Source organism: Colossoma macropomum, unplaced genomic scaffold (genome assembly GCF_904425465.1).
Source record: "Colossoma macropomum unplaced genomic scaffold, Colossoma_macropomum, whole genome shotgun sequence".
Taxonomy (NCBI): domain Eukaryota; kingdom Metazoa; phylum Chordata; class Actinopteri; order Characiformes; family Serrasalmidae; genus Colossoma; species Colossoma macropomum.
In genome coordinates this window covers 42,070,889-42,359,246 of record NW_023494787.1, presented here as the reverse complement: position 1 = coordinate 42,359,246, position 288,358 = coordinate 42,070,889, and the positions used below count along the sequence as shown (strand labels likewise).

General features: G+C 39.8%; 9 protein-coding genes across 13 annotated transcripts; 6 read left to right on the top strand and 3 right to left on the bottom strand.

Annotated features, from left to right (window-relative positions):
• The first annotated feature begins 1,208 nt into the window (after positions 1-1,208).
• Positions 1,209-6,960, top strand: asf1ba (anti-silencing function 1Ba histone chaperone). The gene is made up of 4 exons (XM_036567421.1): positions 1,209-1,733; positions 2,439-2,554; positions 5,392-5,568; positions 6,248-6,960. Exons 1-4 carry the CDS (start codon positions 1,625-1,627, stop codon positions 6,437-6,439), a joined length of 594 nt encoding a protein of 197 aa, XP_036423314.1. The 5' UTR covers positions 1,209-1,624; the 3' UTR covers positions 6,440-6,960.
• Positions 6,961-8,382: 1,422 nt separating this feature from the next.
• prkacaa (protein kinase, cAMP-dependent, catalytic, alpha, genome duplicate a) lies at positions 8,383-36,932 on the top strand. 4 transcript variants are annotated; one of them, XM_036567416.1, is made up of 10 exons: positions 8,383-9,115; positions 23,114-23,175; positions 25,395-25,523; positions 25,683-25,781; positions 27,332-27,414; positions 30,354-30,480; positions 32,279-32,374; positions 32,582-32,704; positions 34,864-35,028; positions 36,650-36,932. In XM_036567416.1, the coding sequence occupies exons 1-10, from the start codon at positions 9,067-9,069 to the stop codon at positions 36,773-36,775; spliced, it is 1,059 nt and encodes a 352-aa protein (XP_036423309.1). In that variant the 5' UTR covers positions 8,383-9,066; the 3' UTR covers positions 36,776-36,932. The 4 variants fall into 4 exon arrangements, with proteins under 4 accessions (XP_036423309.1, XP_036423307.1, XP_036423310.1 ...); XM_036567414.1 differs by lacking the exon at positions 8,383-9,115 and adding an exon at positions 12,661-13,241; XM_036567417.1 differs by lacking the exon at positions 8,383-9,115 and adding an exon at positions 12,726-12,806.
• Positions 36,933-40,907: 3,975 nt separating this feature from the next.
• Positions 40,908-54,785, top strand: samd1a (sterile alpha motif domain containing 1a). Its single transcript, XM_036567413.1, has 7 exons — positions 40,908-41,883; positions 48,671-48,923; positions 50,641-50,786; positions 52,107-52,170; positions 52,259-52,340; positions 52,838-52,952; positions 54,377-54,785. Exons 1-7 carry the CDS (start codon positions 41,521-41,523, stop codon positions 54,527-54,529), a joined length of 1,176 nt encoding a protein of 391 aa, XP_036423306.1. The 5' UTR covers positions 40,908-41,520; the 3' UTR covers positions 54,530-54,785.
• Positions 54,786-58,489: 3,704 nt separating this feature from the next.
• tecra (trans-2,3-enoyl-CoA reductase a) lies at positions 58,490-78,388 on the bottom strand. Of its 2 annotated transcripts, XM_036567419.1 has the most exons (12): positions 78,279-78,388; positions 71,299-71,349; positions 70,404-70,455; positions 70,252-70,296; positions 68,729-68,832; positions 63,524-63,639; positions 62,941-63,046; positions 60,808-60,880; positions 60,658-60,701; positions 60,512-60,569; positions 60,346-60,434; positions 58,490-59,152 (listed from the first exon to the last, which is right to left on the bottom strand). In XM_036567419.1, the coding sequence occupies exons 1-12, from the start codon at positions 78,291-78,293 to the stop codon at positions 58,979-58,981; spliced, it is 927 nt and encodes a 308-aa protein (XP_036423312.1). In that variant the 5' UTR covers positions 78,294-78,388; the 3' UTR covers positions 58,490-58,978. The 2 variants fall into 2 exon arrangements, with proteins under 2 accessions (XP_036423312.1, XP_036423311.1); XM_036567418.1 differs by lacking the exon at positions 78,279-78,388 and having other exon boundaries at positions 71,299-71,883.
• A 3,871-nt stretch (positions 78,389-82,259) lies between these two features.
• Positions 82,260-89,599, top strand: dnajb1a (DnaJ heat shock protein family (Hsp40) member B1a). Its single transcript, XM_036567412.1, has 3 exons — positions 82,260-82,840; positions 84,078-84,658; positions 87,149-89,599. Exons 1-3 carry the CDS (start codon positions 82,630-82,632, stop codon positions 87,377-87,379), a joined length of 1,023 nt encoding a protein of 340 aa, XP_036423305.1. The 5' UTR covers positions 82,260-82,629; the 3' UTR covers positions 87,380-89,599.
• Positions 89,600-93,684: 4,085 nt separating this feature from the next.
• gipc1 (GIPC PDZ domain containing family, member 1) lies at positions 93,685-105,192 on the top strand. Its single transcript, XM_036567411.1, has 7 exons — positions 93,685-93,845; positions 95,456-95,893; positions 95,972-96,157; positions 96,290-96,470; positions 97,484-97,593; positions 98,759-98,840; positions 98,961-105,192. The coding sequence occupies exons 2-7, from the start codon at positions 95,594-95,596 to the stop codon at positions 99,110-99,112; spliced, it is 1,011 nt and encodes a 336-aa protein (XP_036423304.1). The 5' UTR covers positions 93,685-93,845; positions 95,456-95,593; the 3' UTR covers positions 99,113-105,192.
• Positions 105,193-108,299: 3,107 nt separating this feature from the next.
• On the top strand, positions 108,300-120,224 carry trim35-12 (tripartite motif containing 35-12). Its single transcript, XM_036567409.1, has 7 exons — positions 108,300-109,080; positions 110,944-111,091; positions 116,543-116,638; positions 116,935-117,165; positions 117,247-117,269; positions 117,356-117,474; positions 118,870-120,224. The coding sequence occupies exons 1-7, from the start codon at positions 108,692-108,694 to the stop codon at positions 119,427-119,429; spliced, it is 1,566 nt and encodes a 521-aa protein (XP_036423302.1). The 5' UTR covers positions 108,300-108,691; the 3' UTR covers positions 119,430-120,224.
• Positions 120,066-124,876, bottom strand: LOC118806087 (C-factor-like). The gene is made up of 6 exons (XM_036567410.1): positions 124,707-124,876; positions 124,537-124,591; positions 122,706-122,893; positions 122,300-122,461; positions 120,869-120,979; positions 120,066-120,210 (listed from the first exon to the last, which is right to left on the bottom strand). The coding sequence occupies exons 1-6, from the start codon at positions 124,851-124,853 to the stop codon at positions 120,097-120,099; spliced, it is 777 nt and encodes a 258-aa protein (XP_036423303.1). The 5' UTR covers positions 124,854-124,876; the 3' UTR covers positions 120,066-120,096.
• Positions 124,877-127,592: 2,716 nt separating this feature from the next.
• Positions 127,593-282,148, bottom strand: LOC118806084 (potassium channel subfamily T member 2). The gene is made up of 30 exons (XM_036567408.1): positions 281,885-282,148; positions 236,813-236,892; positions 234,392-234,491; positions 229,282-229,335; positions 225,237-225,285; positions 224,839-224,898; positions 219,995-220,069; positions 218,487-218,570; positions 216,987-217,081; positions 215,902-216,082; positions 201,969-202,133; positions 195,442-195,578; positions 190,532-190,595; positions 187,453-187,561; positions 156,310-156,418; positions 154,603-154,659; positions 154,058-154,210; positions 151,957-152,207; positions 149,080-149,404; positions 148,089-148,194; positions 146,946-147,118; positions 144,071-144,142; positions 143,822-143,956; positions 142,473-142,584; positions 139,605-139,706; positions 139,356-139,439; positions 138,288-138,416; positions 134,452-134,800; positions 129,803-129,887; positions 127,593-128,935 (listed from the first exon to the last, which is right to left on the bottom strand). The coding sequence occupies exons 1-30, from the start codon at positions 281,971-281,973 to the stop codon at positions 128,818-128,820; spliced, it is 3,702 nt and encodes a 1,233-aa protein (XP_036423301.1). The 5' UTR covers positions 281,974-282,148; the 3' UTR covers positions 127,593-128,817.
• Between the last annotated feature and the right edge of the window lie 6,210 nt (positions 282,149-288,358).

The window sequence follows — 288,358 nt, the reverse complement described above, 5'->3', positions numbered from 1 at the left end:
TTTTTCCACCTTGAGGCCCTGCCCCTGAAAATGTTGGGACACGGTTCTGATCTTAGCAATACTAAGCTCTTTCGAATAGTCTGCTCAGTAGTGAGTGATGCAGCTTTTGAAAATAAATGGCCTAAATATTAACAAAAAAAATACAAACTCCACAACAAGCAATATATATATATATATATATATATATATATATATATATATATATATATATATATATATATACACAATTGTGGGAGCAGTAGTGGACTTAAGCGCAAAAAAAAAAAAAAAACAGAGAGAGAAATAAAACTGTTGAGAATTTTGTGACTTCATTGAAATGATAATCAAACGTTGCATCAAGTGCATTAATGCTGCATTTGAGTTGGCTCAGTTGTGGGAAGTGCATCATTTTCAGCATGTTCAAGCTACAAAGTGGAGAAAAACACAGATGCCTCCATGAAAGAGCATATTATTAGCAACAAGCTAGCTAGTAAAACCAACATAGACCAGCATGCCTTACATATGTTGTTTTGGATGCTGGTATTCTGGTTGGTAGTGATGGAAGTTGAGTGCTGGGTGACTAGCTAAACCAGCACTAGACCAGCACAGACCAGTTTAGACCAGCACAGAATCCTGGTCTGTGCTATTTTTTCTCAGCAGGGGTTAGTGTTGTAAGGGATAACATATGTATTTATCTTCTCAAAACATCAAAGTTTACTGTCAATGTTATAGTTGGAGGTGGGAAGTCAAGTGCTCGCTTAATACTGCCCACCAATAACGTTGAGAAACAGTGTGAATTGATTAAAAATTACAACAGCTTACAATGTGACTTACATGTATTCTGACTGTACTCTGAATATGTTACTTGTTATACGCTGTAATAGAACTGCCTTCAGAAATGGGCCAAAGGGAGGCGCCTCAGCAGGAAATTAAACTCGAAGCCTTCCGGCCTCCGAGCACTCCCCGAATAGGCAGCATTTTCTATTTGGGACACAGCCAGGGAGTCAAGTTCAACGTAGAGAATTCGAACACCACTATAAAATGGCTGACGCACTATGTAGTGCGCTAGTTCCGTAAAGCGATTCAGAACACAGTCGGAGACTCACTGACTCGTCACTACTCGGTCGGTCGCGGATTGTCCAATCACCGATCGCAAATTTCGGGCCTTACAGCTACAGAGCCAATCAGCGTCCAGAGCCGCCCGCTGTCGCGTTGACGTCGTACTAAAATCGTCCGAACACACTGGCGGGAGACAGAAACGTTGCGAGCTTCCTTGTCGGTGGGGATTTGGCGTAGAGTAGCGTACAAAAGCAACGTTGCTCATTTCATTTAAATACTTTGGACGCCTTATGAGCTGCATTTCAAATTCCTGGGAGAGAAACACGGCTAACTGCGACAGTTTCCAGGTTCTTGCTAACCAAACTGCTGCTAACGTTAACTGGCTAACGCGCTAGCTAGCTAGGCAGCACCTGCTGACCCGTCTAAGCCTTTGTCTCTTTAGAAAGGTCTCCGAAGACTTTCGTTTCTTTCTCACGTTTTCCAGCTTTTCGTACTTTATTTTTGCCTGTTTGTTTCCTGGGAAACTCTGTTGCAATTTTATTTCCTCCTGTCTTGCTAAACTTGCTAAACCGCATAGCAGAGTAACATGGCAAAAGTGCAAGTGCTGAATGTTGCTGTTCTGGACAACCCGAGTCCTTTTGGAAACCCTTTTCAGTTTGAGATAACGTTTGAGTGCATGGAGGATCTTCCAGAGGGTGAGCATTTTTCTGTTTTGTTGTTTGACATGCTATGCTTTCTATAAGTAGCTAACGTACCTCCTTGAGTTGACGTCAGAGGATTGGCGGGATGTTGAAACATTGAATGGGCGTCAAGTTCACTCCAGCTCATTGTGTTAACTACTGTTCATACACTAATAATGGCTCGTAGTTAAGATAGGTTAACCTACCTAAACTTCGCTGTGTTGTTACTCTTTATCTCTTGTACATCGTCTAGTATCAAGGTTTTGTTGAGGGCAAACGGCTTCAGTCAGTTTCAGTTCAGTTGCTACACTTGTAAAAAATATGGCTCTTCAAGGGTTCTTTAGTATGGGAATGGTTCTGTTTAGAATCAACAGAATCGACTTTTCATTGCATGGTGAAATGGTTCTTCAGGTTGATGGAGAATATTTTGTATATGGTTCTATATAGAACCTTTTTGAAAATGGACGAAAAAGCGTTCTTCTATTATTACAATGTCAAAAAGGACCAATTTTTAAATAGATTCTGTATAAAACCATATACAAAATATTCTTTGTCAATCTGAAGAATCATTTCACTATGAAAACAGCCATTTAAGCATGAAATTCCTTTTACTAAAGAATCCTTGAAGAATCATCTCTTTTAAAAGTGTAGAAATGGCTGATGAGTTTGTATGTTACTCAAGCACAGCTATGTTTGAGTCTAACTTTATTTCTGTTGTAGATCTTGAGTGGAAAATCATATACGTGGGCTCAGCCGAGAGTGAGGAGTATGATCAGACTCTTGACTCCGTCCTGGTTGGCCCAGTCCCTGCAGGAAGACACATGTTTGTGTTCCAGGTGAGGTGACGCATCGAAGTTACACCGATTTCCTAGCCCCACGTTAAGGCTATGTCTTGCCTCATAAGGATTTTCAGCAGTGTTTCACTATGGGCATTGCTGTTCAATCTGAAACTAGGATCAATCCATCGTTAGTCTGGATAACCGGCCTCTGGGCAATGCTAATTTGTCCCCCTTAAAAGGGAATTCCATCAGTTTTTCACCCTTAAAACGTAAACCGTCAGAGTGATTTAATATGAAATGCTCCGTTCTAGAGAAACATACAGAGTCAGAAGTGTTCATAGTGGTGATGAACAGAAACAGATGTCTAAAGAGTTTAATGCCTCTAAAAAAAAGTTCCTGCACAAAATAGGTACAAATACTTTGCTTGGTGCATGAGACACATGTTTTATTGTAGGCTTCTGTCTAAAACATATTTAAATCCATTAATTTTAGAGACCTATATGCAGGGTGTTTATAAGTAAAATATCATCTAAAAAAAAAAAATTAAGCTTCTCTTTAATGTACCAATTCAGATTATAACACTCTGAATCACTGTTACATCTCAATGCATTAACTAGACAAAAAATTTGGAAAAACATTAGAATTTACCTTTAAGCACTTATGCATTGATTGGGACCCATTATGTGTATCCTGATGTGATTTGATACTCTAATCTCTTGCTTACATTTAATTTGTACGGGGTTGAATAAACATTCTCTTATATTAATTCATGTTTTGGTTCATTACACCAAACGTCTAAAGAATCAAAAACAAATTAAACTCAACAGTTATGTTCATTAGGTTGGAGTTAGGTTACATTTGGGGCAGAAACTTTCTATATTCAGTATTAGGTCTGGATTCATACACAAGCTAAGTTATGAATATTTAAAAAAAAATCTAATAAAAAGTGAAAAGTTGTAATAATTCATTTTTTGTGCTTAAATAAAAGCACAGTTTCCCAGATCTTTGCGAGGAAAAGCCTTTCTGAAGTGTGACTTATGAGTCATGGGACACAAATGCACAAATTGAAATGCTCCATTTATGTCTGAAAAGTATGAATTAAAAGTACTCAAGTCTTTTACCATGTGTGCCATTAAAATGGCCTTCTTTGTTTTGCAAAGTTGAAAATCTGTGTTGAAAAAAAAAAAAACATGCATGTCTTTATATCTTTAAAGGGAATGTCAACTTGATTGCAAATATTAAGAATTCAGTTGATTTTTAAAAATTTCTGCGTAGTTCAATCGTTGAGATGTAAACAGTCATTCAAAGTGACTTGATGTGATATGGTGAGTGAACTTTTTGGCAATGTTGAGTGATTTCTTTATAGCCGTGGTTATAGGAGCCAGGAGTGATGTCTAATAAAGCTGTTACCCAAATATAGCCGTGTAGAGACAAACAAATCTTCTGAGTTTTACATGTCATGTTGATCATGGTGAAATAGTGGGAAACCAGGGAAAAAAAGTTTTCTTAAGGTAGTATTTTGCCTTAGAACGCCATGCATATGCATCTCTGCCATGAATTGATTTAAAAAAAAAAAAAAGTTTTAAGTCAAAATCTTCTTAAAACCTTTGTGAAAACAATGTATCAGGCCCTAGATGACATGTTTGTAACAGTTTTGTGTAACTTTCTGCAAGGTAGCTGAGACATTAAATACTTCGGACGTCAGGTTTCTGTGACCACTGATGTGAGAACTTCTGAAATGTCAACTGCATTTCACATCAGTTCACTCTGAATGGACCTCATTCATCAATATCTTCCTAAGATTTTTTTTTTTTCTTAAATTTTTTCCTAAGGAAAGTGTACATTAGATTCATCACGTTCTTAAACCACAGAACTGTTCAGAGCTTTGTGCTCTTGAGAACTAATCCCAAATAAGAACACATTGATGAATGATAGAATCTTCTGTAAGTGGATTTTAAGATTTTTTTTTTTTTAACTTCTCTGCATCATTTGAGCACAGGAGCTGCCCTTTATATTGTGTGAAAATTCCATGCTTAACAGACTAACAGAAATACTCCAAAATTATGTATTCAACATTCAAGCCTCAAGCCAGAAAAGCCCATGGGCCTCATTCATCAACCATTCTTAAGAGGAAATTTCTTCTTAAAACCCACTTATGCAGTTTTCGGGAAGATTCTGATATTCATCAGTGTGTTCCTACTTGGGATTTGTTCTTAGGCAAGAACAGAATATACACAAACTAGAGCACAAAGGTGTGAGCAGTTCTGTGGTTTAAGCACACGTCATGAATCTGATGTAGACTTTTTCCTAGGATCTTTCTCAAGAACAGATTTAAGAAAAAATTTAGGTCCCATTATGCTGGCTGTCTTAGGGAAAAAATCGTGACGTTAATTTATGGAACATTATTGCAAATCAAAACAGTCACAACATTGGTTTGAAACCTCACAATTAGACTTTTTTTAAGCTGTAGATTAAAAAAATCTGCCCTAATTCTGATTGGTTTGTGGGAACTCTTGAGGTTAGCAGCTTCCAACCTATTCCTGCCCAGCTCCAATTCAACTGAGGAAACACAAAAGCACAAACATCTCCTTTGTGAAGTTACCAACATTGTTTTTTTTTGTTTTGCAGTCAGTAGTACATTCATGCAGGAGCCTATATCTAAAGTAAAACAGATTAATGTAAGGTGACATCCCCTTTAATATCGTATGTTTGATGTATATCTTGATGTTTTTTTATTTTAATTTTGATATTATTTCTTGCTGTGTGACAGTCATAGTTTTACTGTGGGGTCTTAAGGTGTAGATTTAAAGTTAAACTTCAAAAAATGTAATTGTAAATGAAAATATGACCCTCTTCCCTGACGGTACTGTGGTGCTCTTGTGTATCTTTGACAGGCTGATGCCCCAAACACAGCCCTGATCCCTGAGAGTGATGCTGTGGGTGTCACTGTTGTCCTGATCACCTGCACATACAGAGGACAAGAGTTTATTCGCATTGGTTATTATGTCAACAACGAGTACACTGACGCTGAGCTCAGGGAGAACCCACCACTCAAACCTGACTATGGGCAGGTAAGCTGAACATCCTTTTAGCTTAAGCAGGATTAATGGAGAAATCTTTACAGTAGATTCATGTCTTGTATGAAGTTGAAACATTCATAGAAATTTCACAAACAATGCTCCATTGTTTCTGATCAATGGAGCATTGCTTGTTTTAATAAAACATACAGCTCACTCTTTAGTTATTTAGTTGTATTTTTTTTGTCATTGCTATCTAGTACAGTAAAAGATGGGAAATATTATTAAAAGCCTTAAATGGCTTGAACTTGGGCCGTGAGTCATCTTTAACAGCATCTTTACCAGCTGGCCAATTTGGTGTGCAAAAAGTGAACTTAGTTTTTTGTATCACTCTAGCAAATAATAACACAGTGAATCTTTGTGACATAGGTAAACATTTAATGTTGCATTTTCAACCTAAAGTCAGTTTCACTGACAGTCCAGACTTCACTCTCTGTGGCATCTTCAATAACTTTAATATTGGCCAGCTATGAAGAGCGTCAGTCAAAAAATGCACTGTAACATGCCCACCCACTCTGTCTCTTCACTAGACTAGCTTATAAAATGATGTAGCTGCATTCATTTTCATGTTATTTCTATAAATTTCAGAAGTGGTGGGTCAGATTTCTGAGAAGCAGGAAAAATTTTCATGTACCTCTGTGCTTATAGACATGTTTTATATCTTGTTTTTCAGCTCCAGAGAAACATTTTGGCTTCAAACCCACGTGTGACCAGATTCCATATCAACTGGGAGGGATGTTCAGAGAAGATGGAGGATTCTGAGAATGTGGATCCGGCTCCTAACGCGATGCTGCCCCCTTCGTGCCCTCCAGGCAAAGCACCTCCACTCGGACTAATGCCAGACAACTCCATGGACTGCTTGTAAAGATCCAAGGCCACGTGTAAAGAAATCCCTCACCTCAGAGCACTTATGTGCAAGATCCACCGGTCCAGAGAAGATGACATGCAGATCAGCAATGACTTTCTTGATTTTCGGATTCATGGTTTGGTCAGGCTCTCAATGTATTGAGTCTGCTGGCTTAAACAATCAGTGGCATTAACGTTTGACATGTTAGAAGAATGAATGTGTCAGAGCAGTACTGAAACAACTTGTGAGACGGACTGAGTAACGAGTGTGAGACGTATCCCCAGCTCTTGTTCACACTGTTACATATGCTTGTCTTGAGCCATGCCGTTCGATTTTTCAGAGAGTCTTCAGAAAGAGAGGTTGTAAGTTATTATAGGTCATGTGACATCACAGGAGCGATATGTTGCTCATCCATAAGAAAAAGATCAGATTTGCTGTGTTTAACACAGTCTGCAGGTGGGATTGTATAATACTGTATATATGTTTACTCTGATTTGTATGCCAGCTGTCCAAATAAATAAATATCTTTTGTTATGTGATGGTTGCAGTGAGCACTTTTTGTCTGTTGTGCTGGGAAATGGAGTGTAAGTGCAGCTGTGCTCCATTCATAAAAAAGCAACAGTGCTGTATTATGCAGGAGCTCACCTCCCTCGCCATTTTTGGAGTGGCGGGTCCTGCTAGCTTGCTGTTGCTAGGCAACATGGACTACTGCTGCATCTATGGCCATACCTCAAAGTGGCAGCATCAATTCTGCCTTTTTTTTATCTGGTTTATTATGATGCATTCGTACATTAGACTCAGTGCTTAACACCTCACCTTTTATACTGTGCTCTGTTTCTTTATTCAATAAGTCTTTAAAACTTATTGGAAACATTTCTCATTAAATAGTGCAGTGAAACATAATTTAATGCCTTCCTTCTTGGAAGTTAAAAGACATGCTGACCACCTTGCTTTTCTGCTGAAATCTGTTTGTACTGCACTTTAATGTGATAATTCATATTTACATATGTATAGCTAAATATGTTGCTGTTATACATGCACAAAAACAATGCATCTTAGGTAATCTAGACAAATAAATTATGCACTTTTTACATCCAGCTGAAAAAAACGCTTTGCATTTAGTTAAAAAATGCATCCTCTAGATCAACAATATCGTCTCATGTCTATAGCTGGAGAAAACAATGCAGTTTATATTTAGATAAATAGGACATTATAACTTCATAGCTGAAGAAAATAATGCATTTTATGCATCTACTGCTGCATACAATGATGTATCTAAGATGACTAAAGCTGAACAAAGTTATGCATATTACACATCTAGATAAACATGATAATACATGTATCTATATGACAACATATCTTTAATTAATTAGGTCATTTTACATGTCAACATTTTACCGAATGCATGCCAAACATGTAGATAAACAACATTTTCATCTTATACATCTACATAAACGAATAATGCCTGTTATATATACTTTATGCACCAGCGCGCGCATCACGTTTTAATATTCCAGACGCGCGGGGCGTCCGCGTGCCGCAAATTCTGACCAACATTCTAAAAATAGCCTTCGCTGACGTCACGCAGCCAATCACGGAGTAGTCCAGCGGGAGGGGGGGGGTCTGCCAGGCCGTTTTTTTCGTTTCATTAAAAATGACTCCCGAGCAAGACATCATGAACACATCTTCTGCTCCCTCTTAGCTGCGATGCTGCTCCCGCAAAACATAAACGAGGCCCGAGGGTTGTAAAAATCGCTGTTATTAAACTGAAACGAAAATACATGACGTTATATGTCCGTTGGTGGTGGTGTTGAAGAGAGGGGGAAAAATACAACCGTTACGGACTGATATCAAATTGACCAATCAGGACGCTTCTTGCCGTGGACGTTTAGCGCTGCGGCCAATCGACAGTGGTCTTTTGCGGCGCGTCACGCAGACCTTGACCAATAGCGAGCGCGGGGAGGCGGGCCCATCCGAAGCAGGAGTTCCCTCTAGCTGTGGATGGAGGATTAATGGTGGGGTCTGACTGACTGTCGAATTATGCGAACGGCGATATTGTTGAGTTTCGAGACCTGAACTGTGCATGAACGTGGGAAAGTTTAAGATAAGGCAGCCGGCGATATTTGTGGAAGGGGTCGGGGAGTAGCGGGGACTGCAAGCAGAGGCAGAAAATAAGGTTGTGTCGCGTAATAAGGAGGAAAGTCGAAGGCCTTGGAGGTGGAGGTGGCGGTTGAGGGGGGACTGGCAAAGCGAGGCTGGGAGCGAAGGTAGCCGACCGCTAGGGCGAAGACCAAAGCCAGGCGTCTTGAGCTTATTCCGACCCATTCGGACTGAAACGGGGAGGAAGACGGGGGCCACTGCAAATAAGCACACACCGTCGGCTAGCTAGCGCTTGTTCGCTAGCTAGCTAGCCACTACAGCCTGCTAGCCGAAGCGACTTGACTCGTTTCCTCGCTGAAGGAAGACTAGTCGGCTGGTCAGAGACGTAGTAAGAGTCAGCTCGTTATGGTTATGAGCAGCGCCAGCTAGTGCAGCCCGGCCTCTGGAAATTGTATGCTCTTTTAGGAACGAGGGTGCGAAAAGACCTCGAAATTTTGTAAGGAAAACAGTCGAGTCAAGAGGATCTTCCTACCTGGCCTGCAATCATGGGCAACGCGCCCACCGCCAAGAACAAGGGCAACGAGATGGAGAGCGGTGAGTAAAAGGCTTTGCATTTCAGAGAGATAGACAGCCAAACTGGCATTTATAAAAGCAACAGTTTTTTTTTGTCAGGCAAGTGCTACGAGTTGGATCACGCTTGTCAAAGTCCATAAAATGATTGTCACGTTCAGTCAGTCAGTTTTGAGGATGCTGGAAAAATGACAGGCGCAAAGGCCTCATGACTGAGATAGCTAACTAGTTAGTCAACTCCCCCCTCCGTTAGCTACCTAAATACACATGGCGTCTATGTAAAGATGTGGGAGATTCAGTCTGAATTAATTTGACATCGTTCTCCTATGTTAATTTATTCCTGGCCTTTCCATAATCAGCATCTGGCTTCTTAGAAAAATCTGAACTCTGGTAATATGGATGTCCAATAGCCTGGTTGTAGGTTTCCCAACAAGACTGAAATCCATTAAAGTTCAAGTCAAGATAATTAGGTTGGTCTTTTAGTGTCTATGTTCATGCCTTCTTGCACATTCCTAACCAAGACTGATGCTGGCTTATTTATTTTATATTTTGAACAGATTTCAGATTTATGGTATTTGTGAATTAGGGAGCAAAGCTGCTGTAGGACCACCAGGATGTGTTTCATTTAAGTAGCACTTTTGGTTATAATGCAGCAGGTTGGAGGCACAAGCTCCTCACTGGACACATCACTGATGCTGATGCAGTAATCCAGCTCCATATTAGTTGATACCTGCCAACACAAGAGTTTGCTGTGAGTGAAATGCAGTTGCCTGTGTTTGAAATGTACTGTAGTTGCGGGTTAATTTAGTGCAGGCCTTACTATAAGTATGTAAGACAAGCGCTCATACACTTTGACCCAAATGGCGCAGTGCCACTTTTAGACTATTCAGCTGTAACTGTCTCTGCATGTGTAATTGACCTATCAGTGCTCAGCCCAGAAATGTGTGTCGATAGTTTTTTCTGTTTTGTGTCATTTTGTTGTTTTTTGTGTGTTTTTTTTTTAATGGCAACTGTTGCTGGGTTGGACAAGCTTTGCAGAATGCCTTCATAACATTGAGTTTCCTGATCAAACTGGGTGCACTTCATTTTACTGTGCTAGTTTGCCACATTTTTACATCACTAGTGGCTGTAGTAGCTGTCCTTACTTAGGGTGAATTGTCACTTGTGCATTTGAAAAGTAAATGTCAATTTGCCAGATTTTGCCATGATTTTCGGTGTGTTGCGTGATGCAGCTTTGCTGAATGAGTGAGAGTTTTCAGGCAGCAAAGTTGGATCGTATTATATCATATAACTGAATCCACAACTGAACCTACGATTCATGGATCATGTGCAGCTTATAAGTTGAGAAAAAACCACACCCACTTGGCACATTCATTACATGTGCTGGATGGACATTGCTACCAAACTGGACTGTGTTGTTAAAGCTAATTGAAATAAGGCTGATTGGGCAACATATTTACCACTGTGCTAAATTTAGTTTAATTTCACAACAAGACACCTACACCGAATCTAGTCTGATAACAAGTGTGACCTTAACACACATACAACATAAATATCATTTGAAATTAATAACACACTATACATTTCCAGAGTTTGACAAAGTTGCAGGCTGTGCACCACAGTTTCTCATTTGGCTTTGTCTCATTATGTTTCCTAAAGCTTGTCCAGCGCCACAGAAGACCACAGAAGTCATTTCTTAGAAAGTGTTTTGCGTTGGACTTATGAGAATTGGAAACCTTCCTGTTTAACACTGTGCACGCTACTTATAGAACATATGGAAAGTTCATATATATAAGAATAAAGTAAGCTCCAGGAACAGCTGAGGGAGAGAATAAAGTGGGAAATATTTGAGCCTGCAGTCGCAGTGGGTTTCCTGGGAAAGGACTCTGTGACCCTGAAGGTTAAACTGGAGAGTTGAGCCCTACGTGTGTTTATGAGAGGATTTGAGTTGAGAAAGCCTGAAACATAAACAGAAGCTTGTAGGGTTGAGCACTGAACTTTCAGAGGAGGGTTTGGGAGCTGAGGATTGGTAGGGGGCGCGGGAGGGGTGTGTGTCTTGTGGGGAGGGGGTTTTGTTGCTCCACTGGAGGAGTCGTGGAGGCGGGGTCATATGATGCGGCCAGTGTGATCCTCTCCGGGCTGGAGTATGACGCTGGGGAGTCTCTTGAACATCATGTGATGGCCAATGTTAAGAACAAGACCACTTTGTGTATGATTCCTGCATGTGGCTTTAGGCTGTGATACGGCTTCACCTTCTCCTTCTGCTCCTGTATGTGTGCAGTTGTTTGCTGTTTTTCTTTTCGTTTTTTTTTTTTTAATTTTCGTCTCATCAGAAATATCTGAGTCTGAGGTCGTTGCAAAGTTAGGACTTTCACTGGAACTTCCTTCTCCTTTTGGTGCTCAGTAGACTGTAACATCTAATAAATGAGTTTGAGGAAGATGAACTAGTGTACACTGAAACCACTCTTTTTGTTTTCTGCTCTCCATTTGCTCAGCACCCAGAGTTAGATCTTTGTCAAGCGTGTCCCAGCTGAAGAGTCCTGGCTGCGAAGTGGCACAGATACGTGTGAAATGAGTCTCTGCGGCCCTGCTGCTAGCTGGAACGTATGTGTGAAGAGCGGATTTCTATTGGCATGTGACTGAATGTCATTTGAATAGGCCTGATACATTCGCTTTAGGAAAGTGGGCAGTTTTTTTTTTGTCTGCTTGGGATGCTAAAGGAATATTCCAGCATTTTTCAGCTTAATCTCTATTAGGGATGTGCATTCCAACAAATTTTGATATTTGAGTGTCTGTAAGAGTTCATGAACGAGTGTCTGGTTAACCACTGAGAAGGGGAAAAAAAACAGCAGCAAAAAACAAAAAAAAATATGTGCAATTAATGTAGCACTGTGGCTTACCTTTTTAGGTGACAACACTGGTGTTGCACAACAATTTAGCATTGTACAGATGAATGCATTTCAAAACATGTTTTATTATTCAAAAATATCTGAGGTAAATCAGTAAGTTTCGGTGTCAAATGAGAAACATAATGGAGACAAGTTAATGAGCTAAGACTACAATTAACCAGTAATGCTGTTATACAGGTGTTTGTTTTCCCTCTTCTATGGACAGTGAGCCGACATGTTCGTTTGTTGGTGTTTGTTTGGGGAAAAAAAAAAGGTGTTTCCCTGAATTGTTTTCTCCTCCATTTTTCAATGATGAAGCACAACAGATACCCCATTTCAGTGATTTCAGTATTTATATAATGACTTCTCGAATGGTTAACCGTGTATTGGAGTACCTGTGCACATCTCTAAACCACTGTGTCTGAAATTTTGATTATAACAGACAGTGATTTGAAACAGCTGGTTCAACACGTCCATTGGTTTGTATTATAAGTATGTTTCGATTAGGTTGACAACTGCTGGAGTATTCCTTTCATGTAGAGGAGAGTGACGGAGTCCAGGCTGGATGCCAAGCTGTGCTCTGCTGTCGCTCCTGGATGGGTTTACTGGGGGTAGGGGGTGGGAGGGCTGCAAAGTTCCTCCCCATAGCATGCCTCATGTCCTTATCGGCCCCATCGCTAGTGGCCCACGTTGATCCCTAGAGACAGGTGCATTGCCTCGCTTAGAGCCACTGGCAGGGGAGGGTCATTTTGCAGTGCAGGCTGGGACAGAAAGGACGACATGGCTGCCTGTTCCTGGCTGGGCAATGAAGGAGGACAATGAAGACAGTAGGTGGCTCAGGTGCCTTCTGCACCCCTGCACTGGAAACAGTTGCTTGAACCTGCTTCAGGGAGCCCTCGCTCCACAGGAAAGGGAGCGAGGTGGGGGGGCAGTGTTAGCCAGGACAGGAAGTGGAGGAACTGTGGAGGCCTCGCCCTACCTAGCACTTTAAACAAGACTGCGTAGAGTGCTGTGCAAGAAAAGAGTTTACTGCCTGGTCGGTGTTGTTCCTGTTTGGGCCCGGGGCTGGAGCACTTTTTGTTGGGAGGTTCAAGTCAAGGTTCAATCCCTCCTAGCCAAGCTGGACAGTGACCCGAGCATGTCAGTGCTGCAGAGATTGGCAGGGAGGCTGTTCCAGCGGGCTGGACCCTGCCTCGGTGACTCTGACAGCGGGGAGGGCAGTCACTACAAGGCCCAGGATGAGCCAGAGGCCTTCGTCTCCAGTGAGTGGCTGAATTTGAGAAGGCTGCTGAGGGGGTGGAGCCGAACGCTGCGACTGAGTGGCTGAGGCTGCTCGTGTTGGGGTGGGACTGTGGGTGGAGATCCATGTATGATAAAGATCTCAACTCCCAGTTCTCCGGCACTTGCATGATTGTAATGTTTTAAAGTTGGCCTCTCCGTTGGCGATTTAGCAGCCTATTTTTTTCTTCCACCCCAGATAATTCAAGGAAAATCACTGTTCTTTGCTGGAAACGTGCTTCAAGCTGGAGTTCTCGGGGTTGTTGTCGAGATTGCGATTAGATCATTTTTAATACACTTTGCTGTAGAAGGCTCAGTGCAGTGATGTGGCTCTGCCAACACATGCACACAAAGCCCTTTTTATTCACCGTCTAATGTTTGCTCTGTTGCCTGGTGTTGGCTGCGTCATGCAGGAGTTCCAGGGAGGCTGTATGTCTGTCTCCCCGGAGACCTGTCAGTGTGTCCTGCTTTTGTGGTCTCTCCCTACCGCTTCTCTTCGCTCACTCCTGATTCGGCCTGTCAGAGATCAAGATCCACCATCCTGTAGAGTTGAGTTTTTCACTAGTTGAACATGCCTCGCTCTGATATTCAAATTGTCACTGTCCTGTCAAAACCTCGTTGCTCAGTAGTCATTGTGACTGTTATTTGTCACTTGTATCTCCTAAATGCAAACTTTACAGAAAAAGAAAAAAAAAATTCTTATCTTTTTAGATGCGATAAGTACACTAATTATTTATTCCAAGTAATTTGGAGCACTTCTGTTGGTGTATTAATCATGGAATTCTGACACAATGTAAAGAACAACTAGCATTTTCAGCTAGCATTAGATGAAAGTTAATAATAACTGAGAAAACATCACCATCAGGCAAACAGCGCTTAAAACTTTCCTCATTGAGAGGGAATTCTTGCTTCAGAACTAAAAAAAAAAATTCTCACCTGTTTCTGTCCATCCTTCCACTGTGAAGACAACTCAGTGCTGTAAGTCTGCTAGGATGTCTAGCTGTCAAGAAGCCCTCACAGAGAAAAAAAATGTGCTAATTAAACCAAGAAGCCGCTGGTGTTCTCAGAACAATGGACTGACCACCCCAAAGTCCATTGCTCAACATCACTGAAAGGTTTTGGGATTACTTGGATTGTAAGGAAAATGCAACCAATGTCTAGCACTGAACTTTGGAGGTGTGGAAAAAATATCTCTGCAGGTTTGTTTGAATAACAGAAAGCAAATCTTCTGAAACGAACAGAAGCTGTAATAAAGGAAAAAGGTGGACAACCCAAACACTGAAAAAATTAATTTTATTTAGTTTAATTTAGTTGTTCTGGGTTTTGTATAATTTATTATTAAATACTCCTTTTTTTCCTGACTGAAAAATGAACAGTTTGTACTAAATGGCTGTTTCGACTAGATTGAATAATAGTTAAATAAGTGAAGTGGTCTTGTAGAATATTTTAGAATTAAGATCTGACCCTTGCACTAATATTCAAACAGGCACTATCCTATCAAAACCAAAAACCATTTTTGTTTTTTTTCTTACACCAAATGAACTGATGATCTGCCCTTTACATTGTGTGAGCATGATCAGTAGGCCAAAGGAAATGGCCCCAAATGAATTCAAATACACTCTCACATCAACAATAAGAACGCTCTTTTCATTCTTCTGTAAAATTACTGTTTTGGAGGTACGGGGTTTTCTTACCACATTGACGAAATGCGCTCAAAGATCATCTGCTGTTTTTAGAATTGGAGCTAAAAACGGCAATCGGTAGGGCTGAGCATCTCTGACCTGTCTTATTTACAGTTTACCTACCCAAATTACTTCAGTGGCACGTTTTCTAACATATGTCTGCCTGTTGTTTGCAAGTGTTCGGGCTGTGATTTGACATGCCGTCAAGGTGGAGCTTTTACAGTGTCTATAAATAACTCTTTGGGTTACAGTCCACATCAGCTTGCATAACAGCGTCTGTTTTATTATTTGTCTGCCCTTCACTTCCTGAACTCCCCTTAAAGAGACAGTGCTACTTAAGACCACTTCATTGAAGGGACCCCTCACTAAGACAGCCTAAATGTTCACCTATGTCGTTTCCTACCAATGCAACATTCATGTGTCCAGGCAGCAGCTGGACAGGTCAACAGGTACAAGAGCGGGACAGAGATTATGCATAGACTGGAGAGGCAATGAGAGGGCTTCAGAAATAAGGTCAAGGAAGTGGGGGCAGTGGTGGGGGGGGGGTGACTTACCATCGCTCCCTCTGTCTCCTGGATGTGGATCAGATAGGATCTGTGTGTGTGTGTGTGTCTCGCTCTCTCGCTCTCGCTCTCTTTAGCTATCTATATATCTATCTATCTATCTGTTTTTTATTTCTTCTTTTTCTTTTTTATCTACTTCCTGTAACTCTAACTCTCCCTTTTTATTTCCTCTTTTTTATATGTACTCACTTTTGGTCCTTTCTCACTATATTTGCTCCACCTCTCTTTTAATTATTTTAATCTTTCTTTTTTGCTTTCTATCTTGTGCTCTTCTGCTTTTCAATTGCTTTCTCTCTCTCTCTCCCCCAACACTCCTTTTTTTTCACTCTTTTGCTGTTTTTTGTCTCTTGTTTTCCGCTGTTTTTGTTTTAGCAGAATCTTTCTTTCTTTTTGCTTTCTTTCTGCCTGCCTTACTCCCTTCTGCTTTTTAACTATCCCTCTCTCTCTCTCTCTCTCTCTCTCTCTCTCTCTCTCTCTCTCTCTCTCTCTCGTCCTGTGGTGGAAGCTGAAATGCTTTGCCTCAGGCTCTGCTCTGCAAATGAACACCACTTTTTTTTTTTCTTTCTAATATAAAGTACATGAGTGTGTATGGGCGGGGGGGTGGAGTGGGTAGGAGTTGGCTCTCTGGTGTTGGAGTAAATTCATGGTCAGTGCACCCCAAGCTGACCCTGTTGGTTTGCGTCACAGTGGAGCTCAGAAGCCCAGGGCTGCGCTGATTGATCTGACTGATCGATCGTGAGCTCTGTCAACTGGAGGACAGTGACAGCTCTGAGTGCAAGCGACCGCAGGGGACCACATGTTGTCTTATTGTGCAGCTTATCCCGAATACTCGCACTGCGCTTCCTTTAACGCTCTCAAGCTTCCGCGCTAAACGTGCGCTGTTAGATAACAGAATGACAGCAGCAGCTCTGCACCCGTCAGCCGTTTGTTTATCATTGTCTTGAGTCTCGTTCGAAATTATCTCTGATGTTATGGTTTTTGCCACTCCCCTTGGTGACCAGGCCTCTGTTGGGATCGATATGCTGTGCAGAATAAATATTGACACAAACGGAGCATGGGTCCAATTGATCTTCCTGGGTAATGTCTGTATAGACCTGCAGCGGTCGAGAGAGAGTGACTTAGTTCACTCGATTGCCTGAATAGAGAGAGCGAGAGAGAGAGTCTGTTGAAACGGAAAGAGAGAGAGGAGTATCCAGCATCGCAGCTTGGAGGTAAAGTAAAGGCTATACTGGACGTTCCCGTCAGTCTAAGCACGGATCTTTACCGGGCTGCTAGGCCGCAGGGCCATGAGGCTGGCTGTGTGAGGAAGAGGAGGAGCCGGAGGAAGAGCGTGGGCCGTGCCGATGTGTGACCGTAAGAGCTCCAGGAGACACGGAGGGAAGAGGGAGTCATCTCGATCAGCCGAGGCGGCGGTGGCAACAGCACCACCGGACGGTCCCACGTTGCTGGTGGACGGTAAGGGAGTGAAGGAGGGGGCTAATTCCCTCTGGTCGTCATGGCTACTGGTTGAACAAGAGGCCGGCACAAAGGCAAGGATCGCTTCCCTTACTGGGCCATCAGTGCACAAGTGCCAGGGCTGTTAGTGAGGGGTTGATGGAATTCTTCCATCGCTACTTTTCACCATTCAAAAGTCCACTGAGTTTAGTAAATTAAAAGTGTTTTTGCTACAGATGCAGTACTGTGCATAAATAATTTAGTGGAAACAGCCATTAAGTATTAAGCTAATTATGTTTTAGCAGCAGGAAACAATAGCAGAAGACGTGTATAAACATATAGAAAATTAAACAGGAGCCTCAGCAGCTAAACATCTCATCAGTGACAGCAGAATAAGAATTCTGCAGGGATGTTTTTCTACACATCAAGTTCAGTTTTCAAAGTTGATTAAATTTTCTTCTTCTCACGATCCTAAACACATTCAACGATGACAGCACTGAATGTATCTGGGGTGGTCAGTCCATGGATCTGATAACACCAGCAGTTTCTTTATTTAATATACATCTTTTAAAAGACATTTTGACTTAAAAGATAAATAAGTTAAGGGTGGTTTCTGGCTTTTACACAGTACTGTACATTTACAGAATACCTCTAATGTGGAGATAGTACTGTAGAGCTTCATGGTTAGGAAGGATGAAGGAGGACTCTCCTTTCTCCTTAGCTTCAAAGGTGAGAAAGAAATTAAGAAATTCAGAATGACGAACAGAGCTGTGAAAGACTCCATAACAACTGAGAAAGCATAGTTAGACTAAAAATGATACCCATAATGCCAAATTCACAGCAGATAGCCTGACATGAAAATACTATAAATATGCAATAATAGCATTATTTTTTGTATGAAAATAATTATTGTAATAACTTTAATATTGAATAAAACATCTAAAATACCCTTTATTTTTAGTTTTAGATGTGAGACCATTTACGTTTACTTAGTGAGTTGTTATTGAGTAATAGAGTTAAGTTGACTAGTAATTAAAACCTAGTAGTGTGTGTGTGTGTGTGTGTGTGTGTGTGTAGTTGTACCTGAGCAATTCCAAGTGAATTAAATATGAGTGCTCCTTTTTCGTGGTGGGTGTTTGTGGTTTGGACAGGAAAGTCTGGCTTGTACTGTTTTTTGGGAAATTCTTTTCTCTGAGTGCCCTGAATGAACTTTGGTCTCTGGCTGTTCTCCTACTCTCCCTGCTCTTGTTCCTTTGGCTCCTGTAGCTCATCAGCTTATCTGAATGGAGTAGAAATGTGAGAATGCAGCTCTGTCAAAAGTCCAGAGACTTAGACTGCTTGCAGTAAAGTTGTGGAGCAAGGCTGTCTGGATGGAGCTCTGATGAACTTGTGAATAGGAGATGATAGTCAACTGCAGCTGGTCACTCTGAACAAGTCCACTCACTGAATATATCAGGATGTTATATTTCACCTTACATATTCCACCATTCTACCTTGGGACTCAGTAATATGACAATATGCTCTTGTTATTGTTAGAAATTACACCATGGTACACTGTTCTGAGCATATTATAGTTATCATTAGTGCTTCTAGAACAATGCATAGCTGCGACATAAATTTAGATTAATTATAGAGCCTCTCTAGCTGATTGGACGGCAGTGTATTTTGCTGATGTCTACTTTTTCTGTTCCATCTTAAATAATTATTTTTTTAATACTGAATTAAAAAAAACTTTATAGATTTTCCTAGACTTTATTTTAAATATTGCACTACTGTTTGATCTATTCAGACTTCTTCGCAAATCTCAGAAAACAAAACATTTTTGACAGTATCAAATATCTCAGGTGTTGTATTCTTATCTTTGTTGTATCCATACCCTTCATTCACCTAACATCTTAATGTAATGGTTTGGTGAAAAATCACATTTCTGCAGTGATCCATTTGTCACAGCTGTATTTAATCAACCAAGACATGTTTGATGTCAAATTTTGTTTAATTGGTTTAGTGCCAGAGCCAAGAGGCTAACATTGCAAACAAACACTAGGAGTCTATAGTCACCCAAATCTTTTCATTAACTACATTCCCAAAACGTCACTCAACCCATTCGAATTGCATCCCGGTCCTCATTGGTGTTGCACAGACTTAATGTGGTTTAGTGGACAATATGATTTCCCATGGAATATATATAAACAGAACCTCACCGTGTAGCTGAACGCTGCGTTCAAGCATTTTGGACAACGGTTTTGGGCCAAATTCAAGAATCCAGCTCCACTTTTATGCCTGTGTGACATTGAATGTTAGATAAGTCACAATTTATATTGTGACTAATCTAACATTTTAATGCTAAATTAGTCACAATTTATGTCGCTTATATTTATAAATACCTTCAAATGGAAAATTCAGGATTACAGGTTGAAACAACAGAAATTGTGAACAAAATCTGTAGCATCCGTATGCCTGCGTGATGATACATTTTAGAAATTTAATTTGCATTCAGCTACATGGTGATGTTTTGTTATTTTTTTTTGTAGTTCACAGTAAGTCATACTGTGTCCTAAACCACATCGAGAAGTTTTGGGGATGCATTTATGATTTAAAGATTTGGTTGCCTTTTGACTTCGCGAGTTTGTTAGCAATGTTAGCCGCCCAGCTCCAGTGCTGCTACAGTTGGCGTTGGGAGATTTATTTTGCTGAATTATTTCTTTGAAGTGACTTGCACTTTCATTCTGACTGTATAACGCTCTGTTTTGTGAGCGCATGCACAGCGGAAGCATGCTTGCCTGCAGTGCGCCAGTTTGCATGGCTGCTGAGCAGCGGAGGGAGTTTATTTGCCGCTCCCAGGCCCTCACTAAGTCCTGCTAACTCTCCCACATGCACTTGAGAGTTTGCAGTGCGCTGCAGTGGTCGGCTCCCCTGAGGGTCCCTCGAGTGAGGGGACACAGCAGCGGAGGAGGGGAATGAGGAACAGCCTGGAATCTGTTGGAACGTTCCCACACTGTATGTGTGTGTGCACTTCTGCTGGCACTTCCATGCAGATGTACAGTTAGAAAAAGGTTTATGTAGAGTAAAACAAATGGTGGCAATTTAAATACATCGATTTTTCAGTATTATAATTAATATGTAGTTATTAGAGGTGACATTGATCTGATGCCAGGTATCACATCAAATCCTGTAATAAATCTAACCTGAAATTAAAAACGGCCTGTTAGTATTTTTTAAAGAATAATAATCTGTTTGGGATCACTCTCAGCCATATTGTGCAGTTTTATTGATCTATAGTAATATTTCAGGCTTCTCGAATGAAAAATCCCAAAAAACTTGATGTATAGTTTTAATTGTTTGCATTTTATAAAGGTACCGATCGTGCATTTTTATGGCCGTTACAGATTCCTTCACTGACACATTTTGTTGGCCAGTTTTATCATCCTTTTATATTTTTTTTAATCTAATACTCTCACTTTGTGGGCTAAATGAACATATGAAACACAAGCACATTTCAGTACTTTATATTAGCTAAAGCCACAGTAGAAGTGACATTATTTGCTTTTAAACAGGCCAGACTGACATTTTAAATTCTGTTTATACAATATGAATCAAGTGCTACATTGAAAGTAAGAGGCCATTTTGATATCTGTTGTTACATAAATACAGTGCAAGTGCATTTACCCGCCTCACATTATGTGTCCTATAATTTCAACACAAATCTGCGAAAATAATACTCATAAATTGGCAGATTGACGATTGCGGATTTGAAGTGAAAATCTGCTGTTTCTGCCTGTTGTGCATCCTTTATATTTTCCAGTACTGAGTAATTGATTAAAATTTTTGAGAGGTCACCGGTGGTGTGTTTGTATGTGTTCACAGCAGTGGCATAACCACAGTTTCATTTTAGGGGCCCTGGTTACAGCTTGGGGGGGGGGCAGCCAGTAAGCATTACATTGCATAGAGATTGTTATAGTAAGATTAACAATCGCCAGCTCGCTGGCTTTACTGAGGCTAAATTGTTGGGAAAGGGCCTCTCTGTCATCATAACCAAATAGAAAAATTGAAATGTTTTGAACACGGCACACGATTGCTGACCACACATTTAACAGCCTTACTTCACTGATTACTGTAACAGCTGACAGAATACTACAGCAGGTATCAGATAGTTAACCAGTGTTCGTCCTGTTACAGCACTAGGTGTAGATGTCCAGGGTGAATGGTTGAAGACTGGTTGAGATTCAGCTTTTGTCATTACCATGGTCAACTTTACAGCTTACCTAGCTTGATAGCTAGCTTATGCTATGAGCTCGGGAACTAGCTTATGAAAATTATGCTAGCTCCCACAGTCTGCTGAAACATTGGAGGAGGGTATTTCAGTGTTTATACTTTTGAGGAAAGAAGTGTTGTTCTGTACATTATTGGAAGTTGGTATAAACCCTGCCTTTACACGACCAGCAGTGCCATACAGCCAGGTAAATGTTGCCTTGGTGGTGGCTGCTGCCGAAGATAGGTGGTGATGAAAGGAGAGGTTTGGTGGTCACTTGTTTAAGGTGGAAATGAAGACAGGAGGATGCAAGAACTTTGTGCATGTTGTGTTATAAGAGCACTTTCATTGTCATTGGAGGACTTTTTGTTTCGAACAGTCAAAAGGAAGCTACTCAGAACCCTGGTTAGCAGCAGGTTCCCCTCGTAACTGCTGAATAGTAATGCAGAGTGGTTTTAAGTTGTGGCTTGATCATACTGTGCTGCATACACACAGCGTGCACAGTGCCAGCCACTATTGATTTTACTGCGTGCTCTTGTTGTGTCATGGTGGGAACAGGAAGCATTAGATAACATGAGCCTAGTCGATTTGGTTTTAACAGCAGTGGAAATGAAAGATGGCCATGGGCTTGAACACACAACAGAACCGAAAGGAGAAATGGTCCCTCCATAGACTGCAGTAACGAGTTAGAGGCCACTGGGGCTGCACGAAATGGACATAATAGTGCTGAAATTATATTACTGCATACTCTGATTGCAGTACAGCTTGCAATATTAAAAAGTGCACTGGTGAATCTGTAATGAGACATGCCTGCATTATTTTGGACAAAATAAGTTACTTTTATTGGATTGTGTGAACAACTTGACTCATCAGAATACCCACAGAGACACTCAACTCGAACTGTGATTGCAGGATATTCACAGCACACAGTAAAACCTTTCTAATTGGTTAAAGGGGTTGCATGTTGCAGCCTGCTAAGACATCAGCATTGCATAAGCTAGTGTCACGATAACAATTGACAAATATATTGTGCAGCCATAGAAGCCACTTTAGAAAGTATTACTTCTTATTTTTGGTACTTTTGTGTTTCTAAACCCCTGACAGAAATTTACTAAAGACTTCCACAGCCGCTACAGGAACAGTATATAGGTTGCCAACCATGAAATATTTATTTTGCATGTTTTACTGTATGGTTTCCCTTTAAAGCCTCTTTTGGTAAAGTGAAAAACAGCCTCAGTGCTTTCTAACTGGCTGCTTTAGAAAGACACAAAGCCTAGACCAGCTAACTGATGTAGTATTCATATTTCCAGTGATTTTCTTAGTGGAAAAAAATGTCAAAACCCAGCATATCTGTGTTAGATAACAGTGATGGCAAAGCAACCAGGCGTCATTCATCTGGAATGTGTGTTCCACCTCATTGATTTTAAAGTCTACTGCAAACAAGTCTAATAATAAATGTCTGAACGTCCCTTTTTCTGCTGAACTGTTATAACAATGTTGAGTCTATTTTGGCTCATTCTTAAGGGATTTAACAAATTGGACAAATCTGCTGAAGCTGCTTTCAAACTTAAGTTGCCATGTGCTAACTTGCCAAAAAATACAATGTTACATGCTTTGCATTAAGCCTGAAAGTACAACTAAGTAAGCAAAACAAAAGAAACAGCTCTCTGCCTAGTGTGAAATGGACGTCCTCAGTCATGTGTACAGCTAGCATTACCTGAAGCAGTTTAAACTGGTTGTGTTGTTTTTTGTCAGTCAGTGGAGCTTCTGTGCATACATGTATTAAACCTTTGAAGAAAGCCCAAGTCTGGACTTAATATATTTTCGTCAAAAGTTTCTCTTTTTAAATGGGGTTCTCTTATCCCATCATACAGGTGATTTTAAGGTGAAAATAAGGTCAATAATATTTGCTTTGTTTTATTTTTTAGTGAAGGAGTTTCTTGCTAAAGCCAAAGAAGATTTCCTCAAGAAATGGGAGAATCCAGCACAGGTAGGTTTTTCTTTGTCTCTCTTATTTATTTTATTTATGTATTTATGACTGCAAGAACATCTAGCCTGGTTTTTAAAACATGTATGATATTGGTCAGAAATGAAGTGGTATTACATGCAGTTCCCAGGCCCTTATTAAGCTGAAGCCTGGACTAAAAAGAATTTCAAATTGTGATTCACCGTTGTCACTGCAATTAAGTCCAAGGTTAGGCTGAATCCATGTCCAGGAAACTGGACCATAAGGTGATATTTTTAAAATATACTGAAGAAAGAACAATTTTATAGGACTTACTTATGTATAGTTTTTATATTTTGCTCAGTGCTGCATGACCAGTGGTAACCATTTGTACATTTGGGAGCAGTTGCCAAAGTGTACCTCCTGCTGGTCACACTTTGAAGGTCCACTTGTGGCTGAAAAATCCTAGAGGGAGCGGAAAGCATACTTTTCAGAGGCTCTCCATCATGTGTACACATAATGCAAGTTGTGTGCCCCCTTCTGGACACACAATGAAGTTTTTTTTTTTTTATTGACTTTTACCACTGTAATTGTTTTATTTGAATACTAGATCAAGTGAAACAGATCTATATCTGAAATTAATACCATTTTTAGTATCTGTCAGATATTTTGTTTATTATATTGCCCTCCAGCTGAGCTATAGTCATTCACACCAGTGGGTGGGGTGACTATTTGCCTACTCAAGTACTGTGGTGTTAAAAATTAGTTAGTGGCACCATGGAGCCACAAAAATGGAATTAAATATATGTTTTATATGAAAATCAGGAACAGATTCATGTGCAAAAATATTAGGTGCTAATACAGTGGGAATAGTTGGGAATCTAAGGAATATGGTGATTGCCCAGCTTGGATGTTTACCAAGAACATTATTTTTACATGAGAATCAGTAATGTATGTGAGATTTTGCTCCTGTTAATCTTTTGTCTGTTAATCTTTATCTTCTTTGAGTCTGGGGGCTTCCTAGGTTCTTTCACACATAAGTTATTTGCTGCAGACCAGTCAAACTTTTTCTTTAGTTTGGTGCAATTTGGAAGATGTGAATACTCCATCCATACGCTGGTCCACACCAAACAATATTTCATGAATTGATACAGTGCCTTTCTCATACAGACGCACAGAGTAGACTGACCATGGCCTGCCAAAAATCACAGGTCTCGGTCCACTTCTTGTTGAACCCTGGTTTAGTGGTTCAGTTCACAGCTCATTAGAACACATTTTTATGATGGTTTGCACCAAACAGGAATTCGGCGTCAGACGTCCCAGTAGACATCAGAGCTGCACAGGCATAATCTGCTTGTTTTAATATTTGACCATTCACAGCCTCATATAATTCTTGAAGCATGTATAATGTACTTTTGACCATTAGCGACCTCAAATAAATAATCCAGTCAACTATAAAGAAAATCATAAGGGTCAAGTAAGGCTTATTTTTAGTACTTTGTGACTTATGTAGGCATTACGAACCTCTGCTTTCACTTGTATTTTATCATAATAGGTTAATACATTTACAACTGAATCAAACTGTACAACAAATGATAAACAAATTACATGTTTTGTTGTTTGATTTTCTAAGTGAAAATAAGTTAATGTCTTCTATACGGGACAACCTTAAATGTAAAGTAAAGTTTTAACATAGTGGAAAAAAACTAACAGTATAAAATGTCTGCACAGGTCACGTTTCTTTTTATTTTTTTTGTATATTGGTTAAGTTCTGCAACAGTAACAACAGTAATGGTGCATTAAAATAATGGTGCAGAAGTGTGTTCTCTATAGAGGATGTATGAACTTATTTTCATTTAGAAACTCAACAAAATATCATTTTGCCAAAGCACCCTAACTTTTGCATATAACTGTATTTGTAGAGTGCATGTAAGGGACTGATCTGGGTTTTATATACTGATATGTGACTAAAAGTTAAAAACAATGTCTAACGGAGGCAAATGTGAAAGTAACAAAAGTAACTGAGTGCCTGTATCTATGCCAGATTTCTGACCAAAGAACACTCGTATGTGCTTAGTGCACTTCATCCGTTGCAATGTGAAATAAACCAAACCAAATAAAATAAAAGATACAGTGTCTCAAAAATCCAAACTTTGTTGTGGACCTCAGCAAACAAACTAGGTGTGAAAACAGCCTTAGCTCCCATTCAGAGTTCCCATCATCTGATTACTACCCTCCTTACTTGATTTTTCTTTCACTACCAGAACACTGCGTCTCTGGACCAGTTCGAGAGGCTGAAGACGCTGGGCACAGGCTCCTTCGGCCGAGTCATGCTAGTCAAGCACAAAGAAACAGGACAGCACTTTGCCATGAAGATTCTCGACAAACAGAAGGTGAGTTTGCCTAGAGCAAGGAAAACGCAGAAAGGTGCAGGGCAGTGAGGCACCTGCTGTGACTGGTCTGTTTAGGGGGATTAGAAGTGTTTGGTCGGTTGTTGTGAGAAGGTGTAGCTGAGTGCGTTTAACTGATCATCTGTTTGTCGTGTCCTTCAGGTGGTCAAGCTGAAACAGATAGAACACACACTGAATGAGAAACGCATCCTGCAAGCAGTCAGCTTCCCCTTTCTCGTACGGTTGGAGCACTCCTTCAAGGTATACATTTGTTTTTACTGTGTGTGTGTGGCTGTACAGGATTCCTGCCAGTCTTTAAAGTATGGATGGGCAAAGTGATGATATCGTTATTGTGATTTTTATTTTTCTAATGTTTCACAGTGTGCATTTCTGAGCAGTGTTTGGGTGAATTTTCTTAGAAATTACTCTTTGAGCATGTTGTGAATATCGTCAGTACTTAAAGAAAACTGACCAACTGCATGTTTCATTACAAAGAGATCATAATTAGTCCTGTTTAATTGGATTTCGTTCAGTTTGGTATGTGATGTGGAATAAAAATCATTCTTAGTTTTTAAAGGCAGTTTTTAAATGTGGCACTGCTACTATATTTTGTCTGTGTCAAAATATTGTGATGCATATCACAAAAACGTGTAAGTATTGTGAGATACTTTTTTTTCCAAATTGTTAAAAGTTTAAGGTCATAAAAAGGTTTTTTTTTTTTTTTTCTTGGAGGTATTAAATTCAGGAGCGTCTAGGCGTTTGGATATTTTAAAGAATATCAGCTATATTTAGCCCAGTCCATTCTGAAACTTCTGTTTCATTTTAGCGTTGTTCACTTCACTGTCATAGATGCAGGCATTAGCCACAACCTGTAACAGGGAGGTTTTCTAAAGGTAGCAAAGTAAGTCTAAAGGTAGAAAATGAAAATGTGTAATATCTGCAGCTTTAGTGTTTCTACGGTGTTTGAATTAGCCGCCTTTCGTCTAAACGTGGGCAGATAAAATGTGAGTGTGCAGCTATTCTAGTTTGTTTTCTGCTGCTTGTTGTGATTTCATACTGTATTCATACCACTATTAAATGCTTATTTCACATAAGTAGTCTACACAAAAAATTTATTTTTAGATTTTACTGTAGAATATTAAAGTAACTGGTAGCCAAATCAATAGGGAGGTCAATAAAATGATCTGAAGTAAAAAAAAAAACTATGTAGTAATTTTTTTAAAAATGTAAAAAAACTAACATCAGTACAGATGTCATTTTACTGTAATATTTGTTGGTAACCTAGCATATTTTATCTAATTTGTGCAGCCGTATTATCTACGAAAAAAAATTGGATTAGACTCAACATCAGCTGATGCTACATATTACAGATCAGATGGGGTGGGGGTGAATTAAGCCATCCCTAATTAAATTCTAAGATGATTTTTAAAGTTTTCCACCTTTAACTAATTCAGAACACTTTGCCTGTGGAAATGATCCAGCAGACAGTGGTCATTTAGTCAGAAATTGACCTCTGATGAAGGACTAGAGGACGGCAAAACTAGCAAAAAACGCAGATGCACTCAGAAGACGGTGCAAGTGTAATCTCCATGCTTCTTCAGCCAATCACTTTGAATAAAATAGACAACAATACATGGCATTTGAGTTTGGGTGCATGTGGTGAGGTGGAAATTGTATTATTTTTGCTATGTTGAGGTTTTAAAAAGGTATTAAAAAGCATTTAATTTTGTTAAATTAATAGATAATTAAATTAGCACTTAATATGGCATCAGTGAAGCTCCAATTGTGCTTCTTTGTCTGAAATTCCTCAGGACAATACTAATCTTTATATGGTAATGGAGTACGTTCCTGGAGGGGAAATGTTCTCTCACTTGAGAAGAATCGGCAGGTTCAGGTAAGTCTTGACCAATGCACTCCACCGTTACCCATAGGTGACCAAATTACAGTAGTTCTGTACTTAAATGTACTGTAAAAATGTTTGTTCAGCAAAAGTGCAAGGTGATTAAAAATACAAAAATATATGCTTGTCAGTGTATTTAAAGGCTCATTCCGCTGATTATCTAAGTTTCAGCATATTTACATGGTTTAGTTTAAACAAAGTCAGCACTGTCATTCAGAGTGGTTTGGTGTGAAACGCTCTGAGAAACTTACAGAATCAAAACTGTTCACAGTGGTGGTGATAGGAACTGGATACTTTAATGGAGAGTTTAATATCTGCGAAGCTACCTCACAAAAAAGCTTGAAATGATTGTGAATACATGACCTGAAGCATTGTTTTAGTATAGGTTTGAAATAATATTTTTGCCTAAATCTAATTTTTTTTTTAATTAATCCATGACGGAGAGGTATATGAAGACAGGAGTTTATTTTTTCATATTTACCACTCATTTTCAGCATTACATACAAAAACTTGGAAGACGTGCAGGTTCACTGATCATTCTAGATTAAAGTTCCTGCACAGTTGTTTAAAATCTGTGAAAAATAACAATAGCAAACAATTTGCTAATTTTAAGTACCTTCTGTTATTTCCCCAAAACAACATTAAAAAGACTGTTTTAGATTTTCTTTTTTCTCTGTCATCTTTTACCATTCTGCTGTGTGGGCGTGGACCCCAGCGGATTGACTGATGACCTCTGGGTCAAATGTAACCGCCTGGATGGGCAGGCACAGGCAGAACGTAACTGCTGCACCATTTAAGGAGGAACAGGAATTCAATGGCCATCATCAGCTTCGTTTTAATGGTATTTTTGAAATGCAAAACCTTCGGTAAGCTGGCTAAGAAACAGAAATCTGACCATGAACGATACCACCAATCAGCTGCTGTAAGGCTGCTATTTTTCAGGTTCAGGGCCAGGTTCATGTTCAGAATCTTCTTTTTCAGGTTCATACAAGTGAGGCGGCGTTGATGTGATCTGACTTCCAGCCTGCGCCATACTGAAGTGTCTACATCTTAGATTTCTGTTTATTAGCCAGCTAAGCAAAACTTTTGCATTTCAGATATAATTTTACCATGAAGCTGAAGTGTTATAATAACTGTATTATAATAACTGCTGCAACCTTTAAGATGGAATGGGAAAATTCGAACAACAAGCTGGCGAATAGGAAGAAAACTTCAGTCTCATATTGCTGACTGTAAATATATAACTCCAAAATGATCTGAATATGAGCTGGATGAACATTATAATGGCATGTTGTCTCCTTTTTGGGGGGGGGGTGCAGGTGCAATACAGACAAGGCTGTTAAGGGTTACGTTGCCTCCAGTGTGTGTTGGGAAAGCTGTTTCTTTCAGCTTGTGAGCCGGCATATTCAGAGCTGTATTTTCAAATGAGTTGGCAATAAAACACTTAGTACAAACTCTTGTACTGTGTTTCACTTCAACACCAGAAAGTAATTTGAGCCATTTGGATTTGGTCTCGTTATTTGGAATAGAATGTAGAGTGACCAGTGTCCTCCTTGCATAAAAAAACTGGGCATCTGTAAATGGAGTCCCATCTCCTAGTGGCTATAACGTTACTTAAGTAGAGCCATGCGGAGCATGTGAAGTGTGAGAGGCTCAGTTGATTTCACCGTTGATAAATATGCAATATAAGGTTGCTTATGATTCGCTATAGTCACTTACAGTTATCTGTGATGTCTAGGATCACGCCAAATAAAGTGTAATTCCTGGATGGTGGTTAAGGGGCTGTATACTAAAAAAATTTTGCACTTTATGCACTCAATAAATTATGCCCAATAAATGTTGGACTGAAGCAGAAGTTTGAAGATTACTTCATTCCTGCCAGTAAAACGTTCTGAGTAAGGAGGAAAAAAACTCTAACAGTGCTATATTTATGTTGTAGGCATCATAACCTGTTCCTGTCACCACCATTTTAAAGAAATCTGAATTAGCAAGGTTCTATACAGTGCATCATTTCATACCACACTGAATAGCTTGTTACATACATCTCAGTGAATGGTTTATGCAGAAATTTTGGAAAATTACCTTTAAATATCAAAAGTAAATGTACTTGCATGTGGAGTCAGCAGACAGTACAACGCTCAGCTGTACCGCATCTCAGAAAAGTGCTGATAAGCTTAAGCTCATTTTACACTCTATTCGAACAGATTTAGTGGAATAAAACTGTCAACGCCATTTAATGAATTTATCTTGTGTGGTATCTGCTTGATGTAATCCAGATGAAAGGTACAAGATGAAAGAAGTTATGACATGGCAAGGCTAGTAATGTTAGCTGAGGTAACAGGCGACTAGCATTTGTCTGTTTAAAAACAATGTTTTTTAATTTTTGGCCGCTAAAGATTGTCCTTTCAACATAGGGTGATCCTTCAAATAATGCCTTACAAATTTAACTGAAATTTCCATTCCTAGTTATTATAGACTTAATAATATATAATATATTATTTCAATTTACAAGTTTGATTTTAAAATATAAATGGTTGACTTCAATCTGATTAGACCAAAAATGCAGGTGTGGTCAATAGAGAATGGAAACTAGTTGGCCTAACCTGAACTGTATGAATCCACCCAAGCCCTTTTAGCTTATGCACTGTTAGTAGGGCTGCAACCATCAAAAATGTTCATGTTTGCGATGCAATCAAGGTAGGATCTCTTGGCCGCATATGATTAATAATCTAATGTCTGCTCTTCTGCAGTTAAGACAGATGCTGACACCTCATGTTGGAGCTCTTATCCACTATCATGTTACTGAATTAATTTTTCACGGTTATTACTTTAATTGGGAATATTTGTTAGCATTTGCATTTTCAACCAAGTGGTTCAGTCAAGTGGCTTGCTTTTACAGTCCTCTCTCCCTCTGTGTCGTACTCTCTCTGTAGTGAGCCCCATGCTCGCTTCTATGCTGCCCAGATAGTTCTGACCTTTGAATACCTTCACTCGCTTGACCTCATCTACCGAGATCTGAAGCCTGAGAACCTGCTGATAGACCAGCAGGGCTATATACAGGTAAACACACACAGTTCAGAGCATACAGCTCACCTCACGCACCAAACTCACAGTAGCAGACAGTCGTATGCAAACATTTGAGCACCCTGATCAAATTGCATGTTGTGTTGATTTTCTAAGTGAAAATAAGAATCTTCTACAGAGAACACGCCTCCTCCTCATTTTAATGCGCATTTGCTGTTTGTTTGGTGTTTGTTTGTTTTTAACATATTGGGTTAAAAAAACAAAAACATAATGTGGCCTGTGCAAAGGTTATTGGACATTTTATATTTTATGATGTTTTTTTGCAATGTGTTAAACTCAAATAAATATTTAAGTTCGTTCCCTGTAGAGCAGTGGTCACCAACCCTTCTGGAGATGCCCCCCACCAACCCCTCTGTTTCCATGCCCCCTTACTTAACATTAAAGCGTCTGATTCAGCCAATCATGGACTTCGAAAGAAGTTAATAAGCTGGAGTAGGTGCAGCACATTGTGGTTGGAACTAGACTCTGCAGGAAAGTACATCTTCAGGACCAGGGCTGGTGACCAGTACTTGAGATGATGTGTTAACTTATTGGGTTACCGGTTACTATTTTTAGTGACTAATTTTATTTAGTTTAACACATTGGGGAAAAAATAAAACCAAAAATATAAAATGTGCCTGAAGTTTTGTACAGGCAAGATTTTTTTTGTCCCTCTCCCTTTTTCCACTTAGAAAATTAACAAAATATGATGTCAAAACGGACTGCTGTAAACTGTTTAATGACCTTAAAATCATGTCAGTAACATACCAAGGTTTTCACTGCTTTACCATGCATGACACATCAGCCAATTTTCCAGCCATACATGGGCTTAATCACATGTGCTGGAGCGGGTACACCACTAAACTTAATCTAATCTATGTTTTCTTTAAGCAAATGGCAAAATACAATATTACAAAAGCACAATTCACTATCATAGCCATTAATGCGTAACACACCTAAAACACAATACTGGGTGTGAGAATAATCCTAATGTTTTACGCATTAAGTAAATCATGCAGTGGATTTGGAAGGGACTAAAATCATTGGAAAGCTGATAAATACATTACCTCCCTTTTCCATGTAAAACTGGTCCCACATGGAACTTCGATTAGGTAATTTATATTGCAGGCAGAAGATTAATCAACCCATACTTCTTGATTGCGAGCATGTTCAGTGCTAAGAGTGCCTTACAAACCTGCCCTAGCTTGTTTTGGTTGGACGTTTTTTTTTGTGTTGTTTTTAAAATTATATCAAAGGGAACCTTACACAATTTGTTGTAAACATTAAACAGACAAAGTGCATTTCTAGAGAGAAAGCATGCTATGCTATTTTTATTTATTTTTTATGAACTTTAAACAAATTACGTACATTTCAGTTACCTGTCAGGGCTTCAATACCATAAGTGCACAAAATGAAATAAAAAGCTAAAAACAAACCACATGGCAACAACTTTTGTCATGTATCTGATGCTCATTATCTCTCAAATATGTTGCAAAAAGATCACTAAAACTTGAAAAGCAATATCATATGGTATGTAAATATTACAGTATATCCATATCGATGATAGCACTATGCTAAATGTTTGGCATGGAAATTTTATTTAATGATATAGAAAAATCATGGAATTCTTTTGTTTAAAAAATGTACAGCTCCCATGTGGTTGTACAGTGGCTTATGGTCCAAAGAAAAGCTACTCAACAAGCCCACACATTTGAGGCAAATAAAATGAGCTTCATCTATAAAACGTGGATTTAATTGTTTGTTTACATCACTTCTCTCTGCTTCCTTCATGTAGGTAACAGATTTTGGATTTGCCAAGCGTGTTAAGGGCCGGACCTGGACGCTGTGTGGCACTCCCGAGTACCTGGCACCAGAAATTATCCTCAGTAAAGTGCGTACCTGTGGCTGTGCTAGCGATCCCATTCATAAGCAATGAATAAATAACCTTTCACACTGATGCGTTCTCTCACTGAGTCATGTTGTAACACACTGACACTCACATGCTTATTAGTCATAGTAGGCCTAAATTTGTAGTAAGTGAGAGAGCGCATAGACTGAGGTTCTGTGCTGTAATTTCTCTATGCTTTTTCTCTTTCAGGGCTATAATAAAGCTGTGGACTGGTGGGCTCTTGGGGTCCTGATTTATGAGATGGCTGCTGGTTATCCTCCCTTCTTTGCTGATCAGCCCATTCAGATCTATGAGAAGATTGTCTCAGGCAAGGTGAGTGAAGAAGAGGAACAAACCTTTAGTGCCATCCGTCACTTCTGAGTTGCTCTGCAACAAAGGCAGTTTATGCAATGTGCTAGCTGTCATACAGGAAATTAATAGTCAGGAAGACACTTAAGCAGCGCGAACGCCACACAATTTTTACCCCTGATTTACTCCTTTGAACAGATTTTCATAGTTGGAAGCAGTTTTCCAGGTCTCGCGCTTGATCGGAAGTAATTGAGGACAGATGATCCAGCATTGTGAGAGAGGATATGTGTCGGTGTTCAGTCTTCCGATTGAATTCTCCTGCGATCACAGGCTGATTTTTACGTCTCATAGCTTTCACGAGTCAAAGATGCTCAGCGAGGTAGCTGAATTAGTGATTTAGGCAACAGCCAGTGAGAGGGCAAGGTTGTATGCACAGAGGTGGAGGAGCTGCTTGGTGAATACTGACAGATGCTTGAGTGTCTTTAGTAACTTGAAGTGCCTTAAAAACCACGGGCTAGATTCTCAGAGTTCATAGAGGTTACTAACGACAGCCGTAGTATCAGCCTTATGACCCTCCTAGCCTAGGACCACTCTGACTGGCTAGTGACCTTCCCCACGCTTCATTCGCAAAAGAAAGACAGAATACGTTAAGGCAGTCGTGGCGTAACTCCGGGGCTTTACCCTTGAGGGAAGGTGGCACATCAGCTGCTTTCATGTTTACCAAAGACTGACACGTTTCAGTATGCAAACAGCCAATGGGAAATTAGTGAGGAAGCCCACATAGTACATCATTGCCCTTGGACTAGTATAAACAGCTGTAAAAGCGTACATTTATTGTATGTTATTATGTGTGTTTTTGTATTGACATATGTACCTCATCATTTATGTTGTTAGTACAAATAAATGCAAAAATGCAGTAAAAAATGACAGGAACTTCTGTGGAGTACAGTTAAATCATAAGACAAGTGGAATGGTCAAGTTCTTTATATTATTGTGTATTTTAAATTGTATTATGACAATTTATTTTAATCACTTCTGTCTTCTATGGGCTTTGTTAACTCCACCCTTTAAAAATAATTGCTATAGGATTAAAAAAAAAAAAATACAGAAAATAATCACTGGAGCTGCCAGTTACAACAGAGGCTTGGAAGATATGATGCTTCTGGTGGGTTATTTGTGCTCTAGGTGCTTTGAGAATCTGTCCCCAGAACTTCAAGGCCCTTGCACAGTTTACCAGTTTGTAGTAAAATGCTTCTACAGTTCTCACTGCAGAATAGAATGATGTTGGCTTTCCCAACCCCATATCCATCCACAGTTTCTGTACCAACAAGTCTGTTCCGGTTTAGCTTTTTTGTCTCATGATAACGATGAGATTTTGGATTTTGAGCACTTTTTAGTGTGTTATACCCTCATGCCTAATTGCCTAGGTTACACACCCTCATGATAAAAAGACATACAATTCTACAGAAGACTGACGTTAACTGTGAGATGCTGTCTGCTTTTGCAGTCTTTTGTGTAGTGTACACCTGGTTTTAAATATTTATCCACTGATGTGGCAACTTAAAGTTCAGAGATAAATCAGATTTGCAGTTTTCCTTTTATCCCAAATGTCAATGAGCCAAGACAGTGTGCTTCTTTAGTTTTACATTGGAGCTACAAAGTTAATGTAGCTAACATGTAATAGCAGCTATACCCCACCAATTAGTATTGTGAAAACTGAATGCCGAAATCATTACACTCTCCTTGAACCGCAGACTTTCTTATACGGTTTCTGACACTGTGTGACATACTTTTATCTATAAAAATGGGCTAAATTTGTATCATAAGTAAAAACAGAGGTAGCCATCTGGGAGCCTGAATTTTGTCTGTACATTTGTCCATTTTTATAGATCATACATTGTCAGAAACAAGTCTACTTGAGATTACTTAACAACTTTACACAGATTGAGGCAAAAGTTTGCACGGTGCTCAGAAGTCTACATATCGTTCCATTATCTGTCCCCTGCGTTATTTCTGTAACTCCAGCACAAAACTAAAGAGGCAGATTTCTAAAGCCAAACATTTCCTTCGAGTGTGGATGAGTGTGAGTGAGCATCTCCCGTCCTCTGCTGAGTGTGGTGCTCCTCTGGTTCTCCTGTTCTGCTTTACTCTGAGCTTGTGCCTTCTGTTCTTCTCCTCCCCAGGTGCGCTTCCCCTCCCACTTCAGCTCGGACCTGAAGGACCTGCTGCGAAACCTGCTGCAGGTGGACCTGACTAAACGCTTCGGCAACCTCAAGAATGGTGTCAACGACATCAAGGGCCACAAGTGGTTTGCCACCACTGACTGGATCGCCATTTATCAGAGAAAGGTGAGAGAGCGCCAAATAACATGGCTTGAACATAAGCGGAGGTCTCAAGTTGGTTAAGACTTTAGGACATTAGTGAACCTTTTTCAGGAGAAAGACATTGTTCTTTTTGTTTCCCAAGTAATTAACGGCATAAAATATACATTTCAGTGCATTGATCTGAAGGTGTTTTTTTAACCGCATTGATTTTGGAGAGCTTAAACTTACTTTCATTGATTACAGTAATATTCAGTTACGTATGCCCTCATTGGTCAAAATAAAATTCTCAGGCTATTTTCAACCTTAAAGGGAACTTCCACTAATTTTGTTTTTAGAATGTCTGCATAATTCAGTGTATGAAATGTAAACAAAGTCGTGCAGAGTGATTTAATGTAAAGTGGTTCATTTGGTGCTGCCATTTTATTCACCATCTGTGAGTTGTGAGTTAATATAATAGAAGTCAGTGAGGTTTTTCCACTGATTACAAACCCGTGATCACACACAGTCATTTCCCCTGCCAATAAACCAATGCCACCCCTAAGTGTATAAGCTGAGTTTGGTTATCCTTCCTGCCAGAGTACCAAATATGCCAAGCTGGAGTGCATGGATGAAGCTAGAAATGCTGCAGACCATTGATTGGTCAAATGTAATAGTCAGATATTTTCCCTTTTTATAAAAACACTAACTAGACAGAGTTGCTGTCTGTAACACTGCATATCATTTTGAAAGCTAAATTAGAGGTTAAAGCTGCTTTTGTTTCACTATTAACATTAGCACCAAGAAAGAAATCATGTTACCACCACACAACCTCTAAAGAACCCTGACTACTTGCACTTTTCTTGTGTGCATAGGGAAACAAACAAACCTTTAGATTTCCATTACTTTTTAGCTACATTAGTCCTGTTACCACAGTGCAAAACTAAGGAAGGAAACTTTGGACACCAAAAATGTCTTGACTGATCAGCTACAGTGGGGTCCGAAAGGCTGAGAACAAACGGAGCACATTTAAACCTGAACAAAAGAGAGTTTTGTAGGACAAGTGACATGAAGAGAACATTTTTTTAGATTCTGCATATTTGTATTTCACCCTTCAAATTTAAGCAAATTTGTGATGTTAACCATATTATAACCACATAGTTTTTATTTATTCTTTTTATTTATTTATTTATTTTTTATTATTATTTTTTAGTGTATTCCCATTCATATTTTGTTTTAAAGTTCACCTGAGCGATTAGAACACTTAAATGGTCAGCCATGACATCCTGCTTCACTCTGGTAGATATATGATTATATGTGTATACATACTTATTTGTGGCACACACAGATATGAGAAACATATATTTCCTGATTAAAAATATTTTTTTTCTGGAATCATTGTACTTGTAGAGATTAGATTTTTATTAATATTCTGAATGAATGATGGAAAAGATAAGTAAGAAAAAATGTTTTTTATTTTTGTTTGTTTTTTTTTAACAGCCTTTTTTGCTCATGTTTTCCAGGTGTGCCAATATTTGTGGAGGGCACTGTAATTCTGAACTGAACCTAAATAATCGAATCAAATGTCATATTTCGTGATAATCTGTAATCTGATCAATCAGTGAAATCAGAACCTGTTATAACCTCTACGTGTTTGTCTGTGTCTTAGGTGGAAGCCCCCTTCATCCCCAAGTGTAAAGGACCTGGGGACACCAGCAACTTCGACGATTACGAGGAAGAGGAAATCCGAGTCTCGTTCACAGAAAAATGCGGAAAGGAGTTTGCTGAGTTCTAGACCCAGCCAGGAGCAGTGGAGGGAGAGAGCGACGGAGTGGTGAAGACGAAGGGGGGCGGCAGAAAGAGAGAGATGATAGACTGGACTGAGCCTGTATTCAGTAACAACAACAATGATGTAGACCCCCCCACACACAGAGATGGAGAGAGGGAAAACAGAGTCCCAAGAGAGAGCCAGCAGTGTTGTTGCCTTTCGAGATCGCTTATCACTTATTACTATACTTATCCGTTTTCATCGTCTCCCTTTGGTTTGTAGAGAGGGTCCTCTAGGTAGAGGTGCAATCATCTCTCTGGATTTGGTTGGCACGGGGCACAGAGCTTAATCTCTGGTACTGAATTGTGGTTCGTCCAGGACACTTCACTCCTGGATAGCAGCTTCTTAATCGAGCGCGGCGGCCGAGCCTTGCTCTGTTCTTCTCTACCCTGTTCCGTGTTGTTTCACTGATTTTCTTTTTTCCCCTCTTCTGCATCTTTCCAGTCAAATCTGTCCTAGCAATACCAAGTCAAACTAGCCAGCCTAATGGCAGTAATGGAAAACAGGTGGGGAGGGATTCTTTTTTCCTCCATAGTGTGGCGTTTGGGGCGCCTTGTCTTTGGTAGAATGGCAAGCTCCCCTTTGTCATTTCCTCAAAATTAAGCTTGGCAACATCACCCTGTCCCACTTTTTTTTCTGTCCTCTTTTTCATACATACTTCTCACGTTTGGTACATTTTCAGACATGTTTAGGCAGTGTTGACCACTTAAAATTGTGAAATTGTCCCTCAATTTTAACTTGTGTGTGTGTGTGTTTTAAACACATGCATTATGACTTGGACTTTGCTAGCAAGTTTTAGTTTCTAACAGTCAGCTCAAATCTCAGCAGTGGGTTTCACAGCAGCCATAGTGGAGGAAGCTCTGTGGTTTTAAAATGGCCTCCGCACTCCTGAATATCAGTCTTTGGTAGCATGTGTACTGTTAAATGATGGACTGCAGCTCATTACCTTGATGTCTTTTCCTTTCAGCTTTTTTGTTCAGCTTTGAAACCTAAATGAAGGGTAAATCAAATCACCTTAACTGCCGAAATGGAAAAAGGAAAAAAAATGTGAAGTTGAGTTGTTCAAGCACAAAACGCTTGTTAGTTGCAGTGGAGCTGGTTGATGTGTTGACATGAAAAAAAAAAAAAGTAGCAAAAATCTCTCCGGAAGGGAAAAAAAAAAAGAGTTGCATGTTATTTTTGTACTGCAAAATGTTAAAGCAGGACTAGGTTTCAAGGTTTCTGCTGCAGTGATGGTGTGTTTACTCACTGTATGTCCTGCCATTCAGTGAACAAACCCCACAACCTGCGTTTTAGATCTGGAATTGGGGAGTTCAGTTCTTAGAAAAATCCTTTGAGTGATGGGTAAGGGATGAGGGTTTTTTTTCTTTTTTGAATGCCCACTACAGAAAGCTGCCTTTAGTGAACAACTCTAATGATCGTACATGCAGGCAAGGCATCTTTCTTTTTTCTTTTTAGTACAAGTCTTTAAAAATCAAGTATCCAGATCACACAATTTTTTTCTTTTTTTTTTTGACTACCCATCCAAAATGAATTGCAGGATGCTCTTATGGCTATTGGTGGGGCTTTCTATGTGTGTAATAAATTGGAAAGCTATGGAAGCCCATTCCCCCCAGGTAGAGCAGAAATAGTAGCCTGTTTTTTTTTTCTGATTTTCTGTTTACAGCAGCAGTAGGTAACATTTTTGATGTAGTTTCTTGAAATAATGATTTTTCTCAAAGTATATAACTTTTTTCTAAATAATGAGTTGCTTTTAATGAAATATTACCTTATTGTCAAACAATATTGACTTATTTTCTTAAAATATTGATTTTATTTCTTGAAATAAGGACTTTTTTGTGAAATATTAACTTTTTTTGAGATTTTGAGTTCAGATGAAGTTCTGACTTTACATGTGAAAATAATGAGTTATTAAATTTCAAGAAAGTAATTATTTCAGGACATTGCAAGTCAAGTCAGTTTCAAGATAATAAGGCAAAATGTTGAGAAAATAAGTCATTATTTTTGAAGTGCTACGTCAAAATGTGGTTGTACATCTGCCAGAAACATCCTCTACCTGGTGGAAATGAGCTTCCCTAGTAAGCAGAACTCCTGTGCCCTCATTTTAAATTAAAATCTAGTTCTTCGACATGGGAGCTATGAGAACATGGGGGGAGAAAAAAAGTAATTCTTGCTCTTTAATTCTGTAGGATGCAAGACAATCTAAACCCAGATATCTCAGAGATGTTCATAGTGCCCCATCATGTGCAATAATGCAAAACATTTGTGGTAATTATTTAGTTTATTTTAAACATAGCTTTGCTTGTGTGTGTCATCGTGTGCAGAAGCTCGTTTTTTTGCTTTCAGCACTGTCATACAGGAGTCAGCGGTTTGCTGTGGAAGGCTGTTGGTAGGTGCCGTCCTAACCGCTCCTACTAAATCCTGCATTTCTGTGATTTGTATGTGATGTAACTGAGGATTCTCAAATTTTTTTTTTAATGAAGTGTGTTGTAGTTTGATTTACTTTTACTGAATGTTCTCAAAGCTAATGAATTGGTGCCAGCTTAAAAACAGATCTTTGGGGGGGGGAAACAATGTATGTCTTTGGATGAACAGAAGTATCTCTTTGACATGGCTGTCGAGTGAAAAGGACACTGTTTGAGAAATGCTTTGTAATGTTTTGTTTGTCCACATTTTCCCTACTGTAGAAAGCCAGTGTCATTCAGGCCTTCGACTTGCACAGCCGAAACAGTAATTGGGATGCAGGCTTTGCTCGTTTGAGGTGGCAGAGAAGTAACTTTGAGGGAGGGGAGAGAAACGACCCCCAATGGCAGTGTCCCACGTTGTAGGGCTGCTTAGAACTCAAAACAAAATGAGCTTTGGATTATTTAATTTTGCAGTTGCCACCTGTAGGCTTACATCACCATGGATATTTTCGCTCACATTATTATTGTTATTATTATTTTCTCTTTTAAGACTCCAAAGCATAAATGAATGGGGGAGACAGCTTCGCCTCCTGGTTTTGTATAGCTCAAGTGCTGGGGGGAAAAAAACAGTGTTCTAGGAAAACTTACTGAAGTACTTTTTAAAAAAATTAAATCGACAGACTTTGGCTTGGCTGCAGTGGTATTTTGACAAGAAAACTGGCCAAGGACTATCTCCTATTAATATACTGTGTCAGAGGATGTACCAAAGTGGTTCAGATTGGAGCCTTTCCTTGACTTTTTGCCCAGGACCCACATGTATAAAGCTTGTCAAAGTGAAACAGATCTGTGATCTGTTACGGCCTTTCATATCCTGATGGACACAGTCATATGAAACGGGTGGAGTCAGTCCCAGACAAGCACTTCTACTATGTGTCTTGTTCATGTGGGCCCTGAATGTACTGGGATAATATGGGAGTAAATCTATAAGCAGGTTCTAAGCAGATTATCTGCAAACAGCATCTAATCGTTTTCCAGCAACCAAAGATTTATGGGAAATGCTCAGATGCACCACTCCTGAGACCTCTTCTGACCGAGTATGTAAATAAGTGATAAACCTTGCGTTGTTCAGCTGTTGCAGTCACCCACTCTATGTCCTCTTGGTTCTCTGGGCCCAATTCCTCTCTTGAAACATGTTTGGTGTCCCACGTCCCTCCGTCTCCTTCTCATCCCTTCACTATATTGTCAATCAGCTATTTTGTGTGCATCAGTCCACGCTTCAATTTGCCTTTGTACACATCCAGTTTCCTACACTCTTCTATTTGCTTTTTAAGATCATGAAGAAGAAAAAAACATTGATTTACTTTTTTTCATATTTTCTAAGTGTATTTTCAATAACAAGAAACTCTTTCCTCCCGACACAGGTATGGTGATGGTGTAGTTTATTGTACCTTTTCGGGGAAACAATACTGTATATTCTCTGCCTTTAACAGTCTTAATTATTTTACCTTCTGGAGAACTTGACAGATACCCGTAAGACACATGGAGTATGTTAAAATTACAAAAAAAAAAAAAAAAATTACAAAAAAAGTACACAGAATAATATTTTGCAACATGTATCATTCCAATAAAGTTTTAATTGTTAAAATTACAAAAACGTTGGTCCTGTTTGAAATGTTATTTTAATTTATTAATAATGGACCTCTGTGTATTTAATAATATTGAAAAATCTCTTATTTTGGATTTTAAGGCTTTATTTATGAAGCAGTTGATGCATTTTATATATTTAGTAAGAAACAGCTTATGAGATATAAAATGGTTGATTTGTGGATTGGACGTCCTTTTTATATAAACATTCAGTTTTTAATATAAACTACCTTTTCACTTTTATCTTTTTTAATGTTAGGGATTTAGTGCGAAAGCCTTTCTCTCCTTATTTATGTATTTCTGAGTGTTTATTTTACGGTGTCAGACCTCCTGCATCTTTTTCATTCCACCTTAAATCCCTCCGCCCCCTTGTGGCGGTTGCGCGCGCGCCAATCCAGGCCGTTCCACCTTAAGCGCACGAGGCGCCGAACGCACGCGCGCGCGGCGGTGCGATGTTTCCGCTCGCTCGGACCGCGCGGCTTCCAGCGGGGCAGCAGCGCGAAGCCTGGAGATAAAAAATTTTAAAAAACGCCCGAAAACAAAAAAAGGAGTTCGGAGCAGCGCTCACTGCACCCCGCCGGCAGCGCTGGGCACGGACGGACGGAGGAAGGGAGCGAGAGAGAGAACGACAAAACAAAAGCGAAAAAAAAAAACCCCACAATAATGTCCGAGCCGAGGTTCCGCGAGTGGATTCTGGACACGATAGACTCGCTGAGGTCGCGGAAAGCGCGGCCGGACTTGGAGCGGATCTGCCGGATGGTGCGGCGGCGGCACGGCTCGGAGCCGGACCGGACCTGCGTGGAGCTGGAGAAGCTGATCCAGGAGCACGCGGTGCTCAAAGTGAACTACAAGGGCTCCGTGTCGTACCGCAACGCCGCCAAAGTGCAAAGAGGCCGGCGGAAACTCGAGCAGGCGTCCGCCCTCAAGCCCGCGGCCAAGCGAGCCTGCACGGCCGAGGTGAACCGCGACGGAGGCGGCGACAATGCGCTGGGACCAGCCGACGAGGAGCCGATGGAGGACGGGGAGGTGAGAGAGAGCGAGCCGGTCTGGGAGAGAGAGGGGGGAGGTGGAGGTTGTGGAGGAGGAGGAGAAGGAGGAGGGGGTGCTCGGCCAGTCTGAGGCGAAGTAGAGAGGATAAATTTAACATTTCGAGACACAAAGTGTGGGATTAGTGAACTAGTTCGTCTGAAAACGACAACGCAAAAGCAAGTGCGCACACACACTCACACACTCAGTTAACGTTACTCGTTCGCACGCGCACACACACACACGAGCGAACTGGCGCAGACGGACGGGGAGCGGCACTAACGTTATCGTTAGCTTCTCCTCCGAGTGCGTAAAAACGCCAACAACAACGAAAAGCGAGTGCTTTCGGCCCTCCGCCGGGCCGAGCGGCCTCTCGAACACTTTTTCTGGTTTGGGGTTTTTTTGTCTTAAACGCGAGAAAAATTCCACTCAGGTAGCTTAGCTGGCTAACACTAACGTTAGCTGGCTAACATAAACAAAAGCTTTTCGTGGCCCCGGTGGGTTTCTCGGCTGGTTTTGGGGGTGTTTTGTCATGTTTTTTAACACGGAGGAGGTTGAAGTTGGAGAGAAAGTCACTCACGAAGAAAAAAACAACAAAAACTAACCCATCGCGGATGTGGGGAACCGAGCGACCGGAGCGACTCTGTGTGTGTGTGCGTGAGAGTATGTGCGTGTGGGGGGGCAGGAGGGGGAGGGGGCGACGGCTGAGTTAGCGTTAAAGGACGTTTTTAACCACAAAAGCATCGATAAACTTGCATATATTTTATCGCCAAATTACAAAAAAATGCAGTTTGTCGAGAGAAGCCGACCCCCCTCCTTGTCTCAGAGGAGGACGGTGAGTTGGCTGAGCGTAGACGCGGGAGGGGGGGCGGTGGAGGTGGGGGGACGGAGACACACACACATACACATACACACACACTCACACACACACATACACACACTCTCACACCGCTATGGCAGAAAAAAGACGGTTTTTGAACGCACAAGCTGTTACAAAGCTGAAGTCAGCTTCTTATTCGCCAGATTCTTGTTCGAATTTTTCTCGTTCCACCTTAAATGGTGCAGCAGTTACATTGTGGCGCCCCAGGCTGCACCATTTAAGGTGGAACGGGGAAAATTCGAACACGAATCTGACTTCAGGCTCGTCAGGCTGTTTAACAGTCGGCGGAAATAACGGGCAGCTGGGGAGCTCGGCGGTGTCTGCGATACTGTAAAGCTGCAAAGCTTATTCGCTCCGACTGGCAACATCACTGATGTGCGTTTGCGGCTGCCGGTCATGTCGGATAAGCCACGCGTTCATCGCTAGTGTGTGTGTGTGTGTGTGTGTGTGTGTGTTTTTCTTCCCTCGTCCTCTGTGGCGGCAGCAGCGCGCGCCTCTCGGAGCCTCTGAGCGCAGGGCGGGATCTAAGTTCAGCGCAGCAGCGCCGCTTCTCTGAGCGACGACCGACTCGTGAACGAATCGGCTCGTGGGAACCGATTCACAAGTTCGACTGAACTTTTTCATCCCGTTTAATGCGAGTGTCCAGTCGTGTCCGCTAAGACGAACCGTGCTAGTTTGTCGAAGTGTTCTACCGTAGCGCATCTTTATAGATGGCTCTCTGCATAAAACTGTAGGTAGCACGTTTTCATAACCTAAAATCATCTAATCCAAAAAACGTATACCATTGAAATTAATAGGTCACTCTAAAAAAGGTGGTTCTTCAAGGGTTGTTTAGTAAAGAAAATGGTTCTGTATGCAACCATGACCACTCATAGAACCCTTTGATCAGAGGGTTCTTTGCATTATGAAATGGTTCTTCAGATTGATTGAGAATATGCTGTAGATGCTTCATGTAGAACCGTTTTGAAAAGGGTTCTAGGTGGCACCCAAAGGGGTTCTTCTGTTGTTACAAGTTTGACATCATAAAAATGGCAGAACGCTTTTTGTGCTATATAGAACCATTTTCTAAAAGGTCCTATATAGAACTATCTACAGCACGTTCTCCAGCAATCTGAAGAACTCTTTCACAATGCAGAGAACCCTTTAATCATACAAAGGGTTCTTTGAGTGTTCATTAAAAAAAACAAACATTTTAAACACACAAAAGCGAGTGCTTCCTGTAGGGCCGGTTGTAGTTTTTCAGAACTTCCTCCCACCTTTTGAAACACCATCAAAGGAGGTTTTTCCTGGCTTTGCCACAGTTTATGTAATAAGCATTGCTTACAGTAGTAATAATTTTTGCAATTTGGCCTTATAAACGAATCTGCAGACATGCAGATTTAACATGCACATTACCAAGAAAGTCCACAGGGCTCCCTTAGAGCTCTAATTCTGCTGTTCATCTAGGCTGTAAGAGCGATAACGTGGACTTTCAGAGAGGCTGCTTGGGATGCAGCTTTAGCAGGCCTGAGAAAATACAAAGAAAAACACATGTGATGGCAAACAATACAGAAGCAGTTTAATAAAATAAATGACTCCCTGGACCTGAACCCACCTCTGCTCTAGCGATAATCTGTACAGTCTCTTTGAGCGCTGTCTCTGCAGGCCGCTGTTAGTCACTAAGAGTCAATTTTGTCACATTCATTCTCACCACAGCTTTGTTTTGACTGAGAAGCATCATTGGTCCTCTGGGACAAGGTGCTACCTTCAGCATTGATGCACGTTGCTGGTTTGTTGTGGGTGTGTTTGTGGGTGGAGATCGATGCAGGCGAGAAACTTATTCACGCTTGGAAGTGAAAAATGATGACTGGAGTTGTGGTTTTTCATAACGTAGCAAAAATGGCACATGAGAACAGTCGCTGTTCTACTGCATATATTTATAGCTGGATTCTACAGCTCTGAGTGCAAGCTGAGAACAGCAGTTAGCTTCTCCGTTTTGTTTCACGTCAGGGTACGGATGTAAAATGCATAGGATTGGTATTTCACATTGACTGTAAGTATAGGACAGTAGAGACTAAAGAGTAAACAGTGGACAACTGGACAGGGTCATGAAAAAAATGGTTAGTCCTTAGCATTAGTGACTATTTGTTGGAGTGGGCAATATGACAAAAATTATCACAGTACTTCAAGACATTTTCACAATATGCATCTTTATATTTAGTTTTTCTGATATTTAGTTGGCAGCACGGTGGCGCAGTGGGTAGCGCTGTCGCCTCACAGCAAGAAGGGCCTGGGTTCGATTCCCGGCTGGGTGACCAGGGTCGTTTCTGTGTGGAGTTTGCCTGTTCTCCCCGTGTCTGCATGGGTTTCCTCCGGGTACTCCGGTTTCCTCCCACAGTCCAAAAACATGCAGTCAGGCCATTTGGACATGCTAAATTGCCCCTAGGTGTGAGTGAGTGTGTGAATGTGTATGTCTGTCTGTCTGCCCTGCGATGGACTGGCGACCTGTCCAGGGTGTATCCTGCCTTCCGCCCAATGACAGCTGGGATAGGCTCCAGCACCCCACCGCGACCCAGAAGGATAAGCGGTTTAGATGATGGATGGATGATATTTAGTTAGGAAACATCAAGTTGGAACAGACAAAATAGAACTTAGTGCCATATATAAGAATACTATTATAATAATAATAAACCTACAGCTACACTGATTTTTGTTCAATGTTCAAAAACCAATTATACAGGCTTAATTGTGCTCAGTTTGCAGTAAACGTGTAGTTAGTGTTCTTTAAGTACTGACGATATCCGTGATATGATCACTAAAGCAAATTGGAAAATATCACGAGAATGATAAAATATTGTCATATGCTCCACCCCTAACTGTTTGTATATGTATTATCCATCCCCACAGATTGGTCTTTGATCTTTAGTCAGTGTTGCATCCTGGTTTCTCTTTCTGTTATTTCTGTGTTTTGGACCTTTCGAGTCTTGCTAGTGTCAGAGAGCACAAGTACACTCTCAAAAACAATGGTTCTTCAAGGGTTCTTTAGTAAAGACAGTGGTTCTTTCTAGGACTATGAACACTCAAAGAACCATTTGCATGGTTCTTTGCAGGGGGGAATGGTTCTTTGATGGAGAATGTGCTGTAGATGGTTTTAAACAGAACCTTTTTGAAAATGATGTCAAGCTTGTAACAGTAGAATAATATAGAAACGTTTCCAAAAAGGTTTTGTATAGAACCACATACCACATTCTCCATCAATCTGAAGAACCATTTAATTATGCAGATGGTTACACTGTTCATGGTTATAGATAGAACCATTGTCTTTACTAAAGAACCGTCTTTTTTAGCAGAGAAGTAGAAGTAGTGGCTTGTGAATCAATGAACGAACCGACGTTCGATTCATTGAATCGGGCGGTCCGAAAGAGCCGGTTCAGAGAACTGAACCGAATCAGACCAGCCATGCTTCGCGCGGGCAGCAGCGCGCGCTTCGGAGCGCGTGCGTGTGTTGGAGGGGGGATGGCGCGTGCTGGAGTGGGTTGGGTTGGGGTAGGTGGGTCTCGGCTCTTTCTCTCGAGTTTGAGGAGCGCCTCAGCAGCCTCGAGCTGGTTACGCAAGGACGCGCGCGCACATACGCGCGCACGTCGTGCGCTCAAAGGCGCAGAACAGCAGCCTCGTCCGCGCGCACACAAAACACGCACGCGCACGAAAAAACAAATAGAAGTTAAAACAATGCACGGAGGGGGTGCACCGCAGCTCGCGGGTCGTGAGCCGCTTTTGTAAACGCGCCCGTTTCCCCGGATTCGAAGTTTGTAGCTCGGCTCGCGAGCCGGGAGGCGGCTCTTTTCTGCTTTCTCTCCTTTTCTCCCTCCCGTTCGGCTGTTCGTGAACTAGCACGAGCACAGCGGCGGCAGTCCTGACCTTACGAAGCTGAAGTCGGCTTCCTATTCGCCAGCGTCTTGTTCGAATTTTCCCGTTCCACCTTAAATGGAGCAGCAGTTACTGTAACAGCTGCACTATTTAAGGTGGAACGGGAAAATTCGAACAAGACGCTGGCGAATAGGAAGCCGACTTCAGCCTCGTCCTGACCTTTCAGCTTGTGATACGCGGTTCCAGTTAAAGCGCGATTGCTAGCGAGAGCTTACACACATGGAATGTCCCCTTTAATAAAAACAGCGCGTGCTAACGCGCGCTCTGCCTGTAAGTTAGTCCAGATGCAAAGGTCAGCCATATTGTGAGTGTGATGATGCATCGCGGTTTCAGTCATGGTTTGATTTGATGATTTCCACCGTTTGTTTTAAAAGGGGAGTTCCCGATTTTTCATAACCTCTGCATAATTGCGTTGATAAGTTGTAAACAAAGTCATTCAGAGTGGTTTGATGTGAAATGCTCCGCAGTAGAGCAACTTACTGAATCAGAACTGTTCACAGTGGTGGTGAGAGGAACCAGACATCTCAGGACTTCAGGATCATTATTTAATACATTTATCAGCACATCAGCATTATGTATAAAAAATTACGACTTTATGATTATTTATGATGACTATATGATTACTTTATGAGCATTATGTGTAAAAAATCTGAAGACACGTGTAGGTTCACTGGTTTGGAAAGTAAATGAAATGGATTTCTGGTTCATGTCACCACCACTAAGAAAAGATTCGGTAAGATTCTCTGTAATGAGCCATTTCACATCGAACCGCTCTGAATGACTTTTCGGTCAGCAATTGAATCCCAGCAATAGAGTAATGCAGAATTATAGAAAAATTGGTGGACTTACCCTTTAACATAACGTGAAGACATTCTGTTAGAAAAGCATTCACAGGCTCATATCCTACATCTTTTGCTTACATTTTGTTGTATTTTTTTGTATTTTTTCCCGAGGTTCACATGCAGCGGGGCCCAAATGTCAGAGACTACACTGAAAATCTGGAATGTTCTTTTTCATTTAAACCTTAAGAAGTTTGGAAAAAATAAAAACAAGTGAAAGTTATGACAAAGTTTGTACAAAAACTGAAACCCTTGTTCAGACAACTCTCAGGAGGGTTTGATCTACTGATCATGGGCTTTTCCACAAACTTGTGGACTCCATGCCAGCTCTAGTGCACGCTGCCATTTAAAGCAAAAGCGAGACATACCAAATACTGAGGAATTCTGAAATTTGAGTAAATATATTCAAAGATGATACTTCTTGCTGAAACTGTTATGCTGATAATATGGTTTGTAAAGAAAATGTTGCATCAAATTCGAAAAGAATGCAAAATATTTAAAAAAGAAAATTGCAAAAATAAAAAAGATTTCACTAGTGGTACTTGGTTTTATGTACCAAAAACAGTCATAAATAATTTTTCTGACTATTTTTCAATGTTGCTTTGTACTTACTAAACAGGCTGTATTGTTACTGTGCTGTTTAGACTGATATTTGCAAATGACCTAATTTCTGATTGGCTTTCCTGTATAGTAACTTTGTTCAAAAAGCAGTCCAGGCTGCAACTCTTCTTTTAACTTCAGTGTGAATATGTGGGGCTAAACTGCAGTACGTGGACATATGTTAAATGTGTGTGAGTGTGTGTGTGTGTGTATATATATATATATATATATATATATATATATATATATATATATATATATATATATATATATATATATATATATATATATATATATATACACACACACACATCTTTTTTTAGGAAGAGATATTGCATTTTTAACTTGTAAATCGGTTGTTCCCTGGTTACCAAACACTAACTTAAGACAAACTAATTAACCAGGTCATGTGCAGAGCATGAGGTCTTCAGGCCTGGGATTGGAAACTCCTGATGTAAGCCTTCCTGCTAATCTAAAGTTACAGTTCAACTGTCAGGCTTGGTCCAGTTTTCACTATTGAAGTCAAAGTTTAGCTCTCTGACCCCACCTTGCTTTTTTTCAGGATGAGCTGTCCACCACTGCTGGCCTGGACAGCAGCATGGACGAGGAGGAGGCCAGTCTGGATGCGCCATGCATGCAGAGCACCACTGACTCCGGCATCGGCCTGAGTCCCATCACAGACGCTGGATCCAGCCTGCCTGCCGCGTCTCCCAGCGCCCCGAAAAGCTCTCCCAGCCACAGCAGCCTGGAGCCAGAGAGAGAGACCCCACACGCTCCCCCCGAGCACACACAGCCCGCCGCTCAGCAGGACACAGGTACTTACACAGCACTGCACCACACTGATCCTTCTAGCAGTGCCAACAAGTAACCCAGTGACTGAACAGAGGTGCTCATTTATTAGGGATGTATTAGGGGTGTCTGACCTCATAACAACAATTCAGTTTGACTCATAATTAGTGAATGATTCAGAGGATTCTGAAGGCTGTGTCCAAAACTTAGGGCAGCGGTCTCGATGCCTTGCTGCCAATGCTGTGTCTGTTTGAGACACACTTTGAAAGCAGCATCACAACATTGCCAAGATACCAACAGCTCAGTGCTAGCTGTAAGCGTTTAGCTGTATTAGCATTAGCCTTCAGATTTCTTTCACCAGAAATACAAATGTATTTAAAAGTTATTATCATAACCAAAATGTGATATTTTACATAAATTTGTTTAAGTTCTAATGCTTAAAAAGTGCCAGCGTTTCACTGGCTGTATTACATGAGCTGACATGAGTTACACGCCTGCTATTTTAAAATGACAAAATAAGAAAAAATACTAAAAGAACGCAGCAGTTGTTTAGCTTTTAATAAAATCGATAAGTTTAGCCAGCCATTTCTGTCAATTAAAACAGGGATTTTTTTACCCAGTAATATATATTAAAAAGGAAACAACAACCAAGTTGAATACTTTATTAGAAATAAACTGAAGTAAAAGTGAAATAGCCATGATTTAACTATATTAAAAATATAGTTAAAAGTTGCTTTTAATCTCAGCCTAATCATAATGAACACTGTAGCCTGTTTCAACAGCCATGGTTCAAGTAATATACAAACAGATGTTCATAGAACAGAACAGAGGTCAACTTCTTTTCTAAAATCGCTTTACAACAGGATGAAAGCCGCACAGGCTATTTCTAGTAAGAAATAAAATCAGTTCACTTCAGTTAAAACAGTCACAAATAACCAGAACTTTCACACAAACCGGTTTCTCTCTTCTGCTGTGCCTTTTTCTCCTGGCTGCGTCAGCATTGACACACAGGATTATGGGAAATGAAAGGCAGCAGCCAGCGTTGTATAAAAACATTTGGTTCAGGCATAACCAGGTGTGATTGTTACATTTCAAACACAACAGACATCTTAACCAAACAGAGGTGAATTTTCAGTTCCGTTATAGTGGTGTGATTAAAAATGATTTAAAAAAATGAACCGAATGGAGGAACTATACAAACAATACACAAAGATTTTTGAAAACAGTCTAAGAATTTTATTTTTTAAAAATTAAAAAATACTGGCTATTGTAAAATGCATAGTTCCAGTCCTGTAATCTGATTGGCTAAAATTGAAATCTGAAAATGTCACATAATACCTGTTATAAATATATAACTGCAAACATCAATTGAATTTGATATTAATGCCCTAATATATGTTGCTTGGCAGCCATATTCACCTGTTAACAAACTACACGTTTAGTAGAGGAGTGGTTCAGTTACTATTAATAATAAATTATTTATTTTACCTCTGTTTTATAAAAACAGCCTTGACCAGCAATAAATCTCTGCACTGCTCAAGCTTGCATGGCTTCTTGCTTTATTATTAGAAACAGTTATAGTTTATTCCAACCTTCGATGCATCTTGACTCCCCTAATATATCATTATTTAGCAGTAAAGTGCTGTGTTTTTATGAGTGATTTGTATGGTGGAGCTGCGGCTCTTGGCAGCGTGAGTACCTGAGCTCATTACGACGTGCTGCGTCTGCCACTGTCCCTCTCAGGGTCTCCGGAGCTGGAGCTGGCGCGGCAGCCGGCGGCCATCTGTCCCTCAGCCCAGCGGAGCACACTGACGGGAGAGGAGGGGCCGAGAGTTGAGGAGAGCGCGCTCACACCCGATCAGCTGCTGTCGGACTGCAGAGCCTCTCTGGTAAGCACGTCCACGCGGCTCATCCCAGCTGTCCATCATAGTGAACATCAGAGGCTCATTAGGGACTGCAGGTCGCCATGGGCTAAGCTCAGTGCTGGACTGTATATGATTATTCCACTGCACAGTCACTCTCAGCTGTGCAGTTCAGACCTTTTTAAAGTGATGGTTTGGCCAGTAATCCAATCTATAAGACTTATGGAACCTTATAGTCGCCAATAAGCACCGTGCAAACTGCATGCCTAAATCGTCCCACAAGTGCCTCAGGTTGTGTTGAGTTGTTAAGTAATCTTAAGTATGTGGTTTCTGACCAGGCATGTGCACAGATAATTGCCGGGGGGGTCGGGGGGAGGCTTAAGCGCATACCCTTTTCGCCCTCAGGCTGTACAAGTACCTCCTTGGTCGGTGTGCAGTAATTGTATTGTATATTTTTAATATCACATTGTACCAAGAATTAAACTCGTGGATCAGTTTGGGCTCCACAAGCTTCTTCATGAAGCTTCCACAAGCTTTTCAAGTGCAGTACTGTCTGTCTATGGAGATTTTACCTCCGACCCACCTCACATGGACGTATCACAGTGTTGGAAATCCCACCAATGATTCACCATTCTCTAAATGTTCTCTTTAACTAAGTGTCACATCCCATTATGTTGTTATTTTGAGTAAGCAAACATAAAATGGGTTTTTAATGATTGTAAAAACAGTTTGAACAGTTTAGCTTTTAAAGAGATCACCTGTCTTCTCTATGAGAACACTTCCTCATCAGTAAAACTATGTTATTTCTGTCTGCCTATTGGAGTCTTTGGGAAAGACTCCTAACACTATGTTTGCTTTCCTTTGAAACACTAAAAGTTGGTCTCTCTTGACAAACATGAATACTTTATGCTGTAAAATAAATTATATTACAAGTTCATGTTGCCCCTTTATTTTCCTGAGCCCCTACCCCTCAAAATGACCAAAAGTTATATATAAAAATAAACAAAATCGTGAAGAAAGGAGGCCGCTGCTACTGTTTTTAAGCTTTGATTACTTGTTATCTACATTAATGCAAAACAAAAGAAGCAAAACTGGGACAGACATGTCTTGCTGATAGACTACATTACATTTTTTGCTGAATGATCAGTTTGAAGTGCTTTATTCATTGTCCTGGTTGCCCCAGGACTAGCGCTCAGTTTACATAAGAGTCCTTTGGTGTTACTGGCAGTGGTGTTGTTTTTATTCTGTTCCTGCAGTACTTGAAATAGGCCCACCAGTGGCAGTTATTCCTGATTGAGGCTTTAATTAGAATGGATAATTGACTCGTATTGTCTCTCTGCTCCACAGCACCAGGATGAGGCAGTTGGTTCTGACCGAGAACCCGCCAAAGGCTCTGTCCCTGCAGAAGAGGGTGAGTGATCTGATTGAACAGTCTGTGTCCTGAACGAAAAAGAGTTCCTACTTTAAGCCAATATATAAAACTTTCATTTTCTTTTCAGGTAAAAAGTGCAGTAAAGGGGATGATGTTGCTTGCCCACAAGAAATAGAGCAAGCCAAGAATGGAGGGATAAAAAGAGGAGTGTAAGTGACAGTGTTTATATTTATGTATTTGGATTAGATTTTGGTGTGAAAATGTAATTAATTTCCCACAGTAGCCTAAAAGACTTAAAGGGATGTTTTTTCAGTGAGGGATTAGCTCTGTCTTTGACTAAAATGGGCTTTCAATACTGAGTTGCTGTTGACAGTGTGAATATTTATTTTTTATTTATTTATTTATTTATTTTTAACTCTAAGACTAGTCTTAAAATCACCAGTCTGGGATTACCACACCTGCTGCAGTACTAGCTCTGAGTTTGCTAACAGAGTGCATTGCAAACAGACTTAATCTCTTGTTTTAATAGGTGTGGTCTTGTAAACTTGTTTTTGTTGTTCATGCTGTAGGAGAAAAATTAGCTGGTACTTTACAGTAGTTTCCCGATTGGGGCAGAGACTGGTCAGGAACAATAGGGAGTTCTGGTAATGACAGGTTAGAGTGTTTAATGTGAGGTATAATACTGGTCTTGGTCTTTCGTCTGCAGCTCGGTGAAGCCTGAGGAGATTGCACAGGACCTGCTACAGTGGAGTGTGGCGGACGTGGTCAGTTACTTCACTGCAGTGGGATTTCCCGAGCAGGCAGTGGCTTTCAGAACACAGGTTAGTACCTCAGCACTGTCCAGGCTGCCCAAATCTGGCGTGTGAAGACATACTATGTGGTTTGATCTATCGTACTTGAATAGTATCAGGAGTATTATATTGTAGTGTCTTAGAAATATAACATTGCACAAACAAATTGAACATGGACTTTGTATTTTGTGGCCCTCGGCTTGCCTTGACTTAGATTGTGTTCTGGATAACCAGGGAAAATTTTTGGGCACTGCTGGCCTGCTTAGTACTGCAGCCACTAAGGAGCAGTTGATCCTCTTGGGAAAAATTACAGAGTTTCCTTTTTTATTCTTTTATTTTTATTTTATTTATTATTATTATTATTATTATTATTTTAATTCTCACAATGGCCACAGGGAACTGGGCATCGGCCCACCTGCTCTACTGGTTTATCTCAGTACTTTAAGCAAGTAATAATAATAATAATAATCATAATAATAAGACATAAAATTACATGTAATAGTTACAAAATGCTGCTTGATGCCTGAGATATTGTTTTATTATAGTTTTGAGATTTAAAATGTATTCTTCAAATATATTCATGGAGAAGAGGTACATGTAGGCCATTGTAAGGCAAAGTAGTGCCCAAAGAAAATATATTTTTCAGATTTGCCACTATTTTACCATCATCAACATTGCGTTTAAAAACTCTTGAAAACACATGTAGGGTCACTGGTCGTTTTGGATTATGTCTACATTTGCATCAAAGATGTTACCATCCCTGGTGTAACCTCAAACTGAATAACTTTGTTTGCATCTGGTGATAGAATTCTTAAGAAATTTTGAAAAATTGGTGATATTCCTCTTTAACCAGTTTGGTTCTAGCTGCACTGGGGAAGTTGCTTCATCTTTCTTCTAGGACTTTCACAGTCTATGGCTATAGTTTCTAGCCTTTTGACCGAACAGAATAATTTCTCTTCTCTTCTTTCATTTAATAAACGTTTATTCTTTAGTTGTTTGGTTATGAGGTAGATAAGCCTCTGCATTTAGATGACTGTAAGCTTTTACTGCTCCAGATGGCTGTTCCAGTACAGGCTGTTCTCAGAAACTGTAAGACATTTTTGATCCAGTGGTTGAAATTGAATTAAAAAAAATATATATATATATATATATTTTTTTTGGCTTGGTTGTAAAAATGTCTCTTTTAAACTAGTCATCTTACATTTAGTAAAGGGTTATTCTTTTATTTGGTTACAAAGTAAATATGATTCTATATCTAAAAGCTTAATATTAAGGGAACAGCTTTTTGAAGTAGTGCATACAGGACTTGAGAAAGTGTGTGTGTTTTGTTTTTTTGTTTTTTTTTTGTAATGGACAAACCCCACTGACTGCAATTTAAAGCTGATTCAGTCCAGCTAGTTGGCTAATATTAGCTAGTTTATTAAGCTTATTGATGTTTATTTTCACATCCACAGGAAATTGACGGGAAGTCGCTTCTCCTGATGCAGCGCAGTGACGTGCTAACAGGTCTGTCGATCAGACTTGGCCCCGCCCTCAAGATTTACGAACATCACGTGAAGGTGCTGCAGAGGAGCCACTTTCAGGAGGATGGTGATGTCATCTCATAGCCCCGCCCCCTCCACTTCAGAGACTTGACTGATACCCACAGAGCCCAGCGTGGGCACACTGCGGGGAGAGAAAGGACTCCTATACTCAGCCTTTCCTCGCCTCCATCCATCCATCCATCCATCCATCCTTCCCCCAGACCGGCAGAAAACTCTGCCACAGGATATCATTTCTCTCTGCTTCCTCTCCTTCTTCACGCCATCACTTCACTCCATCAGTGACGCCACTCAGCTGTGGACTTTGTGTCTTTGGCATTCTTTTATTCGTGAAGGGGAGGATAGTTCTTCATCCACCAGTATAGTTTTTCTTTATATGAGTTACAGTATCTCAGTAATATATTTTGTTTGCAATATTATATCGACATTTCCCTTTTACTTTTAATATGTAAAGCAGCAGAAATTCCGAACTGTTGAAACGCATACGTAACATTAGGAAATAAATTCAAGTTTCAAAAAGCTGTGTACGGTACGTACTGCTGCGGATTGCTTACTTTAAAGACTGTTCCCCGAAACCTGGCTGTGAGCCATGTGAAAGGGAAGAATCATCAACTTTTCAAAATTTTACATGTGTAATTGTCCCAAGGATAATCGCTAGGTGAAGGTAAGAGGATGTCCTGGAGTTATGTGTCTTGAGTTTAAAGCTAGAAACATAATGGAAATGTATTCGGCCTGTCTTGGCCCAGTTCATGTCCATTTTATAAGACAAATGTGTCACCTTGTTGAAACTCTGGTTCCCACCAAACACATATACTTGGGGATCTCCAATAAAAAAACACACACTTGAGAAAGATCCTGTTGTTAAGTTTTGTTGTTGTTTGATTCCAGTTACTGGATCCCAAGTGAGTCCATTTTTGTGCGTTTCCTACTCCAGTTCATCTGACCCAGCACACGAGGGGCTTATTATTTACATAATGAGTTGAGTGTTCGGCTGTGTTAGATGAGGGAAAACGCAAAAATGTGCATAGTGGAGAATTTCCCCAAAAAATCAGTATAATCAAATAATTCACATGTAAACAGTTATACAGAGTGGTTTGATGTGAAATGCTCCATAATAAAGACACTTCAGCACTGTTTACAGTAGTGATGGCAGAAATCAGACATGTGAAAAAACATTCACAGAGAGAGGTACATTTAGAGCGTTATAAGGCAGAATAGTCCAAAAAGAGAACTATTATTTTGTTTGTTTCTTCAGATTTACCTGTTTTACCATTATCATTGTTACATATAGAAGCTCAGAAGACACATGTAGGTTCAATGGCTGTGTTTATGCTGCATGTATCACGCTCTGTGGTTCCTGTCAACACCACTCTAAAAATTTAAGTCAGTAAATCTCTCTACAGTGGATCTTTTTACATCATATCACTCTGAATGTCTTTGTTTATATCCCAACAGTTCAAACAAGAAATGCTGAAAAATCTGTGTAATTCCACTTTAAATATAGACCTCTAAGTTAATGTCACTTTGTAGGTTGGCAACCAAATGAGCCCTGGGTCTCAGCCATTTTTGTGTAGGAGAAAAATGAATGGGGTTTTCAGAAATCACTCCTCTGTGGTTATTCGTTGAGTTCAAAGCCTATACATAGAAGTAGATAGATAGGAGCTCAAATCTATAGCAGAGGACCCCTCAAACCCTTCAGACCCTTCAAAGCAGAGGAGTTCAAACCTGCAGCAGAGGATCCCTCGAACCCCTCAGACCCCTCAAAGCAGACAAGCTCAAACATGCAGCAGAGGACCCCTCAAACCCCTCAAACCCTCAAAGTAGAGGAGCTCAAAGGTGTGAGTTTATTAGAGATGCAAACGAAATCCTGGGGAGGATTTTCACTTTCTAGAACTGAACTGCCCACGTCTGCCGGCATGTCTTGTGCTTCGTGCACTTTTCACCTGAATCACTGTGTCGTTTGAATTATACAGTCATTAGTCAAAATGAGAATACTGCTACATAGGTACTACTTGCAAGCTGAAACTTGTGTGTGTTCAACTGACAGTCTCTCCAGAAAACCCCACCCAAACCAGCAAACTGTGTAAAATCTGTGGTTTTGGCAGTAGAAGCTAGAAGCTGAAAGGTGTTATATAATAGTGTTGAAGCAGCGTATAGTTATAGTAGCAGCAGTACTTTCACATAACATCATAATTCATATTTTGACTACTTAGTGACCTCTTATTCAGTGGACCCAGTGACATTTGAGGAAAACATGTACACTGGACAAACTGCATCAGCTTGGGAAAATTAGTGTTTACCACAGGGTGTGATTTTCTTTTTTTTTTTTAACGCCGTTCATTTTTCTGACAGAACTGCTTATGTGGGCATGTCGCCCACTGAAGACATGGCATGTAATCCCACTTGTTCTATTGCAGTGATGAAGAGATTTAGACTTATATGAGGACATTTCTACTTCCCTCAGGATTAAACCTGCCTTTCTTCACTGAAGCATCAAAAATGCACTTGATATTTTGGTGGTTGCTTTAAACGGAAATTCCACTGATGTTTTTTTTTTTTCTTTTTTTCTGCATAATTCAACTGTTGAGATGTAAACAGTCATTCTGAGTGGTTTGAGGTGAAATGGTTCATTGTAGAGAAACATTCTGACTGATTTCTGTACAGTGGTGGGGAACAGGAACCAGGGGTCACAATGTCCAGTATAGGTTTCTCTTATGTAATGTTGAGAATGGTCAATAAACCAGTGATAAATCAGACAGTGTACTTGTAACCATTTAGTGTAAACTTAAAAGTGAGGATTTTTTAGAGGCATTAAACTCTTCAGACGTCTGGTTCCTATCACCAACACTGTGAACAATTCTGTAAGTTTGTCTAGAACAAAGCATTTCAAATCAAATCACCCTGAATGACTTTGTTTACATCTTAACTATTGAATTCTGCAAAAATCTTGAAAAAACTGGTGGAATTGCCCTTTTAGAATGCTCTGTGTTTCTGATGCAATCGTACATGATCATGCGGAGTAGGTTGTATCCAGTATTGGTTTATTAGCTCAGCTAAATTGCTTTCTGTTTGATTCCAGAGGCTTACAATATTAAGATTTTCAGAATTAAAATGGCTGCAAATAACAATCAATAAGCTACTTGTCATCTGGAAAAGAGCACAGGGCTGGAGAAAAGAGCAAATCAGCTCCACAGTTACTAAACACCAGTACCTTCCCTTGCTGACTTAGCGAGGTGCAGAGACAATTACAATGTAGTGTAAATGCACAGTCGGCTGTTGCATCATTTTATATTTCATTCAGAAATATAAAATGAGGCAACTATACATGCATAATTAAGACTTCTATCTGTGATTCTCATTAAACCAGTATTCAGATTACATCTGTTAGGTGCTTCTGTGAACTACACCGTTGTTTTTTCAGGGGCAGGTAGTGTGGTCACTGAATTGTTCCAGTCATCCTAATTTCCCCTTCACCCTGAGAGCAGTCATGGTCCTGGAGATCTACCACTCTGCAGTGTTTAGTTCCAACCCTAACCTACCAACACCTGATCCAGGTAATGAAGGCCTTCAGGGAAATCTGAGTATTAGAGGCGAATATGATCTGAGTTTTCCAGGAAGGTAGGTCTCCAAGACCCTGACGGAGCACCCCTGCTTTAGAGCGTTTGAAAGCCCCATACATGGTAAAAGAAAAGGTACTGAAGCAATGGCCCATTGCCTCCTATTATAAGCGTGCTTTGGTTCAGTGATTTTCTGGTACTTTTCTAATTACTGGGAAATGAGTTAGAATTACTGTCCATGGTAATCCACAGTGCAACATGGAAGCCCATTCCTGCCAGGTAGAGGAGAAAAAATGTTTTTTTTCCTCTGTTTCTGGCAGCACTGTGTAAAAAATATTGATGTAAGTTTCCTAAAATAATGACTTATATTCTCAAAATATTTTTAAGATATATTTTGAGAAAGTAAGTAATTATTTTGAGAGACTAAGTCAATATTTTGAAAAAGCAAGTCATATTTCCAGATACTCAGTCAATATTTTCAGAAAGTAGGTCATTATTTTCAAGATACTATGACAGTATTTTGAGATACAAAGTCCATTTTGAGATGTTAAGCCAATATTTTGAGAAAGTCAATGTTGTGACACAAATATAGAAGGAGGGTGAAAAAAACTCCTCTAACAGGCTTCCATACAATACAGATATGGCTAATCAGGTTGAAAAATGCTGGGGTTTCTATTTACCCTGGTGGTGTTAGTTCTTTTCTGAAGCGATATCCCATCACAAATGTTGTTCAGTTGCCAGTTTAAATTGTGCACAGAGTGATATGAGCTCTCCTGAGGTTGCATATGCAAAATCTTTCCTATTTTTCCCAATTAAAAGTGCCAAATCTAAGATCAGCTGCCATTTATGCAGTCATTCATCAATGATCTGGGAGCTGATTCTGAATTAGAAGCCTTACTTTGAGATGCTTCATACAAACTGGCCCAGTACAGCAGTGTGTAAGTAAGACAGAAAGAGTCTACAGGACGAAGGGCAGGATGGGCGAGCGCAGTGTTGGGTATTCTTTAAACTCCCTCAGGTAGCTGCGGTGCTTGCCTTTGGCCCACACGGTCATCTGTATGAAGCCGACGATGGTGAAGAAGGCCACAGGGACGCACTGCGTCATCACGGTGAAGCCCAGCCAGGAGCCCACCTACAAGAGCAATCACAGCACTGAGGCTGGATAGACAGCACATTCACTTATTAATGTACCACTCACATTATAGTGGAGAACCAGCACAGTTGACCAGCAGGGGGCAGCACTGCAATAAAAAGTTAAGCTTGGGTGTCAAACTGTGGTTACACTGCTGTACAACACATCTTGGTTATCACTGGCTCAGCAACATGCCTGAGTGACAAAACAATAGATTTTAGCCATCTGTAATGTGTAATATGCAACATTTTCCATCGAACTATTCTGCTGCTCCTCAATCCAGTCTTGGCAGCAAAGGCTAAACTTTGAACACTTGCTCTTCTGGTACACTAGGAGGCGATGTGCGGGGAGGGAGTGGGAGGGAGAAGAAGTCTAGCTGTTCACTCACAACAACACAAACCATAATGGAAAAGTGGTGATCAAATCTCAAGGCACATATCATGAAATTACAATAAAACAGATAACTTATCATTCAGTAACTTGTTGGTGTTCCTTGATGATGATAATAATAATAATAATAATAATAATAATGATGATGATCTTAAGTGTCTAGGTTATAGTATTTCAATCTACACTGTTATTTTTGTATAAAATGACCACAATTATTAATATAACAAGTGATTGTATAATAATGAATATTGATTGAAAACACCTGACTCTAATTTCAAATTATTGCTAATCCCAAGGGTCACATTCTATTGCCACTCACAGATATGTAATATAGGATCATTTCCCTCAATGAATGAAAGACCAGGTCTAATATTTTTGTCTCATTTGTTTAATTTGGTTCTCTTCATCTACTTTTAGGACCTATGTGAAAATCTGATGAAGTTTTAGGTTAAAGTTATGCAGAAATATAGAAAAATCCAAAGGATTCACAAACTTTCAAGCACCACTGTATATATCGCTGTTGGAGCAAAACCTTGTATCTCTATTTCTCAGTTTTTGACCTAATTTGAAAATGCCGGATACCGTTTACAATATATGTAAGTTTCATGATGAATGGCTCAAAAGAAACATCCCAAAATGACTTGGAAAAAAAGTCTGGTTATATATAGGTTTTTTCCTTCTGCTGTAAAGTTATCATCTTAGAGATACAAGGTTTTGTTCAGACAGCATCAATCAATCATACAATCTACAAAATCCTATTCTCATTGCTGAAACACCATTCTTATATGATAAGCAGCTCTCACCTCGTATGTGTAATTTGGGCATGAAACGAGTGCAAAGATCCATGTGAAAGGATTCTTGGTTGGATATGGAATCTTCTTGGTCTTAGAACCTTGGACATAAAACAAACGGTGAGATCTTGCAGGTTTTTGTGGCCTTCGATTGCAGGCTTTGATTGTAGGAACTTACCAGGAGGTTTGAGATTGCGGAGAGTGATGTGAATGGAGAAGCTCCCCAGCTGGCAGAACTGTGACAAATCAAAGAAACACATGACGAGAAAGACCAGTCAGTCTAAACGTAAAACAAAGGGAGTCAGTAAGCAAAGCAATGCTCACCAGAAAAATCCCAAGCGCTGTCTTCACTTGCTGCTCCCCGTAGTCTAAAAACAGAGAGATTCGCTCCGTTTCACTGAGAAAGCTGCAGAAATTGCCTTTGATTTGAAGCCAAAGAGGCCAAAATTAAACATGGCGGGAATTCTTACTTACACGGTGGTGTGTAGAGTGGATGGTTTATGTAGTAGGCCATCCACGCAGCAAAGCACCAATAGTACAGACAATTCTGAAAGAGAAAGAGGTTTGTTAGCCTTTCTGCTCATTATACTAAGGCATCAGGTGGCTGAGTAGCAGAACTTTGGTTTGTGCTCTGTGTAACCCATCAAACACTTGTAGCTCCAGTGCTGCTGTACAGTTCAGACTGTAGCCCATTTGTTGATGCACAATTTATGTTAGCCACCCCCTAGCCCTTTGTCAATGGTCAGCTTCTGACCACGGTGCTTTTTTTTTGTTGTACTCTCAACCTCAACAGTGACATTGATGTGTGTAAAAACCCAGCCACACCTCTGTGCCTGATACACTCATACATGCACTGCCATGTCAGTGTCACTGCTGTGCTGAGAATGAACCGCCACCCAAACAACATCTGTTCAACAGCAGCCTTGTGGTCAGACACTGACTAACAATGAAAGAGGTAGAGGAGGCTGATAAAAGGATCAACAGATGGGCTACAGTCAGTAATTGGACTAGTACTAAGATGTCTTAGACTGGTATTACATGGTGAAACCTTTATGCAAATTGTTGCATTGTGTGAGCTGCCTGTAATTTCATTTCCACAGCAATTAAAAAACAATCAAAGGTGCAAACAACACACAGAGTTATTCCTCTAGTCAGCCAAACTAGCAGCTCGTATTTTTGATACACCGCATCAACCTCACTATAAAGCCACATAAAGGTGAAATTCACATATTTGCAGCATTTTTAACATGTTTTTATGTTTTTCCACCTGTCACTGCAGTTCTTTTTGCTACACATCTGTCAGTTATCTGTCTATCTAGAGTTTTTTATCTGTTGTGTGTATCTTAAGCCTTTGAAAATGAATGTTTTATAGCCTACTTGATGTCTCACTCATCCTGACCTAGAAGCTCATCACAGAGTGCAACTCAGTCTCTCTTCCCATAATAATTTCCATACTGTGGATAGTAATCTGAGTTCTGTGACAAAACAGGGGATGTCAAGTGTTGAGAAAATGAATGTAGCCAAAGTACGAAATACAGGTGTCCTGAAGGGTCCGGGACCCCCTAAGTAACCTCTTGGACCCCTGAATGTCATAAAATCAAAATTCTGGGAGTCCCTGAAAATAAATTTATTGTGAAGTTATGCTGTCTGTTAGAGAAAAAAGGTGATTAAATGCAAATTCAGACAAGGGTCATTGTTCACCTACAACTGGCTACAGCTGGCACGAGTAACTAGAGATGCAGCACTGGTCTGCCTCAGGGTGGCGCTGTAGTAAACTGGTTCACTCAGTTGTATGTATGCAGTTTGCCCAGGATAAGCTACCTCTGAAAAACAGAATGGTGTAGCATATTTGTAAATTTGAAAACTTGCCCAACTTTGCAAGAGTTTGGTGGAAAGAGTGAATTGTTACTAATTTCTCAAAATGAAGACCCAAGATGAGACATGTAAGATCTCAATTATGAGCTCACTACCAAACTAGAAAAGAGCATTTCTAAAAGACGAATTGTTGAACACAACATATTTTTGCCACTGATGCTAGCATCAGCACCGCTATGGGGAGTGAGTTTGCAGCCAGTCAACGCTGGAGTAGCCAGCCAGCATGGGACTCCCCCAAATAGGCTAAAGAAGAAAAGTGGCAGGAGCAGTCATTTTACAAGCTGTTAGCATTAGCTGGCTAGTCAATGCAGCTGTTAGAACCCTAACTGTGAGAACTTTAATTGTTGACACGGCTCAGGAACCTAATAAAATGAAAAACTACCAACCCTGAGTGGGCCCAAAAAACATCTCCTGTTTTATTTTCTTGCCCACTGATCTGGTGAAAGCAATGGTTTGAAAGTATGTTTTTGAATGTGATCATGTGATACGTTTTGATTGACTGTTTCCTGAAACTCCGACACTTGCAGTGGTTGCAGATAAGTGTCATGGGAGTTGCAGGATGCTTTACCTTATGCAATTCATGCACACTTTAGTTTCATGTAGTTTTCAAGCACCTGAAGTTGCATGTAAGTTTCACCGTGTTAATTATTTAAACTTATTCATCTGCACAGTAACAATATAACATCAGAATAAACACAAACAAACCTAAATACAATAAATATGCTGCCACACCTTGAAAATGTTGCGCAGTGGCATGGTGCCCTGGCAGAAGCGATGGACAAACAGTGTTTCCAGGATCCTCTTTGCGTAATGGAAGGAGTGACACAGGCATGCTAGGCTGGGGAGAATGGACAGAGGAGTGACCGAAAGCCATCTCAGAAGAATGGAAGAATGCTGTTTTAAGAGGTCAGTTCAGAATAGCTTTGTCCTTCAGAGAACACAGTTCATGCACTACAGTTCCAGTGACATTCAGAGGAAAAATATATGCACAGTAAAACACAGGCTTTGTGCTCTACAGGGTGTGACAGCAGTGATTTTCACAAAAATCATTCATTTTTCCCAAAAGAAAAACTGCTTAGACTCAAAGTTCCTGATATAGGCATAAAACCAAATGAAAACACTACTTCAGAGGTCTATGATATAGTTTGGTATGATCACATGGTATGTTATCACTGTTTTGATTGGCTTTTTCTTTAAATTTGTTTTACAAAGTTTAGAGTTTCAAATAAGTTTAAATGTATCGGTTTTAAATGGAGATTTTACATTTACAGTTCCATTTAGCAGAGTGTCTGGGTGAATTTGATGGGATACTCACTGCACGACCCAGTGTTTGCTGGTTGTGAAGTCGTATTTGGGGGCGTAGATGAAAGGCACTCTGAAATAGAACATCAGATAGATGAAGAGCGGCCCAATGCACTCAGTGAGGAACACCTGGAGAGAGGGAAAGAGATGTGAAAGGTATGGAAGCCTGTTTCTGCCACTGAGGAAAAATAGAAAGCTACTTGGTAAGTCATATCAATGAGAAAGTTTCCCATAATTATGTCTTAGTATCTCATAATTACTACTTAGTATCTCATAATTATGACTTGCTATCTTATAACATGAAATCTAAAGGATAAAGTCTTATTATTTTGACTTAGTATCTCTTAATTATGACTTAGCATCTCATAGTAATAACTTTGATGAGAAAATGTTTTCATTATTATGAGATAATAAGTCATAACTATGAGATATTTTTTATTATTATGAGACACTATGTCAATTATGAGATACTAGGTTATAATTATAAGAGTTTTTGTTCCAACAGCAGCGATATGTGGAATCCGGGTCACTATGTTGCTGTCACAAAGCTCCACAGGGACCCCTGAGGTGCACTTTCACCCCTGCAGCCGCAACCCCACTCACTATGTAATTCGTTGTTTTTGAACAAATCTTTTGGGTGAGTGAACTGAACTGATTCAGTACTTTGAAAGATCTGTAATGGTCAGCTAACTCACGCTGTTCTGTTATCTATAACAATGAACAAGAGTATGATGTAGCTGCTGCTACTATTTTTAGCTCTACAACACACTTCTGCCCACACAGTGTCAAAAACCAAGTCTATTTGAAATCATTTAACAATTTAAAATGCTTTGAGGCAAGATTGACATGATTTAGGCATGCAGTTTGCACAGTGCTAACCTGACAACTACAAGTTTCCATTGTTAGCTACATTAGCCTCCAAAAATCTAAGCGAAGCGAACATCTGACACCAAAAACTGATCAACTAAAGAGGGGAAGAAGGGAAATGTAGGGATGTACCATCACTTCAAGGGCATCAAATGTATTTTACATGCCATGTAAATTAACATACAGTTAAGGAAGTGCTATTGGACAGGTTTTGCTATGTAGCCTAATCAGTGGTTGGATAGCAACAGTTTCAAACTGTAGCTAGCAGAACTGTTTAGTTAGTCTGTTATAGCAGTCCATTGTGTTCACTTGCTTTTCATTGTTGCTGAAATACTGAATTTCCATTGTCCATTGGTCCTGTACCTGTCCAGAATCAGGAAACATGCAGAGAGTGGCCTTGTCCCAAATGGTGCCCTAAGCCCTGCAGTCCTTCTCAAAGCCCTTACTTTGGTGATGTCAACAGCGTAAGGCCAGAGAGGGCAAGAGACCTTTGGGGTGCCAAGTTTAGAAGTGGACATTTGAGATCGGCTGTACCCGGCTAAATGATATCGTTGTTTTTGTTTTTGAATGAGCTAATATGCTCAAATACAGTGGATCAGTATAGATTACAAGCATAATGCGGCTCAATCATAAGAACTTAAATTAATAGACAAATGCATTTTAGCTCACATCTGAATGCTCTTCTCCACCCTGTTGGTCAGGCAGCTGTAAACAAACCCCTCCACTCTGCATAGCACTCGCTGCATCTTCAGGGATTTTGTCAATGCTGAATCCGCATCACCAGGGTCCTCACCAAAGGCCAAAGTAAGAGCACATTGAGAGCAACTCTCCAAAGTGTGAAATGGGACACCCAGCGGCAAGAGCCTGGGGGCCACTGGCCAGAGACTCTAAGAAGGGGCTGGTTGAAATGCAGGGATGAAATTGTTCTAATTTTTTTTTCCAAGTTTTAACTTTAAATATATGACATGCACTCATTTGAGTGCAAACATAGTCAGTGTTTATTGGCAATTTATTAGCAATCAGCAGTTTGTCACCCCAAACCACAACTATTACTAGTACCACTAATAATAAAACAATTATAATTAAATTAACACTACTACTACTAATTATAATAATAATAATAATAATAGTAGTAGTAGTATAAATTCATAGCGTGTAATAAATATTTTGTGTTTAATTAAATTAGTTAATCTTCATTTAAGTAGCTGCAGGTAAAGTGTTGGCAAAATACACACCTAAATCTGTGTTTTCATTGGATTTGTTTGATAATTCCATTAATTTCCTAATTCTGACACTGTGTCTACCACATTTCATGAATGAATTCACAAAAGTAGATTAAACAAACTATTGGTCTAAATTAGAATGATAGCTAAGTTGGTCATACGTAAATGACAGCCATGCCCATTTAGTGTGCAGTGTTCATGGTGCTTCAGATTTTGAATGGTTCCTCTTGTGTGCAGCGCTATGCTTTTGCTATTTAACAACAAAAAGTTGAGTCTTTTTGCCTTTTTACCATGTAAGCATCATTATATTGCTTATGTTGGGTAACCAGCCACAGTATCTAGTGGGTGAAGCAAATCTACCCATCAGATGAATATATTTATATTAAAAAAAATGCAGGGTGGATGTGATGTGCCAAATGAAGCTGTCTGATGTTTGAGACTCTTGCCTTATGGCCTTGCAGGCACATGCAGCTTTGTCAGATGGCTGTGTCAGCGTTAATGCATGGTAGACTTGAAGTATGGGTGCCTACTTTGTATGGTGAGCTACTATGTCACTGGAACCAGATCTACTGTATGTGCCAATAAAACCTGATTCTGACTCTGATTAAATGAATAATTTCAATGATCCCCTTTAAAACACTACGCCCCACAAAAACAGACTTCAGGGCCTGCAGCGGTGCCACTACACAGGACACACAGGGACAGGCAGTAAGTGAGTAGGAGGTTAAGGGGATCAACACCTGGTGGGAAAACGGGGCCATGGAGATTAGATGTACTCAGAAAGAGGATATGTTGCTCTGAAGGTGAGAGAAAACAAAACTAGAGGACGGCAAATCTCCTGTATGGTAAAATAACTCACACACATACACTGTTAACCTCCATAGCCGAGGTCCCTCGAGGTGCATATATGCTTTGAAACACATTTTCTTACATTTTGTTTAATTTCACAAGTGGAGCAGTTCTGTCATAAATGAAAATTGTAAACTTTCAGACGATGCCACTTTGGCCTTTGACAGACAGAAGTGCAAAAAAAGAAGTGTATCAAACCTGTCATAAATCAAATGTTAGTGTAGTACATTGCATTGCTATATTCATACAAGCAGTATTGGGCAATAGGCTCAGGCAGCAAAGAAATTTGAAACTGTCTCGCCAGTAATTCTGTTTTTGGCAGTAAACAAATATAAAATATAAAACACTATATAACATTAAAATAAATAAACTTAATTACAGTAAAACATAGTAAGACTGGCTTATTTTCAGTAAAGTTGTAAAATGTCGGTTAGAATGAACACTGAACACTGTTTTGGTTCCTGACGTCTCGCTGCCACTCCAGCCATTACAGGGATTTGTTAAATTTCATGATTTAATTTAATGAAGGATTAACAGATAAACTAGGTATTGGATGTTAACACAGGGCTTCCTCAAGGAGAGGTCTGGAAATGGTTCAGTCTTGTTAGGCCAGACATGATCTCGTAACGAGAATCTGGGGACAATTTAGTTTTGGTGCTGGATTGGAAACAAGACCCACTCCGACTCTAAAACCCGGCAAATTCCTCTAGTCTGTGCTTTTAAGCAAGATGGTGAAACACTGACGTTAACTAATGGAACTGTTCTTTTTTCTTACTAACCGTTCCTTGTAAATGGTAATGTTCATTTTACAGTGTGTAATATGTTCTTTGCAAACATGACACACTTCTTTATGCTTAAAGACCCAGGGAAGCTAAATCTGTGTATTCTTTCTAATTTGGTTTATCTTGGTCTTGCAGGTAAACAGTAAACATGTACTTAATATACCCTTTGAATAATGCTTCTATGACCAATAACTGACTGATATATTTCACCATATTTAATTCTTCTCAATGTAAACTGAGCGGTCCTAATCTTGGGTAATGCTTCCGTAAGCATTCCCCTAACCAATCACAAGGCTGATGTCTCTTGCCCCGCCCACACAAAACAGTTTCAGAGTCAGAGAAACTAAGCGAGCTAAAGCTAACCCAGCATAAGCAAATTTAGCAAGCTAGACCACATGTCTGTTGCTGTCTGTCACCCTTTTATTCGTTTATCCATATGCCAGCGTTGTTTGTATGTCTGTTTCATCATTCGGTGCTTCGTCCACCCGTTTGTTTATCTGTTTGCACATCTGTTTATCCTTGATTTTTTCGTCCAGTTACCATCACATAAAAGCTGGATAACAATTTTAGTTCTGTTTGAGGGGCAGAGCAGGCTAAGAGTGTTTGACAGCGAGCTGTCAATCAAGCTGCTCTTTAGCCACACCCACACAGTTCTCCGATAGGTCTCACCAGCGTTTTTTAAGCCATGTTTTATTACATTAATATCTTATAATTTTCATTCAAACTTTTCTGGATGTTTAATATAAAACTCAAGTTTAGTATCATACAAACTTTTTATATATATATTTTATTCTGTGTTCCCTGGGACGTTAATTGGTGTTTCTGGGGGGCTTTTCAGCCCTGCTAACTTACTATGAGCTAATGACAGGCTTGTTCTATATTAGACAATTTTGACAAGCTCACCATTGCCCAATACTTTGAGCTCCATCTTCACAAAGCATTGGATTAGTATAGACATTCCACTCTCAGTTTGTTCCCACCTTAATTAGTCTACTTTCCCACCCACATTTAGCCCAAAATTTCTTATGGGATCCCCAGACATTCTCATTATGAGATGATGTCTGGCCCATGAGACTAGAAATGGTTTAGCTAACTCACTTGCATACTTCTGCACAGTACTATAGTAAATATACTTAAATACATAACTAATTAATACAGATGTACACATATGTATTAAGTAATTCATTAAATATAAAATTATGTTAAATATTACAACAATTATTGAGAATAGAGCCCTGTGATGGACTGGTGACCTGTCCAGGGTGTATCCTGCCTTCCACCCAATGACTGCTGAGATAGGCTCCAGCTCCCCCTGTGACCCAGAAGGAGAAGCGGCTTAGAAGATGTGTGTGTGTGTGTGTGTATTGAGAATAGAACCTTGCTGCTGGGTCGACCAGCCTCATTTCCTCCAGTTAGAGTCAGTAGGGATTCAGATTGTGGGTGAATGCATGACTGTCTGTGTGTTTTTTAGGTTAAGTGTTTCTGTGCTCCACTCACGGTTCTCCAGCTGATCTGTGATCCCAGGTCTCTGAAGTAGAAAGTCGCTGTGGTTCCCACAGGAAGCAGCTGGAGCACCTCTTCATCTTTCAAGGGCTTTCCCTCTGAAATCACACAGTAAAATAAACCACCACTAATGCAGCTCTGGAACACGGACATATTTTCCACTTTTTACAATTCAGTTTTGTCCCTGCACTTTCAAAGTTAGCCGGAAGTTGTGGGGAAATCTCTAAATAATGCAGGTCAAGTATTACTGCTGTCATAATCAGGATGACAGAAATGTAGAAATACATCTGGAGGACTACATCACTGGCAAATAGAGAGGCTAAACTTATTTCCATAGTTACACTGCACACATTTCCATTATAATACAACAGCCATTTCTGTTTTATACTACACCCATTTCCGTCATTACACTACACCCATTTCTATAGTTACATTAAGTCTGTTTCCATGGTTGCCTGCACCCATTTCCATCATTATGCTACACCCATTTTCATGGTTATGCTACACTCATTTCCAAGGTTACACTAAGTCCATTTCCAATGTTAGGCTACACTAATTTCCATGGTTACACTGCATCCATTTCCATGTTTATGCTACACTAATTTCCATAGTTACACTATGCTCGTTTCCATGACTACACTGCATCCATTTCCATTGTTATACAACAGCCATTTCCAGTTTTATACTACACCCATTTCCACGGTTACACTACACCCATTTCCATAGTTATGCTAAGTCTGTTTCTAAGGTTACACTACACTCATTTCCATGGTTACACTGTACCCATTTCCATGGTTAAACTGCACCCATTTTCATGGTTACGCTATATTCATTTCCAAACATATGCTACACCCATTTCCAATGTTACACTAAGTCCATTTCCAATGTTGTGCTATGTTATGTTATGGTGAAGTTCCACGGTTACACTGCACCCATTTCCATGGTTACACTACAACCGTTTCCTTGGTTATGCCATAACCATTTTCATGGTTACACTACACCTACTTCCAAGGGTACACTGCATCCATTTATGCTACACCCATTTTCATAGCTATGCTAAGCCCTTTTTCATGACTACACTATTCTTATTTCCATGGTTATTCTACACCTATTTCCATGATTACACCATATCAAATTCCATGGTTAAACTGCACCCATTTCCATGGTTACACTATACTAATGTCCATGGTTACGCTAGAATACACCGAATAGTGAAATGAGCTGACTTAGTTAGCTTACGTTAGCAGATTGTTGCCATACCAAACTCGATCTGTGCTACAAGCTCCTATTACTAAAGTCAGAAAACACCTACAGTATAGAATGATTCTGTATGTATATGAGATTGTGTCAACAATACAGTGTGACAAACAGCTCTACACAGATAATATGCAACTTCATGGTGCCCCCCTCCTGCATTTCTGAAACTAAAACTACCCCCTTGCACTCAGCTCCTTATAAATCAATGCAACACATGAGGACATATTCACAAGCAGCACTAAGAAACAGGATCCACTCACTGGGGTCCAGGCACAGCGACTGCCTGGCAGGATACCAGCGCTGATCTGGAGAAACAGAGTGAACATGGAATAGAATGTAACACTGACACATGGCCAAGCAGCTTAGCATCGTCACAAAAGGTTTTCAATTCCAATTCTGAAAAGTAACCTACTTGATTTGTGGAACATAGACTTTATGTCCAAAATAGTGGCAGAAGGTTCAACCTGCAGAGAGAGGATAATGTTTACAGATGTTCCCAGTACTGTGCAGAACTCGAAGACCACCCTTCATTCATTCAGTGTCCACTCTTTATTACAGTTTCCATTCTCTGTCTGTGGAGCTATTTTTCAACACCTCCAAAGTTTAGGCTTAGACTATTCTTAATTACAAATTTAGACTCATAAGTCCATAAAACCTCACTCCACATCAGATGTACAGTTTCAGTGTTTACATGCAAATTCTCTTCATTTTTGTCCTTTTCTCAATGAGGCTTCTTGACAGCTACACATCCTTTCAGTGTTGAGTCATAGTGTTGAGTTGTCTTCTCACAGTGGAAGGATGGACAAAAACACCTGTGGATTTTTTCAGACCTAAAGCAAAAGTGGACCTTGATCTTCTCCTCTCTCTCAAAAATAAAAACTTTGAGTGCTGTCAATCTGATAGTGACCATTTTGTTGGTCTACCAGCTCTTTGGAGTCCCATTTCTCTGTATCTTTAAATCAGTTTGTGAACTCTAGGTATGAAAAATCCTGTGTTTCACTATTTACCTTTAACTTTCCTCATTTTTGTGCAACTGAATTATGTTATATCTAATATTCACAGAAATATCTCATGAAAAATTGTGGTCTTTTTGTATGGTACTGTAGCTAGTATGTCCAATATATCTCAAATACTAATGTTTTAGTAATAAATGTAGTCCATTTGTACCAACTATAAAATGTGTGTGACCACATCAGACAAAATACAAGTTTCTCTGGGGTGAAAATTTGGTTTAAAATGTAATAACTTGCACTGTAAAAGCTCATGTAAGACACTGACACACTGAAATGCACGGCCATGCACAGTACCTTGTCCAGCAGCAGCAGTTTCTCCTTGGTCTTGGCGTCCAGGATCTCCACCTCAAAGTAAACAATTCGTTTAGGCTTTTTGGGCACTTTGGGCCTGCTTTTAGCTGGGGCAGATGCTGAAGCAGCCTCAGCCTTGCCCCCCTTTGCCTCTAAAGCCAAAATATCCATTACTGCTCCTCAAATATAACTCCAGAGGTCCACACTGCGGGTGGTTGCAAGTCTAAACCAGAACCCCTCCAAAGAGTATCTCTGTTGTGGCCTTCTTGCAATGGAAGGTTTTGGAGCTCTCCCTGATTTTTCTATCGAGGTCTCTGTCTTCCCTTTTCAGTCCAGAGAGGTGTGTTAAGTCGAACGTCCGGCCATGAAGTGAGTGGAAAATGTCTCCTGCCCCCTTAACACCTGGGGGGCTGCTTGCTCACTCCAGTGCCCTTGGGTCCACCAGAAAACCTCTGAAGGTGAAACCTGAGAGCCCCAAGACATAATCTACGACATGATTTTCACTCAGCTAAATATACAACCCCCCTGCTTCTCCGTACCTCTGCGAGCCAGAGCAGTCCAGCAGAAGTGGCCCTCATGACTCTCTTGCTCAGAGACTATTCTGAAGCAGAGTTTGGGCCAGAGAGAGAGAGAGAGAGAGAGAGAGAGAGAGAGAGAGAGAGAGAGAGAGAGAGAGGGAGAAAGAGCTGGCCGCATACCAAAGTAGCACAGGACGTTTCTCCACCAGCCTGCTAATGTCACTTGATCCATATCATTCTACTGTTGGACTTGAGTGACTCTACTGTAGATTGACTCAAATTATTTAACAGCACAAGCCAATTGCTTTTAAACGATCTATGTTCTACATTGTTCTTGCATTTTCATTCTTGCCCTGAGCTCCACTTATGATATTTGGCTGGTTTTATGTACTAATTATAATAATTCATTTGTTCATGACCATTTTACAACCTCTCTTTATTCCTGATAATTAAACAGGTCGTTTTTGTTATTATGCCTTTGAGACTTGTGTATGTTAATGAGCTCTGTTCTGATTGGTTGCTCTGTATTTTGCCTCTTTCAAAAATCAGTCCAGGCTGAAACACTCCTTATAACGTCTGTGTGAGTGGGTGGGGCTAAACTGCTGTAGGCTGAACGCATATGTAAATGTGTTGGTTTTTGTGACATCACAAAAACAGTGAATTCAAAATGGGCTGTTTTTTGCAGTTTAGCTTCATTATTTTGATTGTACTGACACAGGAGTGAATGCTATGTTTTTAAACTTTTAACAGTCTTTACATACAACATCAAACTTCAAAAAAGTGATTCAGTTATTATTCATAACATGGGCACTTTAAGAAGCTGAGGTCCAGTATAAAATTGCTTCGGCCAAACTGAAAAATGTAACCATCACTACATCTGCTGTAAACATTCCTACGCACCTCTTACAGAGAGACCATAGTAGTCTCTAAAGCAAGATTTCCTGGTTTGACGCCTTTAAATCTCAGGCTTATTACATATTAAGGCTTATTATTGAGTAACTACAGGAACTCCAAAGCAAACTCGTTAAGCTATTCTTAGGTTCTAGAAGTATGTTATAAAACTTTGGGCCATGGCCATTTAAGGGATTAAAGACTAGGAATACCCCCTTCTGATGATGTATGTTGAAGGTGGAAGTATATTTTGAAAGACTACAGGTGCTTTGGGGTGGATACTTGGGGGTGGGCTGTTTGATTTTTTTCACTAGCTGGCTGAATCATTTATTTAGTAAGAAAAAAAAAATTGACCAATTGAGTTCATATATATATATATATATATATACATATATATATAACCAGGAAAATGTCAGGTGGCGCAACCACACATTAATTAATTAAAATTATATTGTATATACTAGTCTTTGTATTTGGACATCTGTGTAAACCTTTTTTCCTAGAATTCAATGTTATATTTCTGTTTTTTTAATGAATTAACATTATTATTATATCACATTTTCCTGGTTTTCCTGGGGTCAAACTGCCTGACTTGGTAAACTAAGCCAGCCTAAACTTCACTCAAAATTAACAGTTTCTTCAGTATTTGTGAAAGGTCTACCAGGCTTGGCATTGTACCATGAAGATTACTTGGGGTCTTCTTCATGGCGCAATACTCGGCCCACTCTTCTTAAAGGTATGTCAGAATAAAAGTCCTTTGTTCTCAATTGTGCCATGTGTCGCTTGAGGAAAGCAGAATTTACAGTTAGTTGGTTATCTTTAAAGCTTTATTTTTCAACATGTTACGATTTGAAAACTTTCACAGTTTCATAAAAAAAACATGCCAAACTATTTTATTCAGAATTCTTTATAACTGAATTACATTTTTAATAGTTTACTTAATCTGCTTATATGGTTGGATGGTTGCACCAGCTGACATTTTTGACTTTTGGAGGCCTAAATGCCCAAAAGGAATTTTGATAAAGCATGTAGTGTAGAATAATATGACAGATGTAAAGTACTTATGAAAATAGTTTATAGGAAAATATAATGGAGAGAAATGCAATGATGTCATTGACCCATGTAAAATCCTGCATCTTGGACAGCCTTCCTTGCTGATCAAGAGATGATGCAATGTGGGAAATATACCCAGTTTAAACCTTTGAAACCCCAGACTTATTACATGCTGATACCACAATGCAAAGTGGGTTATTCTTAGGTTATAGAATTGTGTAATAAAAGTCAGGTTAAAATTGTTTTTAAAAAATAAATTAAATAAAAACAAATATTTTAATATGCATTTGTAAAAAGTACAAGTGATTTTCAGATATATTATGGTTGACACCAAATAGTGTCCTGCTCATTCAGATTTGATTTACCTTTTGGCTCCATCAAGTAAGAGTTTGTCATTTTAAAGAAAAACAACACTGTTTGAAATGTCCTTGCTCTGGTAAGAGTAATGATCCTTCAAAATCATTGTACTTCCTGATCCACTGCCACTGTCTACTGGGTCCTAGGGTCCTACCTATCTACACTGGGATCATATGCAGGGTTTAGAGTTCGACTTGTATTTTTGGCATGTTACTCCTCATCGGTTACACGTCCTCTAGCATGCAGAGCATCTGATGGGGCAGTGCAGCCACACTGCTGCACCCTCCCATTTGCCCGCAACCACGTCAGCAATTTAATCTAGTATTCTGCAAGCACTTCACTCAGAGTGGTCTCCCAGGGGTCTCTGACATTAAGACCAATATTAGTGCTGTATAATTCTAATTTATAGTTGTCCATCAGTCTCGAGCAGATAAAGCAAACACAGCGATAGGCAAAGTGCCCCAAGTAATCCAGTTTATTTAGAGCGGCTTTTTAGCTTTACATCAGCTGTAGGCAGGCCTTGAAGAATCTGCAATAGTGCAGAACAGCGCACAGGCTTGGTTACGAGCATTTACACCTAAATTTAAAATTAAATCATTGAGTTTCATTTAGACTTTTGAAAAGTCTACAGCTTAAACTCTCCAGTGCAAAGGGAGAACTAAATAACATAGATGTCAACTGTCGGCACTGACCAAAATTACATATAATTGACTAATCTTGCCTAGCTATACTAACAGTGGCGTAACTATGGGCCCCAACATATATAAATGACTTTCAATTAATAAAAAATTATAGTATAATTTGTTGGTTGTGTCTCGAACAGGTTGATGTTCTTAAAGCATGACACTAGCATTTAACGTTAACTTAAATGCTTTCATTGACTATCTGTCTAACTATTTGTTTTGATTGCAATCAAGGTGTGAAATCCTGGGGGTCCGGGATCCTCTACTTAACCTTTTGTGCCCCCTCAATGTCCCTGAAAATAAGCTTATTATGAAGTTATGCTGTTTGTTAGGAAAAAATAGATGCTCAAATACAAATTCAGGGAAAGGTTATTGTTTAGCCTGTTTCACCTACACTCAGCAAGCATTGGTCTTTGGTATTCTCAGCTAACTAGAAATGCAGCACTGGTCTGCCTCAGGGTGGCGCTGCAGCAAACTGGTTCATTCAGTTGGGCCTTCATGGCCTAGCAACTGTTGCTATGGCCAGGATACATCTGAAAAACTTTACAATATGTCGTAGTATGTTTGTAAATCTGGAAACTTGTCCAATTTCGCAAGAGTTTGGTGGAAAGAGTGAACTGAAAGACACAAGATGAGATCTCAATCAATGTGTGGAAGACCACGTTACGAAACTAGAAAAGAGCGTTTCTGAGAGAAGAATTGGTAAAACAAATATTTTGTTGCCATTTACTGTGAGCATCAGTGCTACTATAATGAGTGAGTTAGCAGCCAGCCAGTGCTGGAGTAGCCAGCCAATACAATCCAAGTAATCCCAAACACATTCAGTGATGTTGATCTCTGGAGTCTGGAGTCTGGAGTGGACTGTCCATTGTTCTGAAAATACCAGCAGTCTCTTTGATTCTTATTTGATTTGCACGTTTTCCTCTTCTTTGTCTATTTCCTTTTTTCAGTAAGAGCTTCTTGGCAGCTACACATCCTTTCAGACTCATAGTGTTGAGTTGTCTTCTCACAGTGGAAGGATGGACAGAAACACCTGTGGATTTTTTCAGATCTGAAGCAAAAGTGGGGATTGATTTTCTCCTCTCTCTCAAAGATGAAAGCTCTTTTTTTTTTTGACATCGTCCTTCTTTCTGCACATGGATTATCTTATATCTAATCTTCTCAGAAATATCTCCTAAAAAATGAATAACTTGCATTTGAACAAGAATTAAATAAATAAAAGGTAGTCTCTGAGCCTTTCTGTGTGACATGTATCTGTCTGATATATTATTTAAAGAGAATTATGATGATCTTTTAAGATTGTGGAATGATAAATAATGGATATATTACACTGCAGGTTGTGAAGGATCTGTATGAGAAAAGTTACCATGGATAAGATGTGTTATGATTAAGATGGAGGTAAATAGATATGAGGGCTGTCTGTGCAGTGTTGATGTAAGTGAACTGGTGAGGTATGTTGTTAAGAAATTGGATCGTTCTGTGAGTCATGGATGTACAATTGTGTCAGTATCTATATTAGTGGCTTCAGTGCGATTTCCCCCCTATCCCCCCAAAACCCTGGCACCACCACCACAACCATGGGGTTTTACGTCAACATTCAGGAAAGCTTGTCTAACCTAGCAACACTTGATTAAAAGTGGGCAAAGCACGGTGTGTCATTTACCACTATTGAATTCCTACAAGTCTGAAACATGACTGTCCTACTAATGTACCAAGGCCAACATCTGAATAGAACATGTAATACAATGAAATGCTGGCACTTAGAAAGTGAATTAGCTTCAGTTCAGTACTTTCTTTGATTTGTCATTTTATTACTTGGTTTCCAAAAGTTTCAGAAAATATAAAGACATAAACTAGCGTTCAAAATTTAGGATCACTGTTTTCAATGTATTTTTGAAGGTCGCAGATAAGTGTATAAAATTATTCTATTATGATGCTGCTACTCTACAACTTTCACAGATTTCAATTAATCAGTAGTATAGCTGTAAAATAACTGTGTCCAGAATTATGAACAGATAAACAGAGATGCTTCTAAACTGCTGATTTTTATACTTGATAGTATGAATGGGTTAAACATTGAAACACAATTTAGTGAATTGATCATATTTGGCATTGGCTAACTACCTCTTTATAACTCATTGTTTTCAAGCTGAAAAGTACAAGTTGAACTAAATTATAATGCGGCTAGACTAGTAAAATTAGCTGATGTAGATGATTAGCATTTGTCTGTTTATCTCAAAGAGTTTAGATCAATTGTGTTTTAGCATAAACTTCAAGTCATATGTGATCTACTATGAATTTCTGTGGTGTTTAATACAGTTCTGTACAATAATAGTGTCATTAATTGCCTAACTATCTAGGCTGGTATGTCAGCTAAAAGGCTACCTACAGAGGAATATGTGAAATATGCCAATAACTGAGTAAAGTGTGCCAATAACTGAGTGAAATATGCTAACTCAGTGAAAAATGCCAATAACGAAGAGAAATATTCTAATAACTGAGTTAATTATGCTATAAACTGATTAAAATATGCCAATAACTGAGTGAAATATGTCAATAGCTGAGTGAAATATGATGAGCGATATATGCTAATAACTGAGTGAAATATGTCAATAGCTGAGTGAAATATGATGAGTGAAATATGCTAATAACTGAGTGAAATATGCCAGTAACTGAGCCAAATCTGCCCATGGTTAAGTGAAATATCCACTTGTAAACTGTACATGGCCTTGGAGTTACTTAAATTCTAAATTACTCAAAAGAATAAGCACTTAAGCAAACCAGCTGGAAAAAGGTCTATTCATGTTAGCATATCCAAATCATTCGTCCACTCTTTGGGAGTTTGTATGGATCCATACTGTCAATAAGGATAATGTTAACCATATTCTGTTGTATAGCATAGTATTTGGTTAAATCACTGTAGATGATTCAATCAGAAGACAGTGAGAATAAAGTTATGCTAAAATTAACATCCAGCTTCAGAAAGTGGTTGATCGAGACAGACGTCATTTAGAAAATTACTATAAATAAATATTAATGTATCTATTATTTTATGACTTCTTTGGTTCTCACAAAACCTGAAATATTTTTTAAAAACACACAACTTCAAATACCTTCTGGTGTCTAGCTTAAAGTATTTCACTCTACACTGTAAGTTATTATTAGATAAAATAACAACATGTGACAAGTGGTTGCATACTTTTTTTCAACCAAATCTCTGTATGCTGTTTGTGTAGCATATGGTCAGTTACTATAGACAGTATCTTTAACATGTTTTCATGTACTGAACTAAAACAGTTCAACTTGACCCTGGTGTAGGCTTCAGCACCTGCCCATTGGCGTCTACTATAAGGGTATTTTGAGTCAACAGGTTTTCTGTTCTTTAATATCATGGTAATTGTATACTACAGATACATAAGACAGATAGTTGGTCAAAAAACTTTGAAATATTCCTTTAAAAGAGAAAAGAACCAGGCCTTACCTCACATTGCCTCATAGTGTTGGGAAGGGTAGTTCCTCGAGGTATACTCAGCTTCAGATGTGTCTTCTCTAAACTCAGTGGATGAAAAGAGCACAACTTCACTGTGGATACTTGACCCCTCTCATATGTGACCTCAGAGTGACCAGGATTTGCTGACCATGCATCTGCAAACTAAGCTTAGAAATCTATTTATTTATTTTCGTCTATTTAGATGCTAGAACACAGCATAGTGATGACTGTTGCACCTGTCCAAGCATGACATGAAAAGAATTTCACACCGTTCCCTCGATCTTGAACCACACATGCCATCAAGAACAGACAAGACTTTAATTCGAGTGAAAACAAGTGCCAACCCCAAAGCAACAATATATATAAAGGGGGCGTTTTGTCATGTACAGCCAGATGCCACATAAAATATATGAACTCAAGCACATTTTACACGCTACTTTAATAAAACTTTCAACATCAAGTTAGTTTGTCACGTTTGGAATCAGCTAACTCTTCATAATTTACTGCTTTCAAGCTAAAAGGTATGAGATGAAGTAAGTTGTGTGCTGTGACTAGGCTAGTAACATTAGCTGAGGTAACAGACGATTAGCATTTTCAGTGTAAACCTCAAGCAACATCTATTATTAAAGATTTTTGTGGTGTTTATACAGTACAGCGCTGTAATCATAGATATTTATGGCTGTAATAGTGTCATTTGCTAACCATCTAGGCTGGCAGTGTTTGTTAAAAGGCTGAGTGAAATGCAACAGCAGCTAAGCGTCAGTAGCTAAAGAGTTCAATATGCTAGTGCTTGAGTTGAATATCCATTTTTAAACTCTGCATGGGCTTCAAGTGACTTGAAAAATCTAAAGTACTCAAAAGAACAGGCACTTTAGCCACATACCAGCTAGGAATAAATAAGAAGGTAATGTTAGCATGTCCAGAACATTACTCCACTCTTTGTTTAGGAGTTTGTATGAAACCACATTGACAATAAGGCTAATTTAACCATATTCTGTTGTTTGGCATCTCTCTGGAAATGGATAAGATACACTCCTTTTCATTTCATTCACTTTTTAGCATGACAAGTCTGAAAACAGCACAATAAACAGCATTCTGTTTAAGCTCTTGTGTCTATTTGCAGCATGTAAACAAAGAAAGAACCCTGCCGAAGTGGAATGACCTCATTATGAAGTGTGACATTGACATTGATTCCCAAACCTTATGTGGAAGCACTAAGCAATATAACATCAAAACTAAAGTTTAATATGTTATTTGTCGTGATAAGCAGTCTGAAGTGATATTTATCCCTCAGCCTCAACAATTTTATACCTTTTTTATGTTTTCATTCATCAACATTCCCTTACTACAATACCCAGCATGCTTTATGTAAATTTATCAATCAACCACTTAGCAACCTCTGTGGTGTCAACCAGTCATTACTGCTGTTCTAGCTATGTGCTAATAAAATGTAATGGTCTGTGGTTCAGCCCAGTTTATTGTAGATTTGGTTTGAGATATCCTCCTTCATATATGTATCTGTAAAAATAACCTGTAAAATGTGTAACTTTTAAAATTTAATGTAAGAATTTATACATTAACAAAGGTTGCAGTGATGTACCAATGTTAACTAGCATGTCTTATAAACAATATTATTAAAAAAGGTTCCACATCAGCTATCTCTTCTAGATAGCTCTCCAATGTCCTGCTAACAAAGAACTTTTTATCTAGTTATTTATATATTTTAAAAGCTAAATAGTCATTTAGTAAAATTCTTCTTACCTCAAACAGAACAACAAACAACATTAAACACAATGAGACAACACATCATTCCATGATAAACATTTTAGAGATCCACCACCCGACCTGAGCCTGATGGGTTCTCTCTCTCTTTCTCTGAGTTTGAGGGGTAGTGAATGTGCCCCTGTGTTACAACATAAGGTTCGGGGCTGATTAAAACATAATCAGAGCTACAGCCCTGGAAGTCCAGGCCAGGTGACACCCCTGCAACCAAGCTAGCATTAGAGTAACTTTTATGTCAGTTGTCTAAACTGTAAAGAAAACAGCTTTATTTAGTACAAAATGGGCACAAGAGACGAGTTTCTTTCCTCTTTTGGCCAGAAAAAAGAAACCAAACTGAGGTAAGGTATCTAGCCAGGCAGCTACCATGCTAAGTTTAGCTTTTAACTTGTTGTCCGCTTGTTGTAATGATGATTTGATGACAGTTACCACAGTTGTATATTCCTAACAGTAACATTAGCTTTTGTCTTCCTTCTCCATTCACCAGTCTGTTAAGCAAAATATCCTGGATATCCTTGTATTTTTCTAATTACTTTCAAATGATAACTTTACTTACTCATGTGAAAACAGTTCTACTTCTCTTTCATCTTCTTTAGTTCCTTATTAGTCACACAAAGTTACAAAGCTGTTTTGGAACGTTTGGAGGCATCCTACCTGGGGGCCGCCTTCCCAATCCAGTCCATACTTTGTTATCTTTGATCAAGAACAAAGTTTAATAAATGCTAAGGTAGAGATAATAAAACAATACTTATGTTTATACAGGAAATATATTAAGTAAATGAATAAACACAAACAATGCATAAAAAAAGAAAAAATACTGCATACTTATGGGGCCCCCTGGTGGCCTGAGTGCCTGAGCAACTGCTTATACAGCTTATAGAAAGAAGCAGCCCTGCACAAACACTTCTCACTTTTGAGCTTTACAGTTTTAATTTGACCAGAAGTATGCCAAGAAGAACAGCAACCGACAAAAAGAAACCTTCACTTTCTGTGCTGGTAGATGCTGGGTGTACTATGGTGCTCTGCTGTAGTTCTATAGAGAAGTCAGTATTTAAAGTCCTCAAGCTGTATTTGAGTACTTTAACTTCTACTTGAACCGTGACATTATTGAGCTAACAATGCCTTTACTTAGATGTTTTTGGCCACTTCTCGAGCTCCACACATTGGCTGCTCAGGCACTGCACTTCAAAATGCAGGAGGCCTTCACTGCGCTGCAAATCAACCAACAACAAAAAATATATAAATCAAAATGACATTTAAATATAAGTTAATTTCCCAGCAAATGCATAGTAAAGTTACGACCGTCACTCACATTCAGTACCCTAAATAATAATTCTCTAAAAGTATGGAACAAGTGAGGCGATTTGAGGCTAAGAAGGGGACGGACTAGGGGCTGTGTCTTAAATTGACCTCTAGTTCCCTACCTAGTAGCTAGGAGAATTTACATGCCACATGTTATACAGGGAACATAGGTTTCTCAAGTCATGTCTCATCACTGTAGCAGCTTAAATTGACCAGAAGTATTGGTATTTTCTGATGGCGTCCAACCAAAGATGTTATATAGGAGGAGGCAGTCACAGGTTAAAATATGAATGGGAAAGCTCGTAACCCACCAGAGCCAATTTAAGGGGAGTCTGGCTACTTCCTATTTCTCCCATTATTTCAAACAATGACTGTAAAATGCCAAAGGGCAAGCAAGTCCTAAATCAATGGGGGTGAATTGAGCTAAAAGTGAATAAGGGCTTTCGTCCAACATATTCATCATAGATATACATACATGCATAAAAGCTACCGTGCAGCCTAGATTAATCTATGTCTGAGGAGTATAACAAAACAAATTTGGTGAAAATCGGTTGAGTAATAAGGAAGTTGTGGCCGATTTAATTCTGAGACTCTTCATCTCTCAATACAAGTGAACTTGTTCACAAGCGGATCTTGACCGCTCCAACATGGCGGACGTGCAGCCGTATCGCCTCAGTCAGAGAACAACAGGCAACGCGGCATCTAGGTATGTATTATAGGTATGTATATCTGTGGTATTCATCTCCCGTGGTAGTAGGTAGTTAAGCCACTATGTAGACACTAGAGGTGTTTTGGAGACTCCCTCAAAAGCCCGCCGCGCCTGTCACCAGCTGCTCTCCATTTCCGTAGGGGGCGCTGTGCGCCAGATCGCATAACTCGCTACAACATTTTTAACGAAGAAATGCGGTTCTTCTCGAACTTTCCTGAGGTTGAGGTTCGGGTCTTACATGACACGTGAAAAGTTTACATTGCGGTATTTAATACTGGCACGAATCTTTGCTGGACGTGTCAGGAATGCGGCTGAGTCCGTTCACTAAGGCCGAGGCGTATTCGTGTGAAGCCGGAGTTCAGTCGTGCCGGACTCGGGCTGCGGTCGGTGACATTACTGAGACAGGACTGTCTGTCAGAGCTGAGGTCTCTGGACCCGAAGCTGCTGCTTCTCTCCTATAAAGCGCTCTCTGAGTGGATGTGTTGAACATGATCTCGGCAGCTTAACGCTCTGCGGTTTCTGCGACAGCGGTGTGTTTTGTAGGGGTTTGTGATGGGTAAAGATTACTACAAGGTCCTGGGCATCCAGAAAGGCGCTTCTGATGATGAGATTAAGAAGGCGTACAGAAAGCAGGCTCTCCGCTTCCACCCGGACAAAAACAAAGCTCCCGGAGCCGAGGATAAATTTAAGGAGATCGCCGAGGCCTACGACGTGCTGAGCGACTCCAAGAAGAAGGAGATATATGACCGATACGGAGAAGAGGGTGAGTCCATATCCAGCGCAGCATATCATGGTATAACATAAGATAACAGGGTGTTGGAGGAGCTCCAGATGTGCGGGTTCACTGTAGAGCTGCAGTGGAACTTCTCACTCCATCCAGCATCTGACAGCACAGGAGCTGAAGTTTGTTGGGCTCTGCTCTTCTGTTTCTTTTTGGTCTAAAATGAAAGAATATAGCAAATCTTCGAAAGCGAGAGATGTGAAGAACAGCAGTGCAGTTCAGGAGCCAAAGAGCAGAGTGAAAAATCCTAAAAAGAAATTAGGAACTACTTTGGTGTGTGTGTGTGTATATATATATATTATATATATATATATATATATATATATATATATATATATATATATATATATATATATATATAATGTTTTATTAATATATGTATAATGTGTGTGTGTATATATGTATGTGCGTGTATGTATATATATATATATATGTACCAGGAAAGGTATTAAAATTCAAGCTACTTAAGTGCAAAGAAGTGAGTTAGTTAACATATTGCTAGTAGATGAGTTTTTCTGATTCAGTTTGTATTTCAGACTGATTTTCCACACAAACACACACACACACACACACACACACAAGTATTTTTATGTATATATATATATATATATATATATATATATATATATATATATATATATATATATATATATGTATATAGTGTGTGTGTGTGTGCGTGTTTGTATATCGTTGCTGTCCAAAGAAAAACAAGTATCTCCACAACAGTAACTTTAAAGGGGAAGGTAAAAACACTCTTGACTTTCAATGTAAGTTAATGTAAAGATTTTATTTTAAGTGATTTTAGGGCATTTCTGTTGGACCATTCATCATGAAATTTTCATACAATTTAAAGGACAGCTTGTGTGTTGAAACGATGTAGAAAAATAAAAATCGACAAAAAATGGAGATACATACACAATATATATATTGAGCAAATGTAAGTGCATGTTAAAACTGGACAATGATGCAAACAAAACATTTAAGAAAAATGTGAATATAATGAATATAGTTAATGAATATAGGAACAAGGCTTAATGCTCATTCCCCAGTAATGCATTAATGCATGTTTGACATTCATTGTAGTTGGGTAAAGTTATGATTCTGACTGTGTCGTATTCAGGTGATGTCAGATGGTGAGAGAAATTCTCTCTTCCCAGTACCAAGGTGGCACTATTAGTACTCAAATATTTGTTGTGTATCCATGTTTATTTTGCTGTAGGACTTAAAGGCCACTCTGGCGGTGGAGGTGGCAATGGCCCCAGCTACACGTTCCATGGAGATCCACACGCCATGTTTGCGGAGTTTTTCGGTGGCCGCAGTCCATTTGACCAGTTCTTCGCTCACGGTGACGATGATGACATGGACATTGATGACCCTTTTGCTGCTTTTGGCATGGGGGGCATGGGGGGCATGGGCGGTATGGGCGGCTTCCCCAGGTCCTTCAAGTCTCGCGTGGGAGGTGCTCATGGAAGCCGAGAAAAGAAGAAAGACCCTCCGGTCATCCACGAGCTGAAGGTGAGCCTGGAGGAAGTGTTCTCAGGCTGCACCAAAAAGATGAAGATTTCCCGCAAGCGGCTGAACCCTGACGGCTGCTCGGTGCGCACCGAAGATAAGATCCTGACGGTGGACATCAAGCGCGGCTGGAAGGAGGGAACCAAGATCACTTTCCCCAGAGAAGGTGACGAGACGCCCACCAACATCCCTGCTGACATTGTATTCGTGGTCAAAGACAAGACACACCCAGTCTTCCGCAGAGACGGCTCCGATGTCATCTACCCTGCAAGGATATCCCTCAGAGACGTGAGTGTCTGTTTTCCAGGCTGGATTCAGTTACATTAAACACCAGTTACTGCTCACTAGCCTGTGTTCAAACTGCTTAGCAGCATTAATTAAGTGATTAAGATTAGGTGAACGTTGATATTCTTGCATTGTATGGATATATAATTATTATATAGTCATTGTTCCAGCTTTATAGTCATTGTTTCACTTTAGTAATATTTTCAGAGTGAACTGATTTCTTTGGGTGACTGCTTAATCACACTATTACAGTTATTTGAGGCGCTAGAACAAAGTAATGGGAAAAATCCAGCATTTTTTTACCTAAACTTTTACCTAATCTCTCACTCACTAACTTGTTTTGTTGATTTTCTAAGAGAAAGTAAGTTAACACACCTTCTACAGTGAACAAACTTAAATATGGCATTTTTCTGCAAGTGTTACTGCACAATTTCTGTTTATATGCTGAGTTTAACTTATTGGAAAAATAAAATATAAAAAGTCATAACTTTTGCACAGTCCGTTTTTTTCTGTTTTATTTTTTTTGCCAATACATTACATTCAGCAAATAAACAGTAATTGTGCATAAAAGGGTGCATTTTCTGTAGAGAATGTGTTATTTTCCCTTAGAAAATCAACAAAACAAGATCAGGAGTTACCAAGCCTTCCTGTACAAGAGTATAATAGAAGCCAGTGTGCAGTTGCTGAGTTCTGTGAGTGAATATAATGCTAATATAACACTACCACTATTATACTCTACCAGTATAGATCTTATAACGATGTGGACCTACAAAAATGTCTCATCAAAACTGTTCTTATGAAGTTTTATCCAACTTCCAAAATGTGAACAGCAAAAAAAGCAGTATTGGTTATGTAACCAGTATTGGTTATGTTTTCTGATATCTGTGTGCATTTGGTCAGGAGCCTCCACCCACAGCACTACTCTAATAGCATTTTACTACTGATTCTTCCCTCTGGGACACAGTCTCATCTCTGAAAGAGCAAATTACATATTTACAGCGTCATTTCCAGATACCTTTGACTGAAATGTACATGAAAGTGTTCTCAAAACACATCTCAAATGTTTTCTAATGGAAATCAGCAGCTGCCTGGTGGCTTTTACAAATGTGTTTTGAGTCAACAGGTTTTCTGGTCTTTTCTAAGTGCAGAGTAATTGTTTTCTGTAGTGACTGACCCAGTGCTACAGATGGAGCAGAGAGAGGCTATGCTGGAGTATTGCCTTTATTACATGTGTTGATGCTTCATGCTGATTATTTACTACATTTATTATTATTTAATTTTTATAATTATTTTTAGGGATGCAGGAAAATGCCAAACAGCGAAAATTTTAGGCCTCCAAACAAAGTCAGAGACAAATAACAGTAATAAAAATGAGAGCACAACAACGCCGGTTTAGCCTCGGTTTTGAAAAAAGACATTCACAAATGACAGTGCCAAACTTAAAAAAATAATAATTATTATTATTAATAATTAAATAAATCATTGCTTTGGATGACTGTGGAACTTTGTATTTTGTGGCAAATACTATTCCGGACTTGGGTGACAGGGCAATGTAATCGGATATCGTTGATGATTGACAAGTAACCCAGTGACCATGCTTAAAAGGCGATAATCACCATGTTGGGAAAGAGAACTGGCAGAGAACTTGAGAGAGATAATTTGCTTTTAAACAGCTTGCTAAGTAATATTAAATAATATGTACACATAATGGTTTATTAACTTCTTGCGTGTTACTAGTTCAGATGAGTTAATTTATGAAAATCATGGAAATAATATACAACGTCCTTTTCCAAAGGCGTCCATAGATCAATTCTAGATTGACTGAGCTATAATGATAGTAAACAATTTGTATCTTTAACATGTAAATCCAAGAGCACAGCTTTTGGAAATCACTCATTTAGAGCACGTGTTGCAGTCTGAAGTGTTTCCATCAACCCACGTCATCATGAACCCACACCAGAAGGAGCTCATGAATGTATGTTTGCAACAACACCTATTAAAATACATAAAAATATAAAAAAATCAAGATGTTGGGATATTTAGTGCTCTGTTATTTAATATGTGATTGTTGTTGAAGGTTGAAGGTTGAAGGTTTTCATTTAAACAGTTATTGTTTAAAACAGCATGTAAACTGAAAATAGTGGGGACAGGGCATAATTGATGACATCAATCTTTATTAATAGAACTTTATAATTAGTAAATATTATGCTAATTGTTTTTATATATCATCCAGATCTGTACTGTACCCTACATGCTGCTGTAGGTTTAGATTATTTTTAAGTTCATTTATTTTTTTCATGTAAACCTTTTTTTAGTCTCCTTTTTTTGTTTGTTTTTGTCCCAGTGTGTTCTAAATTACAGTTTTGGTTTTGGCCAATAATTTTCATTTTGGTGCATCACTAAGTATTACTGTTATTATTATTATTATTATTACTATGATTCTTATTATTAGTAGTAGTAGTACTTTTTTCTGCTTCATCTCTCTCTCTTTAGGCCCTGTGTGGCTGCACGATCAACGCCCCCACACTGGATGGCAGGACTGTCACAGTGACGTCCCGTGACGTCATAAAGCCAGGCATGAAGAAGAGGATAGTGGGTGAAGGGCTGCCTCTGTCCAAGTGTCCAGAGAAGAGAGGGGACATGGTGCTGGAGTTTGTGGTGAAGTTTCCTGAAAAGTTGAACCCAAACACTCGTGATGCTCTGCTGCAAATCCTCCCGCCATGATTGGAGTGGACTGGTCAGGAGAAACTCTTTAAGCCTGCTTCAGCACACTAATGTTTAGTACAGCTGAAACGTATCTTTGTTTTTTTTTCCATCACTTCCAGAGTATTAAGTTATAAACCCAACACCCATATTCAGTGCTCTTTTCACATCACTGTGAAACCCTTTCATATGTACAGTAATGGTGGACTTACGCAGAGAAATGTGCAGGGTATGCAGTACCTCAGAGGTTATGCAGCTACCTTCTTTTCATTGCTCAAGTCCTGCAACATTATGAACAGTACACTCTTACAAATACCGGTGCAAAGTGGGTTCTTTGTGGAGATTTCATGAATAATTATTTGAGGGTGCACAATTGGAAATTGGGCAGTTTATTATTTTTAATTTGGATGATTGGTGTTGTAATTTTATGAGGTAAAAAATGTGAGGCAGGTAAAAGCTGTCATGCTGTATTTCAATGCTCCTGTTACACCTGTACTAAAAGGCACACTTGTGTTTGCCAGCAATTTTTTTGTGAGTGAAATTCTTTTCAGTGGAAATTGTTGTGATGAGCAAATTCACTTAAGATAAGATAATCCTTTACTAGTCCCACAAATGGGGAAATTCACTTCGCAGACCTCTGGGGTGAGTTAATTTTGGGTGCAAAAACTTAAATTTGCATTTTCTACAAACAGCGCTACTAGAGCCAGTTTAAGGTGAGCCTGGCTACTTCCTATTTACCCGTTATTTCAAAAACATGACTGCAAAATGCTTAAGGGGACCCATGAGCTAGTCTTCAGTGAATGGGGCTGAATGGAGCTAAACATAAATTTAACTAATTCTAACCAGCTGTGTTGGAGCTTCCAAAAAATCTATAGTATCTTTACCATCTTAATCATATCATTCCGTTTTTCTACATCAAACAGGTTTAGGGCAGTGGGACACTAGTGTTACTGCTACTGGGTGCTGATTGGTTGGCATTACTGCTACTGAGCACTGATTGGTTTGTGGGCTGATCGGCTTATTGGCGAAGTAAAGCGGTTCATGCTCACTGATGTCATGAACGTACATGAGGCGCTGTTCCGAGTATAACCAGTTCAAAAGCACTTAAAACGTAACAGCAATGGTGAAATATTTTATGCTGTTCTGTGTTCAGAAAATTAGCTCATTTTTCTATACCAGAAATATTCTTTATCTTCTAGATCATGTGTCAGGCTCCAGTCCTTGCGGGCCTAAACATTGCAGACTTCGGCACACTGTCCCATTAAACACACCTGATTCAGCCCATCAGCTAATTAGCAGGTCCGTCATGAACTGGATTCATAGTGTTAGATGAAGGTAAATGCTGATCTCTGCAGCACTTTGGCCAGGAACGTCACCAGTTTGATATCCTGTTCTAGATGATGTGTGTTCATATTTTCAGGTAAAGTAGTGTGATGTTTAAAAACAAACACATCCACAGCATTAAGTTTGGGTTTTACGTTTATGTTGCGTCTTCTTGTGTGGGTTTATTGGCTGGTTGCAAAGCAGAAATCAGATTACTGCCTGACTCATGTAGACCTGGAGTTTACCCATGATTTAATTACCCAAGTGCATGTAAATTGATCGAATTTTCTGCAGTTATCGAATTATTAAGTGCATTAAACACACTCACTAATTAAGCATTTACAAACTGATTTTTGCACAAAATCTCCATATTAATCCATTCATTGTGGAATTGCTCAGCAGCACCCCCTAGTGTTTGACAAACCCAGAAAACGTTATTGAGTGGCTGCACTCATCAACGTATAATTATCTGATTTGATCACGTTTGTGTCATTACTGTATGTGGTTAGTGAGTGAGCTAATTTGCTAAATGCACTGATGTGGAGGGTTTTTCCACCGGTTTTCCGCACCAACCTCGTTAACGGCCATTTTTTAAGTAAATGCAAATGTCTAGTTTTACTGCAGTTTCACTGTGCTGAACAGTCATTTGCCTCTTACTTTTGACGTAGCTTTTTATTTGATTTGTCTAGCACAGCCGTTGTGAACCGAAATGTTTATTAAATCGCATCTGTTCCATCTCACCGACTGCTATAAATGCTTCAATTATATTGTTTTAAATGGCCCGTATCATGGAAAACTTTCCCTCACATTTTTTAATAAATGAGTTTGATGTACTTTGCAAACATTAAAATCTAAAACATACCAATTACTCCCCAGTTCAAAGATTGAAACTACATTATAAACACAGTCTCTTTTAAAGTCATTGTTTGTGTGATGTCATGAAAATTCATTTAATTATCTGATACGTACCTCCACCTGTTCTGCCTACTGTTGTTTGTCTCCGCAAATTCAAATTGAAGTAATAAGGAGTCTTGATGCCCAGAATGATTTTTTTTTTCGTTAAGGCACAATACAAGGCAGCCACTCACAACAGAACACATTTACATACCAGCTTTAAAAGCACAGTAACAAAAAGCAGCCTGTTTAACTCCAAGACATAAAAAGAGGTTGGAAAATTGGCATCCAATCAATGAGTGAATTATGACTATTTTTGATACATAAAATCACACACAAATGTTTGAAGTGGACTTTGGGGGTAAAAAAAAAAAAAACAAGAAAAATGTAGATTCTAGGCCCTTTAAGGCTGCATATGAGGATGAGAATTTGAATACTTTTTCAGAAATATTAAACAGGTATTTGTAGTAAAATGCTGCCCTAAATTGATTTAAAAAGGCAACTGATGTTTTATTTACGGAATTCAAAAATACCAGTTTGACCCATAAATAATTTTATTTATGTTGCAGCTTTGCCTAACAAAGTACTAGTACTCTAATGTTTCATGTGTTCATTTAAGCTACACAGTCTGAGCTTTAGGTTAAAAAAAATAAATAAAAATCAGCCGTTAAACAGTTTGGCTGGAATGTTCGGTGTGTAAACATTGTTTAAGATTCAAAATGCACTCATTGCAAGCACATTAATTCCCAGTCTGTGCAGTCCGTACATAGAAACATAAGCTGCAAAAAACAGCCCGTTTTGAAGTTAATGTTTGTGTGATGTCACAAAAACAAACATATTTACATCTAGCTGCCTGTTTAGCCTACAGCAATTTAGCTCCATTCATGCAGAAGTTGTAGTGTTTTAGCTTAGACTGCTTTTTGAATAAGGGGAACCAGTCAAAACATAGCTCATTTACATATAGCAGTCTTACATACAAAGGCAGCATGTTTAATTCTAGAGGTTGAGGTTGGAAACTGATCATGTAAACAAATAATCATGACAAATATTACAATTGGAGTCGAGGTAAAAATAAAATGAAATACACCAAAAATATCAGCCCTTTAATTGAGTGGTTTCAGTTGAGTTTTTAAAGAGCCGTCCACTGAGATGATCCTCAAGGAACCAGAAATGGGCTCCTCTGTGGTATTTTTGTAAAAAAAAAACTAACAAGCAAACAAAAAAACCATGTGGCACTTTTATTTTTAAGAGTGTATTTTTCCTTTTCTGTCCAAAGCTAAGCTTATTTCTGTCTCTGTTCTTCAGTAGATTAAACCGTGTATTTCTTCCTTTTTTCCCCCTCTTGTTCATCATTGAAGGTACTTGTTGTGAGTTGTGTGTGCACATGTGAATGTGAGGATCTGAGACACAGCTGCAGAGCTTGTTGGGAGGAAAAGAAGAACCTGTGCTTGGTCCAGGAATTCCACACGAGCTTTGGGCATTTTCTCACAGTGCTTCCAAAGCTGCCCTCTCTGTATTGCAGGCAGTGTGATTATTGTGTTTCAGGTAGGTCAAAAAATGTCTGAATGTAGCTTTTACTATGTTGGGTTATAGGCATATACCTTTTGGGTTCCCCGAAATTATTTTCCATATTCATATTGTTTATTAGCAGGTCACAGCTCGTCATTTTCTGAACTCATACAGTCATATACAAATGTTTGAACAGCCAAAAATAACCTTCACAGCTATATTTGGCATTTTTCTGCAAGTTTTAATGTACAATTTTATTTGTTTGCTAAGTTTAACATATAAAACATGAAAAAAGCATAAAATATCAAATGTGCCATAATGTTTGCACAGACCAAATTTTGTTAAATTCAGTGAATAATAAACATGTGCAGAAGTGTCTGGTCTTTAGAGCATGTGTTAACTTATTTTCACTTCAACAAAACACAAAGGGGAGGCCAAACGTTTGCATACAGCTGTATTTAAAGAATACTTCATCGTTTTTTCAACTTAATATCTATTTGGTGCTGCTATGTGGTCGATTACCACAGACCATAATCTCCCAGTACTTATTAAAAGAACAGAAAACTTTTTCACTCAAAACACTTATAATAGAATCCAGTGGGCAGTTGCTTCAGCTTCTGTTCTAAGACTGCTTTAAGTTAGCAGGTTTTCTGTTTAACAATTGTAAGCAACCATGAATTATTGTCTTTGATAATTCTACAGATGGACCAAATAGAGATTAAGTTGAAAAACTATGGGGTATTCCTGTAATAGTCAAATGCAAAAGTTTTGGTACCCCTGGTCAAATGTTATGTTTTGTGGCTTTTCTAAGTGAAAATAAGAGACTAGGATGGAAAAACTATACCATATTCCTTTTAAGGTAGACAGAGCTTGTACGAGGAGCAAGTCTTTTCCATTTGAGAGGACAAAAATTTGCATTTTTTTTCCCCCACAGAGGCATCCTTTACTTACTTAGGGCTAAAATAAATTGGGATGAAAGCTTGGTGATGTATGTGAAAATTAAAGGAGATTAATCACTTGTACAGTGTCGTGCTTTGATTATGTACCAAATACATTTTCTCACTTTCATCAATGCAGATCTCAAGGGCCTGTATCTTGGAAAACAGTTTGAAATTCATTGGTTTTGTAATGTTACAAAAACCTTGGCATCGCTGCCGTCGGAAGAAAACCTTGTATCTCCATTTTTGTTGTTTTTCAATTTTTAACATAATTTGAAAATACCTGTTATCCTTTACATTGTGTGTGTGTGTGACCTTTTCAGCCACGAGCAGTTTAGCTCCACCCATTCATAAGGCTATAAGGAGTGTTTCAGCCTGGACTGCTTTTTGGATGAAGTTCACAACACAGGACAGCAGGTCAGAACAGAAGTCATATATATATATATATATATATATATATATATATATCAGTCTTAAAGGCACCAAAACAAAAACACCTGTTTCATTTTAAGGGATAAAGAGAGATTGTTAAATGGTCATATGGAAAATAATTATGGCTAATTTTGGTAAATAAAATGAAAAAATGTTAATAAATGGTCACCAGGAGAAAAAAAATTACAAAACACATTTTGTTGCCTCCAAAAACAGTAAGACACAATTGCCTGATTAGCTGACTGTCTCCAGTTATAGAAGTTTAAAACAGCGCTTCTTATAAGTTCATGATATTAGTGAGCAACCAATGAGCTGCTCTGCTGGGCAAACAATCAGCACTCAGTAGCAGCAATGTTAGCGTCCTGCTGCCCAAAACCCGTTTGCTGTAGAAAAAAGGAAACATGCAGGTAAGTTTTCTTTGCTTTTTTAAATGAAAAACATCTTTCTACTTTCTAAAATTAAAGGAAAGTTTTGGGCAAGTGATTAGAAACTATTTTAAGTTTTCGTTTTTAGCCGTTTAGCTTCATTCACTTGCTCACTGAGGACTCGTTCGCGGGCGCCCTCTGGCGTTACGTGGTCATATTTATGATATAACTGGGGGTAGAGGCCAGGCTCCTCATGAAGTGGCTCTGGGCAGCTCCTTGCCCCACCCTCCACAATAAGAGTCCGTAGCAAAATGAACCCAGTGAATACATGCTGAAGAATGCACAGCTTAAAATGAACATAAACTTTTCTTGAACACGCTACAGCATATTTTCAACAATATAAAAGTCAAAAAGAGCATTGCACACACACCTTACATAGCCTGAATCTATCAATCTTGGTGGTAATAAGTTTAAAATGACTAGGCAGGTGTGGGAGTTTTTGGTAATGTAAAATGTAAAATATTTTTCAAAAGTAATAGATGCATTGAATCCTAAATGTTCACATATAAGTATTATATGGTGGATGAGCAGTTTGGTGCCTGTGAGTGGCCTTGAGGTATGGAAACGAATGCAGCTTCCAGAAGGAGATTATGAGTTCAGGCATAGAAGTTTCAGAGAACTGTGACTATAGACAGTTATTCAAACCATCGGAGCATCTAGATGAGGCGTTTTCATCATAGAAGGAGAATGAATGGCACATACAACGGATCCCAACACGGTCCAGCAGGTCCAGCCTTCTGGAAAAAGACGTAGTTAAAGACTAGATGGCAGCAGTGCCCTTCTTACGGGATGTGTGTGTCTCTGTCTGAAGCCCAAGGAGAAGAAGACCGTATTGAAACATTCCTGCAGTCCATCCTCTCTCATCCTTTAGCACTCTCGAAATTAACTCACGGTTAAAAATATCCTGCTGTTACATATTTTGTGCGCATAAGGCCGACATTCAGTCACAGAACAGCAGTTAATCTGGTAAGTGGCTGCGATTTGAGCTCATTAATAACGCCGTGTGGGTAACGGCTAGGAACAAGCTAATTAGCTAACGATAGTTAGCAAGCTAGCAAAGTTAGACATCTGAAGTCTGTCTGTCTGCAGCGCTGGGCGAGGCTTTCTGTAAGCATGGAAGCCCCAAATAACTACAGTTTCTCTCGTGTTAAGATATTATTTTGCTATCAGATAGTTAGTATCGGCTGCTACGTCGGTAGAAAACTTGCGGTGTAACGTTAGGCTGCTGTTCTTAGTTGTCCCTGCCGAGGTAACTTAGCTAACGGGCTAGCTAAATAAAGTTGTTTCCTGTTGAAAGTCTGTCTGTCTTTCCGTTAAAAACTCTGAGGTCGGTGATTTTTATTAGTATTTATTACTATGTTTACGTTATATAGCTCGAGAAACTCTCAATCCTTTGTTAACAGATTTATCGGTTTACTCAAAAACAGTAACTCGAAGCCATTGAACAGTAAGGGTAAGGGATTGTCATGAAGGTGTGTTTGAATCAAATGTCTGTGTACTGTAGGTTAACTCACAGCTGGGCTGTAAGTTAACGGAATACAAGTATTGGGAATACGTTATATTATATTCAGAATACAGAAGTTAAGTATCTGTGTTTAGATTAAATTACATTTTGTAAAGGCAGCATTTAGAATAGTTACTTTTTCACAATGCTCTCTTTTTTATATTTTTAGGGGAATACTTCGAGCATACATAGTAATTAAATTAAAAATTATACACCATCTTCAAAAGAGAACCATCAGTCTTTTCAGTACATGGCATGTGAAAACGTACTCTAAAGAAGAACTCAATAAATTACTTCTTTACGAACACTGGAAGTCCTGCTAAAGCCTGAGTAGACTGATAAATCAGTGTGATGATCAGTTATTAATCTCAGTGTTACTTAGCTCTGCCAAAGCCTGAGTAGACTGATAAATCAATGTGATCAGTTATTAATCTCAGTGTTACTTAGCTCTGCCAAAGCCTGAGTAGACTGATAAATCAATGTGATCAGTTATTAATCTGTGTTATTTAGCTCTGCCAAAGCCTGAGTAGACTGATAAATCAATGTGATCAGTTATTAATCTCAGTGTTACTGAGCTCTGCTAAAGCCTGAGTAGACTGATAAATCAATGTGATGGTCAGTTATTAATCTCAGTGTTACTAATCACAGTGTCCAAGTGATAAGCTTAGTATCAGAGTTGTACTGCACTCACACTGTGTTTCTTTGCGGTTTACATACATCACACTGCTACCCACTTTAATGTAAAATTTGCAATTTTTTGTTGGGATATGGTGTTTGCTTAATTTGGAAGTCAGAAAAGACAAAAAACACCAGTAGTTCCACATTTTTAAAAAAAATACGATCAGTTTCCACAAGTGTAATGGTTTTTATTCACACCCTGTACAGCACTTAATCCACCTCAACAGGCCTAACTCCATTCACTTTTTAACAAAACATGCAGTTGATCAGTGATCTTTAAGTGATATGCTCAGAAAAAGCATTGTGATGTAATTTATCATCATATTTCCCACCCCTATGTGCCATATGTGTTTATGTTGTTATTTGTTTTTATATCTTTTGTTTGAATTTCTAGGTCTGCAGACTCCCATTTAAATGGCTTGAATCTAAACAGGCAACATTCAGAGACTTCTTTGAGATTAGCTGTGAGGCTGTGTTGACACATCATCGTGCCTGCTCTTCCATACAATTGAACACTAGTGAAGCATCCAAAATGCCACTTGGTTTGGGACGAAGGAAGAAAGCGTCTCCACTGGTGGAAAATGAGGAGGCAGAACCCATCCGTGCTGGTCTTAACGTGCCTGGACTGGATGGACTTGATGGTGGTGGTGTAGGACTTGCTGAGGGTGCGACACAGGAAGGCCTGCCGCCCCCACCTACTAACCTTCGCCCTCGCCTGATTTTCCACACCCAGCTGGCACACGGCAGCCCCACAGGCCGCATTGAAGGATTCGGTAATGTCCGTGAGCTTTATGCCAAGATTGGAGAAGCATTTGGGATTCCTCCTGCAGAGGTAAGATCCATACAGTATTCTCACGAGGGCTGTGTTCGCTGTCTTGTATTTTTAATGACCTCTTTCCTCTTGTATTAGGTCATGTTTTGCACACTGAACACTCACAAAGTGGACATGGACAAACTCCTCGGTGGCCAGATTGGCTTGGAGGACTTCATTTTTGCTCATGTGAAGGGCCAGAGGAAAGAAGTAGAGGTTTTTAAGGGTGAGGATGCTCTTGGACTCACAATCACTGACAATGGAGCTGGCTATGCGTTCATTAAGGTAAGACAGACAGACAGATGATCTTCTTTAGGAAATGCATTTTGTGGAGAAGAAAAGGAGTGCTTAGAAAAGCTGCTACTGTCGAGACAAAATGAAGCCAGGATGTGCTAAAAATAGATGTTTCCTTTGCAGAGAATAAGGGAGGGCAGTATCATTCATCAAATCCAGGTCATCAACGTTGGAGACATGATTGAGTCAATCAATGGTCAGATACTCATTGGCTGTCGACACTATGAGGTTGCCAAGATGCTCAAAGAATTGCCCAAGGGGAAGAACTTTGTCTTGAAGCTGGTGGAACCATTGAAGGCCTTTGGTATTTGTTTTTGACACAATATTGAATAAAAAAAATCACTTTATAGGGCTAATTTGATGAACAGTTATTAGTAAGCTTTATAAAGACTGAAAAACACCACTTTGGGGACCCATTAACATGAACTCATTTGCCTAATGGTCTCTTGCTAGCTTTTACATATTATAATGATATTGGTAATATTGTTTCTGTGAATTTGTTAGTGAAAATAAGTTAACCCTCTGTTGCATGAATTATTACTCAAACAGGATAAAAATGTTTTAATGTGTTTTTGTTATTTAAAATCGCTTAAGTAATGGAAATATTTGAAACAAGTTGTTTTTTTTTTTAATTGGTGTATTTGGTAAATTGTTGCCATATGGCAACAATGCACAATTGTACTATAGCACCATTAGAATAATTATAAAAAAAAAACATAAAATCTAATTTTTCCTCTGAAAACATCCTCTTATTGAAACCATTCCCAAATCCAACTTATACTTGTCCAAATCCAACTTATACTATAATGTCATAAACTATTTGTCCTTTTTAAAGTAAAAGGCCCATTTTTCCACAATTAAATAGGAGAACACAGGTTTTACATTACTGCTTTTAGTAAAATTGAGGTAAAGTCAGTGTTGCCATATGGCAACACCCTGCAATAGAGGGTTAACACATCCTCTACAGAGAACACTTTTCTGCACATTTTAATGCAGAATTACTGTTTATTTGCTGAATTTAACATATTAGAAGAAAAAAGTTAAGGCATATTGTATATATTATGTTTATTCTTGCCAATATGTTAAACTCAGCAAATAAACAGAAATAGTGCACTAAAATTTGCAGACAGCTGCCATATTTAAGTTCTCTGTAAAGGATGTGTTAACTTATTTTCACTTTAAAAATCAACAAAACATGTAATTTGACCAGGGGTATTCAAATATCTGTTTCAGCTTGTTATGGAACAAAATATATGTTGTAATGACCGTGTTGTTAAGCAGTGTTTTGTCTAATACATTGAAATTAATCTGTCTCAGATATGATTAGTCAGCGGACTGGGGGACGCTCAGGCTCTGGGGTTCAGTTGGGCACTGGCAGGGGAACACTACGTCTGAGATCCAAAGGACCAGCAACAGTAGAGGAACTGGTTAGTGTGCATGTTAAAGCAGAAGTTTGCACAATTTACCTCTTAAGCCAAATATTGTTGATTAATCAAGACATACAGTGGGGTCCAAAAGAATGAGACTCTATTGACAATCTAGGATTTTTCATTTAAACTAGAAATAAACAACAGATCACTTTAAAATTCATTAAAAAAATAAATAAATAAAATAGTTGAAAATATTCAGGATTCTGTACTGTTTCTATGTCACTATTCAAATTTGTGACACTGACCATGATTAGGCCTTTATACAAAAAGGTCTGATTTATTTTTGTCTTATTCCTTCCTTTAAGCTCCTGTTCAGACCGCTGTAGACCACTGTAATTAGTGTCCGAACGTGTTGTTTAAGTTGCATAGCTAATAATGGTAGATTCCATCGTATTGAATTTTGTGTGTCTGTATATTTTTTATAGAGTATGACATATTGGGTCAGAAACCACATAAGCAAGTCTGTTGTAGATTACTTAATGCTTTGAGATCGATGCAAAAAAAATTCTTCTAGTTTATTGCTCTTTTCTGTTAATACACAATTTCTCAGCACTGCTGTTGCACTTATTTTGGTACATAAAGAATACAGTCCAACAAAACTGAAAATTCTGTGAGTTTTATTCAGTTTTTGCCACACACTACCGTTTTTGAACAAGAAAATACATGGAGTTTAAGTCATCAGTAGTGTTGCATCACTAGTTTTTTTTATAGTAAACGCTTACCAATCAAAATTGTGCTCTGAATGAATGAGCTTGTGCGTTTGCTCAGAAAAAACATGGTGCAACCAACAATAAAGGAAGCCTTGTGCATGTTTATTATAATGATAGAAAACACTGTATCACACAGAATTCTCCAGTTCTACATGCTGACATTGATAAAGTGATTGATAAATTGGTTAAATGTTTGGGATGTGGACGCAGTATCTCATCTGTAAGTAACTCATATGGTGGCAGAGTTAAAGAACGGCTTTCTTCTACTTTCTTCTGCTGCTTGTTAGCCTTATTAGCCTTGTAGTTGCAGTGCATAACTTAATAAACACAAATGTCTTGACTACATTTGTAAACTAGTTATTTCACTGACGTATTAACGTTAAACGTGTGCAGACATTTTGACAAACTGAATGCTAAATTTTATTTACTGTTTTTTAAAAATCTGTTTCCAGCCTTCAGCATTTGAGGAAAAGGCTATTGAAAAGGTTGACGATCTGCTGGAGAGTTACATGGGTATAAGAGATAGTGAGCTTGGTAGGTGATATGCTTTTGAGCCATATCTTTTTTTTTGTTATTTCTGGTTTTGTGTGTAAATATATGTGTTTTATTGTTGTGCCTATCTGTCGTGACTGAGGCTGTTTTTCTTCCACTCAGCTGCTACGATGGTGGAGCTGGGGAAAGACAAAAAGAACCCAGACGAGTTTGCCGAGGCCTTGGACGAGACACTTGGAGATTTTGCCTTCCCGGATGAATTTGTATTTGACGTGTGGGGAGCCATCGGTGATGCAAAGGTCGGTCGGGTCTAGTGCTAGAAATGGGAGACAGCGGAACTAAATGGGATCCAGGCGGAGGCGTTTAAAGGAGGTGGAACAGCCACCAGTCACAGTGCTACTAGAAAACACTATAGCACCCTTATAGTGTCTGTTTATAGTTGAATTTTACAAACCGAAATACTTCAGCTGTCTTTTGTTGGGAGCATACTCTGGGAGTGTGTAAGTGTTTTTATTTTATTTTTTTATTGGTTTTTTTTTTGTTTGTTTATTTGTTTGTTTTTATGCAACTTGTATGCAGAACTTTAAATTCCACTTTCTTCTGACCCTCGTCTTAACTCAAATGCTGTTGCTAAAGACACACTAATGTGCAAGTACAAATTTGCAGATTTGTATTTCACTGAATTTCAGACACTAATTGTGTTTGATAATTGCTATCAAAAGTCTCGCCATTGTACCACTAGCAGAAAACCACTAGCAAAATTCCAAATGGGTTTTCAGCACCTTTTCCAGGTGTCACATACCACTGGGAGACTTGTAGGGACCGTGGCTTTACTCGGTCAATCCCGAGAAACTGTGAGTTTCATTTTGCACTGTGTTGCACTGTTGCGCTGTATGAACTGCACTGTGATGGGCTTGCACAATATGGGCAAAATTTCATATTGTAATTATTTTGCAAGATATTGCTGTTGCAGTATACCTTCCAATATGTATAGTAAAGCATGTTGGCGAATCTTTGTAAAGTGCATAGTTTGATTTGTTTGATCCACAGAAACTCTTTTGGATCATTCAAGATTTGTCAGATTGCTTCCAGCCCCATAACATATAAAAGTATGTCATGGTTGGGGTGTTCAATATTGCAAAATATAATAATATTTTCTCAATACATGATACGCATCATGATATTTAATTTTTTAGAGGGATGGTAAGTTGGAACAGACAGTAAGGAATCAGTAGTGTTTACTGCACTAAATCCTGTTAAACTGGACTAGTAATGCTAATAATTTGTAATTAAACATGCAGTTGGCCAATGTTCTTTAAGTACTGATGATATCCATGATATGCTCAGAGAAGCATATTATGTAATTTAACAATATTGTGTTGGTGGCAGTAGTTTTGTAGTTTTTTTTAGCTTTCTGCCATATTAGTTTTGCACAGGCAACTATCATGAAACAAGACATTGTACAGATGGGCAGTGTGATTGATATTTTATGATCATGATAAACCATATGCATCTCTGAGCATGTCATTGGGTATTGTCAATACTTAAACACTGGACAACTGCATGTTTCATTGCAAAAAGAGTATAATTAGACCTGTTTAATTGGATTTAGTGTAGCAAAGTGATGAAATGAATAAAAATGTTTGTGCCCAGAGTTGATGCGATATGTATTGTGTATCCTGAAAATTTCAAGTATCATGATAAGGCTTTTTGACATATTGCCCACTCCTAATATACTGTGCAGCCCTAATGCACAGCCATACACTGTGTGCAGCTGCTTTGGCTGATGTGCATGCGCAGTGCAGTTTTGGACCACTTTGTTAGATGTTACACTACATGACTCCTTCAAGCATGTACTGTCATTTTATATTCTCTATATTGTCTTGTTTTTATATGAAGGACTGAAGGCTCAGTGATTTTGACCAAATTTGAACCAAATTGCTTTTCTTCATTTTTTAAAAAAATCTGTGGCATGCTCTCTCTCAAATGATTAAGGCATTACTTGTTCTAAGTGAAGTATGCTATGGGAATATAACTGCATAAATTGTTGAGATAATTCTTTGTAAAGAAACTTGACAGTAGTTTTGAATGGAATGCAAATACAACCATTTTGTTTGCCTTAATATGCATAGTTTGTAATGGTAAAAATAGTGGTAACTAAAATATATATATATATATTTGGGGAGTATTTTTGCCTTTCGGTGCCCTACATGTATCTCTCTACCATATATGGATTCTAAAAATTTATTGTGAGCCTCAATATCTCAAAACCTTCATAAAACAATATTTAGCTATCAGACTCTCTGTAGTATAGCTAATAACTCTCTGTAGTATAGCTTTTAGAGACAAAAACTCTACGGGCGTCTGGTTCCCTTCACCACCTCTGTGAACCATTCTGAACTGGTAAGTTTCTCTATAATGAAGCAGCCCAGTCTAAATGATGTAATTATACAGAAATTTTGATTAAAAAAGTGGGTTTTCCCCTCTAAGAAAGGTTTCCACACACTAGCAGTCATAAGAGTCCAGATGAGTTCCACTTTAAAACTGCACAGCTTCATGTTTTGAAATATGTTTTGAGATATCTTATGAATGCATGTATGAAACGAGTCCTTGACAAAGCTGATACTGTGGGCATAAGCAAGGCTGGAAAACATTAAAAAGACGTTCCTTATCACTTTCCCAAAACATAGTAATCTAACAGAGAGCTAATGTTTGACTCCAGGCAGACAGACAGTCATATCAAATTTAAGGTCCCATTTGCTAAATAATGGCTCTGTACAGACATAATTATCAAAATGAGTGTCTGGGAAGAATGAAAGCATGCCACAGATGTTGGTGATTTGGTTTAAAAATAGTCATTTTGAAGGTGGTAAACTGAGCAAAAGCAACTGCACTGTAAACTTTTTTCCCCCCTAATGGCTTGTTAAAGGAATATTCCAGTGTTTTTCAGTCTAATCTCTGTCTGCTGCATTTGTAGCTAGCGGTTCGTTACCACAGCCAATCAGTTTGACGCATATGTTGTAGGGATGCAGGGATCAAGGATGCAACCCATCAAAATATGAGTTATAGAATGGATAGTTCTGGTTCTGAAATCTGAATGGCTGAGCCACGTTTGAAGTCGTTGTAAGATATACGCACACTTCTGGCTGCACACATCAACTGAATTCTGTATTAATGCACCAAGTTTAAAAAAAATACCTTGTATGTACCAATGAATGTAGTACTGATACAGTTGTATGCAAAAGTGTGTGCCCCTAGTTAAATTACGTTTTGTTGATTTCCTAAGTTAAAATAAGCTTGTTTTCTACAGAAAATGCACTTCAGCACATTGTAAGGGCAGTTACTGTTTATTTGCTGAACTTAACATATTGGCAAACAAAGTAAAACATTAAAATATGGCATTCTCATTCTTTTCCAGGTATGTTAAATCTAGCAGATAAATACAAATTGTGCTCTAAAATTGTTTTAGGGAAATGCCATGTTTAAGTTTGTTCCCTGTAGAGAATTTGTTAACTTATTTTCATATAGAAAATCACCTAAACATGCAAATTGAACAGGGGTGCTAAAACTTCTGCATACAGCTGTAGGTGGAATCAGGTATGTACATGAAGTAAACAACCCCAAACCATATTAAACATGCCCTACATAAGTAGTTGGTATTGTTTAAGCTGAGGGGCTGACAGCTTGTAATATGTTAATGATTATATGACCAGAAATTCTGAAGGTGACAAAATGACTGGAATATACAGCTGCTGAAAGTTCCACATTCTAAAGTTAAATTTGCCACTCATTACTAGGCCAAGTTAAAACCAACATAACCTCCATGCCCTGAGCTGGCTTTGGTTCGGTGTTCCTCAGTAATTCTAGAAAGCCATCACTGTCCATCACATCCATAATTTTGCACACTTGTGTGCTTTCCTCCCATCGCCATGCATCACACTTCATTTATGGACCAAATAGTTGAGGACGTTTACATGCACTTAATAATCCAGTAACTGCAGTAAATCAGATTTTGTCAGTAATTCATTCAATGCGTTTACATGCACTTGGGTAATCAGATAAAGGGAAAACCAAGGTGCGAAATACAGGGGGTTCTCGGGGGGGGGGTCGTCCAGGATCCCGTGATTAACCTCTTTGACCCCCTGAATGTCTCAAAATCAAAATTACTTATTCTGGCGTCATGCTGTCAGTGCTTTGCCCATGAAACAATGAGCTTCTATCTTTGGTGTTCTAAACTAACTACAGATGCAGGACTGGTCTGCCTCAGGGTGGTGCTGTAGCAAATTGGTTCACCTTGTTGGTCCTTCACAGCTTAGCAACTGTAACTATGGCCGGGATACCTCTGAAAAAAAAACTTTACAATGTGCCGTAGCATATCTGTAAGTCTGAAAACTAGCCAGCCAATATGGGACCCCACCCCCGAACACCATTGGGTATTTTGTACACTGGAGAAAACTCCAGGTCTTCATGAGGCAATTCTGCTTTGAAACCTGCCAATAAAGTTACAGAAGAAGATATCATTTAAATGTAATGTAAAACGTCAACAACATGCTACAGCTTTTATTAAAACATTGAGTCACTTTAGCGGAAAATATGTGCATACATCATCTATAAGATGAAAAATATTAAAATCCTTCATTTTGTTAAGCTTGTATTCAATGTCAGCATCACTCAAAGTGTTTTCTTGCCATTTTGTTGGTGCTGTGTTAAATGATGCTTGCTATTTTTGGGACAGCGCTCTGTTTTCACACTTGCGCAGACTGAGAAAAATCAGAGTAAGGGTATACGTGTGCTGAAAAATCTCAATACTGAGCTAAAATCCATCTTTTTGGGATTTTGTAATTGGATTTCAAGGCCTTAATCCAATCTAAGAAATTGGAGTATGCTGTTTATATGGCCACTCGAATAATTAGATAACTGTCAAAATCCAATAATGATCGGATTATTAACTGCATGCAAACGCACTTACTGTCTTGGTGGATGTTTGCTTCTGAATGTGTTTGATATGGCGCATGGTCGTAATCTCAAAATGGTCCAGCATGCCACTATTTTTAGAGGTGATTCATTTGTAGAAGACCTGTCTAGCAGAACCAACTGCCGTCATGTGTAAAATTCAAATACATTTCTCAACTAGAATGAAAAACTCACCTGTTCACATAGGAACTGTTGTTTATTAAATTAACATTCTTTTACCAGATGTTGATTTGTCCATTAATGGTTAACCAAAGCACTCACACAGCTGAACTCAATGACTGGGTGCTTCAGCATCTGTCCATTGGCTTCTAAGTGAGTTTTGATTCAACTAGTTTTCTGTTCTTTTCTGAGTAGAGAAATTATTGTCCATGGTAATGAACCGTACACTACTGATGTGATATGATGTGATTGGTTTGATTGAAAAGCAGTATTCCTTTAATATGGCCCACATTCCTACTTCAAGACATGATATGAAGGTGAATGAATTTATTTTTACGTGCAAAGAAATGAGAAAGGTGGAAACACTACTTTTTTGTTGGATTTTTGGTAAACTGCAGCCTAATGCCAAACTTCCAGAAACCGTTTTGTAAGAGATCAGTATTAAAGCAGTATTCAATGAGTATTACAACCAGTATTTCAGCTGTTGCATCATCTCTGTTGTTGTACATTGGACAAAAAAAGGTCTTTGAATCTCAAACTGGAACAGGGCCGTGACGGTGTGGATTTCAAAGACGTTGTCTTTAAGCTTTGACAGGTGAGAGAGAGATTTCTCAAGACTTGGAATCTCACTGTAGCTTTTATTACAGTGTTGTAGGATGATGTTACAATTACGCAAATGTGGTTAAATGTATGTGGACATAGGACACATTGTTGGGGTAGGGGGGTGTAGTAAAGTTTAAAGATTAGATTTTCCACTTGCATAATGACAAGAACACAAAGCCTGAGCTCTGTAAAGTGAGGACTTCTTGCTCATGTGATGAGGAACCAAGCCGTTCGCTTTCAGTATTTAGCTGTGACACTCTTTCTGGCTAATCTAATTTCATGTTTGAATCAGTTCATTGTTTTTTACTTATAAAATGCTTTCGTTGTTGCCTTTTTCAACAGCGGAAAACAGTTCTGTTGTGGATGATTTGCTTTGTCTTCCTTCAGTGCTCGTTTGGATGTATTATAGCCTAAAAACCTGTTTTTAAAAAAGATGATAGATGCTGTTACACTGATACTGTTCTGGTTTTTGATGACTTCAATGTTACACTGTTTCAATGTCTTGAACTACCGTTAAATTGCAATAATAATCAAGATTCAGAGTCATATGTTGTCCGTCATGTCTTCAGGGCAGGAATACTGTTTCCGATGTTTACTCAGTTGTTACTCATTGCACCGATTTCTCAGCATCATTAAAATGAACAATGTACCATCTTCAGTCGTCATTTTTTTATTGATCTGATGTTCATGTTTTGTTCTTTTCTGTGTGATGAGGTGTGTGTGTGTTTTCTTATGGCAGTTCTTGGAAGTACTGGGCTTGTTTTTTCTAGCTGAATGACATCAGTGAGGGTATCCTGAACTCTTGGAATTGTTTGTGTGTGCATGTTTTGGAGGCTGATCGATCATTAACCCTTTAAGGGCAAACACAAAAATGGCTTTGTTTTTTTTTTTTTAACTACTCTTTTCCATTAATTACGTGATTTTGGTGAGTTTGGTATTTTTTTGTATTTTAGTGATCTTGGTATGTAATCTATGTGATCTAACGAAGCCAAAACATTCTGAAATGTTTATACAGTGTGTGTCATACCTTATTGAAAAAAAAAAAACACAGGAATATCTTACTCATTAGTTGTTACCTTGATTAAACAAAATGCAAACTGCATTTTGCAGCTTTTTATACAATGATGAAAACATGGTAGGTCACAGAAACCTCTTCTTGATGGAGATTTTGAATAAATATTCCCTTAATCAGTAATCAAGCAGATTAGATATTGTAATCAATAATCAAATAGGTAATATTGGCAGAGTATTAATTCTCTCACAAAGGGTAGGCCTTAGTCTATCTGCATAGGGGATTCTAGACACCGGAAAGCCCTTGGGTTCACAGAGAGGCCTGTGTGTACTTACTGACCTAGTTAAGAGAGGGACAAATTGACCTGGGGTTGAAGGGCCTGACATTCTACATGCTGAAATTGATGAGATGATTTACTATAGCCCATAGTAATGTTCATGTGGTGTACATCCTCTAGCAGCAGACTTAAACGAACTTCTTTCTTTTGGAGGTGTTTTAAGTGCTCTAGTGCCTTTAAACTCATTGTACTGTGGACAGAGTATAATGATTAAGATCATTTTATCACACCTGCCTTGTTCAGTGCAAAAAAGGATTTATATACTGAACAGATTCCACTGATTTTTGAAAAATTCTGTGTAATTTAGTTGTTAAGATGTAAACAAGTGGCCACCGACCCTGGTCTAGGAGATCTGCCTTACCACGAAGTATAGCTGAAACCACAGGTGAGTGTGTTAGATGCAGGTTGGCTCTAAATGCTGCAGAAAAGTAGATTTCCAGAAGGAGGGTTGGAGACCACTGATGTAGACAGTAATTCAGAGGAGTTTGATGTGAAATATGCCATTCTTGACAAAATAGATTTGCAACAGATTTTTTTTTCTTCCAGATTTACCACTACTTTATCATTATCAGCGTTATGTACAAAAACTCAGAAGACATTTTTGGATAGCAAGCGGCCCCTGGTTCCTATTACCACCACTTTAAAGAAAATCAGCAAGTTTCTCTACAATAAACCATTTCACATCAAAGCACTCCGATTGCTTTTGTTTACATCTCAGTGGTTAAGTAATGCAAAATTTTGGAAACAACAATAAGACTTGAATAAAAAAGAATAAAAGTTTTCTGTCCAGTCAACTTTTTACATTATTATGTGAGGTTCCATTTGAATCAGTTTTAACAGAAGGAAACAGAACAATCAAATCAAGCTACAGTTGTATGCAAAGGTTTGAATACCCACAGTCAAATATATGTTCTGTTAATAAGTGAAAACGATCACATCCTCTGCTGGGAACAAACTTAAATAACGCATGTTTCTGTTTAGAACTTTGGGAAAAAAATAGTAGAAAACATATATGTTACATTCAGCAAGTAAACAGTATTGGGAATTAAAATATGCGGAAGTGTGTTCTCTGTAGAGGATGTGTTCACTTATTTTCACATAGAAAATCAACACGTAATTTGACCGAGCTTTTGCATACAACTGTATATCAGGTATCGAGACATTCTTTCATCCTCTTGTATAGCGTACCAGCCCTTAAGCATGGGTTCATTAATTTGATCATTTCAGTTTCATCTGATAATGTAATACTGTGACATATTTGGAAATAATTGTGAATAATAACTCCCAGCACTAGGGCTGAAAGATTAACAGCTTTTATAATGAAATGGCAAATGAAAAAGTGCAGTTTTCAAATTGCAAGAGCTGCAGTGTTTCTTATAATCTTATAGCCTGTTATCAGCAACGTTGAAACAGTGCAAGTTTTAAAAAAAGGAAATTTAACCTAGTAACATGGAGCTTATGAACTGCTTTTAGATTAATTTGACTAAACAGAAGCAACCAGACATCCATGTGCTGTGACATCACAACCACAATTTACCTTCAGGCTGTTGGGTTATTTAACTTGGATATTGCATTGATACTAAAAAAGATATTGTATTTAGCCTTCAAGCCTCAAGCCAGAAGAAGTATATGCTGGTCTTCTTAGCCCATACCTCAATATATAGAAAACAACCGCAATATCGGTCAGATAAAATTGCAATGAAATATTTTTCCAAAATCGTTCTGTCCTAACCAGCACTAATATACCTCAAATAAAAATCCAATTAGAAATGATTGACGGTGTTTCTGATGTGGATGTGTGAGCTCTGAATACGTTGTGTGGTGCCCTGTGGAAAGGGCAGCAGTGCCTGCTATAGTCAACACTGTCCGAGTCTCCAAAACACTGATGTTTACAGCAAACATCTCACATATTTCCCAAGCAGTGCTTGTTTTCCCTCAGTGCCCGCTGATCCTGCCATGATCTCAGCATGACGACCTCACCTCCATAAGGCAGGGTGAAGTGCACATAAGGGTTGGTCTTATTTACTCTAGTGTGGTCAGTTAGTGGATGGAGACGGGCCTACAAAGGGCTATAAAAAGCTAGAAAGGATCATGTTTGACCTGTTCTTCTAGGGTGGAACACCTACACAGGTGGGTGGGAAGCTCATAGTAAAATGGTGAGTCCCAGAAGCGAGCGTCAGTGTCAGGTTGAGGACAAACCGGCGCATGTTTTTTAAGACTCTGGTCTACACTGTAGGACAAGGGTGTCCAATTCAGGAGGGTCACAGCACCACAGAATTTGGCATTCATTCAACGCTTGATCCAACTCATCAACTAATTGGTAAAGATTTTGGAATTTGAAATGTCTCTGATAGTAGAGGGATACTTTAAGTTGAATTTGATCTAAGAAGAAGGAAAACACACTGGGTACGTTGAATCGGGTCTGTCAGAGGATGGGAAAAAAAGAATTTCCAAGTCTATTTGGATCTTATGGAAAAAGAAAACCACTTTTTGTAAGCTGAATTTTGATCTGGAAGAAGAAGGAAAACAACTTTGTTGTTTTTTTTAAGTTCTACTTGATCTCAGAAGAAGATACCATTTTTTGTAATTTGACCTGTAAAAACACTGAAACCAAGTTTTGTGAGTTGATTTTTTTCTCTTAGAAGAAGGAAAACACTTTTTCTGAGTCCAATTTGATCTCTCAGAAGAGGGGAAACAACAGTTTTTCAAAGGTTGAATTCGATCTCTCAGAAGAAAAAAACATTCTGCAAGCTGAATTTGATAGCTCTGGTCTAGAATCTAGACTTGGTGTTTGTAGCTGCTGTGGCAATGCCCTTAAGACCCAGGGCTTCCTCACAACCTGGGATGTCCGCAGTGCGTCTCAGCCCCAAAGTGACGGCGGTCCTTCGACCCCGCGCCTTGACCTCTAGCTCTCGAGCAGCTGTGGAGGACCAGCTGTCATGCCCTGTGTGCTGTGAGATCTTTGCAGACCCTGTGGTGCTCCGGTGTAGCCACAGCTTCTGCAGGGCCTGTCTGCACCAGTTCTGGAGCAAGAAGGGGACCAAGCGCGACTGTCCTGTCTGCAGGAAGAGGTGCTCGTTGACCGAGCCCACGGTCAGCCTGGTTCTGAAGAATGTCTGTGACACCCTTGTGCAGGAGCAGATGGGACTGGCCACCAACGGACTGGGTGGTGCAGCCACCTCCAACGGTGCATCCAGGTAGGGGTGAACAAAAGATCTTTGTGGGTCTTCGAAAGTTTAGAATCAGTTGTTATATTATAAATTGCTGTTGTTTTCTACAATTTGAATTTATGCTATTTAGATCATTTATATAGTATATTATACAGTATAGATTGAAATAGCTCAATTAGCTCATCTCATAAGAAGAAGCAGAATGACCAACACTACCCGATACCTGGTACTGGACTGGTGCCATCTCTAATACCCACAGTGGTCATTCCAGCTCTTTTCAGTGAGTCAGATCATAAAGACACGTTTGGCTCTTCATTCAGTAGCTTTGCCAGTTGTTTTTTTAGCCAAAACTAACCAACTTGTTATCTATAATTTAATTTTCAACAAAACCAGTCTACCTTATGATTAACTAGTGAACAGGCCAAGTGCACTAATACACCCCCATACCATCATGGATGCTGGCTTTTGAACTGTGTGCTGATAACAAGCCATATGGTCCCTCTCCTCTTTAGCCCAGAGGATGTAGCACCCATGATTTCCAAGAAGAAATTCAATTTTTGATTCCTCGGTCCACAGGACACTTTTTCACTTCACCTCAGGCCATCTTAAATAAGCTCGGGCCCAGAGAAGGTGGCAGCGTTTCTGGATCCTGTTTATTTATGATTTCTCCTTTGCAGGGTAGGGTTTAACTTGCATTTGTGGACGCAGCAATGAACTGTATTCACAGACAGTGTTTTTCAGAAGTGTTTCTGAGTCCATGCAGTGATTTCCACTACAGAATCATTTCTGTTTTTAATGCAGTACCACCTGAGGGCCCAAAGATCACAGCAAGCCAGTGCTGGTTTTTGGCTTTGTCTCTTGCATACAGAGATTTATCTGGATTCTCTGAATCTTTTAATTATATTATGTACCGTAGATGAAGAAATTTCCTAGTTCTTTGTGATTTCACATCGAGAAACGTCATTTGCCCACAAAATTTCACTTCTGCTGAAAGACTTCGCCTTTTTGGGATGCTTTTTTTATACCCAGCCATGTTACTGCCCGGTTGCCAATTAACCTAATTTGTTGTGAACTGTACCAACAGGTTCATGTACCAACTTTATACAGGGAGATTCACTCGAAAGAGGCCCCGAATATTCTGTTATAACTCTCGCTAGGACAAAGCAATCTGAACAAAACAACGTGCAATGTGCTCCTCAGTATATGGAGCTTCGAACAAACTGGGATGCCCCTGCGTCGGAGCGATGAGGTACGCGCCGGACAGCCATCGCGACGTTTAACCTCCGTATGCAACTTCCAGGTGCATACCCCCGTACCCCTTCATGTGTCTGGCAGAAAATAGACATGACTTCCAGCATTGCATGTAATGCAATCGATTACACAGACGTCAAGCTATGTAGCATATTTTCTTGGTTCAGATTGCATCATCCTAACGGGAGTTACAACAGAATATTCGGGGCCTCTTTTGAGTGAATCTCCCTGTATATACATGAATTTGTATTTCTATAATAAAGGGGGTATTAATCATGATATAGGATTGATATTTCTTCTATGTGTGTAAAGCCCACTCACAAACACCCAATATCACGTTAAAGTCACATTTAATACATTATGAAATAAAATCTTTCAATTACAGAGAGTGTGTAAACAACATAAACTAGTGAGTGCAGATTCTGCATAGCTACAAATAGCTGGTTGGATGTCAACCCATTATGTTATTATCTTACCAGCGTTGAATTAAAAATTATGGTTATCATAGTTTTAATGATCTTTACTTTTTTGCTGGTGCATTTTGTTGACCACAACTAAATAGTCTGATACATATTAAGTTATCATGAAAATGTCAGCATGTGATATATTTTTTGCCATTTCGCTCACTCTTGCGTCCAGGCCTCCTGACCTGTGTCCTGCTCACAAAGAACCACTCAAGCTCTTCTGTCAGGATGATGAGGAGCTGCTCTGCTGCGTGTGTCACACATCCAAGAAGCACCAGGGCCACCGCGTGTGTCCCATGGAGGAGGCTGCGCATGACCTCAAGGTGAGTTTTTTTGGCTGGACAGGAGCTTGACCAAACTGCCTTCTGACATTAGCAACCCAGTACCCTGCTGACCTTTTGTGTAATGCTGACAACAAGCGGACGTGATATCACTGGTTGTTTAAGTAGCTCAAATATGTAAATGATGTGCTATAAACCTTTTTACTAGTTACATTCCAGCTTCTCATACAGTGCTGTGCAATAGTCAGAGACCACCCTTCATTTATTTAAAGTCCAGTCAAAACTGCCATTATAAACCTGCTCATTTTTCAGAAGATACTTCTGAGAAGACTAATTATGAGATTATTCATTTCCATAAGGAGGGAAAAAATCAAGGAAAATGAGTGAAAAAACAGGAATTTCGAAAAGTGGAGTTAAAAATAATTAAAATTTCTTTTAAAATACAGAAAATGGGACTCCTAACAACTAGACAAGACCTGGTAGACCACCAAAACTGTCCCCATCAGATAAACAGCACTAAAAGCTTTCATCTTTGTGAGAGAGGAGAAAATCAAGCTGCTTCAGATCTGAAACATCCACAGGTGTTTCTGTCCATCCTTCCACTGTGAGAAGACAACTCAGCACTGAGTCTGAAAGGATGTGTAGCTGTCAAGAAGCTCTTAGTGAGAACAGTAAATAGACAAAAGGAGAACATTTGCAAATCAAACGAAGCTGCAGGTGTCCACCCCAGAGTCCAGACCTCAACATCACAGATTGTGTTTGATTACTTTGTTTGTGAGAAGCAGAAAAAGCAACCAACTTCTAAGACTGAACTTTGGAGGTGTGGAAAAATATCCCTGCAGATTTCTCTGAAAAACTGAAAACAAGTCTCCTTAAAAGACTGGAAGGTTTTATCAAGACAAAGAGTGAACACACTATATACTGAAAAAGAAATATTATATTTGGTTGTGGAGGCTTTCTGGTAAATATTTTCTGCTTTTTTCCTGACACTGAACAGTGAATGAACTTTTTTTTTTATTTTTACCAGAAATTAATGAAGGCCTCTGAAGTCGGCATTGTACACTATATCAGACTTATATGTTTGGTTGATTCAAAGATTACAAAATTCTATACATTTTTACAAGTTAAGAATCTTTATAAATACCACATCAAGAGTATTTTATATACAGTTTAATGTTTTCTTATTTATATATCATATATTAATAATTATTCAAGTGTGTTTAGGTCATGTTTTTGGGTCTCGGTCATCTTAATGTTAATTAAATATACGTTACATTTCCAAAATCATCCAGTGTATGAAATGAAGGCTACTGATAGGGAGTTTGCCCCCCCTCTGTTGCAGAAACAGCCTCTACTCTTTTGGGAAGGCTTTACACTAGATGTTGGAATGCGGTCAAGTACTGATGCTTGATGATTAGTTTTGGATCACAAACCCCACTCTAGCTCATCCCTAATAGAAGATACTGAGTATTAATGCAAAATGATGTAAGACAGTGACACAGATCAAATGAAAAACACAAATACAGAAAGAGACGTACAATATTAATTAAATACAATTAGATACATTTTCAAATGTTTCTTAAACATTTGCACTGAGCTTGTCTGTCTAACAAAGGTGGAGTTCCACAGTTCAGAAGCATAGTAACTGAAAGAGTCTCTCCACATTTTCTGTATTTTGCGGTATTTACAGAAGGCAAGTACCTTCAGATCTAAGACCTCATGTTGGAACATACACAGTGGGTGCTAGGTCCTTTAGAGTCATAAAAAGAAGCAGAACTTTACAATCTGTCCCAAAAGATACAAGTACACTCTTAAAAAATATAGAACCATGAACACTCTTTGCATGATTAGAGGGTTCTTTCCATCGTGAAATGGTTCTTTAGATTGGTGGAGATGTGGTGTAAAAGGGTTCTTCTACTGTTACGATGCCAAGCTTGTAATAGAAGGACCTTTTTTGGCGCTATATTGAACCCTTTTCAAACCCTTTTCTGCACCACATTCTCCATCAATCTGAAGAACGCTTTCACAATGCAAAGAACATTTTAATTGCATAAAGGGTTCTTTGAATGTTCATGGTTCTATACAGAGCTCCATGCTGCTGCATTTTGTACGAGTGGTGAAGGATGGATTGCTTGAAGTACAACTAGAATGTGGTTTATTCCGCTCAAGCACTCTGTTTTGTCAATAATCCACAGTTTTTTCAAAAACACTGCAGGCATTTTTACAGGAATAGTGTTTACTGATTAACCACGCTTTACTGTTTTTCTCTGTTGGTCAGCACTGCATAGCAGCAAGGCAGTATTGCATAAGCGCATTACATGCATGACAGGGCTGACGCATTGGCACGTAACTTACAAAATACATACATACATACATACAAAAATGATATGTAGCATTGATTTAGTTCCTTCGACAACTTCATTATAAATCCATTCTCTATCCAACAAATGCTCCTTTATCATTTCTTTATGTTCATACACTGGCATAGACGGACGGCTTCTTCTGGCAAAAATATAATATCACAATACTTAAAAACATTTCACAATATACACCAAGAATAACGATAGTTAGTTTTTGTGAGATTTAATAAGTTGAAACAGCAGACATTTAAAAATACAATCAATATCTATGAATACACTGCATTTTATGCAGTATTTCAAACACTGCATTGCATTACATCCAGTTAAAGATGACTAATTATGCTCCATGTGTAATAAAACATGACATTAGTCAGTGTTCTTGAAGTACTCACTATACTTTCAATATACTCAGAAAAACTAGTCGATCACTCTATAATAAAATATTGACATATTGCCCAACCCTACATAGCAGTAACTACTTCCATTTACTCAGGGCCTTAAAATTGTGATGGATTTGTGATGAATTGTTCTTTTGCGAGTGTTTTAAATGATAATGCTTGAAGCATTTAGGTGAGGAACTTACTTTTTATTCCCAACCCTTGTTTAAACATAAGGTATACTGCAATTCAACAATTCTAACTTAGCGTTTTAGTCATTTTCAAACCTGATTGTTGATCTCACCATTGCATTGTGAACACCTTTAATGCATTTTATAGGGATGCACGATAATATCATAATCATATTGCCAGATAATTGCTTGCAAATATCAAATTGATATTTAATGATGTATTTAATATATTTAATGAACTACTCAAGAGCAGAACTTTTACTGCACTGAAATGTCAGAATTTTATTCATTTTGCTGCATTAACCATAAAGAGGTACACAGTAGAGTTCTCCATAATACTAGTCCCTCAACATTTTTGTAAAAGTTTAGGTTGGCATCAGCAAATTCATTGGTAGATATGTATATAAGAAATATCGGTTATTGGCATTGGCCTAAAATTTTCATATCAGTTCCATATCAGAATATTTAGCATGGTTTAAGGATACTTTACCACGCCAACTCAAAATACAACCAACTTCTAGAACTGAACTTCAGAAGAGTAGAAAAATATCCCTGCACACTGCAAAAAATAGTGTCTTGGCAAGTGAAATTGTCATAAATCTCATTGATATATCTAATATTTCTCATGTTGAGATAGTTGTACGCTTATTATAAGATTATGTATCTTATTTCTAGATATTTTTTAATTGTTTTGAGTAATTCATTTGAGCAATTAAGTAAAAATTTCTCACTATATTGGCAGATAATTTTGCTTATTTGAAGAAATATAAATAATCTTATATAGAAAATAATCTTAGAATATTTCTAAAACCATCTCAAATGGAAAATATTAGATATTTAGACTACTTTTATGATGACATCTCATGTTTTTTGCAATGTGCAATTCTCTGTGAAAACTGAAAGCAAGTCTCCCTAAAAAGAAGCTGTGATTAGCTGTACTAGGACACTCAACCCCATCTGTTTTGGGACAGGCAGTGTGAAAACCAGTTTTAGCATTTGTCATCAGATGTTAAATATTAAATTCAATCATATTGTATCTGGACCTTCATATGAAATGTTGTATTTAATAACAGTATCATTAAGTTATGTATTAATACATTAAAGTGTCGCTGTAAGGCACAAAGTTGAGCGCCATATTATCACTGCTGTTACACTAAATGTCCAAAAGTTTGTATACATCTGCTCATACAGTGTTTCTTTTGAAACAAAGTGTATTAATAGGGAGTTTGTCTCCCTTTGCTGCAGTAACAGCCTCTACTCTTTGCTGTGAGGATTTGATTGCATTCAGCCACAAGATCATTATTGTGGTCAGGTACTGATGTCAGATTATTAGTGCTGGGTCACAAATTCTTCTCCAGCTCATTCCAAAGGTGTTGGATGGCGCTCCATCACTCCAGAGAATACAATTCCAGAGCTGAAGGGCTTTACAGTGCTCAGGCCGATGCTTGACAATAGGCACGGTGACCTTAGGCTAGTATGTGGCTGTTCCAGAGCGTCCCATTTTACTGGCAACACTTTTCTATGGAGATTATGCAAGCTGGGCGCACACAATTGCAATGGGGGCACCTAAAGTGGCTGAATTCACTAATTAGAAGGGGTTTCTGGATACTTTTGGACATACAGTGGGGTCCAAAAGTCTGAGGCCACTTTGGAAATCTAGGATTGTTTTTATTTAATCCTGCAAATAAACAAAAAATTTTAGAATTTTGAATTGTATAAATTTATTACAAGTAAAATGAAGAAGAAATATTCAAGATTCTGCATGATTTCTAGCTCACCATTCAAATTTAAGCAAATCTCTGAAATTGGCCTTAAGCTCATGTTCAGATGACTCTCAGGTGGATTTGATCTACTTATCATCGAGTGCCCACTGCTTGCCAGCCTTCTGGACCGTTTTAGCCTTCTGGACCATTTTGACCACCACTGAGCTTCATGCTGTACAACGCTGTGCAAACGTGGTGAGCTTCATGAACTGACCCTGATGATGCTGCTGCTGCTGCTGCATAAACACAAACTATCTAATTAACCATTACTCCACCTGTTTCTCCCCGTTTTGTATTCTAATATTTTATACTACTGCTGTTTGTTATCCGGTGTCGACCAGAGGAGGATGGGTTCCCCTTTTGGGTCTTGGTTTCTCTCAAGGTTTCTTCCTCCTGCTCTTAGGGAGTTTTTCCTTGCCATTGGCGATGCTTATGGGGGCTTGGAGCTGGATTTTTCTGTAAAGCTGTTTTGTGACTCGACTTTTCAGAGATTCTTGTCACTGTTAGTGATCAGAAACTGCACTAGCTTGAGCGCATTCTGTGATTAAATCAAAAAGGGAACAAACACTTACGAAATTCTTAAATTCATGTTAAAATTTCAAAGATTATACTGTTCTCCCAGATTGTTATGCTGATAATATAATTTGTAATGAAAAACTGTATTGAATTAGAAAAGAATGCAGAACAGAAGCACCTTCACTAGTGGTCTCAGACTTGTGGTCCCTGCTGTATCTTTGCTGTTATGGTGCTTTGTGTCTGTCACCTCTGTCACCTCTCAACCTGACTTTGTCCTGTTCTGTAGGCGGAGTTGAAGAAGGAACTTGTGCCCATGAAGAAAAACCTCCGGCGCCTTTACGAGGCCAAGCAGGAGCACGACGACGTTACTGTACACATCAAGGTATCAACAGAGATCAGACTGAACTTTCCAGAACATTTAAACCGCTCAAAATAAACCGTAAAGCTATGCCAAAGAATCCATCCAGCTTAGGGAGTTGCAAACAAAGCCAATGAAGTTCCCACAGCTGAGGGAGTTGTAAACAGAAAGCAACAAATCAGTGACTGTGGCAATTATCTGTAATTTACTGCACAATTACTGTTTTCGCGTGCAGCAATTCACTCGACATGGAGCGCCTTTCTACGCCTCATGTGAAAATTGGTGTTTTGCAGCTTAGCGTCCCTTCTCTGTTTCCACAGAACCAAAGGCAGCAGGCTGAGAAACAGATACGGGAGGAGTTTGCAGAGATAAGGCAGTTCTTGGACAAAGAAGAGGCAGCAAGGCTGGCTCAGCTGGCCGAGGAAGAGGAGGAGAAGAAGCAGCTGATGAAGAAAAAGACGGACAACATCACGCGTGACATTCTCACGTTCTCTCATGCCGTCAAGGCCGTGGATGACGAGATCGCTAACGCTGACTCCCAGTTTCTGCAGGTGTGACACTTTCTTTATAATACAATAATAACAAGGTTTATAATCTGCATTTTAATGCTGATACTTGTCTTTCCTTTGCAGCACTACAAGCTCATAAAAAAGAGGTCAGTACACTCCACTGAGAGCGTTACATTCCTATATTTATCCTAAATCCACAGTCTGCTGATTGATCTCGCTGTTGCGATTGCAGGACTCAGTTAACATTCGTTGAACCAGAGAAGGTTCCAGCTGCTCTAATCAATGTGGCCAAGTATGTGAGCTCTCTGAAGTTCAGCGTGTGGGAGAAAATGCAGGCCATGGTGGAATATAGTAAGTTCTCCAAACACTGGCAGGTTCAAGAGATGTTGGTGGGTCCGACTTTTGCAGTATGTGTTAAATAACTGTGATGTATCGGAACAGAGAAACACTGTTGAACTGATTCACAGCATAAATACTTGGCAATGAAAAATAATTTCAACAAGGAATTTAACAGATTTTTAAAATTTCAGCATAATTCAGTGGTTGAAATGTAAACAAGGTCATTCAGAGTGGTCTGATGTAAAATGGCTCACTGTAGAGAAACTTCTTGATTCTGTTTTCTTTACTGTGGTGCTGATAGGAACATTGGATCGCTGCGTCTACAACACAAATAGCCATTTTATTTACTGTCCAAAACCACCAGTGAATTTACACTGACATTCTGAGTTTCTCTGTTGTGGATGGTAACATAGTGGTAAAATCAGAAAAATTATGTTTTCTTTAGGGGATTATGTTGCCTCACAACACCCTGCATGTACCCCACCACAGTAAGTGGATTTTAAAAATACATTGTAGGCCAAAGCTTTATCTCAAAACTAACATAAAACAATGTCTCAGCCATCAGGCATCGTATTTGTAACCATTTTGTGTAATTAATTCTAACGTAGAAAGTTTCTCCAGAGTGGACCATTTCACATTAAACAACTCTGAATTATGATTTATGCAGTAACTTTGAAGAATTCCCTTTTAAGTCTAATCATTATATCTAAATATTCTTATTTTGAGATTAGTGTAGGGTTTAAGATCATTTTACTCTTTCTAGTTTCATACTTGTTTAAGCCAACTTAATGTAGTTGTGGGCATTTTCCTTTTATATTGATATGAATTTTATTTGGTTGGGTGTTTTTATAAAAACAATAAGCCCAACTGACTGGCAAGAGGAAAAAATAGATCTTTGGGATTAATACCAAGCATTTTGAAGATGTACATGAAAACATGAACATGAAACAGTATCATTTTCTCATGAGTAAAAAGTAAAAGTGTGCAAGTTCAGAAATGCTTGTGTAAAATAAAATAACTTAAATAATAAAAAAATTATGACAGTTTTGGGGATTTGGAGACCTCTCTGGTGGAAATGTGTAATTGCATGCAACATACAGAAGAGCATTTTGTAATGATAGTTGGGCTTTGGTGCCCTTCCCTGAGATTAATCTGATGACTGTGACCGTATTGAAAGAGTATTCAAAGAGAATGCAGTCAAAATTTTGTTAATTATCTACTATTGTCATCATATCTTCATCAGTATAACGTTGATTTTATGTTTGAAACCTAAACATCGAGCCGGCCCTTCTTTTTGAGTCTGTGCGTATTTTATCATGTTTTTTTTCCTTGCTACTTAGTTATAACAAAATTAGTGAGCACTTATTGCTTTAAGACACACCTCCATCATCTTTTCCACTTTTTTAGCTCCTGTGACTCTGGACCCCAACACGGCCTACCCCTGCCTGTCCCTATCCAGGAACCTGACCAGCGTGAGCAACACCGGGGTCATGCACAAGCTGCCTGATAACCCAGAGCGCTTCGACCACTTTGTGTTCGTGCTCGGATCTGAGGGCTTCACCTCGGGCCGCCATGCTTGGGAGGTAATGGTGGGGGAGAACAACGACTGGGTCATCGGTGTGGTGAAGGAGTCCATATCCAGGAAGGGCAAGATCTCAGGAGGTCCCGAGGGAGGCTCCTGGACCATAGCTCGGTCGGACGGCCGCTACACGGCCATGACGGCTCCGCCAACACAGCTGAACATAAGTGGTCATTTGGAGAGAGTGAGGGTGAAGCTGGATTATGAGGCTGGGGAGGTGAGCTTCTCCAACCCTCTGGACCTAACGCCCATCTACACCTTCACTGACCACTTTACAGAGAGGATGTTTCCCTTTTTCTGCCCCGGGGCAAATATTAACGGCAGCAACCCAGGCCCTCTGAAGATCTGCCCGGTTAAAGTGGCGGTGTGGAACAGCATCTCCTGGTGACAGTGGCTTTTAAAAGCAAGCAGGATGTACTTATATTCCTAGTTGTGTATTAAGTTGTTACATTCTGTTGTGCTCTTGACTGATGAACTGTAATCAGCTGTTAAATCAATGCAATGTAATGAAAATACATTCAAAATTCCACTTTTATTCAAGTTGGTTAGGTGTTGTACGTTGGTGAGGGTTTCACTACAGTTCAAAAGTTTGCAATCAATATTTTAAATAATATAAAACCAGATAAATGTATTAAATTCTTGTAAAATGCTTAATGCGTAAAACAGGTTAAAGCGATTACTACTAATTATTAGGACGCTGTAAAAATGTCCAGAATGAATAGTGATGTAGATGATTCCAAAATGACTGAGAAAGCTGTATAACATCAAGAATTAAGTTCTGAATATCCTTTATAAAAGGTGGTGATCAAATCAAGAGGCAGAAAACCTGATAAAAATAGATAATTACAGCATATTATTATTATTATTTATCATTTAAAAACTCCAACTATTGAAAGAAACAAGCTTTTGGCCTCTAGTTTAACTCTGCAGTGTACAAAATATTACTGTATAAAATAAGACATATTAGTATGGTATAAAAATGTTCTACTGTAACGTTCAAGATGTCTTTCATGATGTTTGGATCTTCAATATGTACGTATGTAAACGGTCATGGATCACCAGGGCACAGTGTTCCCAGCGTAATCCAAGAACCCACCGTGATGCTGTTCATTGAGTGAACTCATCACTTTCAGCAGGGCTTCAACACTCTGCTTGGCCTCCATTGATGCCTAGCAAAAAAAAACAAAAAACAGAGAGAGCTTAGCGGTCAGGGTGCTGGGAGTTGCTTTGGGTGAACACATTAGCTAAATGCTATGATTAGTGTGTAACTGGAGATGGATGGTTTATCAGCTATCAAGCAAACGTCAACCAATGCATGCAGTCATGGTTAAACTGACTGGAATCCAAACAGTTTTCAGCATGTTTTGAAATAAACAGAAATAAGCAAAGCACTTCTGTCCTCTTACTGATTTGATTTACATTTACTTAGATGACATTTCTGGAGTGCTTAACCAGAATCTGTTTTAATGTGGTAATTCAGTGATCTGGAATGGGCTATGTTTAAAAATTTGGCACAACCGCTGGTGTTCCTGCGAGGATAATGGGGTATGTCAAAGTACCTTAAAAATAGTTCAGTATTGCAAAGCTCCCAGTTAAATGACTCACCTCTCACATCTCTCATTACATACGTTCATCATTTTGATGCATAAAATATGCATAAAAATACACTCAGAATCCCGAAGGGGAGATTTTTGAAATTTGGAAATCACTTTAAAGTTTCCAGTTCATTGCCCAGCACTCCAAACTTATAACTAGCAGTTAGCTTGCTGCACTTTCCACTGAAAATTAGCTTCGGTTTTCGCCTGTCTCACTTTCTTTTTCATTCACCTGTTCTCCTCCTGTGTCTGTGCGCACCCAGCCTGGGTGCAGAGCAGTGCAGAGGATTTCATCCTTCCTCAGCTCCAGAGCAGCATACACTGTCAACATGTTCAGGCCGGCCTGAGAGACAGAAGCAGATCTGATGTCACTTAATCCGAGCTTTGGAAACATATTCCGTACAATGTGTTCGAGCAGGTCTAAATGAGACAGTATAGCCAAACAAGGCTAACAATGACAGCAAGAGGATATGATGGCAAAGCTGGCAGCCCACTGGGTTTTTGCCCAACGTTTTCCAGGTGGCCCACCAGTGCTTAAGCAGAATATTAGAAAAAATTACACTTTTCATCACTCAGTTTCTACTCACAGTCCAATTTACTCATTTTTCCTTCATTTCTCTCTTTTCTATACTTTGTAAATTAATCTAGCACAGTGTCAGCAACATTTTGAACAAAATTATTTTATATTAGGCCTAGACAGTATTTTTTTTCCTCTCAGTTGTTTGTAATTTTTTGTCTTATTTTCCAAAATAAAAAGCTGTGCATTGAAAATCTGTTTGAGGAGAATAAAAACTAGTTGTAAGGACAATAATCTGTGTGGTCTGAGGTGGACCATTAAGTATAATCATATACTTCAAACAACTTAATTTGATGTATAAATCAATATCATATAACGATCTCTGCAGTTGCGTCTCCTTGTAGACAGGTCTCTGGTTCCACCAGGAGTCACTGAAGCAGAGTGTGGATTGGCTCTAGCAGGTTTTATTGCTGCAACCAGACTTAAGTTTGTAAATGGAAGAGCCCACATAAACCAGAGGTTACAGAGTGGCTTATGCTTATGACTGAAAACTCAATGGAAAATACGATAGCCAATGTGAGTAATTCTCCAGGGAATGTCATAACTCTATTGTGTAGATTATAGGTAGACGTTAGAGTGAAGGGCGTGAACTTTTCGGCGTTATGGTGACATTGCGGTGGGAGTATTCAGGACTCGTCTGACTTTTTGTTCTGTTTGTCAGTAAGTCTTTTTTTTCTTCTCTTCTACATCTTGTAAAAGGCCTGTAAATACTGGCAACCCTGAAAATGACAAACTGATTATCTAATGCCAAAACATTTGATCAGCTGACCCCAAAAAGTTTCTGGGGGAATAAATCTTAGCAATACAGTGAACCAGATGACATTTTAGAGTAAAGCCATTTAGTGAGTGTGTTCAGAATAAATATGGTCCCATCTTTTCATCAGCAAAGAATACAAGGGAGGTGGGGGGCATCTTACCGTGTATGACTTCCCCCCAAGTGACCCTATGTAGCTAAAACATTTCAGACCAAAATTCAGCCCAAATTTCATTCTAACTAAGCCTAAAAACAGGATATAATATTAGCTTCTTAAAATTCAGTACTGCCCTCTTCCATCAAATTTTTGAACCAGCTGTTACGAGGCCTACCTTGCTGATGCTGTAAGAGAAAGCAGGGAAGATGGAGTAGAGCTGGGGAATGCTGCTCATGGAGCCTAGCCTACTGGAGATGTTGATCACAGCTGCCTTACAACAGGACATGCCTGGTTCGCCACTACTTCTGGCTGCAACACGCAGATACGGTAAGTACTCCTTAAGGCAGAAAAGACAGGTAACGATCATGTAACACATTGGATTTCTGATAATGTATGATATACGTCCATGCAATAGAAGTGTTAGCCAACCTTAGCTCCAGTGCTAAAGAAGCAAACTTTGGACATTAATAAAGTGATCAGCTGATCAACTCCATTTACATTACATGGTTCATCAAACTGTTGCTTTCAAAGCTAAAACTGATCCAAAGTCAACACCTTCTGAATCTGCTCAGTCCGATTACCTTGGTGACAGACATGGGTCCTATCACATTGGTAGTGAAAGCACAGAGCATGTCATCAGCGGAGGTGTCCTGCATTTTTCCGTGAGCCAGCACACCAGCGTTATTCACCAGCACGTTCAGCCCCTTGTCCCCCACCTGCGACCCCACCATCTTAGCAGACTCTTTAATGCTGCTGGGGTCAGTAGTGTCTAGCAAAGGCAATTTAAAAGGTTGGTCAAAAAATGTGTTTTCCATTACAGTCGCTGTCCAGCATTTATAACATCAACAAGGAGAGACTGTTTCCTGACGTCAGGCCTGGAGCTACTCATGCATCACACAGTTATATATTTTACTCAAGTATTTTCCACTCCTGTGAATAAGATCATGGTTTTTATCTGCAATAACACACAACGTTTAGTGTTCTTTTGCTTTTGTACAAGGTTTTTTCAAAGACCAACGTCAAGCAAAAAAGCCCTGAATGATGTTTCAAATTAATGTCAAAGGAAGCACATTACAGTGATTTTACTCCAGAAAATGACTGTAACACACAACCTTGAAGGGCTTACTGCTTTAATAACTGGCAATAAAATATGATATGATGGATCAATTCTCAGTAAATAATTCAATGTATTAATAGTGGTTAATAATAGTAATCACAATAAACAATTCTTCCACCAAGTAATGGTTTGGTAACAGTAATCTATGCTGGCAAAGAAATGTAACAGGTTAAAGAGTTTTCCATGAATAACACACCAGTTTTTAATCACTTGCTGCATTAATACAGAAATTAAATGATGTATGCATGCTCACGTTTATCCATTAAGTATTTTACAAGGTTTCAAATGTGGCTCAGCCAATCAGACTTTAGAACAAGAACTATCTGATTGATGACATCTTTGTCTTGACAGGTGAATGCTGGTGCAGGTTGATGATAAAGAAAAGCAGAATTCATTTGTGTGTTTACATCTAATTAATAAAATTATCAATGAAATTCTTTTTGGAAATCATGGACACTGCGTCCTCCGGGCTAAAGACCACTCAGCTTTTTATCAGTGCACAGTTCAAAAGCCAGTATTTATGATGGTATAAGGGTGCATTAGTGCACATGGCATGGGTGACGTGCACATCTATAAAGGCACCATTAATGCTGAACAATAGATACATGTTTTGGCAACATATGCTGCCATCTAGACAACGTCTTTTTCAAGGAAGGCCTTACTTATTTCAGTAAGTTAATGTCAAACCACATTCTGCATGTATTACAACAGCATTGCTCCGCATTAAAAGAGTCCAGGTGCTAAACTGGCCTGCCTGCAGTCCAGACCTGTCACCACTGAAAACATTTGGCACATTATGAAATGAAAAATACGACAAAGGAGACCCCGAACTGTTTAGCAGTCCCTATTTTTTTGGAAATAGGGTTGTATATGTTGGCCCAAAGTCGGCCAGCATAATTTTTCCTGGGAGGCCTACACTGGCTCGATGTTGGCTCGCCACCAGCACTGGACTGTGGGCCTACATTAGCCTGATGCTGGCTGGAAACTAATTTGTATTAGTACAGAGAGGACTTAGGAAGTCAACAATATTCAGCTAAAGTTGGCTTGTCCCACCATAAGCCTTATAGCGCCCAAACTCACTCTGCATACAGCACAATCCTAATGACAGACTAGATATTTCTTTTTTCTACAGCAGCTTCCATCGTTCCATTGTTGTTACTTAGGAACCGGTTGTCAGCTGAATGATATTGAGAATATGAGACATTGTGATAAAAAATTGCTTTTTAGCCAATCTGATAGAGGAACAGACTACTGTGTTAAATTAAATAATAATCAAAGTTAAAATGTATGTTTACCAAGAGGGACAACAGTGATGATGTCTGGGTATTTTTCTGCCAGATCTTGCAGTGCCTAAAAAATAAATAACACCCACAAAAATAAATAGTAAATAATAAATAGGAGAAAAGAAAGAGAGTTTTACAACAAACTTCTAACACTCTCCATTACAGTTCTGCTGCTGACTCACCTTTGACTGAGGTCCTTGAGGACTATGGCATCCAGCAAAAATCTTCTGGGCTGTGCAGGGTCCCTCCACCAGCTGCCTGACCATCTCTAAACCTAGGCCTCTGTTAGCACCTGTGATCAGAATGCTACATGCTTTTGTCCCAGCCATTTGTCTCCACTTACTGCTGTTACTCTCAATGCAGAGAAGTCTGACCATCTTCTTATATAGCCAGTGTATGTATAGTCTCTATACATGCTCCACACCTTCAACAGGAATGTGTGCATTATTGTGCAGTAGGCCAGGGGTTGTAGAGATGTATAGACAATGGGTGGAGGTGCTTAAAAAGTCTTACCATTATGACAAAGCATAAGAGTACACAATAAATATACAGATCATGGTGACGAGAATAATATGTATAGGTACATAATGAAATGTGTAGGTCACGGTGACTGAATTACCGAAAATTCAGTAATCTTTAGGAATTAAACCATTTGTATAGCATTTTTCAGCAACTGAGGGTCCAAGTAATGAGTTATTACTGCGTTTTGCTATACAAACAAACACACACACACACACACACACACATTTATATATATATATAGATATATACTTAGACTTTAGACTAAAATCCTTTTGCTCTGAATGACATTATGTTTATTTTATTAATACAAATGATTGAACATTCAATTTTGTCACTACTAAAACAATCATAACACTACCAAAACATAGTAACTGTTTCAGTAGCGACAATAATACTAGCTAACTAGCAGAACTCAAAAACATTAGCCAGTACAGCTTTGAACAGTTTATCATTAAAACACACAAAAAAGTTTACTTAATTTCAGAAAATATGTGTTTGGGTAGTGACAACACTAATTTCAGATTTCGGGGCAGACTTCAAAACAATGGGCACACACACATGTAAATATATATATATATATATATATATATATATATATATATATATATATATATATATATATATGTCATGTTAGTGCATTACATTTACATTTGAGGTAATATTAATAACAAGATAACAGGACTCAATAATAACTTTTCATCAAATTTACAACTATAATAAAATATCCCTTCTATTATATCTGACTTTTGTTTAGAAATTGTTTAGAATGTATGTTTAGAATATTTTTCAAAAAAGTATTTCAAATATGTATTTTCAAATATTTAATACATGATTTTTATATGTATTCCAGCACTGGCATTACATTCTATGAGCAAAGATCTTATTATTGTATACATGAACGTATATACAATTATTTATGCATTTAATGTTATATTAGACAGTATAGTTTGACTGTGACTCAGCGTTCAAGATTCATGAAGAATGAGTGTCATGTACAAGCCCATTTGGCCCGGACAGTGAGCGTGAAATTGAATACTGCATCTTAGACTAATTGTAACTAATAATAATTGCAAGTACTAACTGGAGTGCCATTAGCGGCGTAATGATGATGAGTCATCCCCTCTGCTCTCAGCCTGAACCTCAGTGTTCTAGCCTCTTACACCCTTCCACATCAATTTGGGTCAATAGTCCTATTCATCTACAGGGACTGAAAGCGTTTGACAGCCATACAAAGGCACTGTTACGGTGCACTGAGAGAGTGGTATGTGGGTGTATGAACACGAATGGAGGGTAAAGGCCCAGCCTGATTTCAGAAAAATAAAGCCACCACTCACCTCACCTGGGAAACCTCACTTTGGGAAAATCCATGACGCACACTTGTGATATTCGAATAATGCTGCATTTGCTAAGTCACTATAATTAGCTACATAACACACACACTTCGCTTTATCAGAAACCCCTACTTTGTACTGGTCACTTCATCAGCAACAACCTGTACCTTATACCTGCACTCACTGGGCACTTTACCAGAAACTCCTTCTTTGTACTTCCACTCACTGGCCACTTTATCAGAGATCCCTACTTGTACATTACCTAACTGGCCACTTTATTAGAATCTCCTACCTTGTACTTCCACTCACTGGCCACTTTATAAAAAAACCCTACTTGTACTTCCACTCACTGACCACTTCATCAGAAAACCCTACTTGTACATTACCTAGCTGGCCACTATAAAAGAAACCCCTTCCTTGTACTTCCTCTCACTGGCCATTTTATCAGAAACCCCTACTTGTATTTTACCTACTGGCCACTTTATCAGAAACTCCTACTTGTACTTCTACTCACTGGCCACTTTATAAAAAACCCCTACTTGTACTCCCACTCACTGGCCACTTATCAGAAACCCCTACTTGCACTTTACCTAACTAGCCACTTTACTAGAAACTCATACCTTGTACTTACACTCACTGGCCACTTTATCAGAAACCCTTACTTGTACTTTCACTTACTGACCACTTTATTAGAAACTTCTACTTTGTACTTTTGTTCACAGGCCATTTTATTGGACAAAATTACCTTATAGATATATACCTACTATATAGGTGTACAATAACAGACTGTTGATTATCTGTTTTCATTTTGTAAGCCCCACTCATTCATCGCCAATTCATAACTGGTCAGTTTCTGACCACAAGACTGCTGCTGACAGACATTATTTGGGTCATGGACCATTTTCAGCACAGCAGTGACACTGATATGGTAGTGCGTGAGTGGGTCAGGCACAGCGGTTTTATGCTGAGAGTGGTCCACCAGCCAATAGTGGCTCTGTGGTAAGAAACTGACCACTGATGAAGAGCTAGAGGATGGATAATAGAAACTGTGCAACAGCTGAGCTGCAGTCTCTGATTGCAAAAAATAAGCATTTTCAATAATGTGGCTAACGCATACTAAGTGCCGCATGACACAGCAACAGAAGTCAAGTGAATAATGGTTTTTAAACAATGGTTTTCAATGTGGTTTCAGAAATGTTTGACTCAAGTGGGAAGGTTAGCTTGTGTATTGGTATGAGGCTAAAACTCAGTACAGTACTAGCTGAATCCTGTCTGTACTGACTGGAGATGACGTTCACATGAAACCCATGCAAGGCAACGCTTTTGGTTTTAATCACTTTATTCTGTACATAATGCTTCTGTGTGTGAATGGCACTGAATGAAGGCAGCAGTAGCCCAGTGCAGCAGGAGCACGAAGCGGTCAGTTTGTATGGCTAGTCAGACGTCCTTTAAAACCCCGCATCTGCATGCAGGCTCTTCCACATGCATGCCAACAATATACTCAAACTGACAGAGGACAAAAACAACAGGCTAAGAAACTGCATGAACATCCCAGGTGGGGAAAACAAACAAACAATCCTTATCAATGCAAACATCGAAAAAACGTGGTGTCGATCGATACACAAAAAACGATGTGGTTTGTTCGGTGACTACGTCAAAAAATGTCATTAACGACAAAGAAGGCTTGTTGCAACAGTCTCCTCTGAGAATGGCAAAACAGATGCTGTCTAATATGAGGGGAAAAGATTGAAGTTCACTCATTTGGTCCAGGGCCCAGTTAATAAGCTCATGTTTGGCCTACCGTGCTGTTGGCAAGCTCAGATACAGTCCACAGGGAGCTGAAAAAGTCAACCTGTATCAAATGCCCATGAAACATTTGATAGCTCCTACCACAGGCAACGCAAAACGGGGAAAAAAATGAATTCCAGATTGACGATCCACAGAGCAGCTAACGGACATGGACTGCTCACAACACACAGAGAGACAGAAGATAAATTCCCCCCTCAACGTACATTTGACAATGTGTTCCTTTGGCAGTCCAGGTTAAGATTGGCAGTGTTGGCTATTTAACATACATTCACATGCACAAAGACTAATACAATGTACAGATTTATTTAAATGCACTTATGTGGCCTCAGCTCCCTTGCATCAAAAACAAAAACAAACCAACTGATGCGAAAATAAATAAAATGTAAATGAGACTGTAAAAGGTCCATGCATTTGACAGGCCTCAAGATAGAAAAGAAACAGTTGTCAGCGACTCACTAGGTTTGTAGTTGTAATTCACAGTCCTTTCTTTTCGGGTCTCTCTCTTTCTCTCTCTCTCTTTCTCTCTCTCTCTCTTTCTCTCTCTCTCTCTCTCTCTCTCTCTCACATACACTTTCTCATCCACAGGCTCTCCCAGGCCGTGGTGTAGTAGTGTATTTGTGCTGGTGTCTGGTCACAGGTGGGTACTGTCCTGCGTATCAAACCTGTGACCCTCCGGTCTGCCTGCGCTGGGCTTGCGGCCACCGCCCTGGTTGGGCATCAGAGACAGAGGATCAGGCCTAATCAGATACCTGAAAGAGAGAAAAACAAATCCTTATTAGTCAGGAGACTTTATAAAACATTATTTTATTATTATTATTATTATTATTATTATTATTATAAAACAAAATTAGCTTCATCATCATGGCCAACTTTCAATAATGTTCCCACCAATTTGTGTATATAGTTTATCATATATATATATATATATATATATATATATATATATATATATATATATATATATGTATTGTACATGCAGTCGTAGGCAAAAGCTTGGGTGTCCCTGGTTAAACTACATGTTTAGTTGACTTTCTAGATTTTATAGAGAAAATAAGTTAACATAACACCTACAGAGAACTTAATTATGACATTTTTGCAAATTTTAGTGCCAATTTTTACTCATTTACTGAGTTTAACAAATTGGAATGAGATAAAAACATAATATAGAAAGTGCCATAACTTTTGCACATGCCACATTTTATGTTCTAAAATAAATTCTGCCAGTAAACAGTAATTTTGTATTAAAATGTGCAGAAGTGTGTTCTCTGTAGAAAATGTGTTCATTATTTTCACTTAGAAAATCAACAAAATGTCATTTTACCAGGGGTGGTCAAACTTTTGCATGACTGTATTCAGTCAGTGATTCCAACTAAAAGTCCGCACTACAATATCTTGCGGCGCAGGACTAATTTCCAATGGCCTAAATAAAGTAGAATGATCACTATATATATATATATATAGTTATATATAACTATTTGGAACACTAGATGGCAATGTGTGCCCATTACTCGCTTAATGGAGAGGGAGAAGCAGTCTAGCCATTCACTCACAGCACATATCATTTGGACAGTTAGGATAGTTTTAGTATAAAGCTTAATCTGTTTTCATATACTTACACAACGTCATGCAGCTCGAGTCGTGTGTCGGGGGAGGGGTTGATGAGGATGTAGGAGAGTCTGTTGCCCTGGTCTGTCATCCCATCTTAAACCAGACATGCAAACAGAGAGCATAGAGTCTGACACTGTCTACAGTTCACAGCCAACAGGCAATGAGATTAGACAGGGGCAGGGAAACAGAGACAGAGTGCAGAGTATTGTCCACACTATAAAACACTCCCAACAGTAAAAGCAGAAAAGACCAATGGTAAGAGTAACAGTTAGCACAGAATCTGGCAGTGCTCACAGCCATAGTGATCAGACGAACAGTAAAAGCCACTACACATCAGACAGGCAGGAACAAACCCCAGAGATCAGAGAGCGCAGATTCACAAAACAAAGCAGCAGTGCACAAAGTTGACACAATCTATAGCGCACATATACAACAGTGACATCAAAGCGACATTGAAAAACAGTAGAGATCAGACAGAGAACAAGTTAACACAATTTATAGGGAAATTTATGGGCAATAAAACAATAACAATATGTTTTTTTCAATATTGATAATTCACATTTATTATTAATTCACAGGCGCTGTATGCCTTACACCAGAGGTGCTATAAAGGAGGAGACAGGTCACTGGTTGAAATATGAATGGTGACGCTCAACATCTGTTTACTAAGAAAATCATGCCCTTAAATAAAATGATGGTTAAGCTGGAAGTGGGAAAAGCTCCCACCACATATTACAGAGATATGTGCATCACAGTGCATCACACAAGCTTTTGTGTGTTATTTGAGCCATTTATTTTATGCTGTATTTATGTATTTATGCTGTTTTTGTAAGATTTGATCAGTGATTTCAGAGATATAAGCCTGGGGCAGTATTACAGAAACTTCATATCTTTCTGTCTTAAGATCTGACAGGTCGAGATAAGATTTTTCGTATTGCAGAAGCAAATCTTGTCTTGATTTCAGAATCTTATCTGATAGCATATCTGAAGTTAGGAAATCTTAACCTACTCAATCGAAGTCAACAATTAACTGTCATGTCTGTCATCAAGCAACTGACAATATATGCTCACAGCTGGAACATAAACACGTAATCACAATAATCAAGTTAGTTAGCCAGACAGGTAGCTCCTGTTACTAAGGTAAAAAAGGTCAAACAAAACTAAAGCATGATAAACTCGAAGTTATGAATATTGTGTCAGCACTTCGTGCTGTTTATCAGGGTGTCGCCGCTCCACAGTTTCAGTTTTAGTTTCCCAAATGCTTTAGCCGACAGTGCTAATGTTATTCCTCCTAATAAACAGACATACGTTCAGCTCTGTCTCCTTGTTATTCACCACCATCACTGTAATATTTTATCAGACGAGTTTTCATCAACATTAACACAAGAATGTAATAAGAGGGGCCAGTGGAGATCGTGTCTGCAGTGTCTGGAGTTTTAAAAAAAAAACCTTCATAAGTCAAAGCACCGTTTTCAGTGCAGATAAATGCAACATCATTATGCTTGTAGTGCACTTTGCTGCCTGTCACTGAATTAAACACTAGAAACAGACAGTTAAAACAGAAGTTAAGACACCTCTGAGGTTGCCTTAAAGTTAAGACAGAATTTAGGAAATTCTGTCTAGTCAAGATGTTTCTGTGATACTGATAGATTCTTATCTGGAGTTTATGGATAAGATTATGACCTTAAGAACTGTTGTTCTGTAGCTTCTGTCCTAAATGTAGTCCTAATTGAAGTGGTCAAGGTGATTAAACAGATGTCAGAGTTAAGAATTTCTGTAATACAGCCCCTAGTCTTGTATAACTGAAAATAACTGGGGGTTTTGCAAAGTTGGCTGTGAAGTGGACAGACTTTCCTATACGGACTTTGCTAATACTCACAAGATGAAGAGAGAGCAGTTTTGTAGTCTTTTTGGCACAGATGTCTAGACTTTAGGTTTGAAGAAAATGTCTCAGAACAAGAGGAGGTTTTCTCAGTTTTCTTAAATCAGACACATCGCAGAGCAATATTTTTTGTGAAGTTTGCTGACGTTGTGTGATTCTCAGAATGAGCACCACTACCATGTCTTACTATGCTTACAAAACTTAATAATTATAATCGCTAATCACTTAATACTGAAATATGGTAAGGGATTATATTATTGCTGTTGAAAAAAAAAAACATGTATCTTCAAAAGTAACAAGAAAAGGCAAAAACTTTAATGTAAAGTTTTAACTTTTACTTTTACATTAAAACATTTCATGTAAATAAATGCAAATAAATTATATTCCAAGCAATTGTGAAGCATTTCTGTTGCTTCCTTCATCATGAAATTTAAGTGTAAAGAACAGATGCCATGTTCTAATGATGTAGAAAAATAAAAAAAAAGAAAAAATGGAGATGCATGCTTTGTTTGGACAACGACAATATCGTATCTAACTAATACGTTCCATAATTCACACCTAACAGTGACATCAAACAAAGTTAACTGTGTTTTAATAAACACAGATGGAAAGAAGCAGATGGTTAAAGCACTCAGAGGGGAAGAGAGCAGAGGAGAGCAGTTGTGCGTTTTGGTGTGTGTCAGTAAAGCAGTGATGCATGAGTGACAACACAAGAACAGAGCGCTTAACAGCTTTACCAGCAACCAGAGGTGACAGGTGGACATCTCACACACATGCACACACGAAAGGTGTAAAATGCGCCAGTGCATTGTGATGCAACAATCTGAAGATGGTGATTCAAGTGTATCAAAAATGGAATGGAATCTTTATTGAATTATGGTAATATTTAGTAGTGTACAGTATCGTGCAAAAAGCAAGAGATCAATTTAATATCCAGTCAAAATGGCCATTAAATGCAAGTTAATCATTTTCAGGAGATATTTCTGAGAAAATTGAAAAAGGAAAATAAGTAAAAAGGGAGAAAATGGAACTCCTTACAACCACACAAGACCTGCTAGACCACCCAAACTGTCCCATCAGAGAAACAAGACATAAAGCTTTCATCTTTGAGAGAGAGGAGAAAATCAATCCCCACTTTTGCTTCAGATCTGAAAAAATCCACAGGTGTTTCTGTCCATCCTTCCACTGTGAGAAGACAACTCAACACTTTGAGTCTGAAAGGATGTGTAGCTGTCAAGAAGCTCTTACTGAAAAAAGGAAAAAAAGGACAAAAAAGAATCTGCTGGTGTTCTCAGAACAATGGACTGTCCACCCCAGAGTCCAGACCTCAACAACACTGAATGTGTTTGGGATTAATTGGATTGCGAGAAGCAGAAAATGCAACAACTTCCAAGACTGAACTTTGAAGGTGTGGAAAAATATCCCTGCAGATGGGATCTGAAAAACTAAAAGCAAGTCTTCTGAAAAGAATGGAAACTGTAATAAAAGCCTAGAGTGGACACATTAATATTTGATAAAAAAAAAAAATGATGTCATTAGTTGAGGTGTCTATAATTTTCTGTTAAATATGTTTTGCTGATACTAAAAAACGAATAATTTAGAGGATTTTTAAGGTCATTTTGACTGGAAATTAAGTAAAAGAAGGGTAGTATTGTCGCTTTTTAACAGTACTGTATGAACTACGCATGCAGTGCTGTGAAAAAGTATTTGCCCCGCACCCAATTTCTTCTATTTTTGCTTCAAAAATCACATTCACATATTTCAGATCATCAACTAATTTTAATATGACACGAATAAACACAAAATGCAGCTTTAAATGATAATTTAATTTACTGAAGATAAAGATTTATTCAAAACCTTTATCGCCCAGGTAAAAAAGTAATTGCCCCCTTAACCTACTGCTGTGGGGGGAGTTCTGGTCAACTCTTCTTTGCAAAATTGTTTTATTTCGGCTACACTGGAGGGTTTTCAAGCATGAACTGCCCATTTAAAGTCTTGCCACAGCATCTTATGGGGATTCAAGTAAGGACTTTGACTCGGCCACTCCAAAACCTTCATTTGGTTTCTTTTGAGGCATTCAGAGGGGGACTTGCTTGTGTGCTTTGGATCATTGTCCTGCTGCATAACCCAACTTCACTTGAGCTTTAGGTCACAGTGCTGCTTTTTGAGACATTATAGCCTGCTTAACATTGCCAGACAGGTTCTATTTAAGATATGCTTAGATTCAACCAGTTTGGCAATAATCATGCCTGAGCTTAGCTGGTAAAATCAAACCCAATAGTCAATTGAATTTTTAGTTTACTGGTTTGGTTTTAGTATCTAAGGGGGCAATTACTTTTTCACACAGGGCCAAGTAGGGCTGAACAGCATTCTTCCTTCAATTAATGAAATCATAATTTAAAAACAGCATTTTGTGTTGGGTTATCATTATCTAAAATTAAAAGTAATGAGATTATTTAAAACATTCAAGTGTGACAAATATGCAAAAAAACAGAAATTGGGAAAGGGCAAATACTTTTTCACAGCTCTGCACATGAACATATACATTTTTTGGGCAATAAAAATGCTATAAAAGTGCAAAATAGTATAGACCACTACTGGTAAATGTTTCCTCCGGTCACATTTGTGTATGCAGTGTATTATTTTTATCTGTGTTGTACATCTTAATTGTAACATTTGATGTGATGCACTGAATCATTTCCTAAAGAATCCTAATTGAACTGAATTGCTGTGACATCAGAGATTTACACCCCTGCAAGACACACACACACTCACTGAATCCGGATGGCGACAGGCCGAGGTGCTTCATGCGTGTGCGGACGAGGGCGTTGAGCTCTTGTCTCTCAGAGCGGCGGAAGAGGCTGAGCCTCTGCTGGCTGATGCGCTCGGCGGCACTGCCCGGACCTTTGGCTCCGCTGGGGCCCCGGCCCCCCTTACGGCTGAGCCGCCGCGCCCACTGCATGCTCTTCCTCCTGAGCAGCGGGTGATCAGAGGTGTGGGAGGAGGACGACGAGGAAGGCGGCTCAGAGGAGGTGGAGTTACGGTGGGGGCCGGAACGGCACAGCAGAGGCTCCCGGGGCTCCCGCGTGTCCTCGTAGTCCTCCACTGTGATGGACACCTGCGACTGCAAGAAAGACACATCAGATCAGAGCTTCTGAACATCACTGACTCATATGAGTGCTATAGCACTATATATCCAAAAGGGGCATGGGTGATATGGATAATATTCAGTATCACAGTATATCACAGTGTCAGATGATATTTAGGTTAGCATTTGTTAAGCTTACGAGGCTATTCTTCATGAGTACTGATAGAAGAATGCTAGAAGATTGTCTTACAAAGCTGGCCTAGCTTGGTTTGAGGGACTGAGAGACCTCCAAAAAGGCTTAAATTGCTTTTTATGACTTCCATGAAAAAGGCTCTGAAAGATCAAATAAATCGCTAATATATCATTAATAGTGAAAAGTATTATCACAGTTTATCAGTATCACGATATAATGGTATAGATGATATACTGACCAGCACTAATTCAAAGTCATTAGTAGAGAGTCTTATTATGTTAACACAACCATTGCAGGTGGTTTTATAAGTGAAAAGTCATGGCTTGCAGTTAATGAAGGGTCACCAGTGAAACGAGAATAGAAGCAAAGTCCTTATAGGAAAGTCTGCTTACTCAGCGGCCATCTTGGCAACGCACCTGGGCAGTTATTTCCAGCCATCTCTTTGAATTGGGAGAGACCCATCAGTCAAAAACCCAAAGCACATTGTTTCAAAAACATATTAGAAATGGAAAAATCCCAACTAGTTTGTAGTTTTTAAGGTTGTTCTGGCTACAGTGCATATTCATTCCTCCACAATGATTTGGGGGGGGTTCCTTCTTACACCTTTACCAACAAGGTGATTGGTTCTGTTTATTGAAGGGTGGGACTTTCCCAAATACTGATTCAGCTCATGACCTAATTAGCAAGACCTTCGCAAGTTACATTTGGACTGTTAGAAGAAGGAAAAACTTATTGGAGGGCTGTTGACTCACGGGACCTGAGTTTTAGGTTAATGTTAGGTTAGCCTACACGTTAGCACAATGTTAGTTAGCATTTGGAGATTCCTTTGTTTTGGATTTTACTTTGTATGGCCATGTCTTGATACTCATTTGACAATAATATAGTCAGTTTCTCTGAAATATTGAATGGAATTCTAGTGCATGTTAGCTGCTGCATCATTAGCACTTCTGTGGAATACTGGATATACAATAAATAATCATAGAGGTGGAGATGAAACGTGAACCGGCTGTGTTTACCATTCAAGCTACAAAATGCAGGGAAAACACCATATCCCATAATTCAGTGCATCACTACAATTACGGTATACCCGAAGGGCCGATGCCTTTCAAAATACATCACATTAGTCAGCTAACTAATGATGAATATTAAATATTTCTTGTTAAAAGAGTGAAATTTATTTGTAATGATGGTTGTCTGGTAAACTATTTTGCTTATTTCTGCCTATTTTGCAGAGTAAGGACTGATGGAAAATATGAGACTGTCAGAAAAAAAGGTACTACGCAGGTTCACTTTTTGTCCATCGAGGTACAAAAAAAGTAAATGTACCCTCAAATGGTTTTAAGGTTTAACTGTGTACTTTAAATAAGCTTTTCCCAAGAGAAAAGCATGTATTTGTACCATTTCATAACCTAACCTCAGTTTTAAAACAGAAAAATAAAATAAAAAGGCCATAATATCCAATTTACAATGTATCAACCAACAGTTTAATATTTAGAGTGGCAACTACTAATTGATGTTATCAATAAAGTTGATAAAAAATTATCTTGTTATCTTTCAATTAGCTTGATTATGTTTGTGCTCCTCATTTACATTACTTGATTGAAACGGAAGATGCAGGAGGCAGAGACTGCAGTACAGGGTTGTGCAAAGTCAATATTATGTGAACACTTCACTTTAACATCATTATAAAAAACAGTTTTCTGTAAAATGTGTAAAAACAATCTCATCTTGCACATCAGCTTGGGTGAGTAGGTATCACCCAAAAAAACGCATTGCATCCGCAGCAAGAAGCTCCGTGTGGTGACTGCAGTCAAAAATAGTGTGTCATCATCTGCTCTTCAGATAGCTCTGTTTCAGTTTAGCAACTAGAATAAACAGCCCTGGCTGAAGGGATGAGCTCCATTATCGTGTTAATTCACACAAATCTCCTCATCCACACATATACATTTTAGCTCACTGAAACTTTCAGTGTTTTCATGTGGACAGATAAATCGGATGTTTTTCAAAACAGATGTCACATGCCTGATTAAAGGCGCACTATACGATTCTGGAGAATGACTGTTGATATTTGAACTCAACAGCAAAATCAATGGACGTGCATTGCCAAGGTGAACAACACTGGGCTCACAAACCTACCTCCATAATAGAGCTTGCAAGTTTTATGTGTTGTTCCTTTAGTGTTTCTGCACATTTCACATTGGGTGAAATCTATTGCTTTGTCCTTGATTAAAAAAACTGGGTGTGAGGAAGCACATGACATATACACTCACCGAGCACTGTATTTGGAACACATGTACACCGAATCATTCATGCAATTATCTAATTAGCCAATTGTGTCGCAGCTACACAGCTATGCAGATTCGGGCCAGCAGCTTCAGGTAATGTTCAAATCAACCATCAAAATGGGGTAAAAATGTGACCTCACTGATTTTGGCTGTGGCATGACTGTCGGTGCCAGACACTGGTTTGAGTATTTCTATAACTGCTGATCTACATTTACGGCATTGGGTAGACACTCTTATCCAAAGCGACTTACAATTTGATCATTTTTTCACACACAACAGTCTCTAGAGTTCACTCAGAATGGTACAATAAAGAAAAACATCCAGCCAGCAGATGTTCTGCAGCCAGAAACGCCTTGTTGGTGAGAGAGGTCAAAAGACAACAACCAGATTGGTTCACCTGACAGAAAGGCTACGTTAACTCAGATAACCACTCTGTACAATCACGGTGAACAGAAAAGCATCTCAGAATGCACAACACATCAACCTCAGTGCCACTGAACACCTTTGGGAAGAACTGGAACATCGACTGTGAGCCAGGCCATTTCCTCCATCAGTGCCTGACCTCACAAATGCTCTTTTGACTGAATGGGCACAAATTCCCACAGACACACTCCTTACTTGTGGTAAGCTTTCCAGAAGAGTGGAGGCTGTTACAGCTGCAGGGTGAAAAGGCAGTTCTATAGGGATGTCCAACAAGCTCATAGAGGTGTGATGGTCAGCTGTCCACAAACTTTTGGTCATATAGTCTACTTTCAAATAAGATTGTGGGCACAGTGGGGAAGTCTTATTGACTTTGTAACTGGGTTTGTTATTGCCTAGGGATTTTGAGATTATGGCTTCTCAAGTCTGTCTGTAAGTCTTTAAAATCACCAGCGCTGAATTAATTCTTGATATGCTCCTCTGAATCCTATTCACAGCTGTTTAGTTTAAAAAGTTAATCCAGTTTAAAGCTGGATTATAAGCAATGCTGGAAGATCTTATATTACACTGTTGGTTTTATTGTATTATGTGTATTATGGCGTTGTGGCTCTACAGGTTTGCGTACCTCAGACACAGGCAGTTTATGAGCCTCTGTGCGGTAGATGCCGATGGGGATGTCTCCTGTGGACGAGCAGAGCTTCTGGTAGAGCCGGCCGTAGGTGCGGATCCACAAGTCTTCTTCTGTGATCTTCATCTAGGAATTCATATCATCTACATCAACCTCACTACCATGCAGAAGCTATAAAAGGCCATGGATACATACTTTACCGATTTGAGTTTTACTGTGCGAACAAGTAAAAGGGCAATTCCACCAACTTTTCAAAATTTCTGCATAATTCAATTATTGAGATGTAAACACAGTCAGAATGGTTACATTTGAAATGGTTTATTGTACAGAAACTCACTGACTTAGATTTCTTTACAATGGTGATGACAGGAACCAGGAGTCACACTATCCAAAATGACACAATTCTTCTGAATTTTAATATGTAATGTTGATGTTAAAACAGTGGTAAAAATGAAGGTTTCTTAGGGAACTATTTTGCCTTATAGTGCCCTGTATGTTACAGCCATCAGGCAGCGTATTTATAACCATTTCATGTTATAATTTTCTGTGAGGGAGCTTTTTAGGCTTTTAGAGGCATTAAACTCTTCAGACATCTGGTTCCCATCACATCTGCAGTGAACTTCCCCTTTAACTTTTATTTGTTTTCCTAAGTTGTGCAAACTCAAGGTTTTTCCCTTCTCTGCAGTGTCATGGCTGATCTTTATAAATGTCATCATCATCATCTAGGGCTGGCAAAGTAGGCTATGCCTGATATTAATTTACAATGTATTTGACTAAACACCTAAAATGTATAATTATTTAATTTTAACATTTTCTATATTAACAATAACTGTTCTGTTTAGAGTACTTTGATGAAATGTATTGTAGCTTAGGCTACATATTAGCTTAGGAAACTAACACCACCATAAGAAATACTTGAGTACTCAAATTATTCAGGTCAGTCCTACCATGATCAATATCATGATCATCATTGCCATTGAGATCATGGTCATCTCACCATCCTTCTAGCGCTAAAATATTGGGCTTTCCACCGAGTGGGTGGGTGAAATCTGAGGTTGTACTCACGGCACAGAGGAAACCAGACCCAGGCATGGAATCCAGTCCCAGCAACAGTCTGGTAATGGAGATCATGTAGTCTTTCACAAAGGACTAGCACATACAAACAGACAACAGAGAGCACTTCAGATTACCAAACATCTCGCCAACATGTATCACTTTCTGTCCTAAGCACATTAGCACACATACACCTGCAGTGGGTCTGCAGAATCATGGAGAAAGAGAATAGCTCGGTGTCCATTACTGGCTTACTGTTACCTGATATAGCAGAGTGTCCAGCATACTGACACTGAACACCTTCCCGGCGGCGAAGGGTAATCGGAACATGAAGACCAGGTTGGAGCCCCTCTCTCGCTCTTTCTGCAGGACCAACATGGCAGCAAGTACATGGTAGAGCACATTAACTTACATTGCTCACTCATGCACAGTCAAATGTTTAGACAGAATATTTTCTTTTATTTGTACTATTTTCCACATTTTAGAATAATAGTGAGGTCTAGAGACTAGAGATGTATCAGTATCAGGCTTATATCAGCACAAAATGCTAGATTTGATATCAAAGGAAGAAAATAAATAAATCTATTACAAATTTAGCCTGAAATATCATAGAATTTCTTGTGGCACAACTTAATGTAAAGCAGAGTAAACAAGTTCATGTGATAACAACAGTGACATGTAGCCTAAATAGCTATGCTAAAAGTACAATTTCCTTATTTTAAGAAGTCAGATTTAACACATGTTTAGCTCCCAGAGCGCTACAGTACTTCTCTTCTGTCTATTTGCTTAACTAAATGAAAATGTGTTTTGTATAAGTCATGTTGTTGGTAATGTATAGCACTGTGGCCACCTTCCATCTATTTATTTTCAAGAGATATTTAAGAGCAAATTAGATGTAAGATAATCCACTTGAATAAGAAAGGAGAAAGTCAAAGCACAATCAGTGAAAAAACAGGTGTTTCCAAATCTGGAGTTCAAAAATTTGCTAAGAGACACAGAGAAAATGGGATTCTTAACAACCATCAGATAAACAGCTTTCATCTTTGAGAGAGAGGAGAAAATCAAGCTCCACTCTTGCTGCAGATTGTCACATCCCAAGCACTGCCCACCTCTCTCCAATGTTTAGCTTTGCCAGACGTCTGATTACAGGCCCTGTCTTCCTTCACCTAGACCTCATTAGTCCTTGGTTTTAAAAACTGGCTTGTGACTTTCAGTCATGAATTCTCTGGCATCTTTACTCGATTCTGAGCGGTGTTTTGTTGTATTTTTGCTGTCTAGGTTTGAACTTTGTCAGTATTCTTGGGACTTGTCGGCCTGCCTTTTCTCTGTTGTCATGTATGTGTTTTGTCTGCTATTAAAAGCCACTGCATTTGTATCCAGTCTCCTGCTCCTGTGACACAGATCTGGAAAATAACACAGGTGTTTCTGTCCATCCTTCCACTGTCAGAAGACAACTCAGCGCTATGAGTCTGAAAGGATGTGTAGCTGCCAAGAAGCTCTTACTGAGAAAAGGAAACAAAGAAGCTGCTGGTGTTCTCAGAACAATGTCCACCCCAGAGTCCAGACCACAACATCAGTGATTGTGTTTGGGGTTACTTGGATCATGTAAAGCAGAAAATGCAACCAACGTCTAAGACTGAACTTTGGAGGTGTGGAAAAATATCCATGCAGATTTCTTTGAAAAACTGAAAGCAAGTCTCCTAAAAAATATCAGCTGTAAAAAAGGTAAAGAGTGGACACACTAACTACTGAAAAAAATAGTAGTTGAGGTTTCTGTAATTTTAAATATGTGCTTTCATGTTCATATGGTATAAAAATGATATGATATAATAATGATAGCTGTTTTTACTGGCAGTTAAATAAATGAATGGTGGACTTTTGCAGACGTTTGCACTGTATCACATGGAATTACACAGTAGCCAAGTATCATGACCCTCTTCTATTTCAGATTATTCTAGATCGTTATGATTCAAAGCAAGAGAATCTAGATAGTTCTTCAAAAATTCCTCAATGAATTCCTTCTTTGGGATGCTCTTCCAACAGGATTCCACATATGCTCACATCTTGTTGCCTGCTACTTGGCATTTAAGAAAAAACTATATTTTTTTATTCATGTATGGTCCATCATTACCACCACAACAATGAATTCATTCATGGGCATCAGCTTTGCTATTTATATTTCTTTTCAAAACACAAAGTCTTTCGATCAAAATGTCTTTTTAACTTTTAGATGGTACTCTATGTGGTGTAAAGTTTTGGCTGTGAAAATTCTGGGTTTATGTCTTATGGTGCATTTACATTGGTCTGCACCGCAACAGATCACACTGATTTTTTATGAGAGCCATTGGATCTATCGCATGTAAAAGGGCAGTGCATGACTGGACTGCCACATCAAATTTGGGCTGGATGCAGCGTGTTGAAAAAAGTTGAGCGGATGTGAAATGTATGAAAATGAATCTGGTTTATTTGATTCATTTACCCAGTTAGAAGCCATGTTTGCATGATTAGTATCCAAAGCTCAATATCTGAAGCATTTGTTACAGTTTTCCAATGTTCCCAGACTGTACAAGGAAATTGTGTCCAGGCTGCCTTAAATTTTGAGTTTTTTACACTTCAAACAATAAGTTGATATAAAACACAGATTCTTGTTTCGTTAACTATTCGAAATTGAATTATCTCAAAAATTTTAAGGGACTCTGAACATTAACTTCTTAAAGTGAAAACAATAATTATTTTTTACAGTGCATCATGTGACATGGAATAACATCAGCGAAAGCTTATATATCTCAACCATTTTACTTTCAAAATTCAAAGTCTAAATGGGAAGATGATTGAATTGTAATATTTTGAAGTCACTGATGTTGACTGAAAGTCACATTCAACTATCTTTGCCAAAATCTGAACTGGTCTTGACTTTCTGATTATTCAAAAAAGAGAAGCATAAATGGCATAAACAATGATTTATCATGAATAATTTCAACTGAATTTCGTAGGGAATGCGTAAAACAGTCTTATGCAGCCAAGTGAAGAGGCCGAATGCGTTCATGCATGTAGCCGCACTGGACCAATGTAAATCCACCGTTAAAACGACAGCAGCTTGTGGACGTGTGTGGCAGTGATGAGACTAACCTTCTCGAGTTTGGAGAGGGCGAGCGAGTAGTGATCTTTCACTCTGAACTGCATGAACCGCATGTTGGCAGGGTGGGTGAGTTCTGTAATTATACTAAGAGCTGGAAAAAGCCTGTGAGAAACAAACAGCAGGAACAGCACATTCACACAGCTGCACATCCGGGACTCACAGCAAAGATTCCAGCAAACGCAAACGCCCACACACACTGAGATTAGCCAAGGAAGCATTCTCTTCAGATCAGTAAACAAAGGTTGTATGCCCACCTCATCATGATGCCTCTGCTGAGCTCATGTAGTCTGTATTTAGTCGCTGGGCACACAACAAGCTAGCCAGCAGCAACTAGCTTGCTGCTCAATTACCATGAAGCTGATTGCTGGAGCTACATGTGCAGAAAGGTTAGCATATTCTATTTGTTTCTTATATATTTTTTTTTTTTTTTACATTTTGTTTATTATAGAACAACAACTGTCATAATTATTTACATGACCATTTCCCAAACAAGCTGTTGGTGTAGCTGGGCCTTTAAGACAGACATATGTAAATGAGCTCTGTTCTGATTGGCTGACCTCTTCACAAGTGAAATGAAGCTGGAATATATGGACTTAACTTTTCAGACTGAAATCTTCAGGAATGTTCAGCCATTCCTTTTAAATACTGGATCTTTGGGAAGTCCGCAATTGTATATTTGTTTCCTGACAGTCAGGAACCGTACAACGTTTAATTGTTTAACCCACACCCTCCATTCCGATAGCTCTGCTACAGACTATCTGCAGGAGCAACATCCCGTATCACTTCAATGTGAATGTGCTGACTAAACTGCTGTACACTGTATGGGCTGTTACGCAGTCGTATACAAAAGTTTAAACATCCTTGATAAAGTGACTTTGGTTTGTTCATTTCTGTAAGTGAAAGTAAGTTATATCTCAACAGGGAGCAAATTTAAATATTCAATTTTTTGCACATTTCTGCAATTTATTTAAGACTAACATATTGGGGAAAAAAAAAAATTAAATGTGCCATAAATTCGCACAGGCCACTATTTATGTTGTATTTTTTTCCCAATATGTCAAATTCAGCAGTAGACAGTAATTGTGCACTAAAATGTGCAGAAGTGTGTTCTCTGTAGAGGACGCATCACTTAGAAAATCAACAAAATGACTGTACATTAATGTGTTCATTGTTGTGACATCACAGCTGTATATCCATATCCAGACTATATGTCCTTCGCCTACTGTGCACATGAAAAGATGCCCATCCACGTCCACAAAAGAAACCCCACACAAAAGAGATGACTCCTGGGTGAAGAAACAGCATGTGCTTCATCTACACTCAGGGGCTGGAGCCATACCTGAACAAGGTCTGTACGTTCACAATGGTTTTGGCATCAGCCATGTAGTCCTCCTCCGCGATCATAGAGCTTTCCTTATCGACCACCACCATGGTGTCTGCAAACGTCACCCCACAGCGCAGGAGACTGTCCAGACTGCACACACATAAAGACGTAGACACAGCATTTTGAAATCAGAAGCATAAAGAAGAATTCAGTTAAGCGAAAAAGAATCAATCGAGTAAAGAAAATGCCTGAGGCTTCCCTTACTTGTCAATGGAGCCCACAGTGTAGAAGACCATAGGGAACCAGCAGATAGCCTCCAGGAAGTCTGCTTCAGGGCTGATAAACAAACAAAGATACACACGAAAACATTCTTAAACAGTGAAGACTGGAGAGCAGGGCCCAACTGATATGATACATGGCTGATAAATTTGTTTAATATATTCGTTTAAGGTTACACACATCAGGGGAGTACCTAAGGGGGACCCTAGGGGGCCTAGGCTGTCCCACTTGAAAGCTAGGTCCCCCAGATTCCAAAATATTACAAAATTTAAGATCTGCATGTGCAAAGGCATATAGTTCTCACATTCTAATGATGTTTTACACTTTAAATAGATAGAGGCAGATGCTATCACCGTGGCAACGTTTACACAGCTGCATGCTGCCACTGGTCACATTTTTCTGCTAATTTTATTGCACAATTTCTATTTACTTGCTGAGTTTAACATCTTGGAAAAAAATAAAACAACAAAATACAGTCATATGTAAACATTTGACCGCCTCTGTCAAATTGAAGTTAATACATCCTTCAAGAAAATACTTTTGCACATTTTAATGCAAAATCAAAGTTTATTTGCTAAATTTAATATAAAAATAAACATAAAATTTTAGTAAAGCACTTTTTAAGTTAAATTGCTGAAGTCTACTTATGAACGCATAAAATTATATCAAATAATGTAATTTTTAGCCAGTTAAAATCAGTATCAGTGAGAATGTATGTACATTAATCAGACCCTACTAGAGAGTTGGGGTTGTGACTTGTGCCTGGTTTAAGTTCATCAGTGGCAAATGGTGGGTTTGAACTGAGTAAAGGGTGCACACATTTTTACAGAAGTAAAAAATAAAATAAAAACAATCATTTAAAAAAAACGGAATACTGTTCATATACTGTACACTGTATACTCTTACAGAACAACGGGTGATTAGAAGAATAAATAAATGAAATAAAGCTGATCATCACATCTCTGGTACGAAGTGCCTTAAACGTTCCCTTGATGTCTTTTCCCTAGTATTTATGATCAAATTTAAGCAAAAGTGACAGAATCACCTGCTGTGATTCTGGGACACTCTGCTATGAAATCCCGCCTGCAGTTAGATAATGGGGAACAACAACGAATGACTCAGAGCTTTATTACCTTTGATTGTATTACAGGCCTGCACTGCTCTTCCATCACAAGCAAGACAGCGGCTAGATTTCATAATAATAAACGCGAGCTACTGCAGTGTGACAAAGACGCACTGCTCATGAGTGAAGCCTGTTGTGTATTAAGGGTGTAAAAATGTCTTCACGCACTGTCATGCACCGACAGCTGCATCAATTTTAGAATGTTCTATCTATGATAATTTATTATAATAATATGTGTCACAAAGTATGTGGCAATTTTTTAAAAATATTGACACCAGTCCTATTGTTTTGGTTTAGGTGTGTTGGATAATGGTATGTCTTCTAGTAATAAATATAAGAACATTAAGTCAGAGACTTCATTTACTTAATTTCCAGTCAAAATGGCCATTAAGTTATTCATTTTTCAGCGTCAAAATCTTCAGTATCTGGCGTTTGAAAAGATCATACCTAAGAGCTTGGTGACTTTACATGTGCCACTGTTATAACTGGCACAAGTCAGTTTGTGAAATTTCTGCCCTACTAGATCTGCCTAGATCAACTGTAAGTGCTGTTATTGTAAAAAGGAAACATCTACAAGCAACAACAGCTCAGCCACAAAGCGGTAGACCATGCAAACTCACAGAGCAAGGCCCCGAGTGCTGGACTGCACAGCACATAAAAGTAGCCTATACTCTGTTGTATCACTCACTACAGAATTCCAAGCTGCTTCTGGTAACAACATCAGCATAAGAACTGACCGTCAGGAGCTTCATGAAATGAGTTTTTATGATTGAACAGCTGCGCATAAGCCTAAGATCACTATGTGCCAACACTGGACTCTGGAGCAGTGGAAACGTGCTCTCTGGAGTGATGAATCACACTATCTGGCATTCCCATGGACGAATATGTGATTGTCAAATGCCTGCAGAACACTACCTAACAGAATATATAATGGCAACAGTAAAGTTTGGTGGAGGAGGGATAATGGGCTGGGGGCTGCTTTTCAGGGTTTGGGCCCCTTAGTTCCACTGAAGGATAATATAAATGCTACAGCAGACAAAGACATTTTAGACAATTACATGCTTCCAACGTCATGGTAACAGTTTGGGGAAGACCCTTTCCTGTTCCAGCATGACTTTGTCCCTGTGCACAAAGTGAGTTCTGTTAAGATACGGTTTGAGTTTGGTGTGGAGGAACTCCAGTGGCCTACAAAGAGCCCTGACCTCAACCTCAAGGAACACCTTTGGGATAACTTGGAGCATTGACTGCGAACCAGCCCTTTTCGTCCAAAATCAGTGCCTGACCTTGCAAATGGTCTTTTGACTGAATGGGCACAAGTTCCTACAGACACACTCCAAAAACAGAAGAGTGGAGGCTGTTACAGCAGCAATTCCAAACTCATACTTACAGTTTTGGAATGGGATGTGCAACAAGCTCATGTAGGTGTGATTGTCAGGCGTCTATATACTTTTGGCCATATAGTGTATTTGAAAAACGAATAACTTGTACTTAATGGCCATTTTGACTGGACATTAAAACAAGGTGGTCTCTGACTTTTGCACAGTGCAGTAGTTCATATGTATTCAGTACAATATATTTCAATATTCATAATTCTGAATCATACTAAAATATTCAAAACAAATTATGTTCAAATCCACTGTGAGATTCCATGATGTACTGAATCATTTCCTAACAAATGGATTTAAATCGTTGTAAAGTCAGAGGACTAGTGATTTGTTTTCTGTTTGCAGTACTCACATGCTCTCCAGCAGCAGCACTATGGGGTTCAGCTCTTTCCTGGGTCTGTAATAGGCTCGCAGAGGCACGATGAAGTTGTACAGGCCGTTGCCTGCACTCTCAGCCGACACAATAATCAGCTTGTTTTTAAAGCCATAAGAACGGGCGTCCTCATACGGCATGTGGTGGCACGCCTGGTCAGCAGAGAGAAGAGCAGTGACTGAAAAGAGCCTTCATCACAGATCATACTAACTATTAGATCTTGCCAAAATCAATGTGTGTGAAAGACTAACACAACAGAAATCTACACAACTCAAATCTCTAAAAGATTCACTAAAATATCTTAAGAAGAAAAACATAAATGTATTTTTCCACCTGAGACTTCCAAAAATAGATAAGATAAATGCCTCTTGTTTACTACAACTTTACTGACAGGAACATATTCTACATCAGCGTTCCTGCTCTAAATGCAACTTTATACCAGACATGCCAGATAGTATGATGCATCCTAGTGAGAGCATCAATAAACATCAAGCAAGGTCAGTTTACACTCTACAGATTTAATAGAACAAAGCTTTTAACACAATTTAATAAAGTTATGATATTTGGTATCAGCTAACTTTTTGGCTAAAAGGTATGAGGTGAAGTTATGATACGACTAGGTTAGTAACATTCCCATAGGCGATATTTATAGATAACATTATGTAGATGCAAAATGCTAAGTGATGCTCTAAGAAATTGACAATGTCAATGCTGAAAGTCAGTGCGTGTGCACTTTCATTAAAAACAGTGGTTTTGACTTTCTGGTTGTGGTGTGGTGCAGCACGTCCGGTGTGTGGTGGTTGACACTGCAACACACTTCTTTATGTTCTTTGACTCTATAGTTAAAACTAACTACACATATTACCACACCCATACTGCCATCACTTCCACTTCCTCTTTGCTACTTTACTAATACTATCCTTTTTGAAAGCTTGGTAGATTTCTTTTCCATTTCTGTGTTGTCTTCAGATGCTGAACCAAATTTGACTAACAGCTCTGTTGGGCCAGATTTGAGTGAAGCTGCTACAGGTGTTCAGTTCATAGCAGTGATTTTGTGGTGTAGCAGCACTTTGTGTGTTTTGTGTTGTGCTTTAGGGGATAAACAAGGAGAGAGGTTCTCACCTTATCAAGGCGGAGGCAGCAAAAAGGCATCTTCTCCTGCAGGAGGTGGCAAAGTGCAGGAGAACTCCCGATATATGGAGAGTTCAGTGGGTAGCCCTTCACCCACCTAGTACACACACACACACACACACAAAAGCACTTACATCAAGGCCAAACATGAGACCAAAATAAAACAACAACAAAAAAAAAATAAATAAAAATTTAAAAATGGATTCAATTCGGTCATAAATCTAGCCTAAACATAAAAATTAATTGGAAAAAAAAACAGAAATGTACCAATATAATAAATATTAAAATATTGAAAAGAAATAAAAAAATACAGTTTGTATTGTAAAATATAACTAAAACAGATGAATAAATAATAAAGAAAAAAATTATATGATAAAAGGATCATATCAGTAATTAACAAATAATGAATCCAATCAAATTCTGTACAAATCTAGTCTAATTAAATAAAAACTAAAACTAAAAAATAAATAGACTAATAATTACAAATAAATAAAATACATAAATAAAAAGACTGATCAGAGTAATTAAAAAAAAAAAAAAATCCTATCCAATTCTGTCACACATCAAGTCTAAAAATAGTACAGGGGGCTTGGACCCGGATTTCTTTCTGTAATGCTGATTTTCTTGTAAAGCTGCTTTGTGACAACACCTGTTGTAAAAAGCGCTATATAAATAAACTTTGCTTGCTTGTGTACAGGATTCCATGTAGTGTCACAAAATATAAAGCAACTTAAAGTGCTTCAGCATGGTGTATATCTATCTCTATGCTGTTTATCTGAGTTTCCACTATTGAAAACTGACATAATAATATTCGATGACAACAATCATATCAGCCAATTTTTTGAGCATATATAATTGGCTGATATTAACGATTATTGGAATTTGTTAGCTTGTTAAAATAATTCAATAATGAAAATGCTGATATCATTCTGTCCCATCAAACATCATCAACAGTAACAGCTTCAATCTCAGCTCTACTCACTCGCACTGTGCTCCCCACCACTGGCCTTTCTGCTCTGCTCCTTCTTCCTCCTCCTCCTCTTTTCCCTCCTCTCCCGCCTCATCCTCGGACTGGTCCCCCAGCAGATCGAAGGTGGGGCTGACCCCGTCCACTAGCTCTAGCACAGGGGCAATGCTGTGCCTCCTCTCCTCCGCTGAATCGGCCACTGCAGGCAGCGACAGGGTGTTACTCACGCCCGCTTCAGCCCGGACCCCACCACGCCCACCACTGACCCCGCCCACACCGGTTGGCCCTGAGCCCTCTGGACTGCTGTCACTGGAGTCATGCAGGTCTATAGCCACCGTGCCTGCAGACAGGAATCCACACACAAGAGTGAAGGCAGCACTGGGTTAAAGGTGAATTCCAATGAATTTACTGCGTTTTCTGCATGATGTATTTGTTAAGATGTAAATAAAGTCAGTCAGAGTGGTTTGATGTGAAGTGGTTCACTGTATAAAAACTTATCGACTTGCATTTCTTTACAGTGTTGGTGATAGTAACCAGGTGTCGCAATGTCTACAACTCAATTATAGCTATTTTATCTATTATTCCAAAACCACCAGTGAACCTCCACCTGTCTTCTGAATTTTTATATGTAATGTAATGTATATAATATAATGGTTAAAAATCTGAAAAACTAAGTTTCCTTTGGTACCATTTTGCCCAATGTACTGTATGTAACCCTCCACCATGAATAAATAATATAAAAAAAATCTTATCTCAAACCAGTTGTAAATCAATGTCATCAGACAGCGTATTCATAACCATTTCATGTAATAACTTTCTGTGAGGTAGCTTTTAAAGGCATTAAACTCCCCAGACATTTGGTTCCAATCACCACCACTGTGAACAATTCAGATTCACTAAGTTTCTCTAGAATGGAGCTTTTCGCATGCAGCCAGTCTAAAAGACTTTATCTATATCTCTACCATGTATTCACACAGAATTTTTTTAAAAAAATGGTGGAATTCCCCTTTAAGGGAACAGCTTGGCATATATCCCCCTTACCCCAAATGTAGATATTCATCCAAAACATAATTGCTGTCCAAAGCTTTCCTCTTCAGTTTTGCACTGGAGCTGTGAGGCTAATGTAGCTAACAAGTTGAACATTTTAGCAACCAAACAGCACCAAACACGTTTAAACTACATGATTAAACCATCACATAAAACTGTGCCAAGTTTTAAACAGTCTCAAATAGACCTGCTTATGTGGTTTTTTACAATGACATTCAAAAACAGATAAAAATGACCAAAAGTCCATACCATAGCTAAAAACAGTAGCAGCAGCCATCTTGAAGCGTGAAATGTGTCCATTTTCACAAATAACAGTATGTTATACAGAGTCAGAAACCACATAAGCAAGTCTTTTTGAGATCATTTAACATACCGACATGGTTTGAGGCAAGTTTAATGATCAACACACACAGTTAGCACAGTGCTAATTAGCAGAGTATAAGCTTCACTTACTTGTTGGCTGTATTAGCCTCATAACTCCAGTACTAAACTAAAGAAGCAAACTACAGATACTAAACATGAATAATTGCTACAGGGCAAGTGGAAAATTGTGTAACTGTAGTCATTTAATTTTAACTCTTTTTTTTACTACTCATTTACATTTTAGTTGTGTTTTTTTATCATTTTCCCCCCAAAACACATGCTAGCTCAACAAGCTCCTTTGAGAATTATGTCATTCTTCAGACACATTAGCGCTCTCAGGTCCATTTTTCTGGCATGTTAATTAGGAACCTGAAGCTGTGACATCCCAATTAGCCCTGCTGAGGATGATGGTCTTAATTCCTCCACTGTTTGAAGTGGAAATATGTGCTGCTGGAACACATGCAGAATTCAGTTCCAGGCCCTTTCGCTAGGTGGCATAATTGGACCAGTGGGAGCCTCCATGATAATATGTTTTGAACCCTGACATCTTTATTATCCTGTCAACCATTTGTCTCTTGCCTTGCCCTGATTCATCCTCCTTATTCATGCGCAGCAACGCAGCACTGTTATTACCTTTCGAAGAAAGTGAGCATTACGAACCAGATATTTCATCTTGAGCTGTCAGTATGTACACAGTGATTCACATGGGTAGGATTGAGACATAAGGAGCATACAGGACAGTATCAGTCAGAGTTTTATGAATGTCTTTCATAATCTTAAAAGCATCTAGGTCTCAGCATATGTGGATATTTTTAAGAAAAGCAGCCCAGATGTATCCTCATGAAGCTGCTTGAGAGAATGCCAAGAGCGTCTAGTGCTACATCACAGCATAGCGAGGAATCTGAAGCTTTTTTTCCACAATTTTTTGATGTTGGCGAATTGGCAGGAGTTTGGTCATGAATGCTTTTTTATGTATCTTTAATTATATTTATAATGCGATTATGTTTTTTCTTCTTCGTATCGTTTTTGGCTTGTTCACTTACGCTAGCCATCAACTGAAAACAGCCAACAGCAACCGTGCACAAGGCCATAGATTTAGATTACAAGTGTTTTAGTAGGAATTAAGCTTAAAGTAAAAATGCTATTGTATTATTAATTACATTATTGTAATAACAATTTAACAGTGGCTTTCAGGAGTTACTAAATTGTTTGATACCACGCTGCAACAATATAGCAGTGAGCAGGCGGCCCACCGCCGTATTCTTGCAGCCTGGTATCCAACAATTCGCCGCCCATTAGTTGGTAACCTTTGCTAGCATGAGATTTGACACTATGACTCTTGTTATTTCATAGCAAACAAAAATAGCATATGTAGCAAACAAAACCCCCTCTTTGGGTAGGTATGTCCAAATTGTTGATGATACTGCATGTTTGTGTATAGCTAAAGCCATGTAGATAAGAGCGTGTGAGTTTATGACTGACCCATGCTGGCGATGATGCTGTGTACAGGCAAGCGTGTCAGTCCGTGGTAGATGGTCTGTGGAACACCCCGTGAGTCGCCCCCCGGGCCCCGGGCCGGCTCTCTGTGGCCCCTGACGAAAGCGGAGTTTTCCTCTTTGGAAATGTTGATGTAGAAGCAGGTGTCTGAGGCGCTCATGATGTGGCAGGGCCCAGGGTTCAGCAGAATATTCGCTGTGTCCAGTCTCCGCACGCCAATAAGACACACACCATACCTACCACAGCAGTGCAGCCCCATATTATACATATATTGTAATACTTTCTTTTAACTTTCTATTTGCAATGTATTTACAATTCTATATATGAGTACTTTCCTATAGATAAGACATATGGGACATACAGTACTGTGCAAAAGTCAGAGACCACAATTCATTTATTTAATTTCTAGCCAAAGCAGCCATGAAGTACAAATGAATCCTTTTTGAGCATCAGGAAAAAAGCAGAAAACATATTTAACAGAAAATTACACAGAAGTTAAGAAATAGGTTTGGGGAGAGGACTGTGCCTGAAACCCTTCTCCTTCAATGCCCTATAAATTCCCACATCTATCCTCCGTTTCCCGTTTTTGCAATCCCCACCACCCCATCTCCTCTCTGTTGCTCAGTCCTATGTCAGGCCTACTACAGTTATGGGGGGTCCGGACTTCTAGCTCCAAGCAGAAGACACCCACAACTCTAGCTCAAGTTTTCTTCCTTGCCTCAGTCAGTTGCCCCTAATACTACCACCACATGGTCTGAACACACAAACAGTATTTAGAGTGTACACTCTTATTTGTTTACTTTATTAATAAGCTTCTTCGGGAGACTTGGTTTCAGTTTTGAGTTCAGTGAAGGGATATTGTCCCACACCTCTAAAGTTCAGTCTTAGAAGTCGGTTGCATTTTCTGATCCTCACAAATCCCAAAGACATTCAGCGAGGTTGAAATTTGTCATCAGCTTCTTTGTTATTTCCTTTTTTCATTCAGTGGCTACATGACAGATACACATCCTTTCAGACTCATAGTGTTGAGTTGTCTTCTCACAGTGGAAGGATGGACAGAAACATCTGAGGATCAGATTTTTCAGATCTGAAGCAACAGTGGAGCTTGATTTTATCCTCTCTTTTAAAGATGAAAGCTTTAAGGGTAACACTGCACTATAGGGTATTGTTCATAAGGCTACATGACATCTACACATGCTTCTCTTTAAAACTGACGTAACCTACGGTGGCTGAGAAGACCCATCAAACCGCAAATGAAAAACAATCTGCAAAGTCAGAAAGCACTTTCAGCAAAACAACAACACCGATGTCCTCATTCCGATACTTCAGAAACGCTGATAAGCCAGTCACAAGACAACAGAGATGTTTCCAGAGGATATTCAAAGAGGATGCAGCCATTCAGACTTTTAAATTTTGTGCAGCAAAAACATTCACCGGTAAAAGTAAGCTAACTTTTATTTGAGCAGATTACTGCTATCACTGTATCGTAATGGGAATCAGCTGTGAGGGTGTACATTTAACTAGTAATGCCAGAGAACTACTACTGTACAGTGGCATTGACATGTCACATAGCAAACTAGTTAACCATGAATTTGGGATGTGAGTGTCCGAGTGTCCGTGGTCTTATGTACATCTGTCAGTGATTTTCCATCAAAGACATTTCACCCCTTTGAGTCCTCTAGAAACATTTCCGTTGTGTTGTGGCTCACTTCTGCGGTGTGGTGACCAGCTTTGCAGCAGTTGTCAGTGTTACCGTTTTAAGTGCTGTTTATCTTATGGTGACAGTTTTGGTGGTCTACCAGTTCTTGCACAGTTGTCAGGAGTTCTGTTTTCTTTGTACCTTTGAATTACTTTGAAATTTTGGGAAGTTGGAAAACTGACTTTACATTTCTTTATGCAAGTGGATTATCTGATATCTAATCTCCTCAGAAATACCTCCTTAAAAATGCGTAACTTGTAATTAATAGTCATTTTGATGGCCATTTGAGAAGGTGGTCTCTGACCTTTGCACAGTACTGTGGGTACATTTATATTTATACACACACATATGTATAAAACAAATGTGTGTTTGCATGTAAATGCTCACTTCTTGTGTGCGTGGAACGAGGCGAAGGTGAAACTCTTGCCCTGGTACTCCCCGAAAAACTTGCTCTCCTCCAGCCGGATGTGGTGCACCTCGTTGGCTGAGCAGCGGCGATAGGTGCGCTGCCATTGGTCGGCTGAGTTTGCGCCGCCTTCCCTGAGAAATTGCAGACGAACAGGTGGATGACCTTTATGAAGATTCACACTATGATTTTCCGACATTAGCATCAAAGCCCCCTTCAGTGTTAATGGCCACGAGTGCGGCCAAAGGAATCAGCGCAGCTCATGAGGAAACGGATATAATCTTATCAGGGTGAACACGTGCGGCTCACACACCTGCTGGCAGATGTGTGTGTGACGGGGGCCTCGGAATGGTTGGGTGGATGGGAGGAAAATGAAAGACGAAGAGATTGGAGCAGCAGAAAGCAGCAGCGGTGAAGAAAAGGGCATTACATAAACGACTGCAGAGATAAATTCACCATTTATGAGTCTCTGCACTGCAGGGCTAGGTGTGTGTGTGTGTGTGTAATAGTCCATGAGCTTACTGACCTGTTGAGGGGCTGGAAGGCCCCCCCACGCTGCTTGAAGGATTCTGAAGGTGCTGTTCTGAAAATAAAACATAGATGCAGTGTAAGTAATGATTCAGGTTGTTTTAGTCTATATATGTATGATTGAGTGTGTGTTCCTGTATTATTATCTTTATTGGTGACCAAATGAGGAATTCAGACACCAAGATTTTCTTGGCTAAAGGATTAAATTTGGGCAGAGCAAATTCAACACTATTCCTTTAAGGATAGCCTAATATGCGTTCACATGTTAGCATTTTGAAAAAAGTGTTGTTCTGCACCTCACAGTGGTACCCAACCGATGACAGCATGAAGCCACGCAAATGTTGGCATGGTGCCAGTGTTACTGGCGAAAATAGACGATTATCACTCTTTAATTTTTTTGATGTGTAATACTGATTTTGTCTGGAATTCCAAAATCCAAAATCAACATCTGGTATATTTCACCACTGCATTCTACAGCAAAAGTTGATGGGACTCTTAATGGAACCTTCCACAGACCATAGCTGCATCTGCTGCTGGCTGTGGCAAAACTTTCCACTGAGGCGCCATTGGAAAACAGTATCCGGTGTGCTGTCGTCTGTCTACCCCCAACATATGAACGCATCATTAGTGTCTAGTAGTCTTGTGGGGTCACACGCGATCTTGCAACCAGAATACGCATCTGGGGACAACTTGTTAAACTTTTAGCGCTGGACTGTGGTGCAGTCGGCTACTAACAACTATACACCCACTCTAAAACCCCCAAATTCCTTCAGTCTATGCTCTTTTAACATCTGTTAAGGAGAATAATTGTTGGGCTTGGGAGCGTGATGCCATGACATAGAGTCCTATGGGTGTCATAAGGATTAGTCAGTCTAGGCTGGTTCTGAATAGTTTTATGAATCTTCCATTCCTATGTGCTTTCCTTGATTCTGTAGCCCATGGACACACTAAATATGTTGGCAGAGCTGACTAGCATCAGAGCAAAGCCAAGGAGAGCAGACAGAAAATAAGTTTTACTCAACTATCTGGACACAGCTCTACTCAAACAGTACAATGGAAGCACTGCAGTGAGTGATAAACACCATACTCTATACTCGTATAGACTTAATGGTATGAAACATTTAGCTTTATTCAGTAAATTTATTATGTCTTGCATCAGTTATCTAAATCTTCACAAACTAACTGTTTTCCAGTTAAAAGGTACGTGGTGACTAGGCTAGTAACATCACCAAAGTCAACATACAGTTGACATGTTTGCCATCCACCTGGTGTCTCCTTCTTATCTGATTGACTTTTTTTGCATGACAACTCAACAATAATACAGCAATCTCTTCAAGCTCTCGAACCCTGCCAATATGGCGGAACGTTCCCATAAAGCAGTACGACGTGGCATTGATTCCCACACCCTATAACACAAAAACAAGCTAGCAAACCTATGTTTAGCTAAAATATTTTTTTTTACTTGCAAGAGGTTCCATCACCCCTATTTTGAGCTTCACAAGACTTTGGATTGGTTTACAGCTTTCAAACTGTTACCACTCTAATACGTTTACCTTTCCACCCACATTTAGCCCAAAATTTCTTATGGTTGTCTTCAGATGTTCTTGTTACGTAATCACGTCTGGCCCCGCAAGACTGCAGTATTTATCTACAGAAAAATAGTACGAGTGAGGATATGAGTGCATGTTTTTGTGTTTCTACTCACTGTCCTCTGGAGGAATGGATCAGTAAGGTTATCAGGGTGGATGTCCCTGGGCACACACAGTTGAGGGCTAGCATGGCATACTTAAACTCTTCTTCACACACCACATGATCTGCATTGGATAAATAAAAACAAACAAATCCAGACTGGCAAGGTCAAAACACACAAGTATGAGGCAATCCTTGGATATTTTTGCAGCAGGTGCTGATTAATACCTACACAGGATAAGACTGAATGATCAGTCGCTTTTATGTCCAAATCGTGACTCTAAAGACTGTGATTTCCAAGAGGTGCATCATCCAGTGCCTAAATTATTAACAACATAATCTTCAAGGAATATTCCAGCATTTATTATTCTAATCTCTGTCTGCTGCGTCTGTACCACATGCTCAGCTACCACAGAAAATTATGTCAAAAAGAACAAAAAAGAATAGAAAATCTGGAAGCTCCCGAGCGGCACAACATGATAACGCTGGGGAGAAAAAGTGGATAAAAATGAAAGAAATAATAAAAAAGAACCTTCTGACTCAAAACACACTTACAAAAAATGAAGTTGGGAAGGTGCTTCAGCAAGTCAACAGGGTTCCTATTTGTTTGCTAAGAAGAAGTATACACACTGAAATTGTTGTACCGATGGAGCAGATAAACATTAGGGTGTAAAATTCTATAACAGTCCTTATAACTTATTTTAAGAGGGCAATTTCAAGCCAATACTTCAGCTACCTGTAGATGAATTTGACCAATCAGAAGCAGCCATACACCCATATGCTGTAAATGGCAATACAAACTTAGTTGAGGTAAGTAGCCAGAAGCTTGTTAGATATTTGATGCAATTCATGCCAACAATACAGGCCTGGAGTTAAATTTAGAGAAAATATAGGACTGTGAAAAAGTCAGAGACCACCCTTCATTTATTAAATTTCCAGTTGAAACAACTATTAAGTACAAGCTTATACATTTTTCAGGAGATATTTCTGAGAAAATTATTTAATACAGTTTACAGCAGGACACAGAGGAATGTTAGAGAACGCCTAGTAGACCACCAAAGCTGTGTGTCTATGCCTCCATTGTGAGAGGACAGATTAATGCTAGTCGAGACTGAGAAAAGGAAACAGACAAACAAGAATCAATCTAAAAATTATACAAAGAAGCTGATGGTGTTCTCAGAATACTGGACTGTCCACCCCAGAGTCCAGACCTCAACAATAATGAATGTGTTTGGGATTACTTTCGTGTGAAGCAGAAAATGCAACCAACTTCAAAGACTGAACTGTGGAGGTGTGGAAAAATATCCCTGCAGATTTCTTGGAAAAACTAAGAGTAAATACACTGAATACTGACAATTTTGATTATCTATTTAGTTGTTAAGGCTTCTGTGTCATTTTTAATATAATGTTCTCTGCTTTTATTTCCTAATGCTGAAGAACGAATAACTTCATTGTCGTTTTGGCTGGACATGAAGTGAACAAAGGGTGGACTCTTTGGCACAATCCCCTTTCACCCTTTGCCCCTACCACTTAGCCCTTAGCCCTCCGTTTTGTGCGTTCACGTCTAGGGTAGGGTGTCCTGATTTTGGTTGAGACAGAGGGGTAGGGTGAGGTGTTAGGGCTACATGGCCCTCCAAACGGAGGTTTTTCAGAGTCACACTCCAAACAGAGTGTTATGAGAATAAACGAAAAAACCGACAAGACGGCCCACAAATGTACGTGTTTCTCTGTTAAAACATTATGATAACTATTGTTTTATCTTAGTTTAATGACATTTCAGTGTATTATGGTCCTTTTATTCATAACAGCATAAACATTTGCTAATAGTATGCTGATGTCTTGGTAGCTAGCTAGCTAGCTAAATTTCCTGTTCCACCTTAAATAGTCTAGCAGTACTGACGCCTGAAGTGCCAGAATGTAACTGCTGCACCATTTAAGGTGGAACGGGAAAATTCGAACAAAAAGCTGGAGAATAGCTGATTTCAGCTTCACATCAGCGAAGAATTAGGGGTGGGTGATAATACATAATTGTTGCACACCCTTCTTTGAAGGCATGTGATTCCCTAAACGTAACTAAAGCCCAGCAGTGAGGTTGCTGAACTTTACCCTCCTCTGCTATCACTGCAGACCTGCAGGGTCGCCTACAGAGCAGCGCTAGTAGCCTGTTCTTTTATTTGAGGGTCCCATTTCATAGGCAAAGATTTCAACCACTACCCCTTGTAACTCAATTCCAAGGGGTTAGGGTGACACTCGAAAACAAGGGCTAGGGGTAAAACTAAGAAATGGGATGGGGCCTTTAAATCTTTAAATAGCATTTGCAATATTGTTTTGTAAAATCGCAATTAGACAGATCCCCAACAAACTATTCAGCACCATCACCAGGTAAATAAAGTAACCAACAAAAGAATCTTTCTGTCCTTGCTGACACGTAATATAAGCTCCTTCCCACAGTAAAACCCTGCATTTGATCTGTAATGAACTTTTAAGAAGGGGCCACCGCTTTGTTCTTCCATTAAGGGTAGCTGAGATAAAGAGAGGTCAAAAATGACCTGCCCTGTGTCCACCCTCCTCTCACTCCACTGCCTATGATGGCAGCCCTCTACTCACACACACACCAGGCCACAGCCTCCACCTTCATTTAAATGCCAGAGAGAAACAGAAAGCAAGAATGACACACTGAGAAGACGAAAGGGGAATTTGGAGGCATTTTATGAATACTTAAATGTGTGTGCTGTGGCTATTCCATTAAAACAAGACCCACAGCCATTAAATACAGCCAGCAGCAGGTACACCGTTCAGGATTCTATTTAATAAAGCAGAACCTCAGCTCAGCCCTACTAACTAAATATTCACAATTTTTCACTAATTAGGCCAAAAGAAGTCAATATGATTATATTACCCAAATGGAGAAACCATAACCAGTGGATAGTCTGCATGATTCTTAACATTATTCTTTTCCACATCCTTTATTTAATACAGTAGCGCCGGCCTTTAAAACTCTAACCTTGAGTGATGCCTGAATTACATTCTTCACAAAGGCAAAACATTCAGTGTTGTAAATTGGTGAAATCTGCAGAGCTGTTATTGCTTTGAGTACCTGCCATTTTGCTGTCTTTCATGGTCAAGATGATTTTATTTTAAAAAGCATTTCGCAGTGCCGCAAGACACGTTACATAAAAAGAGAGAAGAAGCAATAAAAGTCACAGTGAAGGACTGATGAAAAGGAGAGAAAAACAAGCATAATTGAATGGAAATGGGACCAGCAAAATTGAAATAGTTACAAAATCAAGAGGACTTGTATGGAAGAGCTGTGGGCAATTTTGTGCTCACAACTTAAACAATGGATTGTAAGACTAGTTTAAAATATTGAAAATGTCACTTTTTTTCGATATAAGAAAAAAAAATCTCTGCCTTTGTTTTGAGATTTGTGATACAGCTGCCAGATTTCATGGAGGTCGATAGGGCTTTAGCAGGTGTTGGATGTGTTTTGGGGAGATACAATACACACATTTTCAATTAATAATTAAAGTTATAATCAATAATAACCGCAATAACAAGGTTTTTTTCACCAAGAAACGTAGCTTGTTTGCAGTGTGCTGTTCATGCCAGGCAACCATGCTGATGAACAAGAACTTTTAAGACCACCACACACAGGACATGCTTTGTTGTGTGGTGCAGAGTCCAAAAAATCAAAACCATTGTTTTAATGAAGGTATGTACACTGGCACAGGCATTCCATGCTGATGCATGCTGGCGCGCTGTGACTCCGAGAGCTGTTCACTTTCTTTCCACGTCAGCATTTTGCCATTGCTACATACAATTAAGGCCATAGCAGATGATGTATGACTTGAAGTGTGCACAGAGTGAGGCAGCCAGTCCTTTATATAAAAAGACAAATGTTAATTTTAGTTTACCTCAGCTAACATTACTACCCTGGTCCTTTTTGTACCATTGTATCGTTAATGTGGTTTGTGGCTGCTGTTATTGGTCTTCCCATTCATTTTCTGTATTTGTTAGTGCCACACATTTGGATTTAACACTACTTAAAGCAGATTTACCCCAAAACACAGACATTTGAAGTGTGTAAAACATAAATGTAACTTATTCTTTACCCTTAATTTTTTACTCTCACTAAATGCTAATGGAGGAGCAGTTTAGACTTAGGCTAGTATCCATTAGCCTGTTTAGCCTGCTAAGTTTTCGCCTAGCCATCAAGCTGTCAGCCCCTTAGTTTAAACAAAACCAGGTTCTTGCTTCAACTATCTGTACAGTTGGTAGTCCATGATCGCAGCATGACAGTCCAATTACAGTGTGACTTGGTTCATTAACACAGAATGTAGTTGTTGAATTCAGGGAGGTGGTCATAGGTGTATGTGATGAGTGTTTTACAACAGATATAAACACAGCCAGTCAGGTTTTCAGACTGAAACTAGTCATTTTACAATTCAGAAGAAGCCATTTAATAACTATTTAATTGGTAAACCTGACAAATATCATGAAATGTACCTGTATGAGTCTTAAAACCAACATGAATGGGAAATCACAATGCATTTTCCTTTCGTACTGTGACGCATTTTTTAACAGAAAGCTGAGGCTTTCATTTGATGTTAGCTGAGGGTGTTGAGAGGGGGAAGTGAAACATGATATTACTGGTTAATCTTGTTTTTTTCTGCCTGCTGGTTCACAATGAGGTAATCAATAATCAATAAATGCATGTAAATAGATGTGCGAATAAATGTAATCAGTAAATGTTTAGAGCCAGGCAAAAGCTACAGCATTTAGACAGAAAAACAATTACACATATACAACGCAATAATGCATATCGCTGCTGTCGGAACAAAACCTCTTATGTACATTATGTCCCATAATTTGAAAATATTGCCCTTTACATTGTCTGTAAATCTCATGGTGAATAAACTAACAGAATTGTCCCAAAATGACTTACATTAAAAGTAAGGTAAGTTTTTTACTTCTCCTGTAAACTTAGCATTTTGGAGATACAAGGTTTTGTTCCGACAAAAGCAATATTCAATTATATAAACAGCAGTTTTATATTCATCAGCATTACATCATACACATTAAAGTAGGAATGTCCCGATCCAGTTTTTTTGCCACCAGTCTGAGGTCTTGGGTCCAGGGATTGTCTACACCCATGTACAAAAAAGGGGTTAGCACAATACAGGCCAATGCCAAGAATACTCTTAAAAATAAAGGGACTTAACTGGTTCTTAGTTTGAATGTAAGTTCTAGGCAGAGGCACAATGTTAGGGCACGCAATTGCATCCATGTCTGTTTTGGTGGGCCCGTGAATCACCTCAGCTTCTTATGTTATTAATGCATAACTGACCGATTCCAAGTTCTGCTCATTTGCTTCCAAATATTCAAAGCTATATTATTTTTTAATGCACATGCACACATCACCACTGGCACCCTGCCATTCAGCACTGCTCTATATCTCCTGCATGGCGCTTCTTGTCTGGTCTTTGCTATCCAATCATTGCTTAGCAAGCTTTGCTATCCATGATTACTTTGGTCAACCTTTCAGTTTGCAGCCGATTCCATGAATGTGTTTTGAATTGTAAGCAATTTGAAGACATGGTCGTAAGAGAGCAGGCTTGTAAAAGACACCTGACACCCTGACAGAGCAGAGTGTTTTGTTTTCTACTCGTTTCCAAAGGCAAAAGCAAATGTCAGTTTTGGATTAATCTGTAAGCCTCAATATCAGCTGAATACACATTTTGGCTCAAAGGGGAGTCATTTCATTTATAGTTTTAGCAAAGTCTGCATATGATATGGGGTTTAGGCCTTTTATGTTGTATTTAACTTTGCTGCTATAGTGGCTAACAGCCTATGCTGTCTTGCACTTTACAGTAATGTTAATAGTATAATAAAGGGATTAATATGAAATTGGCAGGTTCTCCCCAAGTTGACTCAGACTGAATCTCACTGTATGGAGGAGATGATGATGATTTGTGAATGCAATGTTAAATTAGATTTAAAATTTTAAATTAGAGAACATTTGATTAATTGAAAGAGACAGTTTGAAAGTTGTATATAGTATGAATGTCATTAGGCCACCATGAAAGTTCTGCTCTTTTCACAGTAGTTTGATTACTATAGATTGCCAGTGATTGCTATGGAGCCCTTATATTATGTGTTTTTTTAAAACGAGTTCTACGTCTCATTTACAAAATCAATTGAAGGGTTCTTTAGGGAACTAAAAGTGGGTCATCTATGGCATCATTCAAAAGAACCTTTTTATAGCAATTTTAGTAGTAGGACTGTGTGTATTAATGAATAAATTAAGAAATAAATTCTGAAATGCAATTATGTAAAACTGAAATGCAATTATGTAAAGTTAAATGAAATTATATGAACTCTCTGAACGCTTGTTCTGTGCATTTGGCTGAAAGAATTGTTTAAAGTGACATTTCAGTGAAGCAGTGGGGCCTAAAAAGTGGGGGTGTTCCATTTTCAGACATGAAGTAGTCAGAAGTCAGCTGGAAATGCTGCGAGCTGCTGCGCTCCAGCCTTGTGAAGTATTTCAGTAAAAGAAAAGCAGATTGGACATGGCTCTGTAATTTTGCTGTTGCTTCGGGTCAAGATTTGACTTTTTCCAAATGGAGTTTTAGGTAAACAACATGTCTAAGTGCTTTGGGTACAGAGCTGACATTAAAGAGAAATATATGGCTTTATAGCGGCTGAAAGTAGAACAAGGAGCAATTACGTACATTTTGTAGTCATGAAGTTATACAGGGGAATGCCTTCGCAGACTGAGCAAGTCTAGACAGCCAAGAACAGGCTTAGACATCTCCACTGAACAGTGACTGAATGTAACTGTTGCATAGCAGTGACGACTGGAGAGGAACTTCAAGTTTTAGATACAGAACGCCATGAAACCGGAGCTGCTGTACAAGATGGTGTTGCTATATTTAATAATGCCCTCTCTGAGAGTCTTGGTGTGCCAAGATCGATGTCTGAAGTTTGCTTCTTCAGCAATGGAGCTACGAGGCTAATACAGCTAACAAGTCACAGAAGCTTATACCACATTAATTAGCACTGTGCAAACTGCATGCCTAAATCACGATGACTCAAACACTCGCTTATGTGGTTTCTGACACTGTACAACATAAAATGGACAACAGCACAGACTTAACTATGGAGGTTAATGTAACAAGATTTTTTTCCAAGTAATTTTGGACGATTTCTATTGGTCTGTTTATCATGAAATTTTGATACAATGCAAATGGAGACTGGAGTTTTCTTTCAAATTTTTATATAATATTTGGAGAAATTGCTTACCATATATTAATATAAGTATTTAAGTAAAAGTGTGTTCTTTACAAAACATATAGGGCAAAATTATTGGCACACCTGACATTTTTTTATGTAAAACAAAAGAAATTTGCATTTTTGGGGAAAAAATCTGTCCTTCAATTGCTCCTAGTCTCCAGGAACTCCACTGTAATCTATGACTATTTCCTGTTTCACTGGACGATAGATATGTAGTTACGCACCTGTAAAATCCCTTTTTAATCCATCAACGTAAATAAAACCAAAGAGCTGTCGACTCAAAAAAAGGTAAAACAGACGGTCCCAGGTTGAAACTTGGGATTTCCAAATTTGCACACCATCATTACATTTGGCAAAAAAAGAAAAGCATCTCACACCCTCTGTCAAATATGGTGGCGGATCATTGATGCTTTGGGGCTCTTTTGCTGATAGTGGCCCAGGGGGTCTGAATTCCACTAAATACGAGAAGATATAGGCCCAAAATCTGTCTGCCTCTGCTAGAAGGCTGTGGCGGATTTTTTAGCAAGATAATGACACCGAACACACATCAAAATCCATATAGAAATGGCTGCAAGAATACAAAGTCAAAGTTTGCAACGGCCCTCTTAGTCTCCAGATTTGAACCTATTTGAAAGCCTGTTGTGTGTACTGAAGACGGCAGTCTGCAATAGAAGACCCAAGAATATCAAGGAACTGGAAATTATCAATGGGGTGCCAAACTTGAAACCTACGTTTAATAAAAGTGTTACTGAAGAAAACGTTTTTCTTGTTGTTCCAAAATACAGTGTAAAAAGCAAAGTATGCAGGTTACCCATTTGTTTAACCTTGAAATGTCACTCACTCCATGTGTGTTTTTTAATATATTGATTTTAGCTCATTTTCATTAAGGGTGCCAATAATTCTGGAGTTGACTGTAGTTGGTGGCAATCAGGCTCAGAGACTACCATCATTTACTACTAAATCCAGGAGTGTCATAAAATCTATGGGCTGTTTTTCCCAACTACTACTTACTACTAAGTACTTAACGTGCTTGCCAAAGGGTTCTGCTAAAATCGTGGCTCATGCCGTGGTCGTGCGCTGCAGAGTCATTTGTCCGGAGTTTGAATCCCTGCCTCGTTTTTCATTCACACCCTACGTGACGTTATTTGTTCGAAAAAAATGATAGACACCCCTAAAGAAAGGGTGCTGATTCCACAGCAGTGGCTCTGTTAATCTTGAAAACACTGAATCACCTGGAAATCAAGGCTATTTAATCCTTAAAAGTCTAGCATTATCAGTGTTGTTTGACTCAGTTTACTCATTTATATGTAATTACACACAGTGACTGGCCACTACATAAAGTCACCTCCTTGTTTCTACACTCCTTGTCCATTTTATCAGGTCCACTTACCTTACAGGTGCACTTTGTAGTTCTACAATTACAGACTGTAGTCCATCTGTTTCTCTGCATACTTTGTTAGCCCCCTTTTACCCTGTTCTTCAGTGGTCAGGACCCTCACAGGACCACCACAGAACAGGTATTATTTGGGTGGTGGATCATTCTCAGCACTGTAGTAACACTGATGTGGTGGTGGTGTGTTAGTGTGTGTTGCGCTGGTCTGAGTGGATCAGACACAGCAGTGCTACTGGAGTTTTTAAACACCTCAGTGTCACTGCTGGACTGAGAATAGTCCACCAACCAAAAACATCCAGCCAACAGCGTCCTATGGAAAGCATCCTTTGACCACTGATGAAGGAACAGACAATGACCAACACAAACTGTGCAGCAACAGATGAGTTACTGTCTCTGAGTCTCTCTCTTTCTAAAAGGTGGATCAACAAGGTGGGAGTGTCTAATAGAGTGGACAGTGAGTGAAAAGACTCCAGCAGTACTGCTGTGTCTGATCCACTCATACCAGCACAACACACTCTAACACACCACCACCATGTTAGTGTCACTGCAGTGCTGAGAATGATCCACCATCCACATAATACTTGCGCTGCAGTGGTTCTGACCATTGTAGAACAGGGTAAAAGGGGCTAACAAAGTATGCAGAGAAACAGATGGACTACAGTCTGTAATTGTAGAACTACAGAGTGCACCTATATAGTAAGTGGAGCTGATATTATGGACTATGTGTAAATCCAAGTAGGGGTACTTAATGAAGTGGCCTGTCGGTGTATTAACACATACATTAAACGATTAAGTCAGGTCAAGTTTTAAGTCAATCTACTGAATAGCTTTTTAAATTTTTAACTTCTGTCAAAAGTTCTCCTGATTCACATTTTTTGTACTGCATCTAAGTGCAGTTTAGGTTGAGCTTACTCAGAAAGAATAGCGAATGTAGCTGCTCCTTTACAAGCTGCTTGAAGTTGCTTCACTGTGTTTCCTCTTTTTATTTAGTTCCTCACCTAGCTTAGTCATAGCTTTTGGGTGGGAATTAGCAACTGAGTGATGATTAACTGAGTAAAAATATTGAAAAATGTAAACAATTTCAGCTTATAAAGAGGCACCCACATGCAACCACATTCAAAATAGTTTTTCTCCTGCAGAGTCTTATAGTCGACATTACTGATCAGCGATGACGCTTTAAGCTTGAGGTCTATGTTACTGATCATGTGATTATGTCACTAACAACATGGACACCTCAGAAAAGACAACAGATGAGGAGCCTGGTGATTTCAGGGTCCGTATCTCCGGTTTCCTGAAGGCTAGCAATGCAATTCAGGGCTCATTGGAAAGGGCACGTCACGCTTTACTGACCTTTGGAGTTTGGCTTTGTTCTCCACCGATCCACAGTGCTTTAAAATCTGATATTAAATTTAGTCATCTCCGGTTTCCCGAAGACTACAGCAGAAAGTCCTGTGTTGTTGAAGAGGAGGCAAAACGCCCTATAATCCTGTTTTTACCTATAAATTTCTCTGGCTCTCCAGACCTCCACCATGAGCGAGCATCTCAGTAAGGCCGGCTAGGGTGTGCCTAAGTCAGATACAAATGTGCAAGTTTCCAGGGTCTGTATCTTCGGTTCCCTGAAGGCTAGCAATGCTGAGGGCTCGTTGGAAAGGACATGTCACACTCTACTGACCTGTGGAGTTTGGCTTCATCACAGATTTTAAAAGTCAGAATTTGTAAAGTTGCTTGTGGCACAGCATTCCCCTCTCCTGTGGTTTTATTCATGACATCATCAGCAATTCATCAACATCAACTCGAGTTTTATCAAATAACTGTCGGCTTTAAAGAGTTTGAAGTCATGCAACCCCTAATAGGTTCAAGCTCATTCGTGACATGTGAACCTAGGCTGCTATATAGTGGCCAAAAAGTACCTAAAAAGCCTGTAAAATGTGAACTTTGTACTAAGGTAATACAAATACCAACCTATATAATCATAATAAAATATTCAAGAGGATTTAACCATTTAAAAGACACATTTGTGAGTGCAAGAGATTAAACAAAAATGTAAAAAGTGATGTTTTAGGGTGTTAAAACCATGAGGGGCCCTAAAAGGAATAAGCACTGATACAGTAACAGTGCAGCTCAGATGGTTTAGTAAGTCTGGGTGGTAGAATAAGAGTTATGCCACAGACAGTCGTGAGATCCAGCATGTAGCTGTTAACGTGAAATACACTGGAAGTCTACTGGGTTCTGATTCAAATGTGTCAGTTGGTTGCACATTAATAAAATATGTTACATCAGCACAATTGCTGTCTTTCATTTTGCTTCTTTTGACAAGAATTATGTTGATGTAATACATTTTTTTCATGTGCAACCGCTTGACACATTCGAGTCATATAAATTCAAAGCATTTTTTTCAGTGTACTATACAGGGGCTGTATGAGAGGTCAAATACAAATTCCGTGAAGATGTGCATACGTGATGCTCTTACAGGGAAAGACTTGTCCATTTAGGTTCCATTTCCTCAGTACCTTTTGGAGTCTTCTCAAGTCAAAAATAACAGTCACACCATTACCCGGCAGACGGGGGGCCGTGTTTTTCCAATGAAAGAAAGAGATCATGACTCATCAGTTGGACGTTGGGCTATTTTTGGTGTATTTGGTTGTTTTTGGTCTTTTTACTCTGTGGTTTCCTTGTGTTCTAAGAGGAATGCTATGTCTGAGGCTACAGCAGCTTATTTAAAAGCCCCCCAAAACACAGACATTAAAGTTAAGATCAGAGCTAAATGATACCAGGACCCCCCCAAATCCCCACCCAAACGGTTGTTTTTCAGCTTTTCTACTCTAATTGAGAGAGCATGACAGAACATTTGTGTTCTATTAGAGCCAGTCAACAATGAGCAATGGGAATGTATTATTCAGCAGTAATGCTCACTTACAGTATCTGCTACAGTGACAAACAAAGAGAAATTACGCAAATAAAACACACTTTTTTAGAAAAACAACCTACATATTGCTATGTGACTTGCATCTTTGTCCCTGAGAGCCATTCAACTGAGCACACACTCCAGTGTTGTCAGGTATAGGACCTGGGGCAACACCCACTCCACAGAAAAAAGAGCAGTTTAACATTAGTAGGTTTTACATTATATCATTCGCTGCTTCCCAATCATCATAGTTTCCCACACAAACCACTATCCAATCATCATAAGTTTAAGTTTTCTACACATATTGCACAAGCAAACAGTAAACAGTAAAAAACCACTGCGATTTTAGCTGCAGAAAATAAGCAATTATTGACTTTATTGACATTTTCTCCAGTGGAGCAACACTGGCTGGCTTATGACGTAATCTTGCAGTCAGAAGAATCTCCAATAAAGTCTTGGGCTATCTATCCAATATATCTGGTCAGTGCTCAAAGCAGACAGGAGTGTCTGTCAATATGGTGTCAAATAGTGCTGTATTAGAGTGCAAATGGTGCAAATCAGGCGTAATATAGTTTTGCACAATTTTCTCCCCAGTTTAGTTATTTTCAGGTCCACCTATTAGCTTTGTAATGCTAGTTGGGAGGGTGAAAGCTAAGTGAAGGGTGAAGGCCAGTACATACTTCCTCCAAGACATGTGAAGCACCACCAAAAGGAGCAAACACAATGTTACTGGACAGATAAACACGTTTGGAGTAGAATGCTACATGACAGTTCTCTTGGGGTGTTCTGACACTTGGTTTCAAGTGGTGCTGAGGCATGGTTTTCTATGTCTAGGTGGATAGGTCAAATTAACTCTGACCCCATCTAAACGAAGGTCTCAGCATGACTCGTTGTGGTCTTATTGATTCATGCATTATTAAAACAAAATAGCCCCAGTCTGCTTCACGTTTTGCATTATGGTTAAAGATCCTTGAAGCTGACCGCACATTCAGACACATTCTTCCTGCACTTCGCTCCTCAGGATAGAGGCTGCCTGTGAGTTTGTGGGATCTCGCAAAGAGATAGCAGTGCTGACATATTAAGCCTATAAGCCATGAGAGGCTGTGTGTTACAGTGATTTTACCTGGTTAAAGGGTGATGTTGGGCACAATTCACTGCTATCTGCCACTTTTTAAAGTGTGGTTAGTCTACTGAATCTATTTATAATGAAATTATTTCTATGTTAAAGCTGCTCTAGGTAAGTTTTGGGGATATGGAGACATTTGGCAACCAAAACCACTTCCAGTAACCTTGAAACTCCTCCCTATGCAGCACATCACTGGGCATGTGATCCATGTCTGAGAGGAAGATAACCAAGGTAGGGAACCGGACAAAACAAAACGCTTAGTAGCAATATGGACAGACACTACTGTGCAAAAGAAACTGCAGAGAAAGAGGCTGAACGGATGAACAGTTGGTAATTGGTTGCCACGTAATGAGCAGATTTGCATATTCCTTCTGACACAGCAATCAGATTTCAGTCCAACTAACTGGGGACACCCAGTTAGTTGTAAATGCATGTGGTTAAAATCTTATCAAGATACAATCCAGATATCAGTCACATGAAGTGACCAGGTGTAAATGGGGTCCAAAAAGTGGGACAGCAAAAGCATTTGATGCCTTTGGAGGTTCTGGCAGAGACTTTTGAGAGAACCCTGGACGGCACAAAAAAGAAACAGAAACCTCTCACTCGAAGCCCAAAAAACTAAACTGAAGCTCTTATTTTGTACATATTATGAGAAGATCTAGTTGAATGGAAAAGACCATTATGCTTGAAAGAGTTGAAGGTAAAAGAGGAGGAGGACAGCCAGCAACAAGATAGATGGATACAATCAGAGGAATCATGAACAAGCTATTAAAAAGCATGAAGACCCAAACAGAAGACAGGACATTCCAGAGAAACACTAACCATATGCTCAACAGGAGTCTGAACCCACTTGATTCCATTTACATTTGAGGTAAGGCCATATCAGCGTCATTCTATCTACAGAGAATACAAGTAAATACTTACTAGAGTGCCTCCAAACCACGAAAACTCCTTTTTTTCACAGGATGTGATGGAATATTTACCGACATGGCAATTCACACAGGATTAACGTAACCTGGGGTTATTTTAGATAAATATAATGTCATGGAAGATTCAGACGGGACTAAAATCATTGAGAAACACGGGTAATAACTACTTTACTCCACCTCCCCATATAAAACAAATCCCCTCCCAATAATACCTTAGACTCAGTGGATTCTGCTCAGCTTGTAACTACATCGTGTTTCTGTGTACATCTCTAGTCAAGGCACATAACTGTGGCTGAATAAAGAAGTACAGATTGGACTCTGATTTGGAGACGGTAAGAATCAGGCTAGGCCAGACCGGCAGGACTGATTACCTACTGCTGTGCAACATTCTGTCAAAATGTAACATTTGGAGGTGAAATAAAGTCAAGTTAGAGAGAATTAGACATAACCTTTCAATGATTTCTTCTGCACACCCAAACCAAAGTCAAATTAGCACTTTACAATTTCCCTTCAAGGTCAGTCCCTCGTGCCTCCCCTCTGTGCTCCTTTGAATCTTTCATTTTAGCTCTCTCCTCCTCCTCCATTCCTCATCTTCTTATATACTCACTCTCTCTACTTTTTCCTCCACCCGCTCTCTGTTCCTTGGCCTGGGCTCCTTTTCAATACTTTTTTGTCCTTGCTGACTCGCTGACTCACCACCTCATAGTACAACGGGACAGCGAAGAGTGGATTATTCAATCAGAACACACTTGCCCTCGGGTAGCTTAGGCTCGGCGAGCTAATCGGCTAGCCATGCAAACTTTGCAATGCAATACGTTTTTGAGACGTCTGAACATAATGTACACAAAACTTGTGAATAATCGCTTTATCTGGCTATAAACTTCACCTCAGAAATCTGGTCTTTCTTTTTGTTGTTGTTGTTAGTCATAGTTTTTAGCATGCTAACTAGCAAGCTAACAGAGTAATGAAGTTACATTAGCATAACAAATGTAGCGTCACGTCCCCTAACATCGGCCGTCCCCCAATATCGGCCGCTTCCACGTTCCACGAAATACACGTAATACGTGGAAGCGGCGTTACTGGGGGACGGCTGATGTTAGGGGACTTGATGTTAGTCATTTGCAGCCTGCAAAATGCTGATTTAAATGATGAGTTCTATTCAGGTATAGAAGCTGAGCAAGTTAGCAAACGTTAGCTGATTTCTATATGTTATGAACAGCTGTTAATACAATTTTAGTAAAAAAATTTAAAATAACTTGCCGAATTAAGAATTATTTTCACCTACTGAAGTTATGTCACTCACAATGGAACTGAACTTGGACCACCAAGTAAACAGTGGAATATGAACTTGGCTCCATTCATTAAACAGGCTAAACTGACCATGAAAACTCAGTGGTAAAGCAAGATTCACGTCTCGAACCTACTTACTGTATCATTACTGCTATCTTTCTGGGCAGAAATCGTGTCAGATTCATCTGTCTCCATATCCGACAGAACACTACAGCTCATCTGTCTCTCAGCATCTTTGAGACTGTAAAAAAAGAATGTATCATTGTGGCTGGAACTACAAGAGCGAGCAGGCATTTGACACACTGCTTTCTGAGTTTGAGACGGAATAAAATGTATTGTATCTGAATAAAAAACTCCACTCTCCCGAAACTGCACAGACTGTCGACCTATTGGGGGGTACAAGCAAACTGACTGGCTCTTTTATTGAAGGGGGGGACTTTGCCCATAAACAGCCACCATGCTGAGCATTTCAAGCTGTTTTTTCAAGCTGCATTTTCAACTGTCTTTTCTCCCTTTACAATGTAATGACCTTGGCGGAACCCAGTGAACCTGCAGGTTCAAGACATGTATTTTGTCATTTGTCAGTCTGCTGCAGTTCCACTAGCAGACTTTTCTTTCTTAAAGACCCCCTGCACTCAAAAATGTGCTTTTTACAAGGTTAACTCCACTTGGACGGATTATTATGGTTATATAGATTGGTATGTGTTTTTGTGTCAAATGTGTTTCTATAGTGCTGAGTTCACATTTTCCTATTGAAAACACACATTGAAACCTTTCTAAGTACATCCGAAACATGTACAGGGCGTTATGTAGGCTTAGTTTTGTACAACACAAATGACTTTGAACCTATAAGAGTCCGATATAATAAAATATATGTTAACAAGAGGATGTACCAGATGCGTCAAGAGCCACGAGAGGCAGCATGAGGCCAGCAGCCGATCTCTAAATGGGAAACAAGAGCTACAGGACGTGTGCATGCTCCTATAACATTTATATATATATATATATATATATATATATATATATATTTTTAGTCATTTTGGGCTGTTTGTTTTGATCCATTCTTCATGAAATTTAAACACAATGTAAAGGGCCACAGGCATTTTCAAATTATGATAAAAACGTCAAAAACAGAGATAAGCAGCAGGGATATATATAGCAGGGATATATATATCTCCAGAATTATTTGGTCTTCTCTTTGGGTCTTTATTCTTCATTCCTCATTTTTCTGAATAGCTGGATAGCTGGTTCATGATTCCCCTGATTGCCTCAATCCATATTGTTGCTGGCCAAACTCTTCCTCTTTTACAATCAACTTTTCCATAAGGGCATAATGGTTTTGAATCAAAAATAAGATTTGATTCATTTTGATTTTGGTTATCTGGGCTTTGAGTGAGAGGTGAGGCCTGATTTGTTCGAGGATCCATTTGTTTATTTTCTTTGCCATCCAAAGTTCTCTCAAAGTTCAGCTATATTTTTCCTGCCCTGCCTTCACATCCATAAAGAACCACAGAGAAGACCACAGCCTGATTCTGATCTTCATTTATAGAGACAAATTGTTGCATTTGGAGATCTTTTCAAGCTCCTTCATCCTTGCTCTGCCAATTAGTGTTGAGTTTCTTGTTAGATCCTCTGCTGTTAATGATTGATCTGAGCAGGCAAAAGCTGTCCACAATTTCCACATCTTCTCCATCAATGGAAAGATTAGCACTTTTTCCTGTCGTCATAATCTTAGTCTTCTTCACATTAAGCTGAAGTCCCATCTATTCACTCTGTTCTTTAACCTTCCTTGTAAGGGCCTTCAGGTCTTCCAGATTTTCCGCTGAGCGTTGCATCATCTGTATATCAAAGGTTATTGATGTTTCTTCCACCAACCTTCCTCCAGTCCTGCTTCTCTCATTATATGTTCTGCATACAGGCTGAACAGGTATGGTCAGGGGTCGGCAACCAAAATGTTAAGAAGAGCCATTTTGTCCTTTCAACAAAATTCAGGCCACCTTGCGAACCACAACATTTTATGTCCATTTTACCATCTTGGCTTAAATATGTCTCAGTATGTGCTAATGTACTAGTACAGGCTAAAAAATCTAATATAAACAAAAAAGGCAGACTTACTTTACTCTGCTTTAAGCTTTAGGTCAGCTATAGCTGCTTTTCTCACATCTCTGGCAGGACACTCTTCCGAAAAAGTAGAATAGTTTCTTGTAAAATGTCTCTCAACGATTTTTTACGAGGCTAAAGTCAGCTTCTCAATCGCCAGCTTCTTGTTTGAATTTTCCTGTTTCACCTTAAATTCAGCCTGAGGCGCCAGAATGTTACTGCTGCACCATTTAAGGTGGAACGAGAAAATCTGAACAAGAAGCTGACTTCAGCTTTGTGACTTTTTAGTGTTTGACAGCTTCTCGTTGCATATTAAACATATCAGGAAACCAGCTGGAGTAATTATAAATGTAAATAAGTCCACTCGTCTCTAAATTATCAATGTTCATCTTAAATCTTTCTCTTTGCCTTTTTGTTACCTTCTAGCTAGGCGAGACTGTTGTCTGCATTGCTATGGTGATCAGCAGTCTGCGCGCCAATCTTCAGGGTTAAAGGGTGAATAAGCAGTTATACTTTAACTCCAGTGTTTAAGACCATTTATTGGTAAAACTGTGTTAGAACGATCAGCAGAGCTTATTATTTTATTTTTACCTAAACATCTAATTCTGCTGTGGAGCTGCAACAGGGCAGTAAAAGAGCCGCATGCGGCTCCGGAGCTGAATGTTGCTGACCCCTGGGTATGGTGATACTATGCAGCCTTGTCTAATTATGACTTTAGGGGTACTTTAAGAAATAATAATTATTGCCCCGTCACTTTGAAGGTGTGGCACCAACCCTGGGATGTATAAATGTCCAATTGTTACAAATCAAAAACTGGAATATTTTGCTTAAAATGCAAACACACCTAAAAGAGTGGTTAATGATAAAATGTAAATATTGTCTTTAAGAGTGAATTTGAGAACGAGTATTCGAGTACTCACTCAAACATTAGAGTATTAGAATCCTGTAAAATGCTGTTCAGGCTAGCCCTAGAAAGAAGCATTGTGGGCAGCCAATTACTGACCCAGAATCAGCAAGGTAAGCTACATAATAGCTTCTCTCTCTCTCCCCCCACACCTCTAAGACAGCTTTTCATTTTTATCGTCCAATGTGAGCGGCCTTCCCGCAGACAGTAATTACAGCGGCCCTCCTCATCTGGCGACACTAATTAAATCAGCACGTTGTTCTCCTGCTTTGAAGTGATCTGGCTATTGACGTGGCTATGCAGCGCACCGGGCCGAAACAAGGGAGGGAGCAGGGAGTCAGCTTTCTGTTGAGAAACATTTACAAATAAAAAAAAAATCAATTAATGCACAAAGATCCCCACCAGTCTGCAAAAGAGGCCAATGAGCTGAATATCTGAGAAGAAGCGAAGACGTACACGAGAGAATTGCTAACCCGCTTTTCGTAGGGATGCGGGTATTAGGCAGAGATTAAGCTATTTGTAGAGCTCAAGTCGGGTCTTCACTGGCAATCATTAATGCCACCCACTCAGCCACTTAGAGCACCTCTTTACAGGCCATGTCACAACACGGGGCGCGCTCACCGACAGCCAGAGGAATCCTACCCTGATCCGTTCCACAGTGCTGTCAAAAACAACGCTGCGGCTTTAGCTCACGCAGAGAAAAGGCTGTGATGTCTCTACATTGAGCACAGTCTGGGAAAAAACCCTTAAATTTACAAAGATCTCCCCATAACAACCTGATGATGATGCTTCAAAGGTGATAAATGCTGTGCTGAGAGAGAGACCTGCTAGAGAATTAGAGAGCTAGGACTAATTTAACTTTAAACAGCTTGCAATACAATATTAAATGATTTAAACACAATGTTTTATTCTCTTTTGCTGTTAACAAGGAATTTTTACACAGCATTACTAAGCCCATAGGGCAGTAACATGTGAATATGCAGACATAATGATAATGCCTGACCAACGGTCCAGGGGCCAGGTAGACCAACAGGGCTTACACCTAGGTCAGTACATTTTTACTAAGACCGGTCGTAACTTTGGAGCATAGCTGCAAGCAGGCATAAGTCAAATTTCAGACATTTTCTAGGCTATAATAACTACTGTAAACATCCTAGTTGTTTGCTGGTTCTTCACACCAGTGCTTATACAGCTAACTTCACTCACTACTAACTTATATGTATGAACAGTACGTTGTAAAACATACGAAAAAGAGAATGAGTTTAGAAAGAGCCGTAATATGTCTGCAAATACCTTTACTTCCCAAGTGTTTACAACAGAAGCAGACTGCAGAGCTGCTGCTCCAGAGCTACAGTCCACATCACCCACGCAGAGAAATGTAAAGTGCTCTCGTGTTTCAGGGGTAGGTCGAGATGGAGGGGGTCACAAAACCCAAAATACATCTTTGAATGGTCACAGTTCAATGGTCTACAGAGCTCTGTCATTCTGAACCAGCCGATACTGACATTTTTTTTAATGTACACTGTTAAGATGTTCATCCATCAGTGTGACTTTAAGCAACTCTATAACTTTATCAGTATGCAATAGTGTGTTGGAAGTGTCTACCCTCCTCAGATGTTGTGTCCTCCTATGTTATCCTCTCCCTGTGTTTCATGTCGCACTGGGCATTTCCTGCTGCCTGTTGAAGTGCCTGTTCAAAATAAAAGAGCATTTGACTATACGCTCTGTTTTCTGTGTTTTTTCTGAGCTGGTGCTATGGTATGATTTTACAGGAACGTGCACCTCTAAAACCCTACTCGAGCAGGATTAGTATTACATGGAGACGTGCTGTAGTTTGAGTGACTACTGATGAAATTCGTGATTTGAATCCAGGATGAATCTGATTCTGAGTTTTTACAAGTCTGCAAAGTAATAATTCAGGAGTGAATTACCTCCTATAATTCGCTAAACTCAAACCTCCTTGGTAATAGTAGTCCTGCTCAAATCGAAATCTCAATAATGTAATACAAAACCAAGGAAAACAGACAAGGCTGAAGTTGCCAGCTTGTTTAAACTTCCCATTCCACCTTAAGTGGTGCAGCAGTTACTTTATGGTGTCTCAATTTTCCTCTTACACTTTAAATGGTAAAGCAGTTCGGCTGCACCATTTAGGGTGAAATGGGAAAATTCGAAGAAAGCTGTCAAATAAGAAATTAACTCCAGCTTCGTAGCCTCCCTTTAATTTCTTCGTTAGAAGGCTAACAGCTAAAATGGAATTCTATACGACCCAATTCTTTAATCCTCAAGTTTATGTCAAGACTACTGAAATCCACAACACTTTTGGTGAAGGCCAAATCACAAGGGCAACCTTTCTATCTTGTTGGGCGGTATTTGGTAAGTTGAATGAACCTACTTTACTAGCTTAATGCTAGTCTACATATCATTTAGCTGCACAACGTGTTGTTACTGTTTGGAAGTGTGGCGCCTGTCGCATGATGCTGATGTACACATCATGTCTTGATCTGGTCTATAATTTGGTAAATTGGGAAAGTTACAGAGATCCGTTATCCTGTACGAATCAACCAGTTAAATCATGCGCAAATTACATTACCAGACTTCCTCTGCTAAAAGTAATCCAGCTTCATCCAAGACTGATCTTAGTAGCACATAGATGTAACTTTCATTGGTGCAACGGATGTAACGTTCTCTCTGAAAAACAGCCTTAGCTATAACCGACTTAAGCTGTGCTTACACTACACGATTTTAGCCCAATTTTAGCCCCTGCCGACAATTTTTCACAATCTGAAGCGACTGTACAGGCCAAGAACTCAGTTGGAAGCGATTTGATGTGCCAATGATCTGGTAGTGTGAGAGGGGAAACAAGTCACTCTTTAGCCTTCAGATGGAGCTCTGAAGTGATCAAAGGCCCTCTGATATTTTCAAGCTTATTTGGTTTTTACGATGCAAAGCGTTCATGAGTCCTGCAGCATGATATGGTCTGTGATGTAATTAAACGAGTAATTCGGCATACAGCCAATGAGGGAGCAACAAGAGTAGAGAAACAAGGTGAAGAGGCCATGGAGACAATTACTCTCTTTAGAATTTCAAGTCAGCAGCCAGTTTGTAGTGCAGCATTTCTCTGTGATATCTGCGTTTTAACCTCACATTCATCCCCACTTTATATTTTCCCTAAGCTTCTTGTACATTGATTAAAGCACAAACAGGTCTGGTCCAGTTTAGTTCTGTTTTTATCACAGAATAACGGAGGAGATGTGGGATTTTGGGTGCTTTTTATAGGCAAAACTCTTTATTTGTGTTGTACCCTCTTTTTTGCCTTATCGTCTCGTGTGTGGATCATGAGAAATTAACAAGAAACTCTGTTAATGAAGGAGGTTAAGTTTTAGCAGTTAAGACTGTCTTAGGTGCTGTACAAACCTAATGTGTGCATTACTGTGGTGGTTATAAAACTCAGCACTCAGGGATAAATCAGAACAAATAACCATGTTGACAATAGAAGAACGTGTGCTCATTTTCTTGTTCTACTGGAATGATGTGGCAATGATGTGTCAAATATATGTTTATATGAGCAAACTAGTTCTGTGAGAGACTCGTCCATCTGCTGGTCTGCTGTGACAGTTGCCAGCAGGACAGCTGACTGGATGAGAGCAAAGTGGCAGCACAAAACAACTTGGCTGTCGCTATAGTGGCCCTGGCTGCAACAGTCAGAATGCAGCTTGCATTTTTGTTGCGTTATGAATTGCACTGATACATTTCAGAACACAATGACATGTAAAATGGTGTTTGCATGGCTTAAAGTGTTGAAGTGGAGGGGGGGGGGGATACAACATACCATCTAAGGGAAGCTTGAATGTTCTGACAGCATTTAGAAAATATAATAATCCATAGATTCTCACATTCATCTACAGCTGAATTCCAGAGTGCTTAAATTAGTGAATGCTAAAAAAGCATATAAGCTAATGATATCATAGAAATTAGCTCTAAGTATGTTGGGGTTTGCGGTTTCCAACGTGATTAATAATGTATAATAGGCCTGTTATACATTCTACAGGAATTTCAATACGAGTTATATTAGAATCTTTTAGTGAAGGGGGCAATTACTATAGTTTACTACAGGATAATACACAAGTATTAAAGATTTCTATAAAGCATTACTACAGGAATGTTACATGCAGTACTATAGACATTTTAAGACTTCTTATTGTGTTGCTACAGTTCTTTTTCCATAAAGTTCTACACCAGAATCCCATGCCAGGGATTCCGACATAACCGAAATTACAATCAAAAAGGTAAATGAAAAACATAAATGAGTGCATCTTTCATCCAATATAATCGAGACATAAAATTAGCATGCGTGCAGAACTTCTAACATGTCCCAGCTGTCACCCAGCACCACCATAATGTCTTGATTTGGCACAGCTTCAGTTTGGAACTAAGCAGAGTCTGATTGGCTGCATGCCAACACATGCAGTGGAAGACAGCAGTGAATCCTGCCTCACTACATCTCTACAATCGTCTGATTAGCCAATTCTCTGATTTGTATTAGAAACACATTCACCTGTCTCCAAATTGCAGTGCTGCTCTCCATTAGAGGTTTTCACAGGAATTACACCAGAAACTGTCAGCACCCAGATTGAGGCAGGATGGAACAGCATTACATCAGTTAGAGACCTTCATTTAAGAAAATCATCTTGCGTAAGGAAGAGTCAAATGAAAATAAGTGAAAAAACATGTGATCCTAAAACTGAAACTGCTAGCAACCATGCATAGGATGCCACTGTTGCAACAAGTCAGTATGCAAAGTTTCTTCCCTGCTAGATATTCCATGATCAACTATGAGTGGTAAAAGTGGAAGTATTTAGAAACCACATCAACTCAGCATGTAAAGTTTGAGAGCAGGTCACCGAGTGCTGAGGCACATAGTGAATAAAAGTCATCAACGCTCTGCTGACTCAATAACTGCACAGTTCCAAACCTCCTCTGGCTTTAACATCAGCACAAAAACTGTGTGCCAGGAGCTTCATGCCATGGGTTTCCATGGCCGAGCAGGGGGCCGGGGCAACTCCATATTAATGCCTATGGATTTAGAATGGGATGTAGTAAAAACTCCTGAAAGTGTAATGGTGTCCCAATACTTTTGTCCATACAGGGTATCTCAATTGTAACTGCTGTTGTACATCAAAAGTGATATTTCGGACACCGAAAATGCAATTTTTCTATTCACCCACAATTTTGGTGACATGAACTGACTTTACAGATCTTTGTCATCTTTGCGGTTGGCATGGCAACCAGTAAGCTGACCGACGGTTAAGTCTCAGCAACTTCAAAAAACATCAAAGTGATTAGTTTGTCTTCTGCTTCATCATGCATGATGCTGCCTTTTCAAAAGTAGCTCATACTGGGTTTACAGGCACCTAAGCTATAAGAGAAAACACTGAGGGATGAAACTTGTTGTGCTGCTTTTGCTTTCCCAAGACGGAAAATAACCCATATTAACTCCATAGCACTCTTTGCCTTTTTGTGAGGAGCAATAGCTAACTAACTAACTAAAGGACTAAATTACTAAACTGTCCTATCCGGTGTGGAAACTTTTCACAAACTATTATGTCTCCTATCTCATTTTGTTTCATAAAACAGGGAAGTTGTCCTGTTTACCTTTTTTAAAAACAGAACATCAAAAATGGCCCAAAATGGCCTAGCTCATTAAAAACCAGACTTTGTTTTGTTCCACTCTTTCAATCTATCCAAGTGGGAGTCATTTCCTTTTTGGTCATGCCGGTCAGTGTGTTGTGATGAACAACGGGGACGGTTCAGTTATTAAAGACAAACTGGGGAAAAACAGCATGTTTAATCGAATAAGAGATAAGAAAAAAGGCCGGAGCTTTTCAGACTGCCGTCTGATGCTGCATCTGTATGCACAAAATGTTCATTGTTGGGGGGACGCCAGACTGAATCTATGAAGCAGAACAAGGTTAAAGCTAAAGTAAACTAATTTGTCTGTGCTTTTTTTTGAGAATAAAGACTTTGATGTAAGCAAGTTTCATAACGCTCCATTCACTGCCCAGTCCCTACAGTCCAGAGCTGAAAACAAGCTTCAAAAACAACCTAATCACAACAAATTTGCCAAGGTTGTGATGCCACAACAATGAACATCTATACGTATGATCGCATATTCAGCCTACAGTGAGAGGAAACAAGCATTCAGAGACATTTGTAATTATTACACTTTAAGTGCATGTATTCATGTCATATACATGTAAAGGTTACATTAAAATAAATCAGGTTTGAGATATTAATGCTGGAAAAAACTGCACCTGCCATTGGTTGGCAAGATTTCATAGATTGAGTAGCAATCATGGTGATAGTGAAGGGCTTCCTAAAGTAAACACTGGAAAAAGCTACATAACCATAGCAAACATCCCTTACACGTTCCTAAAACTGGTTCAACAATATGGAACAAATGGAAAGTTCATGGAACCGCAACTAATCATCTCCAGACAGGTGCTCAGACCAATGATAAGGAAGGGAGGAGAGAAGCCAGCAGTCACCCAAAAAAAGCTGAACAGCAGGAACATCATTTACACAACCCCATGCAAAACTACTCTGCCAACAGCTAAAATTCATACAAATGCATTTAGCCAAATCAGAACTCAGATGTACCAGACCATCCCATCCACCATGAAACTCAAGGCATCCAAATGCCGCCAAAAAAAACTCAAGACTGGTTTCTAAAGAAGTAGGTGAAGACGCTTGTATAGCCTTTAGCTCGCCATTCACATTGAAGTAATTTGGAGTGTTGTTACTGCAGAGAGCAACAGATGAAGGGAAAATGATTAAATGTTGTGCTGTTCCTGGCTGTCAGGAAGGAAAATGGATCACTGCAGCCCTCCAAAATGTCCACAGGTCTGGAAGAAGCAGTATATAGTCATTTTAGCTGACAATTCTGAGCACTTCAGTCTCAAATTAACAGTTTGTTTTGTTCATGTCAGTCTGGACCTGTTCAGAACAGAGCCCATTCACATATATTAGTCTTAAAGCTACAGCCTGTTTAACTGTATGGTTGGAAAGATGAATTAAGACTTAAAATACCAAATGCTATTTCAGGAAAAAAATAATATGCCCCTAAAAAGCCAGCTAATAGTTTGATGTGATTCCAGCTGGCTATGTTGGAAGTTCAGGTGCAGTAAATGAGTACTGTTGTTTTTTCTCTCTCCCTAAATTTCTCTACAAAACCTCCACTGCACTAAACTGGAACGCTGTTGTGTTGGACAGAAAAAGCCTGCATGGCTTCAGGGTGGCAGTTCTTTCTGACTCATGATGCTAATTGTATTAGTGGGTCACCTTCGACCCTTTTAAATGAGGATGGGTCACTCTGAGGACTTTTGCTGTGGCTGGTTTTTCGAACGTCCAAACTCATCCTAGTATCCATTTACTTAATTAGATATCTGAAGAGATTATGTGCAGTTTGGAATTAAAAAGTAAGATTATTATAATAAGTTTATGACTGAGCATTTGACATAACTGCATGCAGTGTTGGTGAACGTAGAAGAAGGATTTTTAATTTACATCATACAGCCATTTAGAATCCCTGTGGTGTCAACCAGATCTAAATGCTTGATTAGCCACTGATCTATAGGCTAATGAATACAATCCAGCATTAGGGCACCTCTGTCATTAAACAGAATCATACAGAAAACAGCGATTCTGTCTTGATTCAGCACTAAATCGTCAACAGATACAAGTTTTTTACGCTTTCAGCTTGAGAAAAGAAGCCAACGGGTTTTCCTCCTTATCTGACAACTTTTTTTATCATCTGACTTTGACCTGGACACCAGTGACTCTGACTTTGACTCGAACACCAGTGACTTGGACTTTGACTCGAACGCCAATGACTCAGACTTTGACTCCATCACCAATGACTCAGACTTTGACTCCAACATCAATGACTCAGACGAGGACTTGAACACCAATGACTTGGACTTTGACTTGGACACCAATGACTCAAACTTTGACTCCAACACCAATGACTCGGACTTTAACTTGGACACCAATGACTCAAACTTTGACTCCAACACCAATGACTCAGACTTTGACTCCAACACCAATGACTCTGACTTTGACTTAAACACCAATGACTCAGACTTTTACTCGAACACCAATGACTCAGACGAGGACTTGAACACCAACGACTCTGATTTTGACTTGAACACCAATGACTCAGACGAGGACTTGAACACAAACGACTCTGATTTTGACTTGAACACCAATAAATCTGACTTTGACTTGAACACCAATGACTCAGACTTTTACTCGAACACCAATGACTCAGATTTTGACTTGAACACCAATGATTCGGACTTTGGCTTGAACACCAATGATTCGGACTTTGACTTGAATACCAATGACTTGGACTTTGACTTGAACACCCTTGATTTGTATTTTGACTTTAACAGGCTATAACAGCTTCTGTAGTTCAGTTCAATACCAACTAGAGGTTGTTTTCAGTTTGCTGAGCTAATTTCCGTGCAGCACTATGTTTTATTTTAATCCTATGCTCCCAAAAATCATCAAAAAATAGATCTTGATTTGGGACTTGGGTCTTAAGACTTACTTGTTATTTGCAATTTAGTGACTTATTCCCACCTCTGTTATCACACAGAATAGTGACTAAAATGCCCATCTGCTGGCTGTCGCGCAGGTGAAACACAAGAGCCAAAACAGCCTTTCTGAGTCTGTGGGGGTGGGGGAGGAGGGCTGTGGGGGAGGAGGGCTTTGATGTGATCATGAGTGTGTGGAGGGGTATGTCCAACACACACACACACAGTCCTCTCATCAGCTGCTCATCACAGCCTCCCATGTTTCTGTCTTCCTAATAACAGTGTGAAATTCCCCTTCATGCCACTTCTTGATAATCACTTCAGTAATGCAGGCTTGCGCAAGCGTGCACACGCACATTCATACACATGCAAATGAGGACACACACAAATACATATGCACAGACACACAATGCATGTACACAGCTCAGCTTTTAACCCCTTTTCACATGAGCCATTAAATGCTGCTGGTCTTAGAGAAGGCCTGCCTGTAGAACTGTTCTTTTTGGTCAATAGCACTGATGGAAATGTGTATGATCACAGGTGAATAAGCAAGTAAACATCTTTAAAAGCGGTTATTGTGTTTTTTTGGGGAAGTTGTACACAATCGAAATGAAGAAAGCTACAGTTGTCTGTTTTATCTTGGCGTGGTCATTTTTGGGGTGGCCACCCCCACCTTCATGCCTCATTGCTTACTAGCAGCTCAACACAGAGTCACACAGAGAGCAAACAGTGCCCTAGTTAACTTGATATCAGAGCTACTGGGAAAAATATTTCATTGGATTATATTACTTAAAAACATCAGCGTTGATGTCCATTTCACTGGCAGAACGGTCACTAGGGGGTCTTCAGAAAAGGGCCACCGTGTTAAATGGCCATTTTTTACAAAACTGAAAAACTGAACGAACAATTGTAAAGCAAAGGCTGTACTGTAGGTATAATGCTGAAGGTCAGTCATTTTTATCCACTTGCTGTGATGTGAGTGATCATACGCGGGTCAAAGGAGTTTCACTGTGCTGTCAGGGATGCAGGAATAGGAATGGTCAAAATAAGAAACGCTCCAGATGTTTGCTCCAAACATACAATCAGCTGGTTTATTATGTTTTTTGGCCGATTTGTGCTGCAGTTTTATAAGGTAAATAATGTGAGCAGGTAAGAGCACTTGCCACTGCCACACCTGCACTAAATTGGTATAATTCTACAGTCAGTTGCTCTGTAAAAAAACTGAGCTTGCACAGAAAAATCTTAGTACCTATTTCCACACTTTTTCTTGCGTATTCGCCTCCTATAAATAATTAGTTCTATTGACTGACATACTGTTATCAGCACTAAAAGAAATATAACCCCATGTCCTGATGTATAAAAAAACAGGTGTGTGTGTGTGTGTGTGTGTGTGTGTGTGTGTGTGTGATCCTCGGTTAAACCGGACTTCCCTCTTACTGCTTCATCACAAACATTACTCACTCACTGAGACAGCTGAAGCGAAGGCGGCCCATCAAAATGTATTTTAACACGAGAGAGAGAGAGAGAGAGAGAGAGAGAGAGAGAGAGAGAGAGAGAGAGATACACAGAGAGGGAGATGTTGGGAGAGCGAGAGAAAGGTAGAGAGGTAGGGAAAGAGAGATGGGGAGAGAGGAGAATGTGAGAGAATCATCACAATCATCTGTCCCTCACTGACAGAGAGAGAGAAAGAGAGAGAGAGAGACAGAGGAAGAGAGAGGAAGAGGATATAACCTCTAAAAAGAGAAAAATGTAGCGAGAGAGAAGAACAGAGAGTGAAAGGAGAGAGAGAGAGACAGAAAGAAAGGGAAAACAAGAGAGAAAAGCAGAGCGAGAGAGGAGAAGAAAGAGAGAGAGTGAGAGAGAGAAAGATGGAATGAAAAAGAAATGGAGAGAGAGAATGAGATAGGTAGAGAGTGAATAATGAAGAAATGGAAAAAGATCAAGAGAGAATGAGAAGAGAGAGAGAGAGGGACACATGGACAGAGAGAGAAATATAGAGAGACTGAGAGAAAGAGAAGTCGAGAGACATGGGAGAGAGAAGAACGAGAGAGAAAGAAAGATGCTAGAGAGAGAGAGAGCAGGAATGAGAGAGTGAAACAGATCTAGAGGAGGGAGAGAGAGAAGGAGACGGAAAGAGAGAGAAAGAAAGAGAGACGGAAAAAAGAAATATATATATATAGAGTAAAAAACAGCGAGAGAGAGGCAGAAAGAAAGAAATGTAGAGAGCGATAGAGATGGAGAGAGTGAATAAGAAATTGACAAAGATGTATAGAGAGAAAGAGAAAAAAATGCAGATAGAGAAAATAAAGAGAGAGAGATGTTGAGAGACACATGGAGAGAGGGAGAAAAAGAGATGGAGAAAGACGTATAGAGACGGAGATGTGAACAGAGAAGAGAAGAAAGGAAGAAAAGGGTAAAAAGAGAGAGAGAGAGAGGGATGGAGACAGAGCGTGCTCTCTTATCTCTAATTTTCACTCCAACAAATGAGGTTTAATTTGGGCTTTTTGGCAGCGTGCGAGAGGAGCTACCTGTACTGAAAGACAGCGTGTACAATCATCTGTCCCTCACTGACAGAGAGAGAGAGAGAAAGAGAGAGAGAGACAGAGAAAGAGACAGGAAGAGGATGTAACCTCTAGAAAAATGAAACATATCCTTATGTTGTCAATACACTGAAAAAATGAATTCATTAAACTGATGGGATCTGAAATGTGTACATGATTCACACATGAATAAAATATACTACATCAACACATTTATTGCCAAACATAAGTAAACTGAAAGACAGAGTAGTGCTGATGTAATATATTCTATTCATAAGGAAATGACACACATTTCATCAAATAAATTTAAGGTGTAACTTAAGTGTGTGTCCCAAAATGTACAATACAGTTCAAAAGTCATTGCATATGCAAAAATAACTTTCCTAATGCTGATTTAAATATCACTATTTGACAAAATATGTTTTTAGATCTGCAAACACAAAAGTTCCCTCCAATCCAGTCAGAATCGTTTGATATGGAGTATCAGCTCATACTGAGTCTAATTCAACCTAAATGCTTTCATATATAATACAGCTGTACACTTAGATAAGATGTGCTAGGCTGGCAAACAACACTACAGTACAATGACTTCAGTTTCAGTATGTGCATAATGCAACATTCTGGACTGATATTTTGGACTTTTGGCTAACTTTGCATCCTACTGTTTTATATTCACTTATAGTCCAGTTTTATTGACGTCCCTGGTGAAGTAACTACCGATTACTCTAATATGCAATAAAGTCTTTGATATGTGCAGCAGGGTTACGGTTTTTTGAGAACTTCTAATGTGCAATAATAATTTTATTGTGTTATGAATTCAAAATGGGCCTCATTCACCAACATCTTCCTACGTTTTTTCTAAAACTTGTTCTTGAGAAAGGTCCTAAGAGAAAGTCTACGTCAGATTCATGACGTTCTCAAACCGCAGACTTGTTAGCGCCTTTGTGCTCCTAAGTTTGAGAAGATTCAGTTCTTATCTAAATCCCAAATAGGAAAACACTGGTGAATGAAAACTGTATAAGTGGGATTTAAGAAGAAATTTCTTCTCAAGAACGGTTGGGGAATGAGGCCCAATGATTTCATACTTTGTGTGCAGTAGCTGTTCTTTTCTGTCAGTATTGAGCGAATTTTAAATCGCGACTGGCTGAAAACAAAACTATCACAGAAACTTCTCTGCTTTTCCAACCATGTCATGCCGCTGCTGGGTTTAAACCACTGCTAGCAGAAATGGCAAGGCGTGGCTGGAAGAGCAGAAACATTTCTGTGGTGGTTTTGTTTTCAAACGAAAAAAGACTCGCTAAAAAAGACTCACGACTCCAAAAGACTCGCTAGAGAAAAATATGTTGGGAGGGTGTTTTTAGACAGTTTTGGCAGCGTATCACTCGCAATAAGTGGCAGAAAACAGACTAGAATAGCCACATGCTCACATTTTCATGTGCTTGTCTTTAGATTAAAGGTTCTAGTTTAAACACATTAATAAACTCCAAAAAAGTTAAACCATTATGCTTTTTCAGTCATCAGTGAGGACAAAGGAGCAAGAAGGAAAAACGTTTTTTCAACATATATTTTCAGATGAAACTAAATGGGTAAATATATTAAATGATCAACTAAATAAAATGAAAAAAGGTAACTGGAGTCAAATCAGTTTATGGAAGAATGGAGGGATGGGAAAGGAAATGAATAGAAAATGTACATAATAATAATGGATGGGTAAAAAAGGAGCAATACAATTGGTTAAAAACCCTAAACTGACTGTTGGTGTAATACACATATTTAGCAGTTATATTCCTCAAATCTATTTTAAGACCTGCACTTTTTAAAGGCTTTTTAAGGATCTGTGGGGACCCTGTATTACCAGATTCACTCCACTCAAAAAACAGAACGACAGCGTGCTAACAGACTCAGAAAGGACGCGTGAAAATTCAAGGACACTCAGCACGTCTGCCTCCACACACACACACACACACACACGCACACGCACACGCACACCTACTCACACACCACATAATAACACCATTTTCCCATTCTTACACCTGACTGCTGGGTTAGAGAGGATGTGAAGGGTAACAGGATTTGTGCTCTGACCTGCAAACTTGACATGAAACTTATTCTCAGGTTTGAGAATCTGGACGTAGAGAGGGCAGTTTGGGGCAAAGTCCTTCACTGCCCAGGCCCGGAGGATAGTCTGATGATCCTGAAACAGACAGAGAGAGGGAAAAGTAGGGAGATACGCTATAATTGCTCTTGTAATTGCTCCTTTCATCATTTCTTTGTGTATGACGTTAATAACTTTGTCCTTCTGTTTAGGTTAATAACTCTGCCAATATAACAGTCAACTCAATAAACAACTGTGTTCTGAAATGGAACAATATCTACTGTACAAATGTGAGAGACCATTCTTCATGTATCTATTTTCCAGTCAAAACAGCCACTGAATACAAATTATTCATTTTTCAGTGTCAGAAACAAAAGGCTAAAAACATGTAATTAACAAAACATTACACAAAAGCCTCAACAACTACAATCGTCAACATTTTCAGCAGAGAGTGTTTTACTGTGTCCACCATTTCCATTCTTTTCAGGAGATAGGAGCCTTTCAGGTTTTCAAAGAAGTCTGCAGGGATATTTTTCCACATCTCCAAAGTTCAGTCTTAGAAGTTGGTTGCATTTTCTGCTTCTCCCCATCCAAGTGGACTCTGGTGTGGTCAGTCTATTGTTCTGAGAAAACCAGCAGCTTGTTTGATTTGCAGTAAAGCCTTTTCTCAGTAAGAGCTTCTTAACAGCTACACATCCAGACTTATAGCACTGAGCTGCCGTCCCACAGTGGAAGGATGGAGAGAAACACCTGTGATTTTTTTTCAGATCTGAGTGAAGTTTGATTTTCTCCTCTCTCTCAAATATGAAAGATCCTATTTTCTCTGTATCTATTCAAAATTTTTGAACTCCAGTTTTGGAAACTCAGATTTTTTTCACTTATGCTCCTTGACTTTCCCTTCCTCATGCAAGTAGACTTATATCTAATATACTCAGTAATATCTCCTGAAAAATAACTTGTACTTAATGTTATAATTTATACTATGTATAAATGAAGGTGGTCTCTGACTTTTGCACAGCATAATATATATATATATATATATATATATATATATATATATATATATATATATATATATATACACACATATATAAAAAAGAGAAAAGTGCTCTGTATATAAGAACTCTGATAAAGAAGGAAAAAAAAATGAAGAAAAAAAGAAGAGAGAGAGAGAGAGAGAGTACCCCTACAGCTCATAAGTGCCTACTTGTATTTCAAATTGCACACAGCGGCCCACTGACTGGCTTTCATAGATAATGATGTGGGATTAGTGGGATTAAATAGTGAAGCAGGACCCTTACTGTGACCAACACAGAAAGAAATTGTATTTTCTAACAAAGTGCCTCAAACACAATGCAACTGACCTATCCTTGCTCTGTTCTCAAATGCATTCTCTCATAACTACCACTGCAACTTTGAACAAGCTTCACATAACTTTTGCAAAACTCATATTCAAAAGTGTACTGCCCAGCTCTACATTTAGAGTGCATTATAAGTTTCAAATGGTATTCATTTTTACATACATGTGTGAAAAGCCACACTGTTTGGACTGGGTTCGCTTTTTGGTGTATAATCAAGATGTGAGAAATAAATATGTGCATTACAAGCTAAGTGAAAGGTTCAGCTGTTTCAGTGTTGTTATCTAAGTTAACACTGTGGCCAACAGAAAAATAAAGTTCTATCCATAAATGCATTTCCATAGATGGACTTGGGAAATCGAAGGATTCAAGGCCTCCCTCTGAATATCATGCTCTGAAACTGCAAATTTATCGAAGTGCCCTTTCACATATTGCATTTTTGCTTAGTGCAAAAACTAAAACTACACCTGATCTGTTCAAACAGTGTGACCTTCACATGCATGCAAAAGAAATTTGAAATGAATGACACGTTTTACATGAATGTATTCTGACAAAAACTGAGCTCATTATGGTCGGCATTCTGTAAAGCTTATCTAACATTGCAACAGTTGCTATGACAGAACACGACAGGTCAAATAGAAATGTATATAAGAAAATCTGAAGGTGTTTCAAGAGTATAATGACAGCAATAAAGTGTCATAGGCTTTAGGCATGAAGAGTCAAAGGATTCTGCTGGACTCCTGCCACAGCTTGGGGGACAACAAATGATGCAAGACATCGAAGTCTGGCAAATGACTGCACCTTTTTTCTTCTGTCAGTCTCTATTTACTCTATTTATTTTAAGACGCTAATGTAAACCCTGTTGGAGCTGAATTCAGAAGGTTGTGTAAAGTAATAGGTGGGATTTGACTGACTAATTGGCACCTGACTTGTGTATTCTCCCAAAATTCCCACCCAGATTCAAGCCCAGATTGAAACGTCATACTGATGGATCTGGTCAGTAATCATTCAATAACAATAACAACACAGCATATGGCTGTTTCTGTTAGTAGTTTTGTTATTAATTAGCTTGATTTGGAACAGAATAGTCACAGAAGATCATTAACTCCACAATTATTATTATCAGACTGTGAAAACTACACACACTGTAGATTAATATGAGATTAAAATTGCTCCATAGTTATTACTGTCTGACTGTAAAAACTACACACACTGCAGATTCATACTGGATTAAAATCGCTCCACAATTATTACTGTCTGACTTTAAAAACTACACACACTGCAGATTCATACTGGAATAAAGTCACTCAGCAGTTCTAAATCACACTGTAAAAGTGACACACACTGAAAATTCATACTGTAAAGTATGTAAAGTAATTCCAATCTATTATTGCCAGACTGTAAAATTTACATAATGCAGATTCATACTGGATTAAATCACTCCACAATTATTACTGTCAGACTGTGAGAACTACACACACTGCAGATTCATACTGGATTAAAATCACTGATCATGTTGATAATCCCTTAAATTACAGCGCTCCCCTCAGCAGAATTAGTCCAGCTCCAATAAAGCTTAAGAGCTTAAGTAAAATTCATGCTGATAAGGAACTGGATCAAGTGAGAAGTGAGAGAAGGAGTGAAAGAGAAATGGGGATTAGGGGAGGAAAAGAACAGAGAGGAGACAGTGAGGGTTTCTGGAGGAACGTACAGCGGCCAGGCGGTCCACTTCAAACCGGTTACTCAGGATAAAGCACGCTTCTGCATCATCCATTCTGCAGCCAATCAGAACAGACGGGTGAGAGAGGAGCCGGAATTGCAGGGGGGCAGAGAGATGCGATCCATAATGTATGCAAAAAGAAGAAGGAAATGAAGATGGGGGAGAGAGAGGGAGGAGGGGGGTTTAAAGGTTATCAGTGGAAAAGGACAACAAGTATACATCAGAGCCACACCGAGCCTCTATTAAATACTGAGACGCTATTAGCCAAATGGAATAGACAGAGGCAGTATTACAGCAGGCCATTAGTTATGCCTCTCTCTACAGGCCACAGACAAAACGTAATTAAAACAACTCTTATCAAAACATACATAAACAATATATTGCACAAACACTCCTTAAGGGAACAGCTGAATCAAAATGTCAACATTCATAATTATAAATAAAAGCTAGAGGCTCCATGCATGACTAATATTCCACCACTGCTAGTCATGTTAGCATTTCCAAATTATTTCCTTAAATAATCACACAGGAAGGGCTACTGGCAATGTGCTTCTGGACATCTTCAGTCCTACTAAGGTCACTTCTTCTGGACCTTCTTCTTTACCACTGTAGGCCAACAGTTAAGAAGCAACACTAACTTTGTACAAATGAACATGAACATTGATGCTCTGATGCCTCTGAAGGCTTCATGAACACAAAAAGATGTGTTATATTATAAAAACATGTTCAATGTAAGAAACTGAGTAGTGTTTTCTTTTAGTCTCCCGAGTTCTAGGTATTAACCGGGTAAATGTGAGGTACAAACTTCTACTACATAAGTATTTTGGGTAGCATGATAACAAATTCTGACACAATTTAACTAAATCACACTGAAATGGTCAATGGGTTCAAGGTAATAACTTAATACAAACTCCATATTGCTGTGTAATTATTTTGGGTAAGAACCTGTTTTTTGTTTAAACTGAGGGGCTGGCAACTTATGTTCTTGACTAGAACTAGGCTGATCAGCTGGCTAACTAAATCACACTGAAATGGTCAATGGGTTCAAGGTAATAACTTAATACAATAACTTAATACAACTTAATACAAACTCCATATTGCTGTGTAATTATTTTTGGTAAGAACCTGTTTTTTGTTTAAACTGAGGGGCTGGCAACTTATGTTCTTGACTAGAACTAGGCTGATCAGCTGGCTAACAGGCTAAAAGAGAGATAACAGCCTAAACAACTCCATCAATAATATCACAGGGTTGAATTAAAGTATTTACAGCATGATTTACTGTAAAATGGCAGTCCAAAAATGTCACTTGAATGGATTACGCACTTCAAATGTCTGTGTTTCAGTCAGAAGTCATGTCAAATCCAGGCTGAATCCCAAACAGCTCCATACTCCCTAAACAGTGTGCTATGAAAGTTTTGAAATTCTAGCCTCTTCAGCCAAATAGTGCCTTATTTTGCACCGTTGGGGTGCAGGATCCAGTACTTAAATTCCTACGTAGTGCACTATGTAGGGAGCAGGGAGACATTTGAGATTTAGCCTCAGCACAAGAGGAGGGGCGCTGCTGGATTGGTCCTAAATAAGACTCGTGGTGGTAATTTGGTGACCAAAAAGTACTTATAGAGTGACTGTTTTTGGATTAAACAGTGCTGTGTTATCACATGTACATTTCTAAATGACAAAAAGTTAAGAAGTTCCTGAAATGACCGCAGTATACAGCGATGGGCGACTGAACGTTCTCCTCATTCAGCGGTTCATGGTTGGTAATGATACGAAATGCTTGTTTATGTCAATTAGTATTAACAATAACTTGTGTATTTATAATATTTTATGTTGGCTGCCGTTTTATAAAATCAATAAGCCACTTGAAGCTGTGCGTTACTGCGATTTTATCATGGGGCAGGGTGTTTTAGCCACTCCGCTTCACGTCTCGTGGCTTATTGCTTTAGTAACTACCTATTGCTTTAGGTACTTACCCACAATAACTGTACCGAACTGTGGAGTTTGTACTACATACTTACCCAGTTAATACCTAGAACCTGTTGGGCATTTCAGTGTAGTTCAGTTCAACTGCCTTGGAACCAACCTGGAGTTTGTATCTCACACTTGCCTGGTTAATAGCTACAACTTAATGGACTGTAAAAGAAAGTATTACCAGAAACTGTTATCAACAGAGAGTATAAAGGCTTTTCACAGGGAATGAGCAGAGCACTGCAAAACAATGGAGTATTCTGAAGAAAAAAACGTTTTGGTTAAATTAGCTGTGAGTGAACATGTGTTCATTAGCCTGTGACATAATTATATCACCTGATCCTGCTAATTAAAGTCAATAGGTGCAACAGATTGGGGTTAGAAGTAAACTCTGTAGGGTTGTAGATTTCCAGCAGCAGTTTTGAGCAGCCACATCCTGAAGCAACCCGAATAAATGTGCCAATAAGGGTTCTTTAGAGCAATGCAACCGGAGACCCACTTTTGGTTTCTTAAAGAAACTTGGGTAATAGCTCAGTTTAGGGGGGTATTATACTGCCCTAGTAATGCTCCTATTAAGTCTAATCAAACCAGAAGCTGGTGCTTAACTGGCTGCTCATATCCACTTTATTAAGCAGTAACTAGGGTGAAATAGAGGTCTGTTCTACATGACCCTGACTTTGATTTTTCACATACAACATTAGGCTTGGATCGGGTCTGGGTTTGTTTTCTAATGAGTGATTTTTTATGCAGTAGTTTATTTTTCACATTCTGCATGTTCTTTTCTAATGTTATAGTCTATAGCTTCATTAGGAATAGCTCAGGAGTTTAAAGGGTGGGTGAATGTGGCCCTAAATCAAATTAAAGCCCAGCAGCAAGGTTTCTGAACTTTACCCTCCTCTGCTATCACTGCAGACTGGCAGGGTCACCTACAGAGCACTGCTTAGCCTGTTAATGAAGTAATGTTCTTTTTATTTGAGGGTCCCATTTCGTAGGGGAAGATTTCAACCACTACCCCTTGTAACTCAATGTACAATGGGGCAATGTGACACTGAAAAACAAGGGGTAGGGGTAAAAATAAGAAATGGGATTGGTCCCAACAGTGGCCCTGCTGCACTAAAGTTCCTCTTGCTATTGCTGCTACTGTAGAAGTGCTTAACACACTTTGAACGAGCTTAACAAGCAAGAGGAAAGATCTGCTATGACCTTTTACCAAAAAAAACACATCCCTCTCATCATCCACTGTGACTAATATATTGTTGAACTTCAACCCTGGTTAAATTAAGGGAATCATATGCCTTCAAAGAGGGGGGATGACACAATTATTAATTATCGCCCACCCCTAATTCTTCAGTGATACAAAGCTGTCGGCTATATGCTTCTTGTTTGAATTGTCCCGTTCCACCTTAAATGGTGGAGCAGTTGGGATGCCTGAGGCATCAGAATGTAACTCCTGCACCATTTAAGGTGGAACGGGAAATTTATCTAGCTAGCTACCGAGACATCAGCAAACTACCAGTGATTTTCTACACTTATTATGAAGGACCATAATACACTGAAAAGACCTTAAACTAAGATAATACAATGGTTATCGTAATTTTTTAACGGAAAAAATACTCAAATTTGTGTTTTTTTTGGTTGCTTGCGTAGCTATCTTGCTGGTTTTTCTTTTTTTCTCATAACACTCTATTTGGAGTGTGAACCTCTGTTTGGAGGGCCATGTAGCCCTAACACTTCGCCCTACCCCTCTATCTCAACAAAACTGGGACACCCTACCCCTAGACTTGAACATGCAAAACTGAGGGGTAAGGGCTAAGTGGTAAGGGCAAGAGGTGAAATGGGATTGGGCCTTGATCAGGAAGCTGTGGAAGCTGCTTTCTGACATACAATTCCACAAAAATACACTGATAATAAATACTGTTCGTGTACATAACAGATGTGTAAAATACCACTTTATTCCAGCATTACATTTCCTGTCGAGCATTGGGTCAAATTCAGGCTTCAAGTTTAGCAGTACCTCTCAGGCTGGGTTGGAACAGGTCTCAAAGTTGCAGTATGGGTTGGGTTTGTGCTTCAATTTCATGCCTGTGCAGACCTCTATATTCAATTGAGCATTTACAGAGGACTTTTATTTGCGTCTTGTACATGACAGTCTTTTGATGTATTGATATGAGGAAATCCAACTAGTGCTTTGCCAGGAAATAAAATGCAATCTAACAGGATAGCTATTGATTAGAGGCTGTATTAACATCTACTTTGTGCATATTAACTACAAAATCTTTACTTCAGAATAGAGTCAGTTTGTCTTTATTTAGAGCTTTTAATTTGGTGATGGATAGGAATCGAGAGAAAATTAACACATTACAGACTCAGTGCTCTGGCAAGGGTTGTGCATAAAATTATGATGAAATAAAATAAAGTGTTCTGGAAAATGCAAAGTACTCTACAAAATCACTAATTAGCTGTAAATGATGCCACATAGAGCTGATTAGTGATGTATTATTGAGGTGTTAGTAGGACTCAAAAGAAAATTAGCACATTGTACACCCAATATTGTGCACAAGATTATGATTTATAACGCATAAATAGAAATGCTCTGAAAATGCTTATTTGACCCTAGTTATTGCTTAATAAAGTAGTAATTAGCAGCCTGTTAATTACCAGCTACTGCCTTGTTAAGGCTTAACAGAAGTATTACATCATAAAGTCTATTACTTACTAAAGTCTATTATTCAGTATCTCCATGGAAAACAATGCAAACTGGCTAAGCTATTCTTAAGTTATAAGAGGGAGGCATGGAAGCCTGGAACTGCCGTCATCCTTGCCATTTAAGGGGTTAAAAAAATCACACAATACTGAAAGGTCTCTATCAATTAAACATATTTTTCCTGGAATCATACATTTAAGACTGTTCAGAGTGAATGTGATGGTCTTACTTAGCCCTCATCAGGTCCTGGTCTTTGAGGGCGGAGCCCTGCAAGTAGATGACCCTCTGAGCCCACAGTGGGATGTGCAGGACCCTCCGCACCTGGACATCTATCTCTGCTGGGCACAGGATCACCACGTAGTAGTCCTAGCCACCACATACAATTAGTTATAGTTAGAGTTCTGCAACTCAAATCCAGTTCAGTTCTCGAGGTGCAGTCCTGTTCTTCCTGATAACCAGAAGCTGGACACAACACTGTCCACAACACTGTTCATAACTCATCACATTTCTAGTTAGCAGGACTGAATGTAAAATATCTACAGTACCACTCCAAGGTTTGAACACACCTGAATAAATGTATTCCTTTCAAGTGCCCTACATAAAATAGCAGAGAGCAAGTGCTCGGCATATGTTTATCTCCTTCAAGTCTGCTGGAAAAACATCTCAGGTGGCTCTTCATGAAGCTGCTTGGGAGAATGCCAAGAGTGTACAAAACTGCATCACAGTTATTGCACAGCTTTGATGTCTTTACTGTTATTCTATAGACTTTTTTACCATACATCACACTGGAAATATGCTACTTACAGTGAGAAGCAAAAATACTGGGACTGTGAGTTAAAATGAGTTATTATTTATTCATACCATTTGTATTCCAGATCAAAAGATGTGTATGAGACTACAGTGCATTTTATTTCTGGGCAAAATTGTCCAGATTGGGCATTTGATGTGTTTATTGCTCCAATTTCAGTTGAGTACTGGGACATACTGATTTTGACCGCTTAGGTGTTCAATGTTCCCTTAATCGTAAAATATATAAAAGAGCTGTGAAGGTGTAGGGTTGAGAGTAGTCACTGGTGTCTGCACTGGGGGTCTGTTTTGATGTAAGAGGTCTAAAAATCGATGAAAACTAGACAATTGACTATGATGGAAATGCAAGCGATTTTAAACATAAGATTAAAGCAAATACCAATTGGAAACACTGCAGAACAACTGGGTGTTCTACAAACAACAGCATGGAATATTTAGAAAAAAGAAAGAAACTACTGGAAGTGTAGTCAATTTGAGACAATCTGGCCATTCCAGGAAGACCACAGCAGCTGATGACAGGAACATTGTTAGACCTGTAAAGAAAAACCCAACAATAACAATGAATGAAACAAAAGCAGTCTGCAAAACGCAGGGGTGTAAGTGTCAGTATTCACCATCTGCAGAAGACATCAAAAGAAGGAATACAGAAGCTACACTGCAAGATGCATATCTCTCATTAGCACCTTTAGGAATTTGCAGTTACCAAAGGTGTACAAAAATGATCCAGAGGAATTCTGGGGCAATCGTCTATTGATGGATAAGGTTGATCTTTATCAAAGTGATGGGAAAAGATGTATGATCCAAAGCACACTACTTCATCTCTGAAGCATGGAGGAAGTAGGCCTGGCTCACAATCTTCACTCTAGTTCATCCCAAAGGTGTTTGATGGGGTTGAGGTCAGGGCTCTGTGAGGGCCAGTCAAGTTCTTCCACACCAAACTCACCCAGCCATGCCTTTATGGACCTTGCTTTGTGCACTGGGGCTCAGTCATGCTGGAACCGAAAAGGTTCTTCCCCAAACTGTTCACACAAAGTTGGAAGCATATAATTGTCCAAAATGTCTTGGTCTCCTGAAGTATTAAGATTTCCCTTCACTGGAGCTAAGGGGTCTAGGCCAACCCCTGAAAAACAACCCCATAGCATCATCCCTCCTCCACCAAAATTTACCGCTGACACAATGCAGTCAGGCAGGTAACGTTCTCCTGGCATTCACCAAACCCAGACTCGTCCATCAGACTGCCATGTAAGGAAGTGTGATTCGTCACTCCACAGAATATGTTTTCACTGCTCCAGAGTCCAGTGGCGGCGCTTTACACCACTCCATTCAATTCTTGGCATTGTGCTTGGTGATGTAAGGCTTGCATGCAGCTGTTCAGCCATGGAAACCCATGCAATGAAGCTCCTGGCACACAGTTTTTGTGCTGATGTTGATGCCAGAGGAGGTTTGGAACTGTGCAGTTATTGATCATCAAAGCGTTGGCGACTTTTATGCACTATGCACCTCAACACTCAGCGACCAGCTCTGTAACTTTATGTGGTCTCTCACTTCAAGGCTGAGTCGCTATAGTTTCTAAACACTTCCACTGTTAAATAATACCACTCACAATTGATCGTGGAATATCTAGGAGGGAAGAAATTTCGAGAACTTTCTTGTTCCAACAGTGGCATCTTATTACAGCACAACGCTCAAACTCACTGAGCTCTTCAGAACGACCCATTCTTTCAAAAATATTTGTAAAGGCAGACTACATGGCTAAGTGCTTAATTATATACACCTGGGGTGAAGATACTGAAGGAAACACCTGAATTCAATGATTAAGGGTTGTGTCCCAATACTTCCATCCATATAGTGTACAAGGCTGCTTCTGGAACTGCTTCACTGGTCACTGATGACGTAACTGGGGATGGTGGCAGCAGAATGAATTCTGAAATGAACATAAACATTTCGTCTTCTCACGTCCAAGCATATGCCTCCAAAGTTAATAGGCAGAAGTTAAAAATGCAGCAAGACAATGACCTGAAACATACAGCACACTTAAGCAAAGAGCTCATCAGAAAGAAAAGGTGGACAGTTATATAACAGCCAGGTCAGTCTCCTGATCTGAACTCAATTGAGCGTGAACACTGAGACCAGAACACCACCAAAACAAGCACCGACTGAAAGAAGCTGGTGACTCAGTGGGTCAAAGAATGGAGGAAGTCTTTGCATGAAAAGGGTTTGGGACCAAATCCTGACTTTAAACAGCTTCATTTTCCTTTCAGTTTATCAGCCTCAACTGAAATTGGAGGAGTAAACATAACAAATTACATTTTTTTTTCCCAGCATGGTTTATGTAAAATAGAAAAACTCTGTTTTCTGTAACTCATTTCACCTCATTGTCCCAATATTTTTGCTTCTCACAGTCTAATTCACCCAAAAATGCAAATATAACACAGTGCCACATTTCTGGTACAACGTCAGGATTTCCATGTGTATGAGAGTCGACCTGCGTCAGAGAAGAGCGGAACTTCGAGGCTATATTGCTATGACAACAATTCGTTCCATCCCCTTCTGCATCCGCAGCAGCTCCCACACCATCTGCACAAACCGCTTTCCCATTTACACTTCAGAGTGCGTGTCGTGTTACATGTCATACGACATCCCCAGGAGGTGTAGCGGCAATCAGAATAAAAACACAGACATGTCACTAACGTTTACGTGACCCTGTGTACGTACAGCCGGATGGAGGGGATGAACAGTGCTTGTGGCTTCGGCGCCTTCACTCAGAAATAGATCTGACGATTTACAGTAAAACTGCTGTAATCCCACTGCCTGAACCGCAGCTGCCTGAAGCTCCTGCTGAGGATCAGCCCTGATCCCTAACTAGCACAAATCTACTCTCACATACACACATATTTGGTGCCTACAACATATACATTTGCATGCAAAAGTTTGGGAGCCCCGGTTAAATTATATACTGTGTCCTCTAAAGAGAGCACACTTCTGCACATTTTAATGCACTATTACTGTGTATTGGTGGAATTAAACATATTTGAGGGGGGGCATACAATGTGCCCTTTTGCGAAAGTTATGGCACTATTTTTTATATTTTATGTTTTATTATATGCTTAATAAAATTTGTTAAACTTAGCAAATAAATAGAAAGTGTGCTCTACAATTTGCAGAAAACTGACATATGTAAGTGTGTTCACTGTAGAGGACGTGTTTACTTATTTTCACTTAGAAAATCAACAAAACGTAAACTGACTAGGGGTATTTGAATGTTTGCATTCGACTGTACTGTACATTTTACGGCATTTGGCAGACGCTCTTATCCAGAGCGACTTACAATTTCATCATTTTTACACAGGTAGGCAAAGGTAGTGTTAGGAGTCTCGCCCAAGGACTCTTGTTGGTAAAGCGTAGGGTGTTTGCCCAGGCAGGGATTGAACCCTAGCCTACAGCGTGGAAGGCAGAGATGTTACCCACTACACTATACCAACCACGCCTGTACCGTTCATAAGCTTTGGAATGGCTTGTCATATTAACAATTTTTGCCATTTTATACAGAATAACAACATACTATGTAGGTTAAAAAGTTCAAACCTATCAAACCTATTAACCCTATTATCTATTGAGGGGAATTCCACCCAGCTTTGCAAAATGGTTCATAAGTACATTATTATTTGTCAGAGTGGTTTGATGTGAAATACTCAATTTTAAAGAAATCTGTCAGAATTGTTCACAGTGGTTGTGATAGGAACCAGACATGTGAAGCATTTAGTGCCTCTAAAAGCTCCCTCACAGAAAGTTTACACATGAAACATTTCAAATACCCTGTCTGATGCGTATTATCATATGTTCTTATTTAAAAAAAACAGTACCCAAAATAAAACTTACTTTACTTCAGGTTTTCCACTATTTTAACACCATCAACATTGCATATAAAACTCAATTAACAGTGTAGATTCACTGGTAATTTTGGTCAATGAAATGTTTATATCTGGGTTACAGACATTGCAACCTCTGGTTCCTATCACCACCACTGTGAAGTAACCTGAGTCTGTGAGTTTTCTACAGTGCAACTTGCTTTAAGGTGTTTGTTTCTGGTGTGTGAAATAAGTTGAGGACTAAGTTGAATTGATTTAAAAGTTGCATTGTGACTTTTAAATCAGGTATTTATTTAAATTCAGATATGTATTTCATGGATTTCAGTACTACGTATGAAAAAGGCCCAAATTGAGCTACAACTGTCAGGTTCTATGTGTTTTACTGTTCACACTGCCACACAAATTTGTGTCACAAATGAAGAAAAAGATCAGATTTGGGTTTTTAAATGCAATGTGAACAACTTCCTTGTTATTAAATGTTTCACTATTTGAAATCTTTGGAGCTCAACAGGACTGGCATATTATTTTAAACATGTGGTGAAACTGGTTTCATATTATTGAAAACAGTGATTCCAAACTTTTGAACAGTATATTCTGTACATACACTCACATGCAAACATACACTATATGGCCAAAGGTCTGTGGACACCTGACCATCACACTTATATGAGCTCGTTGGATATCCCATTCTAAAATCATGGGCATGAATATGGAGTTGGCCCCCCCTTTGTGGCTATAACAGCCTCCTCCACTCTTCTGGGAAGCTTACCACAAGATTTGGGAGTTTGTCTTTGGGAATTTGTGCCCATTCAGTCAAAAGAGGATTTGTGTGTTCAGGCACTGATGTTGGATGAGAAGCCTGACTAGCATTTGAAGTTCCAATTCATCCCAAAGGTGTTCAGGGGTGTTGAGGTCAGGGCTCTGTGCAGGCCAGTGGAGTTCCTCCACACCAAACATGTCAAACCATGTCTTTATTTATGTTTTATGCAGTAAGGCACAGTCATGCTGGAACAGTAAAGGGCCTTCCATAAACTGTTACCAAAAAGTTGGAAGTGTAAAGCTGTCTAAAATGTCTTTGTCTGCTGTAGCACTAATATTTCCCTTCACTGGAACTAAGGAGCCCAAACCCTGAAAAACAGCCCCAGGCCATTATCCCCCCTCCTCTGCCGTTGGCACTATGCATTCCAGCAGGTAACATTCTCCTGGCATTTATCCAAACTAGATTCGTCCAGCAGACTGCTTTAGTCAAGTGGCAGCTGCGTTAAACCACTCCAGCCAATGCCTGTCATTGCGATCTTAGGCCTAGGCTTGTGTTCAGCTGCTCAGCCATGAAAACTCTCATTTCATGAAGCTCCAGACGCATGTTTCCTATTCTGATTGTGCTTCCAGAGGCAGATTGGAAGTCAGTAGTAAGTGACGCAACAGAAGATAGATGATTCTTATGCACTACATGCTTCAGCACTCAGTGACCCCGCTCTGTGAGTTTGTGTGGTCTGCCGCTTTGTGGCTGAGTTGCTGTTGCTTCCAGACACTCCCATTTCACAATAATAGCACTTACAGTTGACTAGGGTAGATCTAGCAGAGTAGAAATTCCACAAACTGACTTGTAGCAAAGGTGGCTTAACAGCACCACATTTAAAGTCACCAAGCTCTTCAGTACAACAAATTCTACTGATATTTGTATATGGCAAGGGTGCCCAATCCCGGTCCTGGAGATCTACCACACTCCAGAGTTCAAATCCAACACACCTGGCTCTAATACTCAGATGCCCCTGAAGGCCTTCATTACCTGGATCAGGTGTCTTTGATTAGGGCAGGAGCTAAACTGTGCAGGGTGGTAGATCTCCAGACTCTGGATTGGGCACCCCTGGTCTATGGAAACTGCAGGGCTATGTGCTTGATTTTATACATCTGTTATCAATGTGTGTGGCTGATATACCTGAACTCAATAAATAGGAGGAATGTCCACGTACTTTTGGTCACACAGTGTTTATACATGTTATCAACATGCACATTTATGAATATGTCTACATACACGCACACAAGCTTATCTGGACACACACACACCCTGCCCACACACCTGCAGTCTAGGATGGGCGAAGAACTCATTGAGGAAGTCCATGAGGAGGTCTATCTTCAGGCAGCTCACACACAGTACCACGTGCTTTTCGGTTTGTGCTCTATAGCGGCTGTAGTTTCCTCCTGACTTCTGTCTCTCCATCCACAGGAAGGCCAGCTGCTCAAACTGAGGAGAGAATTAAACCGGACATCAAACCAACCTCACGCAAATCCTTCAGAATAGAGTCTCACCAAGAAAGCCAAAAGACAGGAAATGACACACCAACGTCTGAGAAAATGACAGTAATAACAGGCTTGGGTACTTTGGGGTGTGTGCGTATATTTAAAACAGGGTGCTGAGAGCTGACATCTAAGCACTGTTGGAGAAAAACAAAGGCTCTTATGAATACAGAGCCTGATTGCTTATTGCTTATAAGCTTATTTACATGTTTGGAGTCATTGTCATTTTGCTATACTAATGTAATATAAATGAATAGTTACATTATAATTACACAGTTACATAATGAATTGCTTTTACATTCAACAGATTGAAGTTTGGGCTTCTGACTCTTTTCAGCTTGTTCTGATGTCAAAAAATGACAGATACAGCACTGTGCAAAAGTCAGAGACCACCCTTTCATTTGTTTATTTTAAACAGTTATAAAGTACAAGTTATTTCATTTTCAGAAAAATAAATATCCGAAAATTACTCAAAAACCATAACAATTAATATAACTATTTGTTTTGGTATTTAGTGTGTCTGATCTTTGTCTTTGCTAACTCTTGCATACTTTTCAGGAGACTCAGGATATTTTTCCAACATATATATCCAAAAATCAGTCTTAGAAATTGGTCACACTTTCTGAATCTCATAATCTAAGAAATCCTGTTGACAAATTTACATTCATCAGTCTATAAAACTTTGTCACATCTCAGATTTCCAGTTTCAGTGTTATAATGCAAAGTCTATTCTTTCTTATCTATGTCCTTTTCTCAGTAAGAGCTTCTTGAGAGCTACACATCCTTTCAGACCCATAGTGTTGAGTTGTCTTCTCACAGTGGAAGGATGGACAGAAACAGCTGTGGATTTTTTCACAGAGGAGCTTGATTTTCTCCTCTCTCTCAAAGATGAAAGCTTTAAGCAGGGTTTATCTGATGGGGACAGTTTGAGTGGTCTTCCAGGTCAATTTTTTGATTATTGTTTGAACTCCAGTTTTGGATTTTATTTTCATTTATTTCACCTTTGATCTTCCTTATGCAAGTGGACCTTCTCCTCAAAAATCTCATTAAAAGTATATCTGCTTCTTTTAGTGAGCTACAAGTGAGAAATAATTCATATGCAGGTTATAGCTGTGACCTCTAAAGGTGAAACAAGTTCTAATACAGAAACACCAGCAATAACAGTAAATAATCCCCCAGATATTTCCCACTGATTGACTCCTCTGACTGCTAACATATTTCAGCTTGGCCATTATTGTTGATAGCTTCCTCACTCATCACTGTCAACTTTCTAATAACTTCCAGTGGACGTGGCTGTCTGAAAACAACACCACTTTATCTTCATAAATCAATAGCTGGGCAGCTGCTGCCGTATTTTATATTCCTCCCTTTGAAATCAAAGACAGAACATACAGCCTGTGCTGACAGTTATGAATAACAGACAAAGTGTCCTCTTGGGAGAAAATGGAAAATGCACTTTGATTGTCAATATATTGTGATTTTAGAACAAATAAAATATTCTATGTGTTTAATAGATTACTGAGTGCAGTTTATCATAACTGTCCTAAAGAAAGAAGAAAAATCTTGTTCTTTTTAATGTACGTTCATGTAACAAGATCTTAGATTATAACAGGATTTTAAATACAACGCAACAGGCAGCTGGCATTTTCAAAAATAAACAGGGGGAAAAAAAGCGTTCCGATATGACAGCGACAATCTGTGATTTGTTGCACTGCATTTAGTCTGTAAACAGGTCCATCCGGAAAATCCATAGGCCATAAAACGAGCAAGGCGATAATGGTGAGCCCCCTCCATTTCCTGCTGATGACTTGGGAGACACTGTGTATTCAGTATGGGGTAGGGATTTTATAGATTCATATAACAGTATACAAAAAAATCTATAATAAAAAAGATCTTCAATAGCACGGCTGGGCATCGCCTCAGCGGTGTGGGCGTGAGTGGGAGAGGCATGGAGTGCATTAAGGGATTCTGTTAGAAGATTTGACATGCTCTTAATAGGGCCGGTGGGTGCTGTCTGGTGCTGAGTGGTCTAAGAGGAGGACACTTGGAACAGAACGTTTAGGGAAATACTGTGGAGGCGTGTGCATGAGCACTGTTGACTCGTGTCGGCTTTAACGTGTGCTCTGAGGCTTCTGTGGATTGCGGATGTAATGTGTCTGCTTTCCATAATGTGCAGGTGGGAGAGTGGGAGCAGCAGGAGTGGCACTATGTGGCAGAGAAAACTGCAGATATGCAATACCGACTGGGTCCACAAGAGGCCGCCAAAGTAGTTACATAATAAATATTTCATCGTATTTCATTGTGTGTCTCATTCAGGCATGATGTATGGAGCTTAAACAAGAAGAGTAAAATTATTTTATTTTCCAAATCTGATAACATTGTGTGCACGTTTAGCGACGTGACATGATTTTTACCTTAGATATATCTAAAGCTGGCCACTGCATGTTTTCAAACTGACTCTAGGCAAGGTAGGGCAGGGCAAGTTCATTTATATAGCATGTTTCACACATAAAGGCCATTCAAGGTGATTAATATAAATAAAAATAAAAGAACATAATACGAGGTGCTTACATGTTTCAAGTAAAATAAGAAAACCAATAAAAAGGGGATTTTCCAGTACCCTAAGTGAGGAAGACCACCATCTATAAGGTATTAATCACACCATTTGATAACAGTGCTAGCATTTAACCTCCAAGGGAGTTGAATATAACTAGCATAACAGTTATATTTGAGTCATTTCCAGCACCATAAGGACAGAATGGTGAAATTAAAACTGTTCTGTTGGATTTGAATCTGTAGTTTGACTGTCCACCTTAGTTATCTTAGTGAGCAGGTTACAGACCCAGTCAGTGCCACACACCTCAGTATAGGTTTGATTCTGAGTAACTGTGCTCTGCTGACACAAGTGTAGTTGATTAAAAACTAATGTCAGTGAAAGTAAAAGTCGAGTGGCCGTTGTTGGAGTGACAGAACATCAAAATTTAACCTGTTCTGTCGTGTTTGGGACTGTAGTGTTTTGGCTAAGCTACCAAGAGCTTAGTCGGCAGGCCAAATGTGCCACACTACAGCACAGGCTTCAATCCATCTAACTGCCGCTAAAATGATAACCATTTAGAGGACATGTCTGAGCGCAAAGTAGAGTGACTGGTGTTAGTGTGAAAGCTGTGGTGTGTGTATCATTCGCTCCAAACCGTGGCTGAGCCACTACCATGCTTCGTTTTCCTGAGGTTTTCCCTGGCTCTGATTTTCCCCTCTTTCTATCAGCACCCCCTACTGGTGACCTCCCACACCGTCAATCAGTGAGTGGAAAGTGTTTATTTAGCCGTTCAGATGTGGAATAGAAATTTAATGTCATAATTTTGAAATTAAGCTTCCTTTTTAAATACAGTGGTAAACCTTCTTACTGTTATACTGCTCAACCCTGTTTGCACCAAAAGTAACACAAAAAAACCTTTGAAGTATTTCTCAATCCTGGTGTTAACATAACAGTGGTAGTATTTAACCTTTATGGAAGTTGATTAAACCTACACAATTAAAAATGAGGGTTCTTCAAGGGTTCTTTAGTAAAGAAAATTCCAAAAACATACACAAAAACCCTCCATCAATCTGAAGAACCCTTTCATGATACAAAGAACCCATTAATCATACAAAGCGTTGTTTGAATGTTCATGGTTCATTGAGTCTGGAAGTTGATATCTGCCAAAGAGGGTGTTTTTGCACATGCCACAAGTGCAATTTTATTACTGCATATTTTTTAAATTAATCAAATATAATGTAACTCTGCATTAACATCAGCAGATAAACATTTGCATACCACTGTAGAACTGATTATATCCATATATCAGGATATTTAAAAAAGCCCTATTGTGCTCTAAAGCTGATTGATTTTTAAAACGGGAATACAGGCCAACCTTATGCTGAATGAACCTAGCATGTGCACTGAGGAGAGCAGGCAGAGGTGGCTGGTTAACCAAGCCTCCAAGAGACCCCTTGAAAACAACACAATCCTAAGAGCTCAGCAGGTGATCTGTGTTTTTTTCCCCACACACACACACACTCACAGACGCTCAGAGAGTGAGGAGAGACTCTCGTGTTCTGCACAGTGACAAGGGACATAATCATCAGAGGCCCTTAGGCAGCACAGTCACGTAGTCCTTAGTTTAAATAGGTGTTCCCTGTGTTTTTACAGTGGTGTCTCATGAGGATAAAAAGCACACGAGACATTATGATGCAACTAGCGAGCATCAGGTCCCAAAACATTGCTATAGTGAGCATAATAACCACTAACTAGCCTAATGCATTCTGGCCATTTGAAATTTCATTAAATCATTAGAAAATGACCCTGTTCCATTACCACAGAGAGAGAAAACAATGTTTTCTGTGATGAAAGACAGACTCCTGCACATTACTGTTTATTTGCTGTATTTAACATATTGGTTTTATTACATTTATGGCACATTTTATATTTTGTGTTTTATTTTTTCAATATGTTAATTAGCAAATAAACAGAAATTGTTGCGCTGTCCATTGACCCCTTTGCAGCAGCTATGAAAGATGCAATAGCTCTTTTTGACTCATATGATTCATATGTTAGCGCCCATGTGTCACAGACAAGGCCCGCGGGGCAGATCAGGCCTGCGACACAATCCTATCCGGCCCGCAAAATTAGTTCAATTTTCTATTAATATTAGCCCATTTCACAATGCGCTGCGCCACAGTCCCCAGCATGCACTCAACGTAATGTGCGCTCTGACTCTTCTACCCCAACAACAATCTACACAATTCTACGCAATTCCACACGTCATATCACCAAACACGCTAGCTGCATTTCAGCTTCAGTTCAACCAGTATGAGCACCCAACGTCAGTTCAGCAGCTGTATTATAAGTATTAATGAACTTGAAGCAAATAAAGGATGCCAGGTGTCTAGTTCAGTCAGGTAGGTTTAAAGGACTGAGCTTCTGGGGACATTTAAATTTGGAATTTTTAAAGTATTCATGTAATATTTCGAGGTCTACTACAAGTGTCTGTATTTTACTGCTGACGTTTTTGCGTATTTTGAATAACAATGGCCAGGTCGGGTTACAGCACAACATTAACCTTTTCAACTCCTTGAGACCACTGGTGGTTCTAAAATGCACTTTGTCATATTCTTCTTAACTTTCATATTACATAAGCTACATTCCAAAGGTGGGTGTCATATGAGAGCTGTAACTGTCTTCTTTCCAGTCAAATAGATGGGTGATGTAATTTTAAACACTTTAAAAAAAAAAAAAACTGTTTTTTTTGGCTACTGAAAGTCGACCCATTTTTCCACAAATCTTGGCTATTAACTATAAACAGATGGCGTCTCTTCAGTGATATACTCTATTTAATATTTAATATACTAAACTATTATTTTTATAAAATAATACAAAGAGCGTCTAAGATTTTTGGCTTTCAGCAGTAAATTGTAAGCATATAGCGATATGTGTATGATCATAAAACCCATGTTCTGTTAATTCGAGGGGAGCTTTTTAATAAATAAACAAATAAATAAATAAATAAATAAATAAAATAAAAAAATTACATTTATTTCATGCAGTTACTGAATAATTTGCCTTACGATTTGATCATGTAAATTCAAATGGACAAACCAAAATATATCCTGGTCAATAAGAGGTTAATTAAAAATGAAATAAAAATATTTTCTCTGGCCCATGGATTTTTTAATATGGCCCCTTTAGTGGTTGAGTTTGACACCCCTGTGTTAGCATGTGCTAGCCTTCACCTTCCTAGCACTGGATGTCAAACTGTCAATATTAAATAACGCTTCATAATCCTGTTTACTCCAGCTAGAGTTTTCTACAGACTTTCACAGAAATGTACTGAGCCCAGTTGTGTTGGAGTGACCTCAGGGTTTACATACTGCCTCCTACAGCTAAAGGGGGTTTATTATACAGACAAAAGTGGAGGATGAAAGTTACCACCGCACTGTGATATGCATCAATATCAGCAATACTCTGTGGAGAGATTACAGTAATAAGTACTGCTATCTCCATCTACACTGATGTCCCAGCACATCAATTGTGGTTCTAGATGCCTGTTCCCAAGCACGGCTGTAAGTTTAGTGATGTTAATTGCAGCAGATTAAGGTGGGCAACGTCTATGAAGTAGGATGCACTGATGTGGCTTTAGAGCATTAATACAGTACTCAGTACAGTCTTTGCTAAAACAAGAACTTTGTTGCTGTAACAATAGTGGAACCCTTTTTGGTGCTACACAGAACCGTAAAAAACACTATGCAACAGTTCATCATATCAATTTAAAGAACCAGTTGAGCATTCCAATTGTTCTTTGATTTGTCATGGTTCTATATATAACAGCTGCTCTTATTAAGGAACTTGTGAAGGACACTTTTCACTAGGCCCAGATGTGAAGGGTGACTCTTGAAAATTGTGTTTAAAATTATTAATGCAGCTATTTTACATTTTGCAACATTTTCTTTTCATTGCTGACACAACAAATCAATGTTTTTTGGGTTTTTTTTTCTTCTTTTTTTCTCTTGAAAATAAACGGAACCTAAAAGGGTTCTTTGAGAGGCTTTAGAAGAACAAGTTTTGGTTACTTAAAGAACATTTTCCTTCATAGAACCATTGTTATTAATGGAATGTGAGAGTCTAAAGAACAATTTAAAAAAATCCACATAATATAAAGGTTCTAGTAAGAATAGTTAAAGTAGAACCTTAACATTACAGCTGCTTTATGAGAAGGTTCTTCACTCTCACAAATCTCTTTTTCTAACATGTTCCTCTAGGAAACCTTAGAGAAGCAGAAGAACCACAAAGAACCACTCAAATGTTCAAATGGTTCAAGTTATCATGGTTCTGCAGACAGAGTGCAGAACACCACTGCTCTAATAACATGTTTTTTTTCTGCAACGTGCAGAAGAACATTTTGTTATGTCGGTTGTGCTTCGGATCCCCACAAGCGGACGAAAAAGGATTCAAAGAGAACTGGGTGAACATCATGTCTTCTGCGGATGTAAGTGAATCATCTACTATTGTCATCATATCCTCATCAGTATGATGTTTATTCTGCATTTGAGACCTGAACATCACACTTTCTTATTAAGCCTGTGCGTGTGACATTAACACGTTGTGGTCCAAAAAACTCCCTCCATCCTGGTCCCTCTGACTTTCAGATGATTATTTCAGGCTTTACAGAGCGACTTGTAGTGGCGCACACACACCACATTTTAATCAGTTTCATTTTTCTCCATACTCTGTAAGGCTACTTATTGCAATTACACATCCTTTCAGACCCATAGTGCTGAGTTGTGTTCTCACAGTGGAAGGATGGACAGACACACCTGTGGGTTTTTTCAGATCTGAAGCAAAAGTGGAGTTTGATTTTCTCCTCTCTCTCAAAGATGAAAGATCCCATTTTCTCTATATCTATTCAAAATTTTTGAACTCCAGTTTTGGAAACTCCTGTTTTTTCACTTATTCTCCTTGACTTTCTTTTCCTCATGCAAACAGACTTATATCTAATATACTCAGTAATATCACCTGAAAAATAACTTGTACTTAACGACTTTATACATTATACTCTGTACTTAATATTTGCCCAGCACATACATGTCCGACTTGGTCCGAAAAACTCCCGCCAAGTCCATCCTGGTCCCTCCAACTTTTAAATGATTATTTCAGGCTTTACAGGGTGACTCACATCAGCGCAGAGACACCATATTTTAATGTGTTCTTTTTTCTCTATACTCAGCAATGCTACTTTCAATTTAAACAAAAACTATTACATAGTGCAGCTTTAAGCCATGATTTTGCAGCATTTTCATTGCCAACAGAACAAATTAATTTCCTTCTTCAGAGTCATTTAGAGGAACCATTTTTTTCCCTATAGAAAATAAATTCCCTACCTTTTTTACATCTATTATTGTGTATGTTTAAAGAACCCCCACATAATGTAAGGGTTCTATCCCAATTGAAGTTTTTTCCTACTATGTATACATACTAAGAGCTACTTAGGTTCCTTTATTTATGGCTATACCCTTCATAGCAGGGTTCCTACAGCAGTTGCCCTCACACACACACACACACACACACACACACACACACACACACATACCCCAGTCTATTTTTCACTGCTGTGTGTGTGTGTGTGTGTGTGCGCTGCTGTAAATGTCAGCTGGTGTTTGTGGATAAAAGCAGGTGGGGAAGAGCCACACTGGACCTGCCCTGCCATTTCCACTTCCTGTGAGGCAGCACAGGGAAACCCTCGCTGTGCACATCAAAGCTCATTCCTCCACTCTTACACTCCCTCAGGAGAGCCAGCCTGTGTATGAGTGTGTGCGTGTGTGTGTGTGAACCCATGAGAGAGATAAGCAGGTGCATACGAGTGTGTCACTGGAGGGGGTTTCACCCACTCTTCTATGTGAATTTTGAAATAGCGCATAAAAGACCTGGATGGAAAAGCCAGACATTCAAAAGAAATATTGTTTTCCCACAAGGTGGAAAAGTTGGTTATCAATAAAGTAGAAATGCAAAAAATATTGAAGAAGATTTTATGTAGCAAACAAAAGTCATGCTGATAATGGTAGTTCTGGACTGATGTTGCCAGGGGTTCAATGGGCAATGTTGAAGTGGGACAGTGACTTCAGCCCTTATTAAATGGGCCAGTGCCCGCTCTGCTGGACGTTTCTGAATTGTTAGGGCTGCAGTCATGTACAACTGGCAGAGGGCTGTCAAAACTGGGTTCAAATATCTCTATATGCAGTGAGTGATGCTACACTCGGCACATGTATGTGACATCATCTTCAGGAATTTGTACATAATAATTGATGAAAAGACAGACAAATTCAGAAATTCAGTGTTAGTGGCATAGTCAGAATTTCATTTTAAAGGCAGGAAACTGGTTACAGGTTGCGGGGGCCAGCTTGCAGGCATCGTGTCCCAGATACATGGCTATACCAAGAATGACATCCACCAAATAGCCTAGTTAATTATAGCTACATGTTTAGAAAACTGCCCACCCCATTTCTGTAACCAGAGGGGAAAAACATCTTTGAATATTAAAGTCAATTAAACACAACTGCTTACCTCACATTCAACCAGCTGACATTAATCACTGTAACAACACACAAATGCTGTCTGTGACAGTATATCGCTGTTGTCGGAAGAAAACCTTGTATCTCCATTTTTGACGTTTTTCAGTTTTTGACATAATTTGAAAATGTCTCTTACCCTTTATATTGTATGTCGATTTCATGATGAATGGACTAGAAAAAATGACCCAAAATGACTTGGTAAAACATCTGCTTCCATTGACTTACATTAAAAGTAAAGTAGGTTTTTTCTTTCTCCTGTAAAGTTATCATTTTGGAGATGCGAGGTTTTCTTCCGACAACAGCGATATCATGGAACAAAGCTAACAAAGCTCATTTTCCAATCCACCTTAAATGGTACAGCAGTTAACCCCTTAACAATCCAGGTTTATTTTACACAAAGCCTTACTATCCAGCAACTAAAGGGACAATGCAAACTAATGGAGCTATTGTTAGGTTATAGTAGTGTGTAATAAAACTGCTTGTTAAGGGGTCGACTGATGCACCATTTAAGGTGGATAATGTGGATACGCAGCCAACTTCAACCACAATGGGTAGTCCTACTTTTTACAGTTCTAGGAGTAGATGTCTAAGGTGAATGGCTGGAGACCTTTCACACTACTGATCTTTGTTCTCTTTACCATGGTCAAGTACTTCTAATCACTAGCTAGGTAAGTAGCCTATAGGAACCAGCACAGCTCAGCTAATTTCCCACCATCAGGAGAAACAGTGGAGCAAGCTAATGCTGTGTTTACACGCTGGCATTGGAAAAAAGCATCCTCCCATGACTTTTGCATAACTGATAGTGCCATGAATCCACGTAGACACTGCCATGGTGAAAGCAGAGTTTTTTAACGGTCAGAAATCTGATATATGTGTGAACTGGTGAGAGAAATCTGCACCCTAGACATGTGCAGTGACCGTGTGCACCACCATCACGGTTATTGCTGTTTGATCATTTTTGCATCTGTTGTGACATGCAGATGCAATAGCAATTAAATATCTACTCCTCTATCCCACTTTGTACAATATGAGAGACTCTTTGTACTGTGAGCTCAAGTGTGTCCACGCTGTACCTTTGTTTCAGCTTCTGCTCTTTCCAGGAGACTCGCTTTCAGTTTCTCAAAGAAATCTGCAGGGATGTTTTTCCACACCTCCAAAGTTCAGTCTTGGAAGTTGGTTGCATTTTCTGCTTCTCACAATCCAGGTAATCCCAAACATTCAGTGATGTTGAGGTCTGGACTCTGGGGTGGTCAGTCTATTGTTCTGAGAACACCAGCAGCTTCTTTGTTTGATTTGCAATTTTTCTTCTTTTTTTGTCTGTTTCCTTTTCTCAGTAAGAGCTTCTTGTCAGCTACACATCCTTTCAGACCCAGCGTTGAGCGTTGAGTTGTCTTCTCACAGTGGAAGGATGGACAGAAACACTTGTAGATGTTTTCAGATCTGAAGTAAGAGTGGAGCTCAATTTTCTCCTCTCTCTCAAAGATGAAAGCATTAAGTGCTGTTTATCTGATGGGGATAGTTTTGGTGGTCTACCAGGTCTGCGTGGTTGTTAGGAGTCCCATTTTCTCTGAATCATTTTTGAAACTACATTTTCAGAAAAACCACTTTTGACCTTCCTCTTCCTTATACAAGTGGATTATCTTATATTCAATCTCCTCAGAAATATCGCTGGAAAAATAATGTACTTAATGTCTGTTTTGACTGGGGTGGTCTCCGTACTGTTTGCTTTCTGTCTGTATGTTTATGTTGTCCCTCTACTTTTAGAATCACAGGCCTTCTGGGAGTCTATACTGTTTATGAATGTGTGAGAGTGGATGATTCATGTGCGAGCGTGAATGTGTGTGTGTTTCCGTGGGGGGAGGGGTGTAAGGCTTTGTATTATATGCTTGTGTGTGTGTAAGTGTGAAAGCTGGCAGCTGTGCGGATTCTCAGGAGCCTGAAGATGCAACAGCAACTCGCCTCAACACTTTCTCATCATAAGCAGATGCTATAAGCATAAAAGAGATGACAGTTCAAGTACAACCGAGAGAAAGCAATTTCACAACATGCCATTTCATAACATGCACACACAAATGACCCATACGTGCATTCGAAATATGTCCTTGCTCAGCTACTTTTGCTAGGCTGGACAAGCTTTATAGAACAGTGATAAAAATCCTATTCAACATAAAAAAAACTGTAGCACACAAAATAAGTCAAAATAAGTCTGTTTATAGTGTGTTACTAATGCAGATGGTGTTTATTTTGCATATATGAAAAATGTTCAAATAGTTAGGACAGATTAAGACTGCAATTAAAAACAAATAGTTTGATATGATTATTCATGTAATTTAATCAACTAATAATCAAATAATTAGCATAATGTTTGGCAATGTTCTGAGGTACTGAGGTACTGTTTACCAGGAGCTAAATTATCACCATGGAAAAAAAAACGTGGTGCATTGTTTAAGCCTGCTACATTAAGCAAAAAGCAATCGTTAAACCAGAGGTGTGGACTCAAGTCATAATGACTTGAGTCTGACTCGAGTCACAAATTTGATGACTTGAGACTCGACTCAAGAAAACCAAGACTTGCGATTCGACTCGAGAAAACCAAGACTTTCGACTCGACTTTGACTTGAACACCAATGACTTGGACTTTAACTCAGACTTCAGCCTTAAGACTTGGTAAGACTTGAGACACAATGTGGAAGAAACGTGTAAAGGTGATTGCAGACTGCTACACAGTCGATTCCTATTCACATAAATGGATTCGTTTCCTACTGTAAAATGATTGAACAGCAAAGTCGTCAGATGTTTGTCACTGTGCTTATTCTCGACTTATTTTATTTCGGAAGACAAGCGAAGCGTTTAGAGTTCAACTTCGCCTCCATAAGCTGGAAACAAGCGAAGCATCAACATCTAAAATACAAGTATTTGAATGTTGATTGATATTTGAAAACGCCAACATCGCATTCCTTGTTATTGCTGTTTTATATGATGAGCTATTTTAGGTCTCAGTATCTGACACAGCTGATGTCGGTCCTGTTAGCACAGGATCTGTAATATCTTTTCATTACATGATGTTATCGACCACACAGAAGCTATTTCATTCGTTTTTACTTTATCATTAAAGGAGAAACACAGAAACAAAATTTGTTTGTGTTCCTTTATTGGAGTTTACATAGTTGTAATGTTGCTGGGACCTTTTTAGAAAATATGAATAAGAAGCCAAAGTAGGCGTTTCATGTTTACAAACAAAGAATAATCCTTTTTTTAATTTGTTGAATGAAACATTAATGCCAGACTAATATCTGCAGGATTTTTCCTCCCAAATATCAGTTAATCGAAGTCATAATGGACCAACAAATCGATTATAGAATAGTCGCTGCCCTAAAATGAACAGGCCTAAACCATTGCATTATAATTGCTTGGTAAATCTGTTGTTAGCTTACTCCTAGCCTACAGCATGCCCTGTCACTCAACATGAAATCTTAAACAGCATGAATTAGGTAAAGCTTTGTTTAACCCACTGCTTTAACAAATTTAACAGTTGCCCTGCCGTACAACTATATTTATCGATATTACTGCAAAAAACAGAAACTGAGACAGTATGTAGCCTCAAGCTGTAGGCTAGCTGTCAATAAAGTCAAGCTACTTTATGAGAGTAATGAAAAGAGACAAATTAATACACAAATAGGATAAAAGTCACTTTAGAATTAAGAGATGATTCAGTCATGGATTAAATTAAAATCACATATTAAAGAACATTGATGCTTACACCTTAATAATCTATATCTATTTAGACATGCATTTCTGAGCTCCTACTGGTGTGTGCTAATAGTGCCCCTTTTTGGGGAGATCCTCATTGTTGTGCACATCTGTACATTTCATGAAATGAACAAAAAAAATTACTTGCTGCCTTTTTCAACAACAAACTGCTCCACTTAATATGATCAATACTTTATATGAGTGTTCTATCCTAGTGCTACAATATTTTAATTAATCTTCTTTTGCATCAGTGCTACCTTATGTAAAAGTTTACGTTGCCCTGCTATTTACTGTTATGAAAATATTATACTATTTTACAGTAGGCTGCTACACAAACTACCCACTCCACCTGAATCTGTACAGTATTACAGTTTTAACTATCTGCATTACATATTTTTTGTTATTTATAACATTTACATCTTGCATTTTTTCTGTTTTTATGTGATTACAAATTCCTTGTATGTGAAAAAGCACTTAGGTAGTTGATGATTCTGATTATGATTCTGGTGCCATTTAGAGAATGACAAACCAAAACGTCCATGTCTGTTCCCATCACAGCCCTAAATGGAGATAATATTCACACTGTATAACTTTCACTCTAAAAGGTTTATGAGAGATGAGTTGTTGCCTTTTAGCTGCCCTTCCTTCATTTAGCTGTGTAATTTGAGCTAACAAGTGAAACATAAAAACCAAATTAACTTAATATGACTCAAATGAGTCGAGGAAATCATTTCGCACAAACCATCTGAGTGGAATAAACAAATCAAGTTTTAGAGAATCCAACTGTGCATTTCCCTGATGTGATGTGATGTCAGGGGGAAAGCTTTTAGGGGGGTCAAAGGTCAAGGTGCTCTGCTACACACCTGAATGGGCAGCACAATGAGCGCTACGCAGATCATGATGACCACCAGGAGCTGCGAAGGCCAAATCTTCGGCGTGACGTCTCCAAATCCCACAGTGGAGAAAGTGACCACGCAGAAATAAAGGGAATCGAACAGGGTCAGATTATTCCCCGCTCTCTCCAGGTGCTGAATACCACAGATACTGAGAGAGAGAGAGAGAGAGAGAGAGAGAGAGAGAGAGAGGGAGAGAGAGAGAGAGAGAGACAGGGTTAATATGGATCTATCGAACTTTAAAATGAAAAGGGGTCAGGGGATTTGTGTGTGTGTGTGTGTTTGTGTGTGTGTGTGTTTGTGTGTGTGTGTGTTTGCGTTGAGGGGTCACTAAGAGTTAACATCTGACAGTCAATGGTGAAAAGGCCCCAACCCCCCACAAACACACACACACACACACACACACACACACACACATACACACTCAGCTCCTTCCAAACACTGATCTACTAACAGTACAGCAACCCTCACACAGATACACACTCAACTTAAACAGTCTGATCCAGGATTTCCCTCTAATTATTCTCTAAACATCTCTCTCTCTCTCTCTCTCTGCCTCGTTCTCAATATCTCTCCCTCACTCTCTGTCTCTCTCAATGTCTCACACACTCTTTCTCACTGTCTTTCACTGTTCCTTTCTCAATATATCTCTTTCTCAATATCTTTCTCTCTCACTCTGTCTCTCTTTCTTAATCTCTCTCTATATCTCTTTCTCTCTCTTACTTTCTCAGTATCTCACTCTCTTGCTCTCTGTCTTTCTTAATCTCTTTCTTTGTATCTCTCTCTTTGTATCTATCTCTCTATTTATCTTCTGTCTTGCTGTCTCCTTCTTTCTCAACATCACTCTTCTAATATCTCTCTGACACTCTCTTTCTCAATCTCTCTCTTGCTCTCTCTCTCTGCTTTTCATACTCTATTGCCAAAGACATTGTTTAAAAGGTGATAATTACAAAGATAGTGCTCACAGATATTAAAAAGAAAATTGCAATTTGAAAAATGCCTCTCTCTCTCTCTCTCTCTCTCTCTCTCTCTCTCTCTCTCTCTCTCTCTCTCACCAGGTGAAGATGAGGCAGAGGAGGGTGCTGATGAGGATGAGCACCTGGTTGAACATGGCTGAGTGGGTGCGCTGGATGGCTCTGTGCAGGTCATTCTGAAAGACACACACACACACACACACACACACACACACACGAACAGTGAATAACTAAAAACAAATGTTATTGATATTGATTTGAAGGTTTGGATCCCAAATTTCCCAAAGGATACATGTCAGATTCCAGAAAGGCAAACCCAAATCTAAAATCATTCTCTTGAAAGTTGGGATCATTTCCTTGGAACCTGTGATCATTTTCCTAGAATTTGGGATCATTTTCTTGGAATTTGGGATCATTTCCTTGGAACCTGTGGTCATCTTCCTGGAATTTGGGATCATTTTCTTAGAATTTGGGATCATATCCTTGGAATCTTTGGTCATTTTCTTGGAAATTGGGATCTTTTTCTTAGAAATTGGGATCATTTCCTTGGAATCTGGGCTCATTTTCTTAGAATTTGGGATCACGTCCCTGGAATCTGTGGTCATTTTCTTGGAATTTGGGATCCTTTTCTTAGAATTTGGAATAATTTCTTTGGAATCTGAAATCATTTGTAGGAATCTGATATCTCATATGCAGGCACTGGATAACGGTAAACTATATTAACTACAATTCTAAAGCACTGATTTGAATGCTTGGATCCCAAAATTCAATTAAAAGTCTGAGGAATCTTAATTTGTAATATAAATATTTTCCTATAACTACTGACACTGTGGGAATTTAAGATCTTTTTTCTGGAATTTGGGATAATTTCTTATTTGTAATCTCTTGAGAGCAAAAAAGGATCTGAAGGGGATCCATGTTTTATTCCAAAAGGCAATCACAACTGCTTTAAGAATGATCATTTTCTTGGAATCTGGGATCATTTGAGAGCACGACGAGAATCAGTCTACTGGACTGTAAGGGAACATTCAGTAGCAGAAGAGTAAATGTCAGAAAAGCCTCCCGAAGCCTCCAGAAATCACTTCAAGTCAGACAGGGTAGGAGGCTTAGAGAGGCTTACTGAAAGAGTGAAATTAGACAGAGAAAGGGAACACGCTAGAAAAGACACAGATATGCACTAATAACATTTTTAAAAGCGTCACCAGCCACTGATATTTCATTAACAGGATTATCAATGCGAGCGCTCTCATTCTATTTCAAATCTATTCCATAGCTTCCCTGCTTCAAAGGAAGAAGCTCAGCAGATTACAATTTCGTAGGTTTTCTGCAATCATGCTCATTTCAAAAAGTAAAAAAATCAAACCAGCAGCTATGATTTCAGCCGGAGTTCATGCTAATGCGCTTAATTGCAATTAGTCTCACGCTGTTCGGACTGTATGTCAATTTTACTAATTTGCACTCTGTGCTCCGAGAGGCCCACTGCAGCTTTTTTTTTAACAAAAACACAGGAAAAACAGGTAGATGGGGAGAGAACGCTATGAGCAATGCTCACAGGAGAAAAACAACATTTGTTTTTCTTACGATCATGTTCTCCAGAGCATGTTTGGCCAGCCAGCAGTTCAGAAAGACGGGGATGAAGAGGTTTCGGAAAGAGGGCAAAATCACCTGCCAGAAAGGATGAAAAGAATTCCCGTTTATTGAGCTGCATTACAAATAAACAGTCATCATAACCACATAACAAAACGTCTACAATAGGACAAAGCGTTATAGACCAATAAGGCAAGCAGATCTCAAATAGAAGACAACTAATGTTCTTAACTAGAACTAGCTAACAGGCTAAAAGCCAACGGCCTAAACAACTCTATCATTAACATCACAGGCTTGAATTAAAGTACATATGGTATGATTAACTGTGAAATGGCAGCATAAAAGAACGTCACTTGAATAGATTACATGCTTCAAATGTTTTGTGTTCCAGTCAGGAGGAGCGTCAAACCCAGGCTGAATCCCAAACGGCTCTGTACTCCCTAAATAGGGTGCTAGCTATTAAAATTTCAGAATTCTAACCTCCACAGACAAACAGTACATCATTTATTGAGTATGGATATGGATTTGAGTCCCAAATGACTATTTCTTAGCTATATTTTGCACCGTTGGGGTGCAGGATCCAGTATTTAAATTCCTATGTAGTCCACTAGGGGAGCCATTTGAGATTCAGCCCCAGAACGAGTAGAGGGCACCGCTGGATTGGCGCTAAATAAGACTCATAGTGATGACTGGGTGACCAAAAAGTACTTATAAAGCTAAAGTTTTTGCATTAAACAGTGCTGTGTTATCATTTTTGGCAGAATACTTGTTTATGTCAATTATTATTAATAATAACTTCAATTATTTTCTGGAAAATTGTGTATTTTATCATATCTTTTGTTGGCTGGCGTTTTATAAAAGCAATAAGCCACTTGAGGCTGTGTTACTGCAATTTTATCACGAGAAGGGAGTTTTTGGCACTCCGTTTCACGTTGTGATAAAATCTCAGTAACGCACGGCCTCTTGTGGCGTATTGTTTTAATAATGTTTTATCAACCGTTACATCTCCCGCTCTGAGTGCTTTCCAGTAGTAAATCTCACCGCATGACTGTGGTCCTGATCATCTGATTGGTCGCTGCTCTGCTCATTTACACAAAGTTTGTCCAGAATGAGAGCAGAGCGAGGCCGTGTAACAGTGGTCTGATCCTAACGGATTATATTAGCTGATCTCAGAAATGTCTCCTGAAAAATGAACAACTTGTACTGTTGGAAGTAAGGGGTCAGTGAGTGGACAAACAAAGTAAGAATTTCTAATAAAGTGGATGATAAGTGTATATTATTATAAATAATACACATATATTACTTATGAAAGGTCGGGTATCTGCAATTATGTGCAATTATGTGTCTTTTCATTATGTATGCAAAATAAAGCCGATAAAGTACAACTAGTTCTCATAATACATGCACCAACATTAATACAGCTCTTGTGCTCTGCCTGTCTCAGAGTGGGCTGGGAGAAGTGCTTTGTGCTGCTTGTGTAAGAAGCTGGAGTGGACACTCACAGTGATAACGAAGGGAACTGCACTGATCATCTCCAGGATGAACGGGACACGCAACACTTGCTCCCACACGTTGCCCTGGACACACAGGGAGAAGCCTAGGTCAGTGTATGTGAGCCCCTGGAAGTGGGACGTTGGCTGATTGGCAGCCCGAGACCATCTTTGCTTGGGTTTAAGATGAGGAGAAAAGGCACTGGATATGTTTTCCTTTTACAGTGACTTGTAAGCCTCACTCTTCTGGATTAAACTGTGAAAAAGAACTGCTAAACACAGTGAATGAGGCCATGTTTCAATTATTTAGTTCATTGTTTCATTTAACATCTGAAGTTTCACACAGATGAGGTCACAACTCGAAATCAGAAATATTAATTACATTAGAACCATAACAAGCTGTCACCCTGCACCACCCCCCCCTTTCCATCCTCTTTGGATCTCTTAAGATCTCTTATTATCTATATTTTCTGTCTATATATATATATATACATATATATGTATCATGAGCACACACACCTACAGAAGAGGTAGCTGTGTAGAATTGTGCACTTTAATTTTTCATTGGTTATGCTATGCAGTGTTTGGTACAGCACGCCCACCTGCCATCAGGGTTGCCAGGTTTGTGGTTTTCCTGCCAAACGGAGCTGGTTAAATGCAGTCCCAGGAGAAAATAACATATATTTAGCTTCTGATGTACAGCTTTTAAGTAAACATTTGGGGTAGAGATGTTTTCTGGATGTTTGCTGGACCTGGCAACCCATAGAGAAGGTCTCTGTAATGACTCAGATTTGCTGTTAGTGGTCTTGACTACTACACTATGGCGGATTCAACCAACTTTCATAACTCAACTACAGTACAGACATAGTATGTTTTTTGTTTTCTGCTAAATGACAGTGTTGATATAAAGCATTGTGACAACAAGTCAAATTTCTAGTATCGTGACAACCGTAGACGAACATGACCCGCGCCAGCTCAGGCGTGGGCGGAGCGGACTTGTATATTTCGGCAGAAATCAATGCAGCTTGGAGAGACTTGAGAGAGAGAGATGGAGAGAGAGGGGGAGAGAGAGGGAGAGAGAGAGAGAGAGAGAGAGAGAGAGTGGGAGATGCTTTGGGGGAAGCGGCGGCGGACTCCATTAATCGCAGGGAGGATCTGCAGCCGACTTCAAAGGAGGCGTGAAACTCAAAGGCTCTGAAAGGGAAGAGCATGCCTCCTGCTCCGTTCCCCCACTTACTCAGCCAGCACAAGAGCTCTCAGAAAACAAAGAGCTGATTGGTACACACGTCTCTCTCTCTCTCTCTCTCACCGTCTCTTTATCTGTCTATCTATCTCTCTCACTGTCATACCTGGTCTTCTCTCCTCCTCCTCCTCCTCCTCCTCCTCCTCTCTCTTATCTTTGATCCTGAAGCCGGTCATGCTAAGTGACTGCACCTGAGCTAAAGTCACACTGACGCATACAAAGATCCACAAGACAGTTCTGCCCAACCAGGCTCTGCCCACCTAGTCCACATTTTGACTGGATCCCACCTACCAAGCACAACTGTACTAGTTTCCTGATTCTGGAGAAGAAAGGCACTCCTAGAAGTCCCCTCCGCGCTTGCCCTTGAACCGAGTTCCAATTCCTAACAGGATCCAGAAAAGCCCCTCAAACCCTCTGTTTCATTCAAGATAGTCTACAAAACCGCCATATCCCAAGATATAGTTAGATAGCAAGGTGGTCTGCTACTTAGCAAAGTCGAGCCTGGCCTAACTCCAGTTTAATTAAGCTAGGTACTTAGGAAGTTAACAGCTGGGGTGACAATTTGTACCAACTCCATTTGCAAATGTTTAAGGGGGGCAGCCTGATCTGTTTTCAAAACTACAGCACCCCTGCCTTCTTTCAGCAAGCGAACACTTGGGGAGGTGGGCAAGCATAAGAAAAGAAATGGAATTGGGGGCACCGGTTCTTGATTGCTTGGTTTATATGTGTTGGGAGCCAGGATAGAGCCAAAATTCGAGTGTGGGACCCCTGAGGACTACACTTGTTTATTGTTTTTCCTGCAACAATGCTTTCCAAAGGGCTGGAAGGAGACAGATAGGTAATCTTTATTTATATTTATATGCAGGCATATGCAGAGCTGGGCCACCTCAGTCATGTGACATGTTTTGTTGATTTTCTAAGTGAAAATGAGTAAACACTGAGTAAATCTACAGAGAACACACATTTTAATGCACAATCACTGTTTATTCACTGAGGTCAACATATTGGGGAAAAAAAAATAAAAGTGAGCAAAGTTTATGCCTCGTTTACATTGTATTCCCAATGTGTTAAACTCAACAAATAAACAGAAATGGCGCATTAACACGTCATATTAAGTTCGCTCAATATAAAGGATGTGCTACAACTTATTTTCACTTAGAAACTTAGCAAAACATGTAATTTGACCAGGGGTCTTAAAACTTGCCTACACAACTGTATATGGACCATTCAACTGACTTCAAACTGCAGTAAAAAAATAAATAAATTAATAAAAACCAATTATTGACCTTATATTATTACAAATATTTACCAGGATTACGTTATGACTTTTTGCATGTCTTCTTTCAAATATTTTTAATTTCCTTTAAAGTGCAAGTGGAAAGATTTAGAATTATCATAAGTCAAATTTTTAAAATAAAAAACAAAAAAAAAAAAATGTTTTCATCTCACAACCAAAACACAAAGAGGTTTAGTCCGTAGGTGGAGCCTAATGTTAGAGCAGGAAGTGAGACTGCATCCCTGTTCCTCATGACCAGATGGTGAGCAGTTAGATCTTATTTTGAAGTAAATGTGTCCCAAAATCTGAAAATCAGTGCGGAACATTAAGAACTGTCACTAGCGAAACATATTTGCAATTAAGTAAACCTTTTTTGTGTTTTAACAATAAATATTATCATTTTAAGTGCGCATAAACGTTCAAAGCTGTGTTGGCTAGTGTTTTTCAGTTCCGCTCAAAATTAGCCTAAATTGTCACTACCGAAACACTTGTTCAAGTGACTGGATCCAAAACCGGGTGCTGAGAGCTTCACTGAACTGAACTGCTTATATCTATATATATATGTGTATGTGTATATATATATATATATATATATATATATATATATATATATATATATATATATATATATGTTGTTCTCAGTGATAGTATTATTGCAACAGGACGTAAACTTGACACTGGTGAATTGTGATAAAGTGCTCAATGAGAACATTGTAAATATTGCACAGAAAAATTGCTGCAAAATATAATCAGAAAAAAATATAAACATGCATAGTCATTATTATATTTTTTATTGGTATATTTTTTTATATATATGTATTTATGTATGCATATATATATATATATAATTTTACTATTTTACCATCCATTACTATCATTGTCTTGGTATGGTTTTCTATTTATAGTGGTTCTGTTTAATTATTTTAATTACTAATGTGCCCAATTGTTTTATTTAATTGTTTTGGTTTAATAATCAAATTTGTTTTTAACTCTCCTAATTTTTATTTGTCTTTTGTTTTGTTTTAATATTTTTTTAATCTTTTTATTTTATTTATCTATTTATTTCTTTGCTAGACTTTTTACTATCACAAATTTGTATTTACTCTTTTTTAATAATGCTCGGCTACATTGTTTGACAATGATTGTGTCCCTCAGTGTACTCCCAGTTAAAATAAAGGTTGATGAGCTGCTGAAAAAGTGGGCAGTCATTGTTCAGCTCTACATCAGTATCAGTACTGAAAAAGAGGTATCATACCATCTCTAGTCTTTAAACTGTCTCTTAAAAATTACCATTAAATCTGACAGTCTAATTTCAAAGGAAAGGCTCCTGCAAAGTGGCACATGTGAATGTGCTTGTATGGTAATTAGCTAATTGTGCTAATAAAGTGGAACTGATTAGTGAATATGTTAAATGGGGTCGTGTAGGAGTTAGACTGGTGTACAGAAAGCATTTGAATGCCCTGGAGAACGTGTGATACTGTAGTATTGCCAGGTGTGTGTAATGGTGGACCCGACTAACCAGGGTCCTATCTGGATGGAGGCCCTCCAAAACCTTCGGAAATAAATTTGGTTTCTAATTTTGATATTCTCTGTTATTACAGAAATAAACACTACATGACTGCATGTTCCATGAGAAGCTCTGCTTATCTACTGGAAAGTGAGAAAGCAATAAATGGGCAAACATCTTCTGCCCCGATTCTTTCAGAAGATAGGTGAGCCTAAAGCGCCAAACAGTAAATATGTCACAGTAACATAAGCTAGCCAGCTAACTAGCGATTAGCCACATCTATGGCGATTAGCTACATTTGCAGTCATTTGCAACAAGCACAAGCTGGTAAAGAAGCACAGCACTTAATTCAATGCAGCAAGTAATCAGACAGTGTTTCTGTGATCATAACTAATCGAGATTAGCCTCAGCCCAGCAGCTAACCTGTGAAACACACACTGTTAGCTCCAGAGGCAGTAACTGAGAGAGAGAGAGCAGCACCTCTTCCTTTTCTGATGCAGCTGAAGACATGAGACAGGGTGATGACCAAAGCAGGCAGCTAACAGGTGTTCCAGTCAATAAACCATGTGTTGAGCAGTTTCTGTGAAAATGACAGTAATTATCTGTATTTTTAGTCTTCTCTGTTGAATTTCCCTCTAATTACACTGATTGTTTTGAATATAGACCAGGTTTAAGTCCTATCCTTATTACACTAAAGAAGGACTCTTTCCTTTAATTTTTTTTTGGAGGGGGGAGGGGGAGGGCTGGGCACTTTACTATGCCTAGGGCCCAAATTTCAGTGCTACACGCCTGAGTACAGCGGGTGCAGCGTGTTTCGGTGTGTCACTCACCTTGTAGCTGAGGTACACCAGCAACATGGTTTCCGAAAAGCTGATGAAGGCCACAAGCACCTGGTGGGAGAGAAACGCAGACAGAAAGAAAAAAAAGAGAGAGCAACAGATGAGAAAGCAGACAGAGAAAGAGTGGGAGGAAGCAGTGGGTGGACCTGGGCATAATGCCGCTTACTGTGAAAAAGATGTCTGGGCCAAGTGGCCAAACAGCGAGAGGACAAAACATCCACAGACACACACCTCTTATGTGAGCGTTTGTGTGCGTCTGCCTCTCTGTCTGAGTGAGGTTCTGGGCTCTGCTGCATTCATTTGGTCTGCATGTTTGTGCCTGTCTGTATCTTTGAGCAATGCAGTGCGATCTGCTGTGTATGTGTGTAGAAAAGGTTAATTGTTCTGACCTGTAGTGCCCAAAGCGGCAGAGGTCTGTTCACCCAGATAATGAGGGACCTGGTGGCACGGGGTCCGTTATTGTGTGGCAACAGAGCGACATACAAAGAGAAAAACAAACACGTCAGAAACGCTCAGATAAAGATCAGCGCATTAACCCCGTCACATGGTTCACTATTTCCAAACACAATTATTGTTAAAGTGACTGGGCTTAAAATCCAATTTACACAATGTTTCATGCACTGCAAATGTAGTCAATCAGCCAAGACATGTTTGGTGTCTGAAGTTTGCTTCTTTAGTTTGCACTGGAGCTACAAGGCTAATGTAGCTAACAAGTAAAGAAAGCGTATAGCTACCGGTTACCCAGGTGTGATGAAAATAGCTGACGTTGTCAAAAGTTGATGTGAGATTCTCAAATGTAGAACTAAACATACTAAAAGTTGATGCTGTAGAAATGTTTATTTCACATTCCTATAGCTATGTTCAACCTTTCGCCTACATTCTTAAAAAAGATGGTTCTTCCAGTGTTCTTTAGTAAAGGGAATGGTTCTTTGCATGCTATATATGGTTCTATATAGCACCTTTTTGAAAAAAGGAAGGGTTCTGCTTTTGTTACAATGACATGGGTCCTTTGGTGGTGGTGTGTTACTGTGTGTTGTGCTGGAACGAGTGGATCAGACATAGCAGTGCTGCTGGAGTTTTTAAACACTAAGCACTTTTAAACTAAGAATAGTCCACCAACCAAAAACTATCCAGCCCACAGTATCCTGTGACCGCTGATGAAGTAATAGAGGGCGATTCATGAGCTTTCGTCTCTGACTTTACATGTAAAGGTGGACCAACAAGGTACTGTGTCTAATAGAGTGGACAGTGAGTGAAAAGACTCCAGTACTGCTGTGTCTGATCCACTCGTACCAGCACAACACACACTAACGCACCACCACCACATCAATGTCACTGCAGTGTTGAGAATGACCCACCACCCGAATAATCCCCTTCGGCTTTTGCCTCACGTGAGGAGGCGAGGAGAGGAGAGACAACCAATATTAAAAGGCTGTATTGTTTCTGTAATGAGAATAAGATCCTCACGACGGAAACAATACACAGTTTCTTAGTGGTATCAACGTCCACTGCGTACAACTGGATGTGGGGCTGAGGTTAAGGCAACTTTCTGGCAGGCCAAATCAAACATCTTCAGGGGACAACTTTGGCCTGTATGCCACATTTTGGATGACCCTGCTTCAATAAACCTGGTTAGTTTTTAAATGTAAGTTATCAAGAACAGACAAAGAAGACTCATTTTACACTTTTATAGAAATATTTTTTACACAGGTGTACCCAAACTTCTGACAGGTGGCGCAATCAGTGGAAGTGCCATAAATATGAGCACGCATATATTCCCGAGCACTTTGCTCTGGCTTTAAATGAGGAATACGCTCGTTTTTATGTGCAATACATTTCTCAGCGATGCGAGGATGTTCCCCAGACGCTAGACTGATCGAAAACGAACCGTGGCCTTGTTAAGTACAGACTCCAATCGGCTCTGCTTTAATTTGGCCAAATAAATGAGGTCATAACAGCATAACACACCAAAGCTCAGCGTGAGGAACAGCTTGAAGGGTTAATGACACACAGCCGCTTTCTCTTCTCAAACACAGAGTATGAGAGAGATCCTTGGCTAAATATAGCCTTTCATTATCATATTGGAAGCCCCATTCGCTGGCGTTGTGTTCAGCTGTCAATAAATCAATGCTACAGTAGCCGTGAGACTGAGCAGAGCAGGGAGAACTCAATGGATGATTCAAACTGCTGTGTGTATGTCTTAAAGCGACAGTTTGGTAAAACACATTTGCACAATTTTGATTACCCCAAATGTCAATCAGTCAAGACATGTTTGGCGTCTGAAGTTTGCTTCTTTAGTTTTGTGCTGGAGCTACAAGGCTAATGTAGCTAACAAGTAACTGAAGTTTATTGCAGGGCTGTACAACACACCTTCTGTCGTACGGGCTAGGAGGTAATTAATACAGTGTGAATACAAAAAAGATCACAGTTGCACACATGCAATAGACCGTGTTGCTGTAGTGAATTATTCATAGTCAACTGTTCGCTCTAACTGCATGGTGTAAGTGTAATATCGAACATTTCCTCACTGCCCAAGGCATCGCCTTAGTGTAGATGTGAGTAGGGCCACAGGTTCTGTTTATGGTAGTTGTAGTCCAGCAGGTAATTTGAGGCAGCACAAAAAAAGACAAAATGCCCAAGAATTGTTTGGCCCTGTAATGTTGTACATAAAGCCAGCAACGATTTAAGAATTTACAGTTGTATGCAAAAGTTTGAACACTCTCAATCAAATTGTTCTCGATTTTCTACGCAAAAATATGTTAACACGCATCCTCTACAGTGAACAAATTACATTATCCTACAGACTTTATATATATTTGCTGTATACAATTTCTATATATTTGCTGAGTTTAACACATCGTAAAAAATAAAACATATTGTCACTGTCCAAAGAAAAACAAGAATCTCAAAAAAAAGAAGGAGAGGTTAAAAGTATTAGTTACTTTTACAGTAAATTAGTGGAAAGAGATTTTATTCTAAGCAATTTTGGATAATTTCTGTTGGTCCAATCATCATGACATTTTCACACAATGTAAAGGGCAGCTGCTGAGCTCAAATGATGCAGAAAAATAAAAAAAAGGAGGTACATGTTTTTCATTGGACAGCGACGGTATAATATAAAGTGTGCCATAACTTTTGCGCAGGCTGCATTTTATTTTTTTCCCACCAGTATGTGACACTCAGCAAATAACCAGCAACTGTGCATTAAAATGTGCAGAAGTGTGTTCTTTGTTGTTCACTTACTTTCACTTAGAAAATCAACAAAACAGGTCATTTGACCAGGGGTGTCCAAACATTTGTATACAACTGTAGAGTTTGCCTGCAGGAAAAAAAAGGCAATCTTAAAAAAACTGAGGCACCCCCTGCTATACCTACTGCCTTTGCTATCTTCAGCCTGTTTTTTAAAGAATTAACTGGTTAAATTAAAAATGGCATGATAAATAACATTCAGCCTCACCTTCAGCTGATAAAGTATTTTGCTTCCCATTTTGAAATGTATGACTCCAATTATACGTTCACTCCTGCTTGTGTGGGTGTCTTCGCATTCAATGCTAGAATGCTAATAGCGCCCCCTTGTGGGGAATTTGAATTATAGTAGAGAAAATTAATTATGACAGCTTAAAATACAAACCTTCTACATGCTGTTTTGTTTTTTTTTATTTTCACAGTTAAAAGTCAATTTGTTGAAATTATTAATACTTTTTAGGATCAATTCATGTAGTTTGTATCTCAGTGTTAAAAAAAACTGTGCTACACTGGCAACTTTTTATAGTACCAGTTCTACCTCCTCAAAAAGTTCATGTACAACCCTGGCTAATTACACTAATTAGCACTGTGCAAAGTGACACTATATCCCAGTTAAGTAATCTCATAGACATTCTATATTTTCATATTTTGTATAATTTCAATAGATGTATGTTATAGATTGACAGAAACCACATAGTGTTTTTACAACTCGGCATGCTTTGAGGAAAGTATCTGATGGTTCAGGCATGCAGTTTGTACGATGCAAATCAGTTTCCATTTCTTCATCACTACTTAGCCTCTTAGCTCCAATGTAAAACTAAAGAAGCCAACTATACACACGTCTTGGCTGTTTAGACATAAACATGTCTTGGCTGGTCAACTTTATCTGAGGTAGGGAGGAAACTGTAAATTAGATTTTTCATCGAACTATCGCTTTAACTCTCACAGGCCGGTCTGAGGCTGTGTGTATGAGACAGGCCTGACGCTGATATAATGAGGATGTATTATTATTGCTGCGTAATGGGCCAGCGCCTGCAGGTCCGGCGGGCGCTCTGGGAGACGGATGGTCCGGATCGATTAGGTTCTGTTTTTCCCCTCATTAAAGGAACACTGCTGATCTATCCACCGGCCCCCTCTGGACCGTGCCCAATGTCTTCAGCCGTTTCATTTCGAGTCGCAGACACTTACCAGTCAAAGTGGCTTTTGTTCTGCGCAGAGGCATTCTGTCTGAGACAGCCGGGGCTAGGGGGGGAAACACATACACACGAAGAAAAATGAAGAAAGTAGCAGTGGCTGCCGCTCGATACTGATATCTAAAGACCTATCCATCTTTTCCAGTTCACCCCATCTGCCTCTTGTGTTCCCTCGGTATTCTCCCAACTCCAAGCCCAGGGGTGTAAAGTGCTGGTCTGGGAGTCCAGCCCAGTTTGGTGCTTTCACTGCTTTAAAGAGGAATTTTCAAAATTCCTGCATAATTAAATAAGTAAGATGTAAACAAAGTCATTCAGAGTGCTTTGATGTGAAATTCTCTGTTCTGAGGAAACCTACAGAGTCAGAAGTGTTCACAGTGGTGCTGATAGGAACCAGTCTGAAGAGTCTAATATCTCTAAAAGCTTCCTCACAGAAAGATATTACATAAGTTACTACTGCCTGATGCCTGAGACACTGGTTTACAGAAGTTTTAAGATAAGATTTTAGCCTAAAATATATTCATGGTGGAGAGATATATGCAGGGCGTGGTAAGGCAAAACACTATTTTCTGTTATAAACATTATATATAAAAACCCCTGGTTCCACCACGGTAGAGAAATCAAAGTTAGGGAAGTTGGTAAGATTGTATTTGGATAGTCCACTTTAGATGCTTTGTAGATACTTAATTTACTTTCAAGTTACATTCAGCTAAATATCTACAAAACTGATCATAATTTTCTTTAAATCTGGCTCTAATTCTAATCCTAATCTTAACCTCAACCCAAGACCTAAACCCAACCATCACCCTGGTCCTACCCCTAACCCTGGTCCAAATCCTAACCCTAAACCCACCACTGTTTAGAATCAACTGAGTTTCAACAGATAGTTTGTTAACACTTTCATCTGTAGAGAATCTATAGGGGACTATAGTGGACTATCCAAATTAAGATTAAGATTAAGTGACCCTTATTAGTCCCAAAATGAGGATATTTCACCTCTGCAATCTAACCCATCCGTGCAGTGAAACACCACATACACACTAATGAACACACACACTAGGGGCAGTGAGCACACTTGCCCAGAGCGGTGGGCAGCCCTATCCGCAGCGCCCGGGGAGCACTTAGGGGTTAGGTGCCTTGCTCAAGGGCACCTCAGTCATGTACTGTCGGCTCAGGGGATCGAACCGGCAACCTTCCGGTTGCAAGCCCACGACTGCCAAATAAAGTGAGACCTTAAAGTTTCTCTACAATGAAACATTCAAACCACTTTGAATGTCTTTTTTTTTACATCTTCTTTATTGGATTACAATACATCAATGAAACCTGATAATTTTCCAATATTTCCACAAAGCGTTTACACACAGAACAATAATACTAATTATAATAACAATAGTAATATTAATAACAACAATAACAACATTAATGATAATAATAATGATATTTTTAAGACAATTCCTGAAGCAGACATGAGAGCAAACTCACAGTGTGAACTAAAGCTTCATCTTTGTTAGCCCCTTGAGGCAGACTCAAAAAAAGCATATTTTTCTTTTTTCTGATGGCTTATGAATGTGGTACAACAAAGCCGAAAATTCTAAGATTGTCTTTTAAATTGTGCTGGCAATTACCTATTTGAACAAGAAAACATATGAAGTCGAATGGGAATATAATACGAGAGCTGAGAGATGACTGTGTTTTTCCCAGTACCCGAAGCTGTTTTGTCTGATGTTTGTAACTGGCACTGTGGTCTGAGGATACTGTAAAATATACACCGTAACAGAGGTGGCCTTTTGTATAGGCATGATATCTGCCTGCCACAGTGGCACACAGAGCCCAGGCCCCTGTGCATGTTTAATCAGTGCAGCTCAAGTGCTACATTTCCAGAACATCTATGTTAGGTACAATAAATGTGGACATCACATCACCCAACATGTTTAAATGTTCAGTAATGCTCATTGGTAGAAGTTTCAGAGCCATCAAAGCCAGCACAACCAAACAGCTTTTCCCCCAGAGCTGTAGCGCTCATCAACCACAGTGGACACCTCGCACTTTAAACTTAAACTGAAACCTACAATCCTCCCTCATTGTATTACCGTTTAACTCCTCTGTAACACAATGATTATTTGAACAACTGCACAAATGATCATTTCTACAAATGTTCAGATCATTCTGTAATATTCTGTATATAATAGTTGTTGTATTGTATGTCTCCTCCTGTATATGTACAGATATTCACACATCTCTTTGACTCCTTTCACATTGACTCATTATTATTATTATTTCTTATTCTTTATTCTATTTATTCTACTTTTATTTTATTTATCCCTTAGTTAAATACCTGTTAACAGTCTGTGTACTTGTGTATTTGTCAGTAGTTTGTGTGCTCGTCTGGTCTGTTCAGACTTGTGTGCACTCCCCAAGACAAATTCCTTATATGTGGCAAAATAAAGTGATTCTGATGTGAATTCTAGGGCCTTGGTGTGGTTTACACGAAATAAATCAATAAATGAATAACACTTTTTACAACGGCCGTAAAGTCACTGTCACTGCTCACCACGGTAACTCGGTTAACTGTCCCTGGGCACAGGCCATTTTACCATTTTCAAGTACATTTTCTGTCAGCTTGGTCTAATTTGTCGCCTTGGTAACAGAGAGCATTTTGGCTGGTGATGGACATGGACACCCTGACTTGGCCAACTCTCTCTCCAATCACCTATACTTCCCTACACATCTATTCTTTTCACCTCACACTGCTCTGCTGTAAAATTTCCATTTGAGCATTCGCTCTGTGCTTGGCCTCCCTTCACAAGTACTCCAGGCTTTACTCTCTCTCTCTGTCTCTCTCTCTCTCTCTCTCTCTCTCTCTCTCTTTCTCTCTCTCTCGCTCTACCTCTTTCTCACTCCCACTAGGAGTCCGGTTTCCTATTTTCGCATGGCTCTGCCCTCTCCTCACCTGCGGCTGGCTTTCTCTCTCACTCTCGTACATACACACAATCATTCTCAGCAGGTTCTGTCTCACGTTGTCCACCAAAGTTCTTCAAACTCCAACTTGTGGAGGCCCACAGCTCTACACAGATTAAAGGTTTGCTCTACCAAACCTGATTCACCTTAAAAGACCTTCAGATGGTTTAGAGCAGGAGAACTTTAAATCGTGTAGTGCTGAGAATCTTCAGAACTGGAAATGGACAACTACATTCCAACCCTAAGAGTTTAGCCCCAGCCTGAAGATTAGAGATGGAAGGATCGATCGACTATGTTTTGGTAGCAGCTGATTTTCAGGCCAAATATGCCTATATTTCTCTAACTTAGCCAATCCTGAGAGCTGATCAGTGACGTAAAACGAGCCGTTTTTTGAGAGTTAGGGGTTGCGGCCTGACTGCTGTAACCCAGCGTGAGCCTCCTTGGTTACGGGACCCTGCAGTTCCTTGTTCAAACAGTAGGTGGAAAAACAGACATTGACTTTTGACTACAGGACTAAAGGCCTATTCCCACCAGTCTGATTGTTGCAGACAAAAAAATGCACGTTAAATTTTGATAATTAACATAATTTGATAATGATAATTTGATAATGAGTCCAAAACTGACGGACTGCGATGCTGCGTAATTTTTTTTTATCTGAGGCCGCTCTTTTTTTCTACATTGTACGAATGCGTTACAATCAGGCTCCACTGTCATGGATTTGGCCTAAGAATGTGTCAGGATGGTGGCAGAACTCTTGCTTGAAGCAGAGTAAAAAAACATATACAACAAGCAAACGCTGAGTAAAAAAGTGCAGAGATTAAAGACTTTATACAATAACTGAAAGGCTGAAAGTGTGTTACAGCAACTGTGTTTAACCATAGCTCCTTTTTTTCCAATTTTCTCACCAATTTAGTCATATCCAATTCCACCCACGAGTTAAGACTCCCCCAATCACGACACCCCCAGCGCTAAGAGGGTGAAGGGTAGCACAGGCTTCCTCTGAGACCTGTGAAGCACCACCACATCTTTTCTAACTGCCACTCACACTATGTGATTGGACAGTCACACGCTGTCCCACAATGCTTCGGACTTGGTGTAAAGGTCTCACTACGCTTTCGTTCGAAAAAATCATACTTGGGCTTAACAGTCTAACCCCACCATCGATTTACTTCAGCCACTGGCCGATCGTGCTGATGGTATCGGCCCCAAAGACACATGAGGGAAGACTGTTTGAGGGAAGAGGGAGAACTCTGAGAACTTGGGCTGGAGTTCTGGGCAGCTTCTGCCTGTAGCTAGAAGGCCAGATCCCTCCTCATAGCTGTAGTAGGAATGATGTAGGACTGAGGAACAGGGACGAGAAGGGGTGGAGGTGGCACTTTGTCACAGAAGGTGAGGATGTGAATTTATAGCATATTACATTGGAAGAAGGAGGGGTTTCAGGTATGTTCCTCCCCCAAAACTTTGGTTATAATATAACTACATTTAATACAGTTCAGAGATAAAGTGTTGGCCTAAAATGTATGTTTTTGTTAAGTACAGGGCATTTTGGTACAAAATAGTCTCACATTTGTTTCAAATTTACCACTATTTAACCATCTTCAATATTACTTATAAAATCTCAGAGACGTGTAGGTTCCTTGGTTGTTTCAGATATTGAATAAAAATATTTGCTTTGCAGACATCACGAGCGCTGCTTCCCACCACCACAGCAAAGAAATCCAATCTGGCAGGTTTCTTTACAACACACCATTTCACATCAAAACACTCTGAATGACTTTGTTTACATCTCAGTGATGAAATTATGTTGACACTTTGATAAAATCAGTAGAATTCCCAGGACACATCATGACTGCAATAAATAAAGTAAATAAAAATATTTGCGCTGCAGACATCACAACTCCTGGTTCCTATCACAACCACTGCAAAGGAATCCAAGCTGGCAGGTTTCTTTGCAATGCACTATTTCACATCAAAACACTCTGAATGGCTTTGTTTACATCTCAGTGATTACATTTTGTTGACACTTTGATCAAATCAGTGGAATTCCCAGGGCATGTCATGATTGTGATATGTGGCCAAGTAACTGCAATGTGGTACTTGTTGGCTAGTAGGCAAGATTTTGAGGAGCAGGGTTTGGACCCCTCTCTCACCAGTCTCTCTGCTCGTGCGGGTCATCCAGCAGCACTCGGACGATGTAGAGCAGGCAGCTCACCACCTTCAGGAAGAAGTTGAAGAGGCGCACTCTCAAACCTGCAGCAACACAGATCAAAACTGAACCAGGTAGCAAAACCAACAGAACGACAGAGACACATGTCTGGACAGGTACTCTCGGACAGCTTGAGACAAGACAGCAAAAAGGACAGCACATGGAACGGACATGAGCAAGCTGATAGGCTAGCTGCAGCAGCGTCAGGACCAAAGCAGAAAAACAAGACTCTTGGCACAGGAACAAAAATTAAAACTGGAAATTAAAAAGAAACACCACCAAAGGCAGCAGCAGTTGGGGCAGCGTGGCATTAGCCACACTGACCAACTCACTGACCACCACACTGACCTCAACCTCAACACTGTCCACCACATTGACCACCACACCCTCATCACACTGACCACCAGGGCTTAGAAACTGTACATGGAATTCAAAACCTGAAAATAATATTTTTGAAATAACAGAAAAAAAATGATTTTTCCAGAATCAGAAATAGGACATTTACTGTATTTCATTTTGGTGGATTCTGAACGAAAACAGTATTTTTCCATTCCTGCTCAAGCGCTCTAGATTCCATCAGCAGTTGGTATCTAGTTAGGATAAAATAAATAAGCAGTTGGGGCTCCTGAGTGGCACAACCATCTAACTGTACGTTCACATTAGGATGCAACAAGTTCCTATTGCTGCCTTATGTCTGTCTCTTGTTGTCGTGTGTGGAGGTGTACAATGTCCAGCTTCTGATAAGAAGAAAATGTAAAGGAGAATGTAAAACATATGTTCTATATATGTATTGCCATTTTGTTTAAAATATTAAAAACAATTGGGAATAGGAATGAAATACTGGTGGGAACAAAAAGTTTGAGAGTTCAGATACCAGGGACTTTGGACTGCTGTGCCTAAGTAATCATTCAGATCCCAATCATTTAGATCCCATGCGTCAGACACAAGGCCCGTGGGCCAAGTCAGGACGTTGGCACAATCCTATTCGACACCCAAAATTAGTTTAATTTTAAATTAACGTTAGCCCATTTCACCATGAGCTGGCACATTTTGAACAAACAATGGTCAGTTGGGGTCATGGCAAAATGTTAAGCAAATATAAAATAAAAACACAGCTGGCCCACAGATTTGTTGAGACTTTTTTAATATGGAGATTAAGCAGAAGTTTTTCTCTTGTTGCTGGTCTCTCCACCACTATGTCCCTTCCTGTTTGTTGCTAAATCATGGCTACAAATTGCCTACCTCCATAGAAAATGACTGGTCACCTGTCGCTCTGTCACCTGCTAGTGTGAACGTATGGAAAATGGTGGCCCGGTCATTGGGAAAACGCAAGTTTGATCCCTTGCCAGGAGTCCAATAGATCATCATTATCCTCGCTCTCTTTGGGTAGGAAGAGTAGCCATCCCCCTCCCACCATCGCTCAGCGTAGAGCTAGACAATGCAGGCGTCTGTTTGCTGAAGTAACTGTTAGTGTTCTCCTCCAAGCGTGTTGAGCTGTCCAACAACACTGTGTTAGCAGCAGTTAAAAGATGCGGTGGGCTCTTTTGTGGCTTCAAATGACTTGGCGGAAGCTCATGCTAGCCTTTAGTCTCTCAGCTTGGTAGCACAGTGTGATGGAGGAGATCTAGGTGGCAGATGGAACTGACAATGACTAACTTGTGAAGAAAACTGGGTTAAAAATAGAGAGCAGTTGATACATTTACTCAAAAAATTTATAGAATAACTAGTCAGGCTCTTCACATACAGTCTACCAAGCATATTTTAAAACTACTGAAATAACAGCACCACCAAATCAGTCACACTACATGTATTTAATAAAAGTTTAACACCAAGAAAGAAATGATATTAACTAATAGACTTTTTTCTCTCCAACTTAGTCAGAGTCAATTCCACTCGCTAGCTAGGACACCCCCAGTCCCACGATGACACTGAGCTGAGAGGGTGAAGCACATGCTTCCTCCGATACACATGAACCACATCAAACTGCTGCTAATGCAACATCACTGGACAGCTCAGCATGTTTGGAGGAGAACGCTAACGTGAAAATTCCGTCACGTCAACTAACAGACACCCTTCTTAACGAGAATCTCAGTGGGAGAGTGGGAGGCCAGCCTACACACGCAGAGAGTGAGGCCAGTTTGGACTCCTGGTCATGGATGACAATGGTATCATCAAGAATCTCCCAACAAAAAGCCCTGTTTAAACGGTTGTGCCAATCAGGAGCCAGTTAACCACTTTTCACTCTGTAAGTTAAAAGTGTTTTTTTCTTGTTTTCAAATGTACTTTCAATTGTTACTTCCATTCCCTGTTAGCTGTTTCCAAACTCTGGTGTCCACCACACTGTCCACCCACAGGAAGAACTCACTGGATCTTTGGTTTTTGATGAAGAACAGCTTTAGGCGTTCCTTGAATGTGTTCTCGTTCACATAGAACTCTACCTGCACTCTGGAGAAAAGCCGCCATGGACAGAAAGAAAGAGAGAGGGAGAGAGGGAAGGAAGGAAAAAGAAGGATGGTGTAAGAGTACATGGAAGAAGAGACAGGGTTAGCCGTAGTGAGATGTTTTTATTATGGTAACATGAACAGGAGTAAATTGGAGCAGAAATATGTTACAGTGTGTGTATGTATTAAAGGCTAATGGCCTTGAGAGAAACCGGTCTTTGGCACAGACAGCAACTGCTGGCCTTGTTATCTCATTCAGTTAAATATAGCGCAACAAATGATGAATTCCCTTTAAAGCTCAGCCACTAAGACTGCTTTCACATTTTACAGTCCTGTTGGCTCAGCACGATTTTACTCAGATCCAATCTTTTCCGTGACGTTTATGTTTGTAACTGATCCACTTCTGTCATCAGTGTAGTGTGAACATTCCTCGGGCTTGGAAAAAACACAGCATGCACACATTTTAGTGTAATTAGCCACTGTTGTTAGCTGCTACTAACATGCTGCCCACTTTGGATGGTTCTGATCTGACAGTTCTTATTACAATCGCAGGGCCGCTTATCAGATATGTCTGTCTGATCTAGGACTGTGTATGAAAGTGGTGCAAATCAGATTTAAAAAAAGATTTTTGTGTTCATAGTGTTCTAAAAAATCTATAAAATGAATTTGTGCCACTTTAAACCTGTAATGTCGACATTTACATGTTACATTTACAGCCATCACTTCATTCCACATGTGTAGTGCAGACCTGGATGAACATACTGTCACATGACTACAACCAAATAGAGTGATACAAACACACTTGTTGTTCTAATATCCCTTATGCTGAGAATGATCCACCACCCAAATAGTACCTGCTCTGTGAGGGTCCATGGTGGTCCTGGCTAACAAAGTATGCAGAGAAACAGATGGACTACAGTCTGTAACTGTAGAACTACAAAGTGCACCTATATAGTAAGCGGAGCTGATAAAATGGACAATGAGCGTAGAAACAAGGAGGTTATGCCTGATCGGTGTATATACAAACTGCCACCTTTACATATATGATATGTGTATACACTGTTCAAAAGTACAAATTATTATTGTTTCCTGTCTCAGAAAAAAAAACCCAGTCACAGAACATCATCATCATCATCATCATCGTTAACCGCTTAGTCCAGATAGGGTCGCGGTAGCAGTTGGGAGAGCAGAGAATCCCAGATGACCCTGTCCCCCGCAACTTCCTCCAGCTCATTCCCGGGGACCCCAAGCCGCTCCCAGGCCAACTTGGAGATATAATCCCTCCAGCGGGTCCTAGGACGACCCCGGGGTCTTATTCCGGTAGGCCGTGCCTGGTACACCCCCACCGGGAGGCGTCCAGGGGGCATCCGGATCAGATGCCCGAACCACCTCAGCTGGCTCCTCTCAATGCGGAGGAGTACGGCTCTACTCCGAGCTCCTCCTGGATGGCCAAGCTCCTCACCCTATCAAATAGAGTGTAGCCCGCCACCCTGCGAAGAAAGCTCATTTCCGCCGCTTGTATTCGCAATCTCATTCTTTCGGTCATTACCCATAGCTCATGACCATAGGTGAGGGTCGGGATGTAGACCGATCGGTAAACAGAGAGCTTCGCCTTACGGCTCAGCTCCCTCTTCACCACTACAGTCCGGTACAGCGACCGCATTACTGCTGCTGCTTGTCCCAGCCTGCGGTCGATCTCACGATCCTTCTTCCCATCACTCGTGAACAAGACCCCAAGATACTTAAACTCCTCCACCTGGGGCAAGTCCTTTCCCCTTACCTGGAGTGGGCATACCATCCTTTTCCGGGCTAAGACCATGGACTCAGACTTAGAGGTGCTGATCCGCATACCAACCGCTTCTCACTCAGCTGCAAACCGCTCCAGTGTGCGCTGGAGGCATCCATGTGATCCAGCCAAAAGAACAACATCATCTGCAAATAGCAGAGACGCCACCCTCCGGCCTCCACACATAATGCCCTCCTGACCCCGGCTACGCCTTGACACCCTGTCCATGAATATCACAAACAGGAGTGGAGACAGGGCACAACCCTGGCGGAGTCCAACGCTAACACTGAAAGAGTCCGACTTAATGCCGAGTATACGAACACAGCTCTCACTCCGGGCATACAGAGATTGAATGGCCCGGAGTAGTAACCCCGGCACCCCATACTCCCGGAGGACCTCCCACAAGATATCTCGGGGAACACGGTCGTAAGCCTTCTCCAAATCCACAAAACACATGTAGACTGGGTTGGCAAACTCCCATGCCCCCTCAACAATCCGTGAGAGGGTGAAAAGCTGGTCCATTGTTCCACGGCCAGGACGGAATCCGCATTGTTCCTCCTCAATCTGAGGTTCAACTTTCGGTCGAAGTCTCCTTTCCAGCACCTTGGCATAGACTTTCCCAGGGAGGCTGAGCAGTGTGATCCCCCGATAGTTGGCACACACCCTCCGGTCCCCTTTCTTGAAAATAGGGACCACCACCCTGGTCTGCCAGTCCAAGGGTACTGTTCCCGAGGTCCATGCACTATTGCAGAGGCGTGTCAGCCATGACAGCCCCACAATATCCAGAGCCTTAAGCATCTCCGGACGAATCTCATCCACCCCCGGTGCCTTGCCACTGAAGAGCTTGCCAACCACCTCAGTGACCTCCAACAGGGAAATGGAGCTTGACACGCCAGAGGCCTCTGGCCCTGACTCCCGTGAGGGAGGCATGTCTCCCGGATTAAGGAGTTCCTCAAAGTGCTCTTTCCACCGACCGACAATATCCTCATTTGAAGTCAGAGTTTCTCCACCCCTGCTGAATACAGCCTGGGCGCAGCCACCCCGACCGCTCCTGAGTCGCCGGACAGTTGTCCAGAACCTCCTCGAGGCCGACCGAAAGTCTTTTTCCATGGCCTCACCAAACTCGTCCCATGCCCTGGATTTTGCTTCTGCCACCTTTTTTGCCGGTCGGTACCTATCTGCTGAGTCGGGAGTCCTCCGGGCCATCCAGTCCCTAAAGGCCTCTTTCTTCAGCTTGACGGCCTCCCTCACCACCGGTGTCCACCAGGGGGTTCTTGGGTTACCGCCCTGACAGGCACCCACAAGCTTTTGGCCACAGCCATGCCTGGCAGCTTCCACAATGGAGGTTTTGAACAGGGTCCATTCAGACTCCATGTCTCCTACCTCCTGCCGGACATGAGAGAGCTCTCCCGGAGGTGGGAGTTTAAATCATTCCGAACAGGGGCCTCCGGCAGTCATTCCCAGCACACCCTCGCTATTCGCTTGGGCCTACCGGGTCTGACCATTAGTCTTCCCTGCCATCTGATCCAACTCACCACCAGGTGGTGATCAGTCGACAGCTCAGCACCCCTCTTCACCCGAGTGTCCAGAACATACGGTCCCGAGTAGATGAAACGACAACAAAGTCGATCATTGACCTTTCAGCCAAGGAGCTCTGGTACCACGTACACTTATGAACATCCTTGGGTTGGAACTTGGTGTTCGTTATGGACCATCCATGCCTAGCACACAAGTCCAATAACAACTCACCATTCGGGTTTAGATGGGGCAGGCCGTTCTTCCCAATCACACCTCTCCAGGTCTCCCAGTCATTGCCAACATGAGCATTGAAGTCTCCCAGTAAGACTATGGAGTCTGTAGGCGGGACCCTTTCCAGAACCCCGCCCACTTGCTCCAAGAAGGCCGAATACTCCGACCTGTTGTTTGGTGCATAAGCACACACAACAGTCAGAGTTTTCCTCTCTGCGATTTTAATACGCATTGAGGCGACCCTCTCGTCCACCGGGACAAACTCCAACTGCACTGCCGCCAGCCGGGGACTCGTGAGTATCCCCACACCCGCCCGGCGCCTCTCACCTTGTGCAACCCCGGAGTAGGAGAGGGACCAACCCCTATTTAGGAGTTTGGTTCCAGAGCCGATACTGTGGGCGGAGGTTAGCCCAACTATATCTAGTTGGTACCTCTCAACCTCCCGCACAAGCTCCGGCTCCTTCCCCCCCAGTGAGGTTACATTCCACGTACCAAGAGCCAGTTTCTGCCGCAGGGGCCTAGGCCACCAAGGGCCCCCGTGCAATCTCCCACTGCCTGTACGGCACTGCACCACTCCCCCATGCTGGACCTTGCGGGTGGTGGGCCCACATGGTCCCCCCACGTTGCCTCTTTGGGCTGAGCCCGGCTGGGTTACGTGGGCTGCCCGGCCACCAGGCGCTCGCCGAGGGACGCTACCCCCAGGCCTGGCTCCGGTGACCCTCTCCCGGGCAGGGTACACAATGTTCTGTGTCCGTTTATCATGGAGGTTTTTGGATCGAGTTAGTCTGGGTCTTCACTCCAGACCTGTTCGCCCTGGGAGACCCTACCAGGAGCATATTGCTCCCGATGACTTAGCTCTGAAGATCCCTAGACCACACAAGCCCTTCCGCCACGACAAGGCCCCGATCCAGGAAGGGCCCCGATCCAGGAAGGGTGCAGAACATGCAACAAGTAAATATAATATAAAATTTTCAGTATTTATTGTGTCCTCTCTTTGCCTTTACTAAACACACACACACACGCACACACACATCTTGACCCTGGACAAGTGTTCAGTTGCCCTTACTAGTGTTCAGTTTTTCAATGAAGTCTGCAGGGATATTTTTTCACACCTCCAAAGTTCAGTCTGAGAAGTTTGTTGCATCTTCTGCTTCTCATGAACCAAGTAATTTGGATCAAATTACAAATGAAAAAACTCCATAATTACAAATATAGACTTTTCAGTCCATAAAACTTTACTCTGCATCTCAGATTCTTGTCAGCCACACATCCTTTCAGACCCATAGCACTGAGTTGTCTTCTCACAGTGGAAGGATGGACAGAAACACCTGTGGATGTTTTCAGATCTGAAGTAAGAGTGAATCTTGATTTTCTCTTCTCTCTCAAAGATGAAAGTTTTAAGTTCTATTTATCTGATGGGGACAGTTTTGGTTCTGGTGGTCTGCCAGATCTTGCATGGTTGTTGGGATTTTCTCTGTATCTTTTAATCAATTTTGAACTGTAATATGGAAACTCTAGGTTTAACTTAAAATTTACATTGTAATTTTCCTGTAAACACATGTGCGCATGTGTGTTAATCCTTAGCTTAATCCTAATTTTAACCTCACTAACCAACGAAAAAGAAATGGTTATAGTGATTTTGCATTAGTTAAAAAAAAGAACAGTAGAGCTTTACAAAGTCGCTGTGTTGCTCCTGTATATTAGACCTGTTTGTTTTTCCTACAAAATTGGAGTATACTTATTCTGGAAATATACAAAAAACGAACACACGCTAGAGCGAGCACACATTTCCAATTCGGTGAAATTCCCTTTTGATCAGTTTCCTCTTGGTGCCCTGGCACTCATAAAGAGACATTAGAGCAGAAGGACGGAAATGAAAACAGACACGAAAACAGGACGACTCTAATCAGCACTTTTTCCTTCCGTCTGATCCCCACAGCTAAAGCCCATCTCCATACACTGCTGCGTAATTGGACCTGGGTTTCGCCTTTTATTCTATAGAGTCCCTGCAGGCTGCAAAGATGAGAGAGAGAGAAAGAGAGAGACAGGGGGGTATCTGATGAATCAGCTATGGGCCAGAAGAGTGGGGAGGAAACATAAACCCAGAAAACCAAGATCCTTGCTCTCCTTCACTCCTCCATCTCTCCGGCTCCCCTGCCTGTCACATGTTAGCGGATCAAAGAGTAAAAGCGATAATTCAATTTTGCAGGCTGGAGGGGGGTTTTCTACGTTATGACCCCACACAGTGGTCAGTTTTCACGCGCCCTCCCCGCTCCCTACAAACTCCCTGACGCACACACACGCAATGCACGGTGTGTTGCTATGGTGACAGGGAGCACCGCTCGCTCACTCAGAGAAGCATATACACACGGAGAGTGAGTGAGGCGCTCTGGTACTCGCATGTAGTGATCAGATTCAGTTGTACTCACTTGGGTTACTATTCATTCGGAAGCAGCTTGAAAATGATTAGTGCCTGTTCGGCCTGAACGATACAAAAATACCACACTGAATTACACTGTAATGACTGCATTTGTGAAGAGCCTGTCCAAATGAGAAAGTCCAGAATTAGTTAAATTCAGTGATAAAATGCAAACAGAGAAAATGTACATTGAAATAATTAAGCTACAGCTATGGGTCTTATACTAAAGAGTCAGCAACCTTATCACACAACAGCTGCCAAACACATGAAGAATGATATTCATTTCTAGCCATAAATGAATAAAACAATAATCTATTTTGGTTTTAATCAGTGTGCGAAATACCTCCTGGTATTCAGGGGCTCCCATGCTGGCTGGTTACTCCAGCGATGACTGGCTGCTAACTTACTCACCATAGCGGTGCTAATGCTAACAACAAACGGCAACAAAATGTTTGGTTTAACAATTCTTCTTCTAGAAATGCTCTTTCCTAGTTTGGTAGTACACTCTTCCACAAATTAATTGAGAAATATTCTAAATGAGATCTCCTCAAGATCTCGGGTGCTTCTCCTAGACCCAGTTAAGTCCAGTTTGAAATCAGAGTGAGACTTTAGCCATTTTCTCCTGTTTCTGAAATGTGGTTCCTGAGAAATAACCCTCAGATTTTCTCACTTTGATCAAAATGTTGTCACACATGTGGCTTAAATCCTTTTGTGTCTGAATCATCTCAGCCCAGTCTCAGCTGAATAATATTTCTGGAAGAATAGTGTAAGATCTCATCGTTTTCTTACACAGCTCTCTTCTATAGCAGAGAACTCTTTCAGCAGGTTGTCAGTGCAAAAGGAGAACTCAGCCTTTTCTTATTCATCACCAGAATGTCTTACAGTGAGATGCTGATGTTAATCTCCGCTTTTCTCTTAAGGGGGGTTTAGGAGAAACGGTTCAGAAAACAGTGATCCTTCATTAATATAATATTGAGATCTGCTTTATTTCTCTGAGACAATCTTAAGAAAGAATTGTTTTCCTCTGGGATTATACGTCTCATCTTGTGTCTTCAATTTGAGAAATGAGTGACAATTCACTCTCTCCACCAATCTCTTGCAAAATTGGGCAAAGTTTCACATTTAAAAATATGCTACAGCATATTGGGAGGTATCCCAGGCATAATTTTACAGTTTCTAGGCCATGAAGGACCAATTAAGTGAACCAATTTGCTACAGCGCCACCCTGAGGCAGACCAGTTCTGCATCTCTAGTTAAAGAATACCAAACACAGAAGCTAGTTGACTGTGGGTGAAGCAGCTAAACAATGTTCCTTTCCTGAATTTGTATTTGAGCATCTATTTTTCTCTAACAGACAGAATAACGTCATAATACCTCCTCACACCCTCTGTAATTCACACCGTGGCTTTAATTACAGCTTTAAGGGCTATTTGCAGTTCTTTAGCAACTTAGCTATTCTGAATCAAGAGACAGAGAAGAGCACAGGCATAATGTCATTCACATATAAGTTAACCGAATCGTCTGTTTCAGACTTTTTCTGATGCTGTGTCCACTCACTATCCACTCACTGTCCACTCCATTAGACACTCCTACCTTATTGGTCCAACTTGTAGATGTAAAGTCAGAGACGATAGCTCATCTGCTGCTGCACAGTTTGTGTTGGTCATCCTCTAGTCCTTCATCAGTGGTCACAGGATGCTGCCCACAGGACGCTGTTGGCTGGATATTTTTGGTTGGTGGACCATTCTCAGTCCAGCAGTGACACTGAGGTGTTTAAAAACTCCAGCAGCACTGCTGTGTCTGATCCACTCAGACCAGCACAACACACACTAACACACCACCACCACATCAGTGTCACTGCAGTGCTGAGAATGATCCAGCACCCAAATAGTACCTGCTCTGTGAGGGTCCATGGGAGTCCTGACCACTGACGAACAAAGTATGCAAAGAAACAGATGGACTACAGTCTGTAATTGTAGAACTACAAAGTGCACCTATATAGTAAGTGGAGCTGATAAAATGGACGATGTATGTAGAAACAAGGAAGTGGTCATAATGTTATGCCTGTTCGGTGTACACACCACTTTGAATTGTGAGTGCAAAACGAGAACTGAAAAGTGGCATTGTGTCTAACACTCTGCTTAACCTCTTAAAGGGTCAGGGCCCACCGGCAAGCCCAAAGTTTTATTATACACTTCTATAACCTATGAAAAGCTTGCATTAAAGTCCCTGTGGTTACTGAATATTACGCCTCAGTATTTAATAAGCCTGGCATTTTAAGGGGTTAACCAGTGGGCTGCGCAGAAGTGGTAGGCTAATCCCAAGAGATTGGTCATTCCTTGCATTTATCTCAATAATTCTACAGCAGACTCAAACTGACTACACAGCAGGAAGTGGACTGCTGTGTTCATTTGGCCGAAATGTGACTGAAACATCCCTGACTCAGCTATTCAGCTACACAGGCTAACATTAGATTGCGCATTGCATTGCCTGCGTTTCTTTTGTGGAATACTGTTATAAAGGTAATGACGAAACTCATGCTTTAAGAAGAATTTCAACAAGTGTACTGGATGAACCAGATTACATGACTTACAACATATGATCCTGATATATCACCTTGATTGGTCTGGATTATTTTGGTTATGTTTGTTTATATTTGTTTTGTCTTGGCTGGTTGATTACATTTGAGATCAAGTTGAAATGGTGTAAATTAGATTTTTCTCTGAAATATTCTACCTTGTTCTACTTTGTCATGTAAACTGTCATCAGTGTGTTGTGAAGAACCGCTCCGCTGCACACAGGTATCACGCTAATTAACCTCACTCTCTGCAGCTTCGTCATTACAGTGCTAATTTATCTGTGGCTAATTAGCTGTGAGGCGTAATTGTTCTTGGTCAGAGAGCACAAGCGGTGTTAAAATCGTTGAATAAACCTTTTAATTAAGCACAGGGATCCCGAGGCTGAAGCGCCCTGATGGAGCTGGTTTGCTAATTACAAATCATTATGGATCGACTACAGAAACGCAACAAGTGGACCTTCTTCAGCTGTACGCAGTGTAGTGGTTGTAGTACCATTGACACCATGTCACATGGACAGACAGTGCCATGGATTCAGCCCTCATTTTGGGAAGGGGAATGTGTTTCATGTTCATTCATGTTTATCCTCCAAGTGTTTGACTTCCAAGCTTCATTTCACAAGACCTGTGAGCAACACAAAGCAGTAGTTGCCTATTTTCTTCTCCCACGCACGTGAAGCCCAGCACTAGGTAGTCACTACTTTGTTTTCTTTGCTTCAGTTTCCTCAGCCTGATATACAGTGAGTGGCTGCTTCACTTATAGATGAGGCCTCCCAGCCTCGGGATGTTTCTTTTTCATAGATCTGGTTTGTAATCATTTATCCCTGATGTATGAATTTCATATGATCAAAAATAGATATGTTTTACATTGACTTAACCTGAAAATTCAAACTCAGATCAATAAGCTTGCAATATTTTTGCAAATAATTATGACCACAATATTTGTCATATTCACATTTATGTTTTAAATATATTACTGGTAACACTGGGAGACGAAGAAGCAGGATGCAAATGCAAGTCTGTGGTTTTATTAAAAATCCATGACACAAAAGTATCCACAAAGGTGACAAAACAAAGATAGAACAATCTGAACAAAACACTGAAATATAAAGAAATCCAAATACAGAGGGACATGGAGAAACTAGAAAACAAATAAGAGATAACCAAAACAGGGCCTGAGAGAACAAAACACCAAGCAAACACAAAGCAGGGGTATAAATACACATGGAACAGACCAGAAACGTCTGGGACTGATGACAGGGCAGGGCTACAGACAACAGACAGGTGAGACAGATAACAAGAAGGCCGGAAAGGGAGGAGACAAGGACCAAAACAACAACAAAAGCACATGGCTGACATAAACAAAAGCACATGGAACAAGAAAACAAAGGCTGAAACAGAGAAAGAGAAGGACAGGGCAAGGCAGGATTTTACAACAGTCCCTTAGCAGTAATTGATGGTTGACAGTCCCTTAGCAGTACACCGTGACCCACATGCTGAACAGAGCTACTCTCTAATATTCATATGGTACTTATACTATTGTTTCAGTGATAAATCACTATTTGAATTCTCAGGATCAGGTCAGTCAAGTACAACCATTGAGGAGATTGAGGAGATTAGATAGAAGATATTCCACTTGCATAAGGAAGGGGAAACCCAATCGAAAATGAGTAAAAAAAAAACAGGAGTTTTTAAAAGTGGAGTTCAAAAAATGATTAAAAGATCCTGAGAAAATGGGACTCCAACCGTTTAAGACCTGGGAGACCATCAAAACTGTCCCCATCAGATAAACAGCACTTAAAGCCTTTATCTTTGAGAGAGAGGAGAGACTTGACTGCACTGGAAGTTATAAAGCTTGTTATAGTTTTCCAGCTACAGAAAAGTGCAAAGGTAAGTTTTTTTTCTGAATTTTACCATTTTTTAATACACAAAAGATTGGAAAGATTGTCTTTTTTAAAACTCTGCTTTTTACTTCTGCAGCCACAAAATAAATGAGCACTTCTATCTTTACTTTTAGTAATATTACAAAGGGTTTTTCTACCTTCACTCCACCACTGTACATGCAACACACTGTAATACACTTCAGGAAGTGCAGGGACTGACGCAGCTTCTATTGGAATGATGGCAAAAGGAAAAAAAGAAGGCATAAAAGTTCATCAGTCATCTAATATTCAGTAGGTTAATAGCTTATAGAAGTAATCATTAACTGAATCTCTAGATGTGATGTGGTTTAATTTTCTGCCTTCTTCCTTCACACATTGACACCAAACAGACCAACTCGCCTCATATTCTCAATGAAAATATTCCAGATCCAGATGTTAGAGCAGAATTAGGGCTGGGATGCGTTGTGTCTCTTGTGTATATGTGTTAATGCTACTTTATATGATGCTAATACAGGATCCTAATGTAGTTCCTTCTGCCAACCAGACCTGGCTGAGCACTTTGGAGCCACTTTCATCTGCCATTCACCCTCCTACTGAGATGAGACAGTCTCACCTGGATGATCCAGAGATTTTAATGAATAGGCTCCTATCAGATCCTTCACGAACTTCTGTCATGAATTATAATTAGCTTCATTACTGCAACCCCTGCATGAACTTCTCACCTGTTTCTACAAGTCTTCAAGTCTAAGTTCATAATGAACTTTCTATCCATAACTTTCCATCTGTCTATACTTCCTATTCGAAGTATAGACAGACGTCTACACTGAGTTGACAGCCTTGAACCTCAAATTATTGGTCATTTTATTAGAAACATCAGCCATCTAGGTTCACTTTGTAGGCTTACTGGTACAGACTGTAGGCATCTGTAGCTGCACAGGTTATCATTATCAATCTACCCAACTCATCAATGGAAAGGGACTCTGCAAAAGTCAGAGACCACCCTTCATTCACTAAACTTCCAATCAAAACAGCCATAAAGTACAAGTTTATTTATTTTTCAGGAGATATTTCTGAGGAGATTAGATGTAAGATAATCCACTCGCGTAAGGAAGAGGAAAGTCAAAGTAAAGAAGCTTCCAAACTGGAGTTTTACAAAGAAAATGGGACTCCAAACAACCGTGCAAGAACTGGCAGACCACCAAAACTGTCCCCGTCAGATAAACAGCAATGAAAGCTTTCATCTTTGAGAGACAGGAGAAAATCAAGCTCCACTCTTACTTCAGATCTGAAAAAATCCACAATGTTTCTGTGCATCCTTCCACTGTGAGAAGACAACTCAGCAATATGGGTCTGAAAAGTTGTGTAGCTGACAAGAAGCTCTTACTGAGAAAAGGAAACAGACAAAAAAGATAAAAACTGCACATCAAACGAAGAAACTGCTGGTGTTCTCAGAACAATGGACTGACCACCCTGAGTCCAGACCTCAACATCACTGAATGTGTTTGCGGTTACTTGGATTGTGAGAAGCAGAAAATGTAACCAACTTCTAAGACTGAACTTTGGAGATGTGGAAAAATATCCCTGCAGATTTCTTAGAAAAACCGACAGCAATTCTCCTGAAAAGAATGGACGCTGTAATAAATTGCAAAATATTTAACTTCAATTTTTTTTGCAAACAGTTTTGCATGAATTTGATTTCTAGTCAATTAAGCCATTAAGTTTAGCACTAATCAGCATCAGAAAAATATATATTTTACAGGAAATTACACAGAATCCTCAACAACTGAAAAATTTTATTTAGATTCAAGATTCAAGATACTTTATTGTCATTGCACAGAGTACAATGAAATTGGGCTGCAATCCTAACGGTGCATTAACAAAAAAAGATTAAACTAGAAATGAAAAAAATATAAGCTAAAATAAAGTATAAAATGCAAGACATTAAAGAAAAGACTATATAATTTAAAATTATAAAAAAGTAAAATAAGCAAAAACTATAAAATAATTTAAAATAAAATTTAAAATAAAAATAAAAAGCCTGGATATAAATAAAACACTGTGGAATTGAAAAAGGGTGGATATAAAAGAATGTAGAAGCTATGGTACTGCACATGAAATAGGCCACACGTTTAATATTTAGTTGTTCAGGCTTCTGTGTAATTTTCTATTAATTATGTTTTCTGCCTGAACGCAAATGAATAACGTGTTGGCTGTTTTGACTGGAAATTAAATACAGTCGTATGCAAATGACATTGCTGGTCAAATTAAATGTGCTGTTGATTTTCTAAGTGAGGATAAGTTGACACATCCTCTACAGAGAAGCTAATGCTAATGCAAATGTTAGTGCGCATGTCTATTTATATGCTATATGTAATTTTAATTGTGTATTAAAATGTGCAGAGGTGTGTTCTCTGTAGAGGATGTGTTAACTTACCTTCACTTAGAAAATCAACACAACGTACAAATTGACCAGGGGTGCCCAAACTTTCACATGTGTCTGGAAGTTTCAAGCGACTAAGGTTTCACCCTGTAAAGTCAGTCTGCTGAGGCTGAGTCTAGTCTGTAAGTCCCATAGTGGCAAATAAACCTGTCCTTTAGAGCTTATCCAGTTATTATTGTCTTTACTGCCACCTGCTTCTTTCACCAGTCTTCCTCTGAAGCCCTCTCTTAATAAAGGCTACACCCAGCATCCTTCTCACCATCCCGCTCTGCTTCTTGCCATGCACTCATTCCTCCAGCTGCTCCCCAAAGTCTGCCTCATGCACCCCGCCTCCCTCTCTGCTCATCCATGGGAAAATCATTTAGAGCATCATCTAGCTTTGCTCCGTGTCCTCCAGAAGAAGCTTTTCCACTTGAAGGGGCAACAACAGCGCAAAGCCAACGTGGAAATATTGCCCAATAAAAACAGCAGAGCTGTGGGATTGATAATACAGCTGACTTGTTAGCTGTAAGCAGAGACTAGCAGAAAACACATTAAAAACTCATAAAGGACATTAATTCGAAGGGGAAGGAGACACAAACACGCAGGGGCACATGGCCCCCCTGACTATACGGCATGTTCGCTCGCTATGACAAGCCTTAACGCAACAACCACGGATCAAACTGGTCTTATAGATCCAACTTGTAAATATATAGCAACCATGTAATGCTTTGTTGCCATTTGCACAGAGAGAGAGAGCAAGAGAGAGAGACAGACAGACAGAGACAGATAGACAGACTTATGCACAAGATAAGTACCACTTGTTTAACTATCTAAAAGAAACATGGTGACTAAAAAATGCTTGTTTGAATGTGCATTTTCATTACAGGACCTGGTCAGCATTTTATAAACTTTTAAAAAGGTGCCTTTAAATTGTTGTCAAACCAAATTGTCCTATGAGTCTTTGCTCATGGACATGGGCTGTTACAAATGTTTAGATCGCATGGATTTATCATCACCTCATCAACAAACAAGAGAAAAGATAAAGAAAGAAACTACGCAAAGCAGCTGTTCATCGGGCGGACCTTTGTTGCTGTCGGCAACACGTCCAAATATGGTTTGGACTCCAGGACACACTGCACCCTGTTAACACCTGACCACTTCTGATCAAATCAGCCCATCACAAAATGTACAGCCATATGCAAAAGTCTGAACAAACTGAATAAGCAAATTAGGTTTTGTTAAAGTAAAAATAACAGAATCTCTCTGTTGTGTGTTTATTTATAGCCAGTGGGAATAAATGTTTAAAGGTTTCTTACACACTGCAAAAATGTGTATTTCCTCCATTTCGTTTCTTCAGTGCTGCTGTACAAAGCCAGACATTTCAAATAAAACTAACAAAAAGTGCCGCTGCCTCACAGCAAGAAGGGCCTGGGTTCGATTCCGCGGCCAGGCAACCAGGGTCCTTTCTGTGTGGAGTTTGCATGTTCTCACCATGTCAGTGTGGGTTTCCTCCAGGTGCTCCGGTTTCCTCACACAGTTCAAAGACATGCAGTCAGGCCAGTTGGAGATGCTAAATTGCCCCTGGGTGTGAGTGTGTATGTCAGTGTGTCTGCACTGTGATGGACTGACGACCTGTGCAGGTTGCTTCCTGCCTCCCGCCCAGTGAGCGCTGGGATAGGCTTCAGCACCCGCAGCGAGGATAAGCAGATAAGATAAGGAGGATAAGTGGCTTGGACGATGAGAGAGAGATGTTCCAAATATAAATAATGAGCGAGTTAAATCAAAATGTATATTTTTTTTCCACTCTTTCACTTTTCTGGTTTCTGGCTTTTGGCACATTTTCACAGGTTAAGTATTAGAAAAGATGCACTCTCTACTGGTCATTAAAACAGATGCAGCACAAAGCACACATTTAACCTATCAACATTCAAACTGTGCTCTTTTCCACTGATTAAATTTTATTTCACAATCCTTCGGTTGATAAAAGGCATGTTAATGTTACACTACAGCTATCAGCAGACAGCAGCAGAGGGAGTAACTCAGAAAAGTGTCTCTAACTGCTCTAAATGCTATTAAGATTAGCTACAGCAGCAGTACAAACACTCCCTTGCAGTGCAAGTATGCAGAACTGAATGGCTGTAGTTTTTAACTATCAGTATTTCAGTGTATTATGACAGCAGTGATCAGTAAGGATTTCTTCAAAACTAACTTTTGTAGCACGTTTATGATTTGGCACTACTCATGACCTGTTTTGCCATTGCTGAAGAGGACTGTCGTAACACTTGGGAGAGCTTCTATGATGTCAAGGTTGGATACGATTGGCTTACAACTTACAAGGTCTGATATAATTGGCCAAGCTGGCCGTTACGCTTTTCGCTTCTAAAGATTTTAGAAGTTAAAATTATTATTATAAAATTATTACTAATTTTGCCAGACTTTCCTTTCCTTTTTGTTCTATATATATATATATATATATATATATATATATATATATATATATCAAAACAGCAAATAGAACAAAAAGAAAAGGAAAGTCTGGCAAAATTAGTAATAATTTTATACCAAACTGAATGAAATTGAGTAGAAACATTTTGGAAACTTTGATGCTTAACATTTTGCTTATGGATTTCATTATTGTATTTGAAACTCTTGACACAAAGTTAACTCACCATACACAGTCACCCCTTCACAGGTCAACACAGCCACAGCTATAACAGGATTAGTTGTTGACACAAATTTGTGTATAAGTGGAAATGTGCATTCTAATTTTGATATTTGAGTATCCGTGACAGTTAATGAACAGATATCTGGGTAACTGTGACAATGAAAAAAAGTACCTCAGCCAGAAACTAAAATAAATGCAGGGCCAAAGCTGTATTTTTTGTGTTGGATGAAATGGAGGCTGCCTCTTCAGATGGGCACTAAATCTACAGCTAACTGGAACAACAACAGATGCTTATGATACAAGGTATTTTCTCCTCAGTGTACCATATGCCCACATGTGATCTGCCAGAGAAATATATTTTCACCGTCTATGGACCTCACAAACATCAGCTAGAGTAGTAAGCCTACAGTCTTAAAAAGATGGTTCTTCAAGGGATTTTTAGTAAAGAAAATGGTTCTGTCCAAGAGAGCACAGTTGGCCTCCCCCCCCCGCCGCCCCCCGCCCGGTCTCTCCCCCCCCGCCGCCCCCGCCCGGTCTCTCCCCCCATCACTCAGTGCGATGCTAGTCAGCGCAGGCATCTGTTAGCTGACGTAACAGCTCTGGCACTTAGTGTTTTCCTCCGAGCTGTCCAATCACGTTGTGTGAGCGGCAGTTTGAAAAGATGCGGTGGCGCTTCACACCAAGCCTTAGCCCTCCTAGCGCTGGTAGTATTGTGTGATTGGTGAGAAAATTGGGGAAAAATTCAAAAGATGGTTCTATATAGAAGCTTTTGGAAAAGGGGTCTATATAGCACCAAAAAGGGTTCGACTATTGTTACAAGCCAAACATCCCTTGTTTGGTACTATACAGAACCATTTTTGCAAAGACTGTAGTTAGCAGTAGCCTTCTCAGTCACATCCTTAACAACACATCCTTAGCAACCACCCAAATAGTACCTGCTCTGTGAGGGTCCATGAGGGTACTGACCACTGAAGAACAGGGTAAAAGGGGGCTAACAAAGTATGAAGAGAAACAGATGGACTACAGTCTGTAATTGTAGAACTACAAAGTGCACCTATATAGTAAGTGGTGCTGATAAAATGGACAATGAGTGTAGAAACGAGGTGGTCATAATGTTCTGCCTGATCGGTGTACAAACTCACTCACAAATATGAACCTGAGGTGTCGCACATGGATTATTCAGTCTGCGCCGCAAAACCACTCATCAAACCTTGAATTCCATTGCAGCGAATGCACTTTCGCTCACAAAACTGCACTGACAACAGCTGGCATGAGTGGACCTTCATATGTTACTGACCCACATATCTGTGCAACAGCCTCATATTGCTAAAAGGCAAAAATCAGTGCCTTTGTCCTGGTATAAGTGATCGAGTGCAGTTTTCTCAAAGTCAAACTGCACTTATAGTTTTACTGTGCCTACAGACAATCACTCATCATTCTACAGAGCCTCGTACACAATTAGGCTTCATTCCACACAACACATGAGGGTGATTTTTTTTATTCAGCCTTTGTGTTTTACCTCTCCTAAGCCCTCGTTAACAAAGGAGCTCATATGCTGGAAAAGATCTTTTCTGAAATGTACCTGAACACTTATGCTGAACACTTGTGATGAAAAAGCCCATTTGAACAGAGCGGAGCAAGAGGCCATTTTCTTGTCGTTTCTCTACAGCTGAGCTTGTTCTGTTCTCAGCTTTCAAGAGGGCTGTTATTCTTTAATTGAGGCTGCGTTCACAAACCCCATTAGAGATGAATAAGCACAAATGTCTGGCATACAGAGTCGACTGTGGCCCACAATGCACCAGTCCAACATACAATGAGCTGAGGCACACACACACACTCACTTACACAAACACAACCTGACTCAGGCATGCGCACATACAGCCTAAGGGAATAACTATGGGGTAGCTGGGGGGGCTAGGTGTCTTCACTTGGAAACCCTCAAGATTTCTGACTGCTTAAAGAAAAAAAGTAAGAAAAGAAATGAAAATGCTACAAAATTATTATGTTTATGCTCTTGTAATAGAGAATGAACCCAAAGGTGCGGAGTTCTTGCACCTTCGTGGCCTTTTTTACACCTAAAATTAAAAGCCTGATAAAGTTCTCCTTTGAGCATTGCCAATTTTTGGAGGACATTATCAGTATGCCAATGTTTACATGCCTGCCAGATCACTAATAACATGCATAACGTGCTGGACGCAGCAAAATTATGTGCTCTCAACCCAGTATCCGGTTTACTCGTGCATACACGCAAACAACTTCAAATCTATTGATACAGCCATCACTGTGCTCATATGCATACCGCCAAAAGCATATACTGCTGTATCAATGTTTTGAACACAGCCCAAACAAGTGCCCTAAAGCTTGAGTGTACAACGTACCGTTACACTCGAGCTTTCATCTGGTTGTTAGATGCTGCTGGGATTTGGCAAACATTACAAGACATTGACGCTATCAGTATGAGCTGAGAAGCTGCAGAGCCTCTTGGCTTGTAGCATGAGACCGCAGCATCACCTGAAGCAGCTGGCTGAGTGAAGGCATAGGCAGAGTGCATGGAAACCAGTCTCCATGCTAGACAAATGGCTAACATATAACCCCAAAAGACATGTCTTATTATTACAATAACCAATTAAGTAAACAAATACAAACATGAATTGGTCGGATTCACCTGAAGGTCCTCCAAAACAGAATCTTTCCTAGGGCCTCTAATACACCCACACGGACAAACAACCGCATACAAAACACAGCTATTCGGTGAGGCCGAGTTTTCCAAAAGCAGACAAGTACTAACACACATACAAATAAAGAAGCCGCTCTTCCTCCGCAGCTGAAGAAAGGCTCACGAATGGTCTGCTCTGAAAGAGCCGGAGGCAGCGCGACCCTGACCCAGAAACACTGTGGCTTTCAGCTGCTAAACACACAGAGAGTGCGAGGAGGGATGCTGAGAGAGCGAGGGCCATGTTGTTCTTTCAGCTGAAGAATACGTTCCTTCAACATGCTCCTTCTGCGGCCTAGACCTACAAACACTCCATTCTGCTGTAGACCTACTTCTGCTTTACCATGTCTTCGCCTCCCCCGCTTCTCTGGTTCTTCAAGTGTTTGGTGAGAATGAAACACATCAGAGGGTCAGTATGTATTTATAGAAAATGAAAAACATCAGAGGCCAGCTAAAGGCAACAGTAAAAATAGGCTATGGTGACTAAATGGACTAGTAATGCCTCTGTTCCATTCAGTTTACCAAACCAATTCTTTCTAATTGTTCTTTCTTTCTAACCGTTTTTAATGCCTGATGAAATGATTCACTGATTCAAAGTTATTTTCATCTTCTTTATTTACAACAAGATTCGATTCAGCAAGTGTGACTTATATTGTTACTTAATAGTGCTGTAATACTAACAGTAGTAACATAGTCTATTTGTATTGGACTTGTCTTTGTCTCAACAGTATTTGTACTGGGGCTTGTTTTGGTCTCAATAATGTTTGTAGTTGGACTTATCTTAGTCCTGACAGTATTTCTACTTGGACTTGTCTTGATTTTGATAGTATCTCTACTTGGACTTGTCTTGGTCTCAATATTGTTTGTACTTGTACTTGTTTTGGTCTCGCTAGTGTCTGTAGTTGGACTAATCTTGGTCTCAACAGCGTTTGTACCTGGACTTGTCTTGGTCTCGATAGTGTTTGTACTTGGACTTGTCTTGGTCTCAACAGCATTTGTGCTTTCACTTGTCTTGGTCTCAATATTGTTTGTATTTGGACTTGTTTTGGTTTCGATAGTGTCTGTAGTTGGACTGATCTTGGTCTCAACACTGTTTGTACCTGGACTTGTCTTGGTCTCGATAGAGTTTGTACCTGGACTTGTCTTGGTCTCAACAGTGTTTGTAGTTGTACCTGTCTTGGTCTCAATAGTGTTTGTAGTTGTACCTGTCTTGGTCTCAATAGCGTTTGTAGTTGTACCTGTCTTGGTCTCAATAGTGTTTGTAGTTGTACCTGTCTTGGTCTCAATAGTGTTTGTAGTTGTACCTGTCTTGGTCTCAATAGTGTTTGTAGTTGTACCTGTCTTGGTCTCAATAGCGTTTGTAGTTGTACCTGTCTTGGTCTCAATAGTGTTTGTAGTTGTACCTGTCTTGGTCTCAATAGCGTTTGTAGTTGTACCTGTCTTGGTCTCAATAGTGTTTGTAGTTGTACCTGTCTTGGTCTCAATAGCGTTTGTAGTTGTACCTGTCTTGGTCTCAATAGTGTTTGTAGTTGTACCTGTCTTAGTCTCAATAGTGTTTGTAGTTGGATTAATCTAGGTCTCAACAGTGTTTGTACTTGGACTTGTCTTGGTCTCAATAGTATTTGTAGATGGACTTGTCCTAGTATCAACAGTACTTGGACTCAAAAGTATTAGTACTTAGACTTAAGTCTTGGCGATTGGTCTTGCCAAATTTAGTCTCTGGTCTCATCCAAGAATAAGTGCTGTTTAAAAATATATTCACTTGTGTTTTCTTTCTTTTAACCATCACCAGTGCATAGAGACTTGTACTCAAGCAACTCAAAACCACACAACTGGTTCGGTTTGTGTGTGATTTAACCAGACAGCATTGGCTGGAATCATCCAGAGTGGGCATTGTTTGGGTTGAGTCAGAACAAGTACTGAAAAACATAAACTCCATCATCTTCTGACCTGACTAAATTTAGAAATGTATATAAAGCTATATTCCAAACCTTCATTTGATACCACATTTGTGTTTGTAGATAACATATTTCATTATAATTTGAATTTGATTAGATGGAGATATAGTTTGTATGTACAGTTGTTTCGTCTGTGTTTTTACATTTTTGCTATCCTTGTGTCAATTCCTGAAAAAATGCCAAAAATACAGACTTAAAGACTTCTGTTTTACCAAGTGAATCTGTAGAGTATAGATCACTTTTAACTGACTCCCCCAAACAAAAGACCAAGACCAACTTGATCTTGACTTATCATAGTGAACTTGTCTTGGACTTGAAAAAGGTTGTCTTGACTAGAGTCCTGATATGTATTTACTAATGTAGCCATAAAAAGCACAAATATATGACAAGACAGCTACAGTCTACAGAGAAATATATACATATATATATATGTATGTGTGTGTAACTAACAAACATATTCTTTTTGCAGGCCCCATAGTGGCCATTTCATCAGTGGAATGGAAGGTGACTCTTTACTTTTCCCCTGTAACTGTTAACAGATTAAACTAAAGCACTGTTGGCTCTCTGTGTGTGAAATGCTGTTACTCTGTGTAAACAAACATTGAGTAGTAGTAAGTAATTAAGCTACATGTTTTGTGTGCTGTAGCACTCTCGCCTCACAGCAAGAATGGCCTGGGTTTGATTCCCGGCCGGGCGACCGGGGTCATTTCTGTGTGGAGTTTGCATGTTCTCCCTCCCAGTCCAAAGACATGCAGTCAGGCTAATTGGACATGCTGAATTGCCCCTACGTGTACATGTGTGTGTGAATGTGTGTGTCTGTCTGTCTGTCTGCCCTGCGATGGACTGGCGACCTGTCCAGGGTGTATCCTGCCTTCTGCCTAATGACAGCTGGGATAGGCTCCAGTACCCCACCGCAACCCAGAAGGATAAGCGGTTTAGATGATGATGTGCGTGTGTGTGTGTTTTGTGTGCTACAGTTTCTCATTAGGTTAAACGGCATTTTTGCCAGCATTCTGTGAGGCTTACTCAACCTAGCAACAGTTGCTAAGAACAAGCACACCTGTAGTTGGAGCATGGCTAGGCCAACTGGGATCAAGTCTGCACGTAAAGCCTTCTACTGTATCAAGCTGTGGCTGTAAAACTATCAGCTTGTCTCTCTCGGGTGGTGAGGAGACTCCCTGTAGCATGAGTGATGGTGGTGTTTCTCGCAGTCTTTCTCTGCCCCCTCACTCGCTCCATCCTGGCCGAAATGAAAGCCATCATTTAGCGGCGCTGCCCGTGGCCCTCTGACAGTAAGTAAATGCGCTCAATAGCCTTTTACTCAAAAGCCCCCATCCTCTGACTGAGGTGAGATGCTTTCCAGATGAAAACCAGCTGTAAACTACCCCATCCCTACCCCCACCACTGTCATCTCTCCTCCATTCACTCATCCTGCACTCCAGCCACAAGCCGGCCCTCATCACCACTATAGTCCCCTAAGCAGCAGACGTCTTCATTATGCCTCTTTTGATCCCTCATCAGCCTTAAAAGGGTCAAAAGAGGCAGATCAGCTGCATGGCAGGATCTAGAGGGCATCTGGGGTTAGTGCCTTGCTGTAGTGGACTTGATGGCTCTTCTATTTTGAGTGACCCTTTACTTTGACCAGGTTCACATTACAAAGCTAGAACAGGACTTGACTGATACGAGAACCCATTTGTGAAATTTGAACCTGACCCAAGGAGCCAGGAAATGGCTTCTGAACCTGACAGAACTTATCAGCAGTCAGGTCCTGTCGGGGGTTCAGACAAATATTTCAAGCTCTAGTTCACGCTAATGACAAATATGGGTCACTTACAAACACTATTGTGAACCAAACAGGCAGAAAAGTCAGATCTGAGCAAAACAGAATTGAGCAATAAGGCTTGTAAAGCGAATCTGGCCTTATTAAGCACTGCTTCTTCCCATCCTCCACACTCTGACCTGTCCCTCCCAGAGCCTGATCTCAAGACGAGCTACAGTCACCACAGACCTCTACTATCTCTCTCTATCTGTCTGTAGTGCTGTGAATTAACCACGGCCTATGCTATAGCTGACATTTCATCCAATGGAAATAAATGCCACTCCGTTATATGGCATGACATGAATTACCACCGAAAGGACATTAGCAAAAAAGGAAAATTGATCAAACAGGATGAGTGTTTGCGCTTGCTGAACCTACGGTGCAGCAGGTTGCTCACATCCAAATGTAATTCCGGTAGAGTACTGGTCTAATGCAATTTGGGAGCAGGAGAGGTCCAGGTGCTGGAGTATGTTGCTGATGCTCCTCGAGTTCCCTCTGTACTCTACACACCACTAACACTACCCTCAGGCCTTCCTTACAACACCAACAGCGCTGAATGACAATTAGGTAAAACTCTCTCCATACAAGGGCAACTCTGTTGAACTGAGGAAAGAGGGAATACAAAATGGAATATTAACCGAAAGCAATACTGCGCTTTTAATATGCAGCTGCGGCTTGGTTCCATAATCCAGTCCCACCTCACACAAATCCAGTTCATTTGCACAGTGCTTATGCCCTCACTCAGTTGTTTATATGCAGAGAAATAAAAGTGGGTTGTTTCTAGAGCTCTGACTGCTTCTTTGACATGAGGGCTGTTCCACTGGGCACCCCAGTTAAAAATACACATTTCAGAAACACCATTTCAGTTTCTGTTTTGTCGTAATGTTTAAATTTAGCATTTTGAGCAAAAGAGCTACAAATTTTAGCCTTTATTTACTTGCTGGGTTGAATACATAAAATGTTAAAGGTGCCATAACTTTTGCACAGCCCATATTTTCTATTTTTTTCTGCATGTTGAATTCAGCAAATAAACAGTACTTGTGTATTAAAATATGCAGATGTGTTTTCTTTGTACACTCTCAGAAATAAAGGTATGAAACTGTCACTGGGGCAGTGCCCCTCTGGTCCCTGGGGTGGGAATCTCAAGGGTACATCTAAGTACCTTTAGTCAGGGAACATAATTGTATCATAATCCATTGAAATTATATTTTCTAAGTTGTATTGACTCCACACACCCCGTCTCGTCTACAGGCTTTTATTTTATTGTTCTGTTTTAAAACATTTGGTTATGAAAAGGAACAAATATGAACTTTTCACCTGGAAAAACACAATTAGACCTTAAACCCACTGTTGTACCTTTGAAGGTACATTTACATTGTTTGTACCTTGAAAAAATGTATGTTTATTTTCACGTGTTTCACGTGTTTATTTTCATATGTAATTTGATCAGAATTCAGGGAAAGGTCATTGTTGTGGTGCTTTATTTTAAACTGCTATTCACCAAGCCCCTCCCCTGAGTAGTAATATTAGCTATATTAGTTAAGTATCTTTCATTACAAAAGTCATGTAACATGCCGTCAGTGACGCACCTATGGCATTCCCCTTGGGGAAATCCTTGACACCATCATAGAGTTAACATGGAATCAAAATTTGCCTTTATTACCTTGTTACCTTGTCACTGGTCATATTAACCCCTCAAAAGGCCAGGAGCCGCTGGAGGGTCCAAGCATTCGTCCCTTGCATGTTTAACTTAAGAACAACTCTTAGTTTGTACTGTTTTCCAAGTAATTACTGAATAATAAGCCTTAGGATATAACAAGGATGGGATTTTAAGGTATTAATTCCATTAAATTACACAAAGTAGACTTTCTCACTCTTTTAATGTAATTCCTCACTGTTATAACTTTACAATATAAAGCTGTATAAGCCAGACCAAAATACACTTAAAATACTTAATATTTTAAAACATAATGTTCTATTTTTACTGGGCTTTATGTAGCAAACAGTTATATTTGAATAATTATCATATAGAAAACTCACTGAGCACTTTATCAGGTTCACTAGTACTGGGTAGGGCCCTCCTTTGCTCACAAAACAGCCTCAATTCTTCATGGCATGGATTCCACAAGATGGTTGCGAATCTCCCATTCTACCACATCCCAAAGGTGTTGTACTGGATTCAGATCTGGTGACTGGGAAGGCCACTGAAGAACACTGAACTCATTGTAATGTTCAGGAAACCAGTTTTAGACGACTTTTGCTTTGTGACGTTGCATCATCATGCTGGAAGTAGCCATTAGAAGATGGTAAATTGTGGCCATGAAGGGATGCACATGGTCAGCTACAGTACTTCAATAGGCTGTGGCATTCAAGCAATGATTGGTTGGTATTAATGGGCCCAAAGTGTTACAAAAACACACTTCTTACACCTTTTACACCACCTCCACCAGCCTGGACTGTTGGCCCAAGACAGTTTGTGTCCATGGATTCATGCAGTTGGCACCAAATTCTGCCCCTACCATCTGTGTACCTCATCAGAAATCAATTCTTTAGAAGAGGCTGCATTTTTCCAGTCCAAGTTTGGTGAGCCTGTGCCCACAGCAGCCTCAGCTTTCTGTTCTTGGCTGACAGAAGTGGAACTTGATGTGGTCATTTGCTGTTGTAGCCCATCCACCTCAAGGTTCGTCATGTTGTGCATTCTGAGATGCTTTTCTGCGTACCACAACTGTACAGTGTGGTTATCTGATTTACTGTAGCCTTTCTGCCAGCTTGAACCAGTTTGGCCATTCTCTGTTGACTTCTCTCTTCAACAAGGTGCTTCTGTCCTCAGAACTGCCCTCACCGGATGTTTTTCTTTATTATGTCATTTTGAGTATACTCTGGGGACTGTTGTGCATGAAAATTCCAGAGGATTAGACGCTATAGAAATACTCAAACCACCCCGTCTGACACCAACAATCATGCTACAGTCAAAATCACTGAGATCATATTTTACCCCATTCTGATAGTTGATGTGAACCTGAACTGAAGCTGGTTTTATGCACAGAACTGCTGCCACATGATTGGCTGATAAGATTATTGCATTAATGACCAGCTGTACAGGTGTCTCTAATTAAGTGCTCGGTCAGTGTATATGAATGCCAATACAACGTTTTTAGTTCAGTCTGCTAACGTAGAAAGTTACACCGTTAGTTGGGGTGAAACAAGGCATTATTACATCATGATATCACAATGCAAAACTGTGACAATGTGCACTGTTGCATTGTTTTAACAATAAAGTTTGCAAATGCTCAGCACCAACTAACAACTCACTCCAGCACTCCTTTCACTCCAAAAATAACATGTTTGCTAGTAAAGACTTGTGATCTGGCCTTAAGTTGGCTGGTCTAGCATATGAATGGCTGGTTGTGGGTTTTAATAATGTGCCCTCTTGAAGAATCATCTTTTAAAAAGGTTCTTTAGTTACAAAATGGTTCTATGTAGAACCATGAACACTCCAAGAACCCTTTGCATGATTAAAGGGCTCTCTTCTTCAGATTGATGGAGAATGTGCTGTAGATGGGTTTATATAGGACTTTTTTTGAAAAGGGTTTTATATAGCACCCAAAACGGTTCTCGATTCTTCTATTGTTACAAGCTTGACATCGTCACAATAGAAGAACCCTATTGAGTGCTATAGAGAATCCTTTTAAAAAGGTTCATTATAGAACCATCTACTACACATTCTCCATCAATCTGAAGAACCTTTCATTATGCAAAGAACCCTTCATGCAAAGGGTTCTTTTGAGTGTTCATGTTTCTATATTTATAAAGAAAGGATTGTGCTTAACAGTGTTTCTGCTTTTGCTGTGGTATTTAATTGGTACAGAGAATCATCAAATTTCATGAAATGGTATTGGTATCATGACTCTGCTTGGTATTGGTATCAAATACTATCGCAACAACCCCGTAAAAACAGTTTCTGACCAGAGGACTGCAGCTGACATTATTTGTGTAGTTGACCATTCTCACCACAGCAGCGACACTGACATGCTGTGTGTTGTGCTGGTATGAGTGTATCAAGCACAGCATTGCTTGATACATTGGAGTTTTTACACACACTAGACTAAGAGTGGTCCACCACCCAAAAATATTCAGGCATGGCTCTGTGGTCAGAAACTGACCTAAAGGATGACTTGCACAAATTATGCATCTGCAGGTTAAGGTTTCTAGTAAAGTGGTCAGTGAGAGTATGTCTGGTGTCTGGTATCTATTCAGCTTTTCCACTTCACAAGCTGATTTCAGGAAACTTGACCTGCCTGCAGAAAGCATTTCAGATTAACTGTACATAACCGCCTTTAAACAGGCAAGCATGGTTGATGTTTGGGTCCTTCTTCATGTTTATTTATTTATTTACCAAGCAAAAACTCTACTTATTGGTCCGACAGAGATAAAGCTCCAGCGTCAGGCGTGCAGCTACGTTTGAAAGGCGGCAGATGTTGTTAGCTATTATGCGGAGGCTGGTGTTTGAATTCCCTGTCTTTGTGTGGCATTTGGTACAGCCATTAGCGCTTGAAGTAAACAGAGTTGGGAAGCAGCGGTTGGGTTTTTGAGAAGAAGACAGGAAAAACAAGCTGGCATGACATTCAGATTCAGATGCGGTGGGGAAATTCAGAAATTAGACATCTTAAGCATGCAAATACGGCTACAACTCGACATTCCAAGGATGTAAATATTTTTTATCAAAGCTGTGCTAAACACAGTTTTACATCCGGCTTAATTAGCATGTGCTTATAATTAGCTTCAGCCACAATAAACCTTTAACCCTGAGGCGTTCTTCAGGAGACAGCGGCGACATGATGCTGGTGGGCCCGGCGAATTAAACGCGGCTTCATGACCCTGACTTTTAATTAAGAAAAGCAGGCGGTAACAAGCTGATTAGGGTACCATGGCCATGGAGAATGTGGAGAATGCTGCGAGGGCCGGCAGGATGAAGAGGGTCCCGCAGGGGCACATTAGGACACTGAGAGGGAGGTAGACTGGCTAATCGGTGGGTGGGCTATATAAGAGATATGATGAAAAGTTAATGCTCAGGAGTGAATTATCACTGTCTAATGTATGATGCCTGTCTTTAGGTGGGGTTGTGATTTGGTTTAGGTATGAATTGGCAGATGTCCTGTATTTCCTCTGAAGTCCACTTATAACTGTCTAGTTTCATATATCAAAAACAGTCAAAATTAATCTTACTTGGGTTGTCAAACAAATTGAACACTTAATCAGGGTTAATTACATTATATAGGGTGTAGTATGTTGTAAATTATAATTAATCATGTTATTTAGTGTAGCTAATCATGATTAACTGCATTTGTCTTACTCAAAGTTGACCTTAAGGAAAGATTTTTTTTTCCATTTACAAAGCTACAGCTGCATGAGTGCAAAACAAATCAATTACAATGTGTTTTTTTAAAACTTTCAATAATTCAATGGCGTTATTTTGACTGTGCGACTACAGGGTTCACATGAACTGAACATGAAAACTATGTGATTTCCATAGAGTGAGTGCACTTTCATCACCGAGGCCCAGTGAGAGTAACAGTGCCTCCATGTTCCAACCAATGAGTGTAAATGTCACATATACAGTAAATGGTTCAACTCCTCTGTGATTGTAGCCTCATGCTCTTGTTCATACAGCTTGTGGACCCTTTTTACAGTAGACGCTCTCAAATGGAACTGGAGCTTTTGTTAGTTAGCTTCTTGTTGATTTATCCATAGGTCTTCGCTGGACTGGGGCTAAATAAGACTCGTGGTGGTGATTTGGTGACCAAAAAATGCTTATAAAGCGAGAGTTTTTGCACTAAACAGTGCTGTGTAATCATATGTTCATTGTTATATGACAAAAAGTTTACAAAATAATGAAATGAGTGCAACATACAGCGACATGTGACCATTTTACACATTTAGAATTAAAGGCTTTAAAGGAATGAAAGACTGATTGATGTACATAGTCTCTGTTCCGACTGGCAGCCCTGAATTGTGCCTTGGCTGAAATGTGGAACAAACTGGGCCGGGTTTCCCGAAAATATCTTGGCACTAAGATGATTCTTAACTCCCCAGATTGCCAAAGTTTTATTACACACTTCTAAAATGTAAGAATAGCTCAACCAGTTTACACTGAATTCCCTGTAGTTACTGAATAATAAGCCTTAGTATGTAATTAGCCTGGGATTTCAAGGGGTTAAATGATGGGTTGAGCGATACACTGAACACTCTCTCTACCAGCTAAGGTGATTTTAATACTAAGATGCTACTGAGAAACTGGGCCCTGTTCAGAGTGAAATACTCAGGATCATTGGTTAAAATAAACTGTGGCCCCTCTTTTTGAATAAGGGGCTAATGATGTTGCTTCCCGACAGCCAGGAACAGCACAACGTTTAGTCAATTTCTCACACCTTCCACTCCAATAACTGTCTGTAGTTACATGACAACGTATTACTTTAACAAGAACGGGTGGCTAAACTGCTGTGGGCTGAACTGGTGGCCTTTCGTAAATCAGTTTATTTATTTTTGTAAATCAGGATTCATTAAAAACAGACTGTTTGGACAGCTTAAACTGCACATATGGGCTGAAGAGTGAACAGTACATTTCACTCTGTCAGTGTTTACATACAACATTAAACTCTTTTATTTCGAATGGCAAAGTAGATTCGTTTAAGATATGGCCCCTTTAACAGGAAATTCTGCCATTTTTTACAAATTTCTGCATAATTCAATGACTAATGTGTAAACAAAGTCATTCAAGTGGTCTGACGTGAAATGGTGCATTACTGAGTTTATTCAGTATGATCTGTTTACAGTGGTGGTGACAGAAATCAGGGTTTGTGATGTTCAAACCACAGATGCAGCCACTTTATTTATTATTCAAAACAACCAGTGAACTTACACATTCTCTGAGTTGTCATATGAAATGTTAATAATAGTAAAATAGTGGTAAATATGGAAGAAAAAAGTTTTATCTGGGTACTATTTTGCCAAGAAACATATGACACGTACCCTCCTCCATGGACAGATACAGAAAAATATATACTTTAGGCCAAAATCTTATCTTATACTGCCATAAATCAATGTCAGACTTCAGGCAGCATATTCATAACCATTTCATGTAACAGCTTTCTGTGATGGAGCTTTTAGAGGCTTAAACAATTTAGACATCTGCTTCCTATCACCACCACTGTGAACAATTCTGATTCTGGTACGTTTCTCTAGATGTTTCTCACATCAAGCTACTCTGAATGACTTTGTTTACACCTTAATGAACTAATTATGCAGAAACTTTAAAAACTGTTGGAATTCCCTTTTAAATGATGAGTGAATGTTGCTGGTTCAGTGTTGTCCAAAAGAACTATACTTCTTTCTCCTTATGCAGATTCTCCTAGGACAACATGTAGAGCTCAAAGAAAGATTTCAAAAAAAGAGTTAGAGAAACAGAGATGCAAACTGAGAGCAAGCGAGAGCAGCGAGGAGGGAGAGAGAGTAAAAAATGGAAAGCCAGGCTGTGTGCGTGAGGGGGAAGATTGAAAAGCGGGAGATGCAGTGGTGACAGTCAATAACAGATTTGGTGTGTAAGACTAAAGGCTCTTATTTGTATGATAATCCCGAGCTGTGCTCAAACGCCCCGCTGAGAGCTCTGCATCAGCCCACTTTAAACAAACAGGGCTGCCGGGTGGGGGGGGGGCGCGTGAGCTCCGCTACGGAACGGCAATAAGAGCCAAGGATGTTTCTGCAACAGGTGTGTGAGGCCTGAGAGTGATGGATTTTGTATGTGAGTGTGGCCAAAGCTCAGAGCCAAGTGGTTGCCAGGCGTCTCACTCAGGCTGCCAATGTCGATGTTATCAGACGCCATCTGATTAGCTAGTGGATTCCGCAGGAACGTGACTCCATACCAAACTGAGGCTGAAAAAACAGGTCTGGCCCTTGAGCTCAGGTCTCCCATCAGTCAGAGAGCAGGACTTTATTCCAAGCAGGATTTAAAGGCCTTCATCTACCTGCAGAGATTTAGGCCGGACGTACAAGACACGATTTTCTGCCCGGTTTTAACCCCGATTTGCCCCTTCCAACAAATTTTCACAATCTGAAGTGATTTTCCAGGTCGGTAGCCCGATCGGAATCGACAGACAGCACGGATGATCTGGTAGTGTGAGCAGACAAATGAGTGAATCTTTAGCCCTTTGATTGAACTCTGAATTGATCGGAGGCCCTCCGATATTATCAAACATGTTTGATATTTACAGCTCAAAAGGTTCATGAGTCCTGTAGTATGAGAAGGTCAGAGATTTACTCAACGAGTGATTCAAACAACAGCCAATCAGAGAGCTAGAAGAGTGGAGAAACAGCCAAAGAGACATGCATGCACACCACCTGAACAGTGGAGCGCAGAGAAAAAGGAGCTGCATGTAAAAAAGTAATGTAAACCCAGCCTTACAAATGCAGCTTTCAGTCATCTGCCCTTGTGAGATGAGCACAAGGATCTGACTCATGGACACGTGCTGGGTCTACCTAATAAGCAACATAAGCAGCTGCTTAGGGCCCCACGGTCGCCAGTGGGCCCCCTAACAACTTTACTATTTACCATTATGTTGCTAAGATGCTTGAGTGAGTGGAAAAAAAAAAACTGGTTAATCATGTTTCATGTCTGAAGGAAAAGACTTGATGAGGAGATAAAGTTTTGTACTTCTGTGGAGTTAACATCATGCCATTTTATTTGGCTTGTAGTTGGACAAGAGGAAGTAGTGAATCTGGGTTCTGCCTGATAAAGCAGGTTCAAATTAGACAGGCTTTCTGACTTTAGCATCACAAAACCCAACAAACAGAGACATGAATAACTCAGATACTCAGGCTGAGATTAATCCATGTGCACACACAAGAGCATGATGATTATGATGAATAGCTGATCGTGTGAACAAGAAGGGAAAAAGAAGAAGAAAAAAGTCATACTACCTAAATATATAGAATGTAAAGCACTTATAATGTTAAAAAAGCAACACTCCTACCAGGGTTAGAGCCACCTCAGCTTAACGTTAGCTGAGTAAGCAAGAAATATTGTATTGTAATCCAGAGCCCTGAGATTAAATGTAATTTAACTAAATACAAATGAGTGTCTAATCATTAGTAATACACAAATCAGCCAGTTACATATACAGTCGAGTCACATTATTATGACCACTTCCAACTTTTGACGGCGGCAGCATGTAGCTCATGAAGGAAGTAACGTGTTTTAAGCTTGGTGGGTATATAAGGTGTGCGACAGGCTGTCTGTACACATATCCCTCGTTGCTGTCATGGGTAAAAGGGGCGATTTTTTAAAGTTGCAAAAAGGGAAGATTATTGGCTTTCGGGCCAAGGGTGGCAGTTTTTTTGAAACTGCGCAGTTTGTGAACTGTTCGCGTGCTGCTGTGGTGAAAGCGTATCGTGAGTGGACAAATGGCGCCATTGCGAATAAGCGATGTGGGAAATGTGGAGCACCACGTGCCACTGATGTGAGAGGTGAACTTCGGCGCGAGGGCAGACCGACAGTAGAGCAGCTCACCGCCAAAATGAACCAGGGGGCCACCAGACATGTGTCTAAAACAACAGCTCAGAGAACCCTACTGCGTATGGGGCTCCGAAGCAGACGGAAGGTCACTGCACCTTTGCCAATGAAGTTGCATTGGCAGAAAAGGCTTAAATTTTCATGGCAGTATTGGAATTGGACCTCCGATGATTGGCAAAGGGTTGCCTTCTCCGATGAGTCACGTTTTCTGCTTCATCGAATGGATAGCCGCTGGCGTGTCAGGCGAGAAACATCAGAGAACAAACACCCTGCAACAATGCTGGAAGAACACAAGCTGGGGTGGCAGCGTTATCTGGGGAATGTTTTCATGGCGTTCTCTGGGTGCACTCATTCATGTGGAAGGCACTCTCAACAGATCTGGGTATGAATCCATCCTTGCAGATCACGTACACCCATACATGCTGATTGTCTTCCCTGGGGTGGATTGGATCTTCCAGCCAAGCAATGCGATATGTCACACGGCTAGAAATGTCCGACATTGGTTGGAAAAGCATGACCAAGACTTCCAAGTACTACCCTGGCCCCCTAATTCCCCAGACTTGAACCCAATTGAGCATCTGTGGGACCATCTTGATCATCGTGTTCGCTCTATGGATCCTCCCCCACTCACCCTCCAGCAGCTGTGGGATGCACTGCAGTCAGCATGGCTCCAGATACTTGTGACAACCTACCAAGACTTTATTGAGTCACTCCCAGCCCGTCTAACTGCTGGCCATAATAATGTGACTCGACTGTGTAATTAAGATGCATACATTTTAGACAGCTTGGTGTAGTTATTTTTATTGTTTAGTCTTTAATTTCACAATACATCAGCTAGCAAGATGGGGCCTCTTAAAAAATTATGCTTATGACCCTAAAATGCTAGAACCATCCATGCTCATCAACTCCATTGGAAAGCAGAGTGGGAATGATCTAGTGATCACTTTTCTTTTATTTAATTTCAAGTCAAAACAGCAATTAAATACAAGTTATTCATTTTAAGGAGATATTTCTGAAGAGATTAAACACAAAATAATGCATAATAGGGGGTTGCTTTGACTTAGGATATGGAAAATCAAAGTAGAATAAGTGAAAAAATATTTAAAAGTATAATTATTATCTGTACAGCTAAGTGCTAGTTGGCTGTAGCCTGTTTATTTATTATTGGAATAAGATTATGTGTCAGTCGCACTGGAAATGGAGTGTTTAGCCTACAAAGTGTGGAAGGATGAGGAATAGGACTTTAGCTGCAGCTGTCCCTTCTTTCAAACAGCAAACAGATGTATTGTGGCCATAAATAGTTTATAAGTCATTTTTCAGACTCAAACATAAACTACTTTATCACAAATGAATATATTCTCGAGCCTTGTGTGTATAGTTGGTCATTGTTTTTATCTGAAGCTCACAGTTTGCAGGATAAATGAACACACTTATATGAAACACATATTCCTTACAAATGCACAGATTTAAACACAGTGCTTGATTGCCTCACATTATTTCCATTATAAAATCGTAACACTGATCAACCAAAATCAAATAAATCAATGTGTTAGAATATTTGCCAATTCCATGTATTCCTGCTCCCTACGGCCACAGAACTCATGATGGAGACCACAGGCACGGCCGACTATTGAGACAAAGAGATTTATTTGGACTGATGCCCTCAAAACAGCTTTCGTCCCAAGCGCTTCCTCTCTCTGCGGAGCAGTTTGCCAGCTGCTCCACTAGCTGGACCGGTTCTGCACAGCAGATGCTGGAGCCAGGTTCAGTCCCACAGCAGCTACACTGAGTTCAGACCAGCCACCCGCAAGGCTGGGCCAGGCTAAAGTCATTAACAATGGCTGTGGTCTGATTTAACAGAATTTGTGAAAAATTAACAGCTCACTGTTTGTCAGAGAGAACCCCTGGCGCTTGTATAGGGAGCCTCGGCTCTTTTCAGTAGCCACTGGTACAGTAATTGCTTTTAAAGGAACAGCCCAGTGAAAAAAATCAAAAACAAAATTTTCCATCCATCCATCTATCATCTAAACCGCTTATCCTTCTGGGTCGCGGTGGGGTGCTGGAGCCTATCCCAGCTGTCATTGGGTGGAAGGCAGGATACACCCTGGACAGGTCGCCAGTCCATCGCAGGGCAGACAGACAGACATACACATTCACACACACACTCAAAAAACAATCAGCAGAGCCTCAATTTACTGCATAGAAGAATTATTTTATTTTTACCTAAAAATCTAATTCTGCCTTGTGAGCTGAAATAGGGCAGTAAAAGAGGTTAACTAACAACAATAAAACAGGCCATGATTTCTGCTTCTGGAGTGCTCTTTATTGACACCTGCAGAAAAGGCACACACAAAGCCACTGGATTGGCAGGCAGGTCACTCCTAGCTATACACTTCCTCTCTATGGTTAAGACACAACCCCACACTTAACTACCCTACAGCCCAACCCAATAACACATAATAAACATATACCACATCTTAGACTAACAAACAGCCACATAAACAACAACAACAGCAACAACTGTCCCATGGTGCAGCTTTGCATGCCACACCCCTAAAGCTCCTTTCCCAAACCTGGAGCCAGCGGCTGCCACCACAATATAAATAATAAAAGTCGTAACAGCAACGTTTACATCTTTTTCTTCTGCAATTTTTGTGATTTTCACAAAATCTGACCCAACAACTCTGACTTTTAAATTATTATTTCAGGCTTTACACCATATTTTGCACTTCATTTTATTGTGGTTTGTTTCTTCTGACTCAATAAAAAGGCCTTCTTTCAATTTTAAAGATAAAATCTTACATAGTGCCAATTTAATTATAGGCTTTACAAACAGAACATCATCAACTAATTAACTACACACATACATATTAAGACCAGCACTTGGAAAGATTACAATGCAGATAAAGAGTAAAATGTATGAGCTTCTCCAGAAGACGAGCGCCAGTTTGTTGATTTTGCCAGTCAACTGATTTGACGGATCCTCTCTTCTGCTACAGACCAGATGTTCACGTGATGCTTTGCAACTAGATCACAATGATATTATCTACCGCAATACTTTGCATACAATAACTGACGGCTTAAATTTACACTATAATCCAAGCTTATCTATTATTGTGTGAAAGCTCTGATTTTTACTTATCACTGTGCTTACATTTAAACTTGTATGTGTTTAGACCCTGGGCTTTATCTAATTACTATAGCTTGTACTTACATAACAAAAAGTCAAGCCCCACCCCTGGTTTGTTGCATATTCCTTTCAAAAATTAACCATCAACAAATGGACAATCTGGCTGTAAAGAAACTGGAACTGGCCATAAAAATTCAAGATTACTGCACCCCTAATATGATCTATAGACAGAGTTAGGGCCAGAGCAGGAAAGCTTTTCTACAACAACGCCCCCATGACTGCTGATTCCTTGTCATGCAGTTATGGAAATGTTTTTTAACCGAATTTGTACTCAGAATCCATTTAAGGTCAATTAAGTCACGCTCTTCTGACTCATTTCAAGCAAAAATAAGTGATTGTGTTTCACTGTTGCGCTTACAGCAGGGGAATTACTTAGGATGCTGGTGGATTGGGGATGAGGAGGGGGGACAATTTCTCGCACTATTGAGGGTTTTCCGGAACTTGGAGGATGAAAGCTCTTGAGCTGCAGCCAGGGAGAGGGGCTGAGTACACTGTGTAAAGTGAAGAGGCACTTCAGCTCCCCGCGGTCAGTCACAGTGGATGGAGAGAGGAGGAAACGGAGGAATGAGGGTTAGGCCCCAAAGACAACATAGAACTGGAGATGAGGGGGGAACGCACTTTGGGAGAGAGAAGAGGAATGACAAACGTGAGCAAGCATCCCCGAATGTGCACACATGTGGGCGAGCGTTTGAATGTGTGTGCGTGTGTGTGGGTGTGTGGCAGGGGGCGTGAGCGTGGGATGAAGGAAGGAAGCATTCGCCGGAGATTAAGAGAGCTGAGAAATGTGACATGAAGGAAGGGCTCCTCCGAGTCGGCCCTCCAATGAACCTGTCTGTCATGATTAAACCAGCACACTGCCCGCTCCAGCACTTCATCTCAGAGCAGTTAACGATGTCCACTGGTGGCCTGATAGACCTCAGAGGGTGTGCGTCATTTTGTAGGCGGCGACATGACCATATAAGAAACCCAGAGTCTGGTTTTGTCCATGGGAAAAATTAAAGGTGTTTTCGAAAATGGTACCAAAATCTTCTTGAGAAGATGATCAATTTAATCATTTAATCATATGTACATTTTCACCCAAATGTCAATGGATCTTCAAAGCTCAGACCCAGATATGAGGTTGCTAAATACTTGAAATCGCTACATACATGCTACAACCCATCAAGTTAACAGTCCTACATATTTAACTGACACAATGTGCTAAAGACCACCTTCATTTATTTAATTTCTAGTCCAAATGGCTATTGTGTAGAAGCTATTTGTTTTTTAGCATCATGAAAAAAAGCACAAAACAAAGATTTAACAGAAAATCACACAGAAGCTTCAACAACTGAATATATACATATATTTTAATTTAGTGTGTCCACCATTGTCTTTATTACAGGTTCCATTCTTTTCCAGACACTTGCTTTCAGTTTTTCAAAGAAATCTGCAGGGATTTTTTTCCAGATGTGCGAAATTCAGTCTTAGAAGTTGGCTGCAGTTTTATTACTCATTTTCCTTTGGCTCTTCCATTCCCTATGCAAGTGGATTATCTTATATCTAATCTCCTCAGAAATATCTCCATAAATAAATGAAAAAAAATGAATAAAATGAACTTAATGGCTAAATCATTTGAAGTGGCAATTAAAAAACGAATGTGTTCTCTGACTTTTGCACAGTACAACATGTTACAACGTTACATGAAAATAAGGCTAGTTTCCTGCTTTATGTGGAGTATTTTTGTGCGATTGTCAGTCTTATGGCCAGGAGTGTAAGCTTGCATATTTGTAGCATATATGTAGCAATATTCCTATTTCTACTACTTAACAAACTTACGACACAGTGATATTCACAGGGATGAGAGTTACGACTATGGCTATGTTCACACAGCAGGTAAAAGTGGCCCAAGTGTCATATATGTGTCAGTGTGAACAGCAAAAAACACATTAAATCTGACATTTTTAATTCCGATTTGAGATGCTTTCATACGTGGTATTGAAATCTGAAATGCATCCGATATGCGGCAACACGACTCAGTCTGAACAGCCAGATTGAAATTCATGCAACTTTTACGCCAATCCAACTCCGCAATCATAATTCGACGCCCCTGAGACTCATAAACATTTGGGGTGATATTTCTGTACAAAAAACTAGAAGAGACTTTTCCAAAACCGCCGAATGTGGCTGCAGGAGAACGAGGCTGCAGCGTCAAAGAACAGTTAAAAGTCTGAAAGCAAAGTTTAAAGAATCTGGGGACACAAGCCAAAGAAGTGACCGCGCCCTTTTTACAGTGAGCTAAAAAACATTCTGGGTGATGAGCCCAGCTGTCAGTCAATGAAGCTTCATGATCGCTCCTGTGATGCTGGCAAAGATGAAACTGAACCAGTGTTTGTTCATAGTCAGGATTGTTTACCTCTGGATGAGCCACATGAAGCATTGTGAAGCACTGTTCTTCTGTGCATGCAGGTCGGTTTAGGAGCGTGATCTGTTCAGACTAATGCCGCATACAGGACACATTTAAAAGATATTGTGAACAGCCAAACAAAAAAATCTGATTTGTTGTGAAAATCAGATTTGGGCCACTTGTATCTGCTGTGTGAACGCAGCCAAAATGTATAGGCTTTGGAACTCATCACTAATAACAGACTGCTGTTAGAATGCATTACTATATTCTGCTCTTTCAGGTCAGTTTTCCATACAGATTATGGATCATTGCACTACTAGAATAAATAATAATCCAAAAAAGTCAATAAATTCATAAAGATTCAATGTCTGTGCACACACACCGATCAGGCATAACATTATGACCACCTCCTTGTTTCTATGCTCATTGTCCATTTTATCAGCTCCACTTACTATATAGGTGCACTTTGTGGTTCTACAATTACAGACTGTAGTCCATCTGTTTCTCTGCATACTTTGTTAGCCCCCTTTTACCCTGTTCTTCAGTGGTCAGGACCCCCATGGACTCTCACAGAGCAGGTACTACTTGGGTGGTGGATCATTCTCAGCACTGCAGTAACACTGACGTGGTGGTGGTGTGTTAGTGTATGTTGCGCTAGTCTGAGTGGAGTTTTAAAACACCTCAGTGTCACTGCTGGACTGAGAATAGTCCACCAACCAAAAACATCCAGCCAACAGCGTCCTGTGACTAGTGATGAAGGACTAGAGGATGACCACCACAAAGTGTGCTGCAGCAGATGAGCTATCGTCTCTGACTTTACATCTACAAGGTGGACTGACTAGGTAGGAGTGTCTAATAGAGTGGACAGTGAGTGGACACAGTGTTTAAAAACTCCAGCAGCACTGCTGTGTCTGATCCACTTAGACCAGCGCAACACACACTAACACACCACCACCAAGTCAGTGTTACTGCAGTGCTGAGAATGATCCACCACCCAAATAGTACCTGCTCTGTGAGGGTCCATGGGGGTCCTGACCACTGAAGAACAGGGTAAAAGGGGGCTAACAAAGTATGCAGAGAAACAGATGGACTACAGTCTGTAACTGTAGAACTACAAAGTGCACCTATATATTAAGTGGAGCTGATAAAATGGACAGTGAGCGTAGAAAAAAGGAGGTGGTCATAATGTCATGCCTGATCAATGTACATCTGATGGCTCAATATCTCATATGTCATAGAAAGCCTATGATGAAGACCAAGAGAACAAGTCATTGACTATCCTATTGGTAAAACAGTAATGTGTACACTGATGGGTAAAGAGCTTTAATAGTTAAATGGCTAGCTAGCAAAATGATGTACAGATAGCAGCTAACATTTCTAGATCTGCGAAAGGCAAAGTTCTGTGTTCATGATGCCATTTCAGAAACGTTTAGGCTGGTTTCATCCTATTGTCAAGAGCTTGCTAGTTTGAGTCAGCACAGCCATCTGTGACCAGGAGTCCAAGAGAGCATAATTGGCCTCACTTTTCACTCCTTCTGTTGTTCAGTGCTGCTCTCTAGGTAATTCCTCTCACTCTGTGGTTCACTGTGCTCCTCCCTGGGTGTTTCCCTCTCTCATTCAGCGTAGTCATGCACAATGATATCAGAATGACATCCATATTGGCAGATAATTGCTGAAAAAAATTTAGCAGCATCTGACCGATGTTCAGTTTTGACTAATATTTCAAACTAATATCTGATGCTGCAGTTATTGAACTGCCAGAAGAGCAGAACATCTCTCAGCCCAGATTAGCATTAGCGTAAAATCTCCATCAGGCGCAAGCAAACACCATACTCGTGAGTGAAAATGTCCCAATGTCTACATTTTATAAAATTAAATGTCTTTGTATCAGGATCAGTGTTGGCATCGGCAGATAATGTACATAAAAACACTATATCAGTATTTGACCTTTATTGCTCAGTGTGCTGCTCTTTTGGTGTTTCCCCTTCCTCTATCATTCAGTGTGCTGCTCTTTGGGTGTTTCATATTCCTCTATCATTCAGTGTGCTGCTCTTTTGGTGTTTCCCCTTCCTCTATCATTCAGTGTGCTGCTCTTTGGGTGTTTCATATTCCTGTATCATTCATTGTGCTTCTTTCTTGGTGTTTCTTCTCCCTCTATTGTTCATTGTGCTCCTCTTTGGGTGTTTCCTCTTCCTCTGTCATTCAGTGTGCTGCTCTCTGAGTGTTTCCTCTTCCTCTATCATTCAGTGTGCTCCTCTTTGGGTGTTTCCTCTTCCTCTATCATTCAGTGTGCTGTTCTCTGAGTGTTTCCTCTTCCTCTATCATTCAGTGTGCTGCTCTCTTGGTGTTTCCCCTTCCTCTATCATTCAGTGCACTGCTCTCTTGGTGTTTCCCCTCCCTGCATCGTTCAATCTGATACTCTCTGGGTGTTTTTTCTACCTTTGTCATTTAGTGCTGCTCTCTGAATGTTTGTTTCCTCTTCCTCTATCATTCAATGTGTTGCTGTACCCTCCTATATTCAGTGTGCCGCTCTCTATGTGTTTCTTCTCCCTCTCAGTGCTCTGCTGTCTCTCTCTCTCTATAGTTCAGTGCACTGCTCTCTAGGAAAGAGAGATGGCCATAGTTCCAGGGTGGGTAATATGGCAAAAATATAATAGCACAATATTTGAAGACATCTCACGGTACACAATAACATCACATTATTTAGCTTTTCTGAGGTTTGATAAACTGATAAAACATGCAAAATGCACAAGTAGGGCAACATTTGAAAAAACAAACTTAGAAAAAAAACAGAATTAAGCAATAATGAGTTTATTTAAACATTTCATATGTTGTTGCACTAACAAGGTTGGGATGGTTACTTTAAACATGTTTTGTGTTACAGATTACTGATAACCTAAAGTAAATGTAACCTAATCTAAAGGAATACTATACTAAACTCACGTAATCTGATTACTTTCTGTTACTTTTGGATTAGATTCCTTTTTAAAGTCATATAATTAAATTAAAATAGAAAACTAATTTCACATTTAGCAAAACAACCAAATCTAAGTGGAACAAGACATGGAAATATATAAAACATAAATAAGACAAATGTGCACTGTATAATTGGTTTGAGGTTATACACTCGTGAGCAGTGACAAGTTCAAAAACCAAAGCACAGCTCCCCCGAAAAGAAATAGTGATTTTAACAGAAAGTGAAAAATGTTGGTGCACTGAGACTAAAAGACAGGGAAACAAGTTAGTGCTGTAGAATTGTGTACAATGAGTTCAACATGCAAATGCAATATAGCTGAAACTGTACTGCTCTCCTGAGCTTTTGCTTTATTTGTTAAAAATCTGATGCTCGCCAAACCAAAGTCAAAACATTATTCTTCTTTTGAGAGCCCTCATCAACAATAACTATAAATGGAGGCCATTCTAAAAACTGTGGCCATCATTTGTGCTGCTGTATTTAATTGCATTTGTGTCACGACTTTGACGATTGTAATTTGTAGGCGCTCCCTCGGCTCCCAGTGGTTTGGCACAAAGCTAAGTGTTTTTCCACATGAAATCTAAGCAGGAACTGACTGTCTGAGTCACAAATAATTATAATTTACACATATTAACATTTTGCACCTATCATTAAAAACCGTAGAAGAAAGAAATCATACATCAAAATTGAAACTTCACTCAAAAAACTATGCTTTCTTTTCTTGTTTCAAAACCGTTAGTTAATGTTAGCTCACTTCACCATTCAAATCTGGTAAGTTAACATTAGCAAATGTTTGATTTAAAGCTACTCAAACTGTAGAATTTTATGGAGTAACAAATGAAAATAAAAGACTTTATTTCCAGATAAAATTACAGTTTGCTGATGTAGAATGTGGCGATATTGAAAACCAGAGTTCAACAAATGATTAAAAAATCTTCAGTAAATTGCTGCAGATCTCAGTTCTGCCAACAAAATATATACTTGCTAAAAATTATATATATTTGATGAATAAAACATTGTGAACTTCTGCTGGGGAGGGCAGCAGGACCCTCCTCCCCCCTTCTTCTTCCCCAAATTAAGAACTCTTCAAATCTACCCAACTCATGTGAAAAATGTATCATTAAAACAGTGAATTTCGACAAAAGGCAATGAGTTTGTTTGTGGTTTGAATGTAATCCTGCTGGTAATCACCCTGTTTTTATAACGTACCTGTAATCTGGTTACCGTCCTTTTTACTGTATGTAACAGAATATGGTTACTTTTTTTGGATTCTGGTTACATAATGCTGTTACATGTATTCCGTTTGTACACAGCCTTGTATACTAAATCTAGTTAAACAGGGCTAATTAAGGTCTTATTGTAGTTATACTAACAGTTGGTCAGCATCCTTCAACAATATCCATAATATGCTCAGAAAAGCATATAGTGACATAATTCACCGCAGTAGCAATAAAATATTGTTATATTGCCCACCCTTCTGTTTTCTCTCTTCCTCCATCCCAGGCGTCTGATAATTCACATAACAAAACTGGGCAGTTAATGCTCACCTCCCAGAGTGTTCAGCTGTCCAGTGACATTTCGTGAGCAGCAACTCGAAAAGATGGCTGGTGGGTGGTTTCACATGTCTTATAGCAAGCATGTGATAGCTCTCATCAGGCTGGTGGTAGCATTGTGTAATTGATAGATTAGGCCATTTCAGTTTCCACATTTAGGGGGCCACAGCAGGGTCTGACCTTGCCCAAAATTGCCCCCCTTTACATCCCCAATGGAACTACCAGTCAGAGAGCTGCCTCATACGACTTACTCCTCTCCCTCTCTCTCTCTTGCTTGCCCTCTCTACTTTTACTGCCAGCTTCTCAGCAAGGTGGGAGCTCTCCAGTAAAGATCAGACAGTTGAGTGCATGTAGGTCTGTTGTATGACAGAGAGAAAGACAGAAAGAGGCAGAGAGGCAGATAGAGATTCTGTGCTTGTGATTTTGTGCTCTGGTGGGAGGCAGTGGCGGTGTCAGCTTGCCGGGAGGAACGCAGTGCCTCCGTAAACAGAGCTGCTGGAGTTCTGAGAGGGCCGTCTGCCACAGAGCCTCTCCAGGGACTAGGCAGTACACACCATTTCACACACATACACACACACACGCGTGCAGGCTCAGATGGGAAGCGCTGAGCACTGAGCCCCTTCCAGCTTGTCTCCTGGCTCCAGCGACCCTCCTCTAAGCCTGCCGTGGGTCTACTTTTCCATGAAACGATTTGCTTACAATTACCCTCTCTGGCCTGGTCAATAACTCTGGTTGCTGTCCTTGGTGCTGATTTGGACAGACAAGAACCAGAAAGCATCCAGACATCCTGGCAACATGAACTCGTTGTGTTTTGACCTGTCTCACACTACAGTACTCACATGTTTGTTTTCATACCTAGTGAGGACTGGAGCTATACATATGTCTGATATGTATTACGTACCCACTATATGTCCAAAACTTTGCAGACACATGCTCATTCAACATTTCTTCTGATGTCAAGGTTATTGACAGACAGGTTGTCCTTCCTTTGCTGTTTACACACATCTTCTTCTAGTAAATCTGCGACAGACCCTAGCACTGAAGTGGAAGCAGGAGCAAACATGGTAAAAGCTTGTGAGCTGAAGTTTTATCTTTGCCAAACAAAAGAATCTAATAAAGGTGCAGTTCAGTAAAAGTCATGGTTGTACTATACCGTTATCTTTAATTCTGCCACAAAACTGTAATTAATCTAGCAAAAAGGAACAGATTTATGAATATCACATTAACTTTACCATTCAAGGCCATGTTGCCTGATGCCCAATTATTCCAGAGCTGAGATGTAACAGTATTTTCCCCAATACCTGAAGCCGTGTTATCAGATGTCTGAAACTTCAGGCTGTGTTCTAAGAATGTCATGAAATGTACCCCGTGTGATTGCCATGATATCTGCTTTCCAAAACAGCACCTAGTGTTCCCCCAAGCTTGTTCAACTAGTGCAGCTCAACAGTCGTATTTCTAGAAAAGTCTATCTATGCTACAATAAATGTGGTTTTAATGTAGGATATATCCAAGATGTTTAAAAGCTCAGTTATATTCGCATGGTGGAATACTTATCGTATCTTGCTATGGTTGCATGAAATAAATCAACAAATGAAAATTTTATCCGGTGGTAAATGAGTTTTTACCATCACTGGAGGCTGTTACTGCAGTAAATAAGTGAACCGTCACAGGCCATAGGACTAATTAGAGAGGTCATGTACTGATGTTGGACAATTAGTTCTGACTCATAAACGCCACTCCAACTCATCCCAAAGGTACTGGATGGAACTCCATCACTCCAGTGAACACAGTTCTGCTCCACACCCCAACGCTGTGGGGGCTTTATACTCCTTTACCTGACACCGCATTGGGTATGGTGACTTTAGGCTCATGCGTAGCTGCCCAGAGCGTCCCAATCTCTTGGCAGTGCTTTTCTATGGAGATTATACCAGCTGTGTGTGCATCAATGAACACAGTAATGGGTGCATTTTGAAGTAGCTGAATTGAAAGCGGTGCCAAGATAGTTTTGGACATTCAGTGTTTTTCAGTTCCCATAAGTGATAATATTTTTGTTATCCTTTTAGTTTTCCTATAACGTCAAGAAATATTATCAAAATGCACACACACACCCCCCCAGAACCAAGAGGAAGTCACAGGCATCATCTAATGTGTTGGAAGAGGTCACTAGAAGGCGTCTGCTTATGAATGAGGTAAACATCTCATTCTCTGATGGAAAAAGAGAAATAAAAAAGAGAGAAGAATCGCAGCCAAGTGCCACACCTCTGCACCCTCTGATAAGCAAATAATATTATCATGCCCCAGTAGACAATCCTGCTCAAATATGGTTTTGGTAATGGGATCTGGCCCAAAAGTGTCAGAACTGAGCTGTTTCACCCACAGCCTAATCACGGCTGAAGTGCTGAAGCTCCATCATTAGACCGTGTCCTCTACTTTCAAGCCATTTAAAAAAAGGAGCGCTCGCTAATTGTCTGATTTAAACCACCCACTCAGGAAGACCACAGGCGAGGGGGAGAGCTAATCCTTATCTCTTCTGAAGTATCAAAGTGTTTCGGTCCTCCGTCCTCACCTAGCAACAGTGGGGGCCGGCCTGAGCGAGGCGCCTCATTTTTCCACCAGCGCAATACTGGACTCCTATACTCCTATCGGAGTGCTGTGTGAAGCTACAGTTTCACTGAAATAGAGACAATGTGAGCTCAAGATGTATATTTGCAGAGCGTATACTGTTATGGCATTCACAGCATATAAAGCAGTGAAAGTTCACTTTAAGTGGGTTGAAAATAGAACGGCAGCACAGCTCAGAAATGATAACACAGAAGAAATGAGAGACGAGAGGTAGTGTGGACTAGTAGATCTGAAAAAAAGAGGTTCAGGAGATGTCAATATAAGGGCAATGCATCCTCTAGCCTAGTCGATTTGAGAGGTGTTTAACAAACAAGACATAGGTGAGTCCAATGATATCAGAACCAACAGAAACGTGTGCATCAGTGAAAAATATGGATGTAATGTATGTAAAGTTGCAGTAGGTAACCTGCATGAACACTTACAGTGCAAATTTCATCATCATCCTAACAGACAAGCACACACATGCACACAAAGTTCATTTTTTCCCTCAGAAACCTGTTGCTCATGCCGACCTGCAGCCTGCTTGTTAGCTTAGCTTTATTTTGAAAAATACTCACCACAGGTTTCAGTTAGAGTGTTCGCAGCAGAGAAAACAAGTCTGAATGTGCTAAACGCAAAACGCACTCCCCAGTAATCTACTTATAGCTGCTCAAAGCCACCGGTAACCCCCCCTCGCCATGTTTTCCTCCTCCAAACCTTGTGGAGAAACTTCCCTACCTGTCGTCCGCCTGCCAGTCCCCAAGCAACAGGTCTCGGAACCGGTACCGCGGCGGCAGCGGCAGCACCTCCTTCTCCAGCTCCACCATGGCTGCCCCCCCCAAAAAAAGCCCCAAAAACCTCTGGTTTCGAGCTGGAAAGCGTGTGGGAGAAATAAAAAAACACCCTAAACGCCTTTTCCCTTCCCTCCCCCCAAAAGAAGATCTTTCACTGCTCCACTCGTGAATCCATTTTTGTTCCAGGCGCTGCTGTGATCACCGCGGCTCTGCTCCCAGCGCTCCCCGCCTGGGGGAGGGGGGGTGGGCTCCGGCGTGACATGCGCGAGTGGCCGCGTGGTGCAACCGCTTCCCACCCCAGCACAGAACTACCCCACCTTCCACTGAACGTGCGTGTGGCCACTAAGACACGGTGTCTGAACTTGCTTCTCATTCCTGAGTCGAATAGTTGCCTCGTCCTCACGCCCCCCTCCCCCCAACCCCCTCCCCTGTCCAACGCACTGAAACTGACGTTAGCGTACAGCTTGTTTAGCATTAGCTGAAGATCAGTGATGATGCTAATTTTCTGATGTTGCTCATTTTTAATAGTACCCGCACGTTAGCATTACACAAATGCGTAAAATGACGAAGCCCCTTATGCAGGTGAGCACACACACACACACACACACACACACACGCCTAAACGTGTAGCTTAAAAAGCCTTTTTTTTCATCTGTCTCACTTTTGATGGACTGAGTGGGCGAAAAAGCACATTTGTAGGGATTTGGGTGGAGCTGTGGTTCCTTAAGCTGCGTCCAAAACCGCATACTACTACACTCCACTAATGAATGGACTTCTATTGGTGGTGCACTACTATTTATTATGGTAGTATGCGCTTTTGGACGCAGCCTTAGTTTTTATTCTGAAGTCTGCAGTTCACCATCAGATAGAACCACCTGTTGATGTGGAGAACATCAGCACAGCTGACTGCATATTAGACTTACAGAGACTTACAGCTGAGCACGGCTGAAGGAGGTCCTCATTCTTATAGTGAAATCTGCTCAATGACTTAAGAAGGCATTCATACAGCCCTGGGAAACCTGTTGCATTTCTCGGCAAGATTCTCCCTCGGAAGGACCAGCTGTTTAACTTATCCCGCGTATGGCTTTAACTAGACGAAAAGAGCAAAGATTTCGTGATTAAAGCCACTTGTGTTGTCAAATTTGACAGCAGAAGCTGATTTCCATCACGCAGATAGATACAAGCACATTCAGCCCGTCATGCCCAGCGTCGCTCTGGACACGTCGCCCTCTAGCGGTCGATCTGCGTGTTTGTAAGGGTATCGAGCTCACTACACTGGAGAATCAGCAGCGCCACGTATAACACTAATGTGGGGAATATCTTGCTAATTTTCAGGCTGTAATTAAAGGGCATTCCGGTCTAAAAGTAGCACTGAATATGTTTTTGGTCCTGTTAATGTTCTGTTATGCAGTGTTGCATTGCCTCAGTCTCATTAGCTGTACAGAATTCCCAGTTTTGTGTCCTTTTTCTGTTTTCTGCACTCGGTGTGTAAATAAGACAAAACAGTTGGGAATTCAGCTCCCTGCCAAGCACTTATGTAGAGGTTAACAAACACAGACAGTGGTAACATTAGATATCTGGCTCCCTTCTGTATTAGCCAGCTAGCGGGAAAAGTAAAATCAAATCAGTCTCCCCGTGGATATCCAGCACTTGGAGTTTCTCAAAAGCTCCTTCCACCTTTAAGATGCATCATCAAAAGGGGGTTTTCCTGGTCTTTAAATTGAAAAAGTTAACTCTCAGGACAATTGTGGCACCACTTCAGGAGGTGAGTAGACATGATGACAACAAATGCCCCTGTAAGAGTTTCAAATGTACCAAACTTGGTCAAATGCTGAGCACAATATGACAAGAGCAGCTTTTCACAGAAAAGGGTTGGACTGAAATTTCTGGACTCCAGACCAGGGGCACAGGCACCCAGATAGATCACAAGCCCCCCCAAACAAATGGGGAAGAATGATTATTAAGCCGATTTTTCGAAGACAATGAAGTATGATTTTTCTGTGAATGCTGTCATTTTATTATAGCCAATCAAATCATTACATTTTCTACCAAGCTCCGCCTTCTTTTCCTCAGCTGCTTAGCAACTACTGCTATCCACCATTGCTTTAAGCATTCAGTTTGTAATCAGCTGCCCGTGTTTGAATTTGAAGCTCCAGTTGTGATTAAAATATGTAACTGGGAGTGTTTAAAAATGCAGTTCTGTCTCACTGTTGACCCGTCCAAAGCCAGAAACAAATTTAAAAAACGTTGTCATTGTTTTTTGTGAATTTGGAACAGTGCTCTTTTACTACAAAGGCTAACATGGGCTATGTGAAAATGTAAAAGCAGACATCTAACATTAATGCGTCATCACAGGTAAAACATAAATAGTCCATAAACCTTGCTTTTGCCTATGATTATTAGGTTTAGGTTTTTAAGTTTCTTCTGTTCTTTTTCCTTGTCTATTCACCTCTCAGCTGTCGGATTTATCTCAATCATGCCGTCTTCTTTAGGCCAATCTATTGTGGCAGTATGCTTTAGCCTAAGATGATTAATGATAGGTTCAGGTTTCTAAGTTTGCTGTGTTTTTTCCCTCATCTTTATTCATTTCAGTTGTCTGATTTGAAGTGTTGGTTGGGTTAATGTGAATCCTGCATTCCAATTGACTGCTTTAGTTTTGTATCACCATAAAGTGGAAGTGTAGGTAGGGTGATGACTGTATGGCTGTCTGCTATAGGCTATAGTCTGATGTTATGACTTTGCGGGACATTAGCGTGTTTGAAAATTGTATCTATAAAGCTGGCTTTTTCACAGGCCTACCCAAAACTTTATTTCGGCCTACACCACTGCTCCAGACTCATCAGTCTTATGCTCTGTCATGTTCATTGAAGCGCCCAATATGATCACGTCATATCTGCAAGCCTGCAGAGTTACAAGCATGTAAAGTGTTGAAAACAGTTTTGTGATTTTACACAAAAAAGTGAAAATTAAAGTCAACCTTAAATTTACATTGACATTTTTACCTTTTTAGTTCATGTTTCTGGTCATTTTAAGCATCTTTTATCAAAGTATAGTGACTTTTAGGTGTTTGCCCATCTTTTTTTCTAACTGCTCCTATTTTGTTTATGTTGTCATGTCTGTTCTGCAATGAATTTAGGGTCCTTCCAACAACAAAGTGCAAAATGCACCGAAAGTGGATTCTCTGAAAATTTGCAAAGAGTCTGCATTATTCCCCTGGCAGAGTAAATAAATGGAAGCGCTAGACAGTCAGCCCCACGGCCCTGTGGATTTTTCTGGTAGCGCACATGTTAAGTGTGCATGTCTGGGGAAGGCTGCAGATTTACTGCCTGTCATATAGTCCACACTTGCAGTTTGTGGTTTTGCTCAAGTGCACTTTAATGTGATGTATTTCAACATTTATGCATGTTACAGCTGTGAGCATGCAGATGCTTATCCTATATTTGGCTGACAGGTACTTACCTTTTTCCTCAATATTTCTGAAACAATGTTATGTTGCTATTGAAAAAACATCATGCTGCATGCGGTAACAGTATGCAACCAACAGTGGCATGCAACAGTGTAAATGACACTGGTGATAGTGGTGTTTCTGCCTGTTTGCTTTATTTTGTACTAAATTCAGCGGACAGGTAGTTGCGCTCACAATGCAGTCAAAAGCAGATAGATGTCAATTCAGCTTCAGAATCTAATTGTCTCAGTTATCATGTTGAAGTGCAGGCTATTGCCAAAACATCTCACCAATAGCATATTTTTCTTACAGGCCCACATCCTGCATTTTCCTTGTATTTTATTTTGTATCCACTAAAAGCATTTGTGTGTCTTTATGCACCAAAAATGGTCATATTTCATTTTTGCATCATCATTTTTCAACCTCTTTTTATCCGCTTAGGAATAACCAGGCTGTTTTTCTTACTGTGTCTTTAAGGACTGATATATGATAAATGAGCACTGTTCTGATTGGCTGCTTTGTATTGGACCTTATTCAAAAAGCGCTCGGAGCTGAACACTGCTTAGAACCTCAATATGAATGGGCAGGGCTGAAGTGCTGTATAAGTGGATATATATTTGTGTCAGAGTTATGTAGCAACTACATCCAGTTTGCCTTCAACTGTTTAACACTAACATGTGAACATGCCATTAGAACATGTGTCAGGCTCCAGGCCTCACAGACCAAAGCTCTGCAGACTTCAGCACACTGCCTCATTAAACACATTAGCAAGGCCTTAGAGCATTAGTTCAGCACCAAAATGGGAAAGCTTGTAATGCTCAACAGGGCATCGATTTTATGGAGAAAGTCCCATCCTTAAATAAAAGCCCCCCTCAGTCATGGAGATCTGTGCAAGCGCTGTAGCCAGAACAACCTGAAAAAAGTGTTTTTGTGCATTATTTTAGCCAAACATTACAAATGCCAAACGTTACAAACTATTCATGATATTTTTGTCTGATTTTACCAGTGATTTTAGAACAAAGATGTATTTGAAACCATCATTTTGCCTTTAGTTTTGAGCTTATAGGTCTCTCCTTATTCAAAGAGATTGAAGCCTGGGACCATATTAGAGAAACTTCCTATCTTTTGTCCTAAGTTAATAACTGACGGGGTCAAGATAAGATTTTTCACAAATTTGTATTACGGGAGCAAATCTTATCATATTTTAAAATAAATACATTATAAAAATACACTTACCAAATACCTTTTTGGCCATTTTCATACATTCCAAAAATAGATTTGATAAATACATTTAGAATATTTTTCCCATATGGGTCCTAAACTCAGTTCTGACTGAAGTTGTCATGGTGACACACCTGATTCAGCTCATCAGCTAATTAGCAAGGCCTTAGAGCATTAGTTCAGCACCAGTTTGACATGCTTGCAATAGAATGTCACCAATGGAGTAACCTGTGTGATATATATACTTGGCCCAATACCACTTCAATGAAGTATACAGGAAAGGGTGCGGTCTGTGCTTTTGTGTGTTTGAGAACTGGGACCCATTTGAAAGAATATAAACATTCACACAAGTACACAAAACCGCCAGTGCAGGAAAGCAGGAAGTGAGTGTGCTGAGGGTACTGCAGCATCCCCAGATTTCAGGACTGCAATTGCTACTACTACTACTACTACTAATAATAATAATAATAAAATGTTGTATTTTATAACAATTTGAGCGTGGTAAAGACTTGTGTGCTTGTTTTAGAGTGAAGTTCATGTTTTTATATTTTATGGATATGTTTTCAAAAAGTTAATGATGTAACAATGATTTTCATTACAGTCAGTCAAATCGCTTTCCCCAACAACTGATTGCCGGTTTGGGGGCAGGCTGCTAAAACACCAGTGGGTTGAGGCAGAAACATTATAAAGTCACTCACTAAAAAAATAAATGGGAAAGCTTGTAATGCTCAACAGGGCATCAATTTTATGGAGAAAGTCCCATCCTTAAATAAAAGCCCCCCTCAGTCATGGAGATCTGTGCAAGCGCTGTAGCCAGAACAACCTAAAAAAATGTGTTTTTGTGCATTATTTTAGCCAAACATTACAAATGCCAAACGTTACAAACTATTCATGATATTTTTGTCTGATTTTACCAGTGATTTTAGAACAGAGATGTATTTGAAACCATCAGTTTGCCTTTAGTTTTGAGCTTATAGGTCTCTCCTTATTCAAAGAGATTGAAGCCTGGGACCATATTAGAGAAACTTCCTATCTTTTGTCCTAAGTTAATAACTGACGAGGTCAAGATAAGATTTTTCACAAATTTGTATTATGGGGGCAAATCTTATCATAATTTAAAATAAATAAGTTATAAAAATACACTTACCAAATACCTTTTTTTGGCAATTTTCATACATTCCAAAAATAGATTTGATAAATACATTTAGAATATTTTTCCCATATGGGTCCTAAACTCGGTTCTGACTGAAGTTGTCATGGTGACTGAACAGACTTCAGAGATTTCAGAGTTAGAGTGTTTCAGTAATACAGCCTCGGGTCTTGTATGACTAGAAAGAATTGCCCTGCGGTGTTGCCAAGATGGCTGTGAAAACCGCTGACACTGATAGTGTTCCGTGTCAAACCGTGTCTGTGTGAAAATGCCACTGGAACGTTTGCTCTCCATGGTCAGAACTGTTTGGCCCTGTAATGGTAAAGTGGCCAAATTTTCCTGTAGGGACTTTAGTTGATGTGCAAAAAAGGGAAGGTGTATGCAGAGTTATAGACCCGTTCTGAGCCAACCAGTGGAACTAGCTGGTAGCTAGTAAGCTAGCATAAATTTGTGGCTGTTTCAATACTTATTCTTTACATGCTTTTGCCAACATCGGCTAACCACTTGGAAGAATGACACTTTTATAGCATAGCAACCACCTGGGATACTACAGTAGCCACCCAGCGACATTTTTGCACACACCTAGGGCGCTATAGCAACCA

Coding starts and splice junctions, on each gene's coding strand:
- asf1ba (XM_036567421.1), top strand. CDS start 1,625: ATGGCAAAAGTGCAAGTGCTGAATGTTGCTGTTCTGGACAACCCGAGT. Junction 2,555..5,391: donor GACACATGTTTGTGTTCCAG/GTGAGGTGACGC, acceptor TATCTTTGACAG/GCTGATGCCCCAAACACAGC. Junction 5,569..6,247: donor TCAAACCTGACTATGGGCAG/GTAAGCTGAACA, acceptor CTTGTTTTTCAG/CTCCAGAGAAACATTTTGGC.
- prkacaa (XM_036567414.1), top strand. CDS start 13,118: ATGTCAGTGCTGCAGAGATTGGCAGGGAGGCTGTTCCAGCGGGCTGGA. Junction 25,782..27,331: donor GGTTGGAGCACTCCTTCAAG/GTATACATTTGT, acceptor GAAATTCCTCAG/GACAATACTAATCTTTATAT. Junction 35,029..36,649: donor TCGCCATTTATCAGAGAAAG/GTGAGAGAGCGC, acceptor TCTGTGTCTTAG/GTGGAAGCCCCCTTCATCCC.
- samd1a (XM_036567413.1), top strand. CDS start 41,521: ATGTCCGAGCCGAGGTTCCGCGAGTGGATTCTGGACACGATAGACTCG. Junction 41,884..48,670: donor AGCCGATGGAGGACGGGGAG/GTGAGAGAGAGC, acceptor GCTTTTTTTCAG/GATGAGCTGTCCACCACTGC. Junction 52,171..52,258: donor CTCTGTCCCTGCAGAAGAGG/GTGAGTGATCTG, acceptor TTTTCTTTTCAG/GTAAAAAGTGCAGTAAAGGG.
- tecra (XM_036567418.1), bottom strand. CDS start 71,466: ATGGATATTTTGGCTTTAGAGGCAAAGGGGGGCAAGGCTGAGGCTGCT. Junction 70,297..70,403: donor GTCTATGTTCCACAAATCAA/GTAGGTTACTTT, acceptor CTGTTTCTCCAG/ATCAGCGCTGGTATCCTGCC. Junction 60,702..60,807: donor TCCACTCTACACACCACCGT/GTAAGTAAGAAT, acceptor CTCTGTTTTTAG/ACTACGGGGAGCAGCAAGTG.
- dnajb1a (XM_036567412.1), top strand. CDS start 82,630: ATGGGTAAAGATTACTACAAGGTCCTGGGCATCCAGAAAGGCGCTTCT. Junction 82,841..84,077: donor TGACCGATACGGAGAAGAGG/GTGAGTCCATAT, acceptor ATTTTGCTGTAG/GACTTAAAGGCCACTCTGGC. Junction 84,659..87,148: donor CAAGGATATCCCTCAGAGAC/GTGAGTGTCTGT, acceptor CTCTCTCTTTAG/GCCCTGTGTGGCTGCACGAT.
- gipc1 (XM_036567411.1), top strand. CDS start 95,594: ATGCCACTTGGTTTGGGACGAAGGAAGAAAGCGTCTCCACTGGTGGAA. Junction 95,894..95,971: donor TTGGGATTCCTCCTGCAGAG/GTAAGATCCATA, acceptor CTCTTGTATTAG/GTCATGTTTTGCACACTGAA. Junction 96,158..96,289: donor CTGGCTATGCGTTCATTAAG/GTAAGACAGACA, acceptor TTTCCTTTGCAG/AGAATAAGGGAGGGCAGTAT.
- trim35-12 (XM_036567409.1), top strand. CDS start 108,692: ATGCCCTTAAGACCCAGGGCTTCCTCACAACCTGGGATGTCCGCAGTG. Junction 116,639..116,934: donor ACGTTACTGTACACATCAAG/GTATCAACAGAG, acceptor CTGTTTCCACAG/AACCAAAGGCAGCAGGCTGA. Junction 117,166..117,246: donor CTGACTCCCAGTTTCTGCAG/GTGTGACACTTT, acceptor TTTCCTTTGCAG/CACTACAAGCTCATAAAAAA.
- LOC118806087 (XM_036567410.1), bottom strand. CDS start 124,853: ATGGCTGGGACAAAAGCATGTAGCATTCTGATCACAGGTGCTAACAGA. Junction 122,462..122,705: donor GACCCATGTCTGTCACCAAG/GTAATCGGACTG, acceptor TTCTGCCTTAAG/GAGTACTTACCGTATCTGCG. Junction 120,211..120,868: donor CAGACACAGGAGGAGAACAG/GTGAATGAAAAA, acceptor TTTTTTTGCTAG/GCATCAATGGAGGCCAAGCA.
- LOC118806084 (XM_036567408.1), bottom strand. CDS start 281,973: ATGGTGGAGCTGGAGAAGGAGGTGCTGCCGCTGCCGCCGCGGTACCGG. Junction 144,143..146,945: donor GTGCTGCTGCTGGAGAGCAT/GTGAGTACTGCA, acceptor TTTGTTTATCAG/CCCTGAAGCAGACTTCCTGG. Junction 134,801..138,287: donor ATAAACTGCCTGTGTCTGAG/GTACGCAAACCT, acceptor TCTTTCTTGCAG/TCGCAGGTGTCCATCACAGT.